This window comes from Erinaceus europaeus, chromosome 5 (assembly GCF_950295315.1).
Source record: "Erinaceus europaeus chromosome 5, mEriEur2.1, whole genome shotgun sequence".
NCBI classification, from domain to species: domain Eukaryota; kingdom Metazoa; phylum Chordata; class Mammalia; order Eulipotyphla; family Erinaceidae; genus Erinaceus; species Erinaceus europaeus.
The window spans coordinates 41,716,974-42,005,331 of record NC_080166.1 but is presented as its reverse complement, the minus strand read 5'-3'; the positions used below and the strand labels follow the sequence as shown (position 1 = coordinate 42,005,331).

General features: G+C 40.8%; 1 protein-coding gene and 1 long non-coding RNA gene across 2 annotated transcripts; one reads left to right on the top strand and one right to left on the bottom strand.

The window, feature by feature from the left end:
• Positions 1 to 63,302: 63,302 nt before the first annotated feature.
• Positions 63,303 to 215,890, bottom strand: LOC132538604 (uncharacterized). The gene is made up of 3 exons (XR_009549948.1): positions 215,693 to 215,890; positions 108,932 to 109,078; positions 63,303 to 63,979 (listed from the first exon to the last, which is right to left on the bottom strand). It is a non-coding gene; the product is annotated as an uncharacterized LOC132538604 (long non-coding RNA).
• A 119-nt stretch (positions 215,891 to 216,009) lies between these two features.
• SLC30A5 (solute carrier family 30 member 5) lies at positions 216,010 to 263,867 on the top strand. Its single transcript, XM_007538918.3, has 16 exons — positions 216,010 to 216,320; positions 228,545 to 228,667; positions 231,118 to 231,184; positions 235,492 to 235,577; positions 238,520 to 238,607; positions 240,738 to 240,825; positions 242,322 to 242,398; positions 242,642 to 242,812; positions 244,378 to 244,666; positions 244,783 to 244,991; positions 247,123 to 247,280; positions 250,034 to 250,163; positions 254,371 to 254,572; positions 257,689 to 257,915; positions 259,370 to 259,498; positions 262,223 to 263,867. The coding sequence occupies exons 1-16, from the start codon at positions 216,235 to 216,237 to the stop codon at positions 262,391 to 262,393; spliced, it is 2,301 nt and encodes a 766-aa protein (XP_007538980.1). The 5' UTR covers positions 216,010 to 216,234; the 3' UTR covers positions 262,394 to 263,867.
• The last annotated feature ends 24,491 nt before the right edge of the window (positions 263,868 to 288,358 follow it).

The following is a 288,358-nucleotide window of genomic DNA, read 5'->3' as shown; positions in this document are numbered from 1 at the left end:
GTGGGTCATAGTCTGTCTGGAGCCGCAGGGGCAATTCAGGTCGTCTCTGGCTCCCCAGCAATGGAACATAGCGGCGCACCGGCCATGGCCTGTTCGATAGCAATTGAGGAGGGCCCAATCATAACGTGCTAGGTCAAAGCCGGGTTGACGCTTGCAGGAGTCTGTGATGAGGTGTTTGTTCTTTACCTCAGCTGACTGCCAACTCTGTTTCCAAGAGTCTGGAACAGAGAAGTTCAGTGTAGGCGTAGGGGACCAGATTGGATGACGAGACGTCAAGCATTGGACAGGGTGGGCGAAGATATCCGCGTATATTGGCAGGTCCGGTCGAGCGTAGACGTGGGAAATGAACTTAGATGATGCCGCATCCCGACGAATATCTGGCAGGGCGATGTTGCTAAGAACTGGCATCAATGGAACCGGGTTTGATCGGATGGTTCCAGAAATTATCCTCATGGAGGAATATAATTTGGAATCGACCAAGTAGACATGGGGGCTACGGAACCATATTGGGGCACAGTATTTGCAGTGGAATAGCATAATGCCAGAGAGGATGATCGTAGTGTGGAAGCGCTCGCACCCCATGAGGAGCTGGCCAGTCTTGCAATGATGTTATTCCTTGCGCCCACCTTTGCTGCAGTTTTTATGAGATGTTCGTGAAATGACAGGGTGCAATCGAGAGTAACGCCAAGATAGACTGGCTGGGCTTCGTGCCGGATTCTCGTATCGTCAAGCTGCACATTAAGCTCACGCGAGGCCGAGGCATGGTGTAGATGGAAAACAGGTGATACCGTTTTTACAGTGCTATGGATTAGTCGCCATTTTTTACAGTAATCAGATATCAGAGACATGTCTTTCGTGAGTGTTTCCTCGAGGATGTCAAACTTGGATGCCTGAGTTGCACAGCAGATCTCATCGGCGTAGATGAACTTCCTTGAAGAAGTTTCTGGAAGGTCATTGATGTAAATATTAAATAGCGTAGGAGCTAGAACAGAGCCCTGGGGGAGGCCACTTGAGACAAGTCTCCATCTGCTTGACTTGTCACCCACATGCACCCGGAATCTTCTGTTTTGGAGAAGAAACGATATAGTGTTGGGCACCCATGGAGGCAGGCATCTTGAGATCTTGACTAGGAGACCACGGTGCCAGACCGTGTCATAGGCTGCTGTGAGATCAACAAAGACAGCACCCGTCTTTAAATTCTTCTGGAATCCATTTTCAATGTAAGTTGAGGGGGCCAGGACTTGTTCGCAGGTAGATCTTCCTGGACGGAAACCAGCTTGGGCGGGTGATAGGAATTTCTCTGTAAGAGGAGAAATATGTGACAGAAGCAGCCTCTCAAGGAGTTTCTTTAACCTAGAGGGTTAAAGAGTAGGAAAGGTATCAGGGGAGGGGATGGGATACGGAGTTCTGGTGGTGGGAACTATGTGGAGTTGTAGCCCTCTTATCCTATGGTTTTTGTCAGTGTTTCCTTTTTATAAATAAAAATTTGAAAAAAAACTTTAATCCCCCAATAAAGGAAAAAAAATAAAATGGAAAAAAAACTAACAAAATATGTGTATTTTAGAGCTTTGGAATTAGAAGTACAGTCTCAAACTAATGACTACTAAATGAGATAAGCCAAGGAGAAAGTGATTTGAAAGATGCAAACCCATATAATCAATTTCCAATAGTTCTAATGCACAGAAAAATGTTTGTGTGTCCACCAAATTATCTCCATATCCTGTTCTCACAGCCCTAGTCCAATCAGAAAGTATTCTTATGAAATGATCTTGGCACTGTATATCTTTGTATAGATTTGCATAAAAGCATAAACTAGATAGTGAAGAAAATCTTAACTAGTGGTCCAGGAGGTGGTGCAGTCGGCAAAGCACTGGACTCTCAAGCATAAGATCATGAGTTCAGAATGATATCTGGTTCTTTCTCTCTCTCCTCCTATATTTCTCATGAATAAATAAAATGTTTAAATTAAAAAAATAATAAAATCAACTAGAAATATAATAATGAGAATGTTTATTATATAAAGACATACAGCATAAATAAAGCTTAAGGCTTAGAAACACCCAGGATTCTAAGTCATTTGTTCATTTTTGTCCTTGCAGGGATTTCACTACTCCAGGCCAAGTTTTTTAGCTAGAAAGATAGAGGCAGAGGGGGAGAAGTAAAGACACCACTGTATAATCATTTCTTCCAGTTATGCACATGGTTATGTGCATAAAAAAGCAGGCTCCTTCCCAGGTGAGCTATGTCTCAGGCTTTCCTAAGGTGTTTTCTTTTTTTATTATTATCTTTTTTTTTCTTTAATGAGGGGATTAGTGGTTTACAGTCAACAGTAAAATACAGTCGTTTGTACATGTGTTACATTTCTCAGTTTTCTACATAACAGTTCAACTCCCTCTAGGTCCACCTCTACCATCATGTTCCAGGACCTGAACCCTCCCCCCAAGACCCTTTTACTTTGGTGCAGTATACCAAACCCAGTCCAAGTTCTGTTTTGTGTTTTCTTGTTTTTTCAACTTTTAAAAAAATTATTATTAGTGATTTAATAATGATTGACAAGATCATAGAATAAGAGTGATACGATTCATGCAATCCCCACTACCAATGCCATATCCCAACCCTTCCTTTGGAAGTTTCCCTATTCTTTATATTTTAATTTTCTAAGTTCAACAATTCTTTCTACAGAAGGGTAAATGATAGGGGAAGATCACCCCCACCTGTGGAGGGGGGAAGCTTTACAAGTGGTAAAGCAGTACCAATGTCTCTCTTTTTCTCTCTCACCTTCTCCTATCTTATTTTCTTTATGTCTCTATCAGTAAATGAATAAATAAATTATTTTTTAAAACTCTCCCCTGTGGTCCGGGAGGTGGCACAGTGGCTAAGGCACTAGACTTTCAAACATGAGGTCCTGAGTTCAATCCCTGGCAGCACATGTACCAGAGTGATGTCTGGTTCTTTCTCTCTCTCTTGTCTTTCTCATTAATAAATAAATAAAATCTTTTTAAAAAAAAAAAAAAAACTCTCCCCTAACTATTGCTTACGAAGTGCTCTCAGTTTTTTAGTTTAGTACCAGCTGATTAAAAACTGTATGTTCAAATAAACTTGAAAATTCAAATCTACCATAGTGTAAATTTTTTAAGGAGGTGCTGGAGATCAAATTTAATGTTTTAAGAGTGTATTCTATGGGAAAACCACCCCCAAAGTGTTTTCTAAGTAGACATCTCTTAACAGTCATTTCATTTAGCCAAATTTCCTGTACTTTGAAAAATCTCTGTATCAATCAGAATCAGAATCCTAGTGACTGACAAAATTAGAACTTGAGTTCTTGCTCATTCTATCTGCATGGATAAGTGTACAGAACTATATACTGTCTTCATTTTAGGATCAAGGCTGATGGAATAACCTTCCTCTAAAACATTCCTTGTTTGGGGGGGTAGAAGAAGTTATTACAAAGAGAAAGAATAAAATTGTGTAGAACAGAAACTGACTTACAAAGTTTCTGCCCCCACCCCTACATTTCATCAGCCAAAGAAAATCACAGAATAACACCTAAATTAAAAAACCAAAGATATTTATTAATTGTCTAAAATGATTTCCATACCTGTAGTCTATTTCCTGTCAAAACCACACCTATTTTCTTCTGGGGAATCTCCTCAAATCATACCTTCTCTATATCACTACCACTGGATATGTGCCAATGGACCAGGACAGGTCCAGAATAAATACAGAAACTTTTCTAGAAGGCTACTTTTACTTGAATATCTGGAACTTTATTTTATAGTTTCTTAAGTAGAATAAATTTTACTATAGTATTGAATAAGATAAAAAATGCAAATATATATAAAGAAAGTTAATGTTTGAGTCAGGTCTCACTGGGCTATCCCATAGCCCCTGGTGCCATGAGTGCAGGCTCATCTATTCTCAAGGATGATTTAACAGAAGAAATTAGTAACACATTATCTGACACTTCCTGCCTCTCTAAGAGTGCACTGCCCATTATGCTAACCAATGGCTATATGTGGCTCTTGAACACTTGAATTGTGGCTAATACAACTGAGGAATTGAATATTTAATTTTCTTTATTTTAATTAAATTCAAATAACCACATGTGGTTAATGGCTTTTGGGCTAGGGATTGGTGATATAGAATACTTGCAGCTTTAAAATCAAAATAACGTTTTCCAGTGTACTAGTCCCCAAAGCACGTCACTATATCATGATACATAGTGAAGGGGAATTGAGAAAGCAGGTACAATAAAGTTATATCACTGTTCACTTTCATCAGGAATCTCGTCATAAGCTCTTTGGGGGGTTTCTCCAGGACCTTTCCCTCACTATACAGCCACTCTCCAAAGGGAGGCTGGGCCATCCTTCTCTGCCACTTAGAAGAAAGCTGGTCCTGAAGTAAGTTTACCTTAGAATGTTCCCAGTTGTGGCCATAGACTGTGAGCTCAGACTTACAAGGACTCTGAGATTCTCCAGGCTCCTGTTATAAACATATTAATATTCATACATGTGCCCCTGGTCAATGTGGTTGAAAGTTAATTGTATTTATTTTTTTTTTCAAGTTTGGAAGCTACAATCTGCCTTAATCCAGATTTCAAATTCTATTCTCAACTCTGATAACATCCTCCTAGGCAATATTTCTTATCTACCTTCATGTTAACCATGAAGTTCAAAGTTTACTAAAGTCATGGGCCCCTAGGAACATACCTAACTTAGATATCCTAGGTTTTTTTTTCCCACCCCAAGGTCTCTATTCTCATCTGCTCTAACCCTACTCTTTTATTTATTTATTTATTTATAAAAAGGAAACATTGAAAAAAACCATAGGATAAGAGGAGTAAAACTCCACACAATTCCTACTCTTTAGTTCCTGTTTATTAAACATTTTGTCCTGCTTAATATCTTACTAGTGTTCAGCCACCAAATTACAGATGCTGCTGCTACAATACCATCCTAACCTCCCTGGGCAGATAACCTCGCCAGCATATCCCAGAACCTCACCTCTCCAGAGCCCTACCCTACTAGGGTAAAATAGAAACAGGCTGGGGGTATGGATTGACTGACCAACATCCATGTCCAATGAAGAAGTAATTATAGAATACAGAATTTATTCCATCTTCACCCCCAGAAGAATTTCAGTCCATACTCCCAGAGTGGGGAAATGCTGGGAAATTGTGCAGATGCAGTCACATCTGCCATGTTGTCCCCTCAGGCTACTGCTAGTTCCCGCGAGAGTTGGGACATTCTCAGAGTGCCTGTTCAGCCATGTTGTGCCCTCAGGACATTGTCTATTTGGAGTGCTTTGGTCACTCCTCCCCCCTCCCATTCTCATGAGAGTTATTATCCTATCCTGGAGTACTATGGTTACTCCTCCCCCTTCCCATTCTCGTGAAAGCTGCTCCTATAAAAGCCCTTCTTCTTCCGCACCTCACTCTCTTGCCAGCGCTTCACTCCAGTGTTCAGACACAGGAAAGGTTACTGCGTGAGGCGGCCATTTTCGCTACCTCCACGTGGCCTAACCTGCCTCTCTAGCACCCAACTCTGAGGTGCCAGCACAAATAAAGATTTGTGTTTCCTCTTCGCTCCAGACACCCTCTCTCTCTTCTCCACGGCCCGCGCACAACAACAGGGAAAAGATAGGAGAAAATGGCCATAGTGCTCTGGACCTAATTCTATCAGGACTGGAAATATTTGTCACAAGAAAACTTGGTTTTTATACCATCAATGAAAAGGAAACAAATCTAGAAAACCCCAGAGAACATCTGATACTGATTCGCTTATCTGAAAAGAAAGAGGAAAAAGGGAAGACACCCAGAAGTAGAAATAGTGTGCAGTTGTGCCCCTATTATCTCATAATTTTGTAAATCACTATTAAGTTACTAATAAAAATTGGTAAAATAACAAAGGACACTAATTACCTGGTGTTAATAAGAGAGATTATTCCTGATTACAGAGATGAGTTCAGTGGAACCTTAAGAGTACTTAAATGTGGAAGAATAAAAAGGAAGAGACAATGTCAACATAATGTGATATGGGAAAAACTCAACCAACTATTGATACTTTGAAAATGGAGGGGGGCAGGCAGTGGTGCACCGATTTAAGATCACACACTACCATGCACAAGGACCTGGGTTCAAGTCCCTGGTCCCCACCACCTGCACAGAGGGTGTTTATGAACAGTGAAGCAAATACTTCAGGTTTCTCTTTGCCTCTCACCCTCTCTATCTACCTCTCTCAGTCACTCTCTGTCCTATCAAATTAAGAAAAATAATGACTGCTAGTAGCATTTCATTTGTGTGCAGGCATGAAGCCTCAGCAATTCCCCTGATGAAAATAGAAAGAAAAGGAAAGGAGAGAGAAAGAAAGAAAGAAAGAAAGAAAGAAAGAAAGAAAGAAAGAAAGAAAGAAGAGGAAGAAAGGAAGGAAAGAAGGAAGGAAGGAAGGAAGGAAGGAAGGAAGGAAGAGAAAGAGGAGAAAGGAAGGAAGAGAAGAAAGAAGGAAAGGAGAGAGAGAAAGAGAGAGGAGGGAAAGAGGGAGGGAAGAGACAAAGAAGGATAGAAGGAAGGGAAGAAAGAATGGAGAAAAAGTCACACATCTATGGACATCTAATCTTTGATAAGGGGGCCCAAACTGTTAAATGGAGGGAAGAGGCTCTCTTCAATCAATAGTTGTGGGAAAACTGGGTTGAAACATGCAGAAGAATGAAACTGAACCACTGTATCTCACAAAAATCAACTCCAAATGGATCAAGGACCAGAAACTATCAAATAATTAGAGGAAAACATTGGTGGAACACTTCCCCACCTAAACCTCAAAGACATTTTTGATGATACAAACCCAACTGCAAAGAAGACTAAAGCAGAAACAAACCAATGGGACTACATCAAATTGAAAAGCCTCTGCACAGCCAAAGAAACTATCACACAAAAAGACCCCTCACAGAATGGGAGATCTTCACATCTCATACATCAAGAGACTAATTACCAAAATATACAAAGAGCTCAGCAAACTTAGCAACAAAAAAGCAAATGACCCTATCCAAAAATAGGCAGAGGACATGAACAGAACATTCACTACAGAAGAGATCCAAGAGGCTAAGAAACACAAGAAAAATTGCTCCAGGGGCTGAGCCAAATGGCGACTTGGAAGCAGCAGCTGGCATGAGCTCCAACAAGCAGCAGCTTGTCACCTGAGATTCTCTGAATAGGGTAGGATACTGGGCCCTCAGCAGGAGGGTGAATAAGGGGTCCTCAGGGTGACACTAAGGTGACACTATTACTCACTCTTGGATTGGAAAACAGAGGCCAGGGGGGCAAAGAAAGGAATATCTTTCGATTACTTCTAAGCTCACCCCTCTACCCCACCCCAGAAGCAGCCCCCAGGGGCTGGAGAGCTGCTCCTAGCAGGCTTCCCACTAAGCTATTTTCTTTATCAAGATTCCTGGCTCACCACAATTGAACTAATTCTGATTGTGCTGAATAAATAACACTCAATGCTTAAACAACGGGGAGAAATTCTAAGGTTATCAGGTAAAGAGAGGACTACAAAAGTAGAATAAGGGAAAGAGACAGGGTCACTTAATAATGGCCCTTTTGGTCAATATCACACCACCTCACTACCTGGGGCCCTTGTCAGAGAATCCTTAGATTCCTATACAAATATGAAGGACCTAGACATCTAATGGATCCCTCTCTACATCATCCCTAGGCACTTCTATAAGGAACATCATCACAAGTCCTCTTGTGAGCCCTCTCAGGACCTTGCCCTCACCATAGAGCAGCTATGGTTGGGACTTCCCCAGACTCTGAAGGGAGGTTAGGGTATCTCACCCTGCCAGTTGAGAAATACTGGTCCTGAAATGATTGAAGCCTGCAGTGTTCCCAGTTGTGACCGTGAGCTGCAAGCTCAGACCAATTAGAGGTATAGAAGTTGCACAGGCCCTGGTGCTAAATATAACTATATATATGGGCCCTGGATCAGGCAGATGGAAGTAAATAGTTAATTCTATCCACAGAATCTTTTCGAGAATGGGAGCTACTCTCTGTCCTAATCCAACTTTCAAGTCCTTTTCTACTCTGACACCATTTTCTCAGACAATGGTTTTATCCAACTTCCTACAAGCTATCAAACTCAAGCAAAAACTACCATAATCATGGGCCCCTAGAAATATGCCTTAAATGTATTTCTGAGCTTTCTTTCACCCTAAAAGCCCTAATCTCATCTGCCCTGTTCTGACCTTTTGTTTCCCATTCATTAACCATTTTGTCTTTCTTTATGTCCTGCCACCTTCCAGACACCAAATTGCAGACGCAACCATGATTGCACCCTGACTTCTCTGGAGACATCACCACCAATGTGTCATGGAACCTCACCACTCCAGAGCCCTACCTCATTAGAGAAAGACAGAAACAGGCTGGGGATATGGATTGACCTGCCAGTGACCAATTCCAGCACAGAAGTAATTACAGAAGCCAGAACTCCTAACTTCTGCAACCCAAAAACAACTTTGATCCCTACTCTCAGTGGGGGGAGAAGTGATAGAAGGAAGAAGATAAGAGGGTTCTAAACTCCAGTTCTATCAGGTCCCAGAGAGAAGGAATAAGAAAAAAAGAAATATTTGGGTGTAGTAATAGGGTAACATGTGGCCTGGAGGTCAAGAGAGGACTGGACCTGAAAGAAAAAGAGGTACCAATACCCATGTCCAGCAGAGAAGTAATTACAGATGCCAGACATTACACCTTCTACACCCCATAATGATCCTGGGCCCAAGCTCCCAGAGAGATAAAGAATAGGAAAGCTTTCAAGGGAGAGGATAGGATACAGAGATCTGGTGGTGGGAATTGTGTGAAATTGTACCCCTCTTATCCTATAGTCTTGTCGATATTTCCATTTTATCAATAATTTTTTAAAAATTAAAAATACCACTTAATCCAGCTAATCTAATTATGGGTATTGACTATAATAATATAAAAACAATAATTCAAAATTGTATATGCCCCCTATGTTAATTGCACTATCACTTACAACAGCCAAGATGTGAAAATAACTTGAATATTCATTGATGAATTGATGAATAAAGAAGATGTGTATACACACAGCAAGGAATAATACTCAGTTATTTATAAAAATGAAATTTTTTTGTCATTTGTAAAGCTGGATGAAACTAGAGGATATTGTGCTGAATAAAATAAGTCAAAAGGAAAAAAGAAAAAATACCATGTTAATTCACTTATATTCGGAAGATCAACAAAGAAAATAAATACTTAGATACGTAAAACAGATTTTTATTAGCAGAAGGAGAAAAGGGCTCAGTGGTCAATGAAATGGGCAAAAAGGGTCAACTATATGATGGTGGATAGAAATTGGACTTGTAGTGATCATAACATAGTGTACAGATGTTGACTTATAAGGTTATGCACTGGAAATATGTGTTGTTACTTCAGTTTTCTAAGTGTTAAAGCATTTACATATTCATTTTACTTGCTATAATTAGGCTCATCCTTGAACATTCATCTGAATGAGATGGCAAGTAAGTGTTGGACATTTAGGTTGTTTCCAAAATTGGGCTATTGCAAATGGTGCTACTGTGAACATAAGTTTGCACAAATCTCTTTGGATAGGTGTCTCTCTCCTTCTGGTTTATTCCACTTAGCATAATACCCTCAAGTTCCATCCTAGTATTTTATTGAGATTTAAATGTAGTTCTGTCCTTCTCTCTCTCCCTTTTCAAACAAGACCCCTTTGGGGTCCTTTTATCTCAAAGTATGTATTATAATCTTTCGCCCACCCTTTTCATGAATCTCTCAGTTATTAAGGGTCCTGATTAAGTTATTTTTGCATTCCAAATTGACTAATACTCACCCATAACAAAAAAATTGTCAGAAAATTAGATAATACAGCTAAGACATTACAGGATTTAGGAAATAATGTAATTTTTACAGAGTTCATAGTATTTACTAGCCTTTAATGTCAAAACCAAAGGCTGAAATTCTATATGAATGCATGAATCCATTAAGAAGGAGTCATTTTCAATTATTAAGAATCCAAGATCTGTATTCTTTACAGAAACTAGAAATGGCAAAAAAATAACATCAACATTCATAACTGCTACAATTAGGACAAAGAGAATTCTTAAATCAAATTAAAATCAGAGTGATGATAATAAAAGTAATGAAATTTATGTAGCACCATGTGTCTCCCTTTCCTCAAAGAAATTTCTGAGTCTGTTGTTTTACAGAGATAAAGAAATCAGTCGTTGCTCAACAACAGAAAGCAACCCCATCAAAAAATGGGGAGAAGAGCTGAGCAGAGTCTTCGCCAAAGAAGACATACAAATAGCCAACAAGTACATGAAAAATATGCTATCAATTTCTATCAAAGAAATGTAAATCAAGACAGTACTATGATACTACCTCCCATGTGTGAGAGCCACCTTTATTAAAAAGTCCAGGTGCCAGGCAGTGACTCACCTGCTTAAGCATACATGTTATCATGCACAAGAGCCCAGTTTCAAGACCTGGGTTCCTACTGGGAAGAAGCTTCACGAGCAATGAAGCAGTGCTGCAGATTATCTATCTATCTATCTATCTACCTATCTATGTATCTCTCCCACTCTTTACCCACCTTCCCTCTCAATTTCTCTCTGTTGTAAAAAAAAAAAAAGTTCTGGCCAATTTGTAATAGCCAAAATCTGGAAGCAACCCAGGTGTCCAACAACAGATGAGTGGTTGAGCAAGTTGTGGTATATATAAACAATGGAATACTATTCAGCTATTAAAAATGGTGAATTCACCTCTTCACCCCATCTTGGATGAAGTTTGAAGAAGTCATGTTAAGTGAAATAACAGAAATGTCAGAAACAGAAGGATGAATATGGGATGATCTCACTCATAAGTAGAAGTTGAAAAACAAGACCAGGAGAGAACACACTAAGCAGAACTTTGGACTGGAGTTGATGTATTGCACCAAAGTAAAAGACTCTGAGGCAGCCATGATATCATCTCCTCAGACAGTAACTTGGATCCACCTGCATATCGGATGTCAGGCTCAAAAAAAACAAAACCATTAATATAGGCCCTTTGGAATATAACTATGCCTACTATATAACTATATAAATATGCCTACTATCTGCAAAACAGAGGACACCCCCCCCCCCAGCCAGCTCTTCATCTGGACTATTCCAGCCTTTAGGTTCATGATTAGTCAACAATTTGTTCGGCTTTATATGTTAACTCTTTTTTCAGCCACCAGGTTCCAGATGCTAACATGATGCCAACCAGCCTTCCCTGGACAGATGAGTCCACCAATGTGTCCTGGAGCTCTGCTTCCTCAGAGCCTTTCCCCACTAGGGAAAGAGAGAGACAGGCTGGGAGTATGGATCAACCTGTCAATGCCCATGTTCAGCAGGGAAGCAATTACAGAAGCCAAACCTTCCGCCTTCTGCATCCCACAATGATCTTGGGTCCATACTCCCAGAGGGTTAGAGAATAGGAAAACTATCAGAGGAGGAGATGGGATACGGAGTTCAGGTGGTGGGAACTGTGTGGAGATGTACCTCTCTTATCCTATTGTTTTTGTCAGTTTTTCCTTTTTATAAATAAAAATTAAAAAAAAAAAGACCTTGGGATGGGTGGAACATTGATGGAATATGATGGCAGAGGACCTAGTGGGGGTTATATTGTTATGTGGAATACTGGGAAATGTTATGCATGTATTTTACTTTTGACTGTAAAACACTAATCCCCCAGTAAAGAAAATTTTTAAAGTGATGGCAAAGGTAGAATATATATATATATGTATATATATATATATATATATATATATATATATATATATGCCTTTGTATATTGGAAAGCATGCAAATTTTTCTAGTTCCCATGTGACAAGGTATAGGATATCCTTTAAAAGTAGAAATAGGACTATCAGGGGCCAAGTAATAACACACCCAGTAGAGAATATGTGTTGCCATGTACAAGGACCTGGGCTCAAGTCCTGAGCCTCCAGATACAGGGAGGAAGTTCAACAGTGGTGTGACAGTGCTGAGGTATCTCTTTTTTTCTTCTTTCCCTCTTCGTTGTTCCCCCTCTATTCTTTCCTGTCTCTATGAGAAAAGAAAAAGGAAAAAGGGGGTGGGAAATAACTACTGGTGGAGTCATCATGCAGACATCAATCCCCAACATTAACCCCTGGTGGCAAAAAAGAAAGAAGGACAAGGGGAAAATACAGCAAACATATAATCCATTGTTTCCACTCCTTTGTATCTTTCTGAAGAACACAAAAACACTGGTCCAAAAAGATATATCTTCATTGCAGTGCTGTTTACAACAGACAAAATCTGGAACAACACAAGAAAGAGCTCATCAACAGATGAGTAGATAAAGAAGATGGAGTGTATATACATAGTGGAATATTACTTAGGTACAAGAAAAGATGGAGTCTTGACTTTTGATACAACATGCTGGAGAGGTTCACACTGAGTGCAATAAGCCAGAGGAGAAAGGTAAATAGCAAATGATCACACTTTATGTGGGGCATAAAGAAATAAGACAAGGATTGCAATGAAGTGAAACATTAATTCTTAGCCTATAGCTGCAGATGTAAGGGAACTAGATTTTCAGGCATAGGCTAAGAGTTTATGCTACTTTTATGTTATGTATATATTACTAAAGGGGCCTAGGGTGGGGGACTAACAGTGAAGAGACCCAATGTTGTTTGGTGAAGGGAGACTGACACTTTAGTGATGGGAAAGGTGTACTAACACCTTTTGAAGAGGTATGAAACTGTACCCCAAAACATAAAGACTTGGGCCAGTGAAATAGCTCAGTTGAACAGTGCACTGCTTTGCCATGTAAGAGCCCCAGATTCCAGCCTAGCCCCACCACATTGAAGGAAGCTGCAATGCTGTGGTCTTCTTCACTCTCTCTTTTTGTCTCTATCTAAAAGAAAAAGAAATGCATAAAGATTTATAAACCACCGTACCTCAATAAAAGAAGTCAGTCACAATCAAGTCAATGTCTGTGTTTTCCAGGCCATAGGAGGAGGAGGAGGATTTACTGTACCAGCAGATAAACTGTCACTTTCTAGGATCCATTGTCATCACACATCTGTGGCTACTGCCTCTCAAGTCCCTCCACTTCACCCCAGTTGTCCGTTCTGGTGGGGTCCAGAGCAGATGGATCCTAGAAAGTGCATGTCTTTCCTACAGGATCTACATCTCCCATGCATTCACTTGGATCCTGTTCTGGTGCCCAAAGGAATAACAGTCAGTGTGAGTGTGCTTTAGAATAAGTATTAGGGGCCGGGGGTCATGCAGTAGCACAGCAGGTTAAGCAAACATGGCCAAAGCACAAGGACTGGCATAAGAATTCACATTCCAGTCCCCGGCTCCCTACCTGCAGAGGCAGTGGTGAAGCAGGTCTGCAGGTGTCTGTCTTTCTCTCCCCCTCTCTGTCCTATGCAACAACAACGACAACAGTAATAATGACAACAACAAGGGGTAACAAAGGCAATAAAATGGGGAAAATGGCCTCCAGTAGCAGTGGATTCATAGTGCAGGCATGGAGCCCCAGCAATAACCCTGGAGGCAGAAATATATATATACTGAGGAATTGACTTTCTGTAGTTTAGGATATCTACAATGGCTATAAATACTTGTCTGTAAAGTCTCACACTGAAAAACTCATCCTGTTCATTGATTGCACATGTCTCAAATCCTAAAATCTAAAATCAGTAATGGATTTCAGCAAATTCACAAAGCATTCAAAATTAAGTCCAATGCTTAAAAGCCTGTGAACTAATTTTAAGTAAGAAATCTTGTTTAGGGCCCTTTTGCTTTTTCTAGATACATAGGATTAAAATTGACTAACTCAAACAGAGAAAGACAAACACTACCTTATCTCACTGAAATAATCTCAACGGAAGCAGGGAGTAGAATGGTGGTTGCCAGTGGCTGAAGAGACAGAAATGGGAAGGAAATTGATGGTTAAAGGATACAAAGTTGTAGTTATGCAAGATAAATAAGCTTTGGGAAGCCTGTCTGCTATTTAGCATAGCACATATAGCCAACTATTCTGTATTATACACTTAAAATTACATTAAGCATTCTTACAATCAAAAAATTGATGGTGGCGGCGGTGCTGATGGTGGGAAGGTGGGAAAAAATTGATATGTTTGTAGCTTTGATACTGGTTATGGCTTCACAATTGTACACTGTGAAAATCAGTACACAGAAACTCAATTTAAGTGAAGTGAAGAGACTGGAAGAGAATGGCCAGCATCTCCAGTAAGAAGTGATGTTGCAGGAATCGGGCGGTAGTGCAGTAGGTCAAGCACACATGGCGCAAAGCCCAAGGATCGGGGTTCCAGCCCCTGGATCCCCACCAACAGGAGAGTAGCTGCACAGGCGGTGAAGTAGGTCTGCCGGTGTCTATCTTTCTCTCCCCCTCTCTGTCTTCCCTTCCTCTCTCCATTTCTCTCTGTCCTATCCAATAATGACGACAACAATAGCTACAACAAGAAAACAACTAGGGCAACAAAAAGGAATAAATAAATAGGTATTTTAAAAAAACAAAAGAAGTGATGTCGCTTCCCTGCTACTTCAGAAAGAAGAAAGAGGCTCCTCTTGCCCCAGTAACGTCCTCTCTGAAAATCATACAAAGAGGTGCTGATTTTTATTCTAGGGACATGTATGTTGGTCTCATCCTAAGACTGCACTTCCCACATTGCTTTTTAGTTGCTGTTTCCAAATAAAACCATTTTTCTTGTAAAATAATGGGGTTTGTTTTAGTTTGGGTTTTATTTTGTTTTGCTTTGTTTGATTTGGTATTTGGGGAGGGTTGTTTGCTTGTTTGGGGGATATATATACTTATATATATACATATATATGTATATATATATATACACACACACACACACACACATATATTTATATATATGAAAGAAGAGAGACTAAAAGAGACCACACAACCAATAGCACAGCTATATACAAGATACTGGGTAATGTACAGCAAACCATAACAAAAGGACTTTTCAAACGTAACCCAATTACCAAATAATGTGATAACATTAACTATCAATTGTCTTTTGGAACCCTGAGACAGCAGGAACCTCACATCTCCACTATAGAGCCTCTACTTCCCCCAGTCCTGGAACCCTTGGATAGGGCCCACTTTCCCGTATGCCTCTCCCAATCCATATCAAATAATATTGCATCTGCCGATCACAATCTAATCAACGCAACAATGGCCACCTCAACATGCTTCACTTCAGACTGTGTCCAGAGACTTCACATGTGGAATGACAACCCTTCAGCTTCATTACTCGGGTGAGACCTTTCCTTTCATAGTATACTCTAATTCCATCTCAGGTGGTTCACTTTCTAACAAAGTCCCAAAACCTAGATATACACCAGTTTCTGTGACAGAGAGCATATGTTCACACGTATCCATAAACTACTGCAAAATATATACCTGAAAGCAGAAGTACACTAGAGTTTGCAGTGAGTATCCCCCTAACACTTCCTCTCTACTATTCCAAGCTTTGGGTCCATGATTGCTCAACAATTTGTTTGGCTTTGTATGTTAACTCTCTTTTCAGCCACCAGGTTCCAGATGCCATCAGGATGCCGGCCAGGCTTCCCTGGACTGAAGACCCCACCAATGTGGCCTGGAGCTCTGCTTCCCCAGAGACCCACCCTACTAGGGAAAGAGAGAGGCAGACTGGGAGTATGGACTGACCAGTCAACGCCCATGTTCAGAGGGGAAGCAATTACAGAAGCCAGACCTTCTACCTTCTACAACCCACAATGACCCTGGGTCCATGCTCCCAGAGGGATAGAGAGTGGGAAAGCTATCAGGGGAGGGGGTGGGATATGGAGATTGGGTGGTGGGAATTGTGTGGAATTGTACCCCTCCTACCCTATGCTTTTGTTAATTTATCCTTTCTTAAATAAAAAAAAAAAAAAGAGACCACAGTGCCAAAGTTTCCTCCAGTGCTGTGGAGAGTGAGCTCGAACCTGGATCACATACATAAAAAATTGCACAGTATTTCAAGTGCACTATTTCACTGCCCCAATAGGTTTTGATTTATTTTAGGTCAACAGCACTAACCCCCAAACTCATATAGTTCTGTGTATTACTTATGTATAATGCTTGACATGTCAACAATACCCTAATCAAGTGATTTTAATTAAAATTAAATTAACTGGTTTCCCTCCCAAAAGTAAAAAAATATGTAGGCTGTTGTTTACTGATGTATATCAGGCTATTCCAAGAAATCAGACAACTGTAGCCTCACCTGAGTGCCACTCTTGGCCATATACAAACTTTAAGAGAAACAATACAATTCTAAGGAATTCTCACTGGAGTCGGTATTTAAGTTTTATGCTGATACAGTAGATTCCTGTGGTGCCTTCACTGGCACTGACTACAACTCTTAAGCATATATGGCAGGAATCAGAGCACTCACTTTGGGAGCTGCACCTCCACCAAGAATAGGAAGGGCAATAATGGTATTTGCCAAAGACTAGAGACACTACACAAACTTGTGAAATTAAATATAATGCATCCATCTTTAATTAGATTTTTAATATAAAAAATAGCCTTTTATTTGGTAATGAACCTGAGTGATGTGGAACCAATTTATACCCATCACACAGAAGTTGGAACTTCTCACCTGCAGCCTGTTTCAGGACCAAGAAGCAGTGGAAACCCATGAATGGAAAAGAAGTCTTCCTTCTGTGTGGGTCTTTGGTTCACTCCCACCTTGCAGAAGTCTGCTTTGGAACTCCTCCTCACTGTCTGGCATGGACTTACATCACTGAGGAAGAAAGCATAGGCAGTGGGGTTAGAGAAAGGCAGTGTAAGACAGAAGATTACTGTGCCCTTTTGCAAGAGCAATTTCTCAGCCCAGACAAAAACTACGACAAAAGGAAGGTAAGAGGCTAGTCCCTCAGGAAAAGCATAGCCATCAGCACTTCCTGACTCTCATAACCATGGCAACACTTCCCTGACAGTTCTCCTTTTAACTGTCAGGTCTCTTGAAATGACTCTGGTTATTTACATTTCACTTTTGTGGCATTTCAAACTCAGGGAAACATTAACTGTATAGACAAGAAATAAGATCTAAGCAAAGAACTAGAGAAAAAGGGCAACGAGGAAGCTCAAAGAGGGCAAGCAGGTTAAACCAACAGGTGTGCTAGAAGCTGCCTTTTCTTTTAGGTTCCTAAAGCATTAAAAAGCCCCACTGTGACTGTTGTTTTCAGGAGTGAATTTAAAGTGTGTGGGAGGGGGGTGAGTGGTGAAGCACCCAGTTGAGCACACATGCATTACCATGCACAAGGACCTGGGTTCAAGCCTCTAGTTCCCCCCTGCAGAAAGGAAGCTTCAAGAGTGGTGAAGCAGTGCTGCAGCTTGCTCTCTATCTTTCTGTCCTTCTAAACATCTATCTCTGTCTCACCCTCACCCTCCACTCTTCCACTCCCAATTCTCTCCTATAAGAATAAAATAATAATAATAATGGGTGAGGATAGTCCACTGGAAGGGGTGGATTTATCATGCAGGCACCAAGCCCCAGTCATAACCCTGATGTCAGAAAAAAAAAAAGAAGAAAGAAAGAAGAGAGGAAGAAAGAAAGAGAAGCCTTATAGGAGAACAAGGCTTAAACATCTGTAAATGATGGGCATCTGCCAAGACTGATGAAGTTTATATATGTATTTCAATTATCTCTAGACCTCATAATAAATTTTACACCAAATTCTCAAAACTAGTTCATTTTATTTAACATTCATATTTAGAATAAATTTTAGGGGCTAGGAAGATATCTCAGCACTACAGTACTAGACTTAACATGCCTAGGATCCCAAAGTCCGAGGTTCATTCCCCAATACCTCCATATGCCAGAGCTAAACAGAACTCTGGTATCACTCTTTCTCCATCATCTCTCATAAGGAATAAATAAACTGGGAGTCGAGCAGTATCCCAGCGGGTTAAGCGCAGGTGGTGCAAAGCGCAAGGACTGGCATAAGGATCCCAGTTCCAGCTCCCAACTCCCACCTGTAGGGGAGTCGCTTCACAAGCAGTGAAGCAGGTCTTCTGTTGTCTGTCTTTCTCTCCCCCTCTCCATTTCTTCACCTCCTCTCTCCATTTCTCTCTGTCCTATCTAACAACAAGGACATCAATAGCAACAACAATAATAATTACAACAATAAAGAAAAACAAGGGCAATAAAAGAGAATAAACAAATAAATTTTTAAAAAGAAAGAAAGAAATCTCAGGGCCAGGCAGTGGCACACCTGGTTGAATGCACATACTAGTATGCCAAGGACCTGGTTTCAAGCCCCACTCCCCACCTATGGGGGGAAGCTTCACAATCTGAAACAGTGTTTTGGGTGTCTCTCTAGCTCTCTCTCTTCCCCTCAACTTCTTTCTGTCTCTATCAAAAAGAAATAAGAATTTTAAAGTGGAAGCTTCTCAGTAATCAGAGCCTTTTCCAGAATAGTAAGCAAGAAGTGCCTTTGAGAACAAGGGCAAGATAAATGAGTTGGTCCCTCCCCATCCACACCACCACATCCTTGCTCACACCTGTACATATTCTCAAAAAAAAGGTGTGATGACCAAAACTCACTAACATTTCTGCATACAAAGAAATGAAGGTGAGAAGTGACAAACAAACAAAAAAAAAGAGCAACATTCCTATAGAATCACAAAAGCAGGGCCTGGGAAGGGCTTACTTCATTGTGGTGGTATGTTATAAAATGCAAATTGCAGAAAGAGGGGCAGTAATTTGTTAGTAAATATGTTAATTAGGAAGAGTAAATGCCATACCACATGAAAGGGGAAAAAATTCGCCAATGGTAAACTCCAGGAGCAGCAGATTGCAGAGAGCCTAACACAGTTAATAAAACTACTTTTATGTTTTATAGCTCTGCTCTTGAACATAAATAGCTAATAGCCAACTTATATTAGCGACATGGGCACAAATGTACTATATGCTCAAAGACAGAACACCTACAGACCTCCTTCACCACTTGTGAAGCAACCTCCCTAGCTGCAGGCAGGAGCCGGGGGCTCGAACCAGGATCCTTGAGCAGGATCTTAGACTTTGTAAACATGGGCACAAATGTAAATGAGCCCCCTTTTTGGTTTATATTACTGAAATGCAATCCAAATGCTAAAATGTTGCATCTGGCAATTTCATTAAGGGCAAGATCTGAGGACCTGATACAGTCATAGGGCCTGCTTCAAGGAATTTTAATATGAAACCAAAATTACACTGCACATCCTTGTTTGCCACATGGGAATTTCCAGAAAGGGCTCTGCTATCAAATATCCATGACTACGTCCACAACCCCCAGCCCCTGTGGGTGTTCAAAATGTCCTACTCGCCAAAAAAATGCCTCACAAGCCCAAGGCTGCAACAATATGGTCTTGTGCAAGTGCAGTCTGGACTTCCAGTCGACTTGCTTTGCTTGCCGACCTGTAGCAGCCCTGACTTGACAGCAAACAAAGAAGCCCTTGTATCCATTAGGCTTTCATAGGTCCAGGTGGCTGAAGGAAGGAAGAGAGAGAAGGACCTTCAGGGCCTGCTGAGTCTGGGTCCCTGCTAGCCACAAAGATCGAATGCAAAAGCTAACAAGACACATTTGTGCTGCCTGCACCAGTGGAAGTTTTCCATTTCTAACCGCATTCATCTGAGACCTCTCCTACGCACAAGGTCTTTCTTTACTCCTGCTGTGCAAGCAGCTACTGTATACACCAAAAGTTAATTTTACTACACACTCCAGTGTGTCACCAGAGGTGCAATAAATCACGAACTAATTTCCAATTCTGTTCTGCTCTACTTGATAAGGACGTAGAGCATTCTCCCCTCCACCCCCAACCTTCCGCCCCCGTACATTTTCTTAAACATGAGGGTTAGAAGCAGGAACAGGTCTCTTGATGCACAGTGAATTTCAACCTCCCTTTGCAAGAGATGTTGACCCCTTCAAGTTCAATTAGAATAAAACAACTTTTGGGTTCTTGAGTTTGGAACTTGGGTTCAGAAGCTGCCTCCGGGGTTTTTGTTGGTTGGTTGGTTGGTTGGTTGGTTGGTTGGTTGTTTTGTTTGTTTGCTGCAGAGCACATCTTAGAAGTTATGTTTGGGGGGTCGGGCGGTGGCGCAGTGGGTTAAGCCATGTCGCGCAAAGTGCAAGGACAGGCGTAAGGATCCCGGTTGGAGCTCCCCACCTGCAGGGGAGTCGCTTCACAGGCAGTGAAGCCGGTCTGCAGGTGTCTATCTTTCTCTCCCCATCTCTGTCTTCCCCTCCTCTCTCCATTTCTCTCTGTCCTATCCAACAACGAATAGCGTCAACAATGGTAATAATAATAACCACAAGAGGCTACAACAACAAGGGCAACAAAAGGGGGGGGAAATGGCCTCCAGGAGCGGTGGATTCAGAGCCCAGCAATAACCCTGGAGGGGAAAAAAAAAGAAGTTATGTTTGTAGAAATTCTGTTGTTATTGCCATTTTGCAACTTCAGCAGATAAATTCTTTCTGAGGAGGGATAAGTTGCTGGGGATAGCTTTATTTTGAACTGTGCTGCATTTTTTTAATTGCTTTAATTGTGATCAACAAGTCCATTGGGTTTAGGGGTACAATCCCACACAATTCCCACCACCAGTGTTCCACACCCCATCACCTCCACTGAAAAGTTCCATTCTTTATCCCTCTGGGAGTATGGACTCAGGATCATTGTGGGGTATAGAAGGTGGAAGGTCTGGCTTCTGTAATTGCTTCCACACTGGGCACGGGTATTGGCAGGTTGATCCATACCCCCAGCCTGTTTCTATCTTTCCCTAATGGGACAGGTCTCTGGAGAGGTGGGGTTCCAGGACATATTGGTAAGGTTGTCTGCCCAGGGAAGTCAGGTTGGTGTCGTGGTAGCATCTGCAACTTGGTGGCTGAAAAGCATTAAGTAGAGCTAAGGTTTAGAAGAAGGAGGAAAAATAAGAGAAGAAATACTTCAATGCAACAAATATCAAAGGAAATCAAAGAAATAATTTCTGCATAGTCCCATAAACAAAGTACAAAGCACACAATCCATGTAGACCCAAATTTATTTTATTTATTTAAGAAAGGATAAATTAACAAAACCATAGGGTAGGAGGGGTACAACTCCACACAATTCCCACCACCCAATCTCCATATCCCACCCCCTCCCCTGATAGCTTTCCCACTCTCTATCCCTCTGGGAGCATGGACCCAGGGTCATTGTGGGTTGCAGAAGGTGGAAGGTCTGGCTTCTGTAATTGCTTCCCCACTGAACATGGGCGTTGACTGGTCAGTCCATACTCCCAGTCTGCCTCTCTCTTTCCCTAGTAGGGTGGGTCTCTGGGGAAGCAGAGCTCCAGGCCACATTGGTGGGGTCTTTAGTCCAGGGAAGCCTGGCCGGCATCCTGATGGCATCTGGAACCTGGTGGCTGAAAAGAGAATTAACATACAAAGCCAAACAAATTGTTGAGCAATCATGGACCCAAAGCTTGGAATAGTAGAGAGGAAGTGTTAGGGGGATACTCACTGCAAACTCTAGTGTACTTCTGCTTTCAGGTATATATTTTGCAGTAGTTTATGGATACATGTGAACATATGCTCTCTGTCACAGAAACTGGTGTATATCTAGGTTTTGGGACTTTGTTAGAAAGTGAACCACCTGAGATGGAATTAGAGTATACTATGAAAGGAAAGGTCTCACCCGAGTAATGAAGCTGAAGGGTTGTCATTCCACATGTGAAGTCTCTGGACACAGTCTGAAGTGAAGCATGTTGAGGTGGCAATCGTTGCATTGATTAGGTTGTGATCGGCAGATGCAATATTATTTGATATGGATTGGGAGAGGCATACGGGAAAGTGGGCCCTATCCAAGGGTTCCAGGACTGGGGGAAGTAGAGGCTCTGTAGTGGAGATGTGAGGTTCCTGCTGATAGACCCAAATTTATGCAAAGAAGAAACAGAATGTAAAGCATCAGGAAGTAAAGTTTGCGATATGCCAGGTTCTACTTGCAGAAACACTTTTTTTAAATTACTTTATTGGGGAATTAATGTTTTACATTCGACAGTAAATACAATAATTTGTACATGCATAACATTTCCCAGGTTTCCATATAACAATACAACCCCCACTAGGTCCTCTGTCATCCTTCTTAGATCTGTATTCTCTCCATCCACCCACCCCAGAGTCTTTTACTTTGGTGCAATACGCCAATTCCAATTGAGGTTCTACTTGTGTTTTCTCTTCTGATCTTGTTCTTCAACTTCTGCCTGAGAGTGAGATCATCCTATATTTGTCCTTCTGGCAGAAACACATTTTTTATTCCTTCACTTTAGTGAGGCATTAGTAGTGTACAGTACAGTCGTTGGAATATGGGTACAATTTCTCAACTCCCCACCATAGGTGTCTACAAGACATTCTCTCCCCCAATCTAAGTCCTTTTCCACCATCATGCATCAGGACCCTAATATTTTTCCATCTTATTCCTCTCATTCTTTCCCCAGAGTCCTTGCTTTGCACACCTAGTCCAAGTTTCACTTTCTTTTTCCTTACTGTCCTTGTTTAAGTTTCACCTATGAGTGACATCATCCAGTTTTTATCCTTCTCTTTCTGGCTAACAGCTGGGTAATATATATATCACAACTTTCTAAGTCATTCATCAGTTGCTAGGCATCTGAGTTGCTTCCAAGCTTGGGCTATTACAGATTGTGCTACAATGAAGATAAGTATGCATAGATCCTCTCTTCCTTTGGATTTGGATATTCCCAGAAAAAGAATTTCTATGTCATGACAGATTCATTTCTAGCATTCTGATGAGTCTATGGATTGTTTTCCATGGAGGTTGGACCAGTTTACATTCCTACCAACAATGTAGGAGAGTTTCTTTTTCCAGACAACCTCTCAAAACACACTTTTTAAAATAAATTGATATTGATAAGTAAATCAATACAATCCAAAAGCCTATTAATTGCCCTTTTATTCTCTTTTATCTGATACAGACAAGAAAAAACAGAGAAAGAGAAATATCTGTAGCATCGCTCCACTATTTATGAAGCTTCCTCCTTATAGGTGGGAACCAAAGGCTTGAACACAAGTCCTCATGCATGGCTGCCTGTGATTTACTTTCCAGTCCCATGAACAAATCTTTTCCATAATTTTAAAATAAAATGTGAAAAGATTCACACAACCCTTTTGGAAAGCAAACTGACAACACCTAGGAAAGTTCAAAATGTGTATATCCCATGATTCAGCAATTTTATTCCCAAGAAAACATACACTTAGAAGAGGAGACTCATACAAGACTACTCAATACAGTATTACATGTGGTAGCATAAACTGAAAACAACCTAGCTATCTATCATAAAGAGAACTGGTATATAATTGTGATATAATCATATAATAGATCACCATACAACATGAAGTGAAAAAACTAGAGCTAATTCTTACAACACTTAGTGAAAAATCATGCAATGGCAGAACTTTGGTGGTGGGTGCAATGCTAAATTATATCCCTGTAATTTTATAATTTTGTAAACTATCATTAAGTCACTAATAAAATCATGTGGCATAAAATAGCACAACATACTTTTACAAATATTTAAAAAGCATTACTACATACTGCTTATGATATATAATATATTATAAAAGCATAAAAATGAGGGCCAGGGTGAGAGCACTATGGTTACTCAAAAAGACTTTTATGCTTGTTGCTCCAAGGTCACAGGTACAATCCTTGATACCACCATAAGCCAAAATTGAGCAGCACTCTGGTTTAAAAAAAGAAAAAACATAAGAAGTGGACATGTAAAAATGCAGAAAGGAAGCAGGCAGATGGAATCACGAAGATGTATTAAAATATACTTGAGAGGTCTGGCTTCTGTAATTGCTTCCCCACTGAACCTGGGAGTTGACTGGTCGATCCGTACTCCCAATCTGTCTCTCTCTTTCCCTAGTAGGGTGGGGCTCTGGGAAAGCAGAGCTCCAGTACACATTGATGAGGCTGTCTGTCCAGAGAAGTCTGGTCAGCATCTGGAACCTGGTGGCTGAAAAAAGAGTTAACATACAAAGCCAAACAAATTGTTGAACAATCATGGACCTAAAGATTGGAATAGTGCAGATGAAGTGTTGGGGGTATTCCCTGCATGCTCTTGTGTACTTCTGCTTTCAGGTATATATTTTTCCCCTAGTTTATGGGCACGGGTGAACCTATGCTCTATCTCAGGGGATCTGGACTATATCTAGGTTTGGGGACTTTATTGGGGAGTGGAACCTTCCACCCTCTGCAACCCACAAGGACCCTGGATCCATACTCCCAGAGAGATAGAGAATGGGAATGCTATCAGAGTAGGGGGTGGGATGTGGAGATCAGGCTATGGGAATTGTGCGGAATTGTAATCCTCTTATTCTATGTTTTTGTTAATGTCTCCTTTCTTAAATAAATTTTTTAAAAAAGAAAAAAAACCACTAAACACTAAAAAAAACATACTTGAGTGACAAGAGTAGAAAGGGTAGAAATATATAAGAATAAAGGGCATTTACTGGCTTTGTTTCTTAAATTGGAGGCTGGATAAAAATATGTCTATGGGGAGTGGGCCACCTGGAATGGAATTAGAGAATACTATGAAAGGAAAGGTCTCACCCGAGTGATGAAGCTGAAGGTTGTCATTCCACACCTCTGGTCGCAGAAGTCTCTGGTCGCAGTCTGAAGTGAAGCATGCTGGGGCGGCTCTCGTTGTGTTGATTAGGTTGTGGTCCACGGATGCAATATTATTTTATTTGAATTGAGAGCAGCATGCAGGAAAGTGGGCCCCACCCTAAGTTTCCAGAACTGGGAGAAATATAGGCTCTATAGTGGAAATGTGAGGTTCCTGCTGTCTTAGGGTTCAAGAAGACAAAGGATAGTTATTGTTATCACCACATTATTTGGTGATTGGGTTAACTTTGGAAAGTCCCTTTGTTAGGGTTTGGGGTATAATACCCAGCATCTTGTATATAGCTGTGCTACCAGTTGCTTCTGTTCTCCCTAGTCTAGGCTTTTGAGAGAGTCAATATATCAAAGACAGCCTATATATTAAAAAGACTTAGTCTGTGTTTTAAGAAGTTCTAGACATATGATCAATTTTCCCCTCTCATATTAATTAGTGGTTTGTATGTTTACATTTTAATAGAAATGTACATAAACACCATTCCCACCACCAAAAGACTGTGTCCCATCCCCACCACCCACCCCTCCCCCCCCCCCGCCACGCCAGGAAGCCCAATGGCCACCCACCCCTTCACCACAGGGTTTTACATTGGTGCCCTGCTTTCGATTTAATCAGATCCTGCTTTTAGTTTCCCTTTCTGTTCTTCTTTCTCAACTTCTGTTGATGAGTGGGGACATCCCATACTCATCTTTATCTTTCTGACTTAGCTGACTTAACATAATTCCTTCCAACTCTGTCCAAGATGGGTCAGATAAGGAGTTCTCAATAGCTGCATAGTATTCCATTGTGTATATATACCACAGCTTTCTTAGCCACTCATTTGCTGTTGGGCACCTGGATTCCTTCCAGGTTTTAGCTATTATGAATTGTGCTGCTATGAACATAGATGTACACATATCTTTTTGGTTGGGCATTATGAAATCCTTGGGGTATATCCCCAAGAGAGGAATTACTGGGTCATATGGAACCACTCCCCAATAAAGTCCCCAAACCTAGATATAGTCCAGGTCCCCTGAGGTAGAGCATAGGTTCACATGTGCCCATAAACTAAGGAAAAATATATACCTGAAAGCAAAGAGCATGCAGGGAATACCCCCAACACTTCATCTGCACTATTCCAGTCTTTAGGTCCATGATTGTTCAACAATTTGTTTGGCTTTGTATATTAACTCTCTTTTCAGCCACCAGGTTCCAGATGCCAGCAAGATGCTGACCAGACTTCCCTGGACAGACAACCCCATCAATGTGTACTGGAGCTCTGCTTCCCCAGAGCCCCACCCTACTAGGGAAAGAACCGTTCCACCCCGGTTCCATGGCTGCCAGTTCTTAGCAACATCGCCCCGCCAGATATTCGTTGGGATGCGGCATCATCTAAGTTCATTTCCCACGTCTACGCTCGACCGGACCTGCCAATATACGCGGATATCTTCGCCCACCCTGTTCAACGCTTGACATCTCGTCACCCAATCTGGTCCCCTACGTCTACACTGAACTTCTCTGTTCCAGTCTCTTGGAAACAGAGCTGGCAGTCAGCTGAGGTAAAGAACAAACACCTCATCACAGACCCCTGCAAGCGTAAACCCGGCTTTGACCTAGCACGTTATGATTGGGCTCTCCTCAATCGTTATCAAACAGGCCATGGCAGGTGCGCCGCTATGTTCCATCGCTGGGGAGCCAGAGACGACCCGAACTGCCCCTGCGGCTACAGACAGACTATGACCCACATAGTCAACGACTGCCACCTCTCCAGATTCAAAGGAGGTCTTGAAACTTTACATCAGGCTCAACCTGATGATGTTGACTGGCTACGGAAGAAGGGCAAACGCTAGAAGAAGAAGAAGGGAAAGAGAGAGGCAGGCTGGGAGTATGGACCCAGTCAACACCCATGTTCAGCGGGTAAGCAATTACAGAAGCCAGACCTTCCACCCTCTGCAACCCACAACGACCCTGCATCCATACTCCCAGAGAGAGAGAGAATGGGAAGCTATCAGGGGAGGGGATGGGATATGGAGATCGGGTTATGGGAATTGTGTGGCACTATACCCCTCTTATTCTATGATTTTGTTAATGTCTCTTAAATTAAAAAAATATATGTCTATGGCATTATTCTTTACCATTTCTGTATGTCTTAAATGTCATCTAATCAATTTACATAATTTTTAAATAAAAACTATATATGCATATGCATAGAAAACTCTTGACAAAGAGGAAACTTTTGACATTAATTGCCTTTAGAGAGTGGGACTGGGGAGTCTGGGGCATGAGCAGGCTTCACTTTTTGCTCTTGTACAGTTTGAATTATACTCTTTGAATATGTACCATGCAAAAAGGTCATTTTCATAATAATGATAATTTTTCTAACAACCTAGCAAACACAGGTACTTGACAACAGTCTGAACAAAGTTTTTGCTTTAATGACCTAACTCATTGCCCTGTGTATTTAAGCAGTTGGGCCCAGCTCCCCTTCTCAGAAAATGGGATACTAGCTCTATAGAGTGATATGGATCACAGATGTTGTGAATACAAGACACACCATATTATATGTTATGAGTGACATTTTTTAATGCTTCTGTAAAATTCTGTGCATGTTATCATTCGAGCCTTTGGAATAGTACAAGGAATTGTCTCTACATTATTTTGTAATACCGGCAATTATTTTTAGCTGTGAGATAAAGCTAAGTGCCATTTCAAACAGTTTAGTTCAGTCCAACAAATGTTTGTTGAATCATTATTATGTTAGAGGCTTTGATAGAAACATGCATTAGGGGGCCAAGTGGTGGTGGTGTACCTGGTAAAGTACACATTTTACCATGTTCAAGGGCCTGTGTTCAAGCCCCTAGTCCCCAAGTACAGGGGAAGGCTTCATGAATGGTGAAGCAGTACTACAGTTGTCTCTGTTTCTCTCTGACTATCTTCCTGGCCTCTCTTAGTGTCTGTCTGTCATATTAAATAAAAGAAAAAGAGAGAGAGAGAAAGAAATGGCTACCAGAAATAGTGGATTTGTAGTGCAGGCACCAAGGCCCAGTGATGATCCCGGTGATAATAAAATTAATTAATTAGCTAATTAATTTAAAAAGAAACATGAATAAAACTGCCTCTTGCAGGTAAAAATGTGGGGTTTTTTATTTAGTTATAAAAAGGAAACATTGACAAAACCATAGGATAAGAGTGGTACAAATCCACACAATTCCCACCACCAGAATTCCGTATCCCATCCCCTTCCTTGATAGCTTTCCTATTCTTTAGCCCTCAGGGAGTACGGACCCAAGGTCATTGTGGGATGCAGAAGGTGGAAGGTCTGGCTTCTGTAATTGCTTCCCCGCTGAACATCGGCATTGATAGGTCGATCCATACTCCCAGTCTGCCTCTCTCTTTCCCTAGTGGGGCAGGGTTCTGGGGAAGCAGAGCTCCAGGACACATTGGTGGGGTTGTCTGCCCAGGGAAGTCTGGTTGGCATCATGCTAGCATCTGGAACCGGGTGGCTGAAAAGAGAGTTAACATACAAAGCCAAACAAAACTGCCTTTTGCAGGTAGAAATGTGGTTTTTGACTATAAATGGGCATATGCTATGACCAAGCAATTTTTTCCTGGGGATATATCCAAAGGAAACAGAAACAGGTATCCAAAGATATCTATGTTTATAGCAGCACAATTTGTAACAGCCCAAGTTTGGAAGTAACACAGATATTCAGTGGCAGATGAGTCATTAAGAAAGTTGTGATCTATACACAATGAAATACTGCTCAGTTGTTAAAAATGTCACCTCCTTTAACTCATCATGGATAGAACTTGAAGGAATCATGTTAAGTGAGATCCAAAAAAGAAAAAGACAATTGCCAAATGATCTCCCTTATGGGTCGAACTTAAGAAACAAAGACAAAAAAGGAAAACAAAGTGAAGCTTGGGCAGGGTATCATCCCTGGGGAAGGAGCAGAAGAGAAGGGAAGGGGGGTAATGTGGTCCTGTGCATGATGATGAAAATGAACCTAAATTGGGCATGAGTGTTTTATAGACACCTATTATGGGAAGGTGAGAAATTGTGCCCATGTGTCAATAACTCCACTGCAATTACTGTAATCTATTAATCCCCAATCAGATGATTTCTTTAAAAAAATGTACTTTTTGTTTTGGAAGTTTGTTTATTGGAGAAATGGAGATGGGAGATACAAGACTCTGTTGCCTTGTAATTTTGTAGATCAATATTAAATCACTAATAAATTTTTTAAAAAATAATAAGATATAAAAAAGAGAAAGAGAGAGAAATAGAGATGGGCGAAAACAGAGAGACCACAACCACAACACTGTTCTACTACTTGTGAATTTGAAGTTCAAATGTCCTTGAGCTGAAATGTGTATTCTAGCAAAGCACAATTCACCTTACTTTATCTTCAAAACTAAGCATCTAGGTTTAATTGGATTTGAAAGCAGATACTCCTCATCATGGCTTACTTTCTCTTTTCCTTCAGCCTATCAATGAACTGCAAACACCTTTCAATGTTACCTCTATTGTTCTTAAGGTATAAGAAAATGCCCATCCCAATAAGAGCAACTCACAAAGGCTGAGCAGATGTGCACAAGGATTGTAATACAATCAAATAAATCTTACAACCAAATTGATCTGGCACACATTTGATGATATGCATAATCATTATCATACAGCCTGGCAATAAAGGATAATTGGTAAATAATTCATGTAAATTACTATAATTGATACAGTGCTGTACTTAAGCCAAAATTTCTAGGGTCAACTAAAGAGTGTATGAAGGAGTTAGTTGGCCCAACTGAAAACGTCCTCATGAGCTAACATAGAAAAACCCTGCCCTGTATTTCCCATTTGGAGCTTCCCACTGTCCTATGTTCCCAGGAACCCAAAGCTGAATGCTGAACCCAACTACCCCCAGTCTCCAAGGAATTCTAGCTCTAACTCTTGGGAGAATTGTTCTTGGTTTCTCTCAGCATATGATGCTTTCATCCATTTATGAAAAAAACAAAAGGTTGACAAAATTAACTCAGAACTCCGACTTCAGACCAGAAATTTGTGAAAGCAGAAGGAAGCAGGCCTAACTCCTCACTGCAGCTTTGAAGGGGGGCAGAGTGGGCTGCCTAAGGGTCATAACTGAAGTTTTCCTTTTCCACTTCCTTCTGAAGGCCAGAACCACATAGGAGGTGGGGTGACGTGGTAAAGGAGTATATGTGTGCGTGCGTGTGCGTGTTTAAGCCCTCTGCCAAAGTTTCTCCCCTGAAATTTCCCAGATTAGAGTTACATACAGATGAGCATCTTGAGAGTGCAATGAGAGTCACTCAGACATTTGAATCTTGCATCTATGGGTGGTTTCATTAACTCAGTTTGGTTTTAATTCAGGTCCACTTGACCCACCTAAGAGTGAGCATTAATGGGAACTCTAAGCGAGTGGGAATTATAGATGAGAAAGCATTCTGGAGCAAAGGAATGTAGCAGAGAGCAAGACCTAGAATAGGTCAAATGACCACCAGGTGCCTAAGTAACAGAGAGTCAAAAAACACAAAAATCAGAGGAGGAGCTAAAACACACTATTCTTTTTAAAAGAATATATTGGACTATGTAGACAGTAATAGAGTCTCCTTGACAGTCTTGTGACATCAGCTATCTCTCTTCTCAGTTCATCACAACTAACTAGATTGTTGAACTAATGATAAAGAAACTAGGAGATATATAGTCAAAGGAATACTAAAGCTAAAAAAGGGATACTGAAGCTAAAAAAGATAGTATGTCCTTCAGAGCAAAATGAATGGGACCTGAAGTGATAGTGCTTAACAAAGGAAAGAAGGAGGTAAAAGACAACTTACTAGATGGTTTCACTCATATGTGAAATATAGAGAAATGAAACACAAAAACTTGCAAAAAAAATGAACTGTTTCTAAGACTTTATGAGAACTATGGTAGCTATCATTGGGGAGGGGTAGGGTGTGCTGAGAGGGGCAAGAACTTTGGTTATGGGTATGGTGTGAAACTCTGTAATCTTACAACCTCGTAAACCATTATTAAATCAATAACTAAAATTTTGACAGAGAGACAGAAATAATATGAGAGAGGGGAAGAAAAAAGAAAGGTCACTCAGTCAACTGAACCTGTAGCCTCAAGCCTCAGGCATGAAAGTTTTGTTTTGTTTGTTTGTTTGTTTTTGCATAACCATCATGCTACCACCCTGGCATTATCTGCTCATCTTGACTATCAACCCAGACTTGGTTAATTTCTCAGTATGGTTAAAACATCCACAGGGTATGTATTCTAAGAATATACTTCAAGTATCTAGTGCTTCTGGTCTCCTTGCATTGTTAATGCCCAGTAATTTTTGACATTCTTGTTGGCTAATGGAAGAAACAGCTATGACTAATGGCCCACATATGGATAAGTTTAAGGAAAGTCAGAAGATACAGTCCTAGAATACTGGAAAGGCAGGGAGGGGTGGGGACAGGGCAGGGTTTGGAATAATTGAGCTCCATGGGGCAGATATTAGTGTTACTCTGTGAAAAGATAACAGAATCTACTCCTATGGTCACCTGGGCATGGACAGTAATGGATCCATACAGAACTATTAAGTTTCCTAATGAGCATTTTCTACAATGCCAGCTCTGTTGAATGTTAGTAGATATAGTAATAACTTTGGGACCACTGGGTTAAATAATATACATTTTCATATTACAGGACTTTTCAGAGCCTTTGCTGTATTAATAAACGTTGTGGATATAGTAGGAAAAAACAGGATATGCAGTATTTCAAACTCACACTACATGGCAATTTTGTAGAATACAAGCTTCTATTTTCACTCCAGCCTTTCCCTTTCTCCTTTCTCCATATTGGGAAAGAAAAAAGAAAAAGAAAAACAAAGCAAACTGCCCAGGAGATAGTACAGTGGAAAAAGCACTGTGCTATGTAGCATGAGGTCCTAAGCTGGATCCCCAGCACTGTTTGTACAAAAGTCATGCTCCAGTTCTTTCTCTCTCTCACCTTTTCATTAACAAATAGAGGGAAAATAAACTACTTTTTCCTACATCAGAGTAGAGGCCTACCAGGGCTTCTTGACTTTCAAATCAAATAGGATTAAAGGAAAGAGGAATTGGGAGACCAGGAAAATAGGGGACAAGACCAGGGACTCACACTTCATACTCTCTCCCAACCCCCAGAGTCACCATCAAGGAATGGGCCCCAGGCAGTGCATATCAGCAGCAAGAGCCAAGCTAAGGGAGCATCTTCACAGAGAGCAGTATAATACAAGGTACCACCCCAGGGTCTAGGCATTCTGAATAACTACACAGTCCCTTGGAGCAAAAAAGAAGAACTGTAAGTGTGTCCAAGATGAAATTTTTCTTTCAATCTGCAGGAACAGATAAAAAATCAAAATCAGATCATTTTTCATAAACTAAAGAAGAGCAGTGTTCCTCTGTACAACTAACTGAACTGGGCTTCATACATACAACATATAATTTTCCACAGAGCCTTTCTTTTTTCTTAGGAGAAAGACCCAGAGCACTGTTCAGCTTTGGCTTCTGATGATGCCAGGAATTAAACCTGGGACCTCAGAGCCTCAGGCATGAAGCTCTGTTGTGAAACACGTATCTATCCTCCAGCCTCACAGACTGTCTTTATGCAGAACATACATAAGTAGTAACTGATGTCTCTTAGAAAAGACTGCTCAACTCTAGCTTAGGGGATGCCAGGGATTGAACCCTGGGACCTCTGGTGCCTAGTGCACGAAAGTCTGTTGTATTCACTATTGTTGGAACTATCCACCCAGCCTCTGTTCAATAATCGTAACTCAAGAACTGTTGCCTCTAATAAACAGTTGTGTTTCTGAATAAATCAGAAAGAGAATTTGCAGAATCTCTTCTGTGGATGCCCAGAATGCCCACCAAGAGCTGTAAATCCTTGGAGGAAGTATGTTTATGGAAACTGTGACATTTGAAATCCTACTCTTTGAAAAAGTAATTTTGAGAGGCTAGTGAAAGGTGATAATTTAAGCAAAAATCTTAGGAAACACAATCCAAAATAAGTTGCATGGTAGAAGGGAAGGAGATGTCCAAGGGCAAAAGTTGCTCTAACAGCTGAGCCAGCTCCCACAAAAGAAGAGAATTCACTCCCTACATGGGGAGGCTTTGGCTTCTTCATTCATGAGCATGTAAAGTTTAAATGAGATGATCTTCTACTTGAGAGACCAACACTTATCAGCTGCAACCCTTCTAGGATTGTACTTCTAAATGAGATGATCTTCATAAAGCATTTAGCCTATGGCAAACATAGATGGCAGTTGTATTGTAATAAATAAATTTTCTTTTTAGTGGTGGTGCACCTGGTTGAGCATCCATGTTATAATGCACAAGGCCCCAAGATCGAGCCCCCAGTCTCCACCTGTAGAGAGAAAGCATTGTGAGTGGTAAAGTAGTACTACAGGTGTCTCTCTGTCTCTCTCCCTCTCTATATCCCCCCTCCCCTCTCTATTTCTGGCTGTCTCTAGCCAATAAATTAGTAAATATAATTTAAAATAAATAAATAAATATTCCATCAAGAACAACATCATAAGCTCTCTTGTGGGCCTCTACAGGACCTTGCCCTCAATGTAGAACAGCAATGGTAGAGGCTCCCCTGCTTGCCGAAGGGAGGCTGGGCCAACATACTCCCTACCACTCAAGGAAGACTGGTCCTGCAATGAGTGCAGCCTAGAATGGTCTTAGCTATGACCATGAAATTTGAGCTCAGACTGACAGGGATGCAGGGGTTACACGGGTTCCTGTGCTAAATATGAGTAGGTATAAACCCTAGGTCAGATTAGTAGGGTTTACAGTTAATAGTACTTAAATACTTTCCTCATATTTGGGATATGAGCTACCCTGATCTAGCTCTCTAGTCCTATTTCCAACTCTGACATCATCTTCCTAGACAATACCTTTAGTCCACCTGCATGTTAGCTATCGGGCTTAGGCAAAAACTACTAAAGTCCTGGGTCCTTTGGAATATACCTAAAATAGCTTTCCTAGCTTCTTCCCACATGAATACCCTTCTTCGTTCCATCTATTCTAGTCTTACCTTTAGATTCCTGGTTATTTAACAACTTGACCTGCTTTGTATCTTTATTAATTTATTTATAAAATGGAAATATTAACAAGACCATAGGATGAGAGGGGTACAATTCCATTTAGTGTTCTTCACCAGAATTTTGTATTCCATCCCTTCCTTTGATAGCTTTCCTATTCTTTGTCTCTCTGGGAGTATGGACCCAGGATCATTATGGGGTGCAGAAGGTGGAAGGTCTGGCTTCTGTAATTGCTTCCCCGCTGAACATGAGTGTTAATAGGTTGATCCATACTCCCAGCCTGTCTCTCTCTTTCCCTAGTGGGGCAGGGCTCTGGGAAGGTGAAGTTCCAGAACACATTGGTGGGGTCATCATCCCAGGGAAGTCAGGTTAGCATCATGCTAGCATCTAGAAACTAGTGGCTGAAAAAGAGTTAAGATATAAAGCAGAACAAATTGTTGACTAATCATGAACCTAAGGGCTGGAATATTGCAAATGAAGATTTGGGGTCTCCATTTTGGAAAAATCCAGTAGGCCTATTTTAGTTATATTCCAAGGGGCTCATGGCTTTACTAGTTTTTGCCTGAGCCTGCCATCTAGTATGCAGGTGGACCCAAGTTATTGTCTGGAGAGTTGGTGTCATAGTTGGAAAAGGGACTAGAAAGCTGGATCAGGGAAGAGAGTAACTCCCAAATATGGGAAAAGTATATGAATATTGTGAATTGTATACCCCATCAATTTGATCTGGGGCCCATATTCAGCACAGAAGGCTATGTAACCTCTTCATCCCTGTAGGTCTGAGCTCACATTCTGCGGTCATGGCAAGGAACATTCCAGGTTGCACTAATTTCAGGACCCATCTTCCTTGGGTAGAGGATATTGCCCAACCTCCCTTCAGAGAATGGAACATTCCCTATCATTGTTGATTCACACTGAGGGCAAGGTTCTATGGAGACCCACAAATGAGCCTATTATGTTGTTCTTGATGGAGATGACCAGTGACAATGGCAAGAAGGATCTGTTAGAGGTCTAGGCCCATCATGTCTGTGTGGGAATCCCAGGACTCCTGACTAGGGCCCAACATGATGGGATGACCTGATTGTGATTAAATGAAAGTATGACAGTCTCTTGCCCTTATTCATCTTTTGTAGTCCTCACTTTGTCTGACAAGTTTATCTTTGGAGTGATTGAGGGACTTGTAATAGCAGGTAGGTAAGGAGGGTATCTAGGTCTAAGTAAAGACTATTTCATTAGGTACTTTATGGTGTCATTTTGTGTCTTTCTAATTGCTTGCTACATTTATTGACTCACTGAAAACTACAGTGCACCTTTGCTTTAAGGTATATGTTTTTCCCTAACTTATGGATACATGTACATATGCTCTATCTCATGGGCCCTGGTCTATATCTAGGTTTTGAGGTTTGTTAAGGAGTGTACCACAGAAATGGAATTAAGGAGTCCAGAAAGGTCTCACCAGAGTAATGAAGCTGAAGGGTTGACGTTCCACACCTGACGTCTCTGGAAACAGTCCTAAGTGAAACATGTCAAGGTGCCACTGGTTGCATTGATTGGTTTGGGATCAGTAGATGCTATAACAGTTGGTATGAATTGAGAAAAGCATGCAGGAAAGTAAGCCCCACCCTAGAGGTTTCAGGACTGGGAGAAATATGGGCTTTATAAAGAAAGAGATATCTTAGCAATTTTCAACCACCAAGTTGCAGACACTACCATGACACCATCCTGACTTTCCTGGGAAGATGACCTCACCAATGTGTCCTAGAACCTCACCCCTAGAGTCCTTTCCCAGTAAAAGGGAAAGATAGAGACAAGCTGGCGGTGTGGATCAACATTCCAATGTCCATGCTAGGCAGAGAAGCAATTATAGAAGCCAGACCTTCCATTTTCTGCACCACATAAAGAATTCTAGCCATGGGGGGTCAGGCAGTGGCGGGCTGGGTTAGCCACACATAGTAGGAAGTAAGGACAAGCACACAAGTATTCCAGTTGGAACCCTGGCTCCCCACCTGCAAGGGGGCCACTTCACAAGTAGTGAAGCAGATCTGCAGGTGTCTTTTTTTCTCCCACTCTATCTTTCCTTCCCCCTCTCAATTTCTCTCTGTCCTATCCAAAAAATTGGAAAAAATTAACCACAAGAGCAGTGGATTTATAGTGCAGGCACCCAGCCCCATCTATAACCCTGGAAACAATAAATAAGTAAATAAATAAAAATTTTTTAAAGATAATTTTGGTCATGCTCCCAAAGGGATAAAGAATAGGGAAATTCCTAGTTGAGGGGATAGGATATGGAACTGATGATGGAAATTCTACAGAATTGTACCCCTCTTATCCAACAATCTTGTTAATCACTATTAAATCACTAATAAAAAAAGAAATATTAAAATATATATCTACTCCAAAATAAGTAAATAAATTTGCTTTTTAGTAAATTCCCTAGGAGTAGATAGGGAGTAATGAAGAGCCCAGTTACAGTTTAGGTATGTTAAAATTAGACTGATGATCTCTAGTTATAGGAGAAGAGGCCAAAGATATCTGGGCTGGCAGTCCACCAGTCTAATTTCATCCCCAACTATAGAAAAGAGAAACTCTAATTAAATTTATATCATCCAAGAAACAGTTCAGGGTATTAGACTATCATTACTAATGACTTTAGATATTATCACTCACTTATCAAAAATAAATCTTCCTTTGGGCACTGAGAAACTGGAAATAGGGAAGAGATTCTAATAAGATAAAATTCTACATTTTTTTTGGATGGCACCTCAAGCCTGTGTGAGATATGACAGGATAAACACCTCTGACACAGTGGCTATGTAGTTTATTGTATTATTAATTTCTTGCTCTGTGAAATATCTCAAGAACACAGTGGTGCTTTGCCCTTTTCCAGATTCAAATGACTCTGAGAAAAATAGTCCTTTTATGACCAAGCCAGTGAGTATTCATATCATTTTTTGATTGACATGGTCCCCATTCTGTCACCTCCACTTACTGCCCCCAGTGGTTTTCCTTCCCATAATACATCACCATTACCTGCTCATTTCCATTCAGGGCAGCCATCTGGAATTAAGTGGTGAAGAATGCTATTGCTCTTTCAGAAATTTCCCTCCCACTCAGGGTATGTGCAGTGCAGAATGGGTACTTTCAACTTTCAAGCCTCTTTATCAGAAATCTTTCATTATCAAAACTCATCTGTTCTGGGGAACATGCACTAATAATTTTATAGTTTTCCCTTGGAAGTTAAAATAAATTTAAACCCCATAAATTTTCTTGTGTGACCTCCTCTCCTTAAAGTTAACAGCCTCAGAAACATGAACAGAATGTACAAAGCAGTTCAAGAAGGGACTCTTTTTTGTGTGCAGAAACTAACTACAGTGCTGTTTTACTTAATACTATGCAGTATTTGTTTCCTTAAACAATGGCTACTTGTTGAAAATCAAACATGTAAATCTGTACTAAATGATCCTTTACCCAGAAGCAGTAGATGCTGAAAGAAATAGCAAATGGTGCAATCCTTTTTGGAATTTGTATGAAGACTCATTAAACAAATAAAAATGGAATTACCTTATGATACAACAACTGTACTTAAGCATTTGTCCAAAGGACTTGTATACACTAATTAGAAGGGGCTTGTGCACCGCTGTGCTCATAGCTGTATTATTCACAATAGCAAAAGAGTGGAAACAGCCAAAATGACCATCAACAGATGACTGGATAAAGAAGCTATGGGATATAAGCTCCATGGAATACTACTCTGCAATTTTAAAAAATTGTGTTCTTTGGGACAAAATGGATGGAACTGGAGGTGATTATGCTTAGTTAAATAAAGATATGAAAGACCAGATGGTTTCACACATATGTGGAATCCAGAAGCAAACAAACTGTTTCTAAGACTTTGTGAGAACTGTTGCAGTTGTCTTTGGGAAGGCAAGGAGAATAGGATCACAGCATCCCACAATCAATCACAAATAAAAAATGAAAAGAAAAAAGAAAAAAAAGAAGCCACCTCTGCCACCTCCCAACTGGAAGAGTTAAGCAAGCCACCTTGCCTCCCTGTTTCACTTACATTTATAAAATGGATATATCAAAGGGCCCATCTCTAAGAAGCTCCATTAGGATTAAATGTTTGCTAAGTGCTTAAATTTTTTTGCTAAGCTAAACACACTGAAGTGGACACCTAGTAAGGAATTGAATATTTCCATTTACTCATCACATGCCTTGGAGAAAATACCCCATCTTTCATTCATTGCCTTTAAAATGTATATCCTGAAGATGCATTATCCTTCATAGCAGAGCTACCTGTGCTGACTATTAATGCAATTTAAGAACTCATACAGTGGTTGTCTGTTTGCAACATTCTTTCACACAGAGCCCAACCATCACCAAGTACAGCTTCTTCAGTTCTGAGGATCCCTTCCTCACCCATTTTCCACCCACTGACCAAATGTATCAACTCACCCATGGTTTAGTAAGTTTCTGAAGAAATCCAGGGGGGTGGGGGAAGAAATCCAGTTGTTGTTATTGTTGTTGTTGTTGTTGTTGAGTTATCAAGTGAATTTTCAGTTTTTTCTAGTTTCATAAGAGAGCCATTTGAAATGGGTTCCTAGTCCATAGACATGCCTCCAGAAGTCTCCCCATCCTTGACCTTTTTAATGGAACTGTATAATTTTGCTAATATATATATATGTATGATGATATATTTAACTGCGTTCCTATTGGTAACATTTAGGTTTTCACTTTTTTCTTTCACAATGAATTAGTTCCAATTTTGTCTTTTATTTTTTTTCCACTTAACTCTATGTTACACTTTAGTCATTTAAAGTTGCACCATAGGGTCTGGGCAGTAGCAAACTGGGTAGAGCACACATGCTACCCTGCTCAAGAACCCAATACCCACCTACAGGAGGGAATCTTCATGATTTCTTTCTGTTCTACAAAATAGAAAGGGAAAAAAATAACATAGTAACTGAACAGGTTAACAAAATAATTGAACTAAAGAAAACAACTAGAGGAAATGAGAGCAGAATAACTAAGACCAAAAACAAAATTATTAAGACTTAGGACAAATTAAAAAGAAAAAAACTAAAAAAGAAGAGAACTAAAAAAAGAGATTGAGTAACTTAAACAACAACAGAGACATATGGGATAACCTCAAAAGAAATAATATATGCATTACTGGCTTGCAAGAGAAAGAGAGGATGGGGAAATTATACTACAGGAGATAAACTTTTCAAACTCTAAACAATAGAAAGGACATAAAGATTCAAGAAATCCAGAAAGTCGCAAACAGAATTGACTCAAACGTAAATACACCAAGACATATCATATTTAGAATGAAAAGGAATAATGATAAAGAAAGGATTCTGAAAGCTTCAAAAGAAAAACAAAGAATCATGTACAGAGAAAAACCCATAAGACTATCAGCAGGCAAGGCTAGACATAGACCTTCCATATGACCCAGTAATTCCTCTCCTAGGGATATGCCCCAAGAATTCAATAACACCCAACCAAAAATATATGTGTACACCTATGTTCATAGCAGCACTATTCCTAATAGCTAAAACCTAGAAGGAACCCAGGTGCCCAACAACAGGTGAGTGGCTGAGAAAGCTATGGTATATATACACAATGGAATACTATGCAGCTATTAAGAACAATGAACCCACCTTCTCTGACCCATCTTGGATGGAGCTAGAAGGAATTATGTTAAGTGAGCTAAGTCAGAAAGATAAAAATGAGTATGGGGTTGTTCAACAATTTGTTTGGCTTTGTATGTTAACTCTCTTTTCAGCCACCAGGTTCCGGATGCCAGCAAGATGCTGACCAGACTTTTCTGGACAGATGACCCCATCAATGTGTACTGGAGCTCCGCTTCCTCAGAGACCCACACTACTAGGGAAAGAGAGAGGCAGACTGGGAGTATAGATCAACCAGTCAACGCCCATGTTCAGCGGGGAAGCAATTACAGAAGCCAGACCTTCCACCCTCTGCAACCCACAACGACCCTGGATCCATACTCCCAGAGAGATAGAGAATGGGATATGGAGATCGGGTTATGGGAATTGTGCGGAATTGTACCCCTCTTATTCTACGGTATTGTTAATGTCTCCTTTCTTAAATAAAAAAAGGAAGAAAGAAAGAAAATGAGTATGGGATGATCCCATTCATAAACAGAAGTTGAGAAAGAATAACAGAAAGGAAAATTCAAAGCAGGATTTGACTAAATTTGGAGTAGGGCACCAAAGTAAAAACCGTGAGTTGAGGGTGAGGGTGGATGTTTGGCTTCACAGGGCAGGGGGGAGGTGGGGAAGGAATGGGAAACAGTCTTTTGGTGGTGGGAATGGTGTTTATGTATACTCCTATTAATTTGTAGTCATAGAAATCACTATTTAATTAATATGAGAGGGGAAAAATGGATTGAATGTCTCAAACTTTTTAAAGTGCAGACTGAATCTTTTTAATACATAGGCTGAGTCTTTGATAGGTTGACTCTCTTAAAAGCTTAGACCAGGGAGAACAGAAGCAACCGGTGGCACAGCTATATACAAATAATGTCAAAGGACATAAATTATGGTGATGTTGTATTTGATACATGAAATACTAACAAAGGGATATTTCAAAGTTAACCCAATTGCCAAATAATGTGATTATAACAATAATTATCTATTATCTTCTTAAACTCTAAGACAACAGGAACTTCCCACTTCCTCTTTAGAGCCTATATTTCCCCCACTCCTGGAACCTCTAGGGTGGGGCTCACTTTCCTGCATGCTTCTCTCAATTCATACCAAATGATATTGCATCCAATGATCCCAACCTAATCAACATAACAAGTACCACCTCAGCACACTTCGCTTCAGATAGTGTCCAGAGACATCAGGCATGGAATGTCAACCCTTCAGCCTCATTACTCGGGTGAGACCTTCCCTTTCATAGGATTCTCTAATTCCATTCCAGGTCATTCATTTCCTAACAAACTCCCAAAACCTAGACATAGACCAGGTCCCATGAGATAGAGCATATGTTCACATGTATCCATAAATTAGGGCAAAATATATTCCTGAAAGCAAAAATACACAATAGTCTGTAGTGAGTCAGTAAAAAGTTCATAATGAAATAGTGTCTACTTAGACTTAAATACCCTCCTCACCTACTTGCTATTACAGTTCTCTCACTCACTCCAAAGCTAACCTTAGCAAAGTAAGGATTACAAAAGCTGAATAAGGCCAAGAGACTGGCATACTTTAATGATGACTCTTTAGTCACTATGAGGCCATCCCATCAGCTGGGGCCCTAATCAGGGAGTCCTGAGATTCCCAAGCATACATGATAGGCCTAGACCTCGAATAAATCCCTCTCTCCATTGTTACTGGTCATTTCTATCAGGAAGAACACAATAGATCCCTTTATGGGGCCCCCATAGGACCTTGCCCTCAACTTGAATCAACAATGGTAGAGATTGCTCCATCCTCCAAAGGGAGGATGGACAACATAGTCTATGCTACACCTGAGGAAGATGGGTCAATATTGGGGAAGCTTGGATTTTTCCTACTCATGACCACAGAATGTGAGCTCAGATTTACAGGGATACAGAGTTCACATAGGCTCCTAAGCTGAATATGGGCCCCAGATCACATCAAATCGATGGGGTTTATAGTCAACAATATTTATATACCTTTCCCATATTTTGGAGCTTCTCTCTTCACTGATCCATTTTTCTGGTCCTTCTGCCAGCCATGACACATCACCTCCTCAGACAACAATTAGGATCCACCTCTATATCAGATTTCAGGCTCAGGCAAAAAAAAAAAAAAAAAAAAAAAAAAAAAAAAAACACTAGTATAGCCACAGGCCCTTTGGAATATAACTGAAATATGCCTACTAGCTATCTACAAAATGGAGGACGCCCCAACGCTTCATCTGCACTATTCCAGCCTTTAGGTTCATGACTGCTCAACAATTTGTTTGGCTTTGTATGTTAACTCTCTTGTCAACTACCTAGTTCCAGATGCTAGCATGATGCCAACCAGACTTCCCTGCACAAACAACCCTACCAATGTGCCCTGGAGCTCTGTGCCCAGAGCCCTTCACCACTAGGGAAAGAGAGAGACAGGCTGGGAGTATGGATAGACTTTTCAACGCCCATGTTCAGCAGGGAAGCAATTACAGAAGCCACACCTTCCACCTTCTGCATCCCACAATGACCTTGGACCAATACTCCCAGAGAGTTAAAGAATAAGAAAGCTATCAGGGGAGGGGATGGGATACTGAGTTCTGGTGGTGGGAATTGTGTAGAGTTGTACCCCTCTTACCCTATGGTTTAGTCAACATTTCCTTTTTATAAATAAAAAATTTAAAAAAAAAATGATTATCAGTAGGCTACTCCAGGCAAACTCTAAAAGCCAGAAGAGAAAAGAAAGATATATATCAAGTGCTCAATGAAACAAGCTTTCAATCATGAATAGTATATGCTGTTAGACTGTCGTTCAGACTAGATGGAGGCATAAAAACCTTCTCAGACAAGCAATAGTTGAAGGAAACAACTATCACTAAACCTATTCTGCAAGAAATTCTAAAAGTTCTCCTATATACAATAACAGCATCACCAAAATTATGCCATATATTAGAACACTCATAAAAGTTTAGAATAATGGCATTGGAATATCTTAAATCCATACTATCAATAAATATCAATGGCCTAAATGTACCCATTAAGAGGCACAATAGGAAGGTGCAACAGAAAACACAATCCAACCTTTTGCTATCTGCAGAAATCACACCTAACCCAACAAGACAATCACAGACTCATATAACCTAGGATGTCTAATCAGTTATCTGTTAGCCTGTGGCGTACTCACATTGACGCTTAAAATTCACCACTAGCCCTGTCCTTCAAGTACCCACTATGTTCCAAGAACTTCAAACATCAATCTTCACCACTTAATCCACATGGCATAAATTAGTGCAAGTTTTCAGAATGATTAAGAGCATGGACTTTAAAATGAGGTATGTTCTATCTCTAGATCTGCACTTAAAACATACTTATGTCTGGTGGACAGTAAGAGCACAGAACTTTGTGGGGGGCAGTATGCAGCTATACCCCTATAGTTTTATAACCTTGTAAACCACTATTAAGTCACTAGAAAAAAAAATTTTAGGGTGGAGAAGATAGCATATGAGCAGGTGAGATAGTATAATGGTTATGCAAAAGAACTTTCTTGCCCGAGGTCCCAAACCTCCAGGTTTAATCATCCACACCAACGTAAGTCAGAGCTGAACAGTGCTCTGGTAAAAATTATAACTTCAACAACAACAACAATAATGATGATGATAACAATAACAAATATTTAGGGACAGAAAAATAGCTCACTTGGATAGGTGTGCTACTTTGAGCCACCCTGGTATGAACCTGGCCTAAGTGCTATGGTCTCTTTCACTCTTTCTCTCTCAGCCTCTCTACCTCTCTGTTATTACTTACTTTTATTATTGTTATTATTATTATTTAGAATTGGCTCACACATGTATGAAGGCTGAAATACCTCAAGAGCTTCATATATAGAGGTATACATATATACGATTGGATGGAAGATTAGTTAGATAGATGATAGATAGATAGATAGATAGATAGGTAGATAGATAGATAGGGATAGACACTGCATAACTTTAGGCTATTTATATAACCTTTCTCAAGCTCAGTTTGGTGAGTATTAGAATGACCTCTCAATACATAACTGTAGAATGAACAGAAGAAGGATGCACACTGTTCTTGTATCAGCACTGGTACAGTGAAAGCTCTACACATTGCCTACTAGCAATCAATGCTCAGGCGTGATTAAAGCTTACCCTCTTGAAATCCAGGTCAGCTTAGATTGAACTACCAAGAACTATGAAAATTCATGTTCCTTACCAGTTTTCTGCAAGTTCCCAAATAGTTCCATTCTTGTGACCTCTGTCTCCCAAATACCTGTGTCATGACCCCTACAGGCGACTTAATTTCCGTGAAACAGTATTGAGTTTAGTAGATTTTATCAGATATTGAATCAGGTGCAGAAAAAAAATGGAGACCACCACAGCAATATATACACAATTTTCATAAATCAGGGAGCATCGTGTCCTCTGATCCACCACTACCACCTTACAGCTTCACTGGCCTCTGCCTCCCTGCCACTTTTCTTCCTCTGGCTCCCCTTTCTCTCTTCTTCACCTCACTCTCTTCTGTCTTCCAAAGACAATAAAGTTATCCCTGTACCCATATTCTCCCACCCTTCAGCTCCTGTTACCAGATTTCACAACAAAGTCTATCTAAAGCATTAGACAGGGAAGAAGCCTTCCTTCTAGCCAGATCCACCCACTTGAGAAGAGTTTTCATTTTATTTCCTTAATTTTAATAATTTTGTTTTTTAATATTTTTATTTATTTATTGGATATTTATTTTATTTTTAATATTTTTATTTTTAAATATTTTTAATTTATTTATTGGATATAGGCAGAGAGAAATTGAGAAAGGAGATCAAGAAAGAGATACCTGCAGCACTGTTTCACCATCTGTGAAGCTTCCCCCTGCAGGTAGGGACCAGGAGTTTGAACCTGGATCCTTGCACATGGCAACATGTGTGCTCAATTGGTTGCACAACAACCTGGTCCCATAGAGCATTCATGCCTTGGATTCATGAACCCTGGGTTCAATCCTAGTATGAAAGAAGAGAGAAACATAGAGAAGACACATGGGATTTCATGGATACTGGGAAGTACTCTGGCATCTCTCTCCTTCTCTCACACACAAACATTGAAAAATAAAATTAAATGTGCCAGAGATGTGTCTCAGCAGTAAAGCAGATGCTTAGTATGCCTGAGACCCTAGATTTGATTCCCAGAACGACATTTAAAAAATTTAAATATAGTCAGCAAAATAGTTCACTTGGTTGGTGAGCTTCTTTGCCATATCCATGATCTAGCTTCACCCCAGGGCCCGGGGGCCAGGTGGTAGTGCACCTGGTTGAGCACACGTTACAATGCATAAGGACCTGGGTTCAAGCCCTGGCCCCCACCTGTAGGGGGAAGCCTCACAAGTGTTAAAGCAGTGTTGCAAGTGTCTCTGTTTCTCTCTCTCTCTATTACCCCCTTCCCTCTCAATTTCTAGCTGTATCTGTCCAATAAATTAAAAAAAAGATAATTTTCTAAAGTCTTAAGTTTACAAGCCTGCGCCCCACCACACTGAAGGAAACTATGGTACTGTAGCTTCTTTCCTTCTCTCAATCTCTCTGTCTAGCTGTTCCTGTCTGGAAAAGTCAGCCCAGTGTAGTGAAGTTCTGGAGATGACTCAAAAAACAGTAAATTAAATTACATGCCAAAAGCTTTGTTCCTATAACACTATATACATAAATCCCAATGAAGGAAATTTGTACCTTCATTTTACATATAAAACTGGAAAAAATTGTACCTCTTGTCCAAGTCAAAAAGCAGAGCTGGGTATTTGAACCCAGTTCCATAACATGCCACCACCACTGCTTCCAAATATCACACAACCTAAAAAATATTTTTTTTAATCTCCCAGAGACCAATTGGCAGTATCCTAGTTTGTGGCAACAGTCTGTACCTTAACTTTAGCCAACTGTCCCTCAGAGATATGCCAGTGCTTTTAAGGGACTTAGACAAAAATGACATGAATTATTCAGCACAAACTATCAGCTCCATTATTGAAACAATGCAGCAAACAATCTACCGTCTTCTATGAAGGGTAATTTTCATATTCATCTGAAATACCACATTCTTTTGATTTTATTTCTCCAGATAAGTTGTTTGTGCTTACAAGCTCTTAAGTCTCTTCTAATTGGAATTATAGAATGTGATAACTGAGTGCACAATATAATATGTGCTCAATGAGTATTTGATGATTAACCAAGTGAATGACAATGACAGTCTTTCAGTAGTGCACAGCAGATGGTGGATAGTAGGAGGTGCCATTGTCGAAGGGGTTTTAATTCTGATTTCATTTTAACCCAGTGAAGGTGAATTTATTCTTCATTACTTAACAACGGTACTACCGTTCCTAAAGCATTCTCATCTTATCACACTTCTGTTGGGAATAATTAGTCCAAAGTATAAAACATTTCTTCTTTCTTTTCATTGAAAGGTTTTAGTCACAGAGTTATTTCAGGCTCTACCAAAAACACAAAGAAAAAAAAAGAAAAACAATGTTCAAATGGCAGGAGGTAAAGGCTTCAATATTGTTAAATTAAGGAGCCTGGTTTTAAAGCACCAGGAAAGAAGTATGTCTACCTTGACAAAATAAGATCTGAGGGTACACATCAAACCTAAGCACAAATCTGCCTTGTGCACAACTCCGGAAACATTTCCAATGGAGAAAAAACCTTCAGTGACTAAAAAATAATAATTTTGAGAACTCAAAAGAAAAAACTAGAAAAGGGTCTCTCCCTTAAGGTCCCTGTTCCCTTAAATGTCCTCACAGCCCATCAAGCCCTTTGGTGAATTTTCTGAGAATCAGAACCTTCCAGATAGTCTCTGGCTGCAAAGAACATGGAGATGAGATGCAGGAATTGACCCAACTTTTTTCTTAAAAAAATTTTTTTTTAAAATGCATTCTGCCTGTTTTCAGCTCAAACGTGCCACAAACCAGCAGTGTAGTTCTGAATAAGTCATTCAATGGCTGCAAGCCTTCATCTCCTCCTGGGAAAATAAGAGGCTGGCACTCAAGTTCTCTAGAACTCCTGGTGCTGGTATTTCATGATCCAATCAAGCTCTGAGAGAAGGAAAGGGCAAGCTCTAACACCTAGGATTGACAGCAGGTCTAAAGGTGCATTTCTCAGAAACTGGCATTGAGGTGTGTTATGGGGGGAGCTAGAGACTATAGCTTTCTCTCTGGACTTAAGTTCCCTCCTAAGCTACACAGGTTGAGTCCTGGACAGGGAGGAAGAGCAAGAGCTGCTTCCAGACTTGAGGCTTGTCCTTTTGCATACAGAGCAGCCTCCACCCAGAGGAATTCACTCAAAGGAAATTTCTGGGCTCCTTTGAAAAGAAAGACAACAGTCCTAGCAAAGTGTACATTTGGGTATAAGGAGGGAGAGCACAGATATTAGGGAGTCTATAATTTCATATTCACTTCTCTAACTTGAACAACAATAACGAAAATTTGGTTTTGAAGAAATGGAAGAACTACCCCCTTAAAAAGATTTGTGTGGGTAATTCATACAGCTTTCCCTTGCTATTCAAAAGAAGGGCAATCCTATGAAAACATAGATTGCCTGAAGTAGTTTGAAACAAAAGAGCATTAATTCATGTGTGTGGGGGGGAATACTGAGCATTCCCAGACCTATAAAAACTAATAATAGTAACCCATAAAATCATACTAAAAAAAAATGCACATAAAACCTGAAGTGATACTAGCATATAGTAACAGCAGAATATGGTAGATCACAGGAGGTGTGAAACAGTTCCTAGGAGGAGTCTGGCTGTGTCACTCTGCCTGTTCCAGGCATGTGCTGCCTCTAGAACTTCTGCTCCAGCCAGGCGGTGGTACATCTAGTAGAGCACATCCATCGCTACTATGTGCCCTTGACCCAGAGTCAAGCTGCTAGCCCCCATCTGTGGGGCGGGAGGCGGGGGAGGCTCATGAGCAGTAAAGCAGTACTGCTTGTGTCTCTCTGTCTCTCTCCCTCTTCACTCTTCATTCCTGTCTATCTCTATAAATTCCGGTCAAGCTGCTAGCCCCCTTCACTCTTCATTCCTGTCTATCTCTATAAGTAATCCAAATAAAATAAAATAATGTTTAAAAAAATTACTTCTGCTAGAAAACAATCCTGGGCACTGTTTTTTTGTTTGTTTTGTTTTATTTTTTCTTTATTTTTATTAGTGATTTACAAGATTACAAGGCAATAGGAATATAGTTCTTTTTATATATTAGTTATTTAATAATTATTAACAAAACTGTAAGGTAACAGGGGTACAATTCAACACAATTCCCACCACAAGAGTTCCATACCCCACCCCTTCATTTGGAAGCTTCCCTATTCTTTATCCCTCTGGGAGTATGGACCAAAATTCTTTATGGGATGCAGAAGGTGGGAAAGTCTGACTTCTGTAATTGCTTCTACGCTGAACATGAACATTGGCAGGTTGATCCATAGGGAGTATAGTTCTATACTATGCCTACCACCAAAATTCTGTACCCTCACCCTAGTAATGATAACCACCATGGTTCTCTCAAGGTCTTAGGCATGGCTTTACAGTATTTTTTTTCAAGTTTATATACTACAATGCTTTATATCCTACATATGAGTGAAATCACTTGGCAGCTGTCTTCCTAAGTGGATCAGTTTTAAATCTTCTAAAAGCAGAAGACTAGCCCACTATCAAGCAGGAAATCTGTTAGATAACCTAATGATAAGAATGTTGTGCTTGAAAGTGATTTTACTTGGAAGCAATTTGGTTATGCTAAACAGACCACTGTAAGGGTTCTCTTTTTTTTTTTATTCCTCCTCTCTTTTTTCTTTTGTTATTAGTGATTTAATATTTATTTACAAAATTATAAGATAATAAGGGGATAATTCCATACCATTCCCACAACCAGAGTTCTGTGTCCCCATCCCCCTCCATTGTAAACTGCAGTAGTTCTCTCAAAGTCACAGATATACATTGATGTGATAATTATCTATTTCTCTATAAAGAGAGATGATAGGTAGATAGATAGATAGATAGATAGACAGATAGATAGATAGATATTTTTTCTATAGTCCTACCTTCACTTTCTTTCTAAGTAACATCTACACCTAGTACTACTTCTAAGTGTTTTTTCCTTTTTTCCTTTTCTCTCTGAGCACTTTTTGTCATGAGAGCAAAAATCCTCTTCAAATACCTTCTGTATAGTTAAAACAAGTATGATTGGGAGTCTTTTTGTAAAATCAAAGTGGCAGAACTTAAACTTTTGAAAAGTGGGAATAGCTATATAGTATTTTTAAAGTTTTTTAATATTTATTTATTTATTCCCTTTTGTTGCTTTTTATTGTTGCTATTGTTATTGATGTCATCATTGTTGGATAGGACAAAGAGAAATGGAGAGAGGAGGGGAAGACAGAGAGGGGGAGAGAAAGATAGACACCTGCAGACCTGCCTCACCACTTGTGAAGTGACTCCCCTTCAGGTAGGGGAGCCAGGGGCTTGAACCAGGATCCTTACACCGGTTCTTGTACTTTGTGCCACCTGCACTTAACTTGCTGCACTACCACCTGACTCCCAGCTATATAGTATTTTAAGAGAATGTATTGGGTAGCCTAGAGGATAGTACAGTGGCTAGAGCATTGAACTTAAAAGCATGACGTCCATAACTAGATCCCCAGTATTGCATGTGCCAGAATGATGCTCTGGTACTATCTAGCATCTATCTATCTATGTATCTATCTATCTGTCTACCTATCTGTCCCTCTCTACTTCTATTTCTTTCATGTTAATAAACAAGTCTTAATAAATAATATGTGTTGGTGAGCAGATTTTTCTGACAACTATCAGACCTCCTGAATACCCACCTCCACAGTCTCTCCCATTAGTCCTGTAGTCATTTTTTTCCTCCTGCTTCAAGCCTCATTCTTAACTCTAGTGCCAAATGAAACCCAAGAACACTCTGAAGTCCATACCAAAGAGTGAATGAGTCTAGCTAGACACACTTTGGACTAGGGATACAGAGAAATCAGGAGACCAATAGAAAACTACAAGTGGAGATGGGACATGGCCATCACATCCACCACCCACACTGTTCACATGAGTTGGGGATGAGAGGAGCCCAAGACCCTACTCCAAGATCTAGGCCTCTTCAGGGATCACTAGGAAGGTGTCATTAGGACATTTACAATGAAGCTGAAGCCTGATGAGAAGTCAGGCTGGGGAAGTACCAGAACAGCCTGGATCAAGATCTACAAAGAGCAATGTGGCAGGAAACCAGTCTACAGGGAGTAGCAGCTCTCAGTAAGGCTGGATTGGTGAGCAGATGCCACATCAAACAAGACCTTTCTTTAGCTTATGTTGGTTTTCCTCAATGAGGTTAGAAGCAAGGATTTGAAAGTAAATAATGTATTTGAATGGGAACACATGAGTTGAGCAGGGAAGTGAAACAAGAAAGGAATAAAGGCAGTTCAGTGTGTAATGTACTGAGCAGGTTATCACTGCAGCCAACCTATCAATGCCCATGCTCAGCAGGGAAGCAATTACAGAAGCCAGACCATCTACCTTCTACACCCCATAGTGTGTGTCCCTTGGTCCATGCTCCCAGAGGGATAAAGTTTAGTAACAAAATATATAAAGAGCTTGCCAAACTCAACAACAAGAACACAAATGACCCCATCCAAAAATGGGAAGAGGACATGGATAGGATATTCACCACAGAAGAGATCCAAAAGGCCAAGAAACACATGAAAAAATTCTCCAAGTCTTTGATTATCAGAGAAATGCAAATAAAGACAATGGAATAGTACTCAGCTATTAAAAACAGTGATTTCACCATTTTCAGCCCAACTTAGATGGAACTTGAAGAAATCATGTTAAGTGAAATAAGTCAGAAACAGAAAGATGAATATGAGATGATTTCATTCACAGGCAGAAGTTGAAAAACAAGATCAGAAGAGAAAACACAAGTAGAACCTGAACTGGAGTTGGTGTACTGCACCAAAGTAAAAGACTCTTGGCTTGGTGGGGGGTAGAGTTCAGGTCCTGGGACAGGATGGCAGAGAACTAGTGGGGTTGTATTGTGTGAAAAACTGAGAAATGTAATGCACGTATAGACTACTGTATTTACTGTTGACTATAAAATATTAATCCCCCAGTAAAGAAATTAAAAAAAAAAAAGAAGAGAAACTTCTTAAGAGGTCAAAAAGAAAACAAAACTGAACCACACACACTCACTCAGTCATCCACAACTTCCTTTATCCTGAGGATCTCTCTGGTTGGAAATCCAGGCCAAGATTTTTCTCCCATTATAGTGAAAAATTCTGTATTGGCTGTATGCACTGTTCCCTGAGCATCTAAGAATCATTTGACTTATTACCTGGCCATTTCAGACTGTCAGCATGATGAATGCCAAGCAAAATTTAAGGAGTACAAAACCTGCTGTTTCTAGTGCTGAAGGAAAAGGGGAAGATGGTGTTCCCATTCTAATGCTGTCTTATAGGGAGAAAATAGTAGTTGTTTGTGTAAATGCAACCGTTATGAGCAAAAACTGTGAGTATGATGTGGTGCATTGGGCCCTGCCCATTCTTCCTCCCAACTTTAATAAAAAGCATGACTTTGGTAGCAGTTAGGAGCTAATGGCTTGCCAATGATGAGATCTTCCATCAAAAAGATAAATTGGACACTTTTGGGGACTTGTTTAGTTTTGTCTTCCACCCATCCCCTTGTACCTACAATTCAAAATGGGCCAATCAGACATTATATTCTTCATTTATTTAAACAAAAGTGGAAAGTGACCTACACTATTTCTCATACAGCATGAGCTGTTTTAACAGGTATTATATCTGAAAAGTGAGGGGAAGAGCTTCTTTGTTCATAACTGTTTTTTCATGCTGCGTCCAGTAATTACTAAGCCTCCATTAGGGAGCAGATTAAAAGGCATTGACCTGGACAGGGGGCTGGGCAGTGGTGCAGTGGGTTAGCACAAATTGTGCAAAGCACAAGGACTGGTGCAAGGATCCTGGTTCAAGCCCCTGGCTCCCCACCTGCAAGGGGGTTGCTTCACCAGCAATGAAGCAAGTATGAAGATGACTATCTTTCTCTTCCCCTCTCTGTCTTCCCCTCCTCTCTCAATTTATCCTAACTAACAATAGCAGCAGCAGCAATAACAACAATGGGGAAAAGATGGCTTCTAGGAGCAGTGGATCTGAGCCCCAGCGATAACCCTGGAGGAGACAAAAAAAAAAAAAAAAAAGCATTGACCTTGGAGCCTGGCAACTCCATCTCTGAACCTCAAATTTGTCATTTCTGAGATGAGAATGTTGAATTGCTGAGAGAAACAAAATCTGTGAGTTGCGTCAGGAATGTCATCATAAGCCCTCTTGTAGGCCTTCACAGGACCTTGCTGTCACTATAAAGTAGTAAATGTAGGGACCGCCCCAGAATCAGAAGGGAAGCTGGGTCATCCTGCCCTGCTACTCCAAGAAGACTGGTCCCCGACCAGTCAACGCCCATGTTCAGCGAGGAAGCAATTACAGAAGCCAGACCTTCTACCTTCTGCAACCCTCAATGACCCTGGGTCCATGCTCCCAGAGGGATAGAGAATGGGAAAGCTATTGGGGGAGGGGGTGGGATATGGAGATTGGGCGGTGGGAATTGTGTGGAGTTGTACCCCTCCTACCCTATGGTTTTGTTAATTAATCCTTTCTTAAATAAAAAAAAATTAAAATAAAATTTAAAAAAAAAAAAAAAAAGAAGACTGGTCCCGAAATGAGTGCACCCTGCAGTGTTCCCAGCTATGACCATGAACTGTGAGGTCAGATCAATAGAGATTAGAGGCTAAACAGGCTCTTGTGCTAAATATATATAAGCCCTAGATCAGGTGGATGAGGTAAGTAGTCAATTTTATTCATAGAGTTATTTTCAAGAATGGAATTTACTTTCTGCCCTAATCCAACTTCTTAGCCCCTTTCTCTACTCTGACACCATCTTTTCAGACAATATTTTTGTCCAATTCCACGTTAACTATCAAACTCAAGCAAAAAAGTACGATAGTCACGGGCCCCTAGAACCATGCCTAAAATGGACTTCCTAGTTTCCTTTCACCCTAAGATTCCTAATTTCATCTGCTCTGTTCATACTTTTTGTTTCCTATTCATTAGTCATTTTATCCTGCTTTATATCTTGCTGCCTTTCAGCTACCAAGTTGCAGGTGTTACCATGATTCCATCCTGAGTTCTCTGGGCAGACAATCTCACCAGTGTGTCCTGGAACCTTACTCTCCAAACTTCTATCCCACTAGGGAAAGGTAGAAGCAGGCTTGGAGTATGGGCCAACCTGCTAATGCCCATGTCCAGCAGAGAAGCAATTACAGAAACCAGAACTCCTGCCTTCTGCACCCCATAAACAACCTTGACACATATTCCCAGCAGGGGAAAAGTAATAGTAGGAAGATAAGAGGGCTCTGAACTCCAGCTCCATCACCACCCAGAAAGAGAGAAGGAAAGGAGAGGGATATATGGAGGTAGTAATGTTGTGATGAGTGACTTGGAGGGGAACAGAGGATTGGATCAGGAAGAAAAAGGGAGAAATTATGTATAAATGTAGACAGATAGTTGTAGAAATGATGGCTGGCCCATGCCTAGAACCTCAGAGGAACTGTGGTGGCTTACAGTGGGGAGACTGAAGATTCAGAACTCTATTGGTGGGAATGGTGTGGATTTAAACCCCTGTTGACATGTGACTTTGCAAAATAAATAAAATAAAATTTCTTGTGTCACAAATACTGTTAAGGCAACTCTTTCATTCTTCAAATAAAATAAAATAAAATAAAACTTGGGAGTGAAGTGGATAAAGCTTTTCCAGAAAAGGACAAAAGTGATGGAGGAGCAGGGGCAGTGCTCAGAGGAAGCAGAAAATAAAAGTCAGTTGTTTGCTTTGTTTTGTGGTGCTAGGGAAGAAACCCAAGGCCTTGAACATGTATAGTACAACCTGGTTGCCCCCATTATATTTTTGTGCTGTGTGTGTGTGTGTGTGTGTGTGTGTGTGTGTGTGTGTGTGTGTGTAAGAGAAAGAGAGAAGAAGAGGGGGGAAGAAGGAAGAAGAGGATGAGGAGAAGGAAAAGGAAATGGAGAAAATATAGAAAGGGAGAGAACTTCCAGGGCAAAGCTATGGTGACCTAGTCATTGAAAGTTGGCTTTCCTCCAGAAAACAAATATTACAACAAAATAACTCAATGAATTTCATCAGAGAACTGCAGATTTGTCATAAAGGAGAAAAAAAAAATCACTATCTGAAGGTTGGTGATTGTTCATGAACAGCAGGAGCAGGAAGGGAATGGGGGGGGGGGGCGGAAAGACTCAAACAGAGCCATAGCAAGGCATTGCTGGCAGGTGCCATATTTAAAGTTGCTTTAAATCCATGAGGTTGATTTAAAGGTCCCACAAATAGCTCAGGAACCAAGAGGCTTTCAAAAGGAGTTTGTGACTGCTGTTAGAGCTGTAGAAGCCATAGGCTCTTGAATGAATCCCAGGAGGCCTCCAGCAAACTGAACACTGTATCCTTGTACCCTTGTGGAAGCAGCTAAGTCAACCAACCTCTAAAGCGTCCCAGATGCCATAATGATCCTGCTGAACTGGATCAGACTCCCCTGCAGGCTGGAAAAGTGACTTCATGCACACAACAGAGTTACAATTTTCAGAAATCAGTCCAGCAAGAGAAAGGGATCTGAGATCTAGTCCCTCCCCTATACACATGCATACCCCTGGACTAGGGCTCTTGTTTAAGGGACATCAGGCACCATAGTACTGCATCACTTCTTCAGAACTCATCCCCTCCCTGCAACAACTTGCATACAAAGTAGAACCCAGTGTCACCTGTTGACCAACAACTTGAAAGTAATTCAGATGAGTAAAATTAGGAAGATTCTGGTTTGGGATAGCCAAAATGAAAGAAAGTCACCTCACAATGCAGATACAGCAGAGTTTTCAAAGGAATAATTTAGGAACTACATTGTCAGGAAATTTGAAGAAATACAAAACTCTAATTTAATATGAAGACAAGAATTAAGAACAAAATTCATGACTTCAAGAAGTCACTAATAGAGAAACTTTAAAAGAGAGCTACAGAGTGTGGGGGACACTTTGAATGCATTCCTCAAACAGCAAGCCAAGGAAGTTGGACTTATCCATGTAGAAGAGAGAACATCAGATATAGAAGACAAAATGACAACACTCTTTGAACTCAAAGGAGAAGAAGAAAAAAGATTTAGTGAAAAAATGAAGCAAGTCTTCAAGAAATTAAAGATTTCATATGAAAAGCAAATATTTGAATTATAAGAGTCTCAGAAATAAGGAAAGAAAGAAGGTAAAAACCATATTCAAGGAGATGATAACAGAAAAATTTCCATATCTAGGATGTAGGAAGAATGTAGATGTTCAGGAAGCAGAGAGAACCCAAGTAGACCTACATAAAGACACATCACTGTGAAATTATCAAAAGTCAAGGACAAAGAAGAAAATTACAAGATGCTGGGGAAAAGAAAAATGTGATTTATAAAGGCAAGTATAGTTAGACTCACCAGACTTTTCTGCAGGAACCACTGAGGCCAGGTGAGAGTGGTGTGATATATTCAAGGTTTTAAAAGACAACAGCTGCCAGCCACACATACTTTACCCTGCAAGGATATCATTCAACTATGACAAAGCAATCAAAGCAGTACCAGACATACAACAGCTGAAGGAATTGCAATTACCAGACATTCTTTGCAAAATTTATTGAAAGGTGCGCCACATAAAAAGAAATAAAGAGTGCCACAGAGAAAGAAGCAAGGAATACTTAACTCTCAACAAGGTGACACACAGTAAAAGAGACCTAGAAACATAAGCCATAGAAATATGTAACAACAAGTGGGAGTATTTGCATAATGGTTATGCAAAAGAGAATTGCATGCCTAAGGCTCCAAGAACCCAGGTTCAATCTTCCATGTCATCATAAGCCAGAGCTGAGAATTTCTCTGGTAAAAAAAAATATATACACACCAACTTTAAAGTATGGAAGGGGGAAGGGAAGGAAGAAATGGATAGAGGATGTTGAAGCAAGGAAAACATTTTTAAAATACTCTCAAGGACTTCTGGAGGCATGACCATGAAATAACTGTTGTCCCAAAACAGCAAATAATTACAAGAGACCCAACTGAAGTCATAATCTACAGCTGAGAGATCTGTAGTCTCAGGTGGGTGCTCACTCACTTGCAGTTGAGGCAAAAAAGAGTGTGTGGGTTGAAGAACAGCAAAGTCAAATCAAAGCTCCAGGTGGCACTGAGTTGAGCTGCTCCATTTTGGCAATTTCACATTAAGTGCAGCAGGCAATGAAGGTTGTTCCTAGTGCTAGAAGAAAAGAGAAAAAGGCTTAAAAACTCTCAATCTTTGACTCAGGGGGGTATTTAGCCTTCTGAACTTAAGGCAAGGGCACAACATAAAACAGAGCATTTGTGACCACAAGACAGCCCAAAGAAACCATACACACACACACACACACACACACCATCCAACCCACTACAGATCATACAAACACGAGAAGCCTAGAGATCACATTATCACCAACTGCTGGCCATCAATAACCAGCACAGAGTAGCAGCAACTTCATCACTCTACTCTCCCTTGTCAGACACAAGTCAATCCAGGCAAGTGTGATTAGTGGATTGAATGGTACTGAGAGAGGGCCCTCATAACACATCATATACAATGGTTAAGCCAAGAAGAAACATTGGGGAAATGAACCAGGACAAAAGCCAGATAAAAGATCCCCAAAGGGTTTTGAAGAAGGATCCAAACACTGAGTTATTAGTCACAGGAGTGAGGAAAGAGTTTGAAAGTAAGATCATCAGAAATGGGGAAACAGCATGAGACATCAAAAGAAAACACTATCTCGAGATAATTAGAGAGCTGAAAGCTGAAATAGCTGAGCTAAGAGCATAACTAGCTGAACAAGCTAATACACTTTCAGAACAGGTAACAAAAGAGCTGAGCTACAGAAAACAACAGAGGGGAGAGAGAATAGAATAAGTGAGGCACAAAACAGAATTAGTAAGATTGAGGATGGAATCAGAGAAAACTAAAAAAGAAGAGATCTCAAAAAGATATTAAGAGATACTGAAAACAACAACAGAGACATACGGGATGACTTCAGAAGAAGTAATTCACACATTATTGGCTTACCAGAGGAAGAAGAGAGGGAGGGGAAGAAAGCATTATACAGGACATAAGAGATAATAACTTCCCTACTCTTGACAAGATAAAAAACATAAAGGTTCAAGAAGCCCAGAGGGTCCCAAACAGAATTAACTCAGACTTAAAGACACCAAGACACATCATCTTTAGACTGGAAAGGAATAAGGGTAAAGAAAGGACTCTGAAGGCTGCAAGAGAAAAACAGTCACCTACAGAGGAAAACCCATAAGATTAGCAGCAGACTTCTCCACACAAACACTACAGTCCAGAAGAGGATGGCAAGATATCTATCGAGTGCTCAGTGAGAAAGGCTTTCAACCAAGACTACCGTAACCTGCTAGACTGTCATTCAGACTAGATGGAGACATAAAAACCTTCTTAGACAAGCAACAGTTGAAGGAATCAACTGTCTATCACCAAGCTGGCCCTGAAAGAAGTTCTAAAAGATATCCTATAAACAGTCAGACCACCATAAATATGCTATATAGCAGAACACTAAAAATCTACAATAATGGCATTAAAATATCTTCATTCCACAATATCAATAAATGTCAATGGCCTGAGTTCATCTATTAAAAGCACAGAGTAAGAAGTTAGATCAGAAAACACAACCCAACCATATGCTGTCTGCAGGAATCCCACCTAACTCAACAAGACAAACACAGACGCAAAGTGAAAGGATGGAAAACTACCAAACAGTTTGGACCACAGTAAAGGACCACAGTAAAGCCAATGGGCCACAGGAAAGGGCAGGAACAGCTATTCTCATATCTGACACAATAGAGCTTAAAAAATAAAGTAAAAAAAGATTGGGATGGACATTACTTAGTGGTCAAAGGATCAGTTGATCAAGAGGTCTTAACAATTATGTACTCCCCCGACCAGCGGGGCGGTGAACAGGGGCTAGGAACCTAAAAGACCTGGAATGACAGGGACAAGAGACACGAAAGAACGGCAGCAAGACAGGTTTCTGATCAAGCTGCAAAATTTTATTGTGTTCACAGGCATTATAAGGCTTTGGGAAGGGGGGGGGGAGTGCTGGAGGAGGAGGAGGAGGAATGGAATGTTCAAAATCTTCAAAGTGGAATGTTCCTTGCAACATACAATGGCCGAAACCATGTTTGCTACCACAACTATGTGTTGTGTCACTATTTCTGATAAATGGTCTACCTTAAGGGAATTGGCCTGCCCAGGGGGGAAATGAAACTTGTCTCAAGGGCTTCCATTGTTTCAAAGCTTATCATCTATCAAGCAGAGAAATGGTTCCTGGCAATGTACATCGGAAGTCAGGTGGTAGAGCAGCTGGTTAAGCACAGGTGGCACAAAGTGCAAGGACTGGTATAAGGATCCCAGTTTGAGCCCGGCTCCCCACCTGCAGGGGAGTTGCTTCACAGGCAGTGAAGCAGGTCTGCAGGTTTCTATCTTTCTCTCCCCCATCTTCCCCTCCTCTCTCCATTTCTCTCTGTCCTATCCAACAACAATGACATCAATAACAACAACAATAACTACAATAATAAAACAAGGATAACAAGAGGGAATAAATATATTTTTAAAAAAACAATGATTTACATGTATGTACCCAATGAGAGGCCATCTAAGTACATCAAACATCTACTGAAAGGGCTACATCTATATTTCAACACCCCTTGGATGTTAGACCAGAAACTATCAAATACTTAGAGGAAAATATTGGCAGGACTCTTTTCCATCTAAATTTTAAAGGCACTTTCAATAAAACGAATCCAATTACAAAAAAAAAAGAAAGAAAGAAAGAAAGTTGAACAATAAACACAAAGCAGAACTTGGACTGGGTCTGGTGTATTGCACCAAATTAAAGGACTCGGGGGAAGGGGGGGAAGGTTCGGTCCTGGAAAATGATGGCAGAGGAGGACCTACAGGGGCATTGACCAGCATATTTCTGAAGAACAATTACCAGATGGTTTTCCTCATAAGTAGAATATAAAGAACTGAAATATAAAGATGAGCTTGGGGTTTAGGGTTTTTTGCTTGTTGTGTTGTTTTGTTTTGTTTTATTTTGTTTGCTGGGGCTTGGTGCTGGCACTAAAAGTCCACCACTCCAAGTGGCCATATATTTTTCTTTCTTTCTTTCTTTCTTCCTCTCTTCCTTTCTTTCTTTTTTTTCTTTCTTTCTTTCTACTTTTATTGTTGATAAGACAGAAAGAAATTAAGAGAGGATTGGGAGATAGAGAGGAGGAGAGAAAGATAAATACCTGCAGCCTGCTTTACTACTCATGAAGCACCCTTCCTTCAGATAGGGAATAAGGGCTTGGACGCAGGTTCTCAAGCATGGTAATGTGTGCACTCAACCAGGTGTGCTACCACCTAGCGCCATACATGAACTTGTTATAAAGAAAAAAAAAAGTAGTTAAATTGTTATGTAGTTAAATTGTCACTAAGACTGTGAAAACTATGTTGGTTATCCTTGGAGGGATGGCTGGAGTGCCAGGGGAGAAGGGATGATATTCTCCTGTAATCTTATGATTTTGTTAGCCATTATTAAATCACTAATAAAATATATTAAAAAAAAAAAAAAGAAGAGAGAGAGAACCACCAGAGCACTACTCCAGCACTCACAATGACACGTGTGCCCTACTAGGTGTGCCACACTTTTCTACCACCCATGCAGTCCCACCTGCCTCTCTCTCTTTAGTGCTCTCATGTAGCCAGGGAGACTAAACCTGGGCCTCATACATAAAAAGCACACACTCTCCCTGATGACATGCACGTGTTCCCTAAGAGTCATTTTTGCTAAGAACCCCTTCTGAAAGCCACTATAACTATAAAGAATTTTCAAGGAATAACTGTGAAGCCAATTAGGTGACACAACATCCTGTCCCCAAGTAGAGAAATAATGAGATTGATCTTCTCCACAGCTCTAAAATATCCAAACTTTACATCACATATTCAACTTTCAAAGTACTTTCAAGATCATTTTGGAAATTGTCAACACTCTCTGCATCATACATAATATAAACAGTGGCATCTTTTCTAAGAGTCTGTATGTTGTAGCACACCCCTTAGTGTTTTATTTCAAAGAGTGTTCTGTCTCTACATACTCCAGCATTGTCAGAACTATAGGGTTTAGAGATTTTAATGACAGTTTCTTCTACTAGCTCCCTGCTTATGCAGATCCACTGTGCTTTTTTGCCACTGGACCTATACAAAAAAAAAAAAAATCCTAAAAGTTCAAAGGGATGGGGGCCAATGGTGGTGCACCCTGTAGAATGCATACATTATCAGGATCAAATACCTGGGTTCAAGCCCCCAGTCCCCACCTATGAGGGGATGGGGGAGCTTCATAAATAGTGGAACAATACTGCAGTTTTCTCTCTATCTCTCTCACCCTCTCTTTGTCTCCCTATCTCTTTCCATCAAAAGGGAAAAGTGGCTGCCAGGAATAGTGGAACCAAGCAGGCACTGAGCCCCAGTGACAATCCTAAAAGCCAAAAACAAAAACAAAAAAGTTCAGAGTGATGGCCACCTTTAGCAAATTGCCTTTTCTTAACTGATGCACAAAGACAGGACACATATAGAGGTATCCCTAATTTATTCCTAATCTCAAAAGTGTGAACCATGTTACAACAATGATTATGCCACTTGCCATCATGTTTTTTTATCCTGCCAATGTGAAGATAATATAGGGCAACAGTTCCCAAACTACAGAGACCAGGTGGTGGCACACTTGGTTAAGTGCACATGTTGCAACGCACAAGGACCCAGGTTCAAGCCCCTGGTCCCCACCTGCAGGGGGAAAGCTTTGCGAGTGGTGAAGCAGGGTTGCAGGTGTTTTTCTGCCTCTTTCCTTCTGTCTCCCCCTTCCTCTCGATTTCTGACTTTCTCTATCTAATAAGTAAATAAAGATAATAAAAAAATTTTCTAAAAAAATAAGATGTTAAAACACAGGTTACTGCTTTCCCTCCACTTATAATAAAAGTTCCTTACTCAGATGGTCCAGAAAGTGTCTGATAATCTGCAGTTCTCATGTGTTCTATGGTACCTCTAGGGCTAGAGTAGTCAGTCACACTTGGAGAACCATGGGAACAGAACATGTGGCCATCTGATAAAGTGGATTCTGTTCATTCTTGAGATCAAAAGTCAGGGGAGGAAAATGGGACTTTTTTTTTTTTAGTTTTTTGTTTGTTTGTTTTTTGTTCTCTTTCTTTTTTTTTAATTTGGCTGCAATTAACATTGAGTGGTGGTGAAGCACTGAGTTAAACTCTTTTGAAGGGTTTTCTTTCTCCCAGTGAAGAAATGTAGTTACCTGTGCTGTCACTCTTACCATGCTTGTTTTTAAAAAGATGCAAGTTGAGACTGGAAGGAAAATTAAGAAATCTGCCCAAGACCACAGAGCTAGCAAGTAGAGAAAGAATTCAAGTTGAGGTTCTTCAGACTCCAAGTTCACCTGACTTCAACAATCCAGTAAGTTCCCACTTTCAGGTCTGCCAAGGGCTCTGGTAGAGGTTGTCACCAGCTTTGATGGAGGATGGGGAAATGCTGCAGAGACTTCTGAGGGGAGCTAAAGAAATTTACTTAACATGCACATCTGGCTAAGTGGGCTGACAGACCAGTTCCCTTCCCTGTACCTCAGCTCTGCCAACTGTGAATCCAAAGACCAAAATAGTTGCCACCTACCCACCCCCCCAGCCTGTTCCCAAGAATGAGATAAGAGCTCTGAGCTATTATATAAGCTTTTTTCTTTTTTCTTTTTCTTTTTTCTTTTTTTTTTTTCTTCCTTTCTTTCTAATTGCTCAGCTTGCTGAGTTGCCTGGAAGGTTCCACAGTTTGCAAAGGACGGATTTACCTTTGCTCTCCTGAGCCTCTTCCAATCCTCTGACCTCTGCCCCCATCCCCTTTAGGCCTGCTATCAGCAAGCTGGGAATTCAAAGTTCAAAGCATGCTCCTAAAATGATGAGTGCATTTCAGAAACTCTATTTGTTCCTGCAGAGTGACTGATGGAGAATTTTTCTGACAGCTCAGTTGGACACATTTTGAGGTGTTCTTCCTATTCCACCCTCTCCATACCTCAAAGGCCCCTAAGGCATATGCTGCAGGCTCTGCCTGCTGGGTAACTGGCAGGAAGCATGTCACACCTCTTTTGTAAGCTCAGAAGCACTGAAAGTCAAGAGCCTCATCCTCTCCCAAGTATGGTATCTGCTAATGAACTGAAAGAAAAACACTGGCATTTTACATTAGTCAATGACCAAACATTCCAGAGAACACAGCACTTCCTGAAGTCAAAGTGAGCAGATAGAAGACTGATTTCTATTTTTTGTTATTTTATTTTATTTACTTGGCTTTGTGTCTCAAAGGGATGGTAAGACTCCCTTTTCCCCCAATCTCTCCTGTGGGTGTTTGCTTATTAGTAGAGCAGGATGAGACCCTAAACGCCCTACCCTTGCTCTGAAGTTCTGATTGTAATGGAAACAGTTGCCAGGGGGTGAAGTGTCGCTGTGGTTATCTAATGATCAAGGACAGCATGCCTGGAAGAGAGAGCAGCCAGAGTCTCTGGCTGTCACCACATGGTTTATTCTGTCTCTACTTTCTCTGCTTCGCCAGTAACTAATTGATTTGTGAAAATGCTTGGAGGTACTTTGAGTGAGAAAGACATTTTCTATCTACTTATGGCAAAACCTTTTGGGGGAACAAAACAAAATTTAAAAAAATCATCTTATGCACAAATTTCCCTGCCTAACTTTTTCCTCCATTCAATTTCCTACCAGATAAATCTTCAGCACATAAATTTAAGTTTTGGGGAGGGGACTGATAACAAAATGGTTATGCAAAGAAACTTTCATGCCAAAGGCTCCAAAAGTCCTAAATTCAATCCCCCACACCACCATAAACCATAACTGACCAATGCTCTGGTAAAAAAATAAATAATATAATTAATATAATATACTTTAAAATAAATAAAAGGTTAAATTTCAAAAAAAAAAAAAAAAGGTCTTTTTGATGACCAGCTACTGCCAAAGAAATAGGCATAGGTGAAGGGGAGGCAAAGAAAAAGGACAAAATCAGTGATAAAAATGAGAAACAGGGCATACTGAAAAGACAGTATTGTGTTTATGCAGAAAGACTTTCACACTAAGGCACCAGAGGTTCCAGGTTCAGTCCCTAGCATCACCAGTAGCTGGAGTTTATACTCTAGAATAGGAGCAGGAGGAGGAAAGAGAAGGTGGTGGGGGGGTGGAGCAATAAAGAAGGAAAATGGCTCTATGGCCTTTAAACCACTAAAAACTGCCTAATTCCAAAGTCAACAAGTTCTGTTCCTAACACTGACCAATGATGAAGATAATTTATGAAAACTGAGAATCCTATAGTGTAGCCCATGGCAACTGAACACAGAAAATTATACTTGATTGATTTCTTACATCTATCAACCAGTCTAATGTTTCTATATATAGACTCAAAAGTGCTGTCAGTCTTTTGTAAATCATTCTTCTCAAATGTACTAAACGGTTAATTTGGGATATCTTGCTGCCCAACCAGGGATGAGGCTGGCTTTCAGATTCAGTTTCTGACTAAACTGCATTTGCTTTACAAAGAGAGCTTGCCAAAGCTGCTGAAAAGAGTTGAAGGACTATTGATAAGAGAACTGAGCTTTTGTCCAAAATTGCTACTTGTAAGTGAACTTGACCCAAACTCAGAGTTTATCCCTTGTTGTTGATTGATCCCATGGTACCCTTGGGGAAAAGTCTGTAAAGTCCTTGATGGACCTTTTTTTTTTTTTCACAAGAAAATGCTAAACTAGACAAGTAAGATAGCTGGGTAATGAGGCTAAACCCATTCATTCATTCATTCACTCATTCATTCATTTAGTCAGTATTTAATAAGTACCTTAAATGAGCCAGTTCTTTAGTAGAACTTAATTTTTTTTTCATATTAGTAATTTTTCTTTTTTTTTTCTTATTAGTGATTTAATAATGATCAACAACATTATGGGATAAGAGGGGTACAATTTCATATAATTCCCACCACAACAGTTTCAAATACCCTCCCCTCCACTAGAAGCTTTCCTACTCTTTAAAAAATCCCTCTGGGAGCATGGACCAAAGATCTCTATGGGACACAGAAGGTGGAAGGTCTGGCTTCTGTAATTGCTTCTCAGGTTGATATGGGTGTTGGAAGCTCAATCCATACCCTCAGCCCATTTCTATTTGTCCTTGTGGGGTAGGGCTCTGGGGAGATGAGGTTCCAGAATACAATGAGGTCGTCTGCCCAGGGAAGTCAGGCTGGCATCATGGCAGCTTTTGCAACTTGGTGGCTGAAAAGCATTAAGATATAAAGCAGAACAAATTGTTTAATAATAAGGAACCTAAAGGTCAGAATATAACAGATGAGATTAGGGCTCTTCATGTTGGAAGAAGCTAAGAAGTCTATTTTAGGTATATTCTAAGGGGTCCCTGACTTTACTAATTTTTCCTGAGCCCCACAGCTAATATACAGGTGAGCTGAAAGTATTGTCTGAGGAGATGTTGTCAGAGTTGGGAATAGGACTAGAAAGCTGTATCAGAGCAGAGTGTAGCTCCCAAATATGGAAAGAGTATATAAATACCATTAACTGTAAACCCCACTGATCTGACCTAAGGCCCATGTCTATTCATATTTATTTTTATTTGTTTATTTATGAAAAGGAAACACTGACAAAACCATAGGGTAAGAGGGGTACAACTCCACACAAATCCCACCACCAGAACTCCGTATCCCATCCCTTCCCTTGATAGCTTTCCTACAATTAACGTTTTGTTTTGTTTTGTTTTGGTTTGGTTTGGTTTGGTTTGGTTTGGTTTGGTTTGGTTTGGTTTGGTTTGGTTTGGTTTGGTTTGGTTTGGTTTGGTTTGGTTTGGTTCCCCCCACCCCCATCCCCGAGCCTGAAATCTGATATGCAAGTGGATCCTAGTTATTGTCTGGGGAGATGATGTCATGGCTGGGAAAAGGACCAGAAAACTGGATTGGGAAAGACAGTAGCTCCCAAATATGTGTATAAATATTGACTGCAAATCCCATTGATCTGATCTGATCTAGGGCCCATAATCAGCTTAGGAGCCTATGTGATCTCTGCATCCCTGTAGATCTGAGCTCACATTCTGTGGTCATCAGTAGGAACATTCCATGCTGCCCCAATATCAACCCATCTTCCTCAGGTGTATCATAGAGTATGTTGTCCAGCCTCCCTTTGGAGGATGGAACATTCTCTACCATTGTTGATCCAAGTTGAGGGTAAGGTCCTATGGGGCCCCAAAAAGGGGGAATTATTTTAGAAATTATTTTTATTATTATTATTATTATTATTATCTTGAATTATTTTAGAAACTCCTAGTCCATCAGTTTAAATCTGATAGACATACAAGATAACACATAAATTTCCAGAGTATTCTACACCCAGAACTCATGTAAATCAAGCCATGTTCAAAGACAGCAGCAGAGAATTTTAAAAATGAATTGTAAATATACTCAGAGGTTACCCTCCCATCACTCCTGTGCCCTTGCAATCATCACAGGAGACCAAGCAAGCCCAGCATATCTGGGGTATATCTGGGGGCTGGGAAGACAGCATAACGGTTAATTATTCAAAAGAACTTTCATGCCTGAAGTACCAAAGGTCCTCTGTTCAACCTCCAACACCACCATGAGCCAGCCAGAGCTGATACACACAGATCTCTCTCTGTGTGTATCTTTCTCTCTGTATCTCTCTCATTAAAAGATCAATAAATATAAAATTAAATTTAAACACTGCCGGGAGCCAAAACCTTAGCTAAGTCTCTCACATAACCGGTGAACGGACATTCTGATCATTGTAACTGTGATTACCATCTAACTGTTTGGAAAGTTGCTCACCCACCTCCCTCCCCCCACTACCTTAGCAGAACTTCCTCATGGTGTGTGCTTAAAATGCGGCTGTAAAATAAAATTTTCAGAGCTTGATCAGAAACCTGTCTTGCTCTCGTTCTTCGTGTCTCTTGTCCCCTCCATTCTCTCGCCCCCTACCCTAGGTTTCTGTCGATAACCCCGCAGGCCGGGGCAAAACACTTTTTAAAAAATAATATGGCTGATCTTTTGAACCTTTTGCAAATTTAGTCAAATTACCACCAGTCCTGGTCTATAAAATGCCTAAGAGTCTATACTTCACTACTGGGTAGACAAAATAAAGTGATTACAGTAAAAAGAAGCTGTATGTGAACAGTCCTTACAAATGTATGAAATTTTTTATAGTTTAAAAACGCATTTTTTATTTAATTAAAGAATTTTAATATTCATTTCATATGCAGCCCAAATAACCATTACAGATGGCTGGATAAAGAAACTATGGGACATCTATTCAATGGTATACTCCTATGCAATTGAAAAAGATGATGTTGTGCCCTTTGAGATAAAAATGGATGGAACTGGAGATGACTATGCTTAGCAAAATAAGTGAGGAAGTAAAAGACAGCTGTTAGCTAACTTCTCTCCCATGTGAAATATAAAAAACTGAAACACATGAACTTTCAAAGAAAAGCAGTCAAGCTGTTTCTAAGACTTTGTGACCATTATGGTGATTATCCCTAGTATAGACAAGGCACAGAACTTTGGTGGTAGATGTGGTGTGAATCTATACCCTTATAACTTTATAATCTTGTGAGCCATTGTTAAATTACTAATAAAACATTAATAAGAAATAGTAATTTCATAAAAAGGAAATGTAATAGGTTTCCCTAATACTCAGTACAGTATTCGGCGAATGAAGAATAAGACAAACAGTGAGTGAGAAAGGTAGGAAATTAACAATAACTAAAACATGATGTAAGTGCAACAGAGAAATATACTGTTGGGGAATACACACAATTAGGTAATCAAAGTTTAGGACATCAAGGATAACTAGATTGACATGCATAGATAAAAAAAGAATGAAATCTTTTGATAGTATAAGACTGAAGGTGGGAGCTACTGGATGAAAAGCTAGTGGTTATAGAGGTGGTGATGATGATGATGATGATGATGATGATGATGATGATGATGATGACATTTGGAAGACATCTTACTTGAGTATTTCTTATATGGCCAGAATCAGTGTTGTTTCTGTTATATTATCTATCAATTGTTAGTCATCCCTAAAGCATCTCTTTTCACAGCCTGACAGCCCAGTGATTTGTCAGAGAGCCAACATATATGCAACCACAGCAACAACCACAGACTATTAGCAGTGAATGATTATTTGGAAACAAGTCATATGCAAAAGAATTGATTGACAGCTGGTGGCTACTTAGAGATGTGCCTAAATGTCAAGGAAGCAAAATAAAGAAGCCCTCTGCTCAGATCTGTCCTAGATTAGCTAAACACCATTTGTATGAACAAGAGATGCCACAATAATTTTGAAGAGAGCAAGAAAGAAACCAAACATGAATTAAAAGCAGATGACACAAACCCCTGGCTCATGTAACTCCAAGAGAAAGGGCATGAAATAATTTTCTTGCAGAAAGGCAACTATCAGAAAGAAAGAAAAGGTTATAATAAATCTTAATAAAAGCCAACAAAGGAAAATAAATGTTGGACAGTTTGTTGGATAAATATTCAGTAAGGCTGATCCACCTCACTTTACTATTATAAAGAACAGCTAATAAAATAAGATTGTCAAGGATAGTGAAAACACAGAAGAAGTAACCAATAATAAGAACATTAATATTAAGGGAGAGCCTAGGCATGAAACCAATTCCATCAAGACCAAAGATGTTGAGCAACCAGAACAGAAATAAAGAAAACAGATATGACTCCCTGGAGGTGATCCAAAAACCAAAAACCAAAATGCTTTTTTTTTTGCTCTTAATTTTTAAAAAAGAAGACAAGTTTACAGGGTACAGGACTATAAATAAATATTGGCCAATGAGCTCTTGCTTTTCCCCAGAGGCATCTCCCTTTGAAATGACTTCCTGGATGGAGGGGGTAAAAGATTTGAAGGTTCCTACTCTCCTCCCTGGAGCACATGGTCCATGACAGGAAGGCTTACCTCCCTAGCCTTGAAAATTTGGGATTGGAAAAAACACTGGAAGGAATCCAAAGCTGTGGTTCATTTCATTTTTTCATTTCCTGCCTTTGCCAAACACTGACAATTACAAACAAATGTTTTCCTCACAAATACTTTCTTCTAGATGAACATTCTGTTCATTTGGGGTGCTTGTGTGTATGTCATTTGAGAAACCCTTCTAAGTCCCCTAGGTGACAGGATTTCCAACGTAATGATAATGACTATTTAATGTCATTGTCACAATGGGCTGCCCTGGCAAATGAAATGCTTGCTGGGTCTAAAGCATTCACTCAAGTGAGGTAAATTAACACTTTCCAGGGTACCAGATTTCCCACTGGGACCCTAAAGAAGGTAATTCATTACCCAGGCAGTCTCCACCCTCAACACTGCTGTCTACCAGCAAGTTCTCCAGTCACTTAAACTGTTAGACTTCTCTGCCAGTGTAAGGACATCCAAGAGAGATAAGAATATACTGAGAAGGTCCAGACTGGGGGAATATTTTTAGTCATCTGAAGGTAGTCCAGGAATGATAATCATCATCACAATAATAACTCAGGTGAATACAGCCCATTTTACTTTCCAAAGCATTCTCATCACATAAATCATCCCCTTTGATCTCCAGAATAATCCCTGAGGTATGCAAATCAGATGTTATTATAGTCAGCACCTTGGCTATAACAGTAAGAGGAGCACAGACAGACACATGGTATGGAGGAAAGACTAGTACATGCAGAGATGCAAGAAATATTATAACAGAAAGAGAGGTTGTGCCCCAAAACCAGTAGCATCAAAAGTGTTGAGAGTCTGGGACCAGAGTTGGGAAGACAACACTCCAGGCTTGCATGCCTGAGGCCCAGAGATTACAACACCACAAACCAGAGCTGAATGTTTTGGGGACCCTCGCCCCTCCCCCACCCACACAAATACATTTTTTTTATTTTAGATAGTGACAGAGAGAAATCAAGAGGAAAGGAGAGATAGTGAGAGAGAGAAAGAGAGGCACTAGCAGCACTGCTTCATCACTCATGAAGCTTTCCCTCTGCAGAGGACAGGAGCCTTGAACCTGGGTCCTTGAGCATTGTAACGTATGCTTTACCAGATGCACCACTTTTTTTTTTTTAATTTTTTATTTAAGAAAGGATTAGTGAACAAAAGCATAAGGTAGGAGGGGTACAACTCCACACAATTCCCACCATCCAATCCCCATAACCCACCCCCTCCCATGGTAGCTTTCCCATTCTCTAGCCCTCTGGGAGCATGGACCCAGGGTCATTGAGGGTTGCAGAAGGTAGAAGGTCTGGCTTCTGTAATTGCTTCCCCTCTGAACATGGGCGTTGACTGGTCGGTCCATACCCCCAGTCTGCCTGTCTCTTTCCCTAGTAGGGTGTGTCTCTGGGGAAGCTGAGCTCCAGGACACATTGGTGGGGTCTTCAATCCAGGGAAGCCTAGCCAGCATCCTGGTGGCATCTGGAACCTGGTGATTGAAAAGAGAGTTAACATATGAAGCCAAACAATTTGTTGAGCAATCATGGATCCCAAGCTTGGAATAGCAGATGCACCACTTTATCAGGTGCATCTTTTAGAAAAGAGAATCTGGGATCAGGGGCCACGAAAAATTAGGACACATATAGATATATACATACTAAAATGTGAAGAGCCAGGGGTATCTAATTGGATGGACTATATTTTAGAGTACTGATTGTCTGCTGTCTTAAAAATCATTATTTATAAAAATAAGATAAAGATTTGTTTGTCAGCAGATTTCCACAATTAATTAATCTGTGCAAAAGAAACATTATCAACTCATTTTTTTTTTTTACAACTGAGAAAATTGAGACTCCAAAAAGTGATGCTATTTGCCCAAGATCACAAACTTGCCAGCTATAGAAGATAAGATTCAGGGGGTCAAGCGGGAACATAGCAAGTACACATGGTCCAAAGTCCAAGGACCAGCGCAAGGATCCTGCTTCCAATCCCCAGCTCCCCACCTGCAAGGGAGTCGCCTCACAAGTGGTGAAGCAGGTCTGCAGGTATCTATCTTTCTCTCCCCCTCTGTCTTCCCCTCCTCCCTCCATTTCTCTCTGTCCTATCCAACAACAATGACAGCAACAAGAACAACAACAATAAACAACAAGAGCAACAAAAGGGAAAAATAGCCTCTAGGAGCAGTGGATTCATAGTAGTGCAGGCAGCGGGCATCGAGCCCCAGCGATAACCCTGGAGGGAAAGAAAAAAAAAGAAGAAGAAGAAAATGAGATTCAGAGTCTAGGAGAAAAACAAAGCAACACAGATGGCTAGAGGATCTAAGAAGTGACTTGCTGTAAGTTTATGACTGCAACAATAAGAACATCAAGGAAAGAGCTTGAGTAATAAAGACTGTCTTAGCCCTGGATTCCCTGTATGTGCTCTAGAGGTGGGTCAGAGGCTGGAGTCCCAGGACTTGTGAGGAGGCACATATGACCGAGATGGGAGAGGAGAAGCAGGGAGATGATTCTTGGAAATGGTCTTCAACAGAGGGGGAAACTAAATCTCAGAGAGGAAAAGTCACAGAACAACTGGGAAAAAGTTGCTTTTCTTCTGCAATTGTAAGAGAATGAATGTTGCAACATCTTAAAACATAAAAGTCTAAAAGGGCTACTGACTCTAACATGAAGGCTGCCCTAAGAAATTAGGCTCATGCTAGAGAAAGTCAAAAATAGTGAAAAGTAGAATGGTCAGAGCCAGAAGAACATAAGAGGGTGTCAGAGAAGTGGAAAGAATACTCTGTGATTTCTTTGCCAGTAGGCATATCATACAAGAGTTAATAAAATCTATATCATAGTGATTCTGAAGTTTAAAAAATTTTAATAATAATATATATATACCAAGAGACCGAATTTCTGTCTTTATTCCTAGTCATTTGAAAGAAATTTCTTTGTTGATATAGATTGTCTACGGCAAGACTAATATAACAAGCAAGAATGATATTCAGAACTGGAGTGACCTACTTCTTTGCATTTAATAAAATAATTCTATTATTTTATTAAGTTTTATTAAGTTTTTTTATTTGTCAGTCTCTTTTTTAGAGACACATAGAAAGCCATACCATTGGCCTTTCCTTCTTTAAGGTTTATAGTATAGTATATGTTTCTTCTAGCAAACTATCAACAATTCACTTTAAATAAAACAGATCTCACCTGAAGAAAGAATTAATTGAGGACAATAACATTCTCCCTAATTGTGGGGAGTTAGTGGAGCCTGGCAGAGCTTAACCTATGAGATGAGTTCACTTGGTAAGTCTCTCTCTCTACAGAGGGGCTGAGCAAAATAGGAGGAAACATGAATCTCAGATGGTTGGCCACCAGGTAAGTCTCCCCTGCCCCACAAAATGCATCTTCCCTCCGAGGGACAGCTTTGTTAAACCTGCTCCACCTTATGTCCATGCTCATATGGCCCATCCCTTTATCTACATATCAATCTTCTGCTTTGTCTTACAAATGGCTAAAGGCCTCACTCCTAACTCCCCTCAGGGTATTGCTATCCTAGCAGTTGAACCCCTAGCAACTGTTGCTGGAGCGGTGGCTTTCTCCAACCCTCTCCTAACTATGTATGGATGTCAAGCCACTCCCATTGGGCAGTGGTTGCCAGGGTTTGAAGCTGGAGGAGGGTGGGCATGCAAGACAAGAGAGGCTGCTGCTGGCCATTGTGGTTTGCGCCACTTGGCTTAACGAGGTGGTCCAATTGTGGGGAGCTCGCATAAATAAAGATTTATGTATTGCCTTGCCACCTCAATCTTGGTTCCTGGGTCATCTCTCTCTCCCGCGATGCTAGACCGACAGTATATGTTTCTTCTAACAAACTATTGGAAGGGTGGAGACTGCAGTGACTCCATGACAGGCTCCAAAAACTGCAGAAATGAGATAGGCCCCAGTTTCAGAAGAAGAGGTCCTGGAATTCAGGACCATTTCTGGAAATTGAACCCATGGCCCTGAGTCAACAGGAACAAAGGTAAGCTGAGCATTAAGAAAGCCATCTCCGGAGAGATAGAGACCATTAAGCATTTCCAAGGCATCTGCAGAGAGATAGAGACTGATAAACATTTCCCCCAGATGTGTAAAGAAGATAACCATGAGGCTAAGCTTGTCATGTATGCTATGTAACCCATACTCTATATATCTCCTCGTGTCATGTATGCTATGTAACCCATACTCTATATATCTCCTCGTGTGCTGGGGTTCAAGGTCGAGCACCTAGAACAGCTGTGAGGTCTCGGCCCTAGCCCCTTGCCCAGGCTAGAAATAAAGGCTCTTTGTTTTTACATCACTCTGGTCTCTCTTGGTGAATTTCTTGGATTACCAAACCTAATACTATGAACAATTCACTTTAAATAAAACAGATTTCAGAAGTCAGGCGATAGCGCAGTGTGTTAAGCGCACGTGGTGCAAAGCTCAAGGACCGGCGTAAGGATCCCAGTTTGAGACCCGGGCTCCCCACTTGCAGGGGAGTCACTTCACAAGCGGTGAAACACGTCTGCAGGTGTCTATCTTTCTCTCCCCGTCTCTGTCTCCCCTCCTCCATTTCTCTCTGCCCTATCCAACAACGATGACATCAACAACAACAATAATAGCTACAACTATGAAATAACAAGGGCAAAAAAAGGGAATAAATAAATATTTTTTAAAATAATAAAAAAAATAAAACAGATCTCACCTGAAAAAAGAATTAATTGAGTACAATAACATTCTCCCTAACCCTTATTAGCATATAGGCGTTCACACCCAGTAATAGTACATGAAGGCCCCAACCAAACTACTTTCAGTGTCTGGAAAATTTACCTAAGAGAGCCAGTCTATGTTCCACTCCACAGTGGTCTCAGGAACCAAGGAAAGCCACTCCCAAAAAGGAGGTGTGGCAACTGTGAGTAATGACTTTTTTTTTAATTACCACCAGGGTTCTTGCTAGGGCTACTAATCCACACTCCAGGTGGCCTTTTTCATTCCCTAATTCTTTCTTTCTTTGTCTCCTTCCTTCCTTCCTTCCTCCCTCCCTTCCTTCCTTCTAATTTGTTGTTGTTAAGACAAAAAGAAATTGAGAAAAGACCTCATGAAGAAGACCTTCTGCAGAGGGCAGGGGCCTCAAACTGGGTAATGTGTGTTTAACCTGGTTTGCCACCACCTGACCCCCAGCAATGTCGTTTTTAGAATTACCTGCAGAGGTGCCTAGAAGGTTTCATCTCATAAATCTGGAATAAATCAGAGAATCTTAGCGTTAGCAAGAGGCCTGTAAACTCACTAGTCAAGCCTCCTCTCTAGCCTCACTGGTCAGTGTCCTCCCAGAGCTAACAACACACACACCACCAGGCAGTGCTGTGACTTGCTGCCCACACCCTGAGTAGTCACAGTACATCCTCTTCCCTGTCACTCTCTTACCAGACCCCTCCACAGGCCACAGTGTAGTTTAGCTTCCTAATGCAAATTCAGTGTGGGCTGAAAACATGACCTCCCCATTAGCCAAGTGGGGGCAGGGCAGGGCTAAAGTCTAAAACCAGCGCACCTAGACCTGACCTTGGCCCTGCCCACCTGGCCTTTAGCCCATCACGCCTTCCTGCAGCTCTGTTCCAATATGGAACATTGCAAATGGACATGAGTTTACTTTAGATGTGAAACAAAGGACTGCTAAAATGCCAAGAGCTGGGGAACAGCCTGCCAGATTATAACCAGCCTGCAGAAAAGCCCAGGAACCCCAAAAAGAGGAGCTATGAAATGAAACTTTAGGCCTTCCCACTTTGCAGCTGGAGGTTGTTGGTGCAAGGAGCTTCTGTCTTGAAGTGAAACATGCCTATGTGCTGCTGTTAAAGTGGGGCGCAGGCTTGGTGCCCTAATACTATCTTCCACGTGAGCCAGGAAAAAGTCACTAAAAACTGTCAGTGGGATTTGTTTTAAGAATCCCAGTCAGCACAAGCTATTAAAATGGCTCTTCAGTAATCTGCATGTCCTCCCAGGATTTCCCATGATATTAGGATAAGGCTTATGTAACGTTGGCTCCAGGTGACTTAATCATCCTCAGACGTAGATGGAGAGAAGGGGAAAATTCACAAGGCTAGCTCTGCTTAGGTATGCCCTCCTCCCTGCAAAATAGTCACTGCTTGGCTGAGTTTAACTGGAACTAGAACTAGAGCAGGGCTTTTCTTTTGCACAGAATATGTGCATCTCTATACTAGGAGCAAGGGCTGGAGAGGAGATGGTACAACTTAATTTATGCATTGAAACCACACTCCTGAGTCTCACCAAGAAAGAGAAGCAACTTTCAGAACTCAACCTTAAAATCAACTGTGTAGGAAGGACCTGAGGTTTCAGGGAACTGGGAGGCTTGACTGGAGCTCTTGACTGAGCAGCAGCTGAGTTGGTCACCAATGGTTCTCTCCTGCCCCCCAGTGCCCTTGTATGCTTTGTCCCTGTCCTTAGATTCTAGGACTTTCCTTCAAGTCAGTTGCTTCTGTGCCCTATCCCCTCAAGGCAAAGCATTGTGTTGTCCAAGGTAACACCTAGTTAATCTGATATAATCTAATCTGGAAGAGTTAGTGAGTATTATTGGATTAATGTGCTATTACTCCTAGAAAATACAATTTGCATCCTAAAGACACAGAGCCTTAATTCAAATAAGTGGGAATTTCCATTACCCAGGCAGACTAGTGAGGGAGGGAGGAGAGAATTTTGCAAGGAGTGGGAATTTCAAGACCATGTTTAAAAACTTAAAACAGTCTTGCCTGTTGCTGCACTTGGAAAGTTTTGAGTTTCATTACTAAATAGCTACCAACCCATGTCTCCATGTAGGGTTTTTTGTTTGTTTGTTTGTTTGTTTTGTTATTTTTTTCCTCCACCTCTTCTGATGTGCTCTGAGGCCCTACCTTTATTTTGACCTCAGGTAATAACAGCAAATGTTGATGTCTGGGTTGCACTTCATTAGTGGAATTAAAAAAAAAAAAATCTATTTAAAGCAACCATGTCTTATTTTAATTTTTCCTCTATCCTAGTCTATTTTCGGTCAACCTAACAAATTATTACAGAGATGTTCACAAACTCTTAGAAACAGATAACATTTGGAATATATACATATATATATATATATATATGTGCTGTGTGTATAATGTATGTTCTAAACCAGTTGTACACATTGTCTCACTCCTCACAACAACTCTATGAACAAATAGAAGCAGTCCCATTTTTCAAATTAAAAAATTGAGGTGTCTGAAAAATTATATAAATTAGCTAAGTTCATATAGTTGATGGTTTAGAGACAGAATCAAATGTGATTCAGTATCCAAAGCCTATCCTCTTAATGACTGTTTTCAGATATGGGAAGAAAAGACAAGGAAGAAACAACAATATTGCACATGTTGCAAAATTTAGGGCCCACTCCAGACTTAAAGAATCAGAAATGCTGGAGCCAAGACCCAACAATCAATATGTTAACAGCCCTGCACATAATTCTGATGCAAGCTCAAGTTTGAGAACCAATAATGTAGACTTTTAGTTAGAAAAGGGGTCAGCAGTATCTCCTCTCAACATCCATTCTTTGAATAACTTTTCAGTAAGCAGTTTCTACATAATTGTATTGTCTGCATAATTATAGAGACTTTTGAACAAACTCTAGAGAATTCTACACAAATGAATAACTGTTGGTCACAGGTTTGACAGGTGTGTAACACTGTGAATGAAAATAAGGTAATCAATGCAAAAAGTCATTTCTCAAAATTCTGCAAGGCGATCTACAACAGTAAGATTAAATTTAAAGGCTGGGGAGAGTTTGCATGCTTGAGGCTCCAGAGACCCCTGAGTCAATCAATGTCCAGCACCACTTTACACCAGAATATTCCCTATTATCTGTCTATCTATCTATCTATCTATCTATCTATCTATCATCTACCTATATCTGTCTCTATCTCAATCTAAATCTCTGTCTCCCTCTATCTTCCTCATTAATAAAAAATAAATAAAGGGAGTGAAGTATTTCACAACTAGAGCACATACATTACTATGTGTAAGAGCCACTCACCTACATGGGGGGAAGTTTCATGAGTGACTAAGCAGTGCTTCAAGTGTCTCTCCTTCCCTCTGTCTCTCCTTCTCTCTATCCTCTGTCTCTCAACCTGTATCAAAAAAGAAAGGGAAAAAGGGAGAAAAAGAGAAAGGGAGAAAGAAAGAAAGAGAGAGGAAAAAAAGGAAGGAAAGAAGGAAGGAAGGGAGAGAGTGAGAGAGAAAAGAAAAGAGGAGGAAAAAAATGGCTGCCAGGAGTCAGGAGCTGGGCATTCACTAAATCCCCAGTGATAACCACGGTGGCAAAAAGAAATAAATACAGAGGTGGGTGGTGATGCTGCGGGTTAAACACAGGTGGTGCAAAGCGCAAGGACCAGCATAAGGATCCCGGTTCGAGCCTCTGGCTCCCCACCTGCAGGGAAGTTGCTTCACAGGCATTGAAGCAGGTCTGCACGTGTCTTTCTCTCCCCCTCCCTGCCTTACACTCCTCTCTCCATTTCTCTCTGTCCTATCCAACAACAACGACAGCAATAGCAACAATAGTAACTACAACAATAAAACAACAAGGACAACAAAAGGGAATAAATAAATAAATATTTTTTAAAATAATAACAACAAAGGCAACAAAAGGGAAAAAGAGAAAAATAAAATAATAATTTTTTTAAAAAGAAAGAAGTTAAATTTGGGGGGAGATTGCTTGGTTTTTGTTTTAGATTACTTTTTGAAACTGAGTTTGAAGTCAGTGTAAAGAGTAAAAAGACTAGGAGGCAGGAAAGTAGGGGAGATTATATAAATCAGCTATACCTAATCAACTTTCATAAATTTTCTACTCATTCATTCTCATTATTCTGTGAAGTTTCTGTTGAAGGTGAAATTAAAGCAAAAAGGTCAGAATTGACCTGGGAAAAGCCCACTAATCTGAAACCTTCCCACTCTCTCTGGGCCAAGGATAGGAGCTGGCCAGTACAGAAACTTCATGTGTTCCTGTGCTTAGTAACACAGAACTCAGACATGGGCCATTTTTCCAGAAGCAAGTTCTACTCTTGGCTTCTTAAAGCCCTTGTATCTTCTATCACCTTGGAACATGTTCTGTATTTGCCAGGGAATGCCAGAACAAAGGAAAGTAGAAATTAATGACATTATTCTTTATCTGAAAGAGAAAAAAATTATTTGGACTGGCACTGGTTCCAAGGTCAAAACTTGAAGGGAAATTTCCTCACCAAGGCTGTTTTCTGAATTACTTTGAAAGGAGAGGATAGAAATAATACCCACTAGTCAAAAATGAGAGAATGAGAATATTTAATTGATATTTCCAACTGGGTGGGAGCATTAACCTCAAGAGCAATCACCAGGAGTTAGATAAACAGGGGTTTTTTATACATAAGGGTTAAGCTTCACAAGTATATTTTAGGGGTCCTGGTACAGGACTGTGTGGTTTCTAATCTTGAAATACAAAACAAAGTCAGGATACCATATAAGGTAAAGAGAAGAAAAGCTAGGAGTCCCTAAGAATGAGTCCAATTACAGGCCTTCTACATACACACACCAAATTCCCACGAAAAGCTGAGTTTCCTTCTTTCCCGACACACCCTACACATAAACACTCCAAAAGTGGAAAGCTTGGGAGTCAGGCAGTAGCGCAGCGGGTTAAGCATAGGTGGCGCAAATCCCAAGGACTGGGTAATGATCCTCGTTCGAGCCCCCCCCACACAAACACCTGCAGGGGAGTAGCTTCACAAGCAGTGAAGCAGTGAAGCAGGTCTGCAGGTGACAAGATTGTCACCTCCCCCTCTGCAGGTGACAAGATTGTCTCTCCCCCTCTCTGTCTTCCCCTCCTCTCTCCATTTCTCTCTGTCCTAACAATGACGACATCAACAACTAGTACAACAATAAAAAACAAGGGCAACAAAAGGGAAAATAAATAAATAATTTGTTTTTAAAAGTGGCAAACTTAGTACTTGATTACTCCCTAAATGTTCGGGGGAGTGACACACCAATCAACTATGAAGAAGGGAATTACAGGTCTGTGTAAGACCTTTCCCTGAGATGTTTTTTTATTTCCCAAAAGGAGAGAGCCCTCTACTGGTCAGTTAACTCTCAGCCAGGAAAGAGCCTTATTCTGGATTGACCACTTAGGGACTGCTTTCTCCTTCTGAGGCAGCAGATGTGTTAAGTTATTATCAACTGGGTAAGTTTTTATCCATGGTAGGAACAGATGTGAGTGTGAGTTAGTGAAAACTGACGGTATAAAACCCAAATCCCATAAAGTCCTGCAGGCTGATGACTACCGTCTATTATAGCAAAAGGGATAAAGTGTGCGAAAAACCTTTTTTTAATACTTCTTTTTTTTAATATTTATTTTATTTATTTATTCCCTTTTGTTGCCCTTGTTGTTTTATTGTTGTTGTTGTTGTTGGATACGACAGAGAGAAATGGAGAGAGGAGGGGAAGACAGAGGAGGAGAGAAAGATAGACACCTGCAGACCTGCTTCACCGCCTGTGAAGCGACTCCCCTGCAGGTGGGGAGCCGGGGTTCGAACCGGGATCCTTATGCCGGTCCTCGTGCTTTGCGCCACCTGCGCTTAACCCAATGCGCTACAACCCGACTCCCGCAAAAAACCTTCTAAGGCTGGGCACACACATTACCATGTGCAAGGACCCAGATTCAAGCCCCCTGAATCCACATGCTAAGGGGAAGCTTCATGAGCAGTGAAGCAGTGCTTCAGGTGCCTGTTATCCTCTGTCTCTGTCTTTCCTCTCAATTTCTCTGTTCCTGTCAAAAAAAAAAATGTCATCAAGAGCAGTAAATCAATTGGGCAGGTACCAAGCCCCAGGAATAATATTGGTGGCAATTTTTAAAAAGCAGAGGAGGAGGACCACTTTCTTATTCTCCTCCACAGTGTGTACAGAGTCTTCTAGAAACAATTCGTGCAAAGGGACCTTCTTGATATAGGGGATACAAAGACATGCATACACAGTTTGGAAAATACTGCAAATAACCTAAACAACCACTGAGAGCAGATGAGAAAAATAGTCTTTATACATCCAAATAATTAAATACTATACAGTTTTATTAAACAGTGAAGTTTAACAAAGTGCAACTTGGACTGGGGGTGGTATTTTACACCAAAGAAAAGGACTCTGGGGAAGGAGCAGGAGGGAAGGAACAGAACCATAGTGTGCTGGCTCATGATGATGTAAAAGGTTGTGGGTGAGTTTTCTGCAGAAAAATTTCACAGGGAGAAAAATGTATCCATGTACCATTAACTCTTCCCAATAAAAATGTTTTTTTATTTTAATGAAGTTAACTCAATACCCTTGTAGATATATCTCCACATGATCTAAGTCCCTTGGTGGAGTAGGATTAACTTGGGGGAGGGCGAGATGGGCTGACACCTATCTTGGGGAAATGTGGAAATGTGCCCTCATAACAACAATCCAACATCCTCTTAATAGGATGGGGTAACTTATACTAACCAGATCTCATTATGCCTCTGATAGCTAATAATTTTGCAAAACTCTGTTAAATTGCTAATAAAAAGAAAGAAAAATTCCCTCAATAAAGTAATAATGAAGTTGCAAAGTTTAAAAAAGAAAAAACAAAGTAAGGAAGATACATATAATAATGACCCATCATTTACATCAAAATTTACATCTACCTTCATATAGTAAAATATTTCTAGAAGTTTGCACAAGAAACTAACAGTAATCACACATTTCTAAGAGACTGGAAACTATTACAGTGGTGAACAGGAGAGAAAATAAACTTTTGCTTTTTTATATTCTAACCTTTAATGTGAATGTTTTAGCTCATCAAAACAGTAAGTTATTTTTCATATGAGAGCCAAAATGAGCGTGAATTTTTCCTTTACCCAAGACTTTAATGATGGCTAATGTTTATTTAGCACTTACTATGTGTCATGCATGGTGCTGAAATGCCTTTCATCTATTAACTCCTTTATTTAACCTGACACCAACTCTGTAAGGAAGGAACAATTCTTGTCATCAACATCTTGGTAACATGAATCCTAAGAGAGTGAGAGGCTGGATTTCTTTTCCAAGTCTACACAGGCATGGCCTCCACTTACCATGCTATATGGCTATCCATGGCAACACAGAATCAGAGAAGGCATAAAATTTTTTAATATTTATTCATTTAATTTGGTGATAAAGAGAGAGAAATAAAGAGGGAAAGTGTAACAGAAAAGAAAGGAAGGAAGGAAGGAAGGAAGAGAAGGAAAGAAAGATACCTGCAGTACTGCTTCACCTCTTGTGAAGCTTCCCCTTGCAGATGGAGACAGGGGCTTGAACCTGGGACCTTGTACATTCAGTATCATGTCCACTTGACCAGGTGCACCACCACCTGGGCACTAGAGAAGGTACAAATTAAAAACCCAGAAACCCTAGTACAAAGTTCAGAAAAGCCCTTTGTAGGCAGTGTCAAACATGAGATTTCCTTTGGCTGAACAAACACATACATCCTTACTCTGCTTCTAAAAACCCCTTCTGTTTCATTTGGTTTAATCCCCCCTGCTTAACACTGTATTCTATTTACATAACCACTGTTAACTAAGCACTGGCATGCCTGCATGGCATTGGTTTGATCCCACTTAAAGCTGTGGTCTGTTTACATAAACCACTGTTAACTAAGCACCACCCTCCCTCCAGGGCATTGGTGGTTCAGTGGTAGAATTCTCACCTGCTCCGCCCCCTCTCCTTGTCACACCCTGATTTTCACCAATCTCTTTTTGCTACACCCTCTCTACGTCACATCCTGTTTACACCCTACTTGGCAAGTATATATATAAGGACAGGATTGTGATTAGAGTTTAGTTTAGTTTAGTTTTAGTTGGCTTAGATTGTGCTGTGTTCCACATGAATAAAGACTGATCTACATACCACTCAGCCATGAGTCCCTGGTTGTCTGTCTCCCACCCGCGAAGCTAGTCCGGAATAATGGCGCCCGAACAGGGACACATAAGCAGCAGATTTACAAGAAGACATCCTAGATAAGTATACATCATTTGGGTATCTGCAACCTCGTGTTAAGGCACTGTGATTTTTTTTTTCTCTTTTCTTTCTTAATATTTTCCTGAGACCTCTCCACCATGGATGATCTTTTCTAAATTCTGTATTATTTTTTCTGTATACAATTTTTATATATCTGGGACATTTTTCTCAGAGCCACACCTTATATCCTGTTGATCATCATTGCAGCTTTAAGTGGGATCAAACCAATGCCATGCAGGCATGCTGGTGCTTAGTTAACAGTGGTTATGTAAATAGAATACAGTGTTAAGCAGGGGGGATTAAACCAAATGAAACAGAAGGGGTTTTTAGAAGCAGAATTAGAAGCATACCAACAATATACAAAAACTCTTTTCTTCTCATGCTTTCACATATGTTCTCACACTCTCACCCATATACTCCATTCTCAAACTCACTATGCATATATCCTCATACATGTTCAGAGACAAACTTTCACAAGTGACCTTCCCAAGCTCCAGTCTAACCACCAGTCCTGGTCCAGGCCAGCCCAAGGGTTCTTGGGCCACTCTCTTTGCATAAACCTTCCCCAAATAAAATCTGGACACCACCAACAAATGACTGGCCAAAGAAGTTATGGGATTGTTCAGAGGGGAAGCAATTACAGAAGTCAGACCTTCCACCTTCTGCACCCCATAGTGATCCTGAGTCCATACTCCCAGAGGGACAAAGAATAGGAAAGCTTTCAAGGGAGGGTATTGGATATGGAATTCTGGTGGTGGAAGTTATATGGAACTGTACCCCTCTTATCCTATGGTTCTGTCAATACTTCCATTTTATAAATAAATAACAGAAAAAATAAATTTAAAAATATTTGTGAATGATACACAGTGGGGAAAAAAGAAGGAGGAGGAGACGTTATGGGATATATATCCCATGGAATACTATTCTGCAATCAAAAAAAGATAATACTGCATCCTTTGGAACAAAATTGATGGAGCTGGAGGTTATTATACCTACTGAAATAAGTAAATAGTTGAAAGACAACCACTATGTGGCTTCACTCACATGTGGAATATAGAAAACTCATACACATAAACTTGAAGAAAAGAAAAAAGAAAAGGAGAGAAAAGTAAAGAAAGGAGAAGAGAAGAAAAGAAAAAAAGAAAAGAAAAGAAAACTGCTTCTAAGACTTGTGAAAACTATGGTGGTTACCCTTGGGATGTGGAAGGGTAGGGACACAACTTTGGTGGAAGGTGTGGTGTGGAACTATACATTGTAATCTTACAATCTTGTAACATACTACTTGTTGGGTAGTTGCCATCTCCCCCTGGCTTCTTCTTATCCATATGCCTATATAGGGATTTACTGATCCAAAGGTTTGGTCTATTTACATAAATCACTTTTACATAAAGCACTCCAGGGCATTGGTGGTTCAGTTATAGGATTCTCGCCTGTTCCGCCCCCTCCTTGTCACACTCTGATTTTCACCAGTCACTTTTCTCTCCACCCTCTCTATATCACATCCTGTTTCCACCCTACTTGGAGAGTATAAAAACAGCTGCTCTTCTGATTAAAGACACTTGGAAATTGCTTTCCGGCTCCGGGAGTTCCAGAGTGTATCTCCTGCGGAAGTTGGTGCAGCACGCGTTCCTGATCCCTCTCCCACACAGCAGCCTAGATCAGCTCCAGTTGAGTTCTCTCCAACCCAGAGAGCACCGGCTCGGGAAGAAGTACCCTCAGGCTATCCCGGCAACTACTAATCACAAATAAAAATGAAAAAGTATGGATACTCATATTTATGCCCTCACAACATACACACACACACACACACACACTCACACCCTGCTTGGACCCCCTAAACAAACTCCCTGTTGATGGATTCAATCTTACTTAGTCTCCCTGACAGTCAAGATTTTCTCTTCTTCAAAACCTTAAGAAGGAAAATTGTTTTTCCTAGTCCACTTATGCTTCCAGCTTCTCTGCTTGTGCAGTGAATGAAGAATTTCATGCAATTTGAGTTTTAACAACAAAGAACTATGACCATCCTTCTATTTACTCATCCTCTTTAGACAAGTGTAAGCACATTCCCTCACCAACCCTGGAAGACACAGAATCACAAAGAGACCAACATTTTGTGCTGCCAACAAGCCGTTTTGTTTCCCTGGAGCACTGACCTGCAAATGTTCTAGATGCAAAACTACTTCAAAAGGAAAATGAGATAAAGCATCTGACGTCTACACTTTTAATTCCTTTTTGGGTTCATTCCCACTTGAGAATAGACCAGTTCTTAAACATTTTATTGCTGCCCCCAAACTTCTAGTTGCCTGGATGTTTCAAACACTGGAGGGCAAGATTATTTCTCTATGTGGCAAGCTGTCTTATTTATACAGTCACTGTAAAGTTGAACCAAAATTCCAGGCACAGCTCTGGACTTTTTATTGATAATAGCAATTATTAGAAAATTCTTCACAGTTATACTGTTATGATAGTAATACTATTATCCACATTTTTGTTGATTTACTAATTATCAACAAGACCATAGGATAAGAGGGGTACAATTCCACACAGTTCCCACCACCAGAGTTCTGCATCCCATCCCCTCCATTGGAAGCTTTCTGTTCTTTATCCCTCTGGAGCATGGACCTAGGATCATTATGAGGTACCTAACTTGGAAGGTCTGGCTTCTGTAATTGCTTCTCCACTGGACATGGACATTGACAGGTTGATCCATCCTCCCTGCCTGTTTCTATCTTTCCTTAATGTATTACCCACATTTTTATGCTGAGAAAACTAGGGTTACAAGAGGGAAAGTAGCTGGTCCAAGTTGATATTGTTAGTAATCAGCTAGTAGTTAACTAGGAGCCAAAATCCGAACTATTTTATCATAAATCTATACCACATCCAACTGTCCTTTAGAGCTCTGCTTTGGAGGTGTCTTCTTATAGAATATGTGCCTAACTATGCAGGAGACCCTAGGTTCAAGTCCTTGCGTCACAGTGAAGCACCATGGACAGCACCAGGGAGCTCCATCAATAGTGGAATAGGATTAAGTTGATTCTTCTCTACCTCTCCCTCTAAAACAAAGAATCAAGAAATTAGCCCAGACAGACTATTAGTGTTGGTATCATGCATGGCTTAGGGCTCGGGCTCTGGCTCTGAAGGAAAAGAAAAAAAAAGTTGCAATTATAAATAAGCATCTAGAAAGCACCTGAGATAGGCAGACAATCTCTAAATATGGGAATACAAAGATGGCATGATGCATATGATGTCATGCTGTGCAGAGAGCTGCTACTGAAAAGCACTGATTGCTTTGTTTTTGCTTAAACCTCTAAAGCTGTAGAACTACAGGCTGGGAAGACAGCTTAATGATTATGCTCCCAGATTCAGTACCTTAGCACCACCATAAACCAGAGCTGAGCAATGTTCCGATAATAAATAAATAAATAAATAAATAAATAAATAAATAATAATCAAGCTGTAGAACTTAGACTGACCTCCTTACCTTGGTAGAGACCCTAGGACAAGGCCACACAGGCTTGACTAAAGTCAGTCAAATTTCTCACATGCTGGGAACACCTACAGCATCAAAATGCCATCCAAAATGGTCTTTACCCAGCACAGACTACCATAGTAGGTGCTATTTCAGGATTCCTTAACTTGGAGCCTAAATTTCCAGGCTGGTGTGTTCTATTTCTCTCTTAAGTATCTTCTGTCACATTCAGCTCTAGGTTTGCCATCCAAAGCACTAGTGAAAGTCAATCCTAAAAGAAACCCTTCTACTATACACCCATTCTGTGCCCAACATCTAGCATCTCCACACATTTCCTTTAAACTCAGTTAATTCTAACAATTTCTCTCTCTCTCTCCTCTCTCTCTCTTTCTCTCTCTTTTTGTCTCTCTCTCTTTCTCTCTCTCTCTCCACATTTCCTTTAAACTCAGTTAATTTTTTTTTCTCTCTCTCTCTCTCTCTCCACATTTCCTTTAAACTCAGTTAATATTAACTTTCTCTCTCTCTCTCTCCCCCCCCCCCACCAGCGCTGGCCCTATGAATCCACCACTCCCAGTGGCCATTATTTTCCTAATATACCTAAAAGGACAGAAAGAAATTGAGAGGGGAGGGAGAGACAGAGAGGAGAGAGAGAGACACCTGAAGACCTGCTTCACCACTCATGAAGCATCCCTCCTGCAAGGGGTGGGGCAGGGACTCCAATGTGTGCACTTAACAGGGTGTGTCCCCCAAACAAGTGCTTTCTCTAACCCCTATTTCACCTTCCTTCTATACAGGACAGTTGTATATTTGACATCACTGGCAAGTGACTAATATTCTGGTATCTCACCAACTACTTAGTAGCTTAATTTCTATAAACCAGGAGAAAAAGAATCAATCCTAGTCACCCACTAATACTTCAGCCCCCTGAATCCTTAGGGAAAAGTCAAATTTCCTCAGTAACTGTAGGTCCTACTCCTTTAAGCATCTGCCCGTTGAATAGATTCGTGGTTTCACATGGAGCTCCTTGATTACAATCTATGTTCTCTGCTTTCTTGAATAGATTACACTAGTTTAATGTCTTCTTGGTGACTCATTCTCATACACATCAAATGATGCCTCTGAGGAGACTGCTGCCTTGGGTAAGACTCCACCTGTACGTTTATTAACCCCACACTTTCTGAAATTTCAGCTTTTCTGTTTCTATCCTTTCGGGAGCTCACTATTTCTGCTTCCTTCCACAGCCCTGACTCCCTTTCCTAGTCCACTGCTCATCATGCTCTGGGTGTGTGGAATCCAATGATCAAAGCTTGTTAGTTTCAGTACGTGTTAAGAGTAGGTTGAGATTTTCCCATGAGTAAAACTCTCAGACCCCAAGATGCTGCCCACTTTGACTGTTCTGAGCTTTGTCTGCCTACTTCCTGGTTCTTACTATGTTCTGGGAAGATGAGTTGAAACAGACATTTCAGAAAACTGAAGCTTTCCTTGCACTTCAATTCAGAGCTGAGAGTTAAACTTTAAGCAATAAGTCTCCAATGCCCCCTTGAGGAATAAGGAGATTACTTGAGATGACTTGAGAGGACCACTGTAGCAAAATTCAAACATCTTTTTTTTAAATGTTGATTTATTTATTCCTTTTTGCCGCCCTAGTTTTCTATTGTTGTAGTTATTATTGTTATTGATGTCATTGTTGTTGGACAGGACAGATAGAATTGGAGACAGGAGGGGAAGACAGAGAGGGGCAGAGAAAGACAGACACCTGCAGACCTGCTTCACCACTTGCGAAGCGACTCCCCTGCAGGTGGGGAGCCAGGGACTCGAACCGGGATCCTTATGCCGGACCTTGCGCTTTGTGCCACGTGCACTTAACCGCTCCCCAAATCAAACATCTTTTTAGAAAAAGAGAGAGGAGAAGGAAGGTTGGAGTTTTCTGTTTGTTTGTTTGTTTTGTCTTTGTTTTTGTTTCTTTTCTAGCTGACTGGTTTCTTCAATTTCACAAATGACCTGTTTATTTCAACCCTGTTCCATAACCTCAATCACAAGGTTAAAAAAAATAAAAATAAAACAAAAAATATATATCTTTTTAAAAAAGCTGTAGAGATAGCTTAATGGTATTTAAGACTTTAATGCCTAAGGCTCTGAGGTACCAGGTTCAATGTCCAATACCACCATAAACCAGAGATGAGCAGTGTTCTAGTTTCCCTCTGTGTATCTATCGCTCACTAAAAGTTAATTAAATATATATAAGATATACATTTAAAAAATAAAAGGCCACCAACGTACATGAGGGAAAATTGGTAGTTAATATAATAATAAAGGGTAATGAAGATGATTCCAGACATAAGAGTAAGTATAACATATTCTGAAATTCTAAAATTTTATTTTGTTTCAGGATAAAATAAATAAAAAGAACTTGCTATGAAACATATTTCATGTTCTCAGTAGACACACACACACACACACTGACCTACTTAGGGAAATAAATGCTAACTCCCAAATGTCTTTTCAGACCCAAATGTCTTTTCATCCATCTTACCAGAACTCCTTGTGCTAACTTTGACATTCTGCTCATTTAATAACATTTTCTCAGATCCTGCTATAGGCCTGCCACTTCCCAGGATATGGTCACAATAACCCTTACCTTAGCTTTCTGTCTCCTTCGGATTAGTGACAAGCACAAAGTCTCTAGAACTACATTGTTAGACAGATGTGATAAAAAGCAAACAAAAACATAAACTTGCTCTAAGTATTTCTAAGTATTAAATAGCAGAATTTTGCAAAGAATCTAAATGCTCTGAAAAACTGGTAGCTGATACATTGGGATACAATGTGGATTATATCGCTACTAGCTCAGGAATATTACTTTGTATTAATTTTAAAAAGTCAAGGGGCCAGGGAGACAGCATGATGGTTATGCAAAAGACATTCATGCCTGACGCGCTGAGGTCTCAGGTTCAATCCCCAGTACCACCACAAGCCAGAGCTGGGTAGTACTCTGGTTTCTGATTTTCTCCCTTTATCTTTCTTATTAAATGGGAGAAAGAAAGAGAAGGAAGAAAGGTCAAGTACCTCAGCTGGTAGAGTACAGGATTTGCAGGCCTGAGGCTCCTGGTTCTAGCTTCACTATCACATGTACCAGCATGGCACTCTTGCCTTCTCTTTTTTGCTTTCTATTGTTCATGTGGAACTCTCTAGTACTCACTCTTTCAATAGTTAGATGATAGATATGTGATAGATAGATAGATAGATAGACAGACAGACAGACAGATAATAGATAGATATCATATGTAATGAAATAAAGTAACTCGTAAAATGAATAATAAAGGGAGTCAGGCAGTAGCGCAGCAGGTTAAGCGAACATGGCAAAGCGCAAAGACCAGAGTAAGGATCCCGGTTTGAGCCCCCGGCTCCCCACCTGCAGGGAGGTCGCCTCACAGGTAGTGAAGCAGGTCTGCAGGTGTCTATCTTTATCTCCCCCTCTCTTTCTTCTCCTCCTTTCTCCATTTCTCTCTGTCCTATCCAACAACAACAACATCAATAATAACTACAACAATAAAATAACAAGGGCAACAAAAGGGGATAAATATTTTAAAATTTTTAAATGAATAATAAAATACATTTGTAGATCAGTAACCACAGCAGAAGCATTTTCATAGTAGGATATACTTTTTTCCTTTATGGAATGTTTTCTTTTTTGTTGATTTATTTCATTGGCACATTGAATGATAGCAATAATACTGAATAATATGATTTTGACACCATTTTTTCATTTTTATTTATAATTAATTGTGGGCTATTATTTAAGACAAATAGGGTCCTAGAAGAACATACAGCAAAATAGGTGACAAACTATAAATGGCTTGTCTTTATTTTTGCTCATTTATATTTTTCATGTTCTTATAAATGATTATGGATATATGAAATTTGTAAAAATAATAAGTTTTTCTGATTGGACAGGGAAATGACTCAATGGGAGAGCACAAGGCTTATATGTATGAGGTTCTGAGTTCAATACCCAGCATCATATAATAGTGCTCTGGTTTCTCTCTCTCCCTCTCTCCCTCTCATTAAATAAATAAATAAGTCTGTACAAAAATAATGAAAAGAAGATATTTTAAAGATGTTTCAACAAGCCACAAGATGGGCAGAAGTGATAGCATAAGTGGCTATGTAAAAGAATTTCATACCTGAGCTTTCATGGTTCCAGGTTCAGTACTCTATACGCCCATAATCCAGAACTACACAGTGCTCTAGTTTAAAAAAAAAAAAAAAAAAAGCTACAAGTTCTCTGTAACTCAGAAGAGGGCTCAGCAGCACATTTCTTCTGCCATGGTGGAATAAATCATATTCTTTTTTCAATTTTTTTTATAAAAAGGAAACACTAACACAACCATAGGATAAGAGGGGTACAAATCCACCCAATTCCCACCACCAGAACTCCGTATCCCATCGCCTCCCCTGATATCTTTCCTATTCTTTTATATATATAAAGGAAACACTGATAAAACCATAGGATAAGAGGGGTACAACTTCACACAATTCCCACCACCAGAACTCCATGTCCCATCCCCTCCCTTGATAGCTTTCCTATTCTTTAACCCACTGGGAGTATGGACCCAAGGTCATTGTGGGATGAAGAAGGTGGAAGGTCCAGCTTCTGTAATTGTTTCCCCACTGAACATGGGTGTTGACAGCCCAGCCTGCCTCTCTCTTTCCCTAGTGGGGTGGGGTTCTGAGGAATTGGAGCTCCAGGACACATTGGTGGGGTTTTCTGCCCAGAGAAGTCTGGTTGGCATCATGCTAGCATCTGGAACCTGGTGGCTGAAAAGAGATTTAACACATAAAGGCAAACACAAGTTGTTGGATAATCATGAACTTAAAGGCTGGAATAGTGAAGATGAAGAGTTGGGGGGGGGGGGTCTCCATTCTATAGATAGCTAGTAGGCATATTTTAGTTATATTCCAAAAGGCCTGTGGCTGTACTAGTTTTTTGTTGTTGTTGTTTGTTTTTTTCCCCTGAGCCTGAAATCTGATATGCAAGTGGATTCTAGTTATTGTCTGAGGAGATGATGTCATGGATGGAAAAAGGACCAGAAAGTTGGATCAGGGAAGAAAGTAGCTCCCAAATATGGGAAAGGTGTATAAATATTGTTGACTGTAAACCCCATCGATTTGATTTGGTCTGGGGCCCATATTCAGCGTAGGAGCCTATGTGACCTCTGCAACCCTGTAGATCTGACCTCACATTCTGTGGTCATGAGTAGGAACATTCCAAGCTGCCCCAATATCAAGATCCATCTTCCTCAGATGTAGCATAGAGTATGTTGTCCAGCCTCCCTTCAGAAGACGGAACATTTTGTACCGTTGTTGATCCACATTGAGGGCAAGGTCCTATGGGGGCCCACAAAGGGGTCTGTTTTGTTGTTCCTGATATAGATGACTGGTAACAATGGAGAGAGGGATTTATTCGAGGTCTGGGCCCACCATGTCTGTTTGGGAATCTCAGGACTCCCCGAATAGTCCCCAGCTCTATGAGGAACCTGTTACACATACATGGAAAAGAGCAAACAGAAACAAACACCAACATTTACTACAGGATCCCTAAGGCTATTCTATAAATCTCTGATGGAAGATGTCACTTAGCATTGTTTCTTAAAATGTTACAAGGAGGGCCGACAAAATAACTCATTTGATAGTGTGCTGCTTTGCCCTGTGTGCAATCCATGAAGGAAGCTTTCATGATGTGGTCCCTTTCTTTCATGCTGTGGTCTCTCTCTTTCTCTCTCTCTCTCTCTCTCTCTCTCTCTCTCTTTCTCTCTCTCTGCCAATGGATCTATCTTATGACCCAGAAATTCCACTCCTGGGGATATAACCAAATGAAGCAAAAACACTCATCCAAAAAGATCTGTGTATACCTGTGTTCCTAGCAGCACAATTTGTAATAGCCAAAACATGGAAGCAACTCTTGTGTCCAAAAACAGATGAGTGGCTGAGAAAGTTGAGGTATATCTATACAATGGAATACTACTCTGCTGTTGAGAATAACCAAGTCACCTTCTTCACATAATCTTGAGTGGAGCCTGAAGTAATCATGTTAAGATAAGCCAGAAAGAGAAGGATGAATATGGGATGATCTCATTCATGTGCAGAAGTTGAGAAACAAGAACAAAAAAAGGAAACACAAAGTAAAATTTGGACTGCAGTTGGTGTATTGGACCAAAGCAGAGGACTCTGGGGAAGGTGAGGTGAAGAAGGCTTTCAGATCCTGGTACATGATGGTGGAGGGAGACCTAAGCTGGAGGTGAGAGTATTTTACAGACACCTATCATGGTGGTTAGATGAGAAATTTTACCCATGTGTCAACAACTGTGCTTACTGTAAACCATTAATCCTCCCCAATAAAAGGGGGGTAAAATACAAGGAATAGATCACTGTGGTCTATAGAAATCAACAAGACAGCCATGTGACTGGACCACTTCTCTCCCTCACTGACCCACCACTTTTTTTTTATTTTATTTATAAAATGGAAATATTGACAAGACTATAGGATAAGAGGGATACAATTCCACATAATTCTCACCACCAGAACTCCATATACCATCCCCTCCCTTGATAGCTTTCCTATTTTTTATCCCACTGGGAGCATGGACCCAAGGTCATTATGAGGTGCAAAAGGTGGAAGGTCTGATTTCTATAGTTGCTTCCCAACTGAACATGGGTGTTGGCAGGTTGTTCCATACTCCCAACCTGTCTCTCTCTTTCACTAGTGGGACAGAACTCTGGGGAAGCAGGACTCCAGGACACATGCTGGGGTTGTCTGCCTAGGAAGTCAGGTTGGCATCATGGTAGTATCTGGAACCTGGTGGCTGAAAAGTTAAGATATAAAGCAGAGGGAGTCGGGCAATAGCACAGCAGGTTAAACGCCCATGGTGCAAAGCTCAAGGACCAGCGTAAGGATCCTGGTTTGAGCCCCCCCAGCTCCCCACCTGAAGGGGCGTAGCTTCACAAGTGGTGAAGCAGGTCTGCAGGCGTCTATCTTTCTCTCCCCTGACCCCATCTTCCCCTTCTCTCTCCATTTCTCACTGTCCTATCCAACAACAATGACATCAATAATAAGAACAATAATAACTATAACAATAAAACAAGGGCAACAACAAAAGGGAACAAATAAATATTTTTAAAAGAAAAAAGATGTAAAGCAAAACAAATTGTTGAGTAATCATGAACCTAAAGCCAAGAATATTGCAGATGAAGATTTGGGGTCTCCATTTTGGAAAAAGCTAGTAGGTCTATTTTAGGTATATTCCAAGGGCCCCATGACTTTACTAGTTTTTACCTGAGCCTGACATCTGATATGCAGATGGATCCAAGTTATTATCTGGAGAGATGGTGTCATAGTTTGAAAAAGGACTAGAAAGCTGCATCAGGGAAGAGACTAGCTACCAAATATAGGAAAAGTATATGAATATTGTTAACTGTATACCCCACCGATTTGATCTGGGGTATACAGTTGATTCAGCACAGAAGCCTATGTAACCTTTGTATCCCTGTAGGGCCACCACCCTTTTCTATCTCATCTTACTTTCAATCAGGCCCATATGAACTCCATAGCCCACACTGAGAATAAGATCATTTGGAGAGACATGAGTCTGCCATCTTTTCAAGTTTCTTGCACCTAAATAAACCTGATTTTCCTTGTGCAGAAAAAATAGATTTTCTATAAAAACAATCCCATAGTCTTTCAGTAACTATCAATCTAACTTAAGTTTTAGAGAGGTTTTTCCTACATCCAAATGTATTAAGTCTAAGAGACACAAGGATTTCCAATAGAGTATCATGACATTTCCAAAAGTTATGGTACAGAACTACTGGGGATAATATGCACACAGGCAGAAATAGGATAAGAGACTGTGAAAGAAAACCACAGAATCTCAGGCCCCATGCACTTCAATGAGCATGGATGAAACCTGAAGCAGAAAATAGAAGAAAAGAAAGGGAAAATTGGAAACTTATATAAGAACAGTTGGCCTGCCTCCTCCATTCCCATACTCAGAACTTCATTAGCCAGGTAACTACCTCAGGCAGGGGGAAATTCAAGCTTTATTCTCAAAAGAAACTTAAATGAGAGACTCTGAACTGCAAAATTCTTGGCTTTAGGTTCATGATTACTCAACAATTTATTCTACTTTCTATCTTAACTCTTTTTCAGCCAACAGCTTCCAGATGCTACCATGATGCCAACCAGACTTCCCAGGGTTGACGACCCCACCATGTGTCCTGGACCTCCACCTCCCAGATTCCTGCCCCACTAAAGAAAGAGAGAGACAAGCTGGGAGTATGGATCGACCCATCAATGCCCATGTTCAGCAGGGAAGCAATTACAGAAGCTGGACCTTCCACCTTCTATACCCTATAATGTCCACAGGTCCATGCTCCCAGAGGGTTAAAGAATAGGAAAGCTATCAGGGGAGAGAATGGGATATGGAATTCCATTGGCGGGAACTGTTTGAAACTATACCCCTCTTATCTTATGGTCTTGTCAGTGTTTCCATTTTATAAATAAAAACTTTTTAAAAAGATACAGATATATATATATATATATATATATATATTATGTAAATAGCATAAAAGGACATAAATTATAGTGAGGTCTTGTATGCTACATCAAATCCTAACAATGGGATTTTCAAAGTTAAATCAATTGCCAAGTGATTTGGTTATAACTATAACTATCTATTGCCTTCTTAAACCCTTAAACAGCAAGAAGTTTCCCTTTTCTCTATAAAACCCATATTTCCCCCAGTCCTGAAACCTATAGGGTTGGGCTTTCCAGCATGCTTCTCTCAGTTTATGCCAACTGATAATGCATCTGCTGATCTGAACCTAATCAATTGTTGTATGCTTTACATTGGGTAGTTCTCCCCCGCCAAGAGAATTGCATCAGTCCTGTTAATTTCGCGGGCCTGCTTGGCCCGCCCCAAAGGAACCCCACGAGAGTTCCTGAGTTCCAGAGTAAGAGAGAGTGCTTGTGCCGCCGCAAAGAGACAGCCGAGTTCTGTTTGGTGATTAGTTTGTCTTAGTTTATGAATCGTTGTTCCTGAATAAAGAAATACAGCTTCCCTGCCCAGCCGTTGTCTCCACGTCTCTGTTACCCACCCGTGAAGCAAGCCCAGCCAGCAAGAGCCTCCGAAAATTTTAACAACAAATGGCACCCACGTGGACCTGACCTGCGCATCTCTCAGATAAGTAAAGACAATTTGGCTACCTATGCACTATGGCCTTCTCTTCTGCTTGTGAAGAGATCTCCAAAGGCCTCTGCTCTTTCTTCACGAGACTGTTTTGCTGTTTCTGGAACATTTATGTCTGGACCACTCTGTGGTTTCCACTCGCTCGGGCGAACTCAGAACAGCCAGCGGAAAGAGCCAGCGGGCTGTTTCCACCTGGTTAAACAGCCAGCCAGCCGGCTGCGCCCAGACAACCCCGCGCACTGTGCCCGCAGCCCCGCAGCCCTGCAGCCCGCAGGAGCCCAACGCCAGCACACAAAAGCCCCAAGAGCCCGACGCCAGCACGCAAGAGCCCGAGGCCAGCCCACAAGAGCCGGCTCTCCACCGCGTGGCGCAGGGCACTGGACGTGTGATCCCTCCACACTGCTCGGCCACTGCGAATAGGGCAGCAGACATGGCAGGGCCATGGGGCAGGGCCGCGGCGGCCTATCATGGCCGCCACCCCTGGGCACCTAGGCCCACACCTTCTACAAAACTGGCCTGCCTGCCCTCTTGCTATAAATTCTGGAACCATCCCGGGCCTCCCGGACCCCTGGGCTCCCTGCCGAAACTGGGCACACGAGATCTCCAGCCGCCGGTCCGGTCTGAAGGCAGACAAGCTGGAGTATGCAGAGATTTGTGCAGAGATCACAACCTGCAATTCCTAAAAGTGAAGCTGCGCGGGAAGCCACCTCCGGATGATGAACCCCCCCCAACAACTAAGACAGTACATATCTAAATTCGTGTTTAAAATGACATGTCTTCATAACAAAGGTTTCTCTCCTTGTGTATTAATGACCATGTTTATGTATATGTTTAAAGTTTGGTAAACAGTAACTTTAAGGCTAAATTCTTACTAGTCAAAGTTAAATGAAAAAGGTTTTCAACGTAATTCTCATAAAGATAAAATTAACTTACATTTAAAGTCTAAGGTAAAAATTAGTTAACAATCAATATATTTTAACTAAGTTGGTCTAAACAAAAGGTTAAATAGACTTGTTGATATGTAAAACTCTCCATTACCTTCTCTATTAGAAATGGTAGATTGCAACATTCTCATGCCTGAGGTTTCCTCTCCGGCCCACACCTAGGGTGTGTCTCCATCTTGAATGGGTGTAACAAAAGGTTAAAAGACGTTGTTGATATGTAAAAGTCTCAAATTCCTTCTCTATTAGAAACTTGGATGTGCAGTAGATATGCTAATAACAAGTTTTGTTTCATAGTAAGTTGTAGCCAGCTGCCTTTGGGACTCTAGGCCGTTCCCCGCCCCCATGCAAATGCCCATCAAGGCAAGTAGCCCCCCAGAGGCAAGAAATGTTTTTTTTAAGCTGATAAAGTTTAGTTTGTGCCAGTTTCTTTTTTAAAAAATGCCTGTACGATATAGGTTTCTGTTCACCCCACACCCTTGATACTATAGTCATTTAGTTAAAAAGAAAAGGGAGAATTGTTGTATGCTTTACATTGGGTAGTTCTCCCCCGCCAAGAGAATTGCATCAGTCCTGTTAATTTCGCGGGCCTGCTTGGCCCCGCCCCAAAGGAACCCCGCGAGAGTTCCTGAGTTCCAGAGTAAGAGAGAGTGCTTGTGCCGCCGCAAAGAGACAGCCGAGTTCTGTTTGGTGATTAGTTTGTCTTAGTTTATGAATCGTTGTTCCTGAATAAAGAAATACAGTTTCCCTGCCCAGCCGTTGTCTCCGCGTCTCTGTTACCCGCCCGTGAAGCAAGCCCGGCCAGCAAGAGCCTCCGAAAATTTTAACAACAATCAATGCAACTAGAACCACCTCAGCATGCTTCGCTTCAGACTGTGTCCAGAGACATCAGGTGTGAAATGTCAACCCTTCAGCCATATTACTCTGGTGAGACTTTTCCTAGCTCATAGGTCTCCTTAATTTTATTTTGGATGGTATACTTCCTAACAAGCCTCAAAACCTAGATATAGACAAGGGTCCATGAGATAGAGCATATGTACATATATCCATAACTTAAGGGAAAATATATACCTTAAAGCAAAAATGCACACTAGTTTTCAGTGAGTTAATAAATGTAGCAAGCAAGTAGAAAGACACAAAATGACACCATAAAGTACCTAATGAAATAGTTTCTACTTAGACCTAGATACCTTCCTCACCTACCTCCTATTACACATCCCTCAATCATTCCAAAGCTAACCTTGTCAGACAAAGTAAGGACTACAAAAGCTGAATAAGGGCAAGAGACTGGCATACTTTAATGATGACTCTTTAGTCACTATCAGGCCATCCAATCACGTTGGGCTCTAGTCAAGGAGTCCTGGGATTCCCACACAGACATGATGGGCCTAGACCTCTAACAGATCCCTCTTGCCATTGTCACTAGTCATCTCCATCAGGAACAACATAATAGACTCATTTGTGGGTCCCCATAGGACCTTGCCCTCAATGTGGATCAACAATGGTAGAGAATGTTCCATTCTCCAAAGGGAGGTTGGGCAACATCCTCTACCACCCAAGGAAGATGGGTCCTGAAATTAGTGCAGCCTGGAATGTTCCTTGCCGTGATCACAGAATGTGAGCTCAGACCTGCAGGGATGCAGAGGTTACATAGGCTCCTAAGCTGACTATGGGCCCAGATCAGATTAATGGGGCTTACAGTTCACAATATTTACATAATTTTCCTATATTTGGGAGCTACTCTCTTCCCTGATGCAGGTTTCTGGTCCTTTTTCCAACTATGCCACCATCTTTCCAGACAATAACTTGAGTCCACCTGCATACTAGATGTCAGGCTCAGGCAAAAACTAGTAAAGTCATGGGACTTTTGGAATGTACCTAAAATAGACCTACTAGTTTTTTCCAAAACGGAGACCCCCAAATCTTCATCTGCAATATTCTTGGCTGTAGGTTCATGATTAGTCAACAATTTGTTCTGCCTTATATCTTAACTCTTTTTCAGCCAACAGCTTCCAGATACTACCATGATGCCAACCAGACTTTCCATAGCTAATGACCCCACCATGTGTGCTGGAGTCCCACTTCCCCAGAGCCCTGGCCCACTAGTGAGAGAGAGAGACAGGCTGGGAGTATGGATTTACCTGTCAACACCCATGTTCAGTCTGGAAGCAATTACAGAAGCCAGACCTTCCACCCTCTGCACCACATAATGACCCTGGGTCCATACTCCAAGAGGGATAAAGAATAGGAAAACTATCAGGGAAGGGGATGAGATACAGAGTTCTGGTGATGGGAATTGTGTGGAAATGTACCCCTCGTATCCTATAGTCAATATTCACATTTTATAAATAAAAAAATTTAAAAGAGAACTCTGGTTATGGTAACAGTGTGGGATTGTACCCCTGATATCTCAAACTTTTGTAAAACAATATTAAATCACTAATAAAAAAATTCCAAGGGAAAAAAAAAAGAGTGGCTGAATGGGATGTCACATTTGGTAAAATAAACACTTTACAGGATCTTGACATTAAAGATGTATTTGGAAACTCCACCACATGGACAGGGAAGCAAAAACAAGAGTAAACAAATAGGACTATATCAAATTAAAAAGCTGCTACACATCAAAAGAAAATTCCATAAGGACAAACAGAAAACCCAGAAAATAGAAAAAGATATATGCAGTGTGCAAAATAAGAACTTAGAAACGGGGTTGGGGAGTCAAGCTGTAGCATAGCAGGTTAAGCGAACATGGCACAAAGTGCAAGGACACGTGCAAGGATCCCGGTTCCAGCCCCCGGCTCCCCACCTACAGGGGAGTAGCTTCAAAAGCAGTGAAGTAGGTCTGCAGGTGTCTGTCTTTCTCTCCCCTACTCCGTCTTCCCCTCCTCTCTCCATTTCTCTCTGCCCTATCCAACAACAACAACAAAGGCAACAAAAGGGAATAAATAAGTAAATATTTTTAAAAAGAAAAAAAGAAACAGGGGTTGGGTGGTAGCACAGCAGGTTAAGCACACACGGCGCCAAGCGCAAGGACCAGAAGGGAACCCAGTTTGAACCCCCAGCTCCCCACCTACAGGAGGGTGGCTTCACAGGTGGTAAGGGAGGTCTGCAGGTATCTACCTTTCTCTCCCCATCTCTGTCTTCCCCTCCTCTCTAGATTTCTCTCTGTCCTATGCAACAACAATGATATCAATAATAACAATAATAATAACCACAACAACGATAAAATAAGGGCAACAAAAGGGGAAAAAATAGTCTCCAGGAATAGTGAATTATTCATGGTGCAGGCACTGAACCCTAGCAATAACCCTGGAGGCAAAAAAAAAAAGAACTTAAAAACATCGCAAGGACCAGCATAAGGACCCCAGTTGGAGCCCCCGGCTCTCCACCTGCAGGGGGTCGCTTCAAAAGTGGTGAAGCCGGTCTGCAGGTGTCTATCTTTCTCTTCCCCTCTCTCTCGATTTCTCTATCCAACAACAATGATAGCAATAGAAACAATAATAATAACAACAATAAACACCAAGGGTAGCAAAAGGGAAAAAATACCCTCCAGGAGCAGTGGATTTGTAGTGCAGCTACTAAGCCCCAGCAATAATCCTGGAGGAAAAAAAAAAAAAACTTAGAAACAAAAAAGGTGTCTGGAGAAGTGGTGCAGTGGGAGAGGCAGGATTTGTAAGTATAAGTTTCCAAGTTCAGTTCCCAGCACAGAACATACCAGAATGATGCTCTGGCTCAATTGTTCTCTTTCTCAAGTCTTGAAAAAGGAGGCGGGAGGAAATAGGAAAGGAAAAACAAGTAAAGCTGATACAACTAATCCTGATACAACTAATCCTCTACAAACTTGTTAAAAGGTAGGAACTTATTATCTTCAATCCTTTTTACACATGAGGAAACTAAAACATAAAATTTAGTAATAGCTTTTCTAAGGACAAACACCTATGAAATGGCATAATGGAGACTTGAAAACTGACTAGCCACTGTGATAGCTGTCATACCAAACTATGAATAAGTGGAGTGCAATGCTCTCCTGATTAAGACATCAGTGAAACACTTCAGGACCTTACTTCACAGAAGTACTGGGGTGGGAGAGGGGCTGTTGTGCATCCATAGAGGACAGGCATCATCACATGTGAAGAATGGGGTTCAAACTCCCAGTCCCTACCTGCAGAGCGAGAACATGAACTGCTGTACATGTCTCTTTCTCTATCCCTCTCTCTACCCCGTTCCTCTGTATTTCTCTCTCTTAAAAAACAAAAAAGGGAGTTGGGTGGTAATGCAGCAGGTGGCGCCAAGCACAAGGACCGGAGTAAGGATCCTGGTTCGAGTCCCAGGCTCCCCACCTGTGGGGGAGTCGCTTCACAGGCGGTGAAGCAGGTCTACAGATATCTCTCTCTTTCTCTCCCCCTCCTCTTCCCCTCCTATCTCCATTTCTCTCTGTCCTCTACAACAATGATGATGACATCATCAACAACAATAATAACTACAACAATAAAACAAGGGCAACAAAAGGGAATAAATATTAAAAATAAATAAATAAAAAATAAAAATAAAAAAATAAGAAGGACTTCTGGGAGGCATGGCCAAGGAATAACTGGGACAAAATCACCTCTCTTCCCAAAACAGCAAATAAGTACAAGAGACCCAACTGAAGTCATAACCTACAGCTGAAAGTTCTGCAGCCTTGGGTGGGTGCTCACAGGCAGTTGGAGTGAAAAGGGGTGCCGGTGCAGGTGCAGGCTGAAGGACTGCAAAGTCAAATCAGAGCGCTGGGCCATGTGGGCTCTGAGCTGTGCCATTTTGGCGATTTCACTTTAAGTGCAGCAAGTAAGCAACATTGTTCCTAGTGCCAGAAGAAAAGAGACAGAGGCTTCAAACCACTCAGTCTTCGACTCAGGGGTTTAGCCTTCTGAATTTAAAGCAGGGACACAACATAAAACAGGGCATTTGTGACCACAAGACAGCCCAAAGCCCACCTCCCCACCCCATCCCACATGCCACAGATCAAACCAGAGAAACCTAGAGATTACAATAGCACCACCTGCTGGCCATTAATAACCAGCACAAAAAAATGCACAAGCAGAGAAACAGAACTAAACTGCCAATTATGCCATATCACCCAGACAGAAATGAAACAGAGGAAATCCAAGGAATTACAGATGTAGAGAGACTCTCAGAGACAGACTACACAGAGATCATTATGAGGACTCTCCAAGAAATTAAGCAACAATTAAAAGAGCATGTTACTATGGGATTTAAACATATGAGAGAGGAACTTATAACAGAAATAAGTAATCTTCCAATCTTGAAAGAAGAACTTCAGTCAGAGCTCCAGGGAGTAAAAGACACTCTAACTGAAACCCATACCCAGGTAGAAGGCTTAGGAAATAGAACCACATATTCAGAAGAAATAATCTCCAATCTAGAAGATAAGGCCAGCCCACTCTTTCAATTCAAAGATGAAGGAGAGGAATGATTCAGAAAGACTGAAGCAACTCTCTGTGAAATTGCAGACTCCATCAAAAGATTGAATATAACACTGATAGGCATATATTCCTCTGAAGAGGAATACAAGGCCAAAGGTCCAGAGTCCATTTTCAGAGCAATTTTAACTGAGAACTTCCCTCACTTAGGAAACCATCAGAACATTCTCATCGAAGAGGCAGAACAATCACCCAGATTCATAAATACAAAAATACCAACATCAAGGCACATTATTGTAAAACTATCAAAAGTCAACAACAAGGAAAAAAATTGCTGGCTGCTAGGGAAAGGAAAGAAGTTACAAACAAAGGCAGAGCTATAAGACTTTCAGCAGATTTCTCCTTACAAACTCTAGAAGAAGAAGAGAATGGAATGACATATTCAAAGTTCTAAAGGAAAGGGAACTCCAGGCATGAATATTGTATCCTACAAAATTATCCTTCAAATATGAAGGAGAAATAAAGGTTTTCTCAAATATTCAAGTACTAAAAGAATTTGCCACAATCAACCCTACCTTACAAGAACTACTGAACCAAGTCCCACAAGAAAGGAGGAAGCAAAGGAATACATGTTCCAAACACCGAGTTGCAGGTGCTAACTTTATGTCAACCTGACTCGCCTGGATAGACAACCTCACCAATGTACCCTGGAACCCCACCTCTTCAGAGCCCTGCCCCAGTAGGGAAAAATAGGGGCAGGCTGGGAGTATGGATCAACCTGTCAATGCCCATGGCCATCAGAGAAGCAATTACAGAAACCAGACCTCCCACCTTCTGCACCCCATAATAACCCTGGGTCCATGCTCCCAGAGAGATAAAGAATAGGAAAGCTTCCAATGGAGGGGATGAGATGTGGAACTCTGGTTGTGGGAAATATGTGGAATTTTACCCCTCTTATTCTACAGTTTTGTCAATATTTTCTATTTTACAAATAAATTAAATTTGAAAAAGAAAAAAGAGAGAGAAATAGAGAAGAAAGGGAAGGAGAAAGAAAGAAAGAGAAACACCTGCAGCAGTGCTGCACCAGTCATGAAACCTCTCCCCTATTGGCTGGGACCAAGAGCTTGAGTCCAGGATCTTGCTCCTAGTGACATGTGTACTCTACCCAGGTGTAAATTCTACACTCCTGTAGTATCTTCATACACATGTAACTACATTTGTTTTTTTCTCCTGTTAATCTGCCAGGAATTCATGTGATTGACCAGCTAGAGAGATGTTGTAAATTTCTTTTCCTTCTCCCCACCCCCTATCCTACGTACTTCCTCTTCCTGACACTTCTGCCTCAGGAGATATAAAGGACAATATTTTCTAATGAATAGAGATTAAATTGTTGAACTGCATCCCCGCTCATCAATAAAGATTGAGCTGCATTGCCAGCTCAGCCATGAGTCCCTGGTCGTCTCTCTCCCGCCCGTGAAGCTAGTCCATCACTTACCCTTGGGCAGGAGCAATTGTGTATAAAACAATTTGTTCTGCTGTGTAAATACCACATGCTAACCAATTGTGCCACTGGAGCACCCCTGTTTTATGTCTTCACCACCTTTCAGCCACCAAGCTGCAGATGCTATCATGACACCATCTTGAGTTCCCTAAGCAGATGACCTCACCAGTGCATCCCAGAACCTCATCTCTCCAGAGTCCTACTCTACTAGGGAAAAACATACCTTCTGCCTTCTGCATCCCATAAAGAATTTTGGTCCATACTCTGAGGGATAAAGAATAGGGAAGTTTCCAATGAAGGGGATGGGATACAGAACTCTGGTGGTAGGAACAGTATGGAATTGTACCCTTGTTATTTTACAATATTGTTAATCATCATTAAATCACTAATAAAAAATTTTATATACCAGGAAAAGATTAAATTTAAAAAAGAGAGCGAGAGTCCATAGTGAGCAAGGGAATTTCACAGGTACAAAAAGAAATCACCTTTAAAAAAGCACTACCTGAAAGCAAACACTATCCAGGAGTCTAAAGATGTCTCTGAGGAGTAGATAAAGCTATGAGCCTTTCCGGTGTGGTATCCCACATTCCAGTCACTAAGAGTATTTCAGCATAGGACAGAAATTTCTTGGCCAGAAGACACTCCTTTCAGAAGGCTAAGATTAATGTCATCCAGGTGAGCAAAGGAAACTATTTCTGTAAGATAACTCAACCCCTCACCATGCAATTCAAGTTATCAACAGCCTTATAAGTAAATGCAGTCATAGAAGCACTCAACTGACAAACCATCAAAAACTGAACTGATCTTATTAGACCACTGGATTCAACTATCTGCTGTTATGCACACAGAAACCTATTATTTGGGGAGGGGACAGTATGACACATCTGGCTGAACACACGATTCAGTGTGCAAGGACCCAGGTTGAAAACCCTGGTCTCCACGGGGGGGGGGGGGGGGGGGGCCTTCATAAGTTATGGAGTATTGCTGAAGATTTCTCTGCTTCTCTCTGTTGCTCGCTCGCTCTCTATCTTTCACCATCTAAAAAAAAGAAAGAGAAACATAGGAGTTGGGCAGTAGAATACCACATTAAGTTCCCATATCATCATGCACAAGGACCTGAGTTTGAGCCCCTGCTCCCCACCTGCAGGGGGAATGCACTACTTTGATACATACAGTTCTAACCCACAAATATATACACTGTTCGGGCGCCAGATGTTGGGCTTCGATGCGGAGGAGAGAGAGGAGATCCGGAGCAGAGAGGGAACACAAATCTTAATTCACTCTGGCACTTCAGAGTTGGGTGAGAGCGCAGTAATTCGGGCCACGTGGAGCTAGCAAAATGGCCGCCTCCTACTACACTATGTGCAGAAACCTCCGTGTCAGCAGGTGAAGGGGCTAAGAGAGTGAGGGGCAGAAGAAGAAGGGTTTTTATGGGAGAAAGTCGGGACGTGATTGGCTAGGAAACAAGGCACTCGGGGATAGGATCACAGCTCTTGAGGGAATGGGAAGGGGGAGGAGTAAACAAGGCACTCTGGGATTATAGTATCAACTCTGGAGGGGAACTGAGAATGCCCTGAGGGGACAACATGGTGGATGTGACCACTTCTGCACAATTCCCCAGCACTCTGTTGCTCTCTCTATCTCTCTCTCTCTATCTTTCACCATCTAAAAAAAAGAAAGAAAGAGAAACATAGGAGTTGGGCAGTGGAATGCCGCATTAAGTTCCCATGTCACCATGCACAAGGACCTGAGTTTGAGCCCCTGCTCCCCACCTGCAGGGGGAATGCACTACTTTGATACATACAGTTCTAACCCACAAATATATACACTACACTCAGGCTCACATTCTTCCATTCTTCCCTTATAAATGCTTCTATAAAATGATTTGTTTTAGCCAGTAATAACTTATTTCTTCAGCATTCTTATCCATTAATAACCCATGGGTCCCATCTGCCAGCATCCCTTCTGTTGGCCTTCCAAAAGATAACATTTTCTAGACTCAGACCTCAGCAGTCTATTTTCATGCTCTCTCCAGATTATCTCAATCAATCCCATAAATATGTTTAAACTGACAAGTCCCAAATTTATATCATTGGCCTTGCTCCTTTCTGAGCTCCTCACTCCAGCGTCCCACTGTATAGGCAGAACCCTATGGCATATCCTTGCTCTGTAAACTGTTACTATCATCTGTCTAGTTACACAAGTCAAAGATTTTGAATTCATCCTTCACTCTACCACTCACTGCCCAATCTATTCTCTCTCTCTTTCTCTCTCTCTCCTCTCTATCTTCTTCTCTCTCCCATTTCTCTCTGAAATATATCCCCAGTGTAACTTCTAAAGTTATTTCTATTGTTGTCACTCTGATATTAATCATTAGTACGTCTTTGTCTAGATTATTCCAAGGATGTTCAACTGGTGATGAGACTCTGTCCTTCATTTACATAGGCTTTCAAAATTACATAGGCTTGGAGACAGATCACCCAGTAGAGTGCACACTTTACCATGCATTAGGGTGTGAGTTCAAACACCAGCTACCTTATGAGAGCACCAAGCAAAAGGGATATTTCACAAGCAGTGGGGGGGGGGGGACTGCCGTGATGTCTCTCCTTTTCTCTGTCTTTCACACTCTATCCAGAAAAAAATTAAATAGTTTATGCTGAGTAGTGGAAACCCCAGCAAAATTCCTGGCAGCAACAAACAAATGACAAATCTTGTTGGAAAAGAAAGGTAGCAAGCTTGCTTACCTAGTGTACAGGCTCTACACAAAAGCCATCATGCCTGGGGCAGCCAAGCTTCAAGTTCAAATGCCAGTCTCAACAGAAACCAGAGGTATACCTAACTGCTAAATAATTGGATTATAGCAATAACTATCTATTGCCTTATTTAATTCTAAAACAGCAAAAACCTCCCACTTCCTCTATAAAGCCCATGTTTCCCCCAGTCCTGGAACCTCTAGGGTGGGGCTCACTTTCCTACATGCTTCTCTCCATTCATACCAAATGACATTGCATCCGCTGATCCCAACCTAATCAACACAACAAGTACCACTTCAGCATGCCTCACTTCAGACTGTGTCCAGAGACATCAGGAGTGGAATGTCAACCCTTCACCCTCATTACCGGGTCAGACCTTTCCTTTCATAGGATTCTCTAATTCCATTCCAGGTTGTTCACTTCCTAACAAAGTCCCAAAACCTAGATATAGACTAGGTCCTGTGAGACAGAGCATATATTCACATATATCCATAAATTAGGGCAAAATATATACCTGAAAGCAAAAGTACACAATAGTCTAGAGTGAGTCAATATAAAGTTCCTAGTGAAATAGTATCTAATTTGACTTAGATACCCCCCACCTACTTCCTATTACAGTTCTCTCACTTACTCCAAAGCTAACCTTAGCAAAACAAGGACAGAAAAAGCTGAATAAAGGCAAGAGACTGGCATACTTTAATGATGACTCTTTAGTCACTATGAGGCCATCCCATCAGCTGGGGCCCTAATCAGGGAGTCCTGAGATTCCCAAACAGACATGATGGTCCTAGACCTTGAATAAATCCCTCTTTCCATTGTTACCAGTCATCTCTATCAGGAACAACAAAATAGACCCCTTTGTGGGCCCCTCATAGGACCTCAACTTGGATTGGGGCAGCTTGGAATGTTCCTACTCCTGACCACAGAATGTGAGCTCAGATCTACAGGGATGCAGAAGTCACATAGGCTCCTAAGCTGAACATGGGCCCCAGACCAAATCAAATCGATGGAGTTTACAGTCAACAATATTTATACCCCTTCCCCATATTAGGAAGCTACTCTCTTCCCTGATCCAGCTTTCTGGTCCTTTTCCAGCCATGACATCATCTCCCCAGACAATAACTAGGATCCATCTGCATATCAGATTTCAGGCTGGGGGGGGGGGGGGAAGGAAACAGAAAAAAAAAAAAAACTAGTATAGCCATAGGCCCTTTGGAATATAACTAAAATATTCCATCTACAAAATAGAGGACCCCCCCAACTCCTCATCTGCACTATTCCAGCCTTTAGGTTCATGATTAATCAACAATTTGTTTGGCTTTGTATGTTAACTCTCTTTTCAGACACCAGGTTCCAGATGCTAGCATGATGCCAACCAGACTTCCCTGGACAGACAGCCTGAAGCTCCAATTCCCTAAAGCCTCACCCTACTAGGGAAAGAGAGAGACAGGCTGGGAGTATGGATCAACCTGTCACTACCATGTTCGGCAGGGAAGCAATTACAGAAACCAGACCTTCCACCTTCTTCATCCCACAATGACCTTGGGTCTGTACTCCCAGAGGGATAAAGAATAGGAAAGCTATCAGGGGAAGGGATGGGATACAGAGTTCTGGTGGTGGTAATTGTGTGGAGTTGTACCCCTCTTATCCTATGGTTTTGTCAATGTTTCCTTTTTATAAATAAAAAAAGAATAGGAAAGATATTAGAGGAGGGGATGGGATATGGAGTCTGGTGGTAGGAATTGTGTAGAATTGTACCCCTCTTATCCTATGGTCTTGTCAGTGTTTCCATCTTATAAATACTTTTTTTAAAAAAGGCTAGGATATACATTTAATGAAATTATTGCTGTTGGAAATGATCACCTTGTTTCTTCCTCATTCCTTCTCTCTGCATTTTCCTATTTTGCTATGAATACATTCCACTTACTCTTTCTAATACCTTTTACTTCTTACTCTTTCTTCACAATTTTCTCCCCTCTTCTTTCCCTAGTATAATAGAATGGGGGAATGCTAATAGTTAGACTTAAAAGTAAAAGGCTTATTCTTATAGTCTGTCATGGTGATGAAGGGTAATTATAACTAAGACAGTTGATACTACTGGCACTCAGCTGTCTCATCTATTAAATAAAGAGATTATATTGGATGGTCTCTGTGGTCCCTTAAAGTTCTAGAAATCTATTCAAGGTGTTTACTGAGTAAAGTGTTATGTTTCTTGTTCTTAAAAGTAACTGAATTCAATATTTTATATTTCCCTGAGGAGAAAAAAAGCAAATTAGTTTTTTTTTTAACAAAGGCTTCAATTGATCCTTTTCTATATCAAGGGTCAGTGACTTTCAATAGAAAAAAAAAACTATACCTCTCCCTTGGTAAAGACTGAATGTTCAATATCTCTGTAGCTATTTCTGTCCTTGGGAGAAGTGGATTCCAAGAATAGGCCAATAGGTCACTTAATGTGACTACTATCACTTATTAGGCACTTACTATATCCCAGCTCTGTGCTAAGACTTTTCTCTTCATTTAATTGTCAACACAAGCCTATAAGTCATCAATTATACTATCACTTCTGTTCTACAAAAGAGGAGACTAAAGTACAAAGAGCTTAAGAAATCTGTCTAAACTACCAGACAGTCTCATTCATATGTGGAATACAGATGACTAAACAAATAAACTTGCACCAAAAAAAAAAGATATCCAAACTGTCTCTTAAACTTTATGATGACTATGGTGGTTTGTCTCCTGAGTAAGGGAGTCAGGACAGAACTTTGGTGGAGGCTGTGGTGACTCACACTAGGTGTTAGTGTGAAAGCAGACCTCTGAAATCTTAGAATTTTTCTTTCTTTTTTTTTTTTTCACCAGATCACTGCTCAGCTCAGATTTATGATAGTACCCAAGGAACTGAACTGGAGGCTTCAGAGCCTCAGGCATCAAAGTCTTTTGTATAACCATTATGTTCCCTCTCCATTGAGACCTGGTACTTTTGTAAATCACTAATGAAAAGGGGAAAAAAAAAGTCTATCTAGTGTTTGACAGCAGAGAGTAGAGCCAAAGTCTAGACTCAATTCTATCAAATTTAAAAGTTGATTCTCTAAATGACTACACTTTACTACTCCAACTTGAAATGTTGTACTTCTCAAGTCTGTTTTTAAGGTCTCTAGCACTGGCAAAACAGGTGGACTCTCAATCGGACCCTGGTGAGTGCACTCTAGCCTCTATCTGACCCAACAGGATCAACAAAAGTACAAGAGTTCTAGAACTGAGATTCACAATTTGATATATCTAGTACCATCCATGTGGGCACTTAATAAACTCTCTTGACTAAAGGAGAACTTATACAGCCATCACTGCCTAATGCAAATTCTGGGATGTAAAATCAAAGGTCAAGATGAGGAAGAGATAAGGTCTAGGACTAGAGATAAGGTCAGGCATCCCCTAAAGTCTAATTTCTTTTTTTAAATGACATCATTTATTGTTTTATATTTTTATTTATTTATTTTATATTTTATTTATTTTATATTTTATTTATTTTTATTTTATATATTTATATATATTATATATTTATATATAATATATATAAATATATAAAATATATATAATATATAAATATATAATATTTATATTATATATTATATATATTATATATATTATATAATATAAATATTATATATTTATATATATTATATATATTATATATTATATTATATTATAAATATATAATATTTATAAATATATAAATATATATTTATATATTTATATATATTATATATTTTTATATATTATATTTTATTTATTTTTATTTATATTTTATTTATTTTATATTTTATTTATTTATTTATATTTATTTATTTATTATTATTTATTTATATTTATTTATTTATATTTTTATTTATTGTTTTATATTTTTATTTTTATATTTTTATTGTTATTATTATTATTGGCTAAAGACAAAAATTGAGAAGGGAAGGGAAAATAGAGAAGGAAGAGATAGTGAAGCTCTGCTTCACCAAGGACTTGAACCTGAGTCCTTACACACTGTAATGTGTGCACTTAATCAGGTGTGCCACTGCCTGGCCCCCCATGAAGTCTAATTTCCATGACTGCATTATCATTTGCAGGAGAGTTACTGATACCCCTAGAGAATCATTTTAGAAAATTACTTGAAATTTTGTCTTAATTAAGAGTAGGTATTTCAGTAAAATATCAGGGCAGCACATTTATGGAAAATTTTTCATTGTTTCAGTGCTTCAAAAGGTCTTCAGAAATGCAACTTAATTTGCAGAACCATCTCATAAGCAATATCAGAGCAGAATCAACTCTCTGGAAGTCTTTTGTACCTCAGGAACTTAAGGGTTTCCTGGCTCAGGGGGTCAACTAGCAGTTTCTCGATCTCTGCCCCTTTACCCCTGCCATCTCTGAGAGAACTGTTTTTGGGTTGCTAGACAAAACTCTGTGAAATAGAAAGTTACTGTCACACTGAGATATCTCCCTAAGATACTGCTTTAATGATGAATTTCATTTAATCTGTTGGTTAAAGTGGGACACAAAACTTTGGTAGTGGATGCTGTGTGGAACTATATACTAGAATCTTACAATCTTGTAAACCACTGTTAATCACCAAAAAGGGGGGTGTACAATAAATATAAACATACTGAGGGGAACTAGCCATTAAATTATTTTATCAAGAAGTAATAAATTAGTTAAATCTGTTGGTGGGAAGGCAAACCTGTGTAGCCCCTATGGAAGACAGTATCGAGATAAATAAAAATGGAATACCTTATGATCCAGCAATAGCACTCCTAGACATGTATCCAAAAGACATGAAAACATTAATTTGAAAAGACACATGCAACCCCATATTTATACCTGCATGATTCACAATATCCAGTAGCCAGGTCTCCTATCTTCTGCACTCCAATGAAATCTTTGGTCCAGAGGCTGGGTGGTGGCACACCTGGTTGGGCACACATATTACAACATATAAGGACCCAAGTTTGAGCCCCCAGTCCCCACCTGCAAGAGGAAATATTCATGAGTGGTGAAGCAGGGCTGCAGGTGTCTCTCTCTCTCCCTCCTTCTCTATTTCCCCCTTCCCTCTCAATTTCTGGCTGCCTCTATCCAATAAATAAAGGTAATAAAAAATTTTTAAAAAAGAAAAGAAATCTTCAGATTCCCAGAGGTATAGAGAGTAGGGGAGCTTCCAGTGGAGAGGGTGGGATACAGAACTCTGATGCTGGGAACTGTACTCCTCTTATTCCATGATCTTGTCAGTCATTATTAAATCACTAAAAAAGAGAATATATATATTATATGTAATATGTATATATATGCATGCCAGAACTCTGCTCAGCTCTGGCTTATGATGTTATGGGATTTTGGAGCATTAGGCATGAAAGTCTCTTTGAATAGCCATTATGCTATCTATCCCGGCCCTTTTAAATTATATTTGTATAGCCAAGCTAAATAAAACTTGAAGTCAGGGAATATATCAACATTAAAAATAATCTTTTAAAAGATGATATTGTGTCCTTTGGTGTTGTTTTCGCCGGGCTGGTTTCACAGGTGGGTAACAGACGACCAGGAACTCATGGTTGAGCTGTAGGCAGTATCTCTTTATTCATGCAGGACGCAGCACAATCTAAGACAAGCTAAGTTAAACTCAAAGTACAGTAAAACTCACAATGCTGTCTTTATATATACTTGCCAAGTAGGGTGGAAACAGGATGTGACATAGAGAGGGTGGAGAGAAAAGTGACTGGTAAAAATCAGAGTGTGACAAGGAGGGGGCAGATTAGGCGAGAATCCTATCACTGAACCACAAATGCCCTGGAGGGAGGGTGGGACTTGTTAACAGTGGTTATGTAAATAGAATGAAGTGGTTATGTAAATAGAATAGTGTTAAGCAGGGGGGATTTAAACCAAATGAAACAGAAGGGGTCTCATGCATACCAACACTTTGGGACAAAATGAATGGAATTTGAGGTGATTATGCTTAACAAAGAAAGTATGAATGTTAAAGACAACTACCAGATGGTTTCATTCATATTTGAATGTAGAGAATTGAAACAATTAAATATTGCTATTTTAAACTCTTTCCTTTTTTATAAACTCTCTCTAAAACTACAAGAAACCCTTTGCATTCGTTTTAAGATCCTCATTTCTACAATTCAAACCAACTGATACTGCACATGCTGATCCTAACCTAATCAATGCAATGAGAACCACCTTAGCATGTTTCACTTCAGACTGCATCCAAGATGTCAGGCGTGGAATGTCAACACTTCAGTTTCTTCACTCTGGTGAGACCTTTCCTAGCTCATAGGATTCCCTAATTCCATTTTGAGTATTACACTTTTTTATTTCTTTTTTGGGGGATTAATGTTTTACATTCAACAATAAATACAATAGTTTATACATGCATAATACTTCTCAGTTTTCCACATAACAATACAAACCCCACTAGGTCCTCTGTCATCCTTTTTGGATCTGTACTCTCCCGCCACTCACCCCAGAGTTTTTTACTTTGATACAACACATCAACTACAGTTCAGGTTCTACTTGTATTTTCTCTCTTGATCTTGTTTTTCAATTTCTGCCTGAGAGTGAGATCATCCCATATTCATCCTTCTGTTTCTGACTTATTTCACTTAACATGAATTTTTCAAGGTCCATCCAAAACGGGCTAAAAACAGTGAAGTCACCATTTTTAATAGCTAAGTAGTATTCCACTGTGTATATAGACCACAACTTGCTCAGCCACTCATCTGTTGTTGGATACCTGGATTGCATCCAAGTTTTGGCTATTAAAATTGTGCTGCTATGAACATAGGCATACACAAATCTTTTTGGATGGATGTGTTGGGTTCCTTAGGATATATCCCCAGGAGAGGAATTGCAGGGTCATAGGGTAGATCCATTTTTAGCCTTCTAAGAGTTCTCCAGACTGCTCTCCACAGAGGTTGAACCAATTTACATTTCCACCAGCAAGTAGGAGGGTTCCTTTGGCCCCACAACCTCTACAGCATTTTTTTCTGCTACCTTTTCTGATGTATGACATTCTCAGAGAAGTTAGGTGGTATCTCATTATTGCCTTTATATGCATTTCTCTGACAATCAAAGACTTGGAGCATTTTTTTCATGTGTTTCTCAGCCTTTTGAATCTCTTCTATGGTGAATATCCTGTCCATGTCCTTTCCCCATTTTTGGATGGGGTTATTTGTTTTCTTGTTGTTGAGTTTGGAAAGCTCTTTATATATTTTGGTTATTAGCCTCTTGTCTAATGTATGGCATGTAAAGATCTTCTCCCATTCTGTGAGATATCTCTTTGTTTGGATAGCAGTTTCTTTTGCTACATGGAAGCTTTTTAATTTAATGGAGTCCCAATCGTTTATTCTTGCCTTAGTCTTCTTTGTAATTGGATTCATTTCACTGAAGATATCTTTAATTTATACAGAAAAGAGTTCTGCCAATATTTTCCTCTAAGTATCGGATAGTTTCTGGTCTAGCATCCAAGACCTTGAACCACTTGAAATACACTTTTGTGTTTGGTGAAATATAGTGGTTCAGTTTCATTCTTCTGCATGTTTCAACCCATTGTTTCCAATACCATTTGTTGAAGAGACTCTGCTTTCCCCATTTAATAGTCTGGGCCCCTTGTCAAAGATTAGATGTCTATAGGTGTGGGGCCTTACTTCTGGGCTCTCAATTCTATTCCACTGGTCAGTATGTCTATTCATGTTCCAGTACCAAGCAGTTTTGATGCCAATGGCCCTATAATACAATTTGAGATCTGGGAGTGTGATGCCTCAGGTTCTCTTCTTTTTTCTCAAGATTTTTTTGACAATTCTAGGTCTTTTCTGTTTCCAGATAAACATTTGAAGCATTTGTTCTATTCTCCTAAAAAATGTGCTTGGGATCTTCATGGGGATAGCATTAAATTTGTAGATGGCTCTGGGTAGTACATTCATTTTGATGATGTTAATTCTACCAACCGATGAACATGGAATATCTTTCCACTTCTTTGTGTCTTTTTCAATTTCCTTGAGTAGTGACTCATAATTTTCAGTATACAAGTCTTTCACTTCTTTGGTAAGGTTTATTCCTAGATATTTTATTGATTTTGCTGCTATAGTAAAAGGAATTGATTTCTGAATTTCAACTTCTTCTAACTTGGTGTTTGCATAGAGGAATGCCACTGACTTTTGAATGTTAATTTTGTAGCCTGACACCTTACTGTATTGCCTGATGATTTCCAAAAGCTTCTTGCTGGATTCCTTAGGTTTTTCTACCTATACTATCATGTCATTTGCAAATAGGGAGAGTGTGACTTCTTCTCTTCCAATCTGTATCCCTTTAATTCCTTGTTCCTACCTGATTGCTATGGCAAGAACTTCCGACACTATGTTGAATAGTAATGGTAATAGTGGGAAGCTTTGTCTAGTACCTGATCTGAGGGGAAATGCTTCCAGTTTTTCACCACTGAGTATGATGTTGGCTGTAGGTTTGCTATACATACACTCCACTATTGTAAGGAATTTTCCATCTATTCCCATTTTTTGTAGTGTCTTGATCATAAAGGGATGTTGTATTTTGTCAAAGGCTTTCTCTACATCTATTGATATGAACATGTGATTTTTGTTCTTGCTTTTATTGATGTGGTGGATCACACTGATTGATTTACATATATTAAACTGACCTTACATCCCTGGTCATGATGAACATCTTTTTAATATACTGCTAGAATTTTTTTCAATGTTTTAGCATCTATGTTTATCAGAGGTATTGGTCTGTAGTTTTCTTTTTAAGGTTGTGTCCCTGTCTGCTTTTGGTATCAGAGTGATGCTGGCTTCATAGAAGCCGGAAGTGAGCATTTCTGTGTCTTCAATCTTCTTGAGAACTTTTTAAAGTAGAGGTATTTACTCTTATGTGAAGGTTTTGTAGAATCCATTTGTAAAACTATCTGGTCCAGGACTTTTATTCTTGGGAAGTTTTTGATAACTGTTTCAATTTTATTAGCTGTGATGGGCCTGTTCATGTTATCTCGTTCCTCTTTATTTAATTTTGGAAGGTTGTAGGTATCTAGGAAATCATCCATTTCTTCCACATTTTCTAGCTTGGTGGCATAGAGTTGTTCATAGAAGCCTCACATGGTATGTTGAATTTCAGTGGTGTCTGTCGTAATATCTCCTCTTTCATTTATAATCTGATTTATTTGGGTATTCTCCCTTTTTTGTTTTGTGAATCTGGCTAAAGGTTTTTCAATTTTGTTCACTCTTTCAAAGAACCAACATTTACTTTTGTTTATCTTTTGTATGGTTATCTTACTTTCAATATTATTGATTTCTCCCCCAATTTTAGTTATTTCTGTCCTTCTGGTTGCTCTAGGGTTCCTTTGTTCTTCTTCTCCTTCTAGGTCTTAAAGATGTGCAATGAGGCTGTTTATTTGTGCTTTTTCTTGTTTTCTAATGTGTGCCTGTATGGCTATGAACTTCCCTCTCAGTACTGCCTTAGCTGTGTCCCAAATACTTTGATAGCTTGGGTCTTCATTTTCATTGAACTCTCAAAACATTTTCATTTCTTCCTTTATTTCCTCTTTGACCCAGTAGTTGTTAAGTAATGTACTGTTGAGCTTCCACATTTTGGGACTATTACTAATCTTTCTTTGATTGTTAAGTGTTAGTTTAATTCCACTGTAGTCTGAGAAGATGATTAGGGTGATTTCAATGCTCTTGAATTTGCTGAAGCTGTCTTTGTGGCCTAACATATGGTCTATCCTTGAGAATGACCCATGTGGACTTCAGTAGAATGTGTATTCCAGTTTCTTGGGATGAATGACTCTGAAAATGTTCAAAGTTCTAGTTTATCTATATCCTCATTTAGCTCCCTCATTTCTTTGTTGATTTTCTGCCTGGATGATCTGTCAAGTTGAGAGACTGAGGTGTTTAAGTCCCCTACTATGACTGTATTGCTGTTAATATATTGCTGTAGCTCTTTCAGTAGATGTTTGATGTATTTAGATGGTTTCTCATTGGGTGCATAGATGTTAATAATTGTTAAGTCCTCTTGATTGACTGATCTTCTGAGCGTTAAGTAGTGTCCATCCCTGTCTTTTTTAATTTTATCTATTTTAAAGTCTATCATGTCAGATATGAGAACAGCTGTTCTTGCCCCTTTTTGTGGGCCATTGGCTTATATGATAGTTTCCCATCCTTTCACTTTGAGTCTGTGTTTGTCTTGAGTTAGGTGGGTTTCCTGTAGACAGCATATTGTTGGGTTGTGTTTTCTGATCCATCTTCCTACTCTGTGCCTTATAATAGGTGAATTCAAGATATTGACATTTATTGATATCAAAGATTGAAGATATTTTAATGCCATTCTTGTAGATTTTTTAGAGTGTTCTGATATATGGTATGCTTATGGTGGTCTGACTGTTTGTAGGAGACCTTTCAGAACTTTTTTCAGGGCAGGCTTGGTGATAGTTGAAACTGTTGCTTGTCTGAGAAGTTTTGATGCCTCCATCTAGTCTGAATGACAGTCTAGCAGGATACAGTAGTCTTGGTTGAAAGCCATTCTCATTGAGCACTTGATAGGCATCTTGCAATTCCCTTCTGGCCTGTAGTGTTTGTGTGGAGAAGTCTGCTGCTAATCTAGGTTTTCCTCTGTAGGTGACTCTTTGTTTTTCTCTTGCAGCCTTCAGAGTCCTTTCTTTATCTTTATTCCTTTCCATTCTAAATATGATGTGTCTTGGTGTCTTTAAGTCTGAGTTATTTCTGTTAGAGACCATCTGGGCTTCTTGAACCTTTATGTCTTTTATATCGTCTATACTAGAGAATTTCTCAGCTATTATGTCCTGTAGAATGCTTTTTTCCCCTCCCTTTCTTTCCTCCTCTGATAAGCCAATAATGCATGTATTATTTATTTTGAAGTCATCCCATATGTATCTGTTGTTGTTTTTAGTATCATGTAATCTCTTTTTGAGATCTCTTACTTCTTTTTATTTTTTTATTATTTATTTATAAAAAGGAAACACTGACAAAACCATAGGATTAGAGGGGTACAACTCTACACAATTCCCACCACCAGAACTCTGTATCTCATCACCCTCCCCTGATAGCTTTCCTATTCTTTATCCCTCTGGGAGTATAGACACAAGGTCATCATGGGATGCAGAAGGTGGAAGGTCTGGCTTCTGTAACTGCTTCCCCGCTGAACATGGGCATTGACAGATCGATCCATACTCCCAGTCTGTCTCTCTCTTTCCCCAGTGGGGTGGGGTTCTAGGGAATCAGAGCTCCAGGACATATTGGTGGGGTTGTATGTCCAGGGAAGTCTGGTTGGCATCATGCTAGCATCTGGAACCTGGTGGCTGAAAAAAAGAATTAACATATAAAGCTAAGCAAGTTGTTAACTCATCATGAACCTAAAGGCTAGAATAGTGCAGATGAAGAGTTCGGGGGTCTCTGTTCCATAGATAGGTCAGTAGGAATATTTTAGTTATATTCCAAAGGGCCTGTGGCTACACTAGTTTTTTTTTTTGTTTGTTTGTTTTCCTGAGCCCAAAATCTGATATGCAGGAGGATCCTAGTTATTGTCTGGAGAGATGATGTCATGGCTGAAAAAAGGACCAGAAAGCTAGATCTGGGAATAGAGTAGCTCCCAAATATGAGAAAGGTGTATAAATATTGTTGACTGTATACACCATCGATCTGATCTGATCTGGGGCCCATGTTCAGCTTAGGAGCCTATGTGACCTCTGCATCCCTGTAGATCTGAGCTCACATTCTGTGATCATCAGTAGGAACATTCCAAGCTGCCCCAATATTAACCCATCTTCCTCAGGCATAGCATAGAGTATGTTGTCCAGTGTCCCTTTGGAGGATGGGACATTCTCTAACATTGTTGATCCAAGTTGAGGTAAAGGTCCTATGAGGGTCCACAAAGGGGTCTGTTTTGTTGTTCTTGATATAGATGATCAGTAGCAATGGAGAGAGGGATTTATTCAAGGTCTAGGCCCATAATGGCTGTTTGGGAATCTCAGGACTCCCTGACTACGGCCCCAGCTCTTCTTTTTTAGTTGTCTCTAATTCATCCTCGATCTTGCTAATTCTATCTTCAGCTAATCTATTTTCTGTAGCTCATCTATTTTGTTACCCTGTTCTGATACTGTTTTAGCTTGTTCAGCTAGTTGTGTTCTTAGCTCAACTATTTCAGCTTTCAGCTCTCTAATAACCTTGGGATAATTAGTGTTTTCTTCCAGAGTCTCGTTGGTTGTTTCTGCATTTCTGGTGACAATTCTTTCAAACTCTTTACTCACCCCTGTGATCATTTCCTTAACTAGTGTTTGGATATTGACCTCACTTTTGTGGTTCAACCTTTGGGGGGGCTTTTATCTGGACTCTTGTCTTGTTTCATTTCTCCAGTATTTCTTCTTGTTGGTTTAACCATTCTATATAGTATGTTATGAGGGTCTTCTCTCAGTACTTTTCAAATTACTCATCACTCTTGCCTAGATTGACTTGTGTCTAAGTAAGATATTTAAAGAGTTCACAGTTGTGGAATTTGACAGTTGTTTCAATATTATTTCAGTCCCTGAGTTGGAGCACAGTAGCTATTAAATCTTCTTTTGTTCTTTTTCTTCCCTGTAGGCTGTGGTAGCCTGAGGGCTTTTAAACTATCAGTAGGCTTCTTAGCTTAATCACTCACTCCTGACCAAGAGATAAAGCAGGTTGGGGATGAGATAGCACAGTGGTTATACAAAGAGATTAAGGGAATTATCCCTTCATATTGCCCAATTCCATTCATCCATTCTGGCATCTGTAATTGCTCATAGTTTTGCCAAACTTCTACTGTTGATGGACATTTCATCTGATACACAACTGCGTGTTCTCTCCTAATCCACACCAGAGTGTGCTCCTGTGGGTGACTGTCACCAGCTTTACCTGGTGGGAGGTGGGTGGTTGGGTTTAGGTGGATGGTTTTACTCACCAACTGAAAAGTCATGACAACATCATAAAGAAGCAGGAGACATTGACTCTGTGTCCTATTTATATCATTTATTTTATTCTCTTTGAGGATTTTTCAGAAGAAACCATAACTGTATAGATGGGCAATGATTAGTGACAAGCCTATACTCTGTTACAAGTTAAATGACAGTGTTTCAGAATTTATCATATAGGCTATGAAATATCTAACTTTGTGAATGACTCTTCTCATAAGCAAATGATAATCAGAAATGATAAATAAGCCATATAGAGATTACTGTGGCAATCTGCTATTAATTCCTCTGCATCTCAGGAATTGGCCATTCATTTCACCTTTAACTTTCCTCAAAACAATCAGGCTCCAATCCAGGAGATTACTTTCTCTCTCACCTCCAGGTTTGCCAGGACTCAGTTTATGACTCTTCAGAGACATTTAACTTTTAAAATGCCTAAATTAGGGGACCTAACAAGTGACTCACCCAGTAGAACCCACACATTGTCATGTGTAAGGACCTGGGTTCAAGCCTCAACCCACCACACAGGAGCACCTGTAGTCAGGGGTGGGCAACATCTTCATGAATGGTGGCATGGTGCAGCAATGTCTCTCTTCTTTCTCTCCTTATATCTCTGTCTCTCACCCCCTTATGTAGAAAAAGGAAAAATAATAACTCTGGGGGTGGTGGAATCTTGCAGGTACTGAGACCCAGTAGTAGCCGTAGTGGAAAAAAAAAAGGCAGAATTAATGCCCTCATCATCATCATCATCTACACCACTCAGCCTTTTACTAAACCTAAGACTGATGACAGGTAGGTATAGACAGATTGAATCTCTACCATAGTTTGGCACTATTATCAAACCCCAAATAAATGTTCCTCAGCTACAAGTTTTTCCTTGTCACCAGAACAACTCTGGGGCTTATGCCTGCATGACTGCACTGCTCCCAGAAGACCATTTTGGGTGTTTTGTTTTGTTTTGTTTTTAAAATAGAAGGTAAAATGAAGAAAGGAAGGTAGAAACAGAGAGGAGGAGAGACACCACAGCACTGCTTCACCACTCATGAAGCTTCCTCTTTGCATGGTGCCATGTGATGATTGAAGGCTGAAGCCTAGGTCTTCACACATTGCAAAGAATGTGCTCTAAGAGTGAGTCAACATCCAGCCACCTCCTGAGCAGCTTTTCAGTCAGCCAGCTTCCGCCAAATACTGTTTTCTACTAGGAAAACCTGATTTAGTGTGCCATTGTGCCATCTATGCAACCCAGGTTCAAGCCCTGCCCCCTCCACATTGAAGGAAGCTTTAGTAATGTTTCCCTCCCCCCCCTTCTCTATATATTTTAAAAATTCTTAAATTTGCATCAGAAAAACCTAAGTTTTTTTGTTTGTTTGGTTGGTTGTTAACAGGATGCATTAAATAATGCATAGGTGGGAGTAATATTCTTACATTAAGAGCTAAGTCTCAGGAGCTGAGCAGTGGCACATCCAGTTGAATGCTCGTTACCATGCACAAGGGCCTGGATTCAAGTCCCAGCTCTCCTCCACCTTTAGGGTGAAGCTTCACAAGTAGTGAAGCAGGTCTGAAGCAGTCTTTCTCTCTCCTTCCTTCCCTCTCTACCTCCTCCACCCAACTCAATTTCTCTCTGTCCTATCAAATGAAATAGAAAAGTTTAAAAAAAAAAAAAAAAGGAAAAAAATGGCCACTAGGAGCAGTAGATTTGTAGTGCTGGCACCAATCCCCAGCGAGAGCTCTGATAATAATAATGATGATGATGATGAGTTAGATCTCTGCTAGCATACCTGTCCAATGAGGAGGAAATGGAGATATTGAAAGGCTTAGGTTCATGGAATTCACAGCAAAATTTGAACTTGGAAAGTACTACCAGGTTGAGCACACAATGTGCAAGGACCCAGTTAGAGCCTGCAGCCCCTACTTGCCAGGGAAAAGCTTTGCAAGCGGTGAAGCAGTGTTGCAAGTGTCTCTGTCTCCTCATCTCTAACACCTCCTTCCCTCTCGATTTCTGCCTGACTCTAACCAACAAATAAATAAAAATAATACAAAAAATTTTTAAAGTACTACCAGGTTTATTTTTCTGTTTCTTGTGCACAAAACTGATGCCCACATGTGTCTCTGAGATGTCCCCATAGTTAACAGCCAGGCAGCCCATCCCTACACTGATGTTCAAGTGATCACTAAAATATCTGCTGGGTGGGGAGTCGGGCAGTAGCACAGTGGGTTAAGTGCAGGTGGTACAAAGCACAAAGACCAGCATAAGGATCCCGGTTCGAGCCCCCAGCTCCTCACCTGCAGGGGAATCACTTCACAAGTGGTGAGGCAGGTCTGTAAGTGTCTTATCTTTCTCTCCCCCTCTTTGTCTTCTCCTCTTCCCATTTCTCTCTGTCCTATCCAACAACAATGATATCAATAACTACAACAATAAAACAACAAGGTCAACAAAAATAAATATTAAAAATAATATCTGCTGGGTGTTGGCAAAGTGTAGCTTTGCCAGTGGTCCAGACATAAAAGAACATACAACTCTGGTTGTTTCATATTTCTTTTGTCTCCTGAACCTAAGTTCTTTCAGGATAGGCCATTGGAGGTTGTGAAATTAAGTAAAGTCAAACCGAATTTTTTTTATTTACTCCCTTTTGTTGTCCTTGTTTTTTTTTTTGTTGTTGTTGTTGTTGTAGTTATTATTGATGTCGTTGTTGTTGGATAGGACAAAGAGAAATGGAGAGAGGAGGGGAAGACAGAGGGGGAGAGAAAGATAGACACCCACAGACCTGCTTCGCCGCCTGTGAAGCAACTCCCCTGCAGGTGAGGAGCAAGGGGCTCGAACCAGGATCCTTATGCCAGTTCTTGCACTTTGCACCATGTGCGCTTAACCCACTGAGCTACCACCTGACTCCTGCAAACAGAATTTTTTTGTATTTTATACCAATTGTATGATTTGTTCTTCTAGCCTAGTCCATACACAAAAGTTAAGTTGTGTCCTATGTTGTTTGCTTGCTTATCTTTCAGAGAAAGGGAGAGAGAGAGAGAGAGAAGAGAGGAGAGAGGGAGAGAGAAAGAGAGAGAGAGAGGACACCACAGCACTGAAGCTTCCTTCATTTTGATGGGGACTGGGCTCAAACCTGGGTCTCACACATGGCAATATAGCCCACTAAGTAAGTGAACTACTTAGCCAGCCCAAATTATTCTGTACTAAGAGGCATCTGTTAGGACTATGAGACCTCTGAGTCTCATGTTTACCCAAAGTATTCAGGCTCCGGGGTGATTTCTATGAGTCAGAATCCATTCTGCACAATGCAGCCTTCTGCGTACTTCATTTAAATAGGCCACTCTGTGTATTATTATAAGTACTATGCCCACATGCCACAGATTTTAATGCATCCTTAGAAAGCAAATTACTGTCAGTGACAAGTTATAGGTCATTCCTGACCAAATTAGTTGTTCATCTGAAGACCAACAAACTCAGGCTCTATTGAACCATGAAGGAAAGGAGAAAGTTTCAAATGATTATATAGACATTCTGTAATTGGGGTTGGGAAATGGCTCTATTGTAATCCTTTCCTTTAATGTGGCTAAACTGCACAAAGGTCTGGAGAGGTCACTTGGTGCAGCTCCTGCCTCAGCTGACTGCAGACTCCAGGGATCCATTAGCATAGACACATAGAAAATGATACCAAGAAAATGTGTGTATTGTTGCACATTTGACAGCTACGTTTTTCCTAGGGATACTCCACTGGAAGTAGAATAAGATCTCAAGAGTAACTTAGAGAAGTTAAAGGAAAAAAAAGTCCTAGGGATAGGTAAGAAAGCAATGTGTGAAGCAGCTCAAAACAGAAAGGTAGCACAATGGGAGCTCAAATGACTTCTCACCTAACCAACACGGGCTACTCACTGAGCTGATTCCAGTACAGTAGCCAGCAGACACAGAACACAGTGTTTCGGAGCTATTTTTCTATTTCCATACTTCTACTTGCTCTTAATCCATACTCCCTAGATGTCTTAAGCCTAATTATTAATCCAAAGACATGCTCTAGCATAACATTGGATTAATTACACTCTTTGGGTTGCAAAGAACAAGATCAATTTTACTGAGGTTTCCTCATGTAGTGAAGGTTCGCTGTTCAGTGTAATATATGTGACTTCCGCTGTTGGGGCTCTGTGTAAGCTTGATAGAGCTTAGGGAGAACTCCTTGGATGGAGGTCTGAGAAGATACCCTCTTGTTAGTCTCTCTCAACCATGGTGAGCAAAGGGGAGAAACCGTCTCTCAGACCAAGTTCTTCCCTTCCTGACTCTCAAGCCCATGGAGACCTCACTGCCTCTCTCCATTAACTGCAGGCCACATGGCTGCCTGCCTTACGATTCATTCAAAGTTCACATAGTTATCCAGAGTTCACACAACCACCCTACTTCTGATCACTAGAGAAAGCATACTCCATCACACACCTCTCTGACAACAGTCAGTGAAGCACCAAACTTTATTTCCTTATAGCTTTGATACCTACCATGCTCTGTTTATCTTTACCCTATCTCATCCTGCTGACTTAACCCCTATGTTTCTCTCAAATACCTTTGGATAATTACGTTACTTGCATCATGGATAATAATTATCTTGACCTTTATGTATCTCATCAATTCCTGTCATACCAGCCCCCTACCATAGGGGCAAGCTGACCTTTAAGAAACCTGTAATTCCTGACATGTTTGAAATATGTTCTTTGTTTGGTTTTCTATTTAAACTCTTTCCCACCTTCTAATAAACGAGATCTGAGCACGCTTCAGTCTCCCCAGTGTCTTTGCTTCGTTTCGTCCCTTGAGCGAGCGTAAGAGAACCGGTCGGTTGCCTTCCTGTTGGAGATCACCCTGCCAGAAAGCTGACAATCTGCCACTACCCTCAGTAGCTCCTAATTCTGCTACCTGGTTTTTTGTTTGTTTGTTTGTTTTGTTTTGTTTTGTGTTTCTCAATTAAAATTCCAAAAGATGGCAGAAGGGATAGCATAATGGTTATGCAAAAGACTTTCATGCCTTGAACTCCAAAGTCACAGGTTCAGTCTCCTGCAATATGATAAGCCACAGTTGAGTAGTGTCCTGGAAGAATAAATAAATATAAAAAAATTAAAAATCCTGAGATAGTCTCTTCAAAAATGTACTTATCTAACCCTTACCAGTTAAAGTTCTTCCTGCCAGGTCACCCTCTAGCCTATAAACTGACTGCCCTTATGTCAGGTATCTGCCTCTGTTCCAACTAATGAGTACCCATTATCCAAGGTCCAATTTATGGCTGCTTCCTTCTGCAAGGGGCAGTAGACAAAGGCAATTTTCCACTGAAAACAGCAGTAGATTTTCACAATTCAAAGGGACATTTATACCCCTATGTTCATAGCTTCGTTACTCATAACAGCCAAGGAGTGGACACAGCCTAAATATCTATCAATAGATGACTAAATAAAAAACACAGTACAGGACATATGTTCAATGAACTATTACACTGCAGTCAAAAAAGATGATATTGGGGGTCGGGCGGTGGCGCAGTGGGTTAAGCGCATGTGGCGCAAAGCGCAGAAACCGGTGTAAGGATCCCGGTTCGAGCCCCCGGCTCCCCACCTGCAGGGGAGTCGCTTCATAGGCAGTGAAGCAGGTCTGCAGGTGTCTATCTTTCTCTCCTCCTCTCTGTCTTCCCCTCCTCTCTCCATTTCTCTCTGTCCTATCCAACAACGAATTGCATCAACAAGGGCAATAATAATAACCACAACGAAGCTACAACAAGGGCAACAAAAGGGGGAAAAAATGGCCTCCAGGAGCGGTGGATTCATGGTGCAGGCACCGAGCCCAGCAATAACCCTGGAGGAGGAAAAAAGAAAAAAAAAGAAAAAAAAAGATGATATTGTACCCTTCATAATAAAAGGGATAGAACTGGAGGTGATTATAAGTAAATAAGATGAAAGACAACTACCAGATGGTTTAGCTTGTGTGTGGACTATGGAGAACTGAAACACATGAGTTAAATAAATAAAGTCAAGCTGTCTCTAAGACTTTATGGGGAGGGGTGGTGGTGAATGAAGGTATCCACAGTATAATCTATAAATTTGTAAACCATTATTAAATCACTAATAGAAGAAATAAATGATTAATTTGTAGGCAAGAATATTTTTAGGACATAAAATTTGTGTAGATGGACAGGATGGATGTCTATGCCTAGAAGGGCCCACACTTGGTTTAATGCTTTAATATGGCCAACTTAACTTTTCAACAGTGGGCCCTACCTTTTCATTTTCCACAGGTTCTTAGCAAAGTATATAGATATTCCTGTATCATGTTGTGTTATAAAAGTGAAGGCAGTTTCATAGACTCAAATAGCTTTGGATTCAAAGATTCTCAGATCATTTACTCTGAATACTCACTGGACAAATAAAAAACTGAAGTAAAAAAAAAGATTAATTGACTTAATCAAATGATTAAGTCCCAGTATTGGTAATATCAGCCTAGATACTGACTCATCACTCCACATAGAAACTTCTCATTCAAACATTCTCCTTCCATATGACAGGATTCCTGGTTAAGAGGACTGCCCATTCGCTAATTGTGCCAGAATATTTGGTTAACTACTTAGAACTCTCATAAAGCAAAAAGCTGCTGGTCCAGGAGGTGGCACAGTGATAAGGCTTTGGACTCTCAAGCATGAGGTCCTGAGTTCGATCCCCGGCAGCACATCTACCAGTGATGGCTGGTTCTTTCTCTCCTCCTATCTTTCTCATAAATAAATAAATAAATAAAATTTTAAATAAAGCAAAAAGCATCCAAAAACACAAATTTTGATCTTACTTTGTTTATTCTTATAGTTTATCTGCTCACCAATCACACACACACACACACACACACACAACAAATTCCACTGGTGATTCCCAGAACATAGAACCAAAGCCATTCCTGGGTTAGAGGAGTATAAACTAACAGGAACTCTGTGGAGGACCATTTGGTAAAAGGTATCAAAACTGCAATATTTGGGGACAGGTGGTGACATACTAAGTGCACATATTACCAAGTGCAAGGACCCAGGTTTAAGTCCTCACTCCCCACCTGTAGGGAGGACGCTTCATGAGTGGCTGAAGCAGGTCTATAGGTGTCTATCTTTCTCTCCCCTTCTATATTTACCCCTCCTCTCTCAATTTCTCTCTGTCCTATTTAATAAAAGTTGAGAGAGAGAAAGTGAGAGAGAGCCACCAGGAACAGCAAATTCATAGTGCATGTACCAAAACCTGATAATCCATTCCTTGTTTTGTCACTGGCATAGTTGTGTGACACTGTGGAGAAAATGAGAAATGCTGCCTACTCTTCCTTTGGAAACTTGCTGACACCATCTCCAAAGTATTCCTCAGACATTACCCACTGATATTTTTCCAATGCACCTACCATTGCTGTTCATCAGTGCTTTGATAACAGTTTTATTTTGAATCAAAAACAGGAAAGGGAACATAAATTTTATTACTGCCCTGATTTCAGCAAGAGAACATTATTCTTAGATGACAACAAAAAAAAGTAAGTTTAGTCTTAGCTAGGAACAAAGACAAGGGAGGATCTCTCTCCTCCTATCTTCTTTGTTATTCCACTTACATACAGTTGACATTTATGTAAACCAAGAGTAATGGACAGAAATTCCTATAAATTCCGACACTCTGCTCCTTGGGAAGTGGAATCTGTTTTCATTACCCTTGATTTTGAGATCCCTGGGACTGTTTTGACCAATAAAATCTGATAGAATTGGCAATCATTAATTCTGAATCCAGTCTCTAAAGAAATTAGAAGCCTCTTCTTTATTCTCTGAGTCCTAAATTAGCCAATATACAAAAATCTGCCATCGTAAAGAAATCATGAGATATGCCCAAAAACTAAAGATGAGAGAAAGAGACTCAAAATCATTCCTGGGCCTGTCAAAATAGCTCATCTGGATAGCTCAAACCCAGGTTTGAGCCCATCTCCACTGTACTAAAAGAAGCTTTGGTGGTATAGTCTCTTTCTCTCCCTGTCTCTCTGTCGCATTCTTAAAAAATAAAAAATATGGGGGTTGGGCGGTAGCGCAGCGGGTTAAGTGCACGTGGTGCAAAGCGGCAGGGACCAGCGTAAGGACCCAGGTTGGAACCCCTGGCTCCCCACCTGCAGGGGAGTCTCTTCACAGATGGTGAAGAAGGTCTGCAGGTGTCTTTCTCTCCCCCTCTCTGTCTTCCCCTCCTCTCTCAATTTCTCTCTGTCCTATCCAACAGCGAACGACATCAACAACAACAATAATAACCATGACAAGGCTGCAACAATAAGGGCAACAAAAGGGGAGAAAATGACCTCCAGGAGCAGTGGATTCATGGTGCAGGAACTGAGCCCCAGCAATAACCCTGGAGGCAAAATAAAATAAATAAATAAATAAATAAAATAAAAAATATAATAAGTCGTTCTTGTAAGACACTAGACATATGGATAAAACTATCTTACACCCTCCAATCCAAACCAGATAATTAAAAAATCCCAAGTAACCCCAGTAAATGTTATGTAAAGCAGAGGACTCACCCAAGTAAGCACTACCCTAATTCCTGACCCATGAAATTGTAAAATATTATTGAAAAGGTGTTTTTTAATATTTATTTTTTCCTTTTTGTTGCCCTTGTTTTATTATTGTTGTTATTGACATCATCGTTGTTAGATAGGACAGAGAGAAATGGACAGAAGAGGGAAAGACTGGGGGTGGAGGAGAGAAAGATAGATACCTGCAGACCTACTTCACCGCTTGTGAAGTGACTACGCCCCTCCCTGCAGGTGGAGAGCCCAGGCTAGAATCGGTATCCTTCCTCCGGTCCTTGTGCTTTGCGCCAAGTGCGCTTAACCCACTGTGCTAACACCGGACTTCCTTAAAAGGTGTTTTAAGACACTAAGATTTAGGGTAGTATCTTATACAACAATATATAAAAAGTGTGACATACTCACTATCAAATATTAAACACCAGCATCATCAAACTTTTTATATTTAACATTCAAATAATTATTCCTTCCTCAACTAGCTTAAAATAATGAAAGAACTTGGCTGAGAAAGATGTGGTATATATACACAATGGAATACTATGAAGCTATTAAGAACAATGAACCCACCTTCTCTGACCCATCTTGGATGGAGCTAGAAGGAATTATGTTAAGTGAGCTAAGTCAGAAAGATAAAGATGAGTATGGGATGATCCCACTCATCAACAGAAGTTGAGAAAGAGAAAGAAGAACAGAAATGAAAACTAAAAGCAGGATCTGATTAAATTGAGAGTGGTGCACCTAAGTAAAAACCCTGTGGCGAGGGGGAGGGTGGACATCCAGCTTCCCGGGCAGGGGGGGGGGGGGATGGAACACAGTCTTTTGGTGGTGGGAATGGTGTTTATGTACACTCCTATTAAAGTGTGGTAATATAAACCACTACTTAATTAATATGAGAGGGGAAATGTTGATCACATGTCTCAAACTTTTTAAAACACAGACTGAGTCTTTTTAATACATAGGCTGAGTCTTTGATATGTTGACTCTCTCAAAAGTCTAGACCAGGTAGAACAGAAGCAACTGGTGGCACAGCTATATATATATACAAGATGTTGGGTATTGTACAGCAAATCCTAACAAAGGGACTTTTCAAAGTTAACCCAATTACCAAATAATGTGATGATAACAATAACTATCCATTGTCTTCTTGAACCCTAAGACAGCAGGAACCTCACATTTCCACTATAGAGCCTATATTTCCCCCAGTCCTGGAACCTTAGAGTGGGGCCCACTTTCCTGCATGCTTCTCTGAATTCACATCAAATAATATTGCATCTGCCAATCACAACCTAATCAACGCAATGAGTGCCATCCCAGCATGCTTCACTTCAGACTCTGTCCAGAGACTTCAGGTGTGGAACGACCACCCTTCAGCTTTATCACTCGGGTGAGACCTTTCCTTTCATGGTATTCTCTAATTCCATTCCAGGTGGTTCACTTCCTAACAAAGTCCCCAAACCTAGATATAGACCAGGTCCCCTGAGATAGAGCAGATGTTCACACGTATCCATAAACCACGGAAAAAAATATACCTGAAAGCAAAAGTACACAAGAATCTACAGTGAGTACCCCCCAACACTTCATCTGCACTATTCCAGCCTTTAGGTCCATGATTGGTCAACAATTTGTTTGGCTTTGTATGTTAACTCTCTTTTCAGCCACCAGGTTCCAGATGCCAACATGATGCCGACCAGACTTCCCTGGACTGAAGACCCCACCAATGTGTCCTGGAGCTCTGCTTCCCCAGAGACCCACCCTACTAGGGAAAGAGAAAGGCAGACTGGGAGTATGGACCAACCAGTCAACTCCCATGTTCAGCGGGGAAGCAATTACAGAAGCCAGACCTCCCACCTTCTGCAACCTACAACGACCCTGGGTCCATACTCCCAGAGGGATAGAGAATGGGAAAGCTATCCAGGGAGGGGATGGGATATGGAGATTGGGTGGTGGGAATTGTGTGGAGTTGTACCCCTCCTATCCTACAGTTTTGTTAATGTCTCCTTTCTTAAATAAATAATAATAATAATGATAGAACTATCTTATAGCAGGCAGTCACAGCTACTAGAGGAATATTCCCCCCACCACAGTGCAGGTGGAGTCTACATGGCCAAGTTGAAAGATCATTCCCTGCCACAGGGAGCTCAAGAGCTATGGAGCCTGGACTGTCATCCCCAAAAGTGTCTTTTTGAGCAGCCCCAATTATTCCAATGCTCCACAAACTCATGTTCATCAATACCCACCTACCACTTCATCAAAATTACATGTGGTTATTTTAGGGGTGGGTGAGAGCCACACCCTCTTACTACAGCCCTTGCCTTTTCATGCTGGACTGAGAGGAGGAAAGCTAAGTGCTGGAAGGAGAGATTCCTGGATTAATTTCCCCATCCCACATCGACTGGCAGTTACCACCCACTCTAGTCCATGTGCCTGTTCTCACCCACCCACAGGGTGCCAAGGCCTGAGGGAGGTGGCACTGTCAGAAACCATAATTAGGGATTTCATCATATACTTTAACTCTCTGAGAACAAATTCTTCCTTTCAACATGCAAATCTATTGTTCAACTTTCAAACATCCAGCTAACTTTCAGGCACTTTGTTGGGAACCCAGTATGCACAAAAAAAGAACACACTAACTCTTCTGAACTGCAGGCATGACCTCATCCAGGGGGGAAAGGCATTTCTAGGACTGAGACAGGAATGGAAGGTTTAAAAAATAATTTTTGAATGAAGATAGTGAGGTCAGCAAGACCAGGTTGTATAGATGTGAATAAGAGCAGAACTGAGAGAGATAGGAGAAGGAAGGTTCAGAGATCTTACCCTCTCCTAGATCCCTTCTTCCAAAGAAGCAACGCACCACTCAATGTCATTGAGAGCCTTTCAGCTTTGTCTACACAAACAGGCTAAAATGGTAAATTGACCGTGTGAATAATCTGTTGTGACAGATCAAAAAATCTTGGTGTTTGGGGGAGAGAAAGATGTTAGTTTGAGGGATGGTTTTATTCTCAAAAATCAGTGGAAGACACTTCAGCATTTTCCTAAATTGTCTCAATAATTTTCTCGATTCCTCATGTCAGAGGAAATACTTAAGGCAAACCATTTCCATAGCATTCTTGGGTCAGTTCTGTAGAGGCAGAGGAGGGGAGAGGGCAGGGTGAGTCACCCAGATTACCCAGCTGGCTGTTAAGACTGGGCCAATTTCACTCAAAAACCACACCAGCCTCTATTCCTTCTGCTATGTTCAACTGACCTTATTCAATTTATTTTTTTTCTTTCTCCACTACCCTAAGGGAGTAATCTATCCACTCTGGCTTTCTTTGCATGCAAAATATAATAGTTTTTTCTTTCTTCTTTCAGATAAAGGCAGTTTTGGGTGGGAGCAGACAGAGAGAGAAGAGCTTGGCTTCTTTAAATTAGCTCTGAAATAAAAGTCACTACCAGATGTTATATAAAAGGTGACGTAATCCTAAAGTTCTTCATTACATATGCAGCTCTGCTCTTCAGCCCAGGAGGAGTTTATTACATTTTGTCGATACCATTTTCTATACCCACATCATTTTTACATAATTTTTTCCTGCCTGACAGACATCTTCACATTTTCACAGCAACCCATCAAGATAGCACTACAACAGCACAGGGAATCAGGTTAGCCATTTACAAGTAAGTCAGCTAATAAGCCAGATTTGTCCCTGAGATACAAATCAGAGGTAAATGGTCTAGCCATGCATGTGAGAAGCACATCTATTTTAGAATAATAAGGAAGAAAAAGCAAAGCACTATTCCAGCTGACACCGTGTTCTTTCAGAACATGTACCAAATCTATTTTACAAGTACGGAGATGGGGAAATGCCAATCTAAACTTATTCTTGCAATTCTCTCCATTTTTCTAATAAGTTCCTGGCTTGCAGTGAAATAGATAGCTGTGGTAAATGCATTAAGATCAAACTTCCTGCCTTTTTGGATTGGCACAGATTTGAGAAGAAAATGCACCATTTGTACCAATGCAGCATCTAGCTACTGAAATGCTTTAAGTGCAAACACTGCGAGACACTTCCTCCCACTCCCCAGGTGCTAAGCATCTTTCCCTCTCCTTCCTGCGCACTCATAGCCCCACTGCCCTCTGATGGTAAAAAATCAGCAGTGCAGGCTAGACCCTTCACCTCAGAGGCCAGTCTAGAATGAAAGGCTTATGGGGCATCTGCATAAAGGTCAGTGTAAAAGGTCAAGTACACCCAGTTCTTAGTTATGAGTCAGAAATGAACCTGACTCAGAATGTGTGGGACTGGAAAAAAAATCCTCTCCCTCTCTCTCTCTCTCTCTCTCACACACACACACAAACACACACACACACACACACACACACGTCCCCTTTTTTATGGTTATTGAGGAAATGTTATTTTACAAGACTGTTGTCATTTTATGAGTGCAACTTCACCACTCCCCCAACCATTATTCATCTTTAGAAGTTCCTTTAGATTTTAGGAAACGTCACTATTGAAATTAACTTTACAGTTTTAAACTGAGATTATAAAAAGAAAAATGCAGGTTCTCATGTTTTTAAAAGAACAGGATTTGAACACAGGACTAAGGGAGGTGAAGGATTTGTGTGGGGTTTCTGACTTTCACCTGAGATCCCTTCTCCCACTGCCCAGGAAGCAAATGCAGATCTGTGGGTAAACAGTCCCCAAAACAAACATTCCATTTACTACTTTTGTCCAGTGTCAGCACATTCCTTCATTCTACAAGTAATTTGCCTTGTAAGTTCAAACATTTCCTATTTTAAGTTTTATGCAGTTTTTCTTTCTGTGAAGGTTACTCTTGCAGAGTGCAAAGTCAAATAATTCCAAAAGACAGCAATCCAACATATCCCTGCCTCCTAATTCTTTGCTCCCAAGAGACAGCTGCTTTCAGCTATTTTAACTGAATCATTTTCTATTTATCTCCATATTTCCAAATATCATGTTTGTATTGCTACTTCCTCAGTGTTTCCTTTTAAACATCATATATTGACTTTGCACTATAAAAGGCAATTTCACACACACACATACAACCTCACCAGTACATGATAGTTTTGTATGGTTAACAGTCAATATTCAAAGTAATGAGACTTTGCATTCTTGAAAGCCAAATCATGTTTGGTATGCTCTATTCACCTTACCTTTCATGTGTAAGATTCTTCATGTCCCTGGTGAAAAAAAAAAAAAAAACAACTTTTTTCCACATGCTAAGTTTTCTCTGTGCTTATTATACTAGTTTCACAGAGTTGTCATAACAAAGTGCCACAAAACTAGTGTCTCACAATTCTGAAGGTCAAAAGTCTGAAATCAGAATATCAGCAAAGCCATGTTCTCTCTAAAGGCTCTAGAACCCCTCTTTGCTCCTTCCTAACATCTACTCTTTGCCAATAACCCTTAGCATTCCTTACTTTGTAAGAACACTTCTTCCATGATGGCCACATGGATTCCCTCCTCCACACCACCACCTCCTCACCCCCCGTAATACACCTGTATCCTCACAAGGTGTTCTCCTCTCTGTATGTCTGAATTCCTTCTCTTCTTGTTATCAAGACACCATGGGAACAGTAAGGAGTTATACCTCTGTTATCTTATAATTTTATAAATCAATATAATCACTAATAAAATAAAACCTCCCCAATTCCTGTTTAGCCATAATTTGACTTACATCTTCACTATATCTTCAAAGGCCTTCTGAACAAGGCCACATTCTTAGGTATCATGGGTTAGGACATCAGCACATGGGGGGTGGGGGAGGCAGCATTCTCTTCAAATTTATCTTCACTGATTTATCCTAAACTCTGCCTGTTATCTAATCTTCTATGAGTATATGCATTCATTTTCTGTTTCTTATCAAGTTTCCTCTCCTGTATCAAAGGGATAGCCCGCTTTCCAGGCAGACCATTTGCCACATGGAAGGTTGCCAGAGCACTATAGGAAGTTCTAGTGCTGTGATGTCTCCCCCCACCTTTCTCTCTGGTTCCATCTCTCTATCAGAATGGAAAAGTCAACCCAGGAAAGTGAAATCATGCATGTTGAAGGTCTCCTGGCTCCACTCAAAGAAAAAAAATTGCATCTTTTGTGTTGGTTCACATGAAGATGGGCTTTTCCTTTATAAGTAATATAGTTCTAATCTATGTCCTTTCAGGTCCAAGTCAGAAAGCAGAACATATTTCTCTCTCAGCAGTTTCATTAACTCCACAAGGATACTAGCCAATCTCAAAACCAACAGTTATAAGCAGGAGAATATTATGTACACATGGGCTTATGCCAAGGTCATATGCTCCACCACTGGAGCTGGGGGGTGGGTTCAGCTTCATTTATCTAAATGATCTGAGTACCGAAAGAGGTGTGATCTCACCGAGGGTGAATAGATGCTGGTCACTAAGATTAAATCAATGCCCACTGAGGGGGCCTGGTAACAAGCACTTTAAGAGAGCTCATTTTCCTCAAACCTAGGAAACAGATTGTGACCCTCCAGAGGATTTTATGGTTATACATTCACTCCAGGAAAGTTAAGAAAACAGGAAAGAAATGTAACAGAAAAGGATTCAGATCTACATTTTATCCTTTTTCTACTTTTATAAGGATTGGTTTAGTAATATCTAAGGGAAAATAACTGTCACTTTAATACATTTTTAAGACCTAAAAGTACTACCCCCAATATCTCACAAAGGAAAGAAATATCTTCTGGTTGAATCCCAGAGGATTTGGGGTACAGAAAATAAAAAATTCCAACCAGGTAGGCAATAAGCATCCAGTTGACAAAAAAAAAAAAGTTCTCCTGCAGAGATGCCACAATAGCTTTTCTTCAAATGAGCTTTCATGCTGTAGTCTAATTGTCCAACACTAGGGGCCTGCCAGTAGCACATCCAGTAGAGTGTGCATTCCCATGCCTAAGGACGTGGGTTCAAGTCTCTAGTCCCCACCTGCAAAAGGGAAGCTTCATGAATGGTGAATCAGTGCTTCAGGTGTCTCTTTTGCTCTCTCTCAATCTCCTAATCTCCCCCTTCTCAATTTCTACCTAAAAAAAGTCTTTGGGAAAGGTAGATTCCCCGTGGAGGTACCCCGCTCTAGCAATAACCCTGGTGGCTTTTATTATTAAATAAAAATTTAACAGAAATTGTCCAGCATCATCTATTCTCATCTGTGAAGAGTTTAAAGACTATGTCTTCATTCCCCTCTGCCTTAAAGCATCTACCTCAGTGGAAGAATTCAGAAATGTTTACCTTTGGGTGTCCCTTTAGATGGCTTGTTGTTTTTTGGGGTTTTTTATTTTATTTTTTGGGGGGGTTAATAGTAGGTTACAAGGTTGTAAGATGATTATGTATAGTTCCACACCCACCACCAGAGTTCTGTAGCCCCACCTTCCCAACTCCCAAAGATAACTAGGTGGTTTGTTAGTTGCTTATTGGGAGGTTCGTGGTTTACAGTACAGTTGTTGGCACATGGGTACAATTTCCCATCTCACTATGATAGGTGTCTGCAAAACATTCTCAGCCTCAACTTAATTTCTTTTCATCATCATGTACCAGAACTGGTAACCCCCCACCCAACCCTCTCACTCAATGGGCTGAACTTAAGAAACAAGAATAGCTACTATCTTTCCTGATCCAGCTTTCTAGTTCTAATTACAACTCTTACACTATCTCCCCAGACAATGCCTTTAGCCTACCTGCATGTTAGCTGTAAGGCTCAGATAAAATTAGTAAACTCAAGGACCCCTTGGAATACATCTAAAATAGACTTACTAGCTTTTTCCAAAATGGAGACCCCCCCCCAATTTCATCTGCTCTAGTCTTAGAATCATGATTGTTAAATAATTTGTTCTTAAAGCTTTTCAGCCACCAAGCTGCATATGCTACCATGATATCAACCTGAGTTCCCTGGGCAGACAACCTCACCAATGTGTCCTAGAACCCAACCTCTCCAGAGGCCTGCACAAATAAGGAAAAATAGAAGTAGGCAAGGATGGGCCCCAGATCAAATCAATGGGTTCACAGTTAACAATATTTAGATACTTTTCACATATTTGGGAGCTACTATCTTCCCTGATTCAGCTTCTATGACACAGTATCCCCAGACAATACCGTGGATCCACCTGCATGTTAGCTGTCAGGTTCAGGCAAAAACTAGTAAAGTCATGGGCCCCTGGGAGTATACCTAAAATAGACCTACTAGCTTTTTCCAAAATGGAGACCCCAAATCTCATCTGCAATATTCTTGCCTTTAGGATCATGATTAGTCAACAATTTGTTCAGCTTTATATCTTAATGTTTTTTCAGCCATCAGTTTCCAGATGCAACCATGATGCTAACCTGACTTCCCTGAGCAGACAACTCTACCAATGTGTCCTGGAGCCCCACCTCTCCAGAGCTCTGCACCACTAAGGAAAGATAGGGACAGGCTGTGAGTATGGATTGACCTGAGAACACCTATGTTCAGTGGAGAAGCAATTACAAAAGCCAGATCTTCCACTTTCTGCACCCCATAATGACCCTGGAACCATACTCTCAGGGGGTTAAAGAATAGGAAAGCTATTCTTCAACAGTCTTTTGGTAGTGGAAACGGTGTTTATGTAAACTCTTATTAATTTGTAGCCATATAAATCACTATTTAATTAATATGAGAGGGGAAAAATTGATTGACTGTCTCAAACTTTTTAATGCACAGACCATAGGCTGAGTCTTTGATATGTTGACTCTTTTAAAAGCTTAGACCAGGGAGAACAGAAGCAACTAGTGGCACAGCTATATACAAATAATGTCAAAGGACATAAATTATGGTGATGTTGTATATGATACAGCAAATCCTAACAAAAGGATTTTTCAAAGTTAACCCAATTGCCAAGTAATGTGATTATAGCAATAACTATCTATTGCCTTCTTAAACCCTAAGACAGCAGGAACCTCCCACTTCTTCTATAGAGCCTATATTTCCCCCAGTCCTGGAACCTCTAGGGTGGGGCTCACTTTCCTGCATGCTTCTCTCAATTCATACCAAATGATATCGCATCTGTTGGTACCAACCTAATCAATGCAACAAGTACCACCTTGGTATGCTTCACTTCAGACTGTGTCCAGAGACGTCAGGCATGGAATGTCAACCCTTCAGCCACATTACTCAGGTGAAAGGCACTTCTTTCTATGCTGAACTCTCTGGAAATAGAAACAACATTTAAAAACTTTAAAAAAATAGTTTATTGGATAAAGATGAAGAGAAATTGAGAGAAGAAGGGAAGGTAGAGAGGCAGAGAGAGACCTATAGCACTGTGAAGATTTCCCCCTGCAAGTGGGGACCATGGACTTGAACTTGGGTCCTCGTGCATGCTGACTTTTACACTTAACCAGTTGCACCATCACCACCCCCCTGGAAACACTTTGAAATCTTTCAGCCTAATGGCTCTCATCATGGATAGTTGTTGAAAAGGACAGGCTGGACCACCACCACTATCAATTCATTTTGGAAAAAAAGGTTTCAAATATCTGGATTAAAAGAAAACATAACCAACTGAAGGTGATGTAGTTGTTCCAGGGTTGAAAGTCACTGTTGGCCCATTATTCTTTTCTCTTCTCTTCTTCTTCTCTTTTCTTCTCTTCTCTTTTTTCCTTCTTTCTTCCTTTCCCTTTGCCTTCCTTCCTTCTTTCCTCCCCCCCAGCATTGGTGGTACTTGGGAGACCTTGGAATCTCTGACACGAATGCTTTCTTTTTTGCATAGCAATTATACTATTTCCCAAGCCCAGCCCAAATTTACAGTACTAACCACACTATGAGATCTCAGGAGCTTACATGTAGGACAGCATCAAACAGGAGAATGGCAAAAATATAAGCGTGTCTATGCTTCTGCTGAGGTATATTTGGTTGACGGCATTGATCTGGAAAACAGGTCTTTTTTTTTTAAACTAATATCACCTGGAATAGAGAGTTCATTGCATTTTCAACCAGTAAAACCCCTCCTTAGGAGATGAGGTGATGGGTTCTGGGAATGGGATGTCAAGATGTGTCATTTTCAATGCTGAAGCTTTAGGAAATGCTCTTTTTCAGAGCTCCTCTCTTGGGCATGGTGGTTTGGCAGTTTTACATCCAGCACTTAGCTGCGCAGCCCACTGGGATTCTCCCTCTGATCTCAGTGTTGAGAACTTATTGGCAAAGGTGGCACCTGGAAGCCAGCCCCTACCATAAGCTGCTCCAGTGTCACTCACATAGGTGAGGACCCTGGCGGGTAAGCACCCATCACAGGAGTGCTAACTGCATGGGAGGCTGCCCTCTAGAGAATCATGATCACAGAGTGCCAGAACTAGAGGAATTTGAGTTATGCTGGATCTTTCCTCTTTGCTGAGATCATGTGTGATGGACCCATAAGTTTTGAATTTCAGGAAAAGGGGGGTGAAGATATCTGTCCCCCATCCTAAGGGTTAGTCACACATGATCTCAGCAAAGAATTGAGGAGAGAGCATGATTTTCAAGTACTTTAAACTTTATTGAAAACAAAACATGTTAGGGCATGAGAGAGCTGTGGCTTATGGTCATAGGGGGGCACTGAATTGGGACTTTGGAGCCTCAGGCAGACAAAAAAGTCTTTTTGCATAACTGTTGTGCTACCCCCTCCTAAGTTCACCCACACAGACACACCCAGAAATTATGATTGACTAGAGATCTGAGCATTCCACGGCTCAGTCAAATTGATCTAAAATTACTCATCAGAGAGGGCTAGGTGGTAAGACACCTAGTAGAGTTACCATGAGCAAGGACCTGGTTCAAGCCTTTAGTCCCTACCTATAGGAGGAAACTCCATGGGTGGGAAAGCAGTGCTCTGGGTCGGTCTCTCTCTCTCTCTCTCTCTCCTTAATTTCTCTTGGTCTCTATCAATGATAGATTAGATAGATAGATAGATAGATAGATAGATAGATAGATAGATAGATAGATAGATAAAAGGCTACTAGGAGAGGTAGATTTATTGCTACCATGATGCTAACTTGGCTTCCCTGGGCAGACAACCTCACCAATGTGTCCTAGAACCCCACCTACCTCCCCAGAGCCCTGCCCCACTAGGGAAAGACAGAAACAGTTGGGGGGTGTGAATAGACCCATCAATACCTATATCCAGTGGAGAAGCAATTACAGAAACCAGATCTCCCACCTTCTGCACCCCATAAAGATCTTTACCCCAGAGGGATAAAGAATAGGGAAATTCCCAATGGAGGAGAGGGGATGTGGAACTCTGGCGATCATTACTAAATAACTAATTTAAAATGAGAGAGAGAGAGAGAGAGGTGGTCCAGGAGGTGGCACAGTAGATAAAGCATTGAACTCTCAAGCATGAGGTCCCAAGTTCAATCCCTGACAGCACATGCAGCAGAGTGATGTCTGGTCCTTTCTCTCTCCTATCCTTCTCATTAATAAATAAATAAAATCTTTAAAAGAGAGATAAAGAGAGACCTGTAACACTGCTTCACCATTTATGAAGCTTCCTGCCTGCAAGTAGGGGCTGGGGGTTTGAACCCAGGTCCCTGAGCATTGTACTATGTGTGCTCAACTGGGTGCCACCACACAGTCCCAGTGGTCACTTCTAACTGATGTATAATCATGTTCTATAGATGTTTAATTCATAGACTTGGAAGAGTGTGAACTAGAAGGTTCAAGAGACAGATGTACATCTTTTCTGAGTCAACTAGGCAAAACATTTTTAAGAAGGCCTGTAAATTCATATGTAGGTCAGACTCTCTGAGAGAAAACAGGCTTAAGACAGAGGCTAGGGACATTTTTTCAACTATATTCAAAGCACAGTGTTAGGAAAAAAAAAAAAAAAAAAGCACACAGAGTCCCTGCCCTCACAAAATTTTCAGTACAATGATGGAGAGTCAGGAATTAACCAGTTGCACAAACATAATCATATAAAATTATTAAGAAGGGAAATCACAGACAACTTTGACAAAATAGGTTAAGCATTCCAATCTAATTATTAGTAGGAGGCTGGAAGATATACAGTAGAGAAAGAAGTTATGTACAGTACAGAAAGACTTCCCGAGAAATTTTTCTCTTTCCAATGAGTTGATTGTTCCCAAATTAGCCGGATGACATGATATGTTCTGCGTGTGAGACAAGAAAGACTAGGGGCTGGTCTACTCCCCAAACTACATCTTCAAAGGCATCAAACCAGCTCAGGAAATGATAGAAATAAACCATTAAAACTGTAGGGACCTGCTGATTCTACTAATTACCTTCTTTTTTATGTATTTATTAGTGAGAGAGGGAGAGAGAACAAGAGCACCCTTGTGCCACATGGGATGGTAGGGATTGAACTCTAACCTCATACCTGAGTACAATGCTTTACCCACTGCATTACCTCCTGGGCCTTCCTAATTGCCTTCTTTTCTAGGGTGTTTGACTTTCTAAGTCTTAGACCGAGCTACTTGGAGCAAACCACCTCCTTTTTCCTGACCTCGCAGTTAGTTCCTCTGTTCCCCTTTCTTTATACCAGCCAAACAAATCTCTGCCCATGAACTAATGATAATTCTTCCATATCAAAGATAAAGAAATTAGAATGCTTAACAGATCTGGGTGGGAGAGATAGCATAGTGGTTATGCAAAAAGACTTTCACGCCCAAGGCTTAAGTCCCAGGTTCAGTCTCCATCACCTCAACCACCACCATAGACCAGAGCTGAGCAGAGCTCTCTGAAAAAAAAAAAAAAGGAAAAAAAAAATCTTACCAACCTTTTCAAAGCAAAGGAAGCCCCCTGCCCACCACCCCATTCCCCACCACTCTCTAACAAGCCAAGTGAATGAATTAACTGCAGGTTTGTAATGTTGGTCAGATCATTAACCCATGAATTATCACCCATGACTGTCTTAAGGAAGCCAATAAGAACAGGACTATAATATATAAGCACCAGTAGTCTTCTCTTCGTTACTTGGTAGGCTATTCAAAAGTTAGAGGAATGCCATGGCTTAAATATTCAAATCCCAGCAGATTTGTCCTTTTCATTGAGGCAACCTAGATTGCAAGGAGCCCCCTCATCTCCTCCCTGCTATTAGTTAGCAGTAGCCACCTTGCTGTCCCCTCTAGAGTCAGGAAAGGCTACAGATAGATATCTGCAGGATTTAGTGAAGCAAATAGAAATCTGATTTCTTTTCAGATAAAAGAGTTGATGCAAATGAGAATTTTATCTTGCATGGAGGAGTGACAGAGTAGGAGAATGAATCCTACTTGATTACAATCTTCCATCATTCTGATTTTATAATTACTGAATGAAATCAATCAGCTTTCAATTGTTACCTTGGTGAAAGATTAAAATATCATTACTTGTCCTACATATTTCACACTTTAGCAAATTTTAATAAACTGAGTGCATGAGAAATGGCTATATTATCTTTCGTGATACTGGGATGTTAATGACACTTCTATTGATTTTAATTAACATTTATTGGTCAAACAGAGTCAGATTCCAACAAGGCATACCATCCTGTAATCAACACTAACAGATGAAGACCACTGAACACCGAAATGACCCAAATGAAATCATTCATCAAAAGTATCATAAAATAATTGCATAAAAAAGCTAGGAAGGTCTTATCTTCCTAATGAACATCTTTTCAGTATGTTGATTCATTTGTAACCATTGCACATTAAATATTTCTCTATTGAAATATTCTAAAGATATAAGAAGCAATTTGAAAAGGCAAAATTGAGAAAGTACCAATTTATCAATAGAGAGAATCATGGATACCTTCCCTAAAAAGTGAAAAAAGATTCCTGAAGGTGTTAACACATCCTCAGTTTTTCCTTAAATCTATTCAAGTCTGGTAGTTAAGGGATATCCATGTTAAGTTAAGGGATATCCAGTTAAGGTTCATGGGCCCAAGCACCACATGGTAGTCCCATGGTACTGGGGGAAGCTCTGTACTGTGCTGATATTCTCTCTCTCTCTCTCTCTCCTCTCTCTCTCTCTCTCAATAAAACTGAAAAAAATAATCAACCCAGGAGCACTGAAAGAATGTTTATGCAACCAGCACCACCAAAGGTTTTTTTTCTTTTTAACAAAAAAATTAATTACAAAATTAAAGTATGGAAAATTCTTAACCCAGTAGTGTGAACAATTATACAAAGTTATCATAGTACATAGTAATAGTTAAAGGTGCAGAGTCAGTCATTACACATACTAACTTCAAACAGCTTAGCTATTTTACTTCTTCCTGCCTCAGTCCCCTCATAAGTAAAATGAGGACATAATAACAGTACTCATCTCTTCAGTATGTTGATTCATTTGTAACCATTGCACATTAAATATTTCTCTATTGAAATATTCTAAAGATATAAGAAGCAATTTGAAAAGGCAAAATTGAGAAAGTACCAGTTTATCAACAGAGAGAATCATGGATACCTTCCCTAAAAAGTATCTGGTGTCAGGATGAAATGGAATAATATGTATAAAGCATATTTCCACATACTCCAGTCAAATCGCATTTCATCTTCACGATTGAAATACAGCATTTAAGTCATCTGTGTGAAGATCTTTTTAAGCTGGAGCACTGCTCAGCTCTGGCTTTTGATGGTGTCTGGGATTAAACCTAGAAGCTCTAAACCTTAGCTGTGAAGGTCTGTTGTGTAAACTGCTTTGCTATCTTCCCAGCCCAACGATTTTGTTTCAACTTCCTCAAATTTTCTATTTCAAAACTTTCCATTACTTTTCCTTCTCTCTCACCAGTAAATTGCACTGTGACTCCCAGGGGCCTAGTTGAGTCTGGGAGGGTCTGGAAGCTGGAGTTCAGACTTGCAGGAGGAAAAGAGGGAGGAATGACAAGCAGGCAAGTGAGCTGCTCTACAGTGTGGACCTTTTCCCACAGTCCCAGGTTTTAAGAGATGTATAAAAAAATATCCTGACAAATATCCTCTATGGGGATTCAATTTCTATAAAAACTGGGAAAGGGGGAGTCGGGCTGTAGCGCAGCGGGTTAAGCGCAGGTGGCGCAAAGCACAAGGACCAGCATAAGGATCCCGGTTCGAACCCCGGCTCCCCACCTGCAGGAGAGTCGCTTCACAGGCAGAGAAGCAGGTCTGCAGGTGTCTATCTTTCTCTCCTCCTCTCTGTCTTCCCTCCTCTCTCCATTTCTCTCTGTCCTATCCAACAACGACAACAATAATAACAACAACAAGGGCAACAAAAGGGAATAAATAAATAAAATAAATATTAAAAAAAACTGGGAAAGACAAAGTTTTGCTCCAAAGAGTGTAAAAGATAAAATACAAATTACTCTAGGAGACATGCAAATGAAGACCAGGAAGCCCAACCAGGAACCTTCCACCTTCTGCACCCCGTAATGACCTTGGGTCCATACTCCCAGAGGGTTAAAGAATATGAAAGCTCTCAGAGGAGGGGATGGGATACAGAGTTCTGGTGGTGAGAATTGTGTGAAGTTGTACCCCTCTTATCCTATGGTTTAGTCAATGTTTCCTTTTTATAAATAAAAAATTTAAATAAATAAATAAATAAGTAAAATAATGGCATGCAAAAATTGGAAGAGTGCTGGATGTTTCTGAGTCAAGTTTACTTGAACCTCTGAGAAGTGAGAGTTAGAAGAATGGAAGCTAGGGTACTGGTGATATCCCTGCGATTTCATTATAAATTTAACTCATCAAAGGGCCCATTGTCTCAATTTAAGATTCATTATGCTCCCTTTATATTTGGGTTTTTACAAGAAACTGCTGACACCAATTCAATATATTAGTCCTTAAGTTCTAATTAAATTTATCTGCTACAACAGAAGAAATCCAAAAGGGGGAGTCGGGCGGTAGCGCAGCAGGTTAAGTGCAGGTGGCACGAAGCACAGGGAAATCACCATGCAATACAGTAAGGTATCAGGCTATAAAATTAACATTCAAAAGTCAGTGGCATTCCTCTATGCAAACACTAAGTTAGAAGAAGTTGAAATTCAGAAATCAATTCCTTTTACTATAGCAACAAAAACAATAAAATATCTAGGAATAAACCTAGCCAAAGAAGTGAAAGACTTGTATACTGAAAATTATGAGTCACTACTCAAGGAAATTGAAAAAGACACAAAGAAGTGGAAAGATAGTCCATGCTCATGGGTTGGAAGAATTAACATCATTTAAATGAATATACTCCCCAGATCCATATACAAATTTAATGCTATTCTCATCAAGATCCCAACCACATTTTTCAGGAGAATAGAACAAATGCGACAAATGTTTATCTGGAACCAGAAAAGACCTAGAATTGCCAAAACTATCTTGAGAAGAAAGAACAGATCTCAAATTGTATTATAGAGCCATTGTCATCAAAACTGCTTGGTACTGGAACATGAATAGACACACTGACCAGTGCAATAGAATTGAGAGTCCAGAAGTAAGCCCCCACACCTATGGACATCTAATCTTTGACAAAGGTGCCCAGACTATTAAATGGGGAAAGCAGAGTCTCTTCAACAAATAGTGTTGGAAAAAATGGGTTGAAACATGCAGAAGAATGAAACTGAACCACTATATTTCACAAAACACAAAAGTAAATTCCAAGTGGATCAAGGAAGTCCTTAGACCACAAACAATCAGATACTTAGAGGAAAATATGGCAGAACTATTTTCCACATAAATTTTAAAGACATCTTCAATGAAACGAATCCAATTACAAAGAAGACTAAGACAAGCATAAACCTATGGGACTACATCAAATTAAAAAGCTCTGCACAGCAAAAGAAACTACTACCCAAACCAAGAGACCCCTCACAGAATGGGAGAAGATCTTTACATGCCATACATCAGATAAGAGGCTAATAACCAGAATATATAAAGAACTTGCAAATCTCAACAACAAGACAACCAATAACCCTATCCAAAAATGGGGGGAAGACATGGACAGAATATTCACCACAGAAGAGATCCAAAAGGCCGAGAAATACATGAAAAAATGCTCCAAGTCTCTGATTGTCAGAGAAATGCCAATAAAGACAACAATGAGATACCACTTCACTCCTATGAGAATGTCATACATCAGAAAAGGTAACAACAGCAAATGCTGCAGAGGGTGTGGGGTCAAAGGAACCCTCCTGCACTGCTGGTGGGAATGTCAATTGGTCCAACCTCTGTGGAGAACAGTCTGGAGAACTCTCAGAAGGCTAGAAATGGACCTACCCTATGACCCTGCAATTCCTCTCCTGGGGATATATCCTAAGGAACCCAACAAACCCATCCAAAAAGATCTGTGTACACATATGTTCATGGCAGCACAACTTGTAATAGCCAAAATCTAGAAGCAACCCAGGTGTCCAACAAGAGATGAGTGGCTGAGCAAGTTGTGATATATATATAACTCAGCTATCAAAAATGGTGACTTCACCATTTTCAGCAGATCTTGGATGGAGCTTGAAAAATTCATGTTAAGTGAAACAAGTCAGAAACAGAAGGATGAATATGGGATGATCTCACTCTCAGGCAGAAGTTAAAAAACAAGATCAGGAGAGAAAAGACAAGCAGAACCTGAAGTGGAATTGGCATATTGCACCAAAGTAAAAGACTCTGGGGTTTGGGGGGGGGGGGAAGAACACAGGTCCAAAAAGGATGATAAAGGACCTAGTGGGGGTTGTATTGTTATATGGAAAACTGGCAAATGTTATGCATGTAGAAACTATTATATTTACTGTTGAATGTAAAACATTAATTTCTCAATAAAGAAATTTTTTAAAATTTTTTTTTAATTTTTAAAAAGAAGTTAAAAATCAAAAACAGAAAGGAAAACACAAAGCAGAACTTGGACTGGAGTTGGTGTGTTGCACCAAAGTAAAAGACTCTGGGGTGGGGGGAGGATTCAGATCCTGGAACATGATGGCAGAGGAGGACCTATTGGGGGTTGAATTGTTATGTAAAAACTGAGAAATATTATGCATGTACAAACTATTGTATTTTATTATCAACTGTAAACAATCTTCCAATAAAGAAATTGATAAAAAAAATATCTGCCACCCTTTTAAATCATCTAATTTGATTACTAATTTATTATCCTACATCTTTTAAGCTTATTTGAAATTTTAAAATAATGTGATATTGATATTTAAACTAAATCACTAATTCAATGTAAGCCTTATATTTGGTATAGAAAAAGATTATGCTTGGGGCTAGGTTGTAGCACACATGGTTGAGCGCACATGTTACAGTGCACAAGGACCCAGATTCAAGCCCCCCAGTCCTCACCTGCAGGGGGAAAGCTTCGTGAGTGGTGAAGCAGGGCTGCAGGTGTCTCTCTGTCTTTCTCCATTCCTATCACCCCCTTCCCTCTTGATTTCTGGCTGTCTCTATCCAATAAATAAATAAAGATTAAAAAATCTTTCTAATAAAAAATAAAAAGATTATGCTTATGTTTAGCAAAATGAGTAAACAGGTGAAAGGTAACTACCAAATACTATATGGAATGTAGAAAACTGAACCATACTTTTTTTTTTTCAAAAGTAAAGAAAGTAGGAAGGAAGAAAGAAAAAGAGAAGCAAACTGTCTCTAAGACTTTGTGAAAAATGTGGTGGTTATCACTGGAAAGCAGCACAGAACTTTGGTGGTGGCTGTGTGAAACTATACCCTGTAATCTCACAATATTGTAAGCCACTATAAATCACAAAATTTTATAATGGCTTGACAAAAAAGCCATTATATAAGCCAACCATATCATAGCCACATGATGACAACAATAGAAATTAGCTTTTATGAAGCTAATGTCAGCATGAACCAGACATTATACTCACTTTACTTGCACTAGTGTATTTAACCCTTATAACAGCCCAACAAACTGAAGTCAAGAACAGTTTCCTGCCCAAGATCACAAATTAGTCAGTGGTGAAACCAGATTTAGTTCATTATTTTCAGCAACTCTTCACTAAGAGAAAATATAGCAAACAAGCCCCAATTTTTAAATCTAAATTAAAGAGAGGTGCAATTATATATTTTTTAATATTTATTCCTTTTTGTTGCCCTTGTTTTATTGTTGTAGTTATTGTTGTTGTTATTGATGTTGTTGTTGGATAGGACAGAGAGAAATGGAGAGAGATGGGGAGACAGAGAGGGGAAGACAAAGATGGACACTTGCAGACCTGCTTCACCGCTTGTCAAATGACTCCCCTGCAGGTGGGGAGCCAGGGGCTGGAACCTGGATCCTTATTCCAGTCCTTGGCTTTGCACCACGTGCGCTTAACCCGCTGCACTACTGCCCAACTCCTGCAATTATATTTTTAAGTATCATTTATTCATATCAGCTAAGGAAGTAAAGTAAAACCACCACAAAGAGATAGAAATCTTGGATAGGGGGGAAAAGCATGATGGTTATGCAGAGACTCTCATGCCTGAGGTTCCAAAGTTCCAGGTTCAATCCTCATCACCACCATATTCCAGAGCTAAGCAGTGCTCTGGTAGACCAGAGAGGTAGAGGGAGAGGAGATTGGGAGAGGGAGAGGGAGAGGGAGAGGGAGAGGGAGAGGGAGAGGGAGAGGGAGAGGGAGAGGGAGAGGGAGAGGGAGAGGGAGAGGGAGAGGGAGAGGGAGAGACAGCTTTACTTCAAAGAATTTTTCATAGCTTTTTTTTTTTTTCAAAACTAGCCACAGTGATCATTCTCATGGCAGATGCTTTTAATGTACGTTTAGTTCTTCTTCTTACACTTATATCTGGGAGTGTTTATGACTAACAGTAGAAGTGCCACTGGGTACTTCCAAGACTCATTCATAAAAGATTCACAGTTCTGTCTGGTTCTGATGAAATCAGTGCTTTCTCTTGGAATCTAACTACCTTGCTGTGGGGAAGTTCAAGTACAAAGAAGCTAACGCTAGATGTGCCAGCCAAGGTTTCTGGCAACAGCATCAACCTATAAACATGTGAATGAAAGAGACCCTGCAAGGTTCCAGTCAGTCACTGAGTTGACCCCTAGTCTTCAGATCTTCCCAGCTAATATCCCAGACATTGTAAAGCAGGTGAGCTGTGTCCCCTGGGAGGATCGTGCACTATCTGAAATCCTGACCCATAGCAGCCATTAACAAAAGAAAATGCATACAGCTTTACAAGTTTGAAGCAGTATGTTCTGCGGCAGTAGTAACTAGGACAGTTTTTAGCAAGCATCATTGGTGTTTTCTAATGAAGAATCAAAGCACAAAAACAGAATTCAGGTCACCTGAAGGATCAAATTGAACTCTCCTCAACTTTAGCCAGTTTACTCTTAAATGATTTAAAAGAGAAGAGCTCCTAAAGCTCACCAAAAAGTTTCTGAAATATTCAGTAAAAGTGATCCAGCAGCACAGCGAGCTGCTTTGCCCTGTGTGTGACCCAGGATTGAGCCCACTCCCCACTGCATTAAAGGAAGTATTGGTGCTATGGCTAACAGTACTCTCCATCTATGTATTAATCTATCTATAAGTTTCTCTCTCTCTCTCTCTCTCTCTCCCTCTCCCTCTCTCCCTCTCTCCCTCTCTCCCTCTCCCTCTTTCTCTCTCTTTCTCTTCCTTCCCCCTATGTCTCTCTGTCTCTATTTAGAAAGGAAAAAAAGGAGGGTAGGGAAAACCCTCTGGTGTGATATTAAGCATTTTAAAAGCTGAAAGGTGGGGGTAGATAACACAATGGTTATGCAAAGGGAGTCTCAGGTTCAATCCCCCACACACACCCCTGTATGACCACAAGCCAGAGCTGAGCAGTGCTCTGGTAAATTAATTATTTAATTAAAAAAGAAAGCTGAAAACCAATTTTATTTAGTGTGTTTTTGTCCTCACTAAGGCTTCACTGCTCTGGGCCAATTTATTCAGATAGAAACTGATAGACACAGAGAGAAAAATACCAGAGCACTGAAACATCTCACTACCTGAAAAAGTCATCGGGGCCTGCTAGTGGTGCACTCAATTAAGCATACATAGCAGGGACCCACACAAGGACCCAGTTTCAACTCCCTGCTCCCTACTTCCAAGGGGGACACTTCGTAAGTGGTAAAGCACGTCTGCAGGTGTCTTATCTTTCTCTCTCCCTCTCTGTCTCCCCTCCTCTCTCAATTTCTCTCTGTCCTATCCAATAAAATGGAGGGAAAAAATTTAACTGGAGCCCTAAAGCCTCAGATGACTGAGAAATTGGTGTGGTATTATAGTAAATCTCATGAATGTTTCCCCACAATTGATACATGATATCTATATAAATGAAAATATGTTAGAATAAGATGGTAAGAGAAATAAATTGGCCAGATTTCTACTTTATTCCTAAGAAGTTATGCACTTGGCTAGAAATCCTTCCTTAGTTGCATAATCTGCCTCATTTTCCTTTCTCAATTTCTCTCTATCCTATCAAATACAGAAAAAAAAAAATGGCTGTCAGGAGCAGTGGGTTTGCTGCACAGGCAGAGAGCCCCAGTGATAACCCTGGTGGCAAAAGAAGGGGGAGGAAGAAAAGTAAACAAGTGGGTATTTGGTAGAGACTGGATCAGGACACATAGAGATTAACTCCTAGTGTTATTGTTTGACTTGTATTATCACCTTGTATTATTATCTCATTCAGCTCCTAATAATGTACATCAAGAGTGCCTCTGTTCATTTTTTCCTTACTTACCAACCCAACACTAATAAACACAACAGTGCTAGATTAGAGGGCCAGGGAGCTTAGCAGAAGAGCACATATCTTACATACATGAGGCCCTGGGTTTGAACCCTAGCAATGCATAACAAGAAAGACAACAAACACCATAAATGACAAAGTGGTACACACACTCCCTCTCTAACACACACACACACACACACACACACACACACACACACACAATATTAATAATAATGATGATGATAATTAATTAATAAATAAATAATGACTATAGGCCAGGAAATCTTTGGCCTAGTGTTATCTAAGGAAAAGAGCTGTATAATTTTGGTTAAGTCTCTCAGTCTTCATCTGCTTATATGTATATAGGAGTTTATGAGTATCTAAGTTCTTATAAAAACTGATAGCATTGAAAGGATTTGGTCAAAGTCCAGAATAAATGCCATTTGCCTAATTCTTATTCTATCAATACATTAGTTTCTTAGAGCTGTTGTAACAAAATGCAAACAGAATGACTAGAACTTCAAAAGTTAACCATCTCACAGTGGTGGCACATCTGGTTGAGCATTCACATTACAGTGCACAAGGACCCAGGTTCAAGCCCCCAGTCCCCGCCTACAGGGAAAAAGTTTCATGATCAGTGAAATAGTGCTGTATCTTTCTCTATCCTTCTCTCTCTCCCTTTCCCTCTCAGTTTATCTCTGTCTCTATCCAAAATTATTAAACATATTTAAAATTAAATTAAGACCAAAAAAGGGGTAATTCCATCACTTAGCATAAACTTGGCCATATATATGAAAAAAACATTTCTTTTGAAATCCCAGACTAAATTAACTGTCTGAGTTCTTTATGAACTTCACATACAGCCCAGATTCAAATTCTTGAAGAAAACCCAAGTCAATTTTAGAACTCCCATCAAGCTACAGAGGCTGAATGGATCAAACAGAATTGTATTTAGTATTTAAGATTACTGAGTCTAACTTGAAACTGAATGCAACACAAATTCCTTATAAGTGAATAGAAATAAATACTAAAAGCTCATGAGTTATCTGGGATGCACTTGCTGAGTGTGAGGCTATCCCATCTCAATTTCAGAGGGACTGGGGGAAACAACTGACAAGGTCTCACCATCACCACCTCTGTAGCATAGTCCATTTGATTCACAGATACATTTTAATTATTTCAAATAATATAACATAGAGAAAATAATCAAGTCTAGCTTTTTGTGAGCAAAGTTTGCCTCTTTATCCAAAAGACATGGAAACACTAATTTGAAGGGACATATGCACCCTTGTGTTCATAGCTGCATTATTCATAATAACCAAAGAGCGGAAGCAACCTAAATACCCATCAACAGGTGACTAGCTAAAGAAGGTACTGGGTACATATTCCATGGAGCACTACACTGCAATCAAGAGATGATATTGTATCCCTTGGGACAAAATGGATGAAACGCAAGGTGATTATCCTTAACCAGATGGTTTCACTCATGTGGAATCTAGAGAACTAAGACACATAAATTTAAAGGACAAAAATCAAAAATAAACATACTGTCTCTAAGACTTTGTGAGCATTGTGGTGGTGATCACTGTAAAAGTGGGTGCACAGAATTTTGGTGGTGGGTGTAGTGTGGAACTAGTTACCCTGTAATCTTAGAGTCTTGTGAACCACTATTAATCACAAATTTTAAAATGACTTGAAAAACAAATAAGCAGTGTGCGTCTCCTTAAATATAAAATTTGGTCAAAACTTACACAATTTCAAGGCAGGAAGACTAAGTAACCCCTAAACTGTGTTCTATTAATGATATAGGAAGATGTCAAATAACAGAAAGGCCTGCATTCTTTGATTAGCAGGCACTACTACACATGCACATCAGACTTCTGCCAATGGTTTTTTTATATTTATTTATTTTCACTTTTGTTGCCCTTGTTGTTTAACATTGTTATGGTTGGGAGTCAGGCAGTAGCTCAGCGGGTTAACCACAGGTGGCAAAGCACAAGGACCAAGGACCGGCCTAAGGACCGACCTAAGGATCCCGGTTCAAGCCCCTGGATCCCCACCTGCAGGGAAGTCTCTTCACAGGCGGTGAAGCAGGTCTGCAGGTGTCTGTCTTTCTCTCCCCCTCTCTGTCTTCCCCTCCTCTCTCCATTTCTCTGTGTCCTATCCAACAACAACATCAACAACAATAATAACTACAACAATAAAACAAGGGCAACAAAAGGAAATAAATAAATAAAATATTTTTCAAATAATAAAGTAAAATAAAACATTGTTGTGGTTATTGATGTCGTTGTTGTTGGATAGGACAGAGAGAAATGGAGAGGAGGGGAAGACAGAGAGGGGACAGAAAGACCTGCTTCACCACCTGTGAAGGGACTTCCCTGCAGGTGGGGAGCCAGGGGCTCGAACCGGGATCCTTATGCCGGTCCTTGTGCTTTGCAGCCAGGTGCACTTAACCCACTGCACCACTGCCCGACCTCCCCTGCCAATGATTTTTAATATCCATTGCACTTTTATTTTTAAATTCAACAGTTTATAAGAGCTAAAATCATCTGAATAGGGAGTCGGGCGGTGGCACAGCGGGTTAAGCGCAAGCCACGCAAAGCATAAGGACCGCATAAGGATCCCAGTTCGAGCCCTGGCTCCCCACCTGTAGGGGAGTTGCTTCAAAAGCGGTGAAGCAGGTCTTCAGGTGTTGGTTTTTTTTTTCCACAAAAAAGTGAAACACTTGTATACTGAAAATTATGAGTCACTATAATAGATATTATACACAATATAATAGAAAAAGACAAAAGAAGTGGAAAGATATTCCATGTTCCATGTTCATGGGTTGGAAGAATTAACATCATCAAAATGAATATATTACCCAGAGCCATATAAAAATTTGATGCAATCCCCATCAAGATCCTAACCACATTTTTTAGAAGAATAGAACAAATACTTCAAATGTTTATATGGAACCAAAAAAGACCTAGAATTGCCAGAACTATCTTGAGAAGAAAGAACAGAACCGGAGGCATCACACTCCCAGATCTTAAATTGTATTATAGGGCCATTGTCATCAAAACTGCTTGGTACTGGAACATGAATAGACACACTGACCAGTGGAAAAGAATTGAGCCCCCACACCTATAGACATCTAATCTTTGACACAGGTGCCCAGACTATTCAATGAGTAAAGCAGAGTCTCTGCAACAAATGGTGTTTGAAACAATGGGTTGAAACATGCAGAAGAATGAAACTGAACCACCATATTTCATCAAACACAAAAGTAAATTCCAAGTGGATCGAATACTTAGATGTTAGACCAAAAACTATCAGATACTTAGAGGAAAATATGGCAGAACTCCTTTCCATCTAAATTTTAAAGACATCTTCAATGAAATGAATCCAATTACAAAGAAGACTAAGGCAAGAACAAACGAGTGGGACTCCATCAAATTAAAAAAGCTTCTGCACAGCAAAAGAAACTACTACCCAGATCAAGAGACCCCTCACAGAATGGGAGAAGATCTTTATATGTCATACATCAGATAATAGGCTAATAACCAGAATATATAAAGAGCTCTCCAAACTCAACAAAAAAACAGATAACCCCATCCAAAAATGGGGAGAAGACATGGACAGAATATTCACCACTGAAGAGATCCAACAGGTTGAGAAACATGAAAAAACGTTCCAAGTCACTGATTGTCAGAGGAATGCAAACAAAAACAAGGATGAGATACCACTTCACTCCTCTGAGAATGTCATACGTCAGAAAAGGTAGCAGCAACAAATGCTGGAGAAGTTGTGGGGACTAAGGAACCCTTCTACATTGCTGGTGGGAATGTAAATTGGTCCAACCTCTGTGGAGAACAGTCTGGAGAATTCTCAGAAGGCTAAAAATGGACCTACCCTATGACCCTGCAATTCCTCTCCTGGGGATAGATAAGTCCAACCAGACTTCCCTGGACAGACAACCCCACCAGTGTGTCCTGGAGCTCCGCTTCCCCAGAGACCCACCCTAGTAGGGAAAGAGAGAGGCAGGCTGGGAGTATGGATCAACTAGTCAATGCCCATGTTCATTGGGGAAGCAATTACAGAAGCCAGACCTTCCACCTTCTGCAACCCACAATAACCTTGGGTCCATAACCCAGAGGGATAAAGAATAGGAAAGCTATCAGGGGAGGGGATGGGATATAGAGATCTGGTGGTGGGAATTGTGTGGAGTTGTACCCCTCCTATCCTACGGTTTTGTTAATGTCTCCTTTTTAAAATTAATTGATTAATTAAATTTGACTGATACCAGGCAGTGGTGCACCTGTTTAAGTGCACACAATACAGTGTGCAAGGATCCAGGTTCAAGTCGCTGGTCCCCACCTGCATGGAAAGCTTCATGAGTGGTGAAGCAGGGCTGCAGGGTGTCTCTCTGTCTCTCTCCCTCTCTATCTCCCCCTCCCTTCTCAATTTCTCTCTTTCTCTAACCAATAATAAATAAGTAAAACAAAAAAAATTAAAAATAAATAAATTTTATCTATAAGTGTTAAGACCTAGATTAAGATACTGATTCAGGGGAGTCGGGCGGTAGAGCAGAGGGTCAAGCGAATGTGGCACGAAGCACAAGGACCATGTAAGGATCTTGGTTCGAGCCCCTGGCTCCCCACCTGCAGGGGAGTCGCTTCACAGACAGTGAAGCAGATCTGCAGGTGTCTATCTTCCTCTCCCCTTCTCTGTCTTCCCCTCCTCCCTCCATTTCTCTCTGTCCTATCCAATGACAGCAACAACAACGGTAGTGATAACCACAACAACAATAAAACAAGGGCAACAAAAGGGGGGGGATGGTCTCCAGGAGGAGTGGATTCATGGTGCAGGCACCAAGCCCTAGCAATAACCCTGGAGGCAAAAAAAGATACTGATTCAAAAATCCTATAGCATGTAATGAGAAAAAGAAAGGCCTGGAATCAAATCAATGAGGTTTACAGTCAACAATACTTATACCCCTTCCCCATACTAGGGAGCTGAGTAGCTTCCCTGATCCAGCTTTCTGTCCCTTTCCCAGCCATGACATCATCTCCCCAGACAATAACTAGGATCCACCTGCATATCAGATTTCAGGCTCAGGCAAAAAAAAAAAAAAAAAAAAACCACTAGTATAGCTACAGGCCCATTGAAATATAACTAAAATATGCCTACTAGCTATCTACAAAATGGAGGACCCCCCACACTTCATCTGCACTATTCCAACCTTTAGGTCCATGATTGGTCAACAATCTGTTTGGCTTTGTATGTTAACTCTCCTTTCAGCCACCAGGTTCCAGATGCTAGGATGATGCCAACCAGACTTCCCTGGACAGACAACCCCACCAATATGTCCTAGAGTTCCGCTTCCCCAGAGCCCCACCCCACTAGGGAAAGAGAGAGGCAGGCTGGGAGTATGGATCAACCTGTCAACGCCCATGTTCAGCAGGGAAGCAATTACAGAAACCAGACCTTCCACTTTCTGCAACCCACAATGACCCTGGGTCCATGCTCCCAGAGGGTAAAAGAGTAAGAAAGCTGTCAGGGGAGGGGATGGGATACGGAGTTCTGGTGGTGGGAACTGTGTGGAGTTGTACCCCTCTTATCCTATGGTTTTGTTAATGCCTCCTTTTTTAAATAAATTTAAAAAAAAAGAAAGAAAGAAAGAAAGAAAGAAAGAAAGAAAGAAAGAAAGAAAGAAAGGCAGGCCTGGAATCATTGCCTCCTATAAACTGAAAGCCATTAAGAAGGAAAAGGGCACAAAATATCTTCTTCACCCTAGGACATGTATCATCTTCTCATATGTATTTGTCTTTCTGGGAAGTTTATAGTACTTGATAAAAATATTAAAATATTTTAAAGTCATTTAAACATAGATTTAATATTATGAAAACATAAAATACTGACAATTTTTTACTACACTGGCCAAGAAAGAGGGTTCAAATTCTAAAAATTATAAATGAAAAGTGAACTATTGCAACTAACACTACAGAAAAACAAAGGATCCTGAGACACTATCATGAATTGAATAATCTAGATGAAATATATAAACTCCTAGAAACAGTGGTCTGGGAAGTGACATAGTGGCACTGGACTCTCAAGCATGAGGTTCTGAGTTTGATCCACGGTAGCGTAAGTACCAAAGTGATGTCTGCTTCTTTCTTTCTCTCCTCCTATCTTTCTCATTAATAAAGAACATCTTTAAAATGAATAAACTCCTAGAAACATAACAAAATTGAATCATGAAGAAATGGAAAATGAAGGGAGGTCTGGCGGTTGAATGCATACATTACCAGGTGCAAGGACACAGGTTCAAGCCCCTTTACAAGTGGTGAAGTAGTGCTGCAGGTGTCTCACTGTCACTTTCTCTCTCTCTATTTCTCCCTTCCCTCTAAATTTCTCTTCTTCTATTAAAAAAATAAATGGAATAAATGTCCATTGGGATAAGTGGACTATGCATGTATCAGCCCCCAGTGATAACCTGGTGGAAAAAGAAAGAGGAGCAGGAGGAGGAGGAGGGGGAGGGGAAATGGAAAGGGGTTAAGAAGGAAGGAAAGAATGAAGAGAGGGAGGAAGGGAGGAAGAGATGAAGGAGGGGATGGAAGAAGTGAAAGAGAATAAATTTTTAAAAACTGATGAATTACAACTAAATAGAATGAAGCAGACAGTAAAAAAAAACTGCCCCACTTACTCCCCCCCAAAAAAAATCCCATGACCAGATTATTTTATTAGTAAATTTAGCTAAACATCTTTTTTATTATTATTTTTATTGTGCATGGATCTAAGTCCAAAGCCCTGGTCCCCACCTGCAGGGGGGAAGCTTCATGAGCAGTGAAGCAGTGCTACAAGTGTTTCTCTTTCTCCCTTTCAATCTCCCCCTCCCCTTTCAAACAGGAAGAAAAGGGGGAGGAGGCAAGCAAAGACTGTCTACATTTACCATTTCTACTCAATATAGTATTGGGAGTCTTAGCCGGAGCAATTAGGCAAAACAGAAAGAAGAAGAAGGAGGAGAAGAAGAAGGAGGAGGAGGAGAAGGAAAGAGAAGACATCTAAATAGAGAAGAAGGAAAAAATGTTTCTAATTATAAATAATAATATAGCATTTAAGACAAAATGGATGTAACTGAAGGGGATTATGCAAGTGAAATCAGTAAAGAAATGAAGTATAACTACCAGATGGTCTCCCTCATATATGAAATTTAAATGACTAGACCAAATGAATTTGCAGAAAAATGGGAGGAGAAAGGCAGATAAAACTCTCTCAGGCTCTGTGAGAATCATAGTGGTTACCAGGAGGTGGGCCACTAGACTTTGGTGGAGAATGTGATGACTTACACACACCATATATGGGTGTGACAGTACATCCCTGAAACCTTATAATTTTTAAGAACACTGTTAAATTACTAATGAGCTTGGGTAACACACTGCTTTGCCATATGCTTGGTCCAGGTTTGAGTCCAGCACCCACCACATTGAAGGAAATTTCATGGTGTGATTTCTTTCCCCCTCTTTGCCTCCTTGTCTCTATCTGAGACAGTAAAGTTTCCTGATTATTAAGCATTTTTTTCTGCTTTATATCTTAATGCTTTTCAGCCACCAAGTTGCAAATGCTACTATGATGCCAACTTGACTTCCCTGGGCAGAGGACCTCACCAATGGGTCCTGAAATCCCACCTCTCCAGAGCCCTGCCCCACTAGGGGAAGATAGAAACAGGCTGGGAGTATGGATCAACCTGTCAACACCCATGTCCAGTGAAAAGCAGTTAAAGAAGCCAGACATTCCACCTTCTGCACCCCATAAAGAGCTTTGGTCCATGCTCCAAGAAGGATAAAGAATAGGAAAACTTCCACCCCACACCTATGGACATCTAATCTTTGACAAAGGTGCCCAGACTGGGGAAAGCAGAGTCTCTTCAACAAATGGTGTTGGAAACAATGGGTTGAAACATGCAGAAGAATGAAACTGAATCACTGTATTTCACCAAATACAAAAGTAAATTCCAAGGGGATCAAGGACTTGGATGTTAGACCAGAAACTATCAGATACTTAGAGGAAAATATTGGCATAACTCTTTTCCGCATAAATTTCAAAGACATCTTCAATGAAACAAATCCAATTACAAAGAAGACTAAGACAAGTATAAACCTATGGGACTACATCAAATTAAAAAGCTTATGTAAAGCAAAAGAAACCACTACCCGGGGGTCGGGCGTTGGCACAGTGGGTTAAGCGCATGTGGTGCAAAGCGCAGGGACCGGCGTAAGGATCCCAGTTCGAGCCCCCAGCTCCGCACCTGCAGGGGAGTCGCCTCACAGGCGGTGAAGCAGGTCTGCAGGTGTCTATCTTTTTCTCCCCTTCTCTGTATTCCCCTCCTCTCTCCATTTCTCTCTGTCCTATCCAACAACGAATTGCGTCAACAAGGGCAATAATAATAACCACAACGAAGCTACAACAAGGGCAACAAAAGGGGGGGAGAAAAAAATGGCCTCCAGGAGCGGTGGATTCATGGTGCAGGCACTGAGCCCAGCAATAACCCTGGAGGAGGAAAAAAAAAAAAAAAAGAAACCACTACCCAAACCAAGAGACCCCTCACAGAATGGGAGAAGATCTTTACATGCCATACATCAGACAAGAGGTTAATAACCAACATATATAAAGAGCCTGCCAAACTCAACAACAAGACAACAAATAACCCCATCCAAAAATGGGGGGAGGACATGGACAGAATATTCACCACAGAAGAGATCCAAAAGGCCGAGAAACACATGAAAAAATGCTCCAAGTCTCTGATTGTCAGAGAAATGCCAATAAAGACAACAATGAAATACCACTTCACTCCTGTGAGAATGTCATACATCAGAAAAGGTAAATGCTGGACAGGGTGTGGGGTCAAAGGAACCCTCCTACACTGCTGGTGGGAATGTAAATTAGTCCGACCTCTGTGGAGAACAGTCTGGAGAACTCTCAGAAGGCTAGAAATGGACCTACCCTATGACCCTGTAATTCCTCTCCTGGGGATATATCCTAAGGAACGCAACACATCCATCCAAAACGATCTGTGTACACATATGTTCTTGGCAGCACAATTTGTAATAGCCAAAACCTGGAAGCAACCCAGGTGTCCAACAACAGATGAGTGGCTGAGCAAGTTGTGGTATATATACACAATGGAATACTAGCTGTAAAAAATGGTGACTTCACCGTTTTCAGCCGATCTTGGATGGACCTTGAAAAATTCATGTTAAGTAAAATAAGTCAGAAACAGAAGGATGAATATGGGATGATCTCACTCTCAGGCAGAAGTTGAAAAACAAGATCAGAAAAGAAAACAGAAGTAGAACCTAAAATGGAATTGGCATATCGCACCAAAGTAAAAGACTCTGGGGTGGGTGGAATACAGGTCCATGAAGGATGATAGAGGACCTAGTGGGGGTTGTATTGTTATATGGGAAACTGGGGAATGTTATGCATGTACAAACTATTGTATTTACTGTTGAATATAAAACATTAATTCCCCAATAAAGAAATTTTTTTAAAAAATAAAAAAAATAAGAATAGAAAAACTTCCAACGAAGGGGATGGGATAGGGAACTCTGTTGTTGAAAGTTGTATGGAACTGTACCCTTCTTATGCCACAGTCTTGTTGATCATTATTAAGTAACTAATAAGGAAAAGAAAGTAACAAAAAAAAAAATCACCAATAGGGGGTCGGGTGGTAGAGCAGCAGGTTAAGCACACACGGAGCAAAGCACAAGGACCTGCTTAAAGATCCAGGTTCAAATCCCCGGCTCCCCACCTGCAGGGGGGGTCACTTCACAAGCAGTGAAGCAGGTCTGCAGGTGTCTTTCTCCTCCCTCTCTCTGTCTTCCTGTCCTCTCTCAATTTCTCTCTGTCCTATCCAACAATGACAGCAATGATAACAATAATAATCACAACAACGATAAACAACAAGGGCAACAAAAGGGGAAAAATAGCTTCTAGGAGCAGTGGATTTGTGATGCAGGCACCAAGCCCCAGCGATAACCTGGAGGCAAAAAAAAAAAAGGTTCCAAGTTCCAATCTCCAGCATCGCATGTGCTAGATTCTCTCCTTCCGGGAGCCAAAACCTTAGCTAAGTCTCTCACATAAATGTCCGCCTCTGAGTCCCCCGTGAAGCAGACCTGATTTGCATGGAGGTTGGTGTCAGTCATCAAAACTCTTCGCCATGAGTTTTCCTCACCTTAGAAATAGTGGCTCTTCCTTCTCTCCCAAAAAAGACACCAAGAGCCGTATAAGATGCGGGAAGATCAGTTCTATATTTACCCCGAGGGAGAAATCAGGTCAATACTTCCCACCTCTGGTTAATGCCTGCTTATCTCTTGATAAGATTCCTAGCTTTTACCCTCAATTGCCACCTCACTTAAATTGTAAAAAGGGAGGACATGCCGGGAGCCAAAACCTTAGCTAGGTCTCTCACATAACCGGTGAGCGGACATTCCGATCATTGTGAGCGGACATTCCGATCATTGTAACTGCGATTACCACCTAACTGTTTGGAAAGTTGCTCACCCACCTCCCTCCCCCACTACCTTAGCAGAACTTCCTCCTTGTTTGTGCATAAATTGTGACTGCAAAATAAAATTTTCAGAGCTTGATCAGAAACCTGTCTTGCTCTCGTTCTTCGTGTCTCTTGTCCCCTCCATTCTCTCGCCCCCTACCCTAGGTTTCTGTCGATAACCCCGCAGGCCGGGGCACCTGGCACCCGACGTGGGACCTTTTTGGGTCTGGGGTCCGAGAGAACGTCGCTCCCCGATGGTCGACCAAGGAGCATAGGACCACCACTTCAGAGAAGGAGTGAGTGAAGGTTCGCATAGGATCGCCGCTTTAGCCCAGAGTGAGTGAAGATTCGCGTAGTGATCGTCGCAGATTTACCCGTCTGTGAGATTGATCCGTTTAAAGGTAAGAAAGAGCGACGCAATTATGGGACAAGCATTGAGCAAGCATGATTTATTTCTTAAGGGCCTCAAAGAGTCCTTCAAGACACGAGGAACAAGGGTTAAGAAAAAGGATCTCAAAAAGTTTTTCGATTTTGTGAATGATGTTTGTCCATAGTTTCCCTTAGAAGGGACTACTGATGAAAAAAGATGGGCCAGAGTAGGAAACTGTTTAAGAGATAACCTTCTGTTTGTGAGTCTGTCTCTATTCCCATGCCTGATTCAGGAGACCCCATCCCTGAGGCTCCTGCTAAGTCCCCTCCTGTTAAGATTTACCCCTCTTTGACAACCTTAAGACCCCCTGCCAAAGATGGGCCTGATTGATAGTCTTTCTCCTGAAGAGGCCTTATCCCTTGATGAAGAGATGGCCAAATATCATAGTCCTGACTGGCCACCCCTTTGCTCTTCTTTGTCCAGACTGCCTCCCTATGCCACCACCCCTCCGTTTTGTGCTCCAGTCCTCGACTTGGCTGACACCACCAAGGCTAAAACTCAACTAGCACAAAAAACAGCTTCCCTTAGAAAATTAATAGAAGAAAAATGAGACCATTTACAATTAGTTAAAGAACTGTGGGCTCTTGATTTGGCATTATCTTAAAACTATCCAGCAAAAAAAAAAAAAAAAAGATCCAGGTTTTTCCCTCTGGCTACCACCAGAGCTCTCAGAAAGCCAGTTCTGAGTGAGATCTTATCTGGCTAGCAAGCTATTCTCTAAAGAAAGAATAAAATCAATCAAACAAGACGTTCTATTTAACTTAAAAACTATTAATCAGAGAACCAGTACACACTTTTGATAGAAATTTAATGAATTGTTTCTTTAAAACTGTAAAATGTACCTTAGCCCAGAAAAAGAATTTTAAAGATTTTTCTTAGTGCGCGGTAAACTAAGCCCACCTGTTCCGTCCGTGCAGCCAATCACATCACAGAGCTCCTGCTCCACAGATTGGCAAAGACTGAAGTCAATCATTCCTCTGGCCATACCCACCCCTCCTGGGGTCGGGGTGTGGGGGGGAGTGGCTGTGAAAAAAATTTTTTTTCACCAAGAATGTCTGTTTTAAATCTATGTGCTAATCTTGTTTCCATTAATGTGTGTTAACCCCTGAGTAACTAAAGGTTGTTTTAAGTTTTAAATAAGATTTAGTTAAGCTAAATATGGTTTTAAAGATCCCGACTCGTAAAGTTGACACACCTTTACCAGAGTAAAATATAGGACAGTTTCGTCCTTCTGATAGCTAATATCAGCATTAATTCATTAGTTAAAAGATTTTCTGAGATATCTAGGCATGGTAAAATGCCTCTACAGTCTCTCTCACTCTTGTGAGAATTGTAAATATTACCAGAACCCCAATACCAACTGCCACTGTTTGTTAATTTATTAATTCCATGCTTAAAATGGCTTTCTAGTGGCCCAGTCAGTGTAGAGCAGTGGCCTTGCCAGGAAAAAAGGGTTAAATGTGGTATTCCTGGCCTGATAAAAAGTTTTCATTTGGTAGATGTGATTCAACAAAATTATTTAGAGTAAAATGGTCATCTAAAAGAAATGTTAACAGTAAAAATTTATTTTGAACATTTTCAGCTATGAGGTTTATCTTAGCTTTTTAAGTTACCTATCCAAATCAAAGTGAAAGATCAATTAAGTTGTGCACCCACCCTTACTCATAGCTGCCCTAAGGGTGTGATAGCTTTGTGATAAGCAAAGATCCTAACAAACAAAGTTTAACATTTTACTTAAAATTGTTCTTAAAATACTTTCTCAACTAAACAGGCAAAACTGGCTTGGGTTAGTAAAAGATAACACAATGGTTATGTTAATTATCTAACGCCAGAGGCTTTTGCTCTGATAAATGAGGTTTAATTTAAATAAGGTATGTAAAAAAAAAAATTTTTTTTCCAAATAAAACTTATCAAACAAATATGGGGCAGCCTAATGTAGAGCTGTATAGATGTTTTAGCTAACCTTTTTACATTTTATTCAAGAAGTATGCCCCTGGTTTCCCTAAAAAAGAACTCTAGATATTAAAACATGAGAGACTAGGTAAAAAGTTAAGAGAGTTTTATGTCTGATATAGACAAAAATGTTCCAGTTAAAACTTTTATTTTAAAACTTGTTAAGAGATTTTTAAATCTTACTCATGAGTTAGTTACTTTTGCTTTTACAGTGACTTACTCCTTCTAATAAAGTTGTTACTGAGATAACTCCCCTATTTAGAAAAACTACAAAAATTATCAAATAATTGGCTTTTGAGAGTACATATTCTACATGTCAAACTTTAATCAGTTCTTTTAGAGAGCAAAAAATTATCTGGTTTGTTTTAAGACACTGTCAGAGGTTTATTCTTGATAAATTAAGGTAATACATGGTGCTTCTGTCTGATAGATTTGTTTTGGCAAATCCTGATTTAACAAAATTAGTACTTTGAACAATTAAGCTATAAGGTTTTATTTTAGCCTTTTAAGTTGCCATATTAGAGTTCTAAAGAGCAAAATCTATTAAGAGTTTTATATCTATGCTTACTCATGATAGCTTTGTGATGAGTAAAGATCTTAGTAAACTAAAGTTATAATAGTGTGCTTAAACTGTCTAATCAGTTTAAAATAATGCTAAAAAATGGTAAACATTTTATCATGTCAACACATTAGGTATTGACTTTCTATAACATATTGGTATATTTTAATAAAGAGCCTTCTAAAATCATATGAAAGAACTGAAGCTAATTCTAACCATTAGATCATCAATTAACTTGGTACAAGTTCTCTCCCTAAGTAAATAATTATAGGTACATCTGCACATGAAGAACTGACTGCTCATATGGTAAGATTTAAAACTAAACATTTTAAATTTTTTATTTATGGGTGTGTGATGACTCCTAAAGTCACTCATATCCTAAAATTTTTCTCATTTTTTTACAAGCCTCTTAAAATTTTAACGCTTGACCTGCCATAGTGAGAGCACTTTACTGGCTCCTGCATTGTTTAATTAAGATCCTGCTATTCAGACTTTTAAGATTAATCCCCATTGATAAAAGCCAATGCTCTCTGGCAGATTGATGTAATTCACCTGCCCATGTTTAGTAAACAAAAACATTTTTTTTTTCTCAGTTGATACCTTTTCTAAATTTATGTGGGCTACAGCTCAAACAAGAAAAAGCTCAAAAACCTTAGGAGTCATATGCTCTGTTTTGCTTCAATAGACATCCAATCCATGTATTTTTGTTTCCTTTAGAACATTAAAAGCTCAAAAAATAAATAAAAAAAGAAGGGGAATGCACCCCCCAATATTCAGTTGGCTAAAGAGTCAATGAAGTAATTATACTAAACCTTTTTAATATTTACAAAAATTTGAATTGTCCATTTATTATATCTCATTGACAAAGCCACCCACTCTCCCAGCCATAGAGACATATTTCTTCTTTTTCTTTTTTCAAAACTGGATGTCCATGTTTGTTTTCCTTTTATTATGGTGGATGACATTATTGATCTTGCAAAATCCACAGTCCCTGTTGGCAAGTACTTGCCACAAAGGACGCCATGGCAGTATATAGTCCAGCTAACCTCACCAGCTTATCCAAGTCTTCTCTTTCTGCTGACCTACCACTGCTGACTTCATCCTTACATGTTTATTGACTGCTCACTTTTCTCAAAATATTCCTCATGTTCAAAGAACCTCACCTAATGTGTATGCACCTCCTCTGTCTGTGTTTTGGTACAACACCACCCTATATTTTCATGTCAATTCTTCTCTACCTGGTCCTTGCCTCCTAGTTTTGCTTGTTCCACAGCTGACCCTCTATGAAGAAGAAGAATTTCATCAGCTGGCGCTGACCCACCGGAGGACCAGACGTGCTGTTTCTTCCCCTGGACATCACATCCACTGACTGCTTCCCTTAGACTTGCTGGTGGTGCGCTAGGACATTTTGATGCCCCTTATGGGACCCCCTGATTAGTCTTTTGTTAATGATTACCTTGGGACCCTTTATTTTTAATAAGATTATTGGCCTTATAAAACAACAAATTGACTCCTTGGCATCAAAACCCTTACAAATATATTACCACAGACTTGATTTGGCTGACAGAGGCTTGGCTGAACCGAGGGTGACACACCTCTTTTAGGAGCTGCATAAAACTCAGATTTATGCACGCCAGCCTTGGCATGGCGTGGGCACCGGTAAGGGGTGCAGGGCTAAGCACTGCAGGGGGAGGACCCTATAGTCCGCCTCTGAGTCCCCCGTGAAGCAGACCTGATTTGCATGGAGGTTGGTGTCAGTCATCAAAACTCTTCGCCATGAGTTTTCCTCACCTTAGAAATAGTGGCTCTTCCTTCTCTCCCAAAAAAGACACCAAGAGCCGTATAAGATGCGGGAAGATCAGTTCTATATTTACCCCGAGGGAGAAATCAGGTCAATACTTCCCACCTCTGGTTAATGCCTGCTTATCTCTTGATAAGATTCCTAGCTTTTACCCTCAATTGCCACCTCACTTAAATTGTAAAAAGGGAGGACATGCCGGGAGCCAAAACCTTAGCTAGGTCTCTCACATAACCGGTGAGCGGACATTCCGATCATTGTGAGCGGACATTCCGATCATTGTAACTGCGATTACCACCTAACTGTTTGGAAAGTTGCTCACCCACCTCCCTCCCCCACTACCTTAGCAGAACTTCCTCCTTGTTTGTGCATAAATTGTGACTGCAAAATAAAATTTTCAGAGCTTGATCAGAAACCTGTCTTGCTCTCGTTCTTCGTGTCTCTTGTCCCCTCCATTCTCTCGCCCCCTACCCTAGGTTTCTGTCGATAACCCCGCAGGCCGGGACACTCTCCAATTAATAAATAAAAATCTTTGTAAAAAATCATGAATAAAAAGTTATTTAAAAATTGTTGGGGTGCTAGGTAGTGGTGTACCTGGTTGAGCACATGTTATAACGCACAAGGACCCAGGTTCAAGCCCCCAGTACCCATCTGTAGGGGAAAAGCTTTGCCAGTGGTAGAGCAGTGTTGCAGGTATCTCTCTGTCTCTCTCCTTCTCATTTTTTTTTGCCTCCAGGGTTATTACTGGGGCTCAGTGCCTGCACCATGAATCCACTGCTTCTGCAGGCCCTCCCCACTCCCACAACTTTTGTTGCCCTTGTTGTAGCCTTGTTGTAGTTATTATTGTTGTTGTTGATGTTGATGTCATTGTTAGATAGGGCAAAGAGAAATGGAGAGAGGAGGGGAAGACAGAGTGGAAGAGAAAGACAGACACCTGCAGACTTGCTTCATGGCCCATGAAGCGACTCCCCTGCAGGTTTTACCTGCAGGTAGGGAACCGGAGGCTGGAACCAAAATCCTTATGCCCGTCCTTGCGCTTTGCACCACATGCGCTTAACCCGCTGTGCTACAGCCGGACCCCCTCTCTCCCTCTCTATCCCCCCTTACCTCTCAATTACTTATTGTCTCTATCCAGTAAATAAATAAAGTTTTTTTTTAATTGTCAGTTTCCCATGTCCAGCGGATAAGCAAATACAGAAGCCAGGCCTCCCACCTTCTGCACCCCATAAAGAATTTTGGTCTATACTCCCAGAGGGGTAATGTTAAGAGAAGATGACCAAAGGGCTCTAAACTCCAGTTCCATAAGGACACAGAGAGAAGAAAAAAAAAAAAAAAAAGGAAGGACACTAAGAAAAGAAGGAGCAGGACCATAGAAAAAATGGGCAAAAAAAAAAAAAGGTGTATGTGTGTGTGTGTGTTGTGTAGAAATTATAGTCAACCCATATCTGTGAACTTGGGAGAACTAATGCAGTTTCCAATGGAGGAATGAGAATACAGAACTCTGGTGGTGGTGAAGATATGGAATTATGCCCCTGTTACCTTCTAATTTTGTAAATCAATATTAAATCACTAATAAAAAATTTTTAATTATTGGATTGGTATTAAAGTAGTTCTCTTGAATGGTACTGTTTTACCATGTGCTTTAGCACCCACTTCCTTCACTCTTTCTCTGTATCTATCTGAAAAAAATATTTTTTGTTTACAAGTGGCATGGTCATATATATATATATGACTATAAAAATCATACACACACACACACACACACACTCCACTCAGACCAGAAGTTATTATCTCCAGTCAGAGGACTGTATCCTTCAACAATGTTCAGGGATGAACATGTGACCCAGTCAGAGTCAACGAGACACGATCTCTGGACTTTTGCTTGGACCTGTGAGAAAGAGGCACTCTTTTCTTACAGAACTTGGAACTGAGCACATAAGCTTAAAACTATCCACAATAGGGGGATGAGTGGTAGCGCAGCAGGCTAAGTGCATATAGCGTGAAACTGCAAGGATAGGTGCAAGGACCCCAGATCAAGTCCCCACCTCTCCACCTGCAAGGGGAGGGTCGCTTCACAAGCAGTGAAGCAGGTCTGCAGTTATCTATCTTTCTTTCCCCGTCTCTGTCTTCCTTTCCTCTCTTGATTTCTCTCTGTCCTATTAAATGACAATAATAATAATAACAACAACAACGACAATAAACAACAAGGGCAACAAAAAAGGAAAAAATAGCCTCCAGGAGCAGTGGGTTTATAGTGCAGGCATTGAGCCCCAGTGATAACCCTGGAGGCAAATATATATATATATATATCCACAGTGGTATACAGAAAGAAAATCATGCTGAAACTCCAAAGTCCCAGGTTTAATTCCTTACACCACTATTAGTCTCTTTCTCCCCCCCCCCCGCCTCTCATTAAAATGAAAATAAATTTTAAAAAAAGAACTATTCACAACCACCTTGCCAACCAGCTCAATGGGCAAATTCTATCTTAGAAGAAAACTACGTATTAGAGAAATAGAACTGAAACAAGTCAAGAGAAATTGTACCGATTCGACTTCCGGAGGCGGAGCTACGAGCAGCAGATCGCTTTCTCTCCTCTCCTCTCCTCTCCCGGATCAACTAGGAATACCAAAGGAGACCACCCGGACCGAAACAAGACAGGACTAGAATGACCACAGGAACCCAGTAAATCACCCGTGAGTACAAATACGCGTGACTGGTGACAGAGAGGAGAGAGGGGCCTAAGGAGAGATTAAGTGACTGCTAACAGTTTAACAGTTTGTCAGTGGAGACACCACCTCCAGTCTGCTCCACCAACAAGGGGACAGCTGAAGGGAGGAAAGGACTCCCCAGAGACTCACCAAGTGCAACTCTGAGTCTCCATGGCTACTACCCTCAGAATCTGGAGCAGCAACAGGGAGGGACACCAGGGTACAGAGATCTAACTGGGAAACTCAGGAGAAGACCTATACCTCGGTGGCATAGCTGAGGGGCTGTGAAAGTCTCTTTGCATAACCACTGGATTATCTCTGCCACACCCTGCTTTATCTCTTGGTCAGGAGTCAGTGATTAAGCTAAGAAGCCTATTGATAGTTTAAAAGCCCTCAGGCTCCCATAGCCTACAGGGGAAAAAAAAAAGGCTTTTACACCACTGAACTCCAACTCAGGGATTGAAAAAACTGTTAACTTATATAAAATGGTTAAAACAACAAGAAAAAATATTGGAGACTCGAACCAGGACAAGAGTCCAGCTAAAAGTCCTCCAGAGGGTGAAGCACAAAACAACAAGTTCAACATCCAAACATTAGCCAAGGAAATAATAACAGAAGTGAGTAAAGAATTTGAAAAAATTGTAATCAGAAATGCAGGAACAACAAATGAGAATATGGAAGAAAATTCTAATTATCTCATGGTTATTAGAGAGCTGAAAGCTGAAATCGCTGAGCTAAGAAGGCAACTAGCTGAACAAGCTAAAACAGTATCAGAGCAGGGCAACAAAATAGATGAACTCCAGAAAGCAGTAGAGGGCAGAGAGAATAGAATCAATGAGGCTGAAGACAGAATTAGCAAGATTGAGGATGAATTAGAGACAACTAAAAAAGAAGTAAGAGATCTCAAAAAGAGATTAAGAGATGCTGAAAACAACAACAGAGTCCTATGGGATGACTTCAAAAGAAACAATATACGCATTATTGGCTTACCAGAGGAAGAAAGAGAAGGGGAGGAAGAAAGCGTTCTCCAAGCCATAATAGCTGAAAATTTCTCTAGTCTAGACAACATCAAAGACATAAAGATTCAAGAAGCCCAGAGGGTCCCAAACAGAATTAACCCAGACCTAAAGACAACAAGACATGTCATACTTAGATTGGAAAGGAATAAGGATAAAGAAAGGATCCTCAAGGCTGCAAGAGAAAAACAAAGAGTCACCTACAAAGGAAAACCCATAAGATTAGCAGCAGACTTCTCCATACAAACACTACAGGCCAGAAGGGAATGGCAAGATATCTATCGAGTGCTCAATGAGAAAGGCTTTCAGCCAAGAATACTATATCCTGCTAGATTGTCATTCAGACTAGATGGAAGCATCAAAACCTTCTCAGACAAGCAACAGTTGAAGGAAGCAACCATCACCAAACCTGCCCTGAAAGAAGTTCTGAAAGGTCTCCTATAAACAACCAGACCACCACAAATAGGACATATATCAAAACACTCTAAAACTCTACAAGAATGGCGTTAAAATATCTTCAATCTTTGATATCAATAAATGTCAATGGCCTGAATTCACCTATTAAAAGACACAGAGTAGGAAGATGGATCAGAAAACACAACCCAACAATACAGGGAAACTCATCTAACGCAACAAGACAAACACAGACTTAAAGTGAAAGGATGGAAAACTATCATTCAAGCCAATGGCCCACAAAAAAGGGCAGGAACAGCTATTCTCATATCTGACATGATAGACTTTAAAATAGATAAGATTAAAAAAGATAGGAATGGATACTACTTAATGCTCAGAGGATCAGTCAATCAAGAGGACTTAACAATTATTAATATCTATGCACCCAATGAGAAGCCATCTAAATACATCAAACTTCTACTGAAAGAGCTACAGCAATATATTAACAGTAACACAATCATAGTAGAGGACTTCAACACCCCACTATCTCAACTTGACAGATCATCCAGGAAGAAAATCAGTAAAGACATAAGGGAGCTAAATGAAGAGATGGATAAACTAGAACTATTGGACATTTTCAGAGTCATTCATCCCAAGAAACTGGAATACACATTTTACTCAAATCCACATGGATCATTCTCAAGGATTGACCATATGTTAGGCCACAAAGACAGCATCAGCCTATTCAAGAGCACTGAAATCATCCCAAGCATCTTCTCAGACCAAAGTGGAATTAAACTAACACTTAACAATCAACAAAAGATTAGTAACAGTGCCAAAATGTGGAAGCTCAACAGTACACTTCTTAACAACTTCTGGGTCAAAGAGGAAATCAAGGAAGAAATCAAAATGTTTCGAGAGTTCAATGAAAATGAAGACACAAGCTATCAAAATATTTGGGACACAGCTAAAGCAGTCCTAAGAGGGAAGTTCATAGCTATACAAGCACACATTAGGAAATAAGAAAAGGCACAAATAAACAGCCTGATTGCACATCTTAAAGACCTAGAAGAAGAACAACAAAGGAACTCTAAAGCAACCAGAAGGACAGAAATTACTAAAGTTAGGGCAGAAATAAATAACATTGAGAATAGGAAAACCATACAAAAGATCAATGAAAGTAAATGTTGGTTCTTCGAAAGAGTAAACAAAATCGACAAACCTTTAGCCAGACTCACAAAACAAAAAAGGGAGAAGACCCAAATAAATCGGATAGTAAATGAAAGAGGAGAAATCACAACAGACACTGCAGAAATTCAACATATCATGCGAGGCTTCTATGAACAACTATATGCCACCAAGCTAGAGAACCTGGAAGAAATGAATGATTTCCTAGATACCTACCAACTTCCAAAACTAAGTAAAGAGGAAGTGGATAACATGAACAGTCCCATCACAGCTAATGAAATTGAAACAGTTATCAAAAATCTTCCCAAAAATAAAAGTCCTGGACCAGATGGTTTTACAAATGAATTCTACAAAACTTTCAAAGAAGAACTAATACCTCTACTTTTAAATGTCTTCCAGAAGATTGAAGACACTGGAATATTCCCTGCCAGCTTCTATGAAGCCAACATCACCCTGATACCAAAAGCAGACAGGGACACAACCAAAAAAGAAAACTACAGACCAATATCTCTGATGAACATAGATGTGAAAATATTGAACAAAATTCTAGCCAACCGGATACAGCAGTATATCAAAAAAATTGTTCATCATGACCAAGTGGGGTTTATCCCAGGCATGCAAGGTTGGTTTAATATACGTAAATCAATCAATGTGATCCACCACATCAACAAAAGCAAGACCAAAAACCACATGGTCATATCAATAGATGCAGAGAAAGCCTTTGACAAAATACAACATCCCTTTATGATCAAGACACTACAAAAAATGGGAATAGATGGAAAATTCCTGAAGATAGTGGAGTCTATATATAGCAGACCTACAGCCAACATCATACTCAATGGTGAAAAACTGGAAGCATTTCCCCTCAGATCAGGTACTAGACAGGGCTGCCCACTATCACCATTACTATTCAACATAGTGTTGGAAGTTCTTGCCATAGCAATCAGGCAGGAGCAAGGAATTAAAGGCATACAGATTGGAAGAGAAGAAGTCAAACTCTCCTTATTTGCAGATGACATGATAGTATACATGGAAAAACCTAAGGAATCCAGCAAGAAGCTTTTGGAAATCATCAGGCAATACAGTAATGTGTCAGGCTATAAAATTAACATTCAAAAGTCAGTGGCATTCCTCTATGCAAACACTAAGTTAGAAGAAATTGAAATCCAGAAATCAGTTCCTTTTTCTATAGCAACAAAAACAATAAAATATCTAGGAATGAACCTAACCAAAGAAGTGAAAGACTTGTATACTGAAAATTATGAGTCACTCCTCAAAGAAATTGAAAAAGACACAAAGAAGTGGAAAGATATTCCATGTTCATGGGTTGGAAGAATTAACATCATCAAAATGAATATATTACCCAGAGCCATCTACAAATTTAATGCTATCCCCATCAAGATCCCAAGCACATTTTTTAAGAGAATAGAAAAAATGCTACAAATGTTTATCTGGAACCAGAAAAGACCTAGAATTGCCAAAACAATCTTGAGAAAAAAGAACAGAACCGGAGGCATCACACTGCCAGATCTCAAACTGTATTATAGGGCCGCTATCATCAAAACTGCTTGGTACTGGAACATGAACAGACACACTGACCAGTGGAATAGAATTGAGAGCCCAGAAATGAGGCCCCACACGTATGGACATCTAATCTTTGACAAAGGGCCCCAGACTATTATATGGGGGAAGCAGAGTCTCTTCAACAAATGGTGTTGGAAACAATGGGTTGAAACATGCAGAAGAATGAAACTGAATCACTGTATTTCACCAAATACAAAAGTAAATTCCAAGTGGATCAAGGACTTGGATGTTAGACCAGAAACTATCAGATACTTAGAGGAAAATATTGGAAGAACTTTTTTCCGCATAAATTTTAAAGACATTTTCAATGAAACGAATCCAATTACAAGGAAGACTAAGGCAAGTATAAACCTATGGGACTACATCAAATTAAAAAGCTTCTTCACAGCAAAAGAAACCACTACCCAAATCAAGAGACCCCTCACAGAATGGGAGAAGATCTTTACATGCCATACATCAGATAAGAGTTTAATAACCAACATATATAAAGAGCTTGCCAGACTCAACAACAAGACAACAAATAACCCCATCCAAAAATGGGGGGAGGACATGGACAGAATATTCACCACAGAAGAGATCCAAAAGGCCGAGAAACACATGAAAAAATGCTCCAAGTCTCTGATTGTCAGAGAAATGCAAATCAAGACAACAATCAGATATCACTTCACTCCTGTGAGAATGTCATACATCAGAAAAGGTAACAGCAGCAAATGCTGGAGAGGGTGTGGGGTCAAAGGAACCCTCCTGCACTGCTGGTGGGAATGTCAATTGGTCCAACCTCTGTGGAGAACAGTCTGGAGAACTCTCAGAAGGCTAGAAATGGACCTACCCTATGACCCTGCAATTCCCCTCCTGGGGATATATCCTAAGGAACCCAACACATCCATCCAAAAAGATCTGTGTACACATATGTTCTTGGCAGCACAATTTGTAATAGCCAAAACCTGGAAGCAACCCAGGTGTCCAACAACAGATGAGTGGCTGAGCAAGTTGTGGTATATATACACAATGGAATACTACTCAGCTGTAAAAAATGGTGACTTCACCGTTTTCAGCCGATCTTGGATGGACCTTGAAAAAATCATGTTGAGTGAAATAAGTCAGAAACAGAAGGATGAATACGGGATGATCTCACTCTCAGGCCGAAGTTGAAAAACAAGATTAGAAAAGAAAACACAAGTCGAACCTGAAATGGAATTGGAGTATTACACCAAAGTAAAAGACTCTGGGGTGGGAAGATTACAGGTCCATGAAAAATGATGAATGAAATAGTGGGGGTTGTATTGTTAAATGGGAATCTGGGGAATGTTATGCATGTAAAAAAAAAAAAAAAGAAGTAGAAACGCAAAGCAGAAATTGACTGAGTTTGGAGTATGGCACCAAAGTAAGAAAGCAGAAGTACACTAGAGTTTGCAGTGAGTACCTCCCTAATACTTCCTCTCCACTTTTCCAAGCTTTGGGTCCATGATTTCTCAACAATTTGTCTGGCTTTGTATGTTAACTGTCTTTTCAGTCACCAGGTTCCAGGTGTCATCAGGATGCTGGCCAGACTTCCCTGGATTGAAGACCCCACCAATATGTCCTGGAGCTCAGCTTCCCCAGAGACCCACCCTACTAGGGAAAGAGAGAGGCAGACTGGGAGTATGGACCGACCAGTCAAAGCCCATGTTCAGCGAGGAAGCAATTACAGAAGCCAGACCTTCTACCTTCTGCAACCCACAATGACCCTGGGTCCATGCTCCCAGAGGGATAGAGAATGGGAAAGCTATCGGGGGAGGGGGTGGGATATGGAGATTGGGCAGTGGGAATTGTGTGGAGTTGTACCCCTCCTACCCTATGGTTTTGTTAATTAATCCTTTCTTAAAAAAAAAAAAAAAAGAAATTGTACCCTAATAATGCTGAGTTGGATATCTCTTGAAAATGATACTGAAAATGAGTTCCTGTTCTGAAAATAGAGAAAAAGAGACAGATCTTTTCTTGTTTAAGCCACTTTAACTTGAGGTTTCTGTCACTTTGTAACACATTTTTTTTAAAAGTATGTTTTTCAACAGTAAATTGAAGTTCATACTACCAGACTTTGGTGGTGTCTGTTCTGAAAAGCATAAAACCTATTTAAATATGAAGTGTTATTCCTACTGTTTTCTTCTTTTCTGCTCTTGCCTGAGTCCTTTACATACTAATACTTTTAAAGCTTAAAATATACTGTACCCAGGAAGCTGCATGTCTACCCCTCACCACAGGGTTTTTACTTTGGTACCCTACTTACAATTTGGTCAGGTCCTGCTTTTAGTTTCCCTTTCAGATCTTCTTACTCAACTTCTGTTGATGAGTGGGATCATCCCATACTCATCTTTATCTTTCTGACTTAGCTCACTTCACATAGTTCCTTTTAGCTCTGTCCCAGATGGGTCAGCGAAGGTGGGTTCATTGTTCTTGATAGCTGCATAGTATTCCATGTGTATATATACCACAGCTTTCTCAGCCACTCATCTGTTCTTGGGCACCTGGGTTGCTTCCAGGTTTTAGCTATTATGAATTGTGCTGCTATGAACATAGGAGTACACACCTCTTTTTGGTTGGGTGTTATGGAGTCCTTGGGGTATAACCCCAGGAGAGGAATTACTGGATCATATGGAAGGTCCATGTCTAGCCTTCTGAGAGTTTTCCAGATTGCTCTCCACAGAGGCTGTACCAATTTACATTCCCACCAGCAATGCAAAAGGGTTCCTCTGTCCCCACAGCCTCTCCAGCATTTGTTGCTGATGTCCTTTCTGATGTATGACATTCTTACAGGAGTGAGGTGGTATCTTAATGTTGTCTTAATTTGCATTTCTCTGACAATCAGTGACCTAGAGCAGTTTTTCATGTTTGTGTGAGTGGGGGGTGGGAGTGGGTGGGAGGGATGGGTCACAGTCTTTTGGTGGTGGGAATGGTGTTTATGTACACTCCTAGTAAAGTGTAGTCATATAAATCACTAGTTAATTAATATGAGGGGGGGAAAATTAATTGTATGTCTCGAAGTTTTTAAAACACAGACTGAATCTTTTTAATATGTAGGCTGTGTATTTGATATGCGGACTCTCTCAAAAGCCTAGACCAAGTAGATCAGAAGCAACCAAAAACATAGCTATATACAAGATACTGGGTACTGTACAGCAAACCCTAACAAAAGGACTTTTCAAACTTAACCCAATTACCAAATAATGTGATGATAACATTAACTGTCAATTGTCTTTTTGAACCCTAAGACAGCAGGAACCTCACATCTCCACTATAGAGCCTCTACTTCCCCCAGTCCTGGAACCCTTGGATAGGGCCCACTTTCCCATATGCCTCTCCCAAGCCATATCAAGTAATATTGCATCTGCCGATCACAACCTAATCAACGCAACGATTGCTACCTCAACATGCTTCAGCTTAGACTGTGTCCAGAGACTTCACGTGTGGAATGACAACCCTTCAGCTTCATTACTCGGGTGAGACCTTTCCTTTCACAGTATTCTCTAATTCCATCCCAGGTGGTTCACTTTCTAACAAAGTCCCAAAACCTAGATATACACCAGTTTCTGTGACAGAGAGCATATGTTCACACGTATCCATAAACTACTGCAAAATATATACCTGAAAGCAGAAGTACACTAGAGTTTGCAGTGAGTAACCCCCCTAACACTTCCTCGCCACTATTCCAAGCTTTGGGTCCATGATTGCTCAACAATTTGTTTGGCTTTGTATGTTAACTCTATTTTCAGTCACCAGGTTCCAGATGACATCAGGATGCCAGCCAAGCTTCCCTGGACTGAATACCCCACCAATATGTCCTGGAGCTCTGCTTCCCCAGAGACCCACCCTACTAGGGAAAGAGAGAGGCAGACTGGGAGTATGGACCAACCAGTCAAAGCCCATGTTCAGCGGGGAAGCAATTACAGAAGCCAGACCTTCCACCTTCTGCAACTCACAAGGACCCTGGGTCCATGCTCCCAGAGGGATAGAGAATGGGAAAGCTATCAGGGGAGGGGGTGGGATGTGGAGATTGGATGGTGGGAATTGTGTGGAGTTGTACCCCTCCTACCCTATGGATTTGTTAATTTATCCTTTCTTAAATAAAACAAATAATAAAATAAAATAATATATATATATATATTATACCAAAAAAAACATTGTCACTGCCAGACACACCTGTTCTGTATTCAGGAACTTTTAATTCCATGTGTTTCACAGAATTTTTTGTGTCATAGAATTCTTTGAAACCAGATCAAAGTTCTATTTCAATGAACCATTTGTTCCCAAGGCCACAAAAATAACTCCTACAAACAAAATCACGTGTTTAAAATAGTGTTTCTGAAAACATTTTACCTGTAATATATGTACACATGGTTTGGAAATGAAATTATCTCTTAAATTATTTGATGTTTAATAAAATTTCATTACAGTTAGTTAAAGTTCAAGTTCTTTCTGGTTTCTTGTTCTTACAATTTGTTGCTCAAAATAAGATACTGCCATGTAAACAGTCAGTAATGAAAATTCTTTGACCTTTATTCAGACACCAGAAAAATTATTTTCAAGAATCAACTGATCCAGGGCTGGGGAGATAGTGTAATGGTTATACAGAAAGACTTTCATGCCTGAGGCACCAAAGCTCCCAAGTTCAATTCCCAGCAAGGCAGAACTAAGGAGTATCTGGTTTAAAAAAAAAAAAAAAAAAACAGTTGAGATGGGGGGTGTTTAGAGGGGTTGGCACTGGCTCAACCTTTTTTTATTTATTTAAAAAAGGAGACATTAACGAAACCATAGGATAAGAGGGGATCAACTCCACACAATCCCCACCACCAGAACTCTGTATCCCATCCCCTCCTCTGATAGCTTTCCTATTCTTTTATTATTATTATTATTATTTATAAAAAGGAAACACTGGCAAAACCATAGGATAAGAGGGGTACAACTCCACACAATTCCCACCACCAGATCTCCGTATCCCATCCCCTCCCCTGATAGCTTTCCTATTCTTTACCCCTCTGGGAGTATGGACCCAAGGTCATTGTTGGATGAAGAAGGTGGAAGGTCTGGTTTCTGTAATTGCTTCCCCGCTGAACATGGGCGTTGACAGGTCGATCCATACTCCCAGCCTGCCTCTCTCTTTCCCTAGTGGGGTGGGGCTCTGGGGAAGCGGAGCTTCAAGACACATTGGTGGGGTTGTCTGTCCAGAGAAGTCTGGCTGGCATCATGCCAGCATCTGGAACCTAGTGGCTGAAAAGAGAGTTAACATACAAAGCCAAACAAATTGTTGACCAATCATGGGTCTAAAGGCTGGAATAGTGCAGATGAAGTGTTGGGGAGTCCTCCATTTTGTAGATAGCTAGTAGGCATATTTTAGTTATATTTCAAAGGGCCTGTAGCTATACTAGTGGTTTTTTTTTTGTTGTTGTTGTTGTTGTTTTTTGCCTGAGCCTGAAATCTGATATGCAAGTGAATCCTAGTTATTGTCTGGGGAGATGATGTCATGGCTGGGAAAAGGACCAGAAAGCTGGATCAGGGAAGAAAGTAGCTCTCTAATATGGGAAAGGGGTATAAACATTGTTGACTGTAAACCCCATCAATTTGATGTGATCTGGGGCCCATAATTGGCTTAGGAGCCTGTGTGACCTCTGCATCCCTCTAGATCTGAGCTCACATTCTGTGGTCATGAGTAGGAACATTCCAAGCTGCCCCAGTATCGACCCATCTTCCTCAGGTGTAGCATAGAGTATGTTGTCCATCCTCCCTTTGGAGGATGGAACATTCTCTACCGTTGTTTATCCAAGTTGAGGGCAAGGTCCTATAGGGACCCACAAAGGGGTCTATTTTGTTGTTCCTGATAGAAATGACCGGTAACAATGGAAAGAGGGATTTATTCGAGTTTTAGGCCCATCAAGTCTGTTTGGGAATCTCAGGATTCCCTGATTAGGGCGCCAGCTTGCCTCAACCTTTTAATGCACAGGGCTGGCATGCCTGAGACAATAGAGGCCCCAGGTTCAACCCCAGGTTCAACCCTCAGCACTCTATGCCAGAGCTGAGCAGTGCTCTGCTTTCTCTCTTCCCAGTTCTTGTCTCATTCCCCCTCATAATAAATATCTTTTAAAGGAGGTGGGCAGGTGGTGGCACACTTGGTTAAGCACACACATTACGATGCACAAAGACATATGTTCCAGCCCTGGGCCCCCACCTGCAAGGTAGTGGAATCTTCACTAGTGGTGAAGCAGGGCTGCTGGTGTCTCTGTCTCTTTCCCTCTCACTACCTTCCCATCTGGTCTCAATTTCTTTCTGTCTTTATCCAATAATTAATTAATTAATTAGGCAATTAATTAATTTTTTTAAGACTCATGACCTGGATGATGGTGCAGTGGACTCTCAAGTTCTTTCTTTGCATCTGAGCCATATGTGCCAGAACCATATGTGGTTCTCATTCTCTCTTCTCCCTCGTTAATTAATAAATAAAAAATGTTCAATAAACTTATTTTACTTCTGAAATTCTTTTTCCCTCACTTTCTGCCTCTGCCTCCTTTTTATGACTTCTTAATCCAGCTTTGAAATTTAGTTATTTGACATGATCCATTTGCAATATTTGTTCCTCATAGCTCCTCATAGTTCCTCATAGTTCCTCATCAATGTCTTTGAGAAATGTACTGAGTCTGTGAACAATAGAAGGTGACAGAAAACAAGGGTCTTGGTTGCACTCTTTTTTCATTTCCAGAGCACTGCTCAGCTCTGGCTTATGGTGGAACCAGGGACTGGACTTGGGACTTTAGAGCCTCAGGCATGACAGTATGTTTTTATAACGATTATGCTACATCCCCCACCCTGCACTCTAAGAATTTATCCAAAAGAGGCAATCTTCTGGCAAATTCTGTCTCAATAAAACTGTCACACAAACAGGAAAGGAAAAGATTAGTTAACACATCCTTTAGAGAATTGATACAAAGTCCTACACTACACCCTCCCCAGAAACAAACCTAGGATTCATCAGCATGAAGGATAGTAACATTCTTCTCTTGATAAAGAAAATCCTGCAAGTATTAGCAGTGAGGAATGTGGGATCACAGCAAAGAGACTGAACTGATACAGACAATTTATATGCCAGCATTTAAGTGTGTCCTTTAACGACTAAAATCAATTCCAACACCTTATTTATGCCCTGCAAGTACACATGTATATATAGCAAACCAGCCATCAGAAGGGGGAAAAAAAATCTGTATCTTCCATATACCTCCAAAAACAGTGAAGTAGTGAATGAATCAAAACCTTACATAAGATAAAATATATTATGGACAGGATATATTCAAAGTTACAAAATTTTATTTTCCTTTTTTCTATTTTATTCTTCCTTGCCAGTGTACTTTTCTTGTAATTCATTCTCAATAAAAGCTAGCCTTACTGCAAGAAAAGGAGACTGACAACAAAAAGATGATGTCATCCTTTAGGCAAATTGCACTGTTATTACAGAACCACATGTACTCTCATTCATTTGTCTCTGCTGACCCCACTCCACAGGAAGGTTTTCCAGGGCAGACGTGAGCTCCCTTGGCAACAAAAGTGATGGAGAGTGCACATTCATTTTAAAATCCCAAGAGACAGATTTTAGTAAAGCTTGACTTTTTAGAAATGCACTGTGAATAAAGCAATCGAATGTCCTCAATTCTGATTAAAAACCACAAAGAATCTTGAGCATAAAACAACCTCCAAATTTTATTCTCATTATAGAAATATTTTCTTAATTTAAAGGCATGCTACCACTCAAGCCCCTACACGACCCCCATCTCTCACCTTCTTAACCTCTCCTCCCCTCTCAGTTTCTCTGTCTTTATCCAATAATAAATACATATGTTTTAAAGCTAGAATTTTTTTTAAGTTTTATTTTCTTTCTTTTTTTTATTTAAGAAAGGATTAATTAACAAAACCATAGGGTAGGAGGGCTACAATTCCACACAATTCCCACCACCCAATCTCCATAACCCACCCCCTCCCCTGATAGCTTTCCCATTCTCTATCCCTCTGGGAGCATGGACCCAGGGTCATTGTGGGTTGCAGAAGGTGGAAGGTCTGGCTTCTGTAATTGCTTCCCCGCTGAACATGGGCTTTGACTGGTTAGTCCATACTCCCAGTCTGCCTCTCTCTTTCCCTAGTAGGGTGGGTCTCCAGGAAGCGGAGCTCCAGGACACATTGGTGGGATATTCAGTCCAGGGAAGCCTGGCTGGCATCCTGATGTCATCTGGAACCTGGTGACTGAAAATAGAGTTAACATACAAAGCCAAACAAATTGTTGAGCAATCATGGACCCAAAGCTTGGAATAATGGAGAGGAAGTGTTAGGGGGATACTCACTGCAAACTCTAGTGTACTTCTGCTTTCAGGTATATATTTTGCAGTAGTTTATGGATACGTGTGAACATATGCTCTCTGTCACAGAAACTGGTGTATATCTAGGTTTTGGGACTTTGTTAGAAAGTGAACCACCTGAGATGGAATTAGAGTATACTACGAAAGGAAAGGTCTCACCCGAGTAATGAAGCTGAAGGGTTGTCATTCCACACGTGAAGTCTCTGGACACAGTCTGAGCTGAAGCATGTTGAGGTGGCCATCATTGCGTTGATTAGGTTGTGATCGGCAGATGCAATATTATTTGATATGGATTGGGAGAGGCATACGGGAAAGTGGGCCCTATCCAAGGGTTCCAGGACTGGGGGAAGTAGAGGCTCTATAGTGGAGATGTGAGGTTCCTGCTGTCTTAGGGTTCAAAAAGACAATTGACAGTTAATGTTATCATCACATTATTTGGTAATTGGGTTAACTTTGAAAAGTCCTTTTGTTAGGGTTTGCTGTATAGTATCCATTATCTTGTATATAGCTGTGCTATTGGTTGCTTCTGATCTAGTTGGTCTAGGCTTTTGAGAGAGTCCGCATATCAAATACACAGCCTATATATTAAAAAGATTCAGTCTGTGTTTTAAAAACTTCGAGACATACAATTAATTTTCCCCCCCTCATATTAATTAACTAGTGATTTATATGACTACACTTTACTAGGAGTGTACATAAACACCATTCCCACCACCAAAAGACTGTGACCCATCCCTCCCACCCACTCCCACCCCCCACTGGCCCAGGAAGCTGCATGTCTACCCCTCACCACAGGGTTTTTACTTTGGTACCCTACTTACAATTTGGTCAGGTCCTGCTTTTAGTTTCCCTTTCAGATCTTCTTACTCAACTTCTGTTTGATGAGTGGGATCATCCCATACTCATCTTTATCTTTCTGACTTAGCTCACTTAACATAATTCCTTCTAGCTCTGTCCAAGATGGGTCAGAGAAGGTGGTTCAAGAAGGCTGCTCATGGGTACAATGCATGAATGAGACCCTCAGATAATAATACCCCAGTGCCTTACAAAGATGTCTTCACGTAAGAATAAGATCCTCTGATTTTTTGTTTGTTTGCTTTGTTATTGCCTCCAGAGTTATTGCTGGGGATCCATGCCTGCACCATGAATCCTCTGCTCCTGAAGGCTATTTTTTTCCCTTTTGTTGCCATTGTTGTTTTTCATCGTTGTTGTGGTTGTTGTTACCGATGTTGTTGTTGTTGGATAGGACAGAGAGAATTGGAGAGAGGAGGGGAAGATAGAGAGGGGGAAAGGAAGATAGACACCTGCAGACCTGCTTCACCACTTGTGAAGTGACCCCCCTGCAGGTGGGGACCCGGGGGTTCAAACCCAGATCCTGAAGCCAGTCTTTGCACTTCACGCCATGTGTGCTTAACCTGTTGCACTATCACCCGGCCTCCTGAGCCTCTGTTCTTAAAGTTCCCATGTATGTGCAAGCATACAGATATGTATAAATATTCTTTCCCTCAAATAGCAATGTGTCTCCTACAGTGAGTGCAGTTGGAAGTCTGCCTCTGTAAAGCCAGTGTGCCCATCTTACAATTTCTGAGTGTTAGCTTCTCAAGGTTCTGTTTCCTCTTTCTCCAGAGAATCCTCCTCCCCACCTACCCTATGAAGCACTGCAGCAAACATGGAGATGGGACAAAAGATGGGACAACTCTGTGTTGCAAATCGTGCTCCAGAACTGCCCCTGAGGTCAGGACAATACTGCTGTCCCTTGATACCACCCCCCTTGCTTCACTTGTCTCCCTGTCCTACCTCATTCCCATCCTCCCTTGCTCCTGGAAGCAATATCCCCCCAAAACACAAACATTCCCATCTCGGCCTTTGCTTTCAGAAATCCTAAGCAAGACACCTAATAACTGCTCCTTACCTTGAATTTCCAGCTTATTTACCTCTTGGAAAAGACTCTATAACTGCACATATGCATCTGTCTCGCTATTTTAACAGCCACATACCACTCCATTAAATGGATTTACCACAACGTAGCACATTCCCAATCTAATCATTTCCAATAGTTGCTCTCTGGGAACTTAAAAATCTAACTTTTACATACTTAAATGCAATTACAGTTTTGCCACATTTCAAGTATCTATAGTTATTTGCTGAGCAGCTTTTCTTCAACTTCATTAGCTACAAAACTTTAGTGCTTTGCTATCTTCTAAAAAAACAAAGCTTTATCCTAAAGGCAATTTATCTTTTTTTTTCCTTTTTTTTTTTAATTTGAAAGGACAGAGAGAATTTGAGAAGGGAGAGAGAGACGGAGAGATAGAGAGAGACACCTGCAACTTGCTTCACTGTTCAGTAAGCATCGCCCCTGCAGGTGGGGAGTGGGTGACTCAAACCCAGGTCCTTACCCATGGAAACAGATACACTTAACTAGGTGTACCATCACCCAGCTCCTCAAAGAAATCTATCTCTAAATCTGACAAGATATGAAGATGCAGCTGGCTCCTGGCCCTTGTGTTTCTTAATCCTCACAGCCTGAACCTTTTAGCATCAGATCAAGAACAAGTCTCATAACTGGGAAAATGGTACAACTGGTAGTGTTTGGGCTCTTATGTCTGAGGCTCCTAGTCTGATTCCCAGCACTACATGGACCTGCTTCTTTCTCTCCTCCCTATGTTTTACATGAAACTCTCTCAAACATGTAACCAATTAAAAAATAATAACTCTTAAGTGGAAAAAATGTAGGGGCTAAATGGTGACACACCTGATGCAGTACACACATTACCGTGTGCAAGGGCCCAGCCTCAAGGTCCTGATCCCCACCTGCAGGGGGCAGCTTTATGAGCAGTGAAACCGTGCTGCAGATCTTTCTCTTTCTCCTGCCCCTTCCTTCTCAATTTCTCTGTATCTATGAGAGCTTGTTTGAAGGTTCTAGCAGGGCAGCGCAGCTACTGTATACCCATACCCTCGACTGAAGACCAGTCTGTCTTACTGGTCCGTCTCTATTTGGGGAAGGTTGTCCACTTTGACCAAGTGTGCAGCTTTCGGGGGAGGGGGGGACACACATGCATGAAACAGTGAGGGAGGGAGGGGACACCTGCCTAGCCAACCAGATCAGTCGAATAAACCTGGCAATCAATGCAATGACTAATGTCACAGACAGATAGCCCTTACATCCTCTCTGTCTCTATGGGAAAAAAAAGGGTTGGGGGGGGACTGGAAGCCACCAGAAGCAATGAATTTGACATGCAGGCATGGAGTCCCACTGATAACCCAAATAAATAAGTCTCCATTCTAAACAGGAGAAAAACAAGGAATGCAAAATGCTAAAGGTAAGGCTCTAAATCTCTGGGCCTCACTTTGCACTCCCTGCTGAAAGAGACATGGATGCACCTATGAGTCTAGTATTATTTCTTGACTTTTAAACCCACTACTCCCAAATGACAAAGGTTCATTCCCAAAGACAACACAATCCAATCCCCAAGAGAAAGAGAGCTATTTCCCATTCTCCCACTGACAGAAAATTTTATTTATTTTCCCTTTTGTGGCCCTTGTTGTTTTATTGTTGTAGTTATTATTATTGTTGTTACTGATGACATTGTTGTTGGGTAGGACAGAGAGAAATGGAGAGAGGAGAGGAAGACAGAGAGGGGGAGAGAAAGACACCTGCAGACCTGCCTCACCGATTGTGAAGCAACTTCCCTGCAAGAATGACAGGATAGTGATGAGGAAGAGCATAGTTGTACTATCCTCCCATTTCTCAGAACTTCTGGTTATTGTTCAAAAAGTAAATTTGGAGAAGTTAAACTGACAGGAAATAACACACATGTTGAGTTACAAGGTGACAAATATTGTGAGATCCGTTTTTTTAGAAAAGGATGAAAATGGGCTGATGTGATAAGGAGTAGAACTCCCCACACCACCTCAGCTAATGGGAGACTTCCCTTTCCTTCCTCATTTCCATGGGCTCAGGAGTTGCAAAGGCACTTTGGGCTCCCAGCTTTAAAGAACAATTTGCTCTTGTATAAACCATTTTTACCCTCTCAAGTTTAAAGCCAAGTTTAGAGTCAAGTCTGATGGAGGTTAATAAGTTGCAGCTGCTCCCTGGAAACAGAGGACACAGTGGGACACATGCCTACCAGAGCTGGCCCAGGATGGGGAAAAGGGGATGAAGTACCTAAGTCAGCAGAATAAAAGGATGGTGGGATTTCAAGTGTGAACAGTCTTTTTAAAGACTTACTTTTGTTTTTGATAGAGATAGAGAGAAATTGAGAGGAAATGACAGAGAAGGAGAAATGACAGAGAAGGAGAGAGGAAGAGAGACACTCGTTGTACGGCTTCTCCACTTATGAAGCTTCCCCTCTGCAGGTACACCATGGAGGAGGGGGTAGAGAGGAAAGACAAAAAACTCACCATGAAGGGTGCATGCCTAGCTATGTGACTTCAGACTCTATCACACATAAGAAAGAGACAACCTAATAAAGCTATGAAGAATTTTCAGATTTGTTTTTCCTGAATATGAATTTGATTCTGAGTTGTCAAAACAAGAGCTCCACTGCAAACTCTAGAAAGCATAGACTATAATATCTCAACCCAATAAAAAGCTACCTTAACTGGGAGTCGGGCAGTAGCGAAGTGGGTTAAGCACACGTGGTGCAAAGCGCAAGGACCAGTGACTTAAGCGCACGTGATGCAAAGCGCAAGGACCAGCATAAGGATCCAGGTTTGAGCCCTAGGCTCCACACCTGCAGGGAGTCGCTTCACAGGTGGTGAAGCAGGTCTGCAGGTGTCTTCTCTCCCCCTCTCTGTCTTCCCCTCCTCTCTCCATTTCTCTCTGTCCTATACAACAACGACATCAATAATAACTACAACAATAAAAAAAGACAACAAAAAGGAATATTTTTTTTTAATTTTAAAGCTACCTTAACAAGGATCAGAAATGCTAAATAACTTATAATTCCTTGTAAACCCAAGCTCTCTACTATAAATTTTCATGCAGCACCAGGGAATTAAGAGCCTCACACATGCATGACACTGCCAAGCAATCTACCCAGCCCATTTTTTTTTTATTCTACATACTTAGAGATAAAGAAAGAGGGAGAGTTAGGGAGAAAGTAGAGGGGAAAGACGACATCAATAATAATAATGACTACAACAATAAAACAAGGGCAACAAAAGGGAATAAATAAATACTTTTAAAAACTAGAAAATTAAAGAAAACTGTTAATACTACATGTCAGCATTTGAGCTCAACGTTTGAAAGTCTCTCACCTTGTGAACAAGACAGAGAGATGTGGCACAGATAATCACAAAGACAGATGTTAATTATGAGTCAATGACTGTTCAGACTCTCTTATCTACTACTACTGTGGGATTCTGTTTTCCGCCTTGTCCTGTTCATTGACTAAACAGAAGAGTCATTTATTTGATGACTGGGAGAGGAAACTAACATTTTTGTTTTTGTTTGTTTTGCTAGTGGCAAAGAGAAAGAGATAATAGTGAAAAGAGACCACAGCACTGAAGCTTCCTTCAATGTGTGAAGGGCTGGGCTCAAACCTGGGTCACACACATGCCAAAGCAGCACACTATCCAACTGAGCTATTTCGCCAGCCCAGTAACTAACATTTTGGGGCTGTTTGTTTATTTTGTTTCTAACTTTTCTATTTTAGGTGCCCACCAGACAGCTCACCAGGAGCAAAACTCCCTTGCCATGCACAAGACCCCAGTCCCAGCCCAGCCCCAGTGGCCCTAGGGGATATTTCAGTGCCATGGTGTCTCTCCCTCTCTCTTTCTATCTCTTTCTGTCTCTGTATGAAAAAAGTCAGCCTGGGTGGTGAAGTCCTAGAAACAAAGATAGTGTGTAAGCATATGAATACCTTGAGTTATTAGAAGGTGTGTTTCCATTCACTGAAGAATGTCAAGCAGAAGTTCCTCAAGTGACAACCAACTTATTATAAAAGTAATTGAATCTTCTGAGTGAAAATTTGACTTCAATAGCTTTTATTTATTTTTTAAAATGTATTATTATCTTTATTGAATAGAGACAGCCAGAAATTAGGAGGGAGAGGGGTGACAGAGAGGGAGAGAGACAGAGAGACAGCTGCACCCCTGCTTCACCTCTCATAAAGCTTTCCCCTTGCAGGTGGGGGCTGGGGCCTGGAACCCTGGTCCTTGCACATTGTAATGCATGCGCTCAACCAGGTGAGCCACCACCCGGCCCCCCTTCAATAGCTTTTAAAGTCCCATCACCACTGAAATCCTGTTACTTGCATAGACAGGGTTTTAGCAAAACCAATAGGTTTTGCTAAATTCTGTATGTAGTTTTCTCACAATACCTATAGGTGACACTGTGATATAAGAATAAGCAAACCGCTGCCTGATTGTTCAGAGCTGTTTATGGGAATAGGTAATGATGACAATGTTCCAAATTTTTATGCTTTATTTATTTCATAAGTAATAGAGTTTAGGGTGGAGGGTAGATACCATAATGGTTATGCAAATAGACTCTCATGCCTGAGGCTCCAGAGTCCCAGGTTCAATCCCCCACACCACCATAAGCCTAAGAAAGAAAGAAAGAGAGATGGAAAAAAAGAAAGAAATAGAGTTTCACACGGAGATCAAAAGAGAGGACAGAGCATGACTCTGGCTCACTGGGGGCTGGGGTGGGGGTGTGCTGTGGAAGAGGGGGGGTGTCAGAGGACACACCCAAGAAACCCCATGCCAGTCCTATAATCAGTTGAGCTATTTCCCCTGCCACTAGAATGTTTCTGAATTGTTTGTTTCTTTTAATCTGTAATCTGGGCTCGGGAGACACAATAATGCATACAAAAAGAATTTACATGCCTGAGGTTTCAAAGATCCCAGGTTCAATCCCCCCTAGTACCACCGCACCACCATAAGCCAGAGCTGAGTAGTGCTCTCGCTAAAAAAAGGGGGGGACGGGTGGTGGCACACCTGGCTGAGTGCACATACTACAATGCACAAGGACCCGGGTTCAAGCCCCCTGGTCCCCACCTGCAGGGGGAAAGCTTTACGAGCAGTGAAGTAGTGCTGCAGGTGTCTCTCTGTCTCTCCCCTTCTCTATCACCCCCTTCCCTCTTAATTTCTGGCTGTCTCTATCCAACAAATAAAGATTTTTTTAAAAAAAAACTTTTAAAAAAGGGAAGGGAGGGAGGGAGGAAAGAATGCACTGGAAAAATAGAGTGATAACTTGCTGGGAAATTGTGCAGATGCAGTCACATCTGCCATGTTGTCCCCTCAGGCTACTGCTAGTTCCCCGAGAGTTGGGACATTCTCGGAGTGCCTGTTTCGCCATGTTGTGCCCTCAGGGCATTGTCTATTTCCCCGCGATATTTGGAGTGTTTTGGTCACTCCTCCCCCTTCCCATTCTCATGAGAGTTATTATCCTATCCTGGAGTGCTATGGTTACTCCTCCCCCTTCCCATTCTCACGAAAGCTGCTCCTATAAAAGCCCTTCTTCTTCCGCACCTCACTCTCTTGCCAGTGCTTCACTTTGGTGTTCAGATGCAGGAAAAATTACTGCGTGAGGCGGCCATTTTCACTACCTCCACGTGGCCCAACCTGCTTCTCTAGCACCCAACTCTGAGGTGCCAGCGCAAATAAAGATTTGTGTTTCCTCTTTGCTCCAGACCCCTCCTCTCTCTCTTCTCCGCGACCCGCACACAACAACATCTGGTGCCCATCTTGTTCCGCACCCACGCCCCGCTGGGTGGCCCAGCCTGAGGTCCCTGAAAGCTGCTCAGACACAGGTAAGTGGCATCCGCCCACCTCTGTGGCCCCGCGTTTCCCTCCACCATGGGAATTTTTTTGTTTTATGAGGAGGTGTCCCAGTTATTATCTCCTTCTGCCCTGGGACAGATTCACGCTCTCACAGACGGTTTAATTTTCACTACCCCTTGGATTTTTATAACTGTGGTCGCCACTTACAAGATATGTACAACATGGTCTGCCATGAGGATAAGTGACCTTGAGGCTTAGATACGAGAGTTAAAGCACATGTGCTTAAGACTCAGACGCCCTCAGCGATCATCAGATAGACCCAGAACTTCCGTTCCCACAGACACGTACAAGTGTTCGGAAGCTCCTCCTCCGACCCCGCCCCCTGCCACTTCTCCTGAGATACAAGAGTTAAGAGATATGTGCTTACAACCTAAACACCCTAAGCAATTTGCAGTCAGCACCCAAACTTCTGTCCCTGCAGACATGTGCTCAGTTCCTTCTGCGGCTTCCATGACCCCTTCACCCGCTGTCCCTGCAGACACATGTTCGGCTCCTTCTGCAGACACATGTTCGGTTCCTTCTGTGGCAGACACGTGTTCAGCTCCTTCTGCTTCTCTGGCCCCGCCCCTGCTTCCCTTGAGGCTTCCGGTTCTCTAGCCCCTCCTCCTACCGCCCGGTTTTGCCTTCCCCTGAGGCTTCTGCTTCTCTGACCCCACCCCCTGCTGATACGTCATCATTAAGAGACCTAGTGGCTGAGGTACGGGAGTTAAAGGCAGCATTTAAGGACTTTAAACCATATGCAGTCCACCCCGAGAGCTCCGTCCCCGTAGATATGCGTGCAGTTTCCCCTGCGGCCACTACAGCAGTTTCCACGGCACCTTCCACTTCTGTAGCTCCCTCTCCCGTGCCATCAGACCAAATCCACACCTTCTCGGTAAACATGGCCCCTTCTAAACAAAACCCTCAGCCATGGCAGCCATACTCCTCTAAAGATTTCTGAGCACTCATGCAAGCGGTAAGGGAGGACGGCATTCACACTGCATGGACCAAGTCTGTTTTAAGGAGTTTTTACCACCATCTTAACACGCCGCAGGATTGGAAGGGACTGGCTCGTGCTGCATTCCCAGACCCCCTCTACCTACAGTGGAAGGCATGCTTCCGTGATGAGTGCTCTAGACAGTCGCAGGAAAATAGTAACAAACAGGTAGAATGGGATTCTGATGCTATGTTTGGAGAAGGAGCTTATGAATCTGGAGCTCAGCAGGTAGAAGCCAGGTTTCCAACCGGTTATGTTGAACAGGTACGCATCTGCGCAACACAAGCATGGCAAAGTGTGACCCCACCCAATGTAGATTCATCAGTTCCCATTAACTCTTTTCACCAAGGCACTGATGAATCATTAGCGAGCTTCATCTCAAGGGTGAAGACAAGCTTAGAAAGGTTTATAATCCTGACGTCCGCTCACTACTCCTGCACTCTATTGCCTGGGAAGGCATGATACCCCAATTCCATCAGGCATGCCTTAATCTTAAACACCTACACCCAGATAATTGGATTTTAGCGACACAGGAACTTACATCAGGTTATTATGGGGCACCCGCTACAACACAGGTTTATGCAGTTACCCCACGTAATCACAACGGGGCGTGCTTTCAGTGCGGTCGCCAAGGACATTGGCATAACCAATGTCCTGATAAGCTGCGACCACGCCTCCAGTCAGGGAAACCCCGCCTCCAGTTAGAGCGACCACGCCTCCAGTCAGAGCAACCCGCTTTCAGTCAGGGAGCCAGAGGCCACGTACTGTTTGTCCAAGATGTCGTAAGGGGTTTCATTGGAAGAGAGATTGTTAGCCCCAATTTCATAAAGATGGTTTGCCCCTGAATGGTACAAATTCGGGGACTGAGATTTTGTGGACCACACCTGTTTTAGAACAGGGTCACCCTTCTATGACAGTAAAGATTGGCAATATTCCTTTTAAATTTTTGATTGACACAGGGCAGCAAAGACGATTTTAAGGCAAGAAGAGGTTCCCCAAGATTGGGAACTTATCCCTGGACCCAGTATACATGGAGTAGGAGGGGTGACCCAATCATTTCGCACACGAGACTCGCTCATGTGGGAAGACCCGGAAGGTTCTACCGGACACTTCTGCCCTTTGGTAGCTGATATTAGCACCAACCTTCTGGGCAGGGATATTCTGGAATGTCTTGATGTTAGGATATCCACAGATGCCTCTGCAGAGCGTAACATTCATTCCCGTGAGACCAGGTCTAATCAGCACCCCCAATACTAAATGCCACTGTTTGTAGCCAAACACCCCGCTTAAGCTAGCTTTCTCGTGAGCCTGTCTGGGTGGAACAGTGGCCTTTACCTAGGGATAAACTAGAAATTTTAAAAGAGCTCGTCCGAGAGCAGTTGTCCTTGGGACACATTCGCCATTCTCGAAGCCCATGGAATACTCCCGTCTTTGTGATTAAAAAGCACTCGGGAAAATGGTGCCTCCTTCAAGATCTCCGTGCAGTTAATAAAACCATGCAGGTCTGGAGCTCCCCCCAAAGGGGTTTGCCTCTTGCTTCTGCAATCCCCACGGGAATTCCAATCATAGCTATTGATATACAAGATTGTTTTTTCTCTATTCCCTTGCATCCACAAGATTGTAAACGTTTTGCCTTCTCTGTTCCTTCTATTAATAACGCCAGCCCTGCTGACAGATTTGAATGGGTGGTGCTGCCCCAGGGTATGGCCAATAGTTCTACAATTTGTCAGGAGGCTGTTAAATCTGCCCTTTTCCCATATATTCATAAGGGCCTTCATGTTTTTCATTATACAGATGATATTTTAATATGGGGAAAATCAGATACAGATCTCTATGCCTTACGTGATTTTCTCATTCCTGCATTAAAGAAAAGCGGCCTTAATGTAGCTCCTGAGAAGATACAGCTAATTCCTCCAATATCTTTCTTAGGTTCAGAGATTTCTTTAACGCAAATTCGTCCCTTAAAACCTAATGTCACCTTTCCTTCTAACCTTACTCTTGCTTCTTTACAAAGTTTTCTAGGAAATTTAAATTGGCTTAGGCAGTATCTCTATCTGCCTACAAGCTGCCTCCAACCACTGTTTGACCTGTTAAAAGGAAACAAACAGCCTTCCTCAAAACGTAAGTTAACTCCCGAGGCCTCCTCGGCACTGGAAAGGGTTAACCAGGCCCTCCAGCACATGCACCTTGTTCGATTCTCCCCCTCCTCTCCGGTAAACCTTCTAATCTTCAACTCCACCCCCACAGTAGTAGGGGCATTGTGGCAAGACCATGGGGTTCTTGAGTGGCTTCACAAGCCAGTAGGAGGAACTCCAAGACTCCTCACTGAGATAGACGCGTTAGCATTCATGGTTCGCCAAGGGAGAAATAGGTCTGTGCAGGTCTTAGGGAAAGAACTGGATTTAATTATTCTGCCATTTTCTCTCACAGATACAGAGTGGCTTATACGCCATCATTGCCGCTTTGTCATAAGCTTCGTGGGGTTTCCAGGACAAATAGATAACCATTTTCCTTCCAATAAATTGATAGCTTCTTTACCTCTTCTGCCTCTACTAGCACCTAAACTTTTCTCTCGAGATCCCATTCCTTCTGCTCCTACAGTCTTCACTGATGGTGGAAAAAAAGGGAGCTTCTGCCCTTATATATTACCCGGACAAACAATCTCCTAAACCTCTCTTTACTGAGCTTCCTGAGAATTCCCCTCAGTACAAAGAACTTTATGCTGTTTTCCTTGCATTAAAAGCTGTACCAGAATCCTTCAACCTTTTTTCTGACAGTGTGTATACTGTTAACTTACTTCCATGGCTTGCTCGTTCTTATGTGAAAATTGATGACAACCCACTTCCCCCTCTCTTGATTCAAATCGCCTCTATGCTCTCTTCTCAAACCCAACTGCTGTATATTCAACACCTTCGTTCCCACAGCCCTCTTCCTGGTTCCCTGTCCGAAGGGAATGCTGCAGTTGACCACATTGCCTCCACAGGAACTTTCCCAGTCTCTGTCTCTGATCCTGCTGATTTCCATTCTCTAACCCATGTTAATCTTAAAGGTCTTTGAGCTCGATTTCCTGATGTTCCTGTACCTCAGTTAAAACATATCCTTGCTACATGCTCTTCTTGTGCAAGTCTCATAAAGACACCTGCTATCCAGACCCTTGGGGTTAACCCCCGAGGTTTAAAAGCTAATGCTATCTGGCAAACTGATGTCACCCACATACCAAACTTTGGCAAACAAAAATATGTGTTTGTCTCAATTGATACCTTTTCTAAATTTATGTGGGCTACAGCTCAGACAGGAGAAAGCTCTAAAAAGCTTAAAAGCCATATGCTTTCCTGTTTTGCTGTGATGGGTGTACCTCTTCAACTGAAAACTGACCGTGGACCGGTGTTTACCAGCAAACAATTTAAAGATTTTTTGTTCCCTCTGGAACATTACTCATACCACAGGCATTCCCTATAATCCACATGGACAAGGCATTGTTGAGAGGGCCCATTAAACCCTTAAGGCTCAACTAAATAAAATTAAAGGAGGAATGTACCCCCCGAATATCCAGCTAGCAAAAGCCTTAACTACGTTAAATCTTTTTAATATTTACAATAACTCGGACTTACCTCCTATTATTCTTCACTGGCAAACACCATCTACTCTCCCATCTATAAAGGTCAAATGGAAAGACCCACTTGATAAAATTTGGAAAGGGCCTGACCCTCTGTTGACCATGGGAAGAGGTTTTGCATGCATTTTCCCACATAATTACTCTAAACCTGTCTGGGTTCCTGCCCACCATGTCCGACAATACCCTCATGATGGTACTGTTATCCCTGAAGAACTAGAAATAATACAAGAGGACTAGATGCAGGATACATCCCAGGATCCATAATATGACATGGCAGAACCTACAAAAGTTGGCTCACAGAACCCTCTCTCCTACACCTTCTCTGAATGTCTTATGTTATGACTGGACAGTTGTGTTTTGTGAGTGAGTGTGTTGAATGACCAAAAATTTTTGTATGACCCATCTGCTCAGAGTACTCTAAATGTTAAAACCATTGTCACTAACATGCGTTAACTCTCTAAGTAACCTGAGTCTGTTTATAGTCCAAAGTCAATTATAGTAAACCTCTAACTTGTTACAAGTTTTATTTTTTTTTCACAAGTAGGTGATTACAGCTATCAAGCCTTCATATGAGGAATCATCTGTTCATATGGTAAGGTATTAAACTGTAAGAAGTTCCTCCATAGTCAACCTATGTGAATTAACAACATTCACATATTCTTGTACACTTAACTGGTGTATCTTGTCTTGCCACCATAGGCCTGCCTTTGTCAGCCAACAATTTAAAGAAATTTCCCTTTATAACATCACCCATGCCACGGACATCCTTTACTACCCCCCAAAGACAAATGGCTGTTCCCCTGCACATCATATCCACTGACTGCTTCCCTTAGACTTAAGATATGATCCCACCTCTTCATACCAATGGATACATTCCCCCTTCCTTACCTGTCTACCCTTAGTTGTGGGACCCTAGCTTGTTCTACTTCTGCTCACAATAGGTCCTATAATCCTTTTTTCCCCAAGATTTTAATTTATTTATTAATGAGAAAGATAGGAGGAAAGAGAAAGAACCAGATATCTTTCTGGGCATTAGATAAAAGGAAAGGGGGAGATGCTGGGAAATTGTGCCAATGCAGTCACATCTGCCATGTTGTCCCCTCAGGCTACTGCTAGTTCCCTCGAGAGTTGGGACATTCTCGAAGTGCCTGTTCAGCCATGTTGTGCCCTCAGGGCATTGTCTATATCCCCGCGATATTTGGAATGCTTTGGTTACTCCTCCCCCCTCCCATTCTCACGAGAGTTATTATCCTATCCTGGAGTGCTATGGTTACTCCTCCCCCTACCCATTCTCGTGAAAGCTGCTCCTATAAAAGCCTTTCTTCTTCCGCACCTCGCTCTCTTGCCAGCGCTTCACTTTGGTGTTCAGATGCAGGAAAGGTTACTGCATGAGGCGGCCATTTTCGCTACCTCCACGTGGCCCAACCTGCTTCTCTAGCACCCAACTCTGAGGTGCCAGCGCAAATAAAGATTTGTGTTTCCTCTTCACTCTGGACCCCTCCTCTCTCTCTTCTCCACGACCCGTGCACAACAACAGGACAACATACTCTTATCTTCCACCTGAGAAAGATGCATCCTGAAATTGGGGCAGCTTGGAATGTTCCTACTCATGACCACAGAATGTGAGCTCAGATCTACAGGGATGCAGAGACCATATAGGCTCCTAAGCTGAATATGGGCCCCAGATCACATCAAATCAATGGGGTTTACAGTAAAAAATACTTATATACCTTTCTCATATTTGGGAGCTACTCTCCTCCCTGATCCAGCTTTCTGGTCCTTTTTCCAGCCATGACATCATCTCCTGAGACAATAACTTGGATCTACCTCATATCAGATGTCAGGCTCAGGAAAAAACAAACAAACAAACAAAAAAAAAAAAACTAGTATAGTCATGGGCCCTTTCAAATATAACTAAAATAGGCCTACTAGCTATCTACAAAATGGAGACCCCCAAATCTTCATCTGTAATATCCCAGCCTTTAGGTTTATGATTATCCAACAATTTGTTTGGCTTTATATATTAACTAGTCTTTCAGCCACTAGTTCCAGATACTAACATGATGCCAAACAGACTTCCCTGGGCATATGACCCCACCAATTTGTCCTGGAGCCCCGCTTCCCCAGAGCCCCGCCCCAACTAGGGAAAGAGAGAGGCAGGCTGGGAGTATGGATTGACCTGTAAATGCCCATGTTCAGTGGGGAAGCAATTACAGAAGCCAGACCTTCCACTTCCTGCAATCCACAATGACCTTGGGTCCATACTCCCAGAGGGATAAAGAACAGGAAAGCTATCAGGGGAGGGGATGGGATATGGAGGTTTGGTGGTGGGAATTGTGTGGAGTTGTACCCCTCTTATCCTATGTTTTTTGTGTTTCCTTTTCATAAATAAAAATTTTTAAAAAGGGGGGCAACAAGAGTGGGAAAAAATAGCCCCCAGGAGCAGAGAACTCATGGTGCAGGCACTGAGCCCCAGCAATAACCCTGGAGGCAAAAATAAATAAATAAATAAATAATCACAGGTAAAATCAAGGTAAATCTCCTGGTTCACTTTTAAATATAAAGAAGAAATAAATAAATCAAACTTAGGGAGCCAAGTGGTGGTGCACCTGGTTCAGTATACAAGGACCTGGATTCAAGCCCCTAGTCCCCACCTGCAGGGGGGACACTTTGAAAGTGGCAAAGCAGGTCTACAGATACCTGTCTCTCTCCCTTTCTATCTCCCCCCCCTCAACTTCTCTGTCTCTATCCTTTAATAAATAAAAATATTTTTCAATGAATAAACTTTATTTAAATAGCAGATTCATTACAAACCACCTGTTAGATGGACCATTCTTGATCAAACAGCCTTCTGAGCCACCGCTTAGAAGAGTTTTATAAATATCTGATCCTCATATTCCGTAAGGCCAGAGGCACTTCTTTAACTGGGGTCTATGTATATGCCTTGAGCTGCCAGGGAAGTAAAGACAGCTCAGGAGGTGTTTTGACAAGTGTCGTAAGTCCACAAATTCATCAAAGCTCTGTGCTTCTAGAGAGAGAAAAATCTCAGGAGGAATGAAGTAATGGCTTAAAAAACTACCTCTGCATTCTCTGCTTTGATTCTGGCTACAATCTTGGCCAACTCTGTCCTGTGTCTCTGCATTACTGCCTCCATCAGGGGGTGAACCTCTTCTTCTTGAGGAAGGAAGTTCTGCTCTTGTTCCTAGCATTCCCTCAGAGGCCATCTGGGTCCCTCATCACCTTCTATTTCTCCTGTAACCAGATGATCTACACTGTCAACCCTATCAGGAATCAGGTTCATGCTCAGGGTCACCTAATTTCATCCCAGCACTGTTGTTCTGGAGGGTCAGAGTAAATGATGGTCCTGATTCTGCCACCTGCCACCTTTCTCTTGTCCCTTGTTCTTTATCTTCCAACTCAGATATTGAGGACAAATTCACAGTCATCATAATTCCCACCAGAAGGTCTGGTTCCTCCAGGAGCTGAAGGAGCCAGAGTATGGACTCTTCTTCTAGAAGACTCTGATGATTCAGGGTCTTTACTCTCAACCTGGCTGGCAAACTCCTCCTCAGTGTCTGTAAGATTTTCCTCCATCTCTGTGTAAGCGTCCTGGGTGTCAACAAACTTCTTCTGCTCCATGGACTGTTCCTCGTCCTCGTTATCAATGAGTTCCTCCTCCACTTCTTCCTCATCTGCCGCCTCCCCCACCTCTTTCTCCTCTATCACCATCAGTACCAATTCCCCCTGCTCCTCCTCCTCTCCTGATCCCTTCACCCTAAACACAAACTACTACTCCTCCTGCTCCTCCTCCTCTTCAACTCCTCCACCAAAAATACTATCTCCTGCTGCTCCTCTGATTCCTTTTCCTCCTCCAATTCCTCCTCCAACTTCCTAGGCTCCTCTTGGTGTTCTTCCTCACCCTTCTTGGGCATCTACTCCTCCTCTTCCTCAGTCTTCTGAGGCTTCTTCTCACACTCCCTGGGCCCCTCCTCAGGATGAGTATGTGGCAGCTTCAGCTGCTCCATCTCCTGAGGGTTAGGGGCCTCCTCAACGGCCAGTTCTGGGTTCACCCTTGGCCTGAGCGAGCGAGTGGCTGAATGTTACAGCCACCTTTTCCTCCTCTGCCTGTGGGCAGGCACAGCAAAGTGGACGGAATTTCCATCTTGAACAGCACTTTGTCTCCCCTCTGGATTTCCTAGTGTTCCGGCGCCTATTTCTGCTGAAAACGGGCAAACAATAAGAAAACCTGTTTACACTGAAAGGTTTTGGACAAAATGAACTGGGTAGGGGGAAGTTTAGTTGCCCGGTTACAGGAGTTCCATGTTCTACTGACAACTACTATGATGAAAGTGACCTCACTTCCTGTGGCCAGAGTCCCTTCCTCACATAACACCTATGTGAGGTTATAGCATAAATTGAAGACTGTGGACAACTCTTTTTTTCTAATATTTCAGTTTGAGGGAACATGAGGCTAGAGAGGGTTTGACCCAATAGATGCTACACAGATGTCACATAAATCTTGAAGCTCAGGATATTGGTAAAGCTTTCTGAGTGCCTGAACATATCCCTCATCTTATTCTCCCACTGACAAAACATATCAAACTGGATGATACTATTATCACCATTCCTGCTCCTTCAAGAAGTTAGGCCAGACCACATTCCAGAGAAAAGTTAGCTTTTTCTCCAAATTCTCAGAAGTTATCAATCAAATCATATTGTAACAAAAATAGGTGAATTCACAAGAAACATACATTCAGGGGAAAAAATGCTCAGAACAACTGAGCAAACCATGTATTCATGTATCATGAAAACAAACTGCCAAATCCTGCTGTCAAAATCCAGCTACATGCAAGAAACAGAGGAAGATGTCTGATAAGGAGGGGGTAATAAGCAGGTCTGATGAAGAGAAGAAATGCCTGATATATTCTGGTTTTAGGAAAGATCACATAGAACGAACCTGCAAAAACAGGTCTGTAAGGAATAGTGTGCACTATTTTTCCTGGACAGCAGATCTAGGAAGCTACAAACTCACTTCCTTCTTCCTGTCCCTCCCAGGTTGCATAGCTTCTCTTTTCTGGCTCTTTGTAGCATGCACTGCCTGAAATCACAGTGAATTATGTTGTGTTATATCATCCTCTAGTGGCTTCAAAAACCTTCCCCTCTCATTTTTGTAAAGGCAGTATTCATCACAGAGCCAGGCAAATGTACAGTGTTTAGCTTAATAATTGGGCTAGAAGAACTGACAAAGATCTCATGTGATGGCTGGAACTAGATAACAGTCCCAGCTTCCCTGCCATCTTCCATTAAAGTAGGTTATACAGTGACCTGAGAGGTAGTGCAGAGCATAAAAGGTTTGGCTTGAGGTTGTGAGTCTGATCCCCAGCATTTCACTGAGATGCCACCTCATGACAAATTGATGCTTTGGTTTTCTTTCTTTCTCTCTCTCTCCCTCCCACCCCTCCCCTCCTTCTTCTCTCTCATTAATAAATAAATCTTTGTGCAAGGATCCCCATTCAAGTTCCTAACCCCTACCTGCAAGGGGAAAGCTTCATTTGCATTAGAGCATCATTGCAGGTGTCTCTCTTTCTCCCAACCTCCTCATTCCCTCTCAAGTTCTCTATCCAGAATAAATAAAAAATAAATAAATCTTTAAAAATAATAATGAAGTAAATATAGCAATTTTACCTATTGTTATTTATTATGCAACTTCAAGGAAATCCATTGTAACCTTTTGGAGAGCCTAGGAGCTTACAATTTCCAAGGGATACAAGTCCACTGTTAAGAACAAATACAGCAAATTGAAGCCTTGAAAGCTGGTCTTCACTCCAGAATATTATGATTACAAACATTCTGGAACAAACTTTCATATATCAGTCATGTTCTAAATATGATTAACAACTCATTAATTTTCCTTTTTGTCCTCGACATATTGTGTTTCACTTTATGTATTCATTCAACAAGTGTCAGTAGCTTCAGCCATGAGCAGAGCATGCTGATAGTTTGCATTAGATGGACTTGCAAATGGAACATATCTTGATCCTCAAAATGTTTGGTGTAAGGAGAAAGCAATACACACAGTATGACAGCAAAGAAGTTTTAGGAGTTAAATAAAGTCTCTTCTGAAATGATTCTCTTTGAATATATGGTATGTGTCCTCCATTCCTGACTGAATACTGCTCAACAACTGCCATCATCCACCTATACTGAAACTGACTAGGGATAATGGACCTCCAATTATTGATTTATTTTATTTTATTTATTTCTATTGGATAGAGACAAAGAGAAATCAAAGGGGGATGGGGAGGTGGGAGAAAGAGAAAGAGAGAGAGATAATGCACTGCAGCACTGCTTCATCATTCATGAAGCTTTCCCCCAACAGGTGGGGACAGGGGACTTAAACTCAAGTCCATTCACACAGTAAGGTGTGTGCTCAACCAAGTATGCCATCACCAGCCCCTCTCCTATTCTTCAGATAGCAAAAAGGTTACTGAATTGCAATACAGAAAAAAAAAATCTCTTGAAAATTACTGGTCTTAAGATACATTACCATAAACCATCAAGAGAGAAAAAAATAGCTAAGGTAGTAAACCTGAAACAACTTAATGGTCAATACTTTACCGGATATAGATATGGGTAGGTGTTGCTTAGGATTAGCAATCATGCAAAGTACCAGAACTGAGGTCCTATTAATAACTCTTCAATTTGAGCTCAGCTACTTCTTTAAAAAGTTTTAGTTTAAAAAATTATAAATAACTAGGTGTTAGAATTAAGATTGTGGGTCTGTATTGTTTTTGTTTGGGTTTTGTTGTTGTTTTAGTTTTATCCTTTTTCAGTAGGGAAATATTACCAAACAATTACTGACAAAGAAATGACAAGCAGCCAATATCACAGCAGCACTATTTATAATAGCCCTGCTGGAAAACAACCCTCTTGTGTCCAGCATCATGCTAGCCCAGCAAGTATTTATGAAAGTTCTGGTGTTTGCAAACATTTCTCTGAAGAGGAAATACATATGAACCATAGACATATGCAGAAATGCTCCACTTCCCTAATCATTAGAGAAGTGCAAATTAAAAGCACACTGAGATACCACCTCACACCTGTGAGAATAGTCTCCAGGAAATGATAAGTATCAGTGAAGATGTAGAGAGAGAGGAACTCTAATACACTGCTGGTGGGAACGTAAACTGGTGCAGCTATTATGAAGAATAGTATAGAGAATCCTTAAACAAATAAAAATGGAAATATCTTATGATCCAGCAATACTACTCCTAGGAATTTATCCAAAAGACATTAAAACACTAATTTGAAAGGACAAATGCGCCTCCATATTCATAGCTTCATTATTCACAATAGCCAAAGTATGGAAGCATCCTAAATGTCCATCAACAGATGACAGGGTAAAGAATTTGTGGGACATACACTCAATGGAGTATTACTCAGAAAGTAGAAAAGATAATATTATGTCCTTTGGGACAAAATGAATGGAACTGGAGGTAATGCTTAGTGAAGTAAGGAAGAAAATAAAGATCAATTACCTGATAGTTGCACTCATATGTGGAATATAGAGAACTGTAACACATTAACTTGAAAAAAAAAAAGTGGGAATTGGGAGGTAGTGCAGTGGGTTAAACGGACGTGGTGCACCATTTCTCTCTGTCCTATCCAACAACGATGACAACAATAATAAACAACAATAAAACAACAAGGGCAACAAAAGGGAATAAATAAATCAATTGAAAAAAAAGATAACTTAGAAAGAAAAGTTAACCCTCTACTAAGACCTTGAGAAAACTATAGTGGTTATTGTTGTTGGGTGGTTATTGTTGGTGAGGGTATACAACTACTATCTTACAAACTTATAAATTACTATTAAATCACCAATTTAAAATTTTTCTTAAAGAAAGTTATGGTTTTGACCCAGGAGGTGCCACAGTAAATAAGGCATTAGACTCTTAAGCTTGGAAACCAAGTTCAATCTACAGCATTGTATGTAAGTGACGTTCTGGTTCTCTCTCTCCTGTCATAAGTAAATAAATATTTTAAGAGAAGAATGAAGAGAAGGAGAAAAAGAGGAAAAAGAAGGGGGCTGGGCAATGATACTCACCTGAAAATTCAACAATATATAACCAGGATATCTTCAAGAATTCACAAAGCCATGAATGGGTACAAACACGTGTGGTTCATGAACAGAAAGGGGCTGAGGGAGAGATTCCTGGGACTAAAATACCTTACTCAGTAATGGCTAGAGCCAGTCCAGGAGTTTGCCAGCTGAGACACACCACTTTCGGGTCTCAGTTTTAGCAACAAAAAGGCTATTGAAAAAGGGGAGGGGGAGTCCGGCGGTAGTGCAGCAGGCCCGGGGCTCCCCACCTGCAGGGGAGTCACTTCACAAACGGTGAAGCAGGTCTGCAGGTGTCTATTTTTCTCTCTCCCTCTCTGTCTTCCCCTCCTCTCTCCATTTCTCTGTTCTATCCAACAACAACGACATTGATCATAACTACAACAGTAAAACAATAAGGGCAACAAAAGGAAATACATAATAAATAAAAAAGAAACAAAATTTAAAAAAAAAAAAAAAGGGGAGGATTCTTAAGACTCACCAATTTATGGGTTCTAAGTTGCCATTGTTGTTGCCCCTCAGAGAATAGAACAGCAGCAGGGAAACACTATATTGACATCAAGAGCACAGAACTGGCCAGTGACTCAGGATAAAATCTACCCTCTTGGTGATCCAGAGGTGTGTATGTGGAGTAGGAGTCTTTTCACATAGCTCTCTAGATAGGAAGAATGGTAAAGAATCACTTGATGACTCAACAGACTGCAACCAGGGATTCTTTGGAGAATCTCTAGGCCATGCAGCACTGCTCAGCTCTGGCTGGCAGTGGAGCTGGGAATCAGGCCTGGGACTTTGGACCCTCAGACTTGGGAGTCTCTTTGCATAACTACTGTGCTATCTATCATCCACCCTGTTTTATCTCTTGGTCACCAGTGAGTGATTAAGCTTAAAAATGAAAAAAAAAAACAAAAAACAAAACCTACTTATAGTTAAAAAGCTCTTTGATTATCTTTGGCTCACATATCCTGCAGGGAATATAAATCACAGATAATCCACTGTCAACATAACAAAGGTTGCTGCTTCATCTCAGGGACTGAGAAAAATAACGGTTAAGATTTGCAACTGTGGGGAGTCCCACAGTAGCGCAGCGGGTTAAGCGCACGTGGCACAAAGCGCAAGCACGGAAGAAAGGATCCCGGTTCGAGCCCCCAGCTCCCCACCTGCAAGGGAGTTGCTTCACAGGTAGTGAAGCAGGTCTGCAGGTGTCTATCTTTCTCTCCCCCTCTGTCTTCCCCTCCTCTCCCCATTTCTCTCTGTCCTATCCAACAATGATGATATCAACAACAACAATAACTACAACAATAAAACAACAAGGGCAACAAAAGGGAATAAAAAAGTAAATAAATATTTTTAAAAAGAATAGGCTAAAACTGGGCAGCCTATCTTTAAAAAAAAAGATTTGCAACTGTGAAGTCTTTTTTTTTTTTAAAGATTTAATTTATTAATGAGAAAGATAGGAGGAAAGAGAGAGAAAGAACCAGACATCACTCTGGCACATGTGCTGCCGGGGATCGAACTCAGGACCTCATGCTTGAGAGTCCAAAGTTTTATCACTGCGCCACCTCCCGGACCACAATATAACCTAGTTGCCTATTCTTTTTTTTTTTTTTTATTCCCTTTAGTTGGCCTTGTTGTTTTATTGTTGTAGTTATTATTGACGCCCTTGGATAGGACAGAGCGAAATGGAGTGAGGAGGGGAAGACAGAGAGGGGGAGAGAAAGACAGACACCTGCAGACCTGCTTCACTGCTTGTGAAGCGACTCCCCTGCAGGTGGGGCGCCGGGGGCTCGAACCGGGATCCTTCCGCCGTCCTTGCGCTTTGAGCCACCTGCGCTTAACCCGCTGCGCTACCGCCCGACTCTGTGAAGTCTTAAGTACATTATTTAGACACATGTCAGTCAAGGCAAGTGTGATAAATAGATTAAAAAAGTATTGAGGGGGAATCAGGCAGTAGAGCAGCAGGTTAAGCGCAGGTGGTGCAAAGCGCAAGGACCAGCATAAGGATCCCGGTTTGAGCCCCCAGCTCCCCACCTGCAGGGGAATCACTTCACAGGTGGTGAAACAGGTGTGCAGATGTCTATCTTTCTCTCCCCCTATCTGCCTTCGCCTCCTCTTTCCATTTCTCTCTGTCCTATCTAACAACGCTGACATCAATAACAACAATAATAATAACTATGACAATTAAAAAAGTAAAAGGGCAAAAAAAGGGAAAATATATTAAAAAAAGAAATGGGAAAACAACAAGAGTCTGAAAGAAAACACTATCTTTAGGTAATTAGAGAACTGAAAGCTGAAGTAGCTCAGTTAAAAACAAAACTAGTGGGAGTCGGGCGGTAGTACAGTGGGTTAAGCTCACATGGCGCAAAGACCTGCATAAGGATCCTGGTTGGAGCCCCCGCTCCCCACCTGCAGGGGAGTTGCCTCACAGGCAGTGAAGCAGGTCTGCAGGTGTCTGTCTTTCTCTCCCCCCTCTCTGTCTTCCCCTTGTCTCTCCATTTCTCTCTGTCCTATCCAACAACAATGACATCATAACAACAATAATAACTACAACAATAAAAACAAGGGCAACAAAAAGGGAATAAATATTTTTTAAAAATTAAAAAAGAAAACAGTGGGAGTCAGGCGGTAGTGCATCAGGTTAAGCACAGTTAGCGCAGAGCACAAGGACCGGTGTAAGGATCCTGGTTCAAGTCCCCGGCTCCCCACCTATGGGGGGGGGGGTCGCTTCACAAATGTTGAAGCAAGTCTGCAGGTGTCTTTCTCTCCCGCCCATTTTCCCCTCTTCTCTCCATTTCTCTCTGTCCTATCCAACAACAATGACCTCAATAACAATAATAACTACAACAATAAAACAACAAGGACAACAAAAAGGAATAAATAAATAAATATTTTTTAAAAGTAGTTGAACAAGCTAATACACTATCTGAACAGGGTAACAAAATAGTTGAGCTACAGAAAACAGCTGAGGGGAGTGAGAACACAATAACTGAGATGGGCGGTTGGGTGGTAATGCAGTGTGTTAAGCGCATGTGGTGCCAAGCACAAGGCCCAGTGCAAGAATCTTGTTTCAAGCCCCCAGCTCTCCACCTGCAGGGGGGTCGCTTCACAAGCAGTGAAGAAGGTCTTCAGGCGTCTATCTTTCTCACTACCTCTCTGTCTTCCCATCTGCTCTCGATTTATCTCTGTCCTATTCAACAACAACAGCAATAACCAAAATAACAACAACAAAAAAATGTAACCAAAATAACCAAAAAAACAGTAACAAGGGCAACTAAATGAGAAAAATGGCCACCAGGAGCAATGGATTCATAGTGCAGACACCAAGCCCAAGCAATAACCCTGGAGGCAAAAAAATAATGAACTAATTAATTAATAACTAAGAGAGAGAACAGCATTAACAAGATCGAGGATGAATTAGACAAGTAAGAAAGAAGTCAGAGAACTAAAAGAAAGACTAAGATACTGAAACAACAACAGAGACATATGGGATTACCTCAAAAGAAGTACTATATGTGTTACTGGCTTGGCAGAGGAAGAAAGAGAGGAACAGGAAGAAAGTATACTACAGGACATAATAGATGAGATTTTCCCTACTCTAAACAACATAAAAGACATAAAGATCCAAGAAATGCAGAAAGTCCCAAATAGAATTGACCCAGACCTAAAGAAACCAAGACACATCATATTTAGAATGAAAAGGAATAAGGGCACCAAAGTAAAAACCCTGTGGTGAAGGGGAGGGTGGTCACTGGGCTTCCCATTGTGGCAGGGGGGTGGAGGAGGGTGGGTAGGATGGGACACAGTCTTTTGGTAGTGGGAATGGTGTTTATGTACACTCCGATTAAAGTGTGGTCATATAAACCACTACTTAATTAATATGAGAGGGGGGAAATTGATCATATTTCTAGAACTTCTTAAAACACAGACTGAGTCTTTTTAATACATAGGCTGAGTCTCTCAAAAGCCTAGACCAGGGAGAACAGAAGCAACTGGTAGCACAACTATATACAAGATGCTGGGTATTCTACCCCAAAACCTAACAAAGGGACTTTTCAAAGTTAACCCAATCACCAAATAATGTGATGATAAAAATAACTATCCACTGTCTTCTTGAACCCTAAGACAGCAGGAACCTCACATTTCCACTATAGAACCTATATTTCCCCCAGTCCTGGAACCTTAGGGTAGGGCCCACTTTCCTGCATGCTTCTCTCAATTCAAATCAAATAATATTGCATCCGTGGATCACAACCCAATCAACGCAACAAGTGCCACCCCAGCATGCTTCACTTCAGACTGTGTCCAGAGACTTCAGGTGTGGAATGGCAACCCTTCAGCTTCATCACTCGGGTGAGACCTTTCCTTTCATAGTATTCTCTAATTCCATTCCAGGTGTTCCACTCCCCAATAAAGTCCCCAAACCTAGATATAGTCCAGGTCCCCTGAGATAGAACATATGTTCACAAGTGCCCATAAACTAGGGAAAAATATATACCTGAAAGCTGAAGTACACAAGAGCCTGCAGGGAATACCCCCCAACACTTCATCTGCACTATTCCAGTCTTTAGGTCCATGGTCATTCAACAATTTGTTTGGTTTTGTATGTTAACTCTTTTCAGCCACCAGGTTCCAGATGCCAGCATGATGCCAACCAGAATTCCCTGGACTGAAGACCCCACCAATGGAGCTCCACTTCCCCAGAGTCCCACCCTACCAGGGAAAAAGAGAAGCAGACTGGGAGTATGGATCGACCTGTCAACGCCCATGTTCAGAGGGGAAGCAATTACAAAAGCCAGACCTTCCACCTTCTGCAACCCACAAAAACGCTGGGTCCATACTCCCAGAGGGATAGAAAATGGGGAAGCTATCAGGGGAGGGGATGGGATATAGAGATCGGGTGGTGGGAATTATGTGGAACTGTACCCCTCTTATCCTATGGTTTTGTTAATGTCTCCTTTATTAAATAAAAAAAAAAAAAAGAATGAAAAGGAATAAGGATAAAGAAAGGATTCTGAAGGCTGTAAGAGAAAAATAAAGAGACCAGCTTAAGGATCCCAGTTCAAGCCCTTGGCTCCCCACCTGCAGGGGAGTCACTTCACAAGTGGTGAAGCAGGTCTGCAGGTGTCTGTCTTTCTCTCCCCCCTCTCTGTCTTCCCCTCCTCTCTCCATTTCTCTCTCTCCTATCCAATGACAACATATAATATATAACAACAATAATAACTACAACAATTAAAAGAAAAAAAGCAAGGGCAGGAAAAGGAAAGAAAGAGAGAGAGAGAAAGAAAGAAAGAAAGGAAGGAAGGAAGGAAGAAAGAAAGAAAGAAAGAAAGAAAGAAAGAAAGAAAGAAAGAAAGAAAGAAAGAGGGCAGTCGGGCGGGCTGTAGTGCAGCGGGCTAAGCGCAGGTGGCGCAAAGCACAAGGACCGGCATAAGGATCCCGGTTCGAACCCCGGCTCCCCACCTGCAGGGGAGTCGCTTCACAGGCAGTGAAGCAGGTCTGCAGGTGTCTATCTTTCTCTCCTCCTCTCTGTCTTCCCCTCCCTCTCTCCATTTCTCTCTGTTCTATCCAACAACGACAACAACAATAATAACTACAACAATAAAACAACAAGGGCAACAAAAGGAAATCAATAAATAAAATAAATATTTAAAAAAATTTAAAAAGAAAGAGAAAAAAAAAAACAAATAGTTACTTACAGAGGAAAATCCATAAGATTGTCAGCAGATTTCCCCACATAAACTCTAAAGGCTAGAAGAGAATAGCAAGATATATAAATCTCAAGATATATATGTATATATACATCAACAGTTTTGATTTCAACCAAGACTATTTTATCCTGCTAGACTGTCATTCGGACTAGATGGAGGTATAAAAACCTTATCAGACAAGCAACAGTTGAATCAAGTGGGAGTTGGGCAGTAGCACAGCGGGTTAAGCGCACATGGCGTGAAGCGCAAGGACCGGCATAAGGATCCCAGTTAGAGACCCCGGCTCCCACCGTCAAGGGAGTTGCTTTACAGGCGGTGAAGCAGGTCTGCTGATGTCCATCTTTCTGTCCCCCTCTCTGTCTTCCTCTCCTCCCTCCATTTCTCTCTGTCCTAACAAGGATGACATCAATAACAACAATAATAACTACAACAATAAAAAGCAAGGGCAACAAAAGGGAAAATAAATAAATATTTTAAATTGTTTTAAATATTCTTTAAAAAAATTAGAAAACCTTAAAAAAAAAAGAATCAACCATCACCAAGCCTGCCCTGAAAGAATTTCTAAAATAACAATACAATAAGATCACCAGGAGTTGAGCTGTAGCACAGCAGGTTAAGCACAGGTGGTTGCTAAGTGCAAGGACTAGCTTAAGGATCGCTGTTCTAGACCCCGGCTCCCCACCTGCAGGGGAGTTGCTTCACAGGTGGTGAAGCAGGTCTGCAGCTGTCTATCTTTCTCTCCCCTTCTCTGTCTTGCCTTCCTCTCTCCATTTCTCTCTGTCCTATCCAACAACAATGACATCAATAACAACAACAATAAAACAACAAGGGCAACAAAAGGGAATAAATAAATAAATAAATGGGTTTTTTTTAAGTTTAATAAAAAAAAGATTTTTAAAAAATCACAAAAAATATGCCACATATCAGAACACTCTAAAAATGGCATTATAATATCTTCATTCCATAATATCAATAAGTGTCAATGGCCTGAGTTCACCTATTAAAAGCAAAGAGTAGGAACATGGGTCAGAAAACACAGCCCAACCATATGTTGTCTGCAGGAATCCCACCCAAGTCAACAAAACAAACACAGACTCAAAGTGAAAGGAGAAAATTATCATACATGCTAATGCACCACAAAAAAGGACAGGAATAGCTATTCTTATATCTGACACAACAGACTTTAAAAATAAATAAAGTAATAAAAGATAAGGATGGGAGAGTTGGGTGGTAGCACAGTGGTTAAGCGCACGCGGCGCAAAGCACAAGTACTGGCTTAAGGATCCCTGTTCCAGCCCCCAGCTCCCCACCTGCAGGGGAGTCGCTTCACAGGCAGTGAAGCAGGCCTGCAAGTGTCTATCTTTATCTCCCGCTCTATATCCTCCCCTCCTCTCTCCATTTCTCTCTTTCCTATCCAACAATGAAGAAATCAATAACAACAACTACAACAAAAAAACAAGAGCAACAAAAGGGAATGAACAAATAAATGCATATTTAAAAAAAAGAAACATGCAGAAGAATGAAACTGAACCACTATATTTCTTTTTTAAAGAATATTTATTTATTCCCTTTTGTTGCCCTTATTGTTTTATTGTTGTAGTTATTATTATTGTTCTTGGATAGGACAGAGAGAAATGGAGAGAGGAGGGGAAGACAGAGAGGGGAAGAGAAAGATAGACACCTGCAGACCTGTTTCACCGTTAATGAAGCGACTCCCCTGCAGGTGGGGAGCCGGGGGCTTGAGCCAGGATACTTACTCCAGTCCTTGCGCTTTGTACCACTTGCGCTTAACCCGCTGTGCTATACCACCCAACTACCTGAACCACTATATTTCACCAAACAAAAGTAAATTCCAAGTAGATCAAAGACTTGGATATGACACCAGAAACCATCAAATAATTAGAGGAAAATATTGACAGAATTCTTTTCCATCTAAATTGTTTTTTAATTTCTTTATTGGGAGACTAATGGTTTACTGTCAACAGTAAAATACAGTAGTTTTTACAGTGAGATACCATTTCACTCCTGTGAGAATGTCATACATCAGAAAAGGTAGCAGCAACAAATGCTGGAGAGGTTGTGGGGTCAAAGGAACTGCTGGTGGGACTGTAAATTGGTCCAACCTCTGTGGAGAGCAATCTGGAGAACTTTCAGAAGGCTAGAAGTGGACCTACCCTATGACCCTATGATTCCTCTCCTGGGGATATATTCTAAGAAAACAAACATAACCAAGCAAAAAAGATTCCTATATACCTATGTTCATAGCAGCACAATTTATAATAGACAAAACCTGGAAGCAACCCAGGTGTCCAATAAGTAAGTGGCTGAGTAAGTTGTGGTCTATATACACAATGGAATACTACTCAGCTATTAAAAATGGTGATGTCACCATTTTCAGAACATCTTGGATGGAGCTTGAAGGAATCATGCTAAGTGAAGTAAGTCAGAAACAGAAGAATGAATATGGGATTATCTCACTCATGGGCAGAAGGTGAAGAACAAGAACAGAAGGGAAAACACAAAGCAGAACTTGTACTAGAGTGGGTGTATTGCACCAAAATAAAAGATTCTTGGTTAGGAGAGGGTTCAGGTCCTGGAACATGATGGCAAAGGAAGACCTAGTGGGAGTTGAATTGTTATGTGGAAAATTGAGAAATGTTATACATGTACAAGCTACTGCATTTTTTTTCCTTTTTTTAAAAATTTCTTTATTGGGGAATTAATGTTTTACATTCAACAGTAAATACAATAGTTTGTACATGCATAACATTCCCCAGTTTTCCATATAACAATACAACCCCCACTAGGTCCTCTGTCATCCTTCTTGGACCTGTATTCTCCCCACCCACCCACCCCCACCCCAGAGTCTTTTACTTTGGTGTGATACGCCAATTCCAGTTCAAGCTACTGTATTTTACTGTTAAGTGAGATAAGCCAGAAGGAGAAGGACAAAAACTACATAACCTCACTCATTGATGGAATTTAAGAAACAAAAAAAAAAAAAAAAAGGAAAAATAAATGGTGATAATTCAACTAGCTATGGACTATTCAGCAGAGCCAAGGACTCTAAAGCAGAAGAAGGGTGGGGTGGGGTCCAGAAAGTGCTAGGGATTCATTACCGGAAGGTGGAAGAAGACTTCAGTTGGTAATGAATGTGGTATGCAGACATTCATTATAAAAAGATTTTAAAAAAAAAAAAAACTATACTCATGAACAACTACCTTGTAAATCACTATTTCTATTTATCTTTTTTATAATTTTTTTCATTATTTGACAGACGCAGCCAGAAATTGAGAGGAAGATAGGGAGAGAGATAGAGGGACACCTGCAGCACTGCTTCACCACTCTCAAAGCTTTCCTCCTGTAAGTGGAGACTGGAGGCTTGAACCCAGGTCTTTACACATTATAACACATACTCAACCAGGTGCACCACCACCCAGCTCCACATTATTTCTCCCATAAAGTAATTTTAGAGAAACAAAGATATGTGCAGAATATAAAGATCTAGTATAATTCAATTTAAAATCAAATAATCTAGGGAAAAATAAGTGAGTTAGATCTTCTGCAAAAGAAGGCAGAGAAGTGGTCAATAAAAACTCAACCTTTGCCCACTTTCCCATATGCCTCTCCCAATCCATATCAAATAATATTGCATCTGCCGATCACAACCTAACCAACACGATTGCCACCTCAACATGCTTCACTTCAGACTGTGTCCAGAGACTTCACGTGTGGAATGACAACCCTTCAACTTCATTACTCGGGTGAGACCTTTCCTTTCATAGTATACTCCAATTTCATCTCAGGTGGTTCACTTTCTAACAAAGTCCCAAAACCCAGATATACACCAGTTTCTATGAGAGAGAGCATATGTTCACACGTATCTGTAAACTACTGGAAAATATATGCCTGAAAGCAGAAGTGCACTAGAGTTTGCAGTGAGTACCCCCCTAACATTTCCTCTCCACTATTCCAAGCTTTGGGTCCATGATTGCTCAACAATTTGTTTGGCTTCGTATATTAACTCTCTTTTCAGTCACCAGGTTCCAGATGTCATCAGGATGCCGGGCAGGCTTCCCTGGATTGAAGTCCCCACCAAGGTGTCCTGGAGCTCCGCTTCCCCAGAGACCCACCCTACTAGGGAAAGAGAGAGGCAGACTGGGAGTATGGACCGACAAGTCAACGCCCATGTTCAGCGGGGAAGCAATTACAGAAGCCAGACCTTCTACCTTCTGCAACCCACAATGACCCTGGGTCCATGCTCCCAGAGGGATAGAGAATGGGAAAGCTATCAGGGGAGGGGGTGGGATATGGAGATTGGGTGGTGGGAATTGTGTGGAATTGTACCCCTCATACTCTATGGTTTTGTTAATTAATCCTTTCTTAAATAAAAAATAAAAAATAAAAAACTCAACCTTTTAGTAGTCAGCAAGGAAATGTAGATGAAATAAGGTCTCAGAACAGTATCTCACAGAATGCCTTACAATTAAAAAGACTGATACCACCAAATGTTACAAAGCTGTGGAACAATCAGGACTCTTGTGAATTGTTGCTAGACTTTCAATCAATAAAACTTCTTTGAATTAATATTTATCATGTTCTTATAAACCTAAACATACTCTGTGACTTGGCACTTCCACTCCCAAATACTTACCTGAGGAAAAAGAAAAGGAAACACCTGTCCACACAGACTTATACAAAAATACTTAAGCAGCTTTATTCCTAATACCCAAAAAGTTGGAACTGAAGGTATTTATCAATAAGAGCATGAATAAACTTGTAATTTAGACACTGGGAAAAAAAACAAAACAAACAGCAACAAAAATAATAAACAATCGATATATACATTAACACTGGTCAATCTCAAAAACATGCTGAATGGAAAAATCCATTGAGCTGATGCGATAGCTCACTGGGATAGTGCACTTGCTTGGTCACGGCATAAGCTAGGTTTGATCCCAGCCCCCACAGCACTGAAAGAAACTAGACAAAGATAATTTTAAAAAATTTAAAGTTGCCATGGGGTAGCGCAGCGGCTTAAGCGCACATGAGGTGAAACCCAAGGGCCAGAGCAAGGATCCTGGTTCTAGCCCCCAGTCTTCCCACCTGCAGGGGGTCACTTCGCAAGCGGTGAAGCAGGTCTGCAAGTGTCTATCTTTCTCTCCCCGTCTCTGTCTTCCCCTCCTCTCTCCATTTCTCTCTGTCCTATCCAGAAACAACAACAATAACAACATGGGCAACAAAATGGGGAAAACGGCCTCCAGAAGCAGTGGATTCGTAGTGCAGGCAGGAGCCCCCGTAATAACCCTGGAGGCAAAAAACAAAAAAAAAGAACAGTGATTTCATTATAGATTGGCTAGAGATCACAAGGAAATGTAGGTGTAGAGGAGTTTAGGATTTACTAAACTGAATAAATAATGCCATGAAAAAGAAACAGTAGAAGAGGAGTCAGGCGGTAGCGCAGCGGGTTAAGCACAGGTGGCGGCGAAATACAAGGACCAGCGTATGGATCCTGGTTCGAGCCCTTGGCTCCTCACCTGCCTGGGAGTCGCTTCACGGGCGGTGAAGCAGGTCTGCAGGTGTCTCTCTTTCTCTCCCCCTCTCTGTCTTCCCCTCCTCTCTCCATTTCTCTCTGTCCTATTCAACAATGACATCAATAACAACAATAACTATAACAATAAAACACGGGCAGCAAAAGGGAGTAAATAAATTAATATCTTAAAAATAAATAAATAAAAATTAATTAATATCTTTAAAAAATAGTAGAACAAGATCTGTTTAGATGACAGCATGAATATGCTTTTGAACCACACACCCCCCCAAAAAAAAAGGAAGGAAGGAAGAAAGGAAGAGAGAAAACCTTGAACCTCTTTTGAAACAATCAAGTGTAGGGTTCTGAAAACTAAAGAAAGAGGGGCCAGGTGGTGGTGGACCCGGTTAAGTGCAAATATTAACATGCACAAGGACCAGGGTTCAAACCTCCCAGTCCCTGCCTGCCAGGGGAAAGCTTCAGGAGTGGTGAAGTAATACTGCAGGTGTCTCTCTCTCTCTCTCTCCCTCCCTCCCTCCCTCCCTCCTCTCAATTTCTCTCTAGTTTATCAAATAAAATAAATAAGAAAACCAAAGAAAGAGAATGTTCCAATAAGGAGGAAAAGATCAGTTCTGTTGGAAACTAAATGTGTGAGTTTTAAATATGTCTGAAAATAACCATGTGAAAGCCACGCCAGAGAAGTGATGAATGTAGAAGCCTGTCAGATGTGTTGAGAAGTAGGGAGGAAGGAAAAAAAGCAGAGCTACTTTTGCTACTGCTACAAACACAAACAAACAAACAAAAGCCTATAAGAAACGTACTGATATTGGCCTAAGAGAAAAATACTGTATTTCTAACTAAATCAGAAATATCAATTGAACATAACTCCACTTGGAAGAAAGTTGATCTCAGTTTACACATATCAAAGGAATGGAACTAGCGCTATAAAAAAAGCACAATAGTAGTTGTTAACTCTAATTTTACCATTAGGAAACAGTAAGTACATTTCTACCCAAAATTTATTTATTTATTTATTTATTTATTTATTTTTCCTCCTCCAGGGTTATTGCTGGGCTCGGTGCCTGCACCATGAATCCACTGCTCCTGGAGGCCATTTTTTTCCCTCCTTTTGTTGCCCTTGTTGTAGCTTCGTTGTGGTTATTATCATTGCCCTTGTTGACGCAATTCGTTGTTAGATAGGACAGAGAGAAATGGAGAGAGGAGGGGAAGACAGAGAAGGGGAGAGAAAGATAGACACCTGCAGACCTGCCTCACCGCCCGTGAAGCGACTCCCCTGCAGGTGGGGAGCCGGGGGCTCGAACCGGGATCCTTACGCCGGTCCCTGCGCTTTGCGCCACATGCGCTTAACCCACTGCGCCACCGCCCGACCCCCTACCCAAAATTTATTTAAAAAAAAAAAAACACCTTGGGAGTTGGGCGGTAGCGCAGCCGAGTAAGCACACATGACTCGAAGTACAAGGACCTGCCAAAGGATCCCGGTTCAAGCCCCCAGCTACCCACCTGCAGGGAAGTCACTTCACAAGCAGTGAAGTAGGTCTGCAGGTGTCTGTCTTTCTCTCCGCCTTCTGTCTTCCCCTCCTCTCCCCATTTCTCTCTGTCCTATCTAACAACAATAACAACAGTAACAAAAACAATAATAACTACAACAACAATGAAAAACAACAAGGGCAACAAAAGGGAAAATTAAAAAAAGAAGAAAAAAGTGAATTCACCATTTAAAAAACAAAACAAAACCTCCCTTGGAGAAAGTGAACCAGAAATGTTATCCTTTCTTCAGCCTTACTTTTTTTTTCTTATTCTTTTTCACACAGAGGCAGAGATAGAAAGAGTGAAAGAGCCCACAACACCCAAGCCTCCTTCACTGCTGTGGAGATCTGCGGAGAGTTTGTGTTGCACACATGCAAAGCAGCACACTATCCATATGAGTTATTGCATGGGCCTTTGCTGAATGCTGGGAAATTGTGCAGATGCAGTCACATCTGCCATGTTGTCCCCTCAGGCTATTGCTAGTTCCCTTGAGAGTTGGGACAGAGAGCTGGGACATTCTCAGAGCGCCTGTTCCAGCCATGTTGTGCCCTCAGGGCATTGTCGATTCCCCACTATAGTTAAAGTGCTTTGGTTACTCCTCCCCCTTCCCATTCTCGAGAGAGCTACTCCCATAAAAACCCTTCTTCTACACCTCTCTCTCTTGCCAGCCCTTCACTTTGGTGTTTAGACACAGGGAAGGTTGCTGCATGAGGCGGCCATTTTTGCTACCTCCACGTGGCCCAAGCTGCTTCTCTCTCACCCAACTCTGAGGTGCCAGCGCAAATAAAGATTTGTGTTCCCTCTTCGCTCCAGATCTCCTCTCTCTCTTCTCCACGGGGCAGCTCGACAGCTGAACCTATCTGATTCATCCCCCTCTGAGCTAATGACAATCACCTGATACAGGCATTAGATGTGGATATTTGTGTACCAATTCAATAAAAAAAATATTGCTATGGAACATCTTGAATTGAAAACCCAATAAAACCCCGTAAAACTGAAACATATAGGGAGTCGGGCAGTAGTACAGCAGGTTAAGCGCAGGTGGTGCAAAGTGCAAGGATGGGCATGAGGATCCCAGTTCGAGCCCTCGGCTCCACACCTGCAGGGGAGTCATTTCACAGTCGGTGAAGCAGGTCCGCAGGTGTCTATCTTTCTCTCTCCTCTCTGTCTTCCCCTCCTCTCTCCATTTCTCTCTGTCTTATCCAACAACAACATCAACAACTACAACTACAACAAAAAAAGGGCAACAAAAGGAAAAATAAATAAATGTAAAAAAGTATAAAAAACGTGAAACAATACTATATATCATTTTAAAAGTTTTTTAAAATATTTTTTTATATATTCATGAGGAAGATAGGGGAGAGAAAAAAACAGACATCACTCTGGTACATGTGCTGCCAGGGATTGAACTCAAGACCTCATGGTTGAGAATTCAATGTTTTATCCACTGTGCCACCTGCCGAACCACATATATCATTTTTTAAATATTATATATTTTAATTATTATATAAATTTTAAATATTTTATAGGGCAGGGGTAGATAGCAAACAGACTCTCATGCCTGAGGCTCCAAAGCCCCAAGTTCAATTCCCCGCACCACCACAAGCCAGAGCTGAGCAGTGCTCTGGTTAAAAAAAAAAAAAAAAATTAAGCATTTTATAATACCATATTATACATTATATAGATATTATGAAGTAATGTTTTATTATCTACCATGAATCTGTAGTTTATCAATTTAAATAGCCTTGCTAAACATAAATAAATCCCATGGGCTGGGGAGATAGCTCGACCTGTTAAAAGCACCAACTTTCATGTCTGAGAACCTTGAGAGGCAGGTCCAATCCCTTCACCTTCTTATGTCAGCAGTGCTTTGATCCTCTTTTCTCCTGTCTCTTCTTTCTCTCACAATAAATAAGCAAATCTTTAAAATATTTAAAAGTAAATTACTACTGGGTGGGGAATATAACATAATGGTTATGTAAAGAGACTCTCATGCCTGAGGCTCCCAAGTTCCAGGCTCCATCCTCTATACTACCAAAAACCAGAGCTGAGCAGTGCACTGGTACAAAAAAAAAAAGTAAACCACTATTAAAGAATAAACATCAAAGCCCCAAGACAGCTGATGAATGAATATCTTTACTCTTATTTGCCTCAAATAATAAAGAATTTTACATATTCTAAGGTCTGTGTTCTACACAGAACACACAAAAAATGCATTTCTGCTATATTTAAAGTATTGTCGGGGGAGATAGCATAATGGGTGTACAAAAGATATTCATCCCCACACTATGGACATCTAATCTTTGACAAAGGGGCCCAGACTATTAAATGGGGAAAGCAGTCTCTTCAATAAATGGTATTGGAAACAATGGGTTGAAACATGCAGAAGAATGAAACTGAACCACTGTATTTCACCAAATACAAAAGTAAATTCCAAGTGGATCAGGGACTTGGATGTTAGACCACAAACTATCAGATACTTAGAGGAAAATATTGGCAGAACTCTTTTCCGCATACATTTTAAAGACATCTTCAATGAAACAAATCCAATTACAAAGAAGACTAAGGCAAGTATAAACCTATGGGACTACATCAAATTAAAAAGTCTGTACAGCAAAAGAAACCACTACCCAAACCAAGAGACCAATCACAAAATGGGAGATCTTTACATGTCATATATCAGATAAGAGTTTAATAACCAACATATATAAAGAGCTTGCCAGACTCAACAACAAGACAACAAATAACCCCATCCAAAAATGGGGGAGGACATGGACAGAATATTCACCACAGAAGAGATCCAAAAGGCCGAGAAACACATGAAAAAATGCTCCAAGTCTCTGATTGTCAGAGAAATGCAAATCAAGACAACAATGAGATATCACTTCACTCCTGTGAGAATGTCAGACATCAGAAAAGGTAACAGCAGCAAATGCTGGAGAGGCTGTGGGGTTAAAGGAACCCTCCTACACTGCTGGTGGGAATGTCAATTGCTCCAACCTCTGTGGAGAACAGTCTGGAGAACTCTCAGAAGGCTAGAGATGGACCTGCCCTATGATCCTGCAATTCCTCTCCTGGGGATATATCCTAAGGAACCCAACGCACCCATCCTAAAGATCTGTGTACACATATGTTCTTGGCAGCACAATTTGTAATAGCCAAAATCTAGAAGCAACCCAGGTGTCCAACAACAGATGAGTGGCTGAGCAAGTTGTGGTATATATACACAATGGAATACTACTCAGCTGTAAAAAATGGTGACTTCACTGTTTTCAGCCGATCTTGGATGGACCTTGAAAAATTCATGTTAAGTGAAATTAGTCAGAAAGTGAAGGATGAATATGGGATGATCTCACTCTCAGGCAGAAGTTGAAAAACAAGATCAGAAAAGAAAACACAAATAGAACCTGAACTGGAATTGGCGTATTGCACCAAAGCAAAAGCCTCTGCGGTGGGGGTGGGTGGGCAGAATACAGGTCCAAGAAGGATGACAGAGGACCTAGTGGGGGTTGTATTGTTATATGGGAAACTGGGGAATGTTATGCATGTACAAACTATTGTATTTACTGTTGAATGTAAAACATGAATTCCCCAATAAAGAAATTAAAAAAGATATTCATGTCTGAGGCTCCAGGGTCCCAGGTCAATCAGGCACAACCATAAGCCAGAACTGGAATGTGCTCTACAAAAAAAAAAAAAAAAAAAAAAAAACCTTGTCCAAAGTCTATGTCAGACTTTATCTAACCATACCAGTCCTTACTCAGGAAAACATAGCATTTGTGCCTTTAATGTGTGATGTTGCTGACCAGCTCTCAAATTGCTAAATGTTTCCCACACTCGAGCATGAAGTCCTAGCAGGTAAGAACTGTGATTCCTCCTTCACGTACCTGTTACTAAGATTGTTCGTGTGTATTTATTATAACTATGGATTTAAGTATTTAAATTAATGTTTCATCCAAAACACCATTTTTCTATTATTTTTTGTCATCACTGGGGTGTCACTGCTTCGAGTTTTTATTTGGTTGGATGGTTTTCAGTTTTTCTGAGAAAGAGCAAGCAAGAGCCACCGCGGGAGCACAAGGAAGGAGCGCCAGGTGGTGCGCTGCCAGGGCTGGAAAAGTCTGTGGCTGAGAAAGTCTGTGGCGTGAACCGCTGAGCTGTTTCCTCCAGCTCAAAACACCTTTTCCTTCCTTCCTTCCTTTCTTCCTTCCTTCCTTCCTTCCTTCCTTCCTTCCTTTTAAGGTCTTACTTATTAGTGAGAAAGATAGAAAGAGAGAATAAGAACCAGATATGGCTCTGGTACATGTGCTGCCAGGGATCGAACTCAGGACCTCGTGCTTGAGAGTCCAGTGCTTCATCCACTGCGCCACCTCCCGGACCACTCAAAACACCACTTTCATCTTCAAATCCTACTCCCCAAATTTCCCTATCAGTAATAAAACCAAGTGACAGTTAATACTATATGGAATTCACATATTAACTTGTCGTAAGTTAACACACATAATTCTCCCGACACCCCTGTGATACAGATAGTACTATTCCGACCTCAACCATCAGAAAAACCAAGTACAGAAAGGCCAAAGGGCACAGTTAGTGGGAGAACTGGGATTTAAACCAAGACAGACACAGGAACCTGCTACCTGATACCTTAGCAATCGAAGGTAACCCGATAGGCCTGATCCTACCTGGCCGAGCTTTACAGAAGTGCCAAGACTAAGCAGCACAGTTCAGCCGATGGAATTGAAAAAAACTCTCCTATGGCATCTCTCATTGCGCATTTTCTCGGACCCTGCGCTACCAGAACCCACAGAAGCCCTGGCAGCCCACAGATGGCGCTACAGGGACAGGTAATGCCGGGGGCGGACCGGGGCGAGGGGTCGCTTCCGCGGTAGGAGGAGCCTAAGAAAGCCGCGTGCTCGGTGGTGCGCAGGCGCAAGTCAGGGCACTCCCCCGGGAGTGAGGGCTGCTGGGTCGGTGACGTGGCCTGGCAACGTCTGCCGGGTGGGCCTCCTGGGAAGCTGGCGGCGCCGGAACTGCTCGCGGCCTAGTTGAGCAGCGCGTGTGCAAGTAAACCGGAAGCGGGGAACCGCAGCGGGCCGGGCTGCGGAGACCGGACGAAGCCGCTGTCATGGAGGAGTGACGCGCCTGCGCCCGCTTTTCCGGGGCGGCAGCGAGACATGAGGAGACCCAGTGGCGGGGACAGTGGCGGCGGCTCCTGAGCCCGGAGATGGAGGAGAAATACGGCGGGGATGTACTCCCCGGGCCCACCGGAGGCGGCGGCGGCCTCGGGCCGGTGGACGTGCCCAGTGCTCGGTAAGGGACTGACGCAGCCGCTCTTAGTCGCCCACAGAGCCGGAGGGCAGGTGCCAGCCCGGCCGCCGGGGACACACCGTCCCCGCCGCTGCCCCAGACTCTGGCCGGGCGCGCCCGGGAGCGGCCGCTCTCCGTCCCCACAGCGCGGGGCGCCTCCGCCCACGTCCCCGGCCCCCACCTCCCGGGCTTCCAGGGGCTCCCCGCTGCCCGCGCAGAGTGAACGCGAGCCGGGTGCTTCTCGGCCGCCGCGCGCCCCGGGGCTCATCGCTCTCGGCTGCGGGCCGTCCTGCTTGACATTCTTTCTCCGCGCCGCCTGAGGGACCCTTTACCTTTCTGACGTGTCCACCCCCCACCCCAGCTCCCAGGAGTAAGTACCGCGGCCACGTTGCCCGGTGCCCTTCTGTCCTAAATTCCGAGCTTGTCTAAGACGCATAATATGGCCCAACAGTTAGGCTGGAGCTGCTATTTCTTGCCTTCGTTTTTTGTGAAATGGTTTTCCTTTATCTTTTACGTATTTCCGCTGAGATTTAAAAATAGTTTTTGGTAAATTCTTTAACTATAGAAGTAGCTTTACTTACAGGTTTTTTTCCCCTGTGGAAAGGAAAGAATATCAAGTGCTGGAATAGATCTTAAATCATCTGCGTTTTTTAGTAGGGGTTTAATTTTTTCCTTTTAACTATTTATTTAAATACGGACTGACATTGAGAGGGAGTGGGGCCGGGAGAGACACCTGCAGCACTGCCTCACGGCTTATAATCTTTCCTCTACAGGTGGGGGCTGGGGACTTGAACCCCTGCAGTATGTGCACACTGAAATATGTGCACTTAACCAGCTGCACCACCGCCCAGCCCCTGGGTTTAATTTTCTAATAGCAAGCCAGGTTTTATGTACTGACGAGGAAATCCTGTCGATAAAGGACAGAGTAGTACTGGAGTCAACTGATAGAATGTTACTATGAGCCTTAGAAGTGATAAAACTTTGCTATCAAAGTTGATAACGCTTCAGGTTTATAAGACAATGTCCTTGTTCAGAAATTTACAAATTTGGAGGTAAATAAATGTGATGCAACTTAGGAAAAAATTTTGTTTGGGCGGGGACTACTTTGTTGTTTACCTATGCGAAAGAAGCCAGAACACACACACTGGTACATGTGGTGCAGGAGATTGAACTGAGATCATCAGGCATATGAATCCAGCACTCTACCAACTGAGCTATTTTCTCCATCTCATGGTACAACAGTTCAGGGAAAAGTGTGTATTTAGAGAGAATGTTAAGTCAGCACACTAGCAATTAGGGAATCTGAGTAAAGTGTCTATTATTCTAATACTATTGAAGTATCTGTAAACCAGAAATTCTTTTTTAAATAAACACTTTTAAAATGTTATTTATGCTGTGGGGGAGATAACATAATTATTATGTAAACGTACTAATGCCTGTGGCTCTAAGTCCCAGCTTCAATCCCATACACCACCATAAACCAAAGCTGAGCAGTGCTTTGTTAAAAAGAAAAATAATAAGATAAAATGTTAATTGCTCAAGAACCTACTGCCATAAATTGATGTCAACAGCTCTTTGCCATCTTATTTGCATTATTTGCTTAGTATAGCCATCCTATTGTACTTAATCCCAGTATCAAATTCACCTCTGGAGATTTTAAAAATCATAGAATATTAAAAAAAATCATAGAATCTAACTTTTAACTAAATACTAAAATCATTTTCCAGGGGCCAAGTGGTGGCACAACTGGTGAGCTCACAAATTACAATGCACAAGGATCCAGGTTCAGTCTCCCAGCCCCCACCTGCAGGGGGAAAGCTTCCACTCGTCTTCCCTCTCCATTTCTGGTTGTCTCTATCAAATAAGTAAAAATAAATAACTTTTTAAAAAGTCATTTTCCTAACAATTTATTACCTCCCCCACCTCTTTACCCCCCCAACAGTGCTCAGCTCTGGTTTACAATGGTTTAGGGTATTGAACCTGGAAGCTTGGAACCTCAAACATGAGTCTTTTTTCATAACTATGATGCTGTCTCCTCACCCAATAACAGTTGTCAGTGTGTATTACATGAAAAGTCTTCTAGCAGTCTCAAAATATGTATACATTTGTGAATATCTAAAATGTTTCTGTTCATGCATGGAGATGCAAAGGAAAAGATGTGGAAGTAATAAGCCAGTTTGTGGTCTATGAGAAGGAAAGAATTGACTTCATTGATTTTATTTAAATCTTTTTTTTTTTTTTTAATTTTTTATTTAAGAAAGGATTAGTGAACAAAAGCATAAGGTAGGAGGGGTACAACTCCACACAATTCCCACCACCCAATCCCCATAACCCACCCTCTCCCATGATAGCCTTCCCATTCTCTAGCCCTCTGGGAGCATGGACCCAGGGTCGTTGAGGGTTGCAGAAGGTAGAGGGTCTGGCTTCTGTAATTGCTTCCCCGCTGAACATGGGCGTTGACTGGTCGGTCCATACTCCCAGTCTGCCTCTCTCTTTCCCTAGTAAGGTGTGTCTCTGGGGAAGCTGAGCTCCAGGACACATTGGTGGGGTCTTCAATCCAGGGAAGCCTAGCCAGCATCCTGGTGGCATCTGGAACCTGGTGATTGAAAAGAGAGTTAACATACAAAGCCAAACAATTTGTTGAGCAATCATGGATCCCAAGTTTGGAATAGTGGAGAGGAAGTGTTAGGGAGGTACTCACTGCAAACTCTAGTGTAATCCTGCTTTCAGGTATATATTTTGCAGTAGTTTATGGATACGTGTGCACATTCGCTCTCTCTCACAGAAACTGGTGTATGTCTAGGTTATGGGACTTTGTTAGAAAGTGAACTACCTGAGATGAAATTAGAGTGTACTATAAAAGGAAAGGTCTCACCCGAGTAATGAAGCTGAAGGGTTGTCATTCCACACGTGAAGTCTCTGGATACACTCTGAGGTGAAGCATGTTGAGATGGCAATCGTTGCTTTGGTTAGGTTGTGATCGGCGGATGCAATATTATTTGGTATGGATTGGGAGATGCATACGGGAAAGTGAGCCCTATCCAAGGGTGCCAGGACTGGGGGAAGTAGGGGCTCTATAGTGAAGATGTGAGGTTCCTGCTGTCTTAGGGTTCAAAAAGACAATCAATAGTTAATATTATCATCACATTATTTGTTAATTGGGTTAACTTTGAAAAGTCCCTTTGTTATGGTTTGCTGTACAGTACCCAGTATCTTGTATATAGCTGTGCTATTGGAAGCTTCTAATCTACTTGGTCTAGGCTTTTGAGAGAGTCCGCATATCAAATACGTAGCCTATCTATTAAAAAGATTCAGTTTGTCTTTTGAGAACCTTTGAGACATACAATTGATTTCCCCCTATCATATTAAATAACTACTGATTTATATGTCTACATTTTGCTAGGAGTGTACATAAACACCATTCCCATCACCAAAGGACCGTGACCCATCCCTCCCGCCCATTCCCATCCCCCACTGGCCCAGGAAGCTACATGTCTACCCCTCACCACTGGGTTTTTACTTTGGTGCCCTATTAAATCTTTTTTTATCAACCAATTAATCAAGAGTTATTTTTTTAGTGTTTTTAACTATAAAGGAAATTAGTGTAAAAAAGATTATACTGTGCGGTCGGGTGGTAGCACAGTAGGTTAAGCTCACATGGCGCAAAACTCAAGGACTGGCTCAAGGATCTGGGTTTGAGCCCCGGGCTCCCCACCTGCAGGGACGTTGCTTCACAAGTGGTGAAGCAGGTCTGCAGGTATCTTGTCTTTCTCTCCCTCTCTCTGTCTTCCCCTCCTCTCTCAATTTCTCACTGTCCTGTCCAACAGTGATAAACAACAAGGGCAACAAAAAAGAAAAAAATAGCCTCCAGGAGCAGTGGAATCATAGTGCAGGCACCAAGCCCCAGCAATAACACTGGAGGCAAAAAAAAAAAAAAAAAGAGAGAGAGATTATACTGGTGGTGTTATCAAGATAAGTCTTGTTAATGTTCTGTATAAAAGTCTTCCATTAAAGTGCAAGGTAACATAGGACCTTGCTTATGCCAGATACCCTAAGGTGCCTCCCAACTCAATTTTTATTTTAAGTTGTTTAGAGCAGAGGTGGGGAACTTCTGACCTTTCGGCCATATGTTGCTCACCAAATCATTTGGTCTGGTTGTGCCAAAACAGCCACATGCAGGATTCAGAATTCCCTAAAGCTAGGAGCTTTCTACACTTTTTCTTTTCTCTTTTTTTTCTTTTTTTTAATTTTTGCTTGTTTTTAATTATATTTACTTATTGGATAGAGACAGCCCGAAATTGAGAGGAAGAGGGATATAGACAGAGTGAAAGACCTGCAGCCCTGTTTCAACACTTATGAAGCTTTCTCCCTGCAGGTGAGGACCAGGGGCTTAAACCCAGGTCCTTGTGCATTATAACATGTATGCTTAACCAGGCGCACCATTACACGGCCCCTAGGAGCCTTCATTATAGCAAATTAAGTGCTAGCTTTTCTTAGTTAATAGCTTTGTATGGCATGTGAATTATAAATATAAAAATGTCCCTTAGCAGGAAAAAAAAGTTACCCGTTTCAGAGAAAGAGGAAAAGATACCAAAGCACCACTAACCAGGAAGTTCCCTTGATATTCCCGTGTGGTGCCAAGAATGAAACCAGAGCTGCAGGCTGGCAAAATAGCTCACTTGGATGGTCTGCTGCTTTGCCATGTACATGACCCAGGTTCACATTGAAGGAGATTTTGGTGCTGTGGTTCTTTCATTCTCTGCCTCCCTGTGTCTAAAAAACAGGACTTCACACTTGTAAAACTCTACCCACTGAGCCACCTCCTAGATCCTTAAAGTACCAAAGTTTTAGAGTTCTTTTAATGCTTTAAACAAGTTATTTCTAGATATATTTATATATTGCCTCATCTTCTTGAACAGGTCGATTAAATATAATTTAATTTTCCTTTTCCTTGGTAACAGGGTTATTTTGAACTGAACTTAAATACAGCCTTTTCTTCAAAGGCTTTTTTTCTAATACTAGTTTTTGCATATGTTGTTCTCTGTACTGTAACTACCCATCCCTGGCCTCATAATTCCTACTTAGTCTATAATTCACACTTACACTTTGAAAACTCTGAATGAGTTTCACTTTCCTAGTTATGGTTAGTTTCCACAATTTTTTTTTTTTACACTCAGGTTTATGGTGGTGCAAGAGATTGAACCTAGGACTTTGGAGCCTCAGGCATGACAGTCTCTTTGCATAACCATTATGCTGTCTACCTCTGCCCTTAAGGATTTTTTTTTTTTTTTTTTTTTTGTCCTCCAGAGTTATCACTGGGCCTTGGTGCCTACACTACAAATCCACTGTTTTCCTGACAGTCATTTTTTCCATTTTATTGGATAGGACAAAGAGAAATTGAGAGAGGGAGAAAGAGAGAGAGAGATGGAACACCACACCTGCATACCCCCCTGCAGGTGGGGAGCCGTGTGCTGGAACCCATGTTCCTGTGAGTGTCCTTGAGTTTAGTACTGTGTGCACCTAACCAGATGCTCCACCACCCTTCCCCATAAGGTTTTTATTTGTTACTAATCAGAAAGAGACTGGGAGAGAGAATCAGAGGACTACTGTTATAGGTGAAGCGGGATCAGACTCTGGACTTCATACTTGAAAGTCCAAATGTTTGTCCACTGGGCCACCTCCTGGACCACTTGTCTTTTTTTTTTTTTTTTTGTAGTTATTGTTGTTGCTGATGTCATCATTGTTGGATAGGACAGAGAAATTGAGAGAGGAGGGTAAGAAGGGGGAGAGAAAGATGGACACCTGTAGACTTGCTTCACCGCCTGTGAAGCGACCCCCCAGTAGGTGGGGAGCCAAGGGCTCGAACCTGGATCCTTACGCCGGTCCTTGCACTTTGCACCACGTGCGCTTAACCCACTGCGCTACCACCCGACTCCCCACTTGGCCATTTTTTTAAAGCCTCAAACTCCTTGAGATTAGAACCTTTATTAAGTATGCATTTGGTGTATTGGTTAGCACCTGGAAATGTTAAGTGACCAAACCAAGAGAGCTTTAAGCAAATAGAAAGATACATTCTCATATAAAAGAAACCAGAAGTAGGGCATGGTGGTGGAATGCCTGGTTAAGCGCACTTTACAGTGCATAAGGATCCAAGGTCGGGCCCCTGGACCTCACCTATAGGAGGGAAGCTTTAGAGTGGTGAAGCAGGGCCGCAGGTGTCTGTCTCTTTCCCTCTCTACCTCCTCCCCTCTCAATTTCTGTCTATCCAATAATAAAAATTAAATTAAATTTAAAAAGTAGTGGTCCAGGAGGTGGTGCAGTGGATAAAACATCAGACTTTCCAGCATGAGGTGATGTCTGGTTCTTTCTCTCCTCCTTTCTCATTAATAAATAAGTAAAAAAAAAAAAAAAAAAATGGAAACCAGAGGTTGATAGTATCTAAACTCTGGTAGGACCCAGAGTCTTGCTCTTTGCCAACCTAAATATAGTTAGCATTTATATTCAGGCTTGTCGAAAATGTACAGGTTTTGTTTAGGAGTGTGTGTGTGTGTGTGTGTGTGTATTACTTTATTTATTGTCACCATGGTCTTTTTTTTTCCCCCTTTTTGTTGCCCTTGTTTAACGTTGTTGTTATTGATGTCGTCATTGTTGGATAGGACAGAGAAATGGAGAGAGGAGGGGAAGACGGGGAGAGAAAGACAGACACCTGCAGACCTACTTCACTGCTGCAGGTGGGGAGCCAGGGGCTTGAACCGGCATCCTTCCACCGGTCCTTGTGCTTTGCGCCACATGCACTTAACCAGCTGCGCCACTGCCTGACTCCCACCAGGGTCATTTCTAAGGCTTATTCCTTAGGACTCTACCATTCCCAGTGGCTTATCTTTTTTCCTTTATAGACAGTGAATGAGATTGGGAGAGGAATGAGAGAGAAGAGATACCTGCAGTACCACTGCCCACCTCATGAAGCTTCCCCACTGCAACTGGGAACCAGAGGTTTGAACCCTGGTCCTTGCACATGGTAACATTGTGTACACTGCCAGTTGGATCACCACCCCGTCCCAGGAACATTTTTTACATAAATTTTAAATAAGGCCTTCCTTGAAGACATACGGAAGGCAGCCGTGGTTCCAACCTCATATTGTCCTTTTATTAGGAAGAGAGAAGACTATCTAAAGTCGTCCTGTCAGACTTCTCTTAGGTCTCATCAAACACGTGTGTCATCTGGCACATATTAAGTGAGAAAGACTGTTAAAGAAACTCACCGTTGTTCCTTAGGGAATGTATAGGATGCTGTTGATAAACAGAATTCCTAGACTCGTTTCCTTGGTCTTTTTCTCTCTGTCTCATTCAGTATTGTTCTTTGTGTCTTTGCTCTGTCCTGTGCCTTATTTATTTATTTACCATTAGCATTGCTGCTGCCTGTTAAGATTCCCCTCTCCTGGTGATTTTTCCTAGAGCACTGATCAGTTTTGGTTTATAGTGGTTGGGGGATTGAACCTGGGACTGTGTGCACCTAACCAGGCATGAGAGTCTCTTTGCATAACCATTATGCTATCTACTTTCTATCCCCACCTTTGACTCTTTTTTATTATTATTATTTGGGTAGAGGGTATGACAGACAGTGTCACACCACTTATGAAGTTGCCCATTTAGTATGGTGAGCCATCTCTAAGCTACTGCACCTTATTTTTACAGCTAGTTTAGAGCTTAAAGAGTAAAAGCACTAGGGGTTTGAGCTTCCCTCGCTACTTGATTTCAATCTTTTATTCTAAATGCATGGCTGGATTGCTCATAGTTTAATTGCAAAAGCTTAACCGTAATATCTAATATATTCCTGTATTAGATGTGCTACTATACTGAGCATTGCTATATCACATAGGTATCCTTACAGAGTTAGCATTCTTTTTTTTAAAGAATTTTTTAATTTTATTTATTCCCTTTTGTTGACCTTGTTGTTTTATTGTTGTTGATGATGTCATTATTGTATAAGACAAAAATGGAGAGAGGAGGGGAAACAGAGGGGAAAAGAAAGACGGACATCTGCAGACCTGCTTCACCGCCTATGAAGTGACTCCCCTACGGGTGGGGAGCCGGGGGCTTGAACTGGGATGCTTATGCCAGTCCCTGAGCTCTGTGCCACGTGCGCTCAACCTACTGCACTACCGCCCGACTCCCTAGAGTTAGCATTCTTTGGTGAGCATTGCTGACAACATATAATGCCAGTCTTTGTGTTAGGAACTGTATAGATAAAGGGTTTCTGGCTCAACAAGTCATTTTTATTATTTAATAATGAGTTACTGCCATGAGCAGAATATATAATTACTGTTTGAAATGTAAATTAATCATAGATCTTAATATGCACTGTATATAAAGGTGACTTAACTGTTGTGCATGCATAATTGAGAACAATTTAGAAGATGGGAACCCTTGATGCCTTTTCGATGAACTTTTGTGTGACATACTTAAAGAGTATCCTTTTTTTTTTTTTCTTACAGTCTTGGGGTTCTCTCATCCATGATTTACATGCTTCCAGTTCAACTTTATTTAAGATTTATTTATGTATTTATGATATAATTTCACATAAAGTAGAGGAAAGAATGACAACCAGGTACAGCCACCACCCAGCCCCCTTAATAATTTTTTAATACTTTATTGAAGTGTTAATGTGTTTGTTTACAGTACAGTTGTTGGTACATGGTTACAACCTTTCATCTCCCCATAATAGGTGTCTGCAAAACACTTTCTTCCCCCAACCTAGGTGCTTTCCCATCAGTGTTGGGGTCTTAGTACACCTCCTTTTTAATATAGTAACAGCTAGTCGATGTAAATTTAAGAAGTGATGTTCTGACTAAGAGGTTAGGGTAGTTAGAATTTAACTTTTTATCTCATTATTTTTTATTTCTAATTGTATATACTTTTAAATGTATATAATGAGGCATATATATTTTTTTACAGGTATGTAATAGACTTTGGAAGATATCTCACTCAGTAAAGCAAACGCTTTACCATGTGCAAGGGCCCAGGTTCAAGCCACTGGCCACCACATAAGAGTACCATGCAAAGGGGAAGTTTCACAAATGGTGGAGTGTTGTTGTGCGCAGGCCACAGAGATGAGAGAGAGGGGGTCCGGAGCGAAGAGGAAACACAAATCTTTATTTGCGCTGGCACCTCAGAGTTGGGTGCTAGAGAAGCAGGTTGGGCCACGTGGAGGTAGCGAAAATGGCACCTCACCCTCTTTTTTTTTTTTTTTTTTTTTTTTAATTATCACCAGGACTTCACTGTTCTAGGCTGACTTTCTCAGATAGTGAGAGGGAGAGGGAGATAAAGGAGGAAAGATACCATAACAGCAAAGCTTCCTCTAGTGTGGTGGAGGCTGAGCCATGCCTGGGTCACATACATGGTAAAGTACACCATCCAGGTGAGCTATTTCACCCTCACTGTCTAAGAAAAAGTGAGAGTCCTCCAGGACAGGTGAAATCTTGCAGGCCAAACATGAAACCCCAGTGAAAAATGGTGGCAAAATAAATTTATAATAATAAACTGTCCATGCTTGAATGAAACCTAAAAAACTAGATCTCCTCTAGAACAACTTGCTTGTTGCCTACTGGCAGATTGAAGACTGGCTGTTACAACCTTATAAGTAAAAGAGGAAAGTAGGGCTGGGGCTAAAAAGGGAAACTTGTTTTAGTCTATGATTTGGAGATAGCATTAGAGATCAAAAGCAAACATATATCCTGCCATTTACCTACATCCCTGATTCATTCCATGATTTTAGTCCAGTGGCTTATCACCCTTCCTCTTTGTCATAGATCTAGACCCAAAGACAGAGCCTCATATCTTCTGTTATAGTTGAGGAGAAATGCTTGTTGACTACGGGTAGCACTCTAGAGATGTAACTAACCTGCAAGATTTTAGAACGATACTCCCTGTGTCAGCTTCCCTTTGTGAAATGCTCCCGATTCCTGAGTCTTTTTAGGATTGTAGGTACTGTCATTGGACTTTTCTTTTTTATATATACATATTTATTTATTTCCCCTGTTGCTGCCCTTGTTTTATTGTTGTAGTCATTATTATTATTGATGTCATTATTGTTGGTTAGGGCAGAGAGAAATGGAGAGAGGAGGGGAAGACAGAGGGGGAGAGAAACATAGACACCTGCAGACCTGCTTCACTGCCTGTGAATCGACTCCCCTGCAGGTGGGGAGCTGGGGGCTCGAACCAGGACCCTTAGACTGGTCCTTGTGCTTTGCACCATGTGCGCTTAACCCACTGCGCTACCACCCAACTCCCGTCATTTGACTTTTCAACCACTGTTGTACAAGTTTTCTGATCCAAAGTTTCTTGATATTTGTTGTTAATAGAAATTTTATTGATTTTGTCTAAAGGCTCCATGTTTATAAAACATGTCTGATTAACATACAAAGCCAAACAAATTGTTGAGCAATCATGGACCAATTACAGAAGCCAGACCTTCCACCTTCTGCGACCCACAACGACCCTGGGTCCATGCTCCCAGAGGGATAGAGAATGGGAATGCTATCAGGGGAGGGGATGGGATATGGAGATTGGGTGGTGGGAATTGTGTGGAGTTGTACCCCTCCTACCCTATGGTTTTGTTAATTTATCCTTTCTTAAATAAAAAATAAATTTAAAAAAACGTGTCTGATTGATTATTAACAGCTGCTCAGTAAGTAAAGCTTCAGGTTCTTCTTGTCACAACTTTCCCCTTAAGGCAGATGTATATCCAGTTAACAATGGCAGCCCACAGGCCTTTAGATTGTGCAGAATGCATATCTGTAACTCCAGCCTCTGGCTACTTCCCTGCAGGATTTGGGATTTGTGCACAATGGAGGGACCTGGATATTTCATGAGGCATCAAAGAATTGCATCTGACTAATGATGTTCAGACAATTGTAATGAAGGTTTAACACATTCTTGATGTCTCCCATATCTTGAAAGTAATCTGTGCTTTAACAGTTGTTCTCATTGTGTTTACCTAAATGCATCTTTGATGTTCCTATTACTTTTGATGTGTTTGTCAGTAAATACTCTGCCTTAAGTTCTGATCACTGGCACACCTGACTTCTATCTTGAGTTGCCTAGGTGCTGTCTCTCCAGATTCAAGACAAATTGTGGAATGACTTAAGTTACTTTCAACCCTGAGAGCATAGGATCTCAGGCTCCTGTCATCTGGCTAAGGTTCTTCTACCTGAGTATTATCCATAAACCACAAATTACAGTATGCAAAGCAGAGGAAGAGCAAACCTAAGACTTTTGCCATCTCTGTTTCTTCCTATATAATAGTCTTCTAGTTTCATTACGAATAGAATTTTAATTCTATTTTTATTTTCAGTTTGGCCTTTTTTAAAGAGATTTGAGTCTCTTAAATGTGTAAATATATACATTAGTGGGGGCCAGGAGATGTCTTACCTAATAGAGGACACAAGACATGTGAAGTTCCAGGGATGGTAGAATAGTGCTGTATTCCTCACTCTTGTTTTTTCATTTTCTTGAATTAGGACCTTACACATGAGTGATTTCACCACTACCAAGCAATTTTTCATTATTTTTATTTCAGAAAGATAAAGGCAAAAAGGAGAAATACCACAGCATTGGAGCTTCCCCTAGTGCTGTGGCATTTCCCATATGGTGCCCTAACTGAACATTCATAGTAAGGCATACACCCTACTGGCTGAATTATCTTCTAGCCTTCTCCACCTCTTTCTTTCTTTCTCTCTCTCTCTCTCTGAAATAAAAATAATGGGGGGGGAGGAAGTAACTCAGAAGTAGTGAAATTGTACATCCACATAGTACTGATTCCACAAAAAAAGTATGTATGTTTATATATATGTACACACACATATATGAATGCTAACTATAATTGTAGAGGTGGTGAAATTGTTTTTTTGTTTTTTTTTTAATTTATTTCTTTATTGGGGAATTAATGTTTTACATTCAACAGTAAATACAATAGTTTGTTCATGCATAACATTCCCCAGTTTCCCATTTAATAATACAACCTCCACTATGTCATTTATCATCCATCATGGACCTGTATTCTCCCCACCCACCCACCCCAGAGTCAGTTGTCTTAAGTTTTTTTGGTTCTTTTTTTGTTTTATTTCCATATATGGTTTCAATAATGACCTACTGTGTAATAGGAAAAAATATTACAGAGTTCCTTATGATTTTGGTGATACTAAAACATTTCTTCTTTTGTTTTTCAGATTAACAAAATATATTATATTACTGTGTTTCACTAAAGTTTTGAAAGCTGTGGGACTCTTTGAATCATATGATCTTCTAAAAGCAGTTCATATTGTTCAGTTCATTTTTATATTAAAACTTGGGTAAGTGATTCTTCTTCCCTTAAATTTTTATGCCTGTGAAAATATTATTTTAACTAAGTGTCATTAAGAAATGTTACACAGAGGGAGTCAGGTGGTAGCGCAGTGGGTTAAGTACACATGGTGCAAAGCGAAAGAACCCTCGTTAAGGATCCCGGTTAAGGATCCCAGTTCGAGCCCCTGACTCCCCACCTGCGGGGGAGTCGCTTCACAGGCAGTGAAGCAGATCTGCAGGTGTCTATCTTTCTCTCCCCCCTCTGTCTTCCCCTCCTCGCTCCATTTCTCTGTCCTATCCAACAATGATGACAACAACAACAGCAATAATAACTACAACATTAAAAAACAAGGGCAACAAAAGGGAAAATAAATAAATCTTAAAAGAGACAGAGAGAGAGAGAGAGAGAGAGAGAGAGAGAGAGAGAATGTTACATAGAATATTCATTTACTGCTCCCAGAAAGTATTTACTTTAGGATGGGGGTAGATAGCATAATGGTTATGCAAGCAGACTATCATGCCTATCCAGAAGTCCCAGGTTCAATCCCTTTACACCACCATAAGCCAGAGCTGATCAGTACTCTAGTTAAAAAAAAAAAAAAAATGAAAATGAAAAAATACCTAAGGTTAGTAGTACAAAGAAACTGGTTTTTGCAAAAGAAATGTTAGAGTCTAATTAATTTCTTGCCAAAACATTTACTTAGTTCACACTGGTGATATTTTTCATTTTTCTTTTATATTCATAGCATTGGCACCCTTAAGTCCTGAGTTAATGAAAGGTTAGTGGAACCCGCCCAACCCAACAGAGCACTGCTCAGCTCTGGCTTATGGTGTTGAAGTATTGAAGCTGGGGCCTGGAACCCTCACTAATGAGAGTCTTTTTGTATAACCATTTATGCTGTCTCCCCTACCTACCAACTTTCTTTTTCATGTTTGGCCTAATAAACAACAGGTGCTTCAGCCTTCAACTTGAAGTGTAAAAAATCAGTTATCCTCTGAGAAACTATGCTCTACACCCTAAGAGATTAAAAGTGGAAAGGACAAATAGTGTGTTGGTGTTAATTAATTCATTTATTTATTTATTTGTCTCCAGGGTTATGGCTGGGGCTCAGTGCCAGCACTACAAATCCACTGCTCCTGGAGGCCATTTTCCCCATTTTGTTGCTGCTGTTGTTTTTGCCCTAGCTGCTGCTGTTGTTGGATAGGACAGAGACAAATGGAGAAAGGAGGGGAAGACAGAGAAGGGGAGAGAAAGATAGACACCTGCAGACCTGCTTCACTGCTTGTGAAGCGACCCCCCTGCAGATGGGGGCTCGAACCGGGATCCTTGTGCCAGTCCGCTTTGTGCCATGTGCACTTAACTTGGTGCTCTCCTGCCCTGCCCCCATTAGTGTTGTTTTGTTTTGTTTTTTATCAAATAGTTTAGGTCTGATTCTCAGATTGTCACTAGTGTAATTTTCCTGCAAGTAAAGACTATATTACCTGTGACTTGTAATACCTGTGACTTATAATACCTGTGACTTCCTTGTAAGTTGAACCATAATAAACTGATCTCTACATGTTTCCTTCATAATTCAAGGTTCTCATGTATTGTAAATTTTTTTTTGTATTGTAAATTTCACATTATTCTGTATCTGATGTAAAATAAAATGTAAATAAAAATTCTTGGACACTGTGATTAATAGCAATTACCCTCTGGTAATAAAATTTTTTAAGACTACTGGGAGTATAATTTTACTAATTATAGAAAGTCATTCTTGATTAGGAAATTTAAGTACCAGGTTTTTTTTTTAAAGATTTTATTTATTTATGAGAAAGGATGAGAGAGAGAACCAGACATCACTCTGGCACATGTGCTGCCGGGGATCGAACTCGGGACCTCATGCTTGAGAGTCCAAAGCTTTACCAACTGCGCCACCTCCCAGACCTCTAAGTACCAGTTTTTATAACTACTTAGGGATTGTCAAATGTGGTGATACATAACTAGTACTTTCTTCATTTTTTGTTATTATAAATTTGTTATTAAAAATTTTAGAGACGATAAGGATTACTTTCTTTGATATTTAAAATCATGTAAAAAATACTGGTCAGAGGTTAGATAGCATAGTGGTTATGCAAACATACTCTCATAGCTGAGGCTCCAAAGTCCCAGGTTCAATTCCCAGCACCACCATAAGCCAGAGCTAAATAGTGCTCTGGTAAAAAAGAGAAAATAAGTAAATAAAATAAATAAAAATATTAAAACTGCTTTTCTTTTGTGGCTTAATAATTGATTGGAAAGGCAGGTACAAAATGAGAGTCCCAAAAATGCTACATTGGAAGCTTTATTGAAATATAGTTCTATATGATTTCCTTAGAAAAAATATTTTTCAAATTCTACTGTATTTTTAAATAAGTATCTTAGAGCCATACCTGTATATAAGATTGATTAATATATAATTTTTTTCAATATTCACAGGACTGCATTTTTAATGGTTTTGTTTCAAAAACCATTCTCTTCTGGAAAAAGTATTACTAAACACCAGGTGAGTTTTATTTCCTGGGCAGCTTGCTACCCATTGAGCAAGGATATGATGCTCTTTGCTTGTTTAGTTACTTAAATTATTTAACTGCATAGAACATTTCCAGGGGTTTTTAAGATTTATCAGGGGGATGCCCGGCAGTGCACCTGTTTGAACATAGGTTGCCACGCACAAAGACTCAACTTGAGTCCCCAGTCATTGTCCCCCAAACCCCCACCTTCAGGGGGAAAGCTTCACAAGTGGTGAAGCAGTATCTTTCTTTTCTCTCTTCTTCTCTTATATCCCTTTTCCTCCTTCAATTTATCTCTGCGCTATTAAATAAAGTAATAAATAATTATTTTAAAATCATAAGAATGATTTGGAAAATGACTAAACTGTTAGAGCATCGGGTTTTAATGCCTGAAAGTCCCAGTTCAGCACTGGAGGTACTATTAGAGTGCTGCTCTTGTCTTTCCATGTCTCATGTGAGACTCTCATATGTGATAAAAGTTTTTTTTTTAATTTATCATTGATTAAGAGAGAGAAAGTGAACCAAAGCATCATCTAGCACATGTGATTCTAAAGATTTAACTAGGGACCTTATATTTGTAAATCTAGTTCTAGTCATTGTGTCATCTTTCAGGTTTTGTTTGTCTTGCCGCATTTTTTTTGCTAGAGCAGCCTGCCTGCACAATTCCACTGTCAGAGCATACTCCTCTCCACCCCACCCCCTCTTCATAGAAAGACAGGCAGAAAGAGGAGACACACCATAGCATTGCTTCCCATTTGTATGATGTTCCCATGTGACTAGGGACTCAAACCTAGATCTTCATGCACTTTGTTAAGTGAGCTACCTCCCAACCTCAGAACATTTCCAGAATTAATTTGCTCTTGATTTGTCTTTCTAGAATTGTGGCATTAAGAGTAAAGTGTTGGGGGCCAGGTGGTAGCACTGCGGGTTAAGTGCATATGGCGTAAAGTGCAAGGACCAGTACAAGGATCCCAGTGCTAGCCACCAGATCCCCACCTGTAGGGGGGTTGCTTCACAGACAGTGAAGCAGGTCTGTAGGTGTCTATTTTTCTCTCCCCTTCTCTGTCTTCTACTCTCTTGATTTCTTTCTATCCTAACAATAACAGCAATGGCAACAACAACAAGGACAATGAAAATGGGAAAAATGGCTTCAGGAGCAGTAGAGTCATAGTGCTGGCACCTAACCCAGCAGTAAACCTGGAGAGAAAAAAAAAAAAGTAAAGTGTTAAAATAATGGATTTCTTTTTTAATTTATTTTTTGTTTTTTTATAATTTTTTTTGTTTTAGCCAGAGCACTTCTCAACTCTGGTCTATAGTGGTATGGGATTAAACCTGGGACTTTAGGATTAGAGTATATTTTCATAACTATTATGTTATCTACCCCTGCCCAGACTTTTCTAATTATTTAAGAAGAGGATAGAGGGGCCAGGTGGTGGCACACCTGGTTATGCACACACCTTACAGTGCACAAGGAGCCAGGTTCCCTGTGAGGGGAAAGCTTCATGAGTGGTGAAGCAGTGCTGCAGGTGTCTCTTATCTCCCTTAAATGTCTCTTTGTCTCTATCCAATAATTAATAAGTAAATAATATTTTTAAAAAGATACACTTTAAATAAATAAGAGGGTAGAAAAAATGTCAAACAAGTATGTCATTTTTTTTAAATATTTATTTATTCCCTTTTGTTGCCCTTGTTTTATTGTTGTAGTTATTATTGTTGTTGTTGTCGTTGTTGGATACGACAGAGAGAAATGGAGAGAGGACGGGAAGACAGAGAGGAGGAGAGAAAGATAGACACCTGCAGACCTGCTTCACCGCCTGTGAAGCGACTCCCCTGCAGGTGGGGAGCCAGGGTTCGAACCAGGATCCTATGACGCTTCTTGTGCTTTGCGCCACCTGCGCTTAACCCACTGCGCTACAGCCCGACTCCCAAGTATGTCATTTTCTTAAGCCAGGCTTCTTTATTCCAAAAATATTTATATCTCAGACATGGAAACATAACCAATAACCTAAAAGAAATTTTATTGGGAAACAGGTAAATCATTATTATGAGGACTATTTAAGTCCCATCTTTTTTCTCCCTTTTCAAATAGTTAAAGCATTGAATATTCCTCATGAGAGAATTTAAAGAAGAAAAAGACATCAAGAAACTAATGAAAAAACAAGATTTATTTTTTCTCCAAAGCACTATTCAGTTCTGGCTTATAGTGGTGCTGGGGATTGAACCTGCTGATGCTTCAGGCATGAAAGTCTATTGTGTAAATAGCTGTGCTCAGGAATTTTTTTTTTTTTTTTTGCCTCCAGGGTTATTGCTGGCTCAGTGCACCACGAATCCACTGCTCCTGGAGGCCATTTTTTCCCTTTTGTTACCCTGGTTGTTTTACCACTGTTGTGATTGGATAGGACAGAGAGATATGGAAAGGGGGGGAAAGAAAGATAGACACCTGCAGACCTGCTTCACTGCCTGTGAAGCGAACCCCTGCAGGTTGGGAGCCAGGGGCTTGAACCAGGATCCTTCCACTGGTCCTTGAGCTTTGTGCCACGTGTGCTTAACCCACTGTGCTACTGCCCGATCCCCAAGAAATTATATTTTTTAAAGGATTTATTTTTATTTATTTATTTTTTACCAGAGCACTGTTCAGCTCTAGCTTATAGTGGTGTGGGGGATTGAACCTGGGACTTTGGAGCCTCAGACATGAGAATCTCTTTGCATAACCATTATTCTGTGTCCCTTCTGCCCAGGAAATTGTATTTTATTTAAAAATATTTTTTCAAGGGCTAGAAAGATAGTTTACTATATTGTGTTTGTGCATGGCCCAGATTCAAGCACCAGTAACACATGGGAGGTACTATTGCAAGAGAGGAAGCTCCAGTGCTGTGAGATGTCTATCTTTCTCTGAATGAGAATTTTTTTTAAAAAGGGGCCTGGAGCAGTGAAATCATACATGCAGAAGACCTCAACGCTGGGGGGGAAAAAAGGAAGAGGATGGTGAAGAAGAGAAAAAAAATTTTCAGGATCTCACAACAGGAAATAGTGTAGAAAAATGGAAAATAAAGGGAGCCAAGTGGTGGCACAGCAGCTTAAGCGCACATGGCGCGAAGCGCAAGGGCTGGTATAAGGATCCTGATTCAAACCCCCAGCTCCCCACCTGCAAGGAAGTCGCTTCACGGGCAGTGAAGCAGGTCTGCAGGTGTCTATCTTTCTCTCCCCCTCTGTCTTCCTTTCCTGCATTTCTCTCTGTCCTATCCAGCAATAATAATGATAATAAACAAGAGCAACAAAGGGGAAAAATTAAAATTAAAAAAAAAAATTAGAAGAAAATAAATAAAATGGAAAATAATGAGCCGGCTGGTGGCACCCCTGGTTGAGTGCATGTGTTAACAGTGCACATGGATCCAGGCTTAGCCCCTGGTCCCTACCTGCAAGGAAAAGCTTCCAACTGGTGAAACAGGGCTGCAGGTGTCTTGTCTCCTTCTCTATCCCCTACCCTCTCAATTTCTGGCTGTCTCTATCCAATAAATAAAGATTAAAAGAAATTGGAAAAGAGGGGCTTTGCCATGGTGCACCTGGTTGAGCACATGTTACTGTCTGCAAGGATCTAAGTTCAAGCTCTTATTCCCCACCTGCAAGGTGGAAACTTCACACTAGTAGTGAAGCAGTGCTACAGGTTATCTCTTTCCCTCTCAGTTTCTTCTCTCTATCCTATCAAAAGGGACAGAAGGACAGAGAGGGCAGAGAAGAAATGGCTTCCAGAAGCAATCAATTCCTCTTCCAGTCACAAAGCCCTAGCAATGATAACTCTGGTGATAACTCAAGAACACTGTCTTGCAAATGTAGACATAGTGAAGGACTCTTTAACATTTTCTCCTTATTTTCATGATGTGTCATTGTTTAGCCTTCAAAATATTGGGTTGTCAGAAAACTCATGACATTTTCTGTTTTTCTATGCAAAAATGTGTCAGCTTTTCCAGTAGCCCAATATTTGCCAGGAGATAACTCACCAATAGAGCATGCACCTTACCATGTATGAGGTCCTGGATTCAAACCCTGGCATCACATGGAAGAACCATAGATGGCAGAGTGGTACTGTGGTGTCTCTCCCTCTCCTCTCTTTCTAAAATATAATTTAAAAAATTAGCTCAGGGCACTAGTATCACTTATGAGACCCCAGTAGCATATCAAAATATACATTAAAGTAAAATGAAGTATTTGTGTTAGCATTATGCTCATTCTCTGTGTTAAGATTTTGAGATATTTAGTGAATCATATGGCTAAACTTTCCAATTTTTGTTTCCATTTATAGTGGATCAAAATATTTAAACATGCAGTTGCTGGGTGTATCATTTCTCTCTTATGGTTTTTTGGCCTTACTCTTTGTGGACCACTAAGGTAAATAAAAGCATATATTTTTAATGTTCATGTTTATTTCCTCTCTTTGAATATTAGTTTTGTTCTAATATAGTTTGTCTTAAATATTAAATATATATTTCCCTTTTGTTGCCCTTGTTTTTTATTTTTGTTGTAGTTATTGTTGTTGTTATTGATGTCGTCATTGTTGGATAGGACAGAGAGAAATGGAGAGAGGAGGGGGAGACAGAGAGGAGGAGAGAAAGATAGACACCTGCAGACCTGCTTCACCACCTGTGAAGCAACTCCCCTGCGGATGAGGAGCCAGGGACTTGAGCCGGGATCCTTACGCTGGTCCTTGCATTTCACCATGTGCGCTCAACCTGCTGTGCTACCACCTGACCCCCTGCACTACTTTTTAATTTTAAAAAATTATAAAATAAAATAGGGCTAGGGAGATAGCATAATAGTTTTGCAAAACACTTTCATGCCTGAGACTCTGATGTCCCGGGTTCAGTCTCCAGCACCAATGTAACCCAGAGCTGAGCAAGGCTGTGGCAAAAAAAAAAAGACTGGGTTGGAGAGGTGGCTCAGTGGTAGAATATATGCCTGAATGAAACCCTGGTTTGAACTCCAGCATTTCATTAAAAAAGAAAAGTACTGATACCCGAAGAAAACTCACCTGGGAGTAATACTGCATTGAATATACCCCATAACTTCTTTCTCTAGTTATTTGTTCTTGGACATTTCAGTTACTTCCATATATGGGCCCTTGTTAATAGTATAGCTCTGAACATAAAAGTGCATATATGCATTTGAATTAATGTTATTGTATACTTTGGATAGATGCCTAGGATTGAGGTACTTCCATTTATATTTAAGGACTCTCCATATACTGTTTTATTTTTTTCACTATAGTTTCTTTTTTTTTACTTTTATTTATTTCCCCCAGAGCACTGCTCAACTGTGGCTTGTGATGGCAGTGGGATATTGAAGCTAAGACTTTGGAACCTCAGACATGAGTTTCTCTTTGTATAACCATTATGCTATCTTCCTCTCCACACTCTTTTTTTATTTTAATTTGATTTGATTTGATTTGATAGAAATGAGAGGAGAGGAGACAGAAAGACATGCAGTCCTGAAGCAACCCCACTATAGGTGGGGACCAGGGGGCTTGAACCTGGGTCCTTGTGCATGGTAATATGTGCACTTAACCAAGTGTGTCACCACCTGGCCCCTCTCTCTACTGTTTTCCATGGGGGGGGTGTGCACCAGTTTGTATTCCCATCAGCAGTGTGCCACAGACCCCCTTTCTTCACATCCTTGCCAACTTTTAATATTTTTCAGACTGTGTCAGCCACTCACTCTCACAGGTATGGGATAGTGGCGACTCTGTGGTTTTAATCTGTATTTCTGTAGTGATAAGTGATGTAGGGCTTTTTTCTTGTCTGAGAACCATCTAGATGTGTTCTTTAGACACCTATATTCATATTTTTTCTCACTATTAGGTTGAGTTTCTGTTGTTTAGATGTGTGATTTTGTTACATTTCACAGTATTTTTTAATTCCTTGTCAGATGTGTAATGTGCAAATATTTGCTAGGTTGCCTCTCTATCCTTGTGGAAGTTTCTTTCAAAGAATATAAAGTTTGTAATCTGATGTAATCTCATTAGTTTATTCTTCCTTTAGTTTCCCTTGCCAGTGGAGTTGAGTCTCCTAATATTTTATGAAATTAGATTTATATGGTATTCCTATGTATGAGGACAGGGGAAGGAGGAGAATATTCTTAAATTTTTTTCTTGAGAGTCGGGTGGTAGTGCAGCGGGTTAAGTGCACATGGCACAAAGCCACGGTTTGAGCCCCCAGCTCCCCACCTGCAGGGGGTTGCTTTGCAGCTGCAGGTGTCTGTCTTTCCTCTCTGTCTTCCCCTCCTCTCTCCATTTCTCTCTGTCCTGTCCAACAACAACAGCTATGACAATGATAACAACTACAACAAGCACAACAACAAGGGCAACAAAATGGGAAAAAATAGCCTCCAGGAGCAATGGATTCGTGGTGCAGGCACCGAGCCCCAGCAATAACCAGTCAAAAAAAAAAATTTTTTTTTCTTTAATATTTATTTTTTATTCTCTTGTTGCCCCCGTTGTTTTTTATTGTTGTAGTTATTATTGTTGTCATCGTTGTTGGATAGAACAGAGAGAAATCAAGAGAGGAGGGGGAGAAAAAGATAAGACACCTCCAGACCTGCTTTACCGCCTGTGAAGCGACTCCCCTGCAGGTGGGGAGTCGGGGGCTTTGCACCACCTGTGCTTAACACACTGAGCTACCACCAGACTCCCTATTCTTAAATTCTTACTTGACTCCTTAGTTATCTACTTCCTTCCCTTACAACTGCCTTCTAACTTCACTGCCAATACTACTGTCGTTGTTTTACTAAAACCATTATGTGATATTGTCATTTAATTTTGATCTTTATTTATTATTGGATATACAGAAATGAGGGGAGTGGAAGAAAAAAAGGAGAGAGACAGACACCTGCAGCCCTGTTTCCCCACTTGTGAAGCTTCCCCCCCTCAGGTGGGGGACAAAGGGCTTGAACCCTGGTCCTTGTGCACTGTAGTGTGTGCACCTAACCAGGTTTTTTTGTTTGTTTTTTATTAGATTGCTTTGGTGTTTTATTGGCTATCTTATTTAGATTAGTCTTATTTCATTGATAAATTTATCATCTAAATTATACTTTCCCTAATATTAAACTAAAGTTTATCACTACTGTGTTCTTAATAGATTTTTGAGTGAAAAGGAAAAATAACAGTAATTTATAAGCTGCTAAATATCTTACTGTTTAAATCTACAAGCCCCCGTTGACTGGTAATAATGTTTTTAATACTTTATGAAAACATGGGAACTATTTTATTTTCTCATGAATTGGATTCATGCTTCCTGATAAAGATCAGAACAGCTCATGATAATATTTTGTATTTGTAGGACTTTGCTGCTATTTGAACACAGTGACATTGTTGTCATCTCACTACTCAGTGTTTTATTCACTAGTTCTGGAGGAGGACCAGCAAAGGTAGGATTTGTCCATTACTAGTTAATTGATATTTTAAGTGTACATGTAAAATATTACCCAGAACAAGTAGATCGTATCTTTAACATTTAAAAGAATACAAAGGAGTTTTCTTCTAATTTCACATTTTTATACTCATCTTATTCACTGTATTTTATTTTAATGAGAGAGACAAAAGGCACAGCTCAACTCTGACTTACGGTGGTGCAGAGATTGAATCTGGGACCTTAGGCATGAATGACTGTCATATAAACCACAGTGCTGTTTCCCCTACCCAATTTCACTTGTTTTTGTCTATTTTTTACTTTTTAATTTTTTTTTATTCCCTTTTGTTGCCTTTACTTTTTAATTTTTAAATTGTGCGTTTTTTAGAAGTTATAGAAGCAGTTCTAATAGTTTCCTTTTATGGTAAGTGAATCTCTATATGTAATTTCAATTTTTTTTTTTTTTTTTGTAAAATTTAATAAGAAAGAATGAGAGGAGAGACCAGAGCAGTGATGCCAGCAACTGAAAATCTGGGTCTTCTAGGGCATCAGGTGTGCAAGTTCTTTGATCTTAGCAGGATAAGCTATCCCCTAACTTAATCTGTAGTGGTTTTTTTTTTTTTTGCCTCCAAGATTATTACTGGGGCTTAGTGCCTACACTATGAATCCACTGCTCCTGGTGGCAGCTATCTTTTTTCCATTGGTGGTGTTGCTGTTGTTTAGATAGGATTGAGAGAGGAGGAGAGGATAGACACCTGCAGAACCTGATTCACTGTTTGTGAAGTACCCCCCTTGCAGGTGGGGAGCCAGGGGCTCAAACTGGACCCTTGGGTAGGCCTTGCACTTTGCACTATATGCACTTAACCCGGTACACTACTGCCCAAGCTCCCCAACCCGTAGATTTCTAATCAGATTATTAGTATTAAAATATGCCTTTGTTAAATCTTACCTCCTTACAGAGTACTCCAAAACAAATGCCAAATGAATTGAGGGGTTTTGTAGTTTAAAAATAGAAGACCACTTTAAGAGGTGCTGTGGTGGTAGAATTCTGAACTTGAAAGCATGGGGTCCCAAATTCATGCCATACACATCATATACCAGAGTGTTACTCCATCATGAAATAAGTAAACTAAATATTAAAAATAGATTAAAGAATTACTAAGGTGAATTAAAAATAGGAAAAGTTATAAAATATGGATTGAGATGAACTTTCTTAATAAAAATAAAGCAGTGGGAAAAATCATAAGGAGAAAGCTCATTTTTTTTTTAATTTCCTTATTGGGGCATTCATGTTTTATATTCTACAGTAAATACAATAGTTTGTACATGCATAACATTTCTGTCTTCCACACAACCATACAACCCCTGGCTTCTGTAATTGCTTCTCCGCTGGACATGGGCGTTGGCATACTCCCAGCCTGTTTTTGGCAGATGACCTCACCAGTGTGTCCTGGAACCCCACCTCTCCAGAGCCCTGCCTCACTAATTATTCTTTTGATGGTTAGACTTTTCAGTTAGGAGCAAAATAACATTTAGGAAAATTGAGTCTGTAAACAAGCAGTTTGTGCATGGTAATTTACGTAGCTATATTAGCAGGTAGACAGTGAAGTTTTCATTAGGTGTCTACAAGTGCCATTACAATTACAAGTGCAGGGTGGTAGCGCAGTGGGTTAAGCACACATGGCAAAGGGCAAAAACCAATGTAAGAATCCCGGTTTGAGCCCCCGGCTTCCCACCTGCGGGGGGGGGGGTCGCTTCACAAGCGGTGAAGTAAGTCTGCAGGTGTCTTTATCTTCCCCTCTCTGTCTTCCCCTCCTCTCCATTTCTCTATCCTATCCAACAATGACAGCAATAACAACAATGATAAACAACAAGGGCAACAAAAGGGAAAAAAATAGCCTCCAGGAGCAGTGGATTCATAGTGCAGGCACAGAGCCCCAGCAATAACCCTGGAGATTTAAAAAAAAAAATATATATATATATATATATATATATATATTCTGCAGAATTCATTGTGAGTTCTTTTTATCTTGTATATGAGCATGTCATGTTTTCTTTAAATATTTATGTTTTTCTTTAGCACTTAATATTGTCAATTAAAAATGTAAAAGCTCTTTAAGTTTATTTTTCTTACATTCTTTATTTCTAGACAAGGGGAGCTGCTTTTTTCATTATTGCAGTGATCTGCTTGTTGCTTTTTGACAATGATGATCTCATGGCTAAAATGGCTGAACACCGTATCCTTTTGCACTAAGTGGAAGTTATTAGTTTCACAAGTAAAATAGAAGACTGGCAAATGGGAAAAGAAGGGGTCACTGGGGGGCTGGGCAGTAGCGTGGGGGGGTCCTTTCACAGGCAGTGAAGCAGGTCTGCAGGTGTCTGTCTTTTTCTCCCCCCCTCCTCTCTCGATTTCTCTCTGTCCTGTCCAGCAATAGCAATGACAACAACAAGGACAAAAAAATGGGGAAAATGGCCTCCAGGAGCAGTGGATTTGTAATGCAGGCACCGAGCCCCACCAATAACACTGGATATAAAAAAAAAGGGGGGGGGGCTGGAGTAAACTCATCAGCCATGAAGGAATGAAACTTTCTAAATTAGGTATTCTAAGTCATTATTCAAATAAATTCATTCTAAGTTAAATATTTTATATTATTGCAATATTTTCTCTAGCACCCTAAATTCAGGGATATTGAAATGCCTTAGAATGCCCTGGTACTAAATAAATAAATGATTTACCACTTAAAGCCAATCTCTTTGCTCCCTTGCCCAAAAAAAAAAAAATGTTTTTTCAAAGGCTTGTTCTATTTATTTGAGAGAGAGAGAGAGAAGAAACACACCTTTGCTCGCCATCCATGTAGCTTCCCCTGGTCTTAGTGATGCCAGGGCTTTGGTCCAGGACTTCACCGTGATAAGACACTTGCCCTTACTAAATTATGTCACCCAGCTTCTCCTTAACTTTACAGATTTATTTTAGAAGTTAACAGCAATTAGTAAACGTGAGCTTTTTTGAAATGAAGACCCTCTGGGTGGAATCTTCATGCTGAAGCAAACTGTTCAAATTCCTTAGACTGCTATTCACTCCTTTGCTCTAAATTACTACAGATGATCCCACAATCTTCATCTAAACCCAACTTCCCAGTCAAATTTATCTACTCAATTTCCTCTATAAGCATTTCTTATTCTGCTGCAAGTAATGGAATTAAGCAGGCACAAAGCCCCACCACCAAAACAATGAGGGTAGCATGATTTAGTTGCTCATGACACTTTTCCCCACAATATGTCTCTTGCTTGCTTCTTACTTTACTGAAGTCTGTTTGACCAAAAAGTTTGAGACAGATTTAGGACAGAATTTACTTGTCATTCTCAAAAGGGCAACCTTGATTCCATTGGATAAGCAACCCAAGAAGATTACTTGTTCTTATTCCATTACTCTACTTATAATGCATGTATGTTGATATGTTTTAGAGGTGAAATGGGCAAACGCTAGAAGAAGAAGAAGAGGTTAAATGCTAAATTTGATAGGTGTATCTTAAACACTAATATAATAGTTTTGGAGACAAAAGAAATGCAGATCTTACCATGGCTATAAATCCATCATGTCTCCAAATTAAAGATTAAATTATTTTATTTATCTGTTTTACTGAGAGAAGCAGTATTGAGGGGAAGATTTCAGAAGAACTTCTCGATTCACAGTTAATATTTGGATTGTTCCCCTTTACTCTGACTCACTTAGCTGAAGGACATCATGACAGTGCTCTAACTCACATGCTTTATACAGCCATTGCCTTCTTAGGTGTGGCGGATCACAAGGTATGTTTTTTTTCTTTGTTGCTGATATGATCAACAGACTCTGAAAAAGTTATATCAGTAACTTTTAAATGCTTTTAAAATAAGTTATCATTTCATTAAAACCTGCATGCTATTTAAACAGTTTGGTAATTTAGAATATGAAAAAAAACAGCTCCATTTTCTTCAGATATGATGTATTTAAATACATTGAATTAAATGTTGAACTGTATGTTTCTAATGAGACTTATCTAATTTTACTCATAGGGTGGAGTATTATTGTTAGTACTGGCTTTGTGTTGTAAAGTTGGTTTTCATACAGCTTCCAGAAAGCTCTCTATAGATGTTGGTGGAACAAAACGTCTTCAAGCTTTATCCCATCTTGTTTCTGTGCTTCTGTTGTGCCCATGGGTCATTGTTCTTTCTGTGACAACTGAGGTAAGAAAAGAAAAGAATTTTTTTTATTTAAAATGAATTGCTATTGTTTTTTAATATTCTTATTTATTATTGGATAGAGACTGATAGAAATTGAGAGGGATGGGGAAGACAGGGAAAGAGACAGAGAGACACCTACAGCTCTGTTTCACAACTCATGAAGCTTTCCCCCTGCACTTAGAGACCAGGGGCTTGAACCCAGGTCTTTGCACACTGTACTGTGTGCTCTTAACCAGGTGTGCTACCACCTGGCCCCTTAAAAGTTTTAGTCCGGGAGTCAGGCAGTAGCGCAGCAGACTAAGTGCACATGGTGCGAAGCACAAGGACTGGCATAAGGATCCCGGTTCGAGACCCCGGCTCCCCACCTGCAGGGGAGTCGCTTCACAAGCAGTGAAGCAGGTTTGCAGGTGTCTATCTTTCTCTCCCCACCTCTGTCTTCCTCTCCTCTCTCCATTTCTCTCTGTCCTATCCAACAACAATATTGTCGATAATAATAATAATAACTACAACAATAAAACAACAAGGGCAACAAAAGGGAATGAATAAATAAATTTTTTTTTAAGTTTTTGTCCATATATTTTCCATATAGTGGGTTTTGTTGTTGTTGTTTAATTAAATTTCGTTGCTCATAAGAAATACAAATCAGGGACAAATGTTGATATGTGCAAGGACCCTTATTCAAGCCCTTCAGACCCCCATGCAAGGGGGGAACTTCATGAGCAGTAAAGCAGTACTGAAGGTGTCTCTCTTCTCCCCACCCTCCATTTTTTTCTGTCTATATAAGAAAATAGAAAACAGGAGTTGGGCAGTAGCGTAGCAGGTTTAGCCATAGGTAGTGCAAAGCACAAGGACCGGCGTAAGGGTCCCAGTTTGAGCCCCCAGCTCCCCACCTGCAGGGGAGTTGCTTCACAAGTGGTGAAGCAGCTCTGCAAGTGTTTGTCTTTCTTCCTCTCTGTCTTTCCCTCTTCTCTTCATTTCTCTCTGTCCTATCCAACAACAGCAATAACAATAACAATGGCAACAAAAATGGGGGGGAAATGTCCTCCAGGGCCATCAATAACAATAATAACTACAATAAAACAAGGGCAACAAAAGGGAATAAATAAATACTTAGAAAGAAAGAAAGAAAACAGAAATCAAAAATGGCTACTGGGAATGGACCCCAGCAATAACCCTGATGGTAAAAAAATCAACATTTGCAGATCAGGCACTAGTGTATTTGTATATCCTTTCCATTTCTGTGACCCAAAGGAATTAACTGAAGAAATGTTACCTACTATGAGATAGACACAGTGGTTGATTGTGGATATTGATAAAATTATTAAACAATGCTTTTTTAGTAGTTTGCCATATACTAAGAATCTATCAATATTTACTGTCAAATGTAAAACATTGATCTCCCCAATAAAGAAATTAAAAAATAAATAAGAAAATTGTTGATCTTATAGCTCTTACATTTTGGCATTTTATGAATCGTCACAGTATTTATACATAAAATGATTAGCTGAAACATAAGATGAATTTCATATCCATATATTATTTGACTATTTCTATTTTCTTAATTCTAGAGTAAAGTGGAGTCTTGGTTTTCTCTCATTATGCCTTTTACAACGGTTATCTTCTTTGTCATGGTTCTGGATTTCTATGTTGATTCCATTTGTTCAGTCAAAATGGAAATTTCCAAATGTGCCCGCTATGGATCCTTTTCCATCTTTATTAGTGCTCTACTTTTTGGAAATTTTTGGACACATCCAATAACAGATCAGCTTCGGGCTATGAACAAAGCCCCACACCAGGAGAGCACTGAGCATGTCCTCTCTGGAGGAGTGGTAGTAAGCACTGTGTTCTTCACTTTGTGTAAGTGTTTTTTCTTTAGCAAATTTCTCATGAATGCTGATACTCAAATCATTTACTTAATTTGGAAATTTGATTAGCTGAAAATTGTGTAACGATCTATTGTTTTTTCTTTTTAGCTGCCAACATCTTATCATCTCCCTCTAAGAGAGGACAGAAAGGTACCCTAATTGGATATTCTCCTGAAGGAATGCCACTTTATAACTTCATGGGTGATGCTTTTCAGCATAGCTCTCAATCAATCCCCAGGTTTATTAAGGAATCACTAAAACAAATTCTTGAGGAGAATGACTCTAGGCAGATATTTTACTTCTTGTGCCTGAATCTGGTAAGACTTTTAAAACAGTAGTGGCATGTCTTAAGACTGTAATCTTAATTTTGATGGTTCTAATACAGATTTACTAGTTTCCAGATTTCTGTTAATGAGAGGTGGAGTAAAGTTACATTTTCTCTTAAGTAGTAGAATAATAATGGAGTCATAGTAATGCTACTTTAGCAAGCAATTTTTTGAGGCATTTTAGAAGCATTGCTTTACTTTGATATTCAAATCAGTAAAGATAGTACTTTATGGCCCAGTACAGTTTACCTGTGTTCATGACCTCATCCTCACCTTCAGGCAAGCTTCATGAGGAGTAGAGTAGTGTTACAGGTGTCTTCTCCCCCCCCCCTTCTCTGTGTGTGTATGTGTGTGTGTGACAGTGAACCAGAGTAACACTATTGACATAGGTGATGATAACAAATAACCAGACTCGGGACCTCATTCATGAAACCTAACACTATTATTTACTGTGCCATCTCCCAGACCAGGTGATATTTTTCAACAGAATTCCCAGTCCATCCCTAAATTTATTATAGAATAAGTTAACAAATTTTAGTTATGGATCATATTATAACATTTAATAGCCTGGTCATTTAATAGATATATTAAATATAACATTTCATATATATATAAATAAAACTATTTTCAAATGGTTTATAAGATGGACAAAAGTTATTACTTTCCCTTTAAAAAATTTTTTTGAGAGAGAGAGCAAGAGAGCAGAGTCTTGTGCAAAGCTAGCACTGTACCTTACTGAGCTGTCTCTTGGCTTCAGTTTTGGTTTTTGGATTTTTATGCAGTACTGGAGCATGCATGAATTCATAACCTCACACGTGTAATGCTTCTAAACCTAATTCTTCCCCCCCACACATTCCTCCTTTCTTTTGCTTTTTCCCCCAACTCCACCACTCCCAAAGGGATTTTTTTTTCTTTTAGTTGATAGAGACACCACATCACTGCTCCACCATTTGCTGTCAGGGTCTCAAAACTAGGTCTTAGCGCGTGGTAAAGTATGCACTCTAGCAGATAAGCTGTTTTCTGACCCCTTACTCACGTCTTAAAATTTATATGAAATGAAGTTTTGTTTTTTCTTTAAAAAATCATTTTATTGGGAGATTGATGGTTTACAGTACAGTTGTTGGCACATGGATAAAATTTCTCATTTTTCCCCTTTATTTGGGGATTAATGGTTTACAGTCAACAGTAAAATACAATAGTTTGTACATGTATAACATTTCCACATAACAATACAACCCCCCACTAGGTCCTCCTCTGCCATCATGTTCCAGGACCTGAACCCTCCCCCCAACCCCTCTTATCTTTTTGTTTTAGGTGCCTACAGAAAACTCAACACCAGCTTAGGTGTTTTCACTATCACGTACCAGAAGTTACTTTTTTTTCTTTTTCAGTGTGCAATTCAGTGGTATTTTGGACATTTAAACCATTGTGTGTCAATATCCATTTTTCCATCTTTTATTTACATTTTTATTATTGGATAAAGATAGAGATTTAGAGAGGGAGGAGATAGGGAAAGAGACAGAGAGATACCTGCAGACCTACTTCATCACTCCTGAAGCTTTCCTCCTCTAGGTGGAGATCAGGGGCTTGAACCCAGATCCTTGCACACTGTAGTGTGTGTGCTTAACCAGGTGTGCCACTGCCTGGCCCCTCAATCAATATCTATTTAGATCCAAAAACATTGTATTACTTTAAAAATCCCTATCACAAGAAGGAGAGGGAGGGGTGCTCTTATCAACCAGATAGAGACCCTCCACTCTCTCCTTCCTACAGGCCCAGACCATTGTCACCCTGCTTTTTGTCCCTTTAGATTTATCTGTTCTGAAATGTTATACAAAATCACACATACACTGTGCCACCTTGTGTGCCTGATTTCTTTCACTTAGCATATTCTTTTTATGTGAGCGCTTAACCAGGCTTAACCACCACCTGACCCCAGCATATTCTTGAGGTCCATCTTTGTAGCATTGATGAAATGAAGCTTTAATATACCTTTAAGTATGGTTTGAAAAATTAAGAGTTTAAATCCTCATGATTAAATTCTGATAAATCTCACTTGAATTAGTATTTTCCAACATATTCCTCCCCCTCCCCCCTCCCTTTTTTTTTAAACATATTTTAGCTTTTTACATTTGTGGAATTATTCTATGGCGTGTTGACCAATAGTCTGGGTCTGATCTCAGATGGATTTCACATGCTTTTTGACTGCTCTGCTTTGGTCATGGGACTTTTTGCGGCCCTGATGAGTAGATGGAAAGCAACTCGGATTTTCTCCTATGGGTAAGTACACTATCAGGATGCTGTAGCATAATAAAAAAAAGCAAGTGCAGTTCCATAGTAAAATTTTGTATATAGACAGTTTTTCAGAACTTCATTTTTTAATTATTTATTAATTTTATTTATTGAATAGAGACAGGCATCAAGAGGGAAGGGGGGAGAGGCATCAGTATCACTGCTTCATCACTTGCGAAGTTTCCCCTCCCACAAGCGAGGACTGGGGCCTTGAAACTGGGTCCTTATGCATTGTAACATGTGCATTCAACCAGGTGCACCACTGCCTGACCCTCAGAACTGCATTTTTCTTTGATTTGAAGCAGAAAAGAGAAAATTAACTAATAAACATTTAATAAATCACTGAATTGCAATAAGGTGGTTAGCACTATACTCAATGACATTTTCTAGGCAAAAGTAAAAATCAGTGAAATAGTGAGCTCTAAACCCAACATAGTTATTTGAAGCTGTGGAATGTGCCTGTTTATTCACATCTTTGCTATTTGCAAATTTTGGTTTGCAGTGATAGCATGACTCGATTCAACAAATATTAGAATTCTAGTAAATATAAAGTACTTTGCTAAAGGGTACTCTAAGTAGATTAAGTTCAACTCATTTTCCAGCTGTTTGAGCCAAAAATGAAAATCATTTACTAGAAAACAAGAATCTGGGGGGTCGGGTGGTAGCGCAGCGGGTTAAGTGCATGTGGTGCGAAGCACAAGAACCAGTATAAGGATCCTGGTGATTTAAGCCCTGGCTCCCCACCTGCAGGGGAGTCACTTCACTAGCAGTAAAGCAGGTCTGCAGGTGTCTCTCTTTCTCTCCTCTTCTCTGTCTTCCCCTCCTCTCTTCCATTTCTCTGTCCTATCCAACAATTGAGTACATCATCAACAACAACAATAACTACAACAACAATAAAACAACAAGGGCAAAAGGAAAATAATTTTAAAAATTTAAAAAAAAATCAAGTGCTTAAAGGAGGGAGATATGCTGTCTTGCTAAGAAATTGTCAAAGCTTATATAAGAAAGATTATACTGGGAGTCAGGCGGTGGTGCAGCAGGCTTAAGTGCACATGGCGTGAAGCACAAGGACCAGCCTAGGGATCCTGGTTCCAGCCCCCAGCTCCCCACCTGCAGGGGAGTCACTTCACAGGCGGGGAAGCAGGTCTGCAAGTATCTAGCTCTCTCTCCCCCCCTCTGTCTTCCACTCCTCTCTCAATTTCTCTCTGTCATATCCAGTGACAGCTGCAACAACAACGATAAAACAAGGGCAACAAAAGGGGAAAAAAATGGCCTCCAGGAGTGGTGGGTTCATGGTGCAGGCACCGAGCCCCAGCAATAACCCTGGAGGCAAAAAAAAAAAAAAAAAGAAAGACTATACTATAAACTATCAAACCACCCCCCCCCATAAAAATGAAAAAGAAGGGAGTCGGGCTGTAGCGCAGCGGGTTGAGCGCAGGTGGCGCAAAGCACAAGGACCGGCATAAGGATCCTGGTTCGAACCCTGGCTCCCCACCTGCAGGGGAGTCGCTTCACAGGCAATGAAGCAGGTCTGCAGGTGTCTATCTTTCTCTCCTCCTCTCTGTCTTCCCGTCCTCTCTCCATTTCTCTCTGTCGTATCCAACAACGACAACAACAATAATAACTACAACAATAAAACAACAAGGGCAACAAAAGGGAATAAATAAATAAAATAAATATTTTACAAAAAAAAAAAAATGAAAAAGAATGACCACTTTTTTTTTTCCCACCAGGGTTATCTTTGGGACTCAGTGCTAGCCGTACAAATCCATCACTCCCCATGGTCATATCTCCCCCTTTTTTTCTCTTTTTGCTTTCTCTTTCTGCTACTAGTGAAGCAAACCCCTTCCCCCCACTGGTGGGGTGTGGGCTTCAAACTTGGGCCCTTGCACATGGTAATGTGTGTAATCAACCTGGTGAGCCATTCCCCAGCCTCCAGAACATTTTTTAAAGGACATTAGTAAGAATATGAAACTTCAACAAACAGATGTACTGGAAGAACCTTCCAAAATTAGGTGTTTAGGGGGATAGATAGCATAATGGTTATACAAAGAGACTTTTCAACACCTGAGGCTCCAAAGTCCCAGGTTCAATCCCTGCACCACCATAAACCAGATCTGAGCGGTGCTCTGGTAAAAAAAGAAAAATAAACAAACAGAATTAGGTGTTTAAAATCTTGTGGTTTTGTTTGTTTTTTACCAAAACGCTGCTCAACTCTGTTTTATGGTGGTGCAGGAATTGAACCTGGGGCTTTGTAGCCTAAGGCATGAGAATCTGTTTACATGACCATTGTGCTATCTATCTCTACCCAATTTTTTTTTTTTTAGCTTCAACTTTTAAAAGAATATTGATGACAGACAGTGTGAGAACCAGAGCATCACTCTGGCACATAGGATATAGGAGATCAAATCATGACTTAATGATTTCTTCATGAGAGTCTGTTCACTATGCCACACCTCCCAGTGTATTTGATGGGTGTGGGGGGGTGTCTATATCTGTTTATTTTACATCAGAGCACTGCTAGGGTGTGGTTTATGGTGGTGCTGGGGGTTGAACCTGGAACTTTGGAGCCTGGGGCATGAGTCTCTGCATAAAGACTACATTGTCACTCCCTCTCTTTAATCTGCTTATATAGTTGATTCTCTAGACTTGTGCCTTCATGTATACAGACTATTCTTTTTTGAAATCTTCATTTCTGGTTTTGCTTTTTTTTTTCTAAAAATAATGTTTTATATTTTTAGGTATGGTCGAATAGAAATTCTCTCTGGATTTATTAATGGACTTTTCCTAATGGTAATAGCATTCTTTGTGTTCATGGAGTCCGTGGCTAGGTTAATTGATCCTCCAGAATTAGACACACACATGTTAACAGTAAGTCTCTTTATTTTTCTCTTAAATTCCTACTCATACAGCTTTGTCAATGCTAGAGTTTGACTCTTTGTGATTATTGATTTAGGAAATTTTATTTAAATCAGCACAACTCCCTATCTCACTATTTACGCTTGTACAGCTGACTCTTAGAAATCACTCCTTTTCTCTAGTATTGGAATAATCAAAATATTAGGCAGTCTAGAATGAACAGATTTCTCTATAATTTATTACATGTTGTTTGAACTCTTAATTTGTTAAATAGTTTTGTTTGAAGATGTGGTATCCCCGTGTGTCTACCTCCCCAAAGGGAAACAAAAGAAGAAGAAAGTAAAGACTCAAGATCTACTTGATAAAAGACCAAAATTAATTATCTTGACAATTCCCCTTTTATCTTCTTTTTGCCCTGTACTTTTCTGTTAACGCCCCTTGGGAGTCCGGCGGTAGTTCAGTGGGTTAGGTAGTTCAGTGGGTTAGGCGCATGTGGCACAAAGCACAAGGAACGGCGGAAGGATCCTGGTTCAAGCCCCTGGCTCCCCACCTGCAGGGGAGTCGCTTCACAGGCGGTGAAGCAGGTCTGTAGGTGTCTGTCTTTGTCTCCCCCTCTCTGTCTTCCCCTCCTCTCCCATTTCTCTCTGTCCTATCCAACAATGACATCAGTAACAAAAATAATAACTACAACAATAAAACAACAAGGGCAACAAAGGGGAATAAATTTTTTTAAAAAAATGCCCCTTCACTTCTTCCTCTCTGTGGTTACAGTGACAGGCAGGAGCTCCTCCCTACCCCAGCCATCCCCAAGAAATTTAGAATTTTTGCTCCTGGAAGGCTGGGCTGTGGTGTACCCACTTGAGCACACGCGTTAACATGTGCATGGCCCCAGTCCCCAATTGCAGGGGGGAAGAAGCTTCAAGAACAGTGAAACAGTGCTACAGGTGTCTCATTTCTATTTCCCCTTCCTCTCTCATTTTATCTCTTATCTTAACAAAAAAAATAAATAAACTAGGGGAAAAGAAAAAATTTTGACAAGCTAAGAACTGACTATGAAAATTTACAATTTAAGAACTGCCATCAGTTTGTAAAATTTACCCGTTAACTTTGCAAACATCTAGGTGTAATACTTGTGACCCTTTGTCTCATCTTGAAATTGTGTTTTTAAATACTTGAGGGAATTTTCAAAAAGTTAGTAAAAAAATAATAATTATAAAAGATTTACTTGATCATTCATACTATTGCCATAGCAAATTTTTCCCTTTTTTTTTTTTTTTAAACTTTATCAACTTCTATGAACATTTTCCCTATACATTATTTCTTGAAGTTGACTTTTTCCCTCACTTCTGCCTTTCGGGCTTCCTTGAAGCTTTGATTTCTAGTAGGATATAATCCCTTACTTGCTCTTACTGTGTTGATGCAGCCTGGTGGTGGCACTCCAGGTTAAGCACACATAGTATGAAGCACAAGGATCCTGGTTTGAGCCCCTGGCTCCTCACCTGCAGGGGGCGCTTCAAAAGCAGTGAGGCAGGTGTCTGTCTTTCCCCCCTCTGTCCCTCCCCCTTTCAATTTCTCTCTGTCCTATCCAATGGGGGTTGGGGGGTAGTGGCCAGGAGCAGTGGATTCGTAGTGCAGGCACTGAGCCCCAGCGATAACCTTAGAGGCAAAAAATAAAAAATAAATTACTACATACATGTAAAATAACACCATTATTTTAAATGTGACTAGTCCTTCAGTTTAGAATAAAGGGGCTTTTAATGTCTAAATTCTTTTTTCTTGATGAAAGATATAAAGGTAAAATAAGAGATTGACTGTTTATGAGGTGTTCCCCATACTTTGATCAGTGTTTAATTTCACTCAAGAGTCATTGACCATCATTGATCAGGCTCATAAAACAGAAGTTTTAAGATCCAATCAATGGTCTGACTCAGATAAAAGTAAATAAACTTTATATATGTTAACCAGAATGACTTTTTTCTTTTTTTTTTTTACCAGAGCACTGCTCAGCTCTGGCTTATGGTAGTACAGGGGATTGAACCTGGGTCTTCAGAGCCTCAGGCATGAGAGTTTCTTTGCATAACCATAATGCTATGTTATCTACCCCCGCTCACCAAAATGAATCTTAATACCTTTCAAAATAAAATTGTCTTAGTTTTATCTTTTTTTTCAAAACAAATAGATTTCTCTAGAGGAAATATACTACATAAATGTAAACTATATATTGCCTTGCAAACTAAACATTTGAAATGTGCCAAATAAAAAGGAGGCATTAGAGGTGGTATAGCTCAGTGGTAGAGCATTTGATGGCAAAAGGAAGTATTAGGTAGTGTACGTACGCTTGCTTGCATGCAGTAAGCCATGTTTTTAAACTCTGTTGTGCGCCGCGGAGAAGAGAGGAGGTCCAGAGCAAAGAGGGAACACAAATCTTTATTTGCGCTGGCACCTCAGAGTTGGGTGCTAGAGAAGCAGGTTGGGCCACGTGGAGGTAGTGAAAATGGCCACCTCACGCAGTAACCTTTCCTGCGTCTGAACACCAAAGTGAAGCGCTGGCAAGAGAGCGAGGGCGGAAGAAGAAGGGCTTTTATAGGAGCAGCTTTTGCGAGAATGGGAAGGGGGAGGAGTAACCGTAGCACTACAGGATAGGATAATAACTCATGAGAATGGGAAGGGGGAGGAGTGACCAAAGCACTCCAAATATCGTGGGGAAATAGACAATGCCCTGAGGGCACAACATGGCGAAACAGGCACTCCGAGAGTGGGAACTAGCAGTAGCCTGAGGGGACAACATGGCAGATGTGACTGCATCTGCACAATTTCCCAGCAAAACTTTTTATTTAAACAAAAACCTTTAAGGTCTTGGGAGATGGCACAGTGAGTGGGACACAAATTTGACAGCTGAGCTCCTAAGTTTGTGTGTGTGAGAGAGACAGACAGAGACCAAAGGACCACACTTTATCATTTTGTGTGATGCCAGGAATGGAGTCTAGTACCTCACTTATGCCAGGTATAAAGTCTGAGCCACCTTCCTGTCTTTTTTTCTTTTTCTTTTATCACTACATTTTTCACTGCTTTGGGCCAACTTTTTCAAATAGAGGAAAAGACACCAAAGTACCAAAGTTTTCTCCATTTTGTGGGGGATAGTCATTACACCTGGGTCTCACAGCAAAGCAAACACACTATCCAAGGAAGCTATTTTGCTGTTTTCCTCTTATTTTTAGTAACTTAATTATCATAGCAAAAATCCTTTACTTGTCATCACTCTGATATTTAACAGTTGAATATTTCTAAAATATTCCAAAATTTGCATTTAAATATTTTGGATTTAATTGTTGAACAGAAAAACATATAGTGGTAAATATGCATAGTACAGTAGGTCTGAAATAATTTTTTTAATATTTATTCCCTTTTGTTGCTCTTGTTTTTATTGTTGTAGCTATTATTGTTATTATTGATGTCATCATTGTTGGATAGGACAGAGAGAAATGGAGAGAGGAGGGGAAGACAGAGAGGGGGAGAGAAAGATAGACACCTGCAGACCTGCTTCACCACCTGTGAAGCAACTCCCCTGCAGGTGGGGAGCCGGGGGAACCAGGATCCTTCTGCACGTCCTTGTGCTTTGTACCATGTGCGCTTAACCCAAGGCACTACCGCCCGACTCCCTGAAATAACAATTTAATGGGGCCAGACTGGGACCAGGTGAGTGGCACACCTGGTGAAGTGCACACATTATAGTGCGTGAGGTCCCAGGTTCAAGCCCCTGGTCCCTACTTGCAGGCAGGAAGCTTTACGAGTGGTGAAGTAGTGTTGCAGGTGTCTCTCGCTCTCTGTCTCCCCTTTCCTCTTGATTTCTGGCTGTCTCTATCCAATAAGTAAATATAATTTTAAATATTTGAAGGGGCTAGACGGTGGCACTTTCAGTTGAGTCCACATATTACCAAGCACAAGAACCCCCAGTCCCCACCTTTAGAAAGAAAGCTTCACTAGTGGTGAAGTAGTGCTATAGATCTTGGTCTCTCCCTCTTGCTCTCTTTCTCTCTTTCTCTCTCTCTCTACCTCTCTCTCTTTTTCTCTCTGTGCCTCTCTGCCTACCTCTTCCCTTCCCATCTCCATCTATCCAATAAATAAAATTTAAAAAAAGAACAAATAAATAATTATTTAGTTTTTATTATCGTTAGTCTAAATTACACATTTTAAAGTTTTCTTTTCTCCCTTTTGCTAGCCAGTCTCAGTTGGAGGGCTGATAGTAAACCTTATTGGTATCTGTGCCTTTAGCCATGCCCATAACCACGCTCATGGAGCTTCTCAAGGAAGCTGCCACTCCTCTGATCACAGCCATTCACACCATATGCATGGACACAGTGACCATGGGCATGGTCACAGCCACGGATCTGCAGGTGGAGGCATGAATGCCAACATGAGGGGTGAGTTTTTGCCACATGTTGTTCTTTTCAACTGTGTTCTGAATTGACACTGTTTACTAGTATTGGGCTTCTGGTATAGTTTAAATTTCGAAAAGCAATCCTGGCAGGGGAGATAGCATAATGGTAGTTATGCAAAGAGATTCTCTGCTGGAACTGAACAGTGCTCTGGTGGGAGAAAAAAAAAAGGAAAAAACAACCTCACTGAACAGATCAGAAGCTGCCTTCTTGTCGGGCTGCGCCACGGAGAAGAGAGAGAGGTCCGGAGCAAGTGGGGTACACAAATCTTTATTATTGGATCAGGAGGGGGTGGCTCAGACCAGAGCGACCGTGGGGGGGGGGGGCTTTTATTGGACAACAACCAGGGGTGACGTGTCGGGATAGGATTGGTTGAAAAGGGCACTGCTAGGATATCGCAGGGAGTGGTAAAACCTGGGGGCGTAGACTGCATCTGAATAATTCCTCAACATCACTTCTATGGAAAACTTTCATAAATGTTATTATCATAAATCATAATTCTAGAATCCTTTTAACAGGTGTAGTTGCATAAATATTACTTACCTCCAAGAAAAATAGAGTATGTCTGTATGAACTTTTATAAAAGACCCAATACTTTCCTACTTGTTTTTCTTTTTTAGATAGAGACAGAGCAATTGAGAAGGGAGGGGGAAAGAGACACCTACAGCCCTACTTCACCACTTGTGAAGCTTTCCCCCTAAAGGGGACCAGGGGGCTTAAACTTGGATTTTTGCACACTATAATGTGTGCCACTGCCTGGCACCAGGTTTTCTTTTCTTTTCTTCTTTTTTTTTGGCAGCCAGAGTTATCTCATTAGTGTCTGTAATACAAATCCACTGTTCCTGGTGGTCATTGGCCATTTTTCCCATGGTCATTGGCCATGATTTTATTGGATAGAACAGAGAGGAGGAGAGAGGGAGAAAGACACCTGCAAAACTGCTTCAATACTCACGAACTGGATCCTTACACTTAGTATTATGTGGGCTTTACCAGGTGTGCCACCACTCACCCCAACCCCACCCCCAGTTTTCTACTTTATAAAAAATAAGGAAAGTAGAGAGTCAGGCTGTAGAGCAGCAGGTTAAGTGCAGGTGGCGCAAAGCGCAGGGACCGGCGTAAGGATCCCGGTTTGAGCCCCCAGCTCCCCACCTGCTGGGGAATCGCTTCACGGGAGGTGAAGCAGGTCTGCAGGTGTCTTATCTATCTCTCCCCCTCTCTGTCTTCCCCTCCTCTCTCCATTTCTCTCTGTCCTATCCAACAACAACATCAATAACAACAATAATAATTACAATAATAAAAAAACAAGGGCAACAATAGGGATAAATATTTTTTTAAATAATAAGGAAAGTGGGAGTCGGGCTGTAGTGCAGCGGGCTAAGCGCAGGTGGCGCAAAGCACAAGGACAGGCATAAGGATCCCAGTTCGAACCCCGGCTCCCCACCTGCAGGGTAGTCGCTTCACAGGCGGTGAAGCAGGTCTGCAGGTGTCTATCTTTCTCTCCTCCTCTCTGTCTTCCCCTCCTCTCTCCATTTCTCTCTGTCCTATCCAACAGTGACAACAATAATAATAACTACAACAATAAAACAACAAGGGCAACAAAAGGGAATAAATAAAAAATAATAAAAAAATAATAAGGAAAGTAAATGAACAAAAAGATGGGGAATATATTAGTGATTTAATAATGATCGACAAGATTATGGGGTAAGGGGTACAATTTTTTTTTTAATTTCATTTATTTTCCTTTTGTTGCCCTTGTTGAGGGGTACAATTTCATACAGTTCCCACCACCAGAGTTCCATATCCCATCCCCTCCATTGGAAGGTTCCCTATTTCTTACCACTCTGGGAGTATGGACCCAGGATCATTATGGACTGCAGAAGGTTAGGAGGTCTGGCTTCTGTAAATGCTTCTCTGCTGGACATGGACATTGACAGGTCTATCCATATCCCCAGCCTTTCTCTTTCCCTAGTGAGATAGGGCTCTGAGGAGGTGAGGTTCCAGAACACATTGGTGAGGTTGTCTACCCAAGGAAGTCAGGTTGGCATCATGGTAGCATCTGCAACTTGGTGACTGAAAAGCATTAAGATATAAAGGAGAATAAATTGTTTAATAATTAGGAATCTGAAGGTAAGAATATAGCAGGTGATAATTTAGGTCTTCATGTTGGAAGAAGCTAGGAGGTCTATTTTAGGTATATTCCAACGGGCCCATGGCTTTAATAATTTTTGCCTGAGCCCAACAACTAGCATGCAGGTAGGCTAAAAGAAGAAAATAGAAAAAAAGTTTAAAGGAAAAAGTAGTGAAAGTATTTATCATTTAATTGAGTTATTCTGATTATTATGATTAATTATAAAAATTGACTTAAGTTTAGCTGTGAAGACAGTATAGTGGTTATGCAAAAAGACTTTAGTAAAAAAGCTTTAGTGCTGGATGGTGGCACAATGGGTTAAGTGCACAAAGACCGGCATAAGGATCCTGGTTTGAGCCCCCGGCTCCCCGCCTGTGGGGGTGGGGGGGTGTTGCTTCACAGGCAGTGAAGCATGTCTGCAGGTGTCAGTCTTTCTCTCCCCTTCTGTCTTCCTGTCCTCTCTCGATTTCTTTCTGTTCTATCCAACAACAACAACAGCAATAACAGCAGCAAGGATAAACAACAAGGGCAAAAAAGGGAAAAAAAATAGCCTCTATGAGCAGTGGGTTTGTAGTGCAGGCACCTAGCCCCAGCGATAACCTTGGAGGCAAAAAAAAAAAAAAAAAAAAAGCACGTTAGTGCCTGAGGCTCCAGTGTCCCAGATTCAACTTGCAGCACAGCCATAAACCAGAATTGAGCAGTGCCCTGGTTAGGGAGGGGGGGGGGGGAAATGACAGACTCATGTGATTTCTAAGAATCCCTTCAAGACAAGTTGTACCATCAAAGAACTCCCTTCACTTGCCTTTTTGTCATTATTCTGTGAATTCCTCGAGGGCAGTGACCATGTTTTAGTTAATTATGACGGACTAGCCCAAGCAGTTGCATAGTAGATTCCCAGTAGTATTTGTAGAGTGGGTAAAAACATGAGATTGGGTGTGATTTCACTTTTAATGTTTTAATATTCTTCTCACAGGTGTATTTCTACATGTTTTGGCAGACACACTTGGCAGTATTGGTGTGATTGTATCCACAATTCTTATAGAGCAGTTTGGATGGTTCGTTGCTGATCCTCTCTGTTCTCTTTTTATTGCTATATTAATATTTCTCAGTGTTGTTCCACTGATTAAAGATGCCTGTCAAGTTCTGCTTTTGAGACTGCCACCAGAACATGAAAAAGAACTACATATTGCTTTAGAAAAGGTACTGTGTAATTTCTTCACTATTTTTTCTTTTAAAATATAATTTGGGGGAGTCGGGTGGTAGCAAAGCGGGTTAAGCGCAGGTGGCACAAAGTACAAGGACCGGAGTAAGAATCCAGGTTCAAGCCCCCAGCTCCCCACCTGTAGGGGAGTCTTTACACAGGCGGTGAAGCAGGTCTGCAGGTTATCTTTCTCTGCCCCTCTCTGTCTTCCCCTCCTCTCTCCATTTCTCTCTGTCCTAGCCAACAATAACAACAACAGTAATAACTACAACAATAAAACAACAAGGGCAACAAAAGGGAATTTTTTTTTTTTTAATGTATAGAATAAATATTGGGCCTGGGATGCAATTCAGTGACTTCACTTCCTCAAGATCCTGGGTTGATTTCACTTTGTGAAAATTACATGTTAGGGCTAGGGAAAAATAAATAACACTATACTTTCATTCTCAAGGCACCAGGGGTCTCAGGATCAATCCCTGGCACCACCATAGGCCAGAATTAAACAGTGCTCTGGTAAATAAATATATAAATACATAAATTGTAAGGAAAATCACATAGAACTTTACCACCTGAAAAACATTTTTTTTTCTTTTGTTGCCAAAGGTGAATGCTCCATGCCAGCTTTTTCAGAGAGGCAGGAAGAAATCCCCCAGTGCTGACACTTCCCACAGTATTGTAGTACTCCCACCTGGCATATTGGAGCCCAAACTGGGATCATGCACATGGCAAAGCAGGCACCCTCCCAGGTGCCTAAAAATAAAACAATTTTAAAGTTATTTCTATGTGTAGGTATTTTTTAAATAAAGGTAGCAAAAAATTGTTTTGTGCTGCTTTAGAAAATTTGTTTTGTGCTGGTCTTCTGGTTGAACGTGGACAATATATTTTGAATGTGTTGTCTCTGTGTAATAGATAATACGTGAATGTGTATTATCAATATAAAGGAAATCATGGAGGCCAGACGGTGCACCTGGCTGAGCATACACATTACTGTGCACAAGGACCTGGTTCAATCCCTGGGTCCCCACTTGCAGTGGGAAAGCTTCACAAGTGGTAAAGCTGAACTGCAGGTGTCTTTGTTTTTCCCTATCTCCTCAGTTTCTCTGTCTCTATCAGATAAATAAATTTTTAAAAGCAAATAATGTAGTTCATTGACTATATCTTAGTACATCTGGTAGTAATAAAAATGGAAGTGCAGATGTTAGATGTAAAGACACCTGTAATCCCTACCGACTTCCTATTCAAAACTGCCTTCTGTGCCATCACTTTCAGGTCTTAATATTTTAACTTGAAGCTGATTATTATGCTCCTATTCCTTTCTCATCTCTGGACTCTTTGTTTTTTTGGATTTTCTTTTTATAATTGGCTTAATAGTAACTCTTACACCAAATGTTTGCATTATGTTAAATAAATTAGCCTTTAAATCCATTTGTATCCCTCTCCTTTTATTTGACAGATACAAAAAATTGAAGGATTAATATCATACCGCGACCCTCACTTTTGGCGCCATTCTGCTAGTATTATAGCAGGAACAATTCATATACAAGTGGCATCTGATATACTAGAACAAAGAATAGTACAGCAGGTAATAATCTTTTTAAAACATTTTTTGGATCTTTTGTTTTTAAAAATAATTTCAGAGGAGTCAGGCAGTAGCGCAGTGGGTTAAGTGCAGGTGGTGCAAAGTGCAAGGACCGGCATAAGGATCCCGGTTCGAGCCCCCGGCTCCCCACCTGCAGGAGGGTTGCTTCACAAGCGGTGAAGCAGGTCTGCAGGTGTCTTTCTCTCCCCCTCTCCTCATTTCTCTCTGTCCTATCCAACAACAATGACATCAGTAACAACAATAATAAATACAACAATAAAACAAGGGCAACAAAAGAAAATAAATATTTTTTTAAAATAGTTCAGTTCAGGGGGCCAGGCAGTGGCACATCCTGTGAAGCACACATATTATCATGTGCAAGGACCCAAATTCAAGCTCCTCTCCTGCCGGTCTAGCTTCACGGGCGGGAGACAGATGACCAGGGACTCATGGCTGAGCTGGGAAGCAGTATCTCGTTTATTAATCAGATACATCGCCTTTTATGCATCTCTTCACTGGAAGTGGCAAGTGAAAGGAAATGACTAGGAGAGGGGGCGGAGCAAAAAAAGAGCGCAAAAAGAACATAGAAAGCTTCCATCTAACCAGTGGGGATTAAACCAATACCCTACAGGCAGGGCGGGACCCAGGTAAAACAGTGATTATATAAATAGACCACATCGTAAGTAATACAAGCAAACCTAATGTGATGATGAAAAAAGAAGGTCTTATAAGCACAATTTAGAAGCATACCAACACTCTCCCTACTGGCAAGGGGATGTTTCATAAGTAGTGAAGCAGGTCTGTCTTTCTCTCCCTTTCTTTTTTTTTTTTTTTTTTTTAATTTTTTATTTAAGAAAGGATTAGTGAACAAAAGCATAAGGTAGGAGGGGTACAACTCCACACAATTCCCAACACCCAATCCCCATAACCCACCCCCTCCCAATGTAGCTTTCCCATTCTCGATACCTCTGGGAGCATGGACCCAGGGTTGTTGAGGGTTGCAGAAGGTAGAAGGTCTGGCTTCTGTAATTGCTTCCCCGCTGAACATGGGCATTGACTGGTCGGTCCATACCCCCAGTCTGCCTCTCTCTTTCCCTAGTAGGGTGTGTCTCTGGGGAAGCTGAGCTCCAGGACACATTGGTGGGGTCTTCAATCCAGGGAAGCCTAGCCAGCATCCTGGTGGCATCTGGAACCTGGTGATTGAAAAGAGAGTTAACATATGAAGCCAAACAATTTGTTGAGCAGTCATGGATCCCAAGCTTGGAATAGTGGAGAGGAAGTGTTAGGGAGGTACTCACTGCAAACTCTAGTGTAATCCTGCTTTCAGGTATATATTTTGCAGTAGTTTATGGATACGTGTGCACATAAGCTGTCTCTCACAGAAACTGGTGTATATCTAGGTTATGGGACTTTGTTAGAAAGTGAACTACCTGAGATGAAATTAGAGTGTACTATTAAAGGAAGGGTCTCACCCGAGTAATGAAGCTGAAGGGTTGTCATTCCACACGTGAAGTCTCTGGATACATTCTGAGGTGAAGCATGTTGAGGTAGCAATCGTAGCTTTGGTTAGGTTGTGGTCGGCGGATGCAATGTTATTTGGTTTGGATTGGGAGATGCATTTCTCTCCCTTTCTATCTCTGTTTCCTCTCAATTTCTCTGTCCTATCCAATAAAATGGAAACAAAAAATGGCACTGTAAGTGGTGGATTCGTAGTGTTGGCACCAAGTCCCAGTAATAACCCTGGTGACAAAATAATTTTATTTGAAACACATCGTATGTGACATTGCAGAAGTAATGTCATTTTGCCTAGTCATCATGTAACTTTAAAAATACATCTTGGGGGTTGGGCGGTAAAGCAGCAAATTAAGCGCAGGTGGCGCTAAGCACAAGAACTGGAGTAAGAATCCTGGTTCTAGCCCCGGCTCCCCACCTGCAGGGGAGTCACTTCACAAGCGGTGAAGCAGGTCTGCAGGTGTCTTTCTCTCCCCCTCTCTGTCTTCCCCTCCTCTCTCCATTTCTCTCTGTCCTATCCAACAATGATGACAACAATAATAACTATAACAATAAAACAAGAACAACAAAAGGAAATAAACAAATAAAGTAGTCCGGGAGGTGGTGCAGTGGATCAGGCATTGGACTCTCAAGCATGAGGTTCTGAGTTCAATCCCCAGCAGCACGTGTACCTGTCTTTCTCACAAATTAATTAATTAATTAATTAAAAATAAATATTTTTTAAACAATAGTACCAGTCTTGGGGGGCAGCTGATGGTGCACCTGGTTTAGCACACATGTTACAAAGCACAGTGAGCCAGGTTCAAGCCCCTTGTCCCCACCTGCAGGGGGGAAGCTTCATGAGTAGTGAAGCAGAGCTGAGGTGTCTGTCTCTCTCCCTCTCTGTCACCCCCTCCCCTCTCAATTTCTGGCAGTCTCTAGCCAATAAATAAATAAAGATAAATAAATAAATGAATTAAAATACCAGTCTTGGTTAGGGGTAGATAGCATAATGGTTCTGCAAAGAGACTTTAATGCCTGAGGTTCCAAAAAAAGTCTTGACCTGGGAAATAGTTTAGTGGATTAGGCAGTGGACTTTAGGTGTGAGATGCCAAGTTTAATCCCTAGTTCAATCCCCAGCCTTTGGGTCATTGCTACTCTGTTTTAAAAAAAAAAAAAAATCAATTACTTATGATATGCATTAATCTAACTTCTTGAAATGTATTTCTTTAACAGGTTACAGGAATACTTAAAGATGCTGGAGTAAACAATTTAACAATTCAAATTGAAAAAGAAGCGTATTTTCAACATATGTCTGGTTTAAGTACTGGATTTCATGATGTTCTTGCTATGACAAAACAAATGGAGTCTATGAAATACTACAAAGATGGTACTTTCATCATGTGAGATGACGTGAGAATTAGCCCTGGAATATGAACAATGAAGACAAAATTACTCAGTATTTATGACATTGCCAGAGGGAAGAATGTTGCATATACTGTACAGAAACATTTTCCTATAATTGAAAAAAAAAAAAAAACTTTGAAGCTCCCTATCATTAAATCAAGGAATTTTTCTTAAAGGAAATTTATATAACAAAGCACTAACTGTACAAGTAAAAGAATAATTTGAATTACGTGTATAACAAGAATCTTAAAAATATGAGTAAATATCATGTTTGAAAATGAACCTTGAATGATAGATTTTAGTGAAGACCAAACTATCTGTTTATGCTTTCTATCAGTAAGGTTCTACATTGTAAATAATGTATTTACATGTTTATTACAAAGATCCAAATGGGGGGGGGTTAACTTTTTGCATAGCCCTAAGATAAAATAGGAATGAAAGTTCTATATTTATGGATTTTCTGTATATAAAACTTGTTTCTAATTATAACTAAATCCATTAAGTAAAATCTGTATTGTCACTTTAACTGTAAACTAAATTATTTGGGATAAACATCAGCCACTGGTATATGATAAACAGTGAGAATAGAAAAATAGAGCATTACAGTCTTTGATGTATTACAAAAACCAACCACTCTGTAAAATAAATTTTTTACTTTTGGTAATATTCGCAAATGAATAATTACTTTACTAGGGTAAAGAACTTATACTAAGTATGTCTGTGTCTTCTTCCTCTAAAATAGAGTACTCCATTTCTTGTTATACATCTGGCATTCCAAGTTGCTTATCAAGCTTGTATCCAAGCAGTGCTAGACTTTTTTTCATCTTTTCATTTAATTCCATATGTTGTGCAATAACTAGTTGAGAGAATCATCAATTGTCAACTCTTGACAATTAATGTCAATTGTCAAGTTGACAATTGTCAACTCTTGAGTTAAATTTTCTGCCTATAACTGTAACTTTTTAAATGCCGGGTACCTATACATATTTTTTTAAGTAGGTAATTATTTTAAAGTTTAATAAGTAAATCTGTTTATAAACACTTGGGCACCACAAGTCAAAATACTTATATAGCTACTTTCTATATTAACACAACTTATACTTTTTCCAATTTAAACTGAATGTAGTCTGAAAAGACTTAACTAAAAGATATAATAATATATGCAGTTTATGAACACCAAAGAATGTCAGAGGAAACTTTTGAATATCTGCCTATTTATAAGTAACTGAATATTTTCATTCTTATGAGGAATTTTGATAAGTAGGACGAATTAATTTTAGTATTGGTACTATTTTCTTATCTATACTATGATGGCAAACGTACTGTAAATCATATATTTTGTCTTACCAATTTTAATATGTGAGAGATTTTAGAAATTTGTTATAAGTTATTTTGATATTTCTTGTCTTCTTACACATTTTCTGGTCCAGAATCTTCAATACAATATTAAAATTTTTGAGTGGTGGGAAAATAATTGGATATTGATGTTTTAATGCAGTTTTTATACATTAAAAGGATTTAAGATAGTTAAGTGAATATTGCAACATTTAGATTCTCACTTCCCCTGGTAGGCATATAAACATAAAAAAAATAAGAGATTTCAAGATGAGAGAGAAGGCAGGATAGAAGGTTAAGGGGATACAAATATAAATAGGGAAAGTTCAGCATTAAGAGCACAGGGTGGGGGCTGAGTGTTGGTGCGCCTGGTTGAGCAAACATGTTACAGTGCGCAAAGACCCTGGTTCAAGCACCCGGGTCCCCATCTGCAGGGGGAAAGCTTTGGAAGTGGTGAAACAGTGCTGCAGGTGTCTCTGTCTCACCCCTCAATTTCTGGTGGTCTCTATCCAGTAAATAAAGATAATAAAATTTAAAGGAAAAAAAAGTACAGAGTGCTGGCTCCAACTCATAAAATGAGACTTCAGCAAATCATATATATTTTAAACTTAACTGCTCTATTGTCTTTCAGTATGTCCATTTTTTTCCCATTTAAGTCACTATTCCCAAGAGATTACATGTTCATTGTGTAAAGAAGTTTATAGTAATACCTAAATAAAAGTCTGTTGAATAGTTCATTTGCCCAAGAAGGTAGTGGGTGTCTTACACAGCTATTAATTTCTGTCCTTTCCCTTTCTCTTCAACCATTGTTTTTCCTATTAGCAATTTAGGGACCCCTAAGTTTTACATAGACTAAACCTCACATTTATTTTTTTATTATTTATTTATTTTGCCTCCAAGGTTATTGCTGGGGCTCGGTGCCTGCACTACGAATCCACTGAATTGAGAGAGGGGAAAGGAAGAGAGACACTTGGCAGCCCTGCTTCATTCTGAAGCTTTCCCCCTTCAAGTTGGAACTAGCCGCTTGAATCTGGGTTCTTTTGCACTATAATGTGTGTGCATAACCAAGTGTGCCACCACCTAGCTAGCCCCTTTTTATAAGATTGTGTTTATTACAAGATAGATGCAGAATATCACTTTGTCATATGTGACGCCAAGGTCCTGCTTCCAGTTCCAGAGCTGCCTCCTAGGCCCCAAACCTTAAGCTTTTCTAATACAGCGATCTATTCAGAGTCATCTACCCAGCCACTCAAACCTTAAGTTTTTCTAATTTCAGCAGAAGAATAATGAAGTTATAGATCTCTATCGCTATAGACTTCTGGCTTTATAATTTCTCCCTAAAATACCTGCTTTCTATTATTTTTTTTTTAATCTGTGCACTGCTGGAGGGTGGGTAGCATAAAGGTTATGCAAACAGGCTCATACTTGAGGTTCCAATGTCCCAAGTTCAGTCCCACGCACCACCATAAACCAGAGCTGAGGGAGTCGGCTGTAGTGCAGCAGATTAAGCGCACGTGGCGCCAAGTGCAAGAACTGGCATAAGGATCCCGGTTCAAGCCCCTGGCTCCCCACCTGCAGAGAAGTAACTTCACAAGCAGTGAAGCAGGGCTGCAGGTGTCTCTTTCCCCCTCTCTGTCTTACCCTCCTCTCTCCATTTCTCTCCTATCCAACAACTACAACAATAAAACAAAAAGGGAATAAATAAATATTGAAAAAAAAACAGCTGAGCAGTACTCCTTTAAAAAACAAAAACGAGGGAGTCAGGCGGTAGTGCAGCGGGTTAAGCACAAAACGCAAGGACCTGCGGAAGGATCCCGGTTCAAACACCAGGCTCCCCAACTGCCGAGGAGTCTCTTCACAGGCACTGAAGCAGGTTTGCAGGTGTCTTCCTCTCCCCCTTAAATTTTCTTCCCCTCCTCTCCATTTCTCTGTCCTATCCAACAATAACGACGTCAATAATAATTACAATAGAGATCGGGCAGTAGTGCAGTGACTTAAGTGCACGTGACGAATAGCACAAGTGCCGGCACAAAGACCCGGGTTCCAGCCCCGGCCTCCCCACCTGCCTGGGAGTCGCTCTGCAGGCAGTGAAGCAGGTCTGCAGGTGTCTTTCTCTTCCCCTCTCTGCCTTCCCCATCTCTCTCCATTTCTCTCTGTCCTATCCAACAACGAATGACATCAACAACAACAATTATAACCACAACAAGGCTACAACAACAAGGGCAACAAAAGGGGGAAAAATGGCCTCCAGGAGCAGTGGATTCATGGTGCAGGCACTGAGCCCCAGCAATAACCCTGGAGGCAAAAATAATAATAATAATACAAGGGCAACAAAAGGGAATTTTTTTTTAAACGAGTATTTCTCAGTTTTAGTTTATGGTAATACTGGGAAATTGAACCTGGACTTGGGAATTTGGAGCATGATATTTTTATTTTTGTATTTGCATAACCATTATGCTATTCTCCCCCTTCATATAATATTCAATATATTAATGCATAATTGCATGTTTTTGCTAGTTAATGGTAATAGGTTCCAAAATTCAAAATAATAAATTAGCAAAGTGTCTCTTAATTCTGTCACTCAGCTCTTACCACTGGAAATATTCTCACTTGCTATATCACACCCCTCTGGATAATAATGAATATGTATTTTCACTTGGTAATTTTAAATAATTGGGACATAGGGTTGGCAAGGTAACTCACCTGAGACATTGATTTGTCATGCATGCAACCCAATGTTGTACCCCGCCCAATATGTCCCATGGGAGCCAGGCCCCCATGGCATGCTCTCTCTCAATAAATCTAAATAAATAAAGCAAGCAAGGTTGGGGAGATAGCTTACTTGGATAGTGAGCCTGCTTTGTCATACCCTTAACCCAGGTTTGAGGTCCACCCCACCTCACTGGAGATAGCTTCAATGCTTTATTTTGCTTTTTTTTTTTTTTTTAATCAAAGCACTCCTCTGTCTTACGAGATCTCCCCTATCACGGGAGGATTGAATCTGAGACTCTGGAGAATCAGACTCGAAAGTCTTTGAATAACCACTATGCTATCTTCTCCACTCTGTCTATATCTGAAAAAGTCATCCCAGAGTGGTGAAGACCCAGTAATGACAAAATAATAACAATACAACTAATACCATTCAAAAAGCAAGTAATAGTATGCCTTCGAAGGACTGGAAGGGGAGGGAGAGGCTGAGAGAGCTCTGCCCTGAAGTTGGGAAATCTTTTAGGTTTTTATGGGTTTTCCTTTCTCTGGCCCCTCCTTTCTCCTTGTGGTGAGTGGTCAAGTATACCCAAAGTGGGTTGCTTGTTTTAGCTCAGGTAAAGTTGCTTTAGCATTAGCTGCTTACTACAGACCACACATCTTAAGTGACTTTTTTAAAGTAGAGACAGTGAAAACCCCATACAAAATGTCACTTTCTGCACAGTGGGAGCCAGGCTAGAACCTGGGTTGTACACATGGCAAAGTAGCACAAGATCCAAGAGAGCTGTTTGACCAGACCCCAGGTGAGTTTTACATCAGCTGAATGTTCTCCATCTTAAATTAATCCTCCATTGCTGTCACATGATCCCTTCCCTTTTGGGGGATAGCTCCTCTTCTACCTACTGTAACAAAAACATCCCTTCATGCCTTTCTGTCTAGCACTTATAGTACCACCCCAGCCATCTTTTTTTTTCTAATATTTTGTTGTTGTTGTTGCCCTTGTTTTATTGTTGTTGTAGTTATTGTTGTTATTGATGTCGTTGTTAGGACAGAGAGAAATGGAGAGAGATGGGGAAGACGGGGAGAGAATGATAGACACCTACAGACCTGCTTCACCACCTGTGAAGCAACTCCCCTGCAGGTGGGGAGCCAGGAGCTCCAACTGAGATCCTCACTCCAGTCCTTGCACTTTGCGTGACATGCGCTTAACCCACTGCGCTACCACCCAACTCCCTTTGGTGTCTTTCTGTCTCTAGGAAGAATAAAGAAGGGATGGGGTGAGAGAGAAAGCCGGCGCCGGGTGGTGGTGCACTTGGTTGAGCACATATTACTATACATAAGGACCTGGGTTCAAGCACCGGACCCCCACCTGCAGGGGGAAAGCTTTGCAAATGGTAAAGCAGTGCTGCAGGTGTCTGTCTCCCCATCTCTATCGCCCTTCCCTCTTGATTTGTGGCTGTCTCCACCCAATTAATAAAGATAATTATTTAAAAATTGTTTAAATAATTGAAAAAAGAGAAGTCAGCCTGGTGCAGTGAAACCCCAGTGACAAATATTTTTAAAAAGTAATTAGAATAATAATAGTGGTTTACAAGATTATAGGATTACAGGAGAAAGATCCATAGAATAGCTCACTTGGATCACATGCATCGTTGCCATGTAAGAAAAGAAAAATGAAAAAATTATTTAAGTGATACATATATATAGTTCTTTTTTAAAAAAAATTCTTTATTAGGGAATTGATGGTTTATAGTCAACAATAAAATACAATAGTTTGTACATGCAAAACATTTCCACATAACAACACAACCCCCACTAGGTCCTCTGCCATCATGTTTCAGGACTCGAACCCTCCTCCCCCACCCCAGAGTCTTTTACTTTGGTGCAATACACCAACTCCAGTCCAAGTTTTGTTTTCCCTTCTGATCTTTTTTTTTCTTTAATTATATTTATTTATTGGATAGAGACAGCCAGAAATTGAGAGAATGGGGGAAAATAGAGAGGGAAAGAGAGACACCTGTGGCCCTGCTTCACCACTTGCAAAGCTTTCCCCCTGCAGGTGGGGGTCAAGGGGCTTGATTCCCTTCTGACCTTGTTTTTCAGCTTCCACCTATGAGTGAGAATATCCCATATTCATCCTTTCATTTCTGACTTATGTCATTTAACATGATATCTTCAAGCTCCATCCAAAATGGGGTAAAGAAGGTGAATTCACCATGAACCTGAGACTTTGGAGCCTCAAGAATAAGAGTCTCTTTGCATAACTATTATGCCATCTACCCCTGTTCACATTTCTCAGTTTTCCACATAGCAATTCAACCCCCCTCTAGGTCCTCCTCTGCCATTATGTTCCAGGACCTGAACTCTTCCCCCTCCTCTATATATAGTTCTATTCCACACACCAAAGTTGTGGGCTACTTTTTTTTTTTTTTTTACTCCAAGATTACCACTAGGGCTCAGTGCCTACATTATGAATCTACTGCTCCTGACAGTCATTTTTTTCTATTTTTTTGATGGGATAGAGAGAAATTGAGAGAGGAGGAGAAGATAGGGAGAGAGATAGACCCCTGTAGACCTGCCTCACCGCTTGTGAAGTGACCCCCCCCTGCAGGTGGGGAGCAGGGGGCTCAAACCGGGATCTTTGCTTGGGTCCTTGTGCTTCATACTATTTGTGCTTAAACTGGCCTGGCATGCCATAGTCCGCCCCCCACCCCCCCATTTTTTTCTTTTCTTTGCAAGTTCATGTGTTTCAATTATCTATAATTCACATGTGAGCAAAACTATCCAGTAGTTGTCTTTCTAAAGTGGTAATTTTCTTTCTAAAGTGATTTTTTTCTAATAGAGACAGAGAAATAAGTGGGAGAGACTACACCTCTGAAGCATCTTTTAGTGTGGTGGGAACCAGGGCCTACCTAGGTTAAGCACATGGCAAAGCAGTACATTATCCAATTGAGCTATTTAACTGGCTCAGGTAATTGTTTTTAAAAACAAGTCATGGCGACAAGTAATGACATACCCAGTTGAGCACCTCTTCAAGCCTCCAGTTCCCATGTGCAAGGGAGAGTTTCAGAAGTACTGCTGTCTCAATTACTGTCTCTTAAAAAAAAAAAATACTTACATGTTACACATTGCCTTAAAACTCTTCAAAGATGAACTTCCGGAGGCGGGGCTATGGAGAAGCAGCAGCTGTGTTTCTTTCCTCTCCTTTCCCAGGTCAGCTAGGAATATCAAAGGAGATCACCTGGGGCCACAAAAAGGCAGAACTAGAACAACTTCAGGAACCCACCAAATCACCACATGTGGCTCATGGACAGAGAGAAGCCTAAGGAGATATTGAGTGGCTGGTAATAGTCTGGCAGTTTACCGGTTGAGGCACCACCTCAAGTCTGTTTTACCAACAAAAAGACTGCTGAAGGGAGGACAGAACTTCTCTAATAGTCACCAAATGCAACTGTGAGTCTCCATTGCTACTGCCCTCAGAGGCTAGAGCAGCAGGGGGGAGGTCCTCTGCTGACATTGGGGAACAGGAAAATGACCAGAAAACTCCGGAGAAGATCTACACCTCGGTGGCCAAGCAGTGGGGCTGTATAGAGCCTTTCTACATTGTTCTTCTGATGAGAACATGGTGAATAATTGCCTCAGAACCTATAGACTATAAATGGGACTTGTTTACAAACTCACAGAGCCCAGCAGTGCTGCCTGGCTTGGCAGAGAAGATGAATTGAGCCCAGAGCTTTGGATCCTTGGGATGTGAGAGTCTCTTTGCATAACCACTGTATTATGTCTCCCCAACTCTGCTTTATCTCTTGGTCAGGAGTGAGTAATTAAGCTAAGAAACCTACTTATAGTTGTTTTTTTTTTTAAAGAAAGTATTAATTAACAAAACCATAGGGTAGAAGGGGTACAATTCCACACAATTCCCACCACCCATTCTCCATATCCCACCCCCTCCCCTGATAGCTTTCCCATTCTCTATCCCTCTGGGAGCATGGACCCAGGGTCATTGTAGGTTGCAGAAGGTAGAAGGTCTGGCTTCTATAATTGCTTCCCTGCTGAACATGGGCGTTGACTGGTCGGTCCATACTCCCAGTCTGCCTCTCTCTTTCCCTAGTAGGCTGGGTCTCTGGGGAAGCAGAGCTCCAGGACACATTTAAACTACTTATAGTTTAAAAGCCCTCAGGCTCCCATAGCCTACAGGGGAAAAACAGGACAAAAGAGGCTTTAACAACTGACTGTGCTCCAACTCAGGGATTGAAATAATATTGAAACAACTGTTAATTTCCTCAACCCTTTAAGTACCTTACTTAGACACAAATCAATCCAGACAAGAGTTGTCAGTAATTTGAAAAGTACTGAGAGAGGAACCTCAAAACATACTATATGGAATGGTTAAACCAACAAGAAGAAATATTGGAGAAATGAACCAGGACAAAAGTCCAGCAAAAACGCCCCAAAGGTTGAACCACAAAATAGTGAGGCAAACATCCAAACACTAAAGAAATAGTTATAGGAATGAGTAAAAAGTTTGAAAGAACTGTCATCAGAAATGTAGAAACATGGTCCGGGAGGTGGTGCAGTGGTAAAGCTTTGGACCCTCAAGCATGAGGTCACAAGTTTGATCCCCAGCAGCACATGTGCCAGAGTGATGTCTGTTTTCTTCTCTCTCCTTCTATCTTTCTCATAAATAAATAAATCTTAAAAAAAAAAAAAAAGAAAGAAAAGAAAAGAAAAGAAAAGAAAAGAAAAGAAACACAGAAACAACAAATAATACTTTGGAAGAAAACATTATCTCAAGGTTATTAGAGAGCTGAAAACTGAAATAGCTGAGCTAAGAACACACTAGCTGACAAGCTAAAACAGTATCAGAACAGGGTAACAAAATAGATGAGCTACAGAAAACATTAGAGGGGAAAGAGAATAGAATAAATGAGGCTGAAGGCAGAATTAGCAAGATTGAGGATGAATTACAGACAACTAAAAAAGAAGTAAGAGATCTCAAAAAGAGATTAAGAGATACTGAAAACAACAACAGAGACCTATGGGATGACTTCAAAAGAAACAATATATGCGGGAGTCGGGCTGTAGCGCAGCGGGTTAAGCGCAGGTGGCGCAAAGCACAAGGACCGGCATAAGGATCCCGGTTCAAACCCCGGCTCCCCACCTGCAGGGGAGTCGCTTCACAGGCGGTGAAGCAGGTCTGCAGGTGTCTATCTTTCTCTCCTCCTCTCTGTCTTCCCCTCCTCTCTCCATTTCTCTCTGTCCTATCCAACAACGACAACAATAATAATAACTACAACAATAAAACAACAAGGGCAATAAATAAATAAATAAATAAAATATTTTTTAAAAAAAGAATATATGCATTATTGGTTTACCAGAGGAAGAAAGAGAGGGAGGGGAAGAAAGCATTCTTTTTTTTTTCCCCTCCAGGGTTATTGCTGGGCTCGGTGCCTGCACCATGAATCCACCACTCCTGGAGGCCATTTTCCCCCTTTTTGTTGCCCTTGTAGCCTCGTTGTGGTTATTATTATTATTGCCATTGTTGATGTTGTTCGTTGTTGGATAGGACCAACCCTGCCCTGAAAGAGGTTCTGAAAGGTCTCCTATAAACAGTCAGACCACCATAAATATGCCATATATTAGAACACTCTAAAAACTACAATAATGGTGTTAAAATATCTTGAAATAAAAAAAATTAAGACTTTTAAAAAATTTTATTTATTTTCCCTTTTGTTGCCCTTGTCTTTTATTGTTGTAGTGGTTATTGTTGTTGTTGTTATTGATGTCGTTGTTGTTAGATAGGATAGAGAGAAATGGAGAGAGGAGGGGAAGACAGAGAGGGGAAGAGAAAGACCCCTGTAGACCTGCTTCACCGCCTGTGAAGGGACTCCCCTGCAGGTGGGGAGCTGGGGGCTCAAACTGGGATCCTTATGCCGGTCCTTACACTTTGCGCCATGTGTGCTTAAACTGCTGCGCTGCCACCTGACTCCTGAAATTAAAAAAATTTTTAAATGTTATGTTTAGGGGAGCCGGGTGGTAGCACAGCAGGTTAAGCATACATGGCATAAAGCAAAAGAATCAGCATAAAGATCCAGGTTTGAAACCAGCTCCCCACCTGCAGGGGAGTCACTTCACAAGCCGTGAAGCAGGTCTGCTTGTGTGTACCTTTTTCTCCCCCTCTCTGTCTTCCCCATCTCTCTCCATTTCTCTCTGTCCTATCTAACAGCAAGGACATCAACAATAACAATAATAACTACAACAACAATAAAAAAAACTAACAAGGGCAACAAATGGGAAAATTAAAAAAAAAAAAAGTGGTCCATGAAGTGATACAGAGTTCAATCTCCAGCAGTACATGAGTACATGTACCAGGGTGATGTCTGGTTCTCTTGTCTTTCTCATTAATGAATAAAATATATTTTTTAAAAATGTTATGTTTACCTTCAAGTTGCTTTAATCAAGAAAGAAAGAGAACTTGAATGAACATAAAGGAGAAATCAAAATTGAGTGAGCACATAATAAGAGACCTGCATTGGTCAAGGTGTTAATTTTAAAAGCTCTAGATTGCCCAATATGATACTTTGAGAATCTTTATGTTTGAACTTTAGCATCAACATACTTGTGTGGAACCAACTTTAATCCCTCTTGTTGATGGAAAATGGCAATATTCTTAAACTGTTTTTTTAAAATATATATTTTTAAAGACTTTATTTATTTATTAATGAGAAAGATAGGAGGAGAGAAAAAGAACCAGACATCACTCATGTGCTGCCGGGGACTGAACTCGCGATCTCATGCTTGAAAGTCCAAAGCTTTATCACTGCACCACCTACTGGACCACACAGCTGATTGTTTTTTGATACTTACATTGTCGGGGTTCGTCGGGGGGAATGAGGCAGGAGTGAGCTCACTAAAGGGGTCTTCTAGCATATCGTGGCAGCTGACGATACACAAACCTCTTTAGGGTCCCGTTGAACAACTTTATTGACACAATTACAAATTTATAAAGGGATAGCTGTGCAGGGGAAGTAGCCAGCTGGCCAATGAGGTCAATATCTCCTTATAAGGGAAAAGAAAGCAAGGCAATGAGGGTATGGATAGTGATGTAGGAACAGGGAAATAGAAATATAAGGAAGGCGAAGCCCACTAGAAAGGGAGGAGGGGTGGATGATGCAGCGAGACTGATAGGAAGGTTGGAATTCCCCCGGGAACTCTTGCCACATCTCGCTCAACCACAAGGCTGGCATGCCAAGGGGAGACTGACAGACAGACGGACTTCCAGGGGGGTCAGCCATCCATGCTCAGGCACACATCAGACCCACAATCCCCCTTGTTTCATTTGTTAAAGAAGGTTGGCCATGACTTCCAAGTCAGCTGTGGGGATAGGAGAGTAGGGTTGAACTGAGACTCTCTGGATTGTCAGTCGGACCATGTCCTAGAGGTGGTTCCTTAGGAACTGCAGGATGCATGGGGCGACAAGGAGTAGCACGCTAATAGCAAGGAGAGGGGTCAGGAGGGGAAGAATCCAAGATAACATGGGGGAGGATATCAAGAGTCCAGGGCTGAGGGAATAAGCTGTTTTTCTTTTTTTTTTAATCACGACTGAGTTCATGGAGAGTCTTAACATTTCGTTCTACCAGTCCCAATTCATTTACGAAAAAACAGCACTCTTCTTGCAGGGCCAGGCTGTACCCCCTCTTTCCGCTGTCAGAAGATCTAGGGTACAACATTTCTGAAGGGTCACCCTCGCAAGGGAAGTGATCTGTCATTGTAAGGACTCACGGCTTTCTACCGTGAAGTTGTTCTTCCAGGAGTCCAGCAGTGTGAAGGGAGTGGCCAAAGGCACGGCCAGCAAGTCCGAGAGAGGCACTCAGCCCAATGCTGATGACCAGAGGAAGGAACACCACTCATTTTGTTCTAGTGAGGGAGGTCAGCCACTGGAACTCGCCTTGTTCGTATAAGTGAGCTGTGGAATGAGAGAGACTAAGAGGCAGGGGCCGGGTGATGAGGAGTTGACATGGAAGGACAAGGTAAAGTTACACCAGAACATAAGAAGGGGAGGGGCATACACATTAGAGGATAGAGAGAGTCTGAGCTGTAGCCCACATAAACTTAGAGAAAGTATCAATTGAGACAAACACATATTTTTGTTTGCCAAAGTTGGGTATGTGGATAACATCAATTTGCCAAAGAGCGTTGGCTTTTAAACCTCGAGGATTAACCCCCAGAGTTTGAATAGCAGGTGTTTTGATTAGACCTGCACAGGAGGAACATGTAGCAAGAATACGTTTTAACTGTGGCAGAGGAATATCAGGAAATCGAGCTCGAAGACCTTTAAAATTAACATGGGTTAGGGAATGAAAGTCAGCAGGATTAGAGACAGAGGCTAGGAGAATTCCTGTGGAGGCAAGGTGGTCGGCTGCAGCATTCCCTTTGGACAGGGGACCAGGAAGAGGGCTGTGGGAACATAGGTGCTGAACATACAGTGGTTGGGTTCGAGAACAGAGCATAGAGGCAATCTGAATTAAAAGAGGAGAAAGTGGGTTGTCATCAATTCTTACATAAGATCGAGCAAGCCATGGAAGTAAGTTAACAGTATACACAATGTCAGAAAAAAGGTTGAAGGATTCTGGTACAGCTTTTAATGCAAGGAAAACAGCATAAAGTTCTTTGTACTGAGGGGAATTATCAGGAAGTTCAGTAAAGAGAGGTTTGGGGTATTGCTGGTCTGGATAATATATAAGGGCAGCAGCTCCCTTTTTTCCACCATCAGTGAACACTGTAGGAGCATAGGGGATGGGATCTCGAGAGAAAAGTTTAGGTACTAGTAGAGGCAACAGAGGTAAAGAAGCTATCAAATTATTAGAGGGAAAATGATTATCTAATTGTCCTGGAAAACCCATTAAACTTATGGCAAAACGTGAATGGTGGCGTATGAGCCATTCTGTATCTGTGAGAGAAAAGGGAAGAATGATTGAATCTGGTTCCCTTCCTAAGACCTGAACCGATCTGTTTCTTCCTTGGCGAACCATAAATGCTAAGGCATCAATCTCGGTAAGGAGTCTTGGAGCTCCGCCTACTGGCATATGAAGCCATTCAAGAACGCCATGTTTCTGCCACAATGCCCCCACTACTGTGGGGGTGGAGTTAAAGATTAGAAGATTTACTGGAGAGGAGGGGGAGAACCGAACGAGGTGCATGCATGTCCTGGAGAGCCTGGTTAACTTTTTCCAGTGCCAAGGAGGCTTCGGGGGTTAACATACACTTTGAGGAGGGCTGTTTGTTTCCTTTTAACAGATCGAACAGTGGTTGCAGGCAGCTCGTAGGCAGATAAAGATACTGCCTAAGCCAATTCAAATTTCTAAGAAAACTTTGTAAAGAAGCAAGAGTGAGATTAGAAGGAAAAGTAACACAAGGTTTTAAAGGACGAATCTGCGTTAGGGAAATCTCTGAGCCTAAGAAAGATATTGGAGGGATTAGCTGTATCTTCTCAGGAGCTTCTCTTTAAGGCAGGGATTAGAAAATCACGTAGGGCGGAGAGATCTGTATCTAATTCTCCCCATATTAACACATCATCCATATAATGAAAAACCTTAAGGCCCTTATGAATATATGGGAAAAGGGTAGATTTAACAGCCTCTTGACAAATAGTAGGACTATTAGCCATGCCCTGGGGCAGTACCACCCATTCAAATCTATTGGCAGGGCTGGCATTATTAATAGAAGGAACAGAGAAAGCAAAACGTTTACAATCTTGTGGGTGTAAGGGAATAGAGAAAAAACAATCCTGTATATCAATAGCTATGATTGGAATTCCTGTGGGAATTGCGGAAGCAAGAGGCAACCCCTTTGGGGGGAGCCCCAAACCTGCATGGTTTTTTTTTTAATATTTATTTTATTTATTTATTGCCCTTGTTGTTTTATTGTTGTAGTTATTATTGTTGTTGTCGTTGTTGGATAGGACAGAGAGAAATGGAGAGAGGAGGGGAAGACAGAGAGGAGGAGAGAAAGACAGACACCTGCAGACCTGCTTCACCGCCTGTGAAGCGACTCCCCTGCAGGTGGGGAGCCGGGGTTCGAACCGGGATCCTTATGCCGGTCCTTGTGCTTTGCGCCACCTGCGCTTAACCCGCTGCGCTACAGCCCGACTCCCACCTGCATGGTTTTATTAACTGCACAAAGATCTTGGAGGAGGCGCCATTATCCTGAGCGCTTTTTAATCACAAAGACTGGAGTATTCCATGGGCTCTGAGAATGACGAATGTGTCCCAAAGATAACTGCTCTTGGACGAGTTCTTTTAAAATTTCTAGCTTCTCCCTAGGCAAAGGCCACTGTTCCACCCAGACAGGCTCATTAGAAAGCCAATCTAAGTGGGGAGTTCTGTTACAAACAGTGGCAGTTAGTATTGGGGGTGCTGGTTGGGTCTAGCAGTCTCACAGGAGTGAGTGTGGTGTCCTGCAGAGGTATCTGAGGATATCACTACATCTAAAGATTCCAGCAAGTCTCTTCCCAATAAATCGGTGCTTATATCAGCTATTAAAGGCTGAAAGCATCCAGTAGTCCCTTCTGGATCTTCCCACACAAGGGAATCTCGTGTGCGGAATGCCTGAGTCAATCCTCGAACACCATGTAAGCGTGGTCCTGGGAGGAGTTCCCAATTCTGGGGAACCTCTGCTTGTCTTAATATTGTCTTATCTGCTCCCGTGTCAATCAAACACTTAAAAGGAATATTACCAATCTTTACTGTCATAGTTGGGTGACCCCTTTCTAAAACAGGGGTAGTTCATAAAATCTCAGGCTCCGAATTCGAGCTGTTTTCTTGCTCCAGCCGGTTATTTCTATGCTGGAAGTTCCCACATACCGCGGGTTCCTCCTTCTGCTCACCCTCTGTTATTGTTACTTGGCGTGGTGGGTGTAGCGACGGATTCGGTCCCAAGCTGGGCTTCTGTTTGTGGAAGAAGGGCACAGCACCAAGCGGGCGACCTGCTTCCTTCCCTCTTGGGGGCGGGGCTAAGGGAAGCCCCACACCTAGTTTAAATCCCTGTTTACATTTGGCAGAGGCGTGCCATTCCTATGGAACCTTGACCAACAATCTCTCCTCCAGTGAAATCCTTTCTGGCATCTGGGACAAGGCATTCGTGGTCTCTGATTCCCTGTCTGGAGGCGGGGTTGCCCTGACTGGAGGCGGGGTCGCGGTCTATTTTTTGGACATTGATTACGCCAATGCCCTTGGCGACCGCACTGAAAGCAAGCCCCTTTTTGCTTATGTAAGGTAGCTGCATATGCCTGTAACATAGGTCCTTGAAAAGAGCTTGATCTGAGATCCTGTGTAGCTATAATCCAAGTATCTGGGTGTTCGTTTTTAAGAGTGATACAGGCCTGTCGAAAATGCGGAAGCATTCCATCCCAGACTATGGATTGCAGGAGGAGAAAACGAGGATCAGGATTATAAATCTTCCTTTCCAAACTCGACTGGACCCTGCCAATGAATTTAGCGAGGGATTCATCAGGTTCTTGTTGAAGGGAGAGAATGGGGGCTGAGACCGCTCCCATGGGTGGTGTTAATCACTCCCATACTTTTAATGCACACAGGCGTACCTGATCAAAATACCCCGGTGGAAACTTGGCTTCTGCCTGTTGAATCCCTGTTTCTAATTGGCCTGTTCCAAACAATGCATCAAAATTCCCCTCTGGCTGATTTTGAATATTTTTCCACGATTGTTGTAAACATTCATTGCGAAAGAATGCCTCCCATTGCAGGAACAGGGGGCCTGGGAGCGTAGCACGAGTTACATCCCTCCAATCTTGGGGGGTATTAAGGTTCTGAAGCAGGCCTTGTAAAATGGACCTGGTCCACGGGGCATGAACACCGTTATCCTTGATAGCCTGGTGTAGTTCCTTCAGGTCTGTGGCGGAATATGGATACCAGGCCTGAGGTTTTTGTCTATTGGGGGCAACATTGACCGGAAATGTGTGGACTTGCTCTGATAAGTGTGTAGCAGTAGGAGGAGTCACCGAAGTGGAAGCTTCTGGACAAGCGGCCGAAGAAGTGGTTTTGGAGGCTACAGGAGAATTCGGACATGTGTCTACCAAAACAGGGGTGGGCAAAGAAGCAGCTGTGGAGGCAGCAGGAGGTTCTGGACACGTGTCTGCCAAAATGGGGGTGGCTGAAGAAGTGGCTGTGGAGTCCAAAGGAGAATTTGGACACATGTCTGCCAAAATAGGGGCCTCAGGGCAAGATGCAGAGGAATTAGGGTGGGTCAAGATCACGACAGGCCTTTGCTTCTTCTTGTTTTTAAGGTGCTGGTTAAGTTCTATGATCACTTCCTTTATCTCTTGGACCTCAGCCTCTAGGTCCTTAAGCCTTTTGAGAGGTTGCGCTATATATCCCTTAAAAGCTGCTAGATGATCAACAGGATATAAGGTGCAGCCCCGAGAAAAATGTCCCAGATATATAAAAATTTTATACTGGAAAAAGAATGCAGAATTTGGAAAAGATTTTCCAGGGTGGAGAGATCTCAGGAAAACAATAAGAAATAAAAAAAAAATCACAGTGCCTTAACACAATATTGCAGATACCCAAAAGGTGTGTACTTATCTAGGATGTCTTCTCGTAAATCTGCTGCTTACATGTCCCTGTTCAGGCGCCAGATGCCGGGATAGCCTGAGGGTACTTCTTCCCGAGCTAGGGCTCTCTGGGTTGGAGAGAACTCAACTGGAGCCGATCTAGGCTGCTGCGTGGGAGAGGGATCAGGAACTCATGCCGCACTAACTTCGCAGGAAATACACTCTGGAACTCTCGGAGCCAGAAAGCAATTTCCAAGTGTCTTTAATCAGAAGAGCAGCTGTTTTTATACTCTCCAAGTAGGGTGGAAACAGGATGTGATATAGAGAGGGTGGAGAGAAAAGTGACTGGTGAAAATCAGAGTGTGACAAGGAGGGGGCGGAGCAGGCGAGAATCCTATCACTGAACCACCAATGCCCTGGAGGGAGTGCTTTATGTAAATGTAAAAGTGATTTATGTAAATAGACCAAAGCTTTGAATGGGATTACATCTATCCCTATATAGGCATATGGTTAAGCAGAAGCCAGGGGGAGCTGGCATACTATCCAACAAAAATTTAAAGATAAAAAAAAAGAAAAGGAGAGAGACAGACACCTGCAGCCCAACTTCACCACTCATGAAGCAATGGATAAAGCATTGGACTCTCAAACTTGAGGTCTTAAGTTTGATCCCCGGCAACACATGTACCAGAGTGATGTCTGGTTCTTTCTCTTTCTCTCCTCTTATCTTTATCATAAATAAATAAAATCTGAGGCCAGGTGGTGGTGCACCTGGTTGAGCGCACATGTTACAGTGCACAAGGACCATGTTTGAGCCCCTGGCCCCCACCTGCAGGGGGAAAGCAGTGCTACAAGTGTCTCTCTGTCTCTTCCTCTCTATCACCCACTTCCCTCTCAATTTCTGACTGTCTCTATACAGCAAATAAATACAGATTTTGAAAAAATTTTTAAAAATAAAATAAAATCTTTAAAAAAATTTAAATGTATACAGGGCTGAGGAGATAGTATAAAATATTTATATAAAAAGATACTCATACCTATGGCATCAAAGGTTCTAGGTTCAATCCCCCCCCACCTCCATAAGCTAAAGCTCATCCACTCTGATAAAAATAAATAAATAAGGGGGGGAGGTAGATAGCATAATGATTATGCAAAGAGACTCATGCCTGAGGCTCCAAAGTCCCAGATTCAACCACTTTAAATCAAAGCTGGTTAGAATGAATGAATGAATGACAGCAATATTAATATTAATAATAGGCAAACAATTAAGTTACCTGGGAGGTGGCATGGTGATAGAGCTCTGGATTCATAAGCATGTGGTCATGTTTGACCTTTTCCACTGCATATGCCAGAGTGCTGATCTAACCTCTCTTTCTCCTCTCACTCTAAATCGAACTATCTCTTATGAAATAAATTTTATTTGATTTATTGTTTATTTATTTATGGCTCTTATTTATTTATTTTTTTACCTACTCTCTCCTTTTTCTGATTTTCCTTTTTTTTTACTTTTCCTCCAGGGTTATTGCTGAGGCTCGGTGACTGTACTATGAATACATTGTTCTTGGAGGCTGTTTTTTCCCATTTTTGTTGCCCTTATTGTTATTGTTGTTGATGTTATTGCTGCTGTTGTTGTTGGATAGGACAGAGAAAAGTCAAGAAAGAAGGGGAAGACAGAGAGGAGGAGAGAAAGATAGACACCTGCAAGACCTGCTTCACCGCTTGTGAAGCGAGCCCCCTGAATGTGGGGACCTGGTATCCTTAGGTTGGTCCTTGCGCTTCGCACCATGTGCACTTAACCCGTGGTACTACCGCACAGCACTGCCCCCTATTTTTATTTTTTAATGGCAACCAGGGTTATCATTGAAGCTTAGGGCTTGCACAATGAATCTACTACTCCTGGCACCCATTTTCCTTCTTTCTGTCTTTCTTTTTAAAAATTTTTCCTTTCGGGGCTGGGTGGTGGCTCACCTGGTTGAACACACATATTACAGTGTGTGGATCTGGGTTCGAGCCCCCAGTCCCCACTGCAAGGGGAAAGCTTTGTGAGTGGTGAGGCAGTGCTGCAGGTATCTCTGTCTCTCTCCCTGTCGATTCTCTCAATTTCTGGCTGTCTCTATCCAATAAATAAATAAAGATAATAATTTTTAAAATTTCCTTTCATATTGATAAACAGAAATTGAAAGAGGGAGGGAAGATAGGAAAGGAGGGGGAGAGATACAGACCACTGTAGCACTTTTTCACTGCTCCTGATGCTCCCCCACTGCAGGCAGGAACCAGGGGCTTGAAAGCAGGTCATGCCCACAGTAACATTTACACTCAACTAAGTGAGCCACCACCTGATCCCTAAAAAAAAAAAAAAAAAAAAGATTTGTTTATTAACTGACGAGAGGTCGGAGATATCAAGAACCAGAGCATCACTCTGGCACATGGGATTCTGAGGATGAAACTCTGGACCTCATATCTGAAAATCTAGTGCTTCATTAACTGGGCCACCAACTGGACTGAGACACAATAAATTTTAATAATAATGGACTTACCCTATGACCCTACAATTCCTCTCCTGGAGATATATCCTAAGGAACCCAACACATGCATCAAAAAAGATTTGTGGGAAGACTTCCGGAGGCGGGGCTATGAGCAGCAGCAGATCTGTTTCTCTCCTCTCTTCTCCTCTCCTCTCGTGGATAAACTAGGAATACCAAAGGAGACAACCTGGGACTGAAACAAGACAATACTAGAATGACTACAGAAACCCACCAAATCACTGGTGAGTGCAAACACACTTGGCTGGTGACAAGAGAGGAGCCTAGGGAGAGACTAAGTGCCTGGTAACAGTCCAACGGTCGATCAGTTGATCAGTCTGTTCCACCAACAAGGGGACAGCTGAAGGGAGGAGAGGACTCCCTGGAGACTCAACAAGTGCAACCCTGAGCCTCCATTGCTACTGCCCTCACAATCTGGAACAGCGGCAGGGAGGGACACCGGGGGACAGAGATCTAACCAGGAAATTCAGGAGAAGACCTATACCTCAGTGGAAGAGCTGTGGGGCTGTGAAAGTCTCTTTGCATAACCACCAAACTATCTCTGCCACACCCTGCCTTATCTCTTGGACAGGAGTCAGTGATTAAGTTAAGAAGCATACTTATAGTTAGAAGCCCTCAGGCTCCCATAACCTATAGAGAAGAAAAAAAATTTTAAAAGAGGCTTTTAAATCACTGAGCTACAAGTCAGGGATTAAAATACTACTGAAACAACTGTTAACTTCCGCCATTGTGAACCCTTTAATTAACTTACTTAGACAAAAGTCAATACAGGAAATACTGATCAGTAATTTGAAAAGTACTAAGAGGGAACTCATAACATAATATATAAAATGGGTAAACTAACAAGAAGAAATATTGGAGAAACCAACCAGGACAACAGCCCAGCTAAAAGCCCCCCAAAGGGTGAAGCACAAAATAACGAGGTCAACATCCAAACATTAGCTAAGGAAATAATCACATGAGTGAGTAAAGAGTTTGAAAGACCTGTAATCACAAATACAGGAACAACAAATGAGACTCTGGAAGAAAACACTGACTATCTCAAGGTTATTAGAGAGCTGAAAGCTAAAATAGCTGAGCTAAGAACACAACTAGTTGAACAAGCTAAAACAGTATCAGAACAGGGCAACAAAACAGATGAACTCCAGAAAACAGTAGAGGGCAGAGAAAATAGAATCAATGAAGCTGAAGACAGAATTAGCAAGATCAAGGATAAATTAGAGAAAACTAAAAAAGAAGTAAGAGATCTCAAAAAGAGATTAAGAGATTCTAAAAACAACAACAGAGACCTATGGGATGACTTCAAAAGAAACAATATATGCATTAATGGTTTACCAGAGGAAGAAAGAGAAGGAGAGGAAGAAAGCATTTTCCAGGCCATAATAGCTGAAAATTTCTCTAGTCTAGACAACATCAAAGACATAAAGATTCAAGAAGCCCAGAGGGTCCCAAACAGAATTAATCCAGACTTAAAGACACCAAGACACATCATATTTAGAATGGAAAGGAATAAAGATAAAGAAAGGATCCTAAAGGCTGCAAGAGAAAAACAAAGAGTCACCTACAGAGGAAAACCAATAAGATTAGCAACAGACTTCTCCACACAAACACTACATGCCAGAAGGGAATGGCAAGATATCTATCAAGTGTTCAATGAGAAAGGCTTTCAACCAAAAATACTGTATCCTGCTAGACTGTCATTCAGACTAGATGGAGGCATCAAAACTTTCTCAGACAAGCAACAGTTGAAGGAATCAACTATCACCAAGCCTACCCTGAAAGAAGTTCTGAAAGGTCTTCTATAAACAGTCAGATCATCATAAATAGGACATATATCAGAACACTCTAAAACTCTACAAGAATGACGTTAATATATCTTCAATCTTTGATATCAATAAATGTCAATGGCCTGAATTCACCTATTAAAAGACACAGAGTAGGAAGATGGATCAGAAAACACAACCCAACAATATGCTGTCTACAGGAAAGCCACCTAACCCAACAAGACAAACACAGACTTAAAGTGACAGGATGGAAAACTATCATACAAACCAATGGCCCACAAAAAAAAGGGCAGGAACAGCTATTCTCATGTCTGACATGATAGACTTTAAAATAGATAAGATTAAAAAAGATAGGAATGGACACAACTTAATGCTCAGAGGACCAGTCAATCAAGAGGACTTAACAATTATTAACATCTATGCACCCAATGAGAAGCCATCTAAATACATCAAACGTCTACTGAAAGAGCTACAGCAATATATTAACAGCAACACAGTCATAGTAGGGGACTTCAACACCCCACTCTCTCAACTTGACAGATCATCCAGGCAGAAAATCAATAAAGACATAAGGGAGCTAAATGAAGAGATAGATAAACTAGAACTATTGGACATTTTCAGAGTCATTCATCCCAAGAAACTGGAATACACATTTTACTCAAATCCACATGGGTCATTCTCAAGGATAGACCATATGTTTGGCCACAAAGATAGCATCAGCCAATTCAAGAGGATTGAAATCATCCCAAGCATCTTCTCAGACCACAGTGGAATTAAACTAACAATTAACAATCAACAAAAGATTAGTAATAGTCCCAAAATGTGGAAGCTCAATAGTACATGTCTTAACAACCTATGGGTCAAAGAGGAAATCAAGGAAGAAATCAAAATGATTCAAGACTTCAATGAAAATGAAGACACAAGCTATCAAAATATTTGGGACACAGCTAAGGCAGTACAGAGAGGGAAGTTAATAGCTATACAAGCACACATCAGGAAACAAGACAAAGCACAAATAAACAGCCTGATTGCACATCTAAAAGACCTAGAAGAAGAACAACAAAGGAACCCTAAAGCAACCATAAAGATAGAAATCACTAAAGTTAGGGCAGAAATAAATAACATTGAGAATAGGAAAACCATACAAAAGATCAACAAAAGTAAATGTTGGTTCTTCGAAAGAGTGAACAAAATTGACAAACCTTTAGCCAGACTCACAAAACAAAAAAGGGAGAAGACCCAAATAAATTGGATAGTAAATGAAAGAGGAGATATCACAACAGACACTGCAGAAATTCAACATATCATGCGAGGCTTCTATGAACAATTATATGCCACCAAGCTAGAGAACCTGGAAGAAATGGACGATTTCTTAGATACCTACCAACTTCCAAAACTAAGTAAAGAGGAAGTGGATAACATGAACAGTCCCATCACAGCTAATGAAATTGAAACAGTTATCAAAAATCTCCCCAAAAATAAAGGTCTTGGACCAGATGGTTTTACAAATGAATTCTATAAAACCTTCAAAGAACTAATACCTCTACTTTTAAAAGTCTTCCAGAAGATTGAAGACACTGGAATACTCCCTGCCAGCTTCTATGAAGCTACCATCACTCTGATACCAAAAGCAGACAGGGACACAACCAAAAAAGAAAATTACAGACCACTATCTCTGATGAACATAGATGCGAAAATATTGAACAAAATTCTAGCCAACTGGATACAGCAGAATATTAAAAAGATTGTTCATCATGACCAAGTGGGGTTTATCCCAGGCATGCAAGATTGGTTTAATATACGTAAATCAATCAATGTGATCCACCACATCAACAAAAGCAAGACCAAAAACCATATGGTCATATCAATAGATGCAGAGAAAGCCTTTGACAAAATACAACATCCCTTTATGATCAAAACACTACAAAAAATGGGAATAGATGGAAAATTCCTGAAGATAGTGGAGTCTATATATAGCAAACCTACAGCCAACATCATACTCAATGGTGAAAAACTGGAAGCTTTTCCACTCAGATCAGGTACTAGACAGGGATGCCCACTATCACCATTACTATTCAACATAGTGTTGGAAGCTCTTGCCATAGCAATCAGGCAGGAGCAAGGAATTAAAGGGATACAGATTAGAAGAGAAAAAGTCAAACTCTCCTTATTTGCAGATGACATGATAGCATACACAGAAAAACCTAAGGAATCCAGCAAGAAACTTTTGGAAATCATCAGGCAATACAGTAAGGTGTCAGGCTACAAAATTAACATTCAAAAGTCGGTGGCATTCCTCTATGCAAACAATAAGTTAGAAGAAATTGAAATCCAGAAATCAATTCCTTTTACTATAGCAACAAAAACAATAAAATATCTAGGAGTAAACCTAACCAAAGAAGTGAAAGACTTGTATACTGAAAATTATGAGTCACTACTCAAAGAAATTGAAAAAGACAGAAAGAAGTGGAAAGATATTCCATCTTCATGGGTTGGTAGAATTAACATCATCAAAATGAATATATTACCCAGTGCCATATACAATTTTTTTCTTTTTAAAAAAAATTCTAGGGAGTCAGGTGCAGCGGGTTAAGTGCACGTGGCGCAAAGCGCAAGGACCGGCTAAGGATCCCGGTTCAAGCCCCTGGCTCCCCACCTACAGGGGCATCGCTTCACAGGCGGTGAAGCAGGTCTGTAGGTGTCTTATCTTTCTTTCCCTCTCTCTGTCTTCCCCTCCTCTCTCCATTTCTCTCTGTCCTATCCAACAACGATGACAACAATAATAACTACAACAATAAAACAACTAGGGCAACAAAAGGGAATAAATAAATATTAAATAAATAAATATTTTTTAAAAAAATTCTTTATTAGGGAAATTAATGGTTTAAAGTCAACAATACTTTGTACATGTGTAACATTTCTTAATTTTCCACATTGCCATTCAACCCCCTTTAGGCCCTCCTCTGCCATCATATTCAGGACCTGAACCCCTCCCCCCAAGTCTTTTTATTTTTATGGTTTATTACTTTATTTTTTAAAACTTATTTCTTTATTGTGGAATTAATGTTTTACATTCAACAATAAATACAATAGTTTTTACATGCCTAACATTCCCCAGTTTCCCATTTAACAATACAAACCCCACTATGTATTTATTATCCTTCATGGACCTGTATTCTCCCCACCCACGCATCCCAGAGTCTTTTACTTTGGTGCAATAGGCCAATTCCATTTCAGGTTCTACTTCTGTTTTCTTTTCTGAACTTGTTTTTCAACTTTTGCCTGAGAGCGAGATCATCCCATATTCATCCTTCTGTTTCTGACTTATTTCACTCAACATGATTTTTTCAAGGTCCATCCAAGATTGGCTGAAAACGGTGAAGTCACCATTTTTTACAGCTGAGTAGTATTCCATTGTGTACATATACCACAACTTGCTCAGCCACTCATCTGTTGTTGGACACCTGGGTTGCTTCCAGGTTTTGGCTATTACAAATTGTGCTGCCAAAAACATATGTGTACACACATCTTTTTGGATGGATGTGTTGGGTTCCTTAGGATATATCCCCAGGAGAGGAATTGATGGATCATAGGGTAGGTCCATTTCTAGCCTTCTGAGAGTTCTCCAGACTGTTCTCCACAGAGGTTGGACCAATTGACATTCCCACCAGCAGTGTAGGAGGGTTCCTTTGACCCCACACCCTCTCCAGCATTTGCTGCTGTTACCTTTTCTGATGTATGACATTGTCACAGGAGTGGAGTGGTATCTCGTTGTTGTCTTTATTTGCATTTCTCTGATAATCAGAGACTTGGAGCATTTTTTCATGTTTTTCTCAGCCTTTTGGACCTCTTCTGTGGTTAATATTCTGTCCAAGTCCTCCCCCCATTTTTGGATGGGGTTATTTGTTGTCTTGTTGTTGAGTCTGGCAAGCTCTTTATATATGTTGGTTATTAAACTCTTATCTGATGTATGGCATGTAAAGATCTTCTCCCATTCTGTGAGGGGTCTCTTGGTTTGGGTAGTGGTTTCTTTTGCTGTATAGAAGCTTTTTAATTTGATGTAGTCCCATAGGTTTATACTTGCTTTAGTCTTCTTTGTAATTGGATTCGTTTCATTGAAAATGTCTTTAAAATTTAAGTGGAAAAGAGTTTTGCCAATATTTTCCTCTAAGTATTTGATAGTTTGTTGTCTAACATCCAAGTCCTTGATCCACTTGGAATTTACTTTTGTATTTGGTGAAATACAGTGGTTCAGTTTCATTCTTCTGCATGTTTCAACCCATTGTTTCCAACACCATTTGTTGAAGAGACTCTGCTTTCCCCATTGAATAGTCTGGGCCCCTTTGTCAAAGATTAGATGTCCATAGGTGTGGGGCCTCATTTCTGGGCTCTCAGTTCTATTCCACTGGTCAGTGTGTCTATTCATGTTCCATTACCAAGCAGTTTTGATGATAGCGGCCCTATAATATAGTTTGAGATCTGGGAGTGTGATACCTCCGGTTCTGTTCTTTTATCTCAAGATTGTTTTGGCATTTATAGGTCTTTTCTGGTTCCAGATAAACATTTGTAGCATTTGTTCTATTCTCCTAAGAAATGTGCTTGGGATCTTGATGGAGGTAGCATTCAATTTGTAGATGGCTCTGGGTAATATATTCATTTTGATGATGTTAATTCTTCCAACCCATGAACATGGAATATCTTTCCACTTCTTTGTGTCTTTTTCAATTTCTTTGAATAGTGACTCATAATTTTCAGTATACAAGTCTTTCACTTCCTTGGTTAGGTTTACTCCTAGATATTTTATTGTTTTTGTTGCTATAGTAAAAGGAATTGATTTCTGTATTTCAATTTCTTCTTCTTTTTTAATTTATTTAAATTTATTTAATTTCTACATTTGCTCTATTCTCCTAAAAAATGTGCTTGGGATCTTGATGGAGATAGCATTAAATTTGTAGATGGCTCTGGGTAATGTATTCATTTTGATGATGTTAATTCTTCCAACCCATGAACATGGAATATCTTTCCACTTCTT

Excerpts from the sequence above, each read along its gene's own strand:
- SLC30A5 (XM_007538918.3), top strand. The coding sequence starts at position 216,235 with ATGGAGGAGAAATACGGCGGGGATGTACTCCCCGGGCCCACCGGAGGC. Across the intron at positions 235,578-238,519 it reads ACTCTTTGTGGACCACTAAG|GACTTTGCTGCTATTTGAAC; the intron begins GTAAATAAAAGC and ends TTGTATTTGTAG. Across the intron at positions 250,164-254,370 it reads TAGACACACACATGTTAACA|CCAGTCTCAGTTGGAGGGCT; the intron begins GTAAGTCTCTTT and ends CCCTTTTGCTAG.